The following is a 269,808-nucleotide window of genomic DNA, read 5'->3' as shown; positions in this document are numbered from 1 at the left end:
TTAAGACTGGCTTTGCTATCTCTTGTGCAACCCAGGGGGGTGAAGACTTGTCTGGCTATCACAGGATACATAAATAACAGGGTAGTCTTGGGGAGCCAGGACAGCCCTGCTTTTCATCAGCAGAGACAGTAAAATCAAGATAACAGAGACTTTGTGTAGCTCTTTGTTTCCTTGAGAGGCTACCATGCCCGGTAATTGACCTTTGCCTCGTTACCTGTGAAATGCATATTCAAGTTGACACCCCTGTATATGCTAATGAAGATTTTAGAGATCATGCTAAACATATATGACTATAGCACTCGTCTCTCCACCCAAATCATACTACACGTCACCTAGGGGAGGGAAACCTCGTAACTTTGGGGATAAAAGGATGGAGAAAATGACTGTTAAATTGGGAGAGAAGAAACTTGATACCTGATGGACCAGTCGACGGGCTGCGTTCTCTCCCTCCACCCCAGGCAGGGACGCCTTTCTGGGTAAGCGCTGCGCCTTTCACCCTCTGGCGAATGTTACCCCGGGTTGTTGTACTATCGTTATTTTTGCTAGCAATATCAGCCTTAAGTAATTAGCGCTATTGCAGTTAGTGACTTTATCAACGTCAATCTCGAATCTGTTCTGTCACTCTCAATAAAGTAACTAATTTTGATTATTTGTGAATCTGATTCAGTGAAAGTCCTTTGGTGGGACTCTGATAGCAAATCAGTGAAAGTCCTGGGACTCTGACAGACAAATATCGAAACTACAGTCCTTTTAACGCGACAGCCTTTCCTGATCAGAAAACAGCTCCATTAGGGAACAACCAGCAGAAGCTGAAATAGGTAAATGCTCTTATTCCTCATTGGCTAGAAGCTACTATAATTTAACATATCTAAAAAGCGGCACCATATGGGAAGAGGGTATTGGTTGAGAAAATTACAAACCTGCCATTTTGAGACTGTTGTTGATATTTTGAGACATAGAGTTGTTGAGACATCTTGACAGAAGATCTAGGAGTGATCTCAGAGAGCTTGCCTGCATTTCAGATAGTTAGTAGAACGGGACTGGTATCGTCAGTTTGATGTAATAATTTTATACCCACAAAAGATTTTTTTTTGCTAGTGTAGTTTAAACCAGCATCTCAAAAGAATTAAGCTGAAAGGGAGAAAAAAGAATGATTTTACTCATCCTAACTGTATATACTATTAGCGTATGTCTGTTTAAAGTATGTTGTTTAGAGCTATGAGTTACACTTTTCTCTCCCAAACTAATCAGCATACCTCTGAAAGGAAAACTTTTAAGTATGGTCATCCTTATGCAAGAATCTGCCTTTTTTTTCTATGTCTTTTAGTCATGTAAAGTAACTAGTTTCTGGAAAGTAAGCTTGGCAAGAAGAAAGATGCTGTCATTTCTTTAAAAATTGACAGAATTAGAGACTAGAAAAGTTGATTTCCTGTTTAAGAAAATGCTCCTTAGGTGTGCGTATTAGGTTTACGGGCAAGGTTTTGATAGAAGGGTTGCCTCCATGCTGGACAGAGCCACTTCCAGCTGGCTTGGCAACAGACCCACCTCAGCCAAAGATGAGCCAATCAGCGAAGCTGGTGGCGCCTCTGTGAAAAATATATTTAAGAAAGGGTAAAAAAAACTGCACAGCAGTTGTGAGAGAGAGGAGTGAAAAACAAAAAATGTATGAGAAACAATCCTGCAGACACCAAGGTCAGTGAAGAAGGAAGGGGAGGAGGTGCATCAGGCACCAGAGCAAAGATTCCCCTGCAACCTGTGGAATTTTGGAAGAGACCAGAGTGGAACAGGTATTTCCCTGCAGCCCATGGAGAGGACCACGCCAGAGCAGATATCCACATTGCAGCCCACGGAGTACCCCACACTGCAGCAGGTAGATATGCCCTGAAGGAAGTTGTGACCCCGTGGAGAGCCCACGCTGGAGCAGGCCCCTGTCAGGAACCGTGTCCTGTGGAGAGGAGCACACACAGGGGCAGGTTTTCTGGCAGAAACCAAGGCTCATGGAGGACCCACACTGGAGCAGTTTTTTACTGAAGGACTGTAGCCCACGGAGAGGACCCACGTTGGAACAGTGGTAAAGTGTAAGGAGGAAGGAGCAGCAGAGACAATGTTATAAACTGACCACAACCCCCCCATTCCCCATCCATTGAAGAAAGCGGGCTGACCCCTCTGATCCCTCAGCTTTTATACTGAGCATGATGCAGACATGTTGACAATGTGTGGGAATACATTGATGGTGCACTCTGCACAAACTTCTGCAACATAGGTCATTTGCATGGCATTTCATCAGGGTGTACATTCACTCGCTAATCACCATAATCACCTCTTTCACAGCCATTTCTCTCAGGTACTTAATACCTTTCTCCATGCTGGTCCATTTGCTTGTGTGGCATTCGATATCATCCTTAAAGGAATACCTGCCCTTCACGGCTGACACCAATTGCCTCCAGAGACCGAGGGTGTTTGACTTTCTCCCAGTTGCTTTATCAATACCTCCATCTTTGGCCAGGTTTCCCAACTGCCTAGCTTCTCTACTGTCTAAGTCCATGGTATCGACCCCATTATCCCAGCATTGGAGCAATCAGGAGATAAGTGTCTCACCTTCACAATGGCTAAAGCCCTTTCTTATATTTTGCAAGTCCTTCATACAGAAGGATTTAACAATTACCTCTGCGTCTGATTCCTCCTCCTGCATTGATGCTGCCCGAGAAGGACTCTCTTCCTGGTCTGCTTGAGAAGGACCCTTTCCCAGATCTACTTTAGAAGGACCCTCTCCTGGATCTTCATCAAAAGAATTCTCTCCCGTGCTATCTGCCTTGAGCTGGTCTTTGTCATAAGGGGCAGGGGAACCAGCCGATCTCCTTTTCTGCTTCCTGGTCACCGGGGCAACTTGTACTGGTACTGATGGAGTTTGAGTAGCAGTGGTACTCGTTGTCAAAGCAGCTGGACTAGTGACAGTGCTCGTTGTCAAGGCTGGAATAGCTTGTGCCAGTACAGGTGATGGAGTGGCTTGTACCTGTGCAGGCGGCAGAGTGGCTTGTGCCTCCCTTTCAAGGAGTGTAATAGTAGCAGTGGTCATTGTCGGAGCAGCTGTAGTAATGATGGTGCTCATTGTCGAGGATGGAATAGTGACAGTGGTCATTATCAAAGCAGCTGGAATAGTGACAGTGGTCATTGTCAGAGTTGCAGTAGTGGTGGTGTTCATTGTCAAAGCTGGAGTAGCTCGTGCTGGTACAGGTGATGGAGTGGCTTGTGGGATTTGAGTAGCAGCAGCATATGTCATATAATACCTACTCCTGCATCGATTCTTAATAAGAAACCACCCCTGCAACACATGCAGGAAAATTGTCAATAAAATCATGATTTTAAGAAAGTAACATTCATTTTCGAAGTCCAAAAGGTTTCCATCTCCTAGCTCTCATGGTGTCAATTTGGCATAAGCATTAAAGGGCAAAATAAATGTCCTGGGTTGAGCGACACAGGACTAATTTCTCTTGTAATCCTGGGGAAAACTCCACTTTTAGAAGACTCTAGTGTCTGAATTTGTGAAAATATTTACTTTATAGCCAGCTAGGCTATGTGGGATTCAAGGTCTCAGTGTTTTCAAGCCTCGCCAGGTGCAGGGATGAGGAGGAGCGAGGCCTGGGCATTTGACCCAGGCTGGCCAACAGGATTATTTCATACCATGAATGTCACATTCAATATAAATTAGGAAGTTTGCTGCATAGTCTCTCTCTCCTTTGATGGCGGCAGTCCAGAGAACTCCTTGCCCCAGTGCCTGACCCCTGAGCCCTTCCCTTCCTCCCGAAGCCATTGTGCTCGCAGTGTCCGATGTTCGTTATCCACTGCTGGGAGTGCACGGCTTCCTACTGATGTAATTGGCTGAGTATAATTCTTGTATATCTTATATTAGTATCGGGATTAATACTGATTCTTTAGTATTATTAATGTTAATTATTTAGTCTTATCCTATTAAGTCTATTTATATTTCAACCCTCGTGTTTCCTTGCTTTCCCCGATTCCCCTTTCCGGGTGGGGAGGGGTCATCGGGTTATAGTTGTCTAAACGACAATAAATTGTTATGGGTTTTCTCAAACCATAACAGTAAACTGTCCCCAGGTAAAAATGAAAGTGTAATTAGTAAAAGAATCCATTATGTGATGCCCGAGATATGCAGGTAAAACCATTATCCAATTTATCATATTATAGATCTGTATCCCAAACCACAGCAGAATAGCACATTTAAACCACTGGATAAAAGCACAAAGAGCAAATAAACCATACAACACATTTGGCAGGTTAAGCAGCATTGCATCAACTTTAAACAAAACTCTTTAAAGACACAATATAACATTTCGCTTAAGAACGACATTATGTGAGCTGTCTGTTTTATTTTCTGAGCAAGCTGGAATTCAAACTATTCAAACAATTTATCAGAGCCCTGAGTCCCTCTCAAGCCCCACATTGGGCACCAATAAATCTGTCCTGGCTTGGGCTGGACTGGCCACTGAAATGAATGGCAGATGCTCTCTGACCTCTCTCCCTTAAGGGAAGGGAGAGCATTGCCCTTCAGGGAGAGGAGGAAGAAAGAGAAAGAGACTTAAGAGTTGAAAACAAAATTAAACTACTTTAATGAAAATATTAGAAAAATAATAAAAAGAAAATAATGAAATATAGACAAAACCGTATCAAGCTCCCAGGATGACGATCACATCACTGGCAGGCACTGGGAAAGTCCCAGACTGGAGTCAGTGACAGACGGGAAATGGATCCTGGTTCTGGATTCAGGAATGCACGGATCAGGATCAAAGGAAGACAAACAGACAGAGTCCTCCTTGGATGCCGTCCATTGAAGAAAGCGGGCTGACCCCTCTGATCCCTCAGCTTTTATACTGAGCATGAGGCAGATGGGATGGAATACCCCGTTGGTCAGTTTTGGGTCAGCTGTCCCGTCCGCTCCCCCCCGCAGGTGCGACCTCTTGTGGGAAAGCAACGGAAGATCGGCGAGGAGGATTGTAAATACGCTCAAGGGACTCGCACCTGGGGTACTGGAAAACACATATATCACACTAATTGTTATTCAGTCTCTGGTGCTTGCAAGGAAAACACTTGCACTTAGATAACAGAAGTCTGTGATGGACTCAGGGACACCTTATCTAGCTGCTTGAGAATCCTGGCCTGTTGTGGAAGAAGATCAAAGCACAGTGGGAAAACTATGCCTGTTTGAACCCTTTAAATACCAGCGAGAACAGGGAGTCTGCGCCTGCTCTTGCTAACGAGGACTCTCTCGCTGCCAAGGACTCTCGCTGCCAAGGACTCTCTCTCACTCCGTGGTGCCCGCGGCCCCTGCTTGCGTGCCTCTGCCCGAGTGTTGCTTCGGAGATTCCCTGGTCTGTGAGGTATCGAGATTAAACTTGTTCTTTGCTTTCCATCCGTGGTTTTGTGCTTGTTCCTGTGCCCTGTCTGCATCGGCTCACACATTTGGCGTAGTCGGCAGCTCCAGGAACAACCATGCCATGGCTGAGGAAAAAACGGTGGGTTGGGGAGGGGAAACTGAGATGTCTTCCTATATTTTGGGATGGCCCAGTACTGAATACTGGACTCCCGTTGCTGCTTTTCTGGCTCAATTGACTCTGCCGCAGGCATGGCCTGAATTAGATGACAGAGGAGTGATTACCCCCCAGGCAATTGAAATGGCTATGTGTCGGTTGCTGTGGAAAACGGCATCGTGTTCTTCATGTGAATTAGCAGGGAAATTAGGATGGCTGTTAGCTACTGGACTTAGAGCTCTTAATTGTGAAGTCGTTGCATTACGTAGTAAAGTGAGAGAGTTGGAAAAGGAATACAGGAGTTTACAGGATGAAAAGGTGATCGCGCAAGAAGTAATTACTGTTCAAGCAGAGCAGTGCCATGAGCTGCAAGATAATGTAGACCGGTTGGTAGCGGGTATTGTTAATAAACAAAGGGAGAAATATGGGAAAAGTAAGCTTTCAATTTCCCAAGTTCGTGCTCTCACCACAAAATGGTCATGGGATCCTGAGGAATGGGATGAAAATATTTGGAGTGAACCCTCAGACTCCGGGACTGAGTTTGAATTTGATGCGGACTTAAAAAGCAGTGAGGTGGTGGTAGCACGACCCCTCATTCAAATGAGGGGGGAGCGGGAACGAGCAGACAGGGGAGTGCAGATCACGCGTACTGACACTCCGAAAGAGTTAAGGGAATTTTTAGAGATTTGTCAGCAAAAGAGTGGGGAAGGTATACTGGCATGGATTCTGCCAGCTTGGGATAGTGGAGCTGCATCTATCCATTTATCAGAGAGCGAAAAAGATTTATTAAGCCCTATCCCCATTCGTGATCAGATATGAGGATATGCTCAGCTGCAAAATGTCAGAGGTCCTGACGGGCAAGACATTATCGCACCTGTGTTGTATCAGTGGTTGTGTGCAGCAGTTTTAACAGCATATACAGAACTTGTTGAATTAGTGTCGTCCCTCGGAAACTGGTGTGCAACCAAGAAAGGTATTAATTTGGTGCAGCAGATGGGGATGGCTCACGTGTTGGTTACAGGATGCAATCCGGACACTGTAGCAGTGATGAGAAGTATCAAAATGCAGTTTTTGAGAGGAGCGCCTGCCTCACTAAACCCCTTGGTTATACCAGCAGCGACAAATGCTATGGGTACTGTAGGTGCCCTGGGAAATACCTTGAGGGAAACTGAGGCTGTGATTTCGGGACCATCTGTGTGGGTGGTCAATAAAGGAGAGCCGACGAAACAGAAAGCAGTTACAGCATGGGTGACAAGGAAACAAATGTGGAATGATTTTGTACAAGCTGTTATCCCACAATCAGAAAGAGATGGGATCACAACATCAGAAATGTTTCCCCGGTGGCAAAAGTTAGCATTTAGGCAAAAAAGCCGACCGCCCCCAGCCCCACCACCAACTCCGCGCCCCCCCTCCGCCCTGCCTGACACCTCAGTGCAAGATGTGACCCGGGAACAAAAGCAATATACTTTCCAAGTATTGCCTCAGGGATACACACACAGTCCCTCCATTTGCCACCTAACGATAGCAGCTGATGTAGCAGTACGGTCAGGTACCGTTACTGTTTACTATTATATTGATGGTCTACTGATTATGGCAGAGTCACAACAAGAAAGTGAAGCAGCTGCTGAATTGCTGAAAGTGCATTTGCAGGACTGAGGCCGGGCAATTAATCCAAAGAAAATACAGGGCCCTAGTGCTACCGTACAATTTTGGGGAATAGCTTGGCATGGACAGATTAGAGAAATATCAAATCAGGTACAGCAAACAGTCCCGCGATTTCTTTTACCAATCGCAGTAAAACAGTTACAGATCTTTTTGTGACTTTTCGGGTATTGGAGAACTTTTATCCCACATTTAGTGATATTAATGTGCCTTCTGCAGAAATTAACTAGGAAGAAAGTTGTCTGGCAGGGGACCAAGCAGCAACAAGAAGCCTTTGATGCCTGCAAAAATGCTTTGATTGAGCATGCACAATTATACACTCCTAAGCAAGGATACCCTTTTGAATTAGAAGTAACAATTCCAGACGATACAGTCTCGGGATTGTGGCAGATGACTGGGATGAAAAATCAGAAAGAACCTGTAGGATTTTGGTCCAAGGCATTACAAGGTTCCCCTATACATCATAACCCAACTTCTCCTCGTACTTTACATCCTTTGTTGTTGATATCAGATTCTCGAGTTCTTGTATTTCAGGTGCCCTCGACAAGTACCTGTGCCTTATCTAAAGGAGATCGCATTGGAACGGTGTTATTGGTATCACGAGCCCAGTATCGAATTGAAGTCCAATCTGAAAAAGCACAAGCCACAGCTCCCCAGTCTGTGTGGGCAGTTACCCTGCATCAGGTCGTCAAACCTGGGGTAATATTGGCTGAAGGAGCTGGAGCAATAGCGTATGTATTGCTGGAAAGTGATGACGCTCCTGTATTCCTCCTCTGTCACAGGCTGGCTTGCCGTGCTTTATAGTCTGGTACTACAAGTACACACCCTGGATACATCTCCGCAAAATCAATATGTAAATACTTGGATGTGGTTAGTCTCTACTGTACCTAACTCATTTGCCTTTTATATATGAAGGGAAGGTCAACAGCTGCAGATATTTAGATAACTTGTTTTCAGTGGTGCATCAACCCCAGCAGCTGTATTACAGAATGATACTATGCTAAGTGATTTTTGATATTAATGTCTTTCGTTGCTATCTTTTCTGAGTAGGTAACGGCTGTATGCCAATGAATATTACAATATCAACTGAAGGTGGACTATTTCCACCCCCACCCCCCCACCCCCCCCCCCCCCCCCCCGACACCAGAAATGCCGCTTCGACTGTGACGGCATGTGCTGCCTCAACATAACTGATGAAACAGCCAGCATGGAGCACGACATTCAGCATTCTCTGGGACTTAACACACCAAATGAACGAAACTATTGGTGGTGCCTGCCTGGCTGAGTGGTTTAATCCCCTAACAAGAGGAATGGGACACCTGATTCAAAGCATTATTGTAGAGATATGTTTATTCCTTTATATATATATATGTTTATTGCATGCCTTTGTAAATACGCTCAAGGGACTCGCACCTGGGGTACTGGAAAACACATATATCACACTAATTGTTATTCAGTCTCTGGTGCTTGCAAGGAAAACACTTGCACTTAGATAACAGAAGTCTGTGATGGACTCAGGGACACCTTATCTAGCTGCTTGAGAATCCTGGCCTGTTGTGGAAGAAGATCAAAGCACAGTGGGAAAACTATGCCTGTTTGAACCCTTTAAATACCAGCGAGAACAGGGAGTCTGCGCCTGCTCTTGCTAACGAGGACTCTCTCGCTGCCAAGGACTCTCGCTGCCAAGGACTCTCTCTCACTCCGTGGTGCCCGCGGCCCCTGCTTGCGTGCCTCTGCCCGAGTGTTGCTTCGGAGATTCCCTGGTCTGTGAGGTATCGAGATTAAACTTGTTCTTTGCTTTCCATCCGTGGTTTTGTGGTTGTTCCTGCATCCTGCCTGCATTGGCTCACACACCGTCCATTGCTGAGTCCAGTCTTGGACTTTCCCAGTGCCTGCCGGTGATGTGATTGTCATCCTGGGAGCTTGATATGGTTTTGTATATACTGTATCTATTTCATTATTTTCTTTTTATTATTTTATTATTAATATTTCATTAAAGTGGTTTAGTTTCTTTTGAAACTCATAAGTCTCTCTCTCTTCCTCCTCTCCCTGGAGGGCGAGGTGGGGGAGAGCATCTGTCCTTTGTTTTAGTGGCCAGTCCGGCCCAAACCACGACAGCCCATGTACTCATTTTGGCTGGGATAGAATTAATTTTCTTCATCGCAGCTTGTATGGTTCTGTGTTTTGGATTTGTGATGAAAACAGTGTTGATAACACACCGATGTTTTGGTTATTGCTGAACAGTGCTTACACAGAGTCAAGGCCTTTTCTTTTTCTCACATTGCCCCGCCAGTAAGTAGGCTGAGGGTGCACAAGAAGTTGGGAAGGGACACAGCTGGGACAGCTGACCCCAACTGATCAAAGGGTTATCCCATACCATATGATGTGCTCAGCATTAAAAGCTGCAGGGAAGAAGGAGGAAGGGAGGGACATTCAGAGTTATGGTGCTTGTCTTCCCAAGGACCCATTACACGTGATGAAGCTCTGCTTTCCTGGAGATGGCCGAATACCTGCCTGCCAATGGGAAGTAGTAAATTAATTTCTTGTTTTTCTTTGCTTGTGTGTGCAGCTTTTCCTTTACTTATTAAGCTGTCTTTATCTCAACCCACGAGTTTTTCCTCACTTTTACTCTTCTAATTCTCTTCCTCATCCCAACTGGGGAAGCGAGCAAGCGGTTGCATGGTCCTAGTTGCTAGCTGGGCTTAAACCACGACAACCCTCCTGGTCACCTGAGCCCACCATACTGGTTGAGGTTGGTGTCGTCAACAATGAAACCAAAGGAGGCTCATACTAGAACTAGAGACAGAAAAGGGTTGATGGGTTCGCTCACACCATTTTTTAACTGGGTGGCTAATGGATACCCCTCTAAGTGGTGGCAGAAATCAATGCCTAGCTCTCAAGAATCACCATTCACACAGGTTCATTCATTCATACCATATTAATACCAGAAATCAACCCAGACTTTTCCTGACTTACCTCTCCTAAATTTTACCAAAACCAGAATTACAGATTTCTTCTCTCTTTTAGCCAGCAATTTGGGTCTGAACTGATCTTTATCAAAAGTTCAGATTTGGCAGTCTCAGCATGCCACAGGAGCCTACAGATGACCATTGCCCAAAGTCCCAGTAGGGATTTAAGGCACATGGAGGACAGGGAGGTGATTCGAGACAGCCAGCATGCCTGACCAATCAGTGGACAAGGGAAGAGCTACGGATGTCGTCTATCTGGACTTCTGTAAGGCCTTTGACACGGTTCCCCACAACATCTTTCTCTCTAAATTGGAGAGATATGGATTTGATGGGTGGACTGTTCGGTGGATGAGGAATTGGCTGGATGGTTGCATCCAGAGGGTAGTGGTCAATGTTTCAACGTCCAGATGGAGACTGATGACAAGTGGTGTCCCTCAGGGGTCCATGTTGGGACCAGTACTGTTCAATATCTTCATCAATGACATAGACAGTGGGATCAAGTGCACCCTCATCAAGTTTGCGGATAACACCAAGCTGAGTGGTGCGGTTGACATGCCTGAGGGACAGGATGCTGTCCAGAGGAACCTGGACAGGCTTGAGAAGTGGGCCCTGTGTGAACCTCATGAGGTTCAACAAGGCCGAGTGCAGGGTCCTGCACCCGGGCCAGGGCAAGCCCTGGTATCAGTATAGGCTGGGGGATGAAGGGATTGAGAGCAGCCTTGCTGAGAAGGACTTGGGGGTATTGGTGGATGAAAAAGATGGACATGAGCTGACAATGTGCACTCGCAGCCCAGAAAGCCAACAGTATCTTGGGCTGCATCAAAAGAAGCGTGGCCAGCAGGTCGAGGGAGGTGATTCTGCTCTTGTGAGACCCCACCTGGAGTACTGCATCCAGCTCTGGAGCCCTCAGCACAGGAAAGACATGGACCTGTTGGAGTGAGTCCAGAGGAGGGCCACAAAAATGATCAGAGGGCTGAAACACCTCTCCTATGAGGAAAGGCTGAGAGAGTTAGGGTTGTTCAGCCTGGAGAAGAGAAGGCTCCGGGGAGACCTTATTGTGGCCTTTCAGTACTTAAAGGGGGCTTACAGGAAAGATGGGGACAAACATTTTAGCGGGGCCTGTTGCGACAGGACAAGGGGTAATGGCTTTAAACTAAAAGAGGGTAGATTTAGACTACATATAAGGAAGACATTTTATACAATGAGGGTGGTGAAACACTGGAACAGGTTGCCTAGAGACGTGGTAGATACCCCATCCCTGGAAACATTCAAGGTCAGGCTGGATGGGGCTCTGAGCAACCTGATCCACTTGAAGATGTCCCTGCTCATTGCAGGGGGGTTGGACTAGATGAAGTTTAAAGGGCCCTTCCAACTCAAACTATTCTATGATTCTATGATTTCAAAAGGTCCTGTACCTTTCTGAGTGATGCCAAGGGGTTTTGGCAGGGAGCAGTCTGTAGTCCTCCCAGATGAAGCAGGATGTGTTAAACTGACTCACGGCCCCAAATTTGTCATGGAAAAAGTGGAATACAATTTACATAAGGTCAGAACAGAAGCTATTGGAGAGAGCACAGAGCAGCAGAGAAACAGCCTCTGCTGATGTGTACTCTGTCTCTGTAAAGTGTATACAAGTTTTATACGCTTAGAGATGCTGCAAAAGACAGATATCAGGATGTGAGTTATTCATATCTGTTACATACATAAGGCCACAGAACTGCTCAATGCTGGTCTGGAGTCTGCTTCCTTTAGCACAGGGACCGATTTATCATGAAGGTTACACAGTAATTATTGTTTCAGGAGACAGGGTGAGAGTTCAATCAAGAGGCCCATGAGACAGGATGAGAGTTGAGTCAAGAGGCCCATTCAGACCTTAGCATTTCTACTTCCACAATAGCAACGAGTAATTGTTGTAAAATTCAGAAAAAAGGATGATCTCTTAAAAAATTAAGAAGAGACATACCTTCTTTGAGAATGACTTAAGTTTAAAAAGTTTATTTTGAGAGAGGGACGGGATGCTGTCCAGAGGGACCTGGATGAGCTAGAGAGGTGGGCCCAAGCAAACCTCATGAAGTTCAGCAAGGCCAAGTGCATGGTCCTACACTTGGGTTGGGACAATCCTTGTTATCAATACAGGCTGGGGGATGATGTGATAGAGAGCAGCCCTGCGGAGAAGGACTTGGGGGTACTGGTGGATGAAAAGCTGGACATGAGCCAACAATGTGCGCTTGCAGCCCAGAAGGCCAATTGCATCCTGGGCTGCATCAAAAGAAGCGTGGCCAGCAGATCCAGAGAGGCGATTCTGCCCCTCTACTCTGCTCTCATGAGACCCCACCTGGAGTACTGCGTCCAGCTCTGGAACCCTCAGCACAAGAAGGACATGGACCTGTTAGAACGGGTCCAGAGGAGGGCCACGAAGATGATCAGAGGGCTGGAGCACCTCTCCTATGAAGACAGGGTGAGAGAGTTGTGGTTGTTCAGCCTGGAGAAGAGAAGGCTCCGGGGAGACCTTATAGCAGCCTTCCAGTACCTGAAGGGGGCCTACAGGAAAGCTGGGGAGGGGCTGTTTGCAAGGGCATGTAGCGATAGGACGAGGGGCAATGGTTTTAAACTAGAGCAGGGTAGGTTTAGATTGGACATTAGGAAGAAGTTCTTTACAATGAGGGTGGTGAGGCACTGGAACAGGTTGCCCAGAGAGGTGGTGGAGGCCCCATCCCTGGAGACATTCAAGGCCAGGCTTGATGAGGCTCTGAGCAATCCGATCTAGTTGAAGAAGTCCCTGCTTACTGCAGGGGGGTTGGACTAGATGACCTTTGAAGGTCCCTTCCAACCCAACACATTCTATGATATATGTGGAAGTATTTGAAGTAGAATTTCCTATTCCTATTCTAATTTCTATCAGGTGTATTAGGCCCTGGTGGATCTAAGTGTCTATCATTGCAAATTAACTACATAGAAGAAAGGATTACAACTTTAAACTGATTTGATAATTTCCTTGAAACACTGGTAGCTACAACCCTCCTACCTATATAACAGCTGATTATATATTCCTAAGCTATGATGTTTCTAAAACATTCTGGAAATATGTAGAGTAAGGGAAAGAACTTCAGTCATTTCATTTTATTTCTGACAAGTCCTGAAAGAGGTTTAATTTCTTCCTTCAAAGACAGGCACATGAAGTTCCTGGCTTGGAGAACACAAATTGACAAGCCCAGTCGACTGAGATAAAGAGCCAACTCTAAGGCTCTTACCACAGCTTATCCTGTTCATCTGTCCAAGCAAGTAAGCATTCAAATGATGCTTGACAGAAGAAATAAGAGTACAGTATCAAGAAGAAACAGCCTTCACGTCACAGAATCACAGAATGGTTGAAGTTGGAAGGGACCTTTTGAGATCATCTAGTCCAACTTCCCTGCTCAACCAGGGACACCTAGAACTGTTTTTCGAGGACCATGTCCAGATGGCTTTTAAATATCTCCAAGGCAACCACCACCACTTCTCTGGGCAACCTGTTCCAGTGCTCAGTCACCCTCATAGTAATAAAGTGCTTCCTGATGTCAGTGCTTTCTTAACCATTATGGGTAAGATGAAGTATTCTAAAGCATTACTGTGGACTTACAGTCATAGTGTTCTGGCAACAGCTTTTATGAGACAAAAATTATTTGGTGCCCAACCTTTAGAACCTTTAGAGCCTTTTCTGTCCCTTATATCATTAAAAAGGAATTTAAAATTCAATGAAAATACATCTTCCCAACACTTTCAGTGTATTATTAGCTAAATTAAACTATCTTTATTTGCTGGATAGAAAGGAAAAATATGTTTATCAAAATAATTTTTAACTTCGAAACAAATTGACTTAATGTGGAATTTGGATAATGCGACTTGGGTTGGACTGGAAAAATTAAATGAACAGCTGCAGGCAACATCAAAAATGACATTGCAAAATAGACTGGCATTAGATCTGCTATTGCTGCATGAAAATGGAGCGTGTGGATATTTAGACTTAGTGAATGATACCTGTTGTGTTCATATACCAAATGTGACTAAAGATCTTGACGAACAACTAGATCACATAAAGCTTGTGGCAAAGGCCAGCTGCGAATTGAGGATAGGGATGGAAACAACATGGTTGAATAAGCTATTACAAGGATTAGGATTTTCACTATCAGGATGGCTTGCTTCTTTATTGCAATCTGTGATTATTGTAGTCATTGTAGTAATTGTTTTTTGTATGATATTGGCTTGTGTTAAATCTATGTTGACCCGGATGTTAATTCATCAGGTGCGGATGATCTCTGGCAGGACAGAATTGAAGATGAATCCTGAAGTGGAGGAAGAGAAGAACTCTAATGTAAGGGATACCCCCAAAATTGATTTTATGAGAGTGTGATTTGGATTTCGATGACTATAGTCACAGGGTGGATAATGTGGAATGTGGATAATGAGGTGAAGTATCTGTGCTCAAAGAGCAATTAAGACTGGCTTTGCTGTCTCTTGTGCAACCCAGGGGGGTGAAGGCCTGTCCGGCTATCACAGGATACATAAATAACAGGGTAGTCTTGGGGAGCCAGGACAGCCCTGCTTTTCATCAGCAGAGACAGTAAAATCAAGATAACAGAGACTTTGTGTAGCTCTTTGTTTCCTTGAGAGTCTCCCATGCCCGGTAATTGACCTTTGCCTCGTTACCTGTGAAATGCATATTCAAGTTGACACCCCTGTATATGCTAATGAAGATTTTAGAGATCATGCTAAACATATATGACTATAGCACTCGTCTCTCCACCCAAATCATACTACACGTCACCTAGGGGAGGGAAACCTCGTAACTTTGGGGATAAAAGGATGGAGAAAATGACTGTTAAATTGGGAGAGAAGAAACTTGATACCTGATGGACCAGTCGACGGGCTGCGTTCTCTCCCTCCACCCCAGGCAGGGACGCCTTTCTGGGTAAGCGCTGCGCCTTTCACCCTCTGGCGAATGTTACCCCGGGTTGTTGTACTATCGTTATTTTTGCTAGCAATATCAGCCTTAAGTAATTAGCGCTATTGCAGTTAGTGACTTTATCAACGGCAATCTCGAATCTGTTCTGTCGCTCTCAATAAACTAACTAATTTTGATTATTTGTGAATCTGATTCAGTGAAAGTCCTTTGGTGGGACTCTGATAGCAAATCAGTGAAAGTCCTGGGACTCTGACAGACAAATATCGAAACTACAGTCCTTTTAACGCGACAGTTATTAAAGAAAGTATCACCTACTGAGGAGAAGTAGAGAATAAATCTTTTGTTTTCCTTCGCTTCCATGCACAGCCTTTGCTTTTGCTTTATTAATCTGCCTTTATCTTGACCCACGAGGTTTTTTTTCCATCTTATTTTCTCCTCCCCCCTGTCCTGCTGAGGCCCAAACCTGTGCTGTGCAGTGGCGCGCCATGCTATGCATACAGTGTGGCCTTCGAGTCTGTGTTGGGTTGCACAAATCCCTTGGCCGCAGGATAAACTCAGAAGCTCGTTGTAACAGAGGAGCCCGCAGGCAGCTCCACTTGGTACTGGAGATTATGCCACCTGCGTGGCCTTGCCTTTATCTAACAGTGCAGCAAGAAGTTCTCATGAGAACTTTTTGTTTGACAGTAGAAACGATAAACAGAATTGTTTTCTTGCAAGAAAATCCTATAATAGCTTAAATGATGGAAAGGGAAGAATCTCTTCTATGGATGGAGTCTGCCCATTATGCTGTTCGTGGGTTGGAGGCCCATTCAATGCTACACCGCTCAGGGTTCCTAGCATCTAAAGGGAAGTAAAAGTGTCTGTGCTGTTCTCTCCTTATAGCGTTAGCTCTAATAAATAGCATTCTAAATGATATTTTACAGAGTCTGAGTGCCTTTTTTACTGGGATCATAACGTACAAACACAATGCAAACATAATGCAAAACACTTGTAATAAGTGTTATAGATTGAGGCCCAATAATTGACAGGAACCAGTCCAATTAATCAAATTAGTTTATTAAGCAAGCGGCAGCAAGCAAAACAGCGCTGGGCGGCCGGGGAGTCTTTGCTCCGCCAACGGCGCACCCCCACTCCCCGAAAGTAGCTGATTATATACTCTTCTGGTTCCCGTATATGTGTCAATCCTGGTATATTCTGTGTCTGAGCGACGTGTTGCTAGGGGGTCGGTCTTGTCCCGCCTCCTGATGGTCGTGAGGCTGAAGGCTCCTCATCTTTATCAGTGTCCTTGGGGAGACTCTTTTCAGCTTATCTCACAACTTAGCTCTTCCCTTTGAAGTGTTAAAACACACCAGATGCCTGTGATTTAGGCCTTGAGGTGTCAAAGTGCCCCAGACAGCACACCGGATGCCTGTGATTTAGGCCTTGAGGTGTCAAAGTGCACCAGATAGCACACTGGATGCCTGCGATTCAAGTATGTGAAGAGTCGAAACAGTGTAATTTTTTCACCAGCCTTTAAGAAAGCCTGATTTGATTAACAAACATGATTCTATTTATTACAATCCCCCCCCTTTTTTTTTTTATTTACCATTTTGTTCATCAAATCTTTGGAGTTCAGCGTGACTTAAAGCTAATGTTTCTTCTATTGCTGGTTCCTGATCTAATGACTCGTATTTAGCCCTGAGAAGCATTAAATGGGCAGCTTCCAGTCTGCCCTTTACAATTTCAATTACTTTGTTCAATATACAAGGGCCAAATGTTAATCCCAAAATTAATAGTATCATAGGTCCCGCGATGGTAGACAATAGCGTAGTCATCCATGGGGAATAATTGAACCAAAATTCATACCAATTTTGCTGTGCTTCTCTTTCTTTCTTTCCTTTTTTTTTCTAATCCTTCTCGTAGTTTTGTCATGGTGTCTCTAACTACTCCAGTGTGATCTGCATATACGCAGCATTCCTCATCCAGAGCAACACACAACCCCCCTTGCTGTGCAAACAATAAGACACCTACAAGATTTAGTAAAATCAGAATTAGAGTGTGGCGAGAAGGGTAGAAACCCGGCCGGCTAATAAGTTTAGTTTGAACACTCACTCCAACTACCCAGTCCTTTGTAGTGCTATCACTCCTCCCGGGGCATTTCGTGCGATTCCCTTGGTTAACACTGAGGCAGTCCTCCCAGTGGCTTTGTACAGTCCCACTCTGTGGGTTCTGTTCTCCACAGCTTTTTACTCCTCTGCCTCGCTCGTCGACTCGGTTGCTTCGAGCCACGAGGGGTATCATCTTCTCGGCAGCAGGGGTAGTCTTCAGGAGAATAAATGCAATTTTTAGTCGCTTGCTTCTGTGCATTTCAGGTGAATCGCACTGAACCCCTTTAAGTGTCTTGCAACAACACACTGTAATAATGTCAATTACAAATGGAGCAGGTTCGCGAGGGTGATAGCAATAGTACTCGGGTTTAATACCCCGTGCAAATATCTCCCGCCATTCACTAGATTGCTCCTGGATTTCACCATTAAATATTTTTATGTCTAGAGCCAATTTGGTGAGCTCACGCTCTTTGTCCCCACAAGGTTGGCAAACCCCTCGAGGGGGTATCCCGTAATGGCAATGGGTCCCCCTCCGTTCTCGACACCCTTTACAAATAAAACAAATAAAAAGGATAACAATTACAGCTCAGAATGTCACACTTGATTCTTATGTCCCCTGTATCACCGTAACCGTACTCCACCGATATGCTGTAGTCGCTCACTTGTACCACAGTTATATGTGTGTCCATTTACAACCTCCGGAAGGCAATCTTCAGATCTCCAGGCGGGCTTGTCACTTCCCAAGAACAGTCTTTTAATGGTCCTTTTACGCGGCTCGCATGAGTCCAGCCTCTCTCTGCTGTCCGGATGGCTGTTTCTGTGGTGAGTAAAACGAGATAGGGCCCTTCCCAACGGGGGGTTAATGGGGACTCTTTCCATGATTTGATTAACACTTTGTCTCCTGGCTTTATGTTATGCATGGCTACATCCAAGGGGGGTCTCTGTACTACTAAGCCCTTATTCCGCAGCTTTTCTCTCCTAGCCATGAGTTGAATTATATAAGGTCTAATTTGTGAATTTTCAAGTTGGGGGTGGTCCTGCGGAATTTCTAAATCGTATGGCATCCCATATAACATTTCAAAGGGGGAAATTCCTACATCAGTTCGGGGCTGTGTTCTTATATTCAATAGTGCTAAGGGGAGGCACTTTACCCATGACATCTTAGTTTCTAACATCAATTTTGTGAGCTGTTTCTTTATTTCCCCATTTACTCTTTCTACCTTTCCCGAGCTTTGTGGATGCCAGGGAGTATGATATTCCCATTTTGTCCCCAAAGAGGAGAGAGCTTCCCTTGCTATTCTTGAAACAAAATGGGAGCCCCTATCAGAGTCTATTACCTCTATGGATCCATACCTAGGGATTATATTTTCCAGCAAAGTCTTCACTACGGTTTGAGCGGTGGCTCTTGCTGTCGGGAATGCTTCCACAAAATGGGTTAGGTGGTCTATGATTACTAATAAGTATTTATATCGTCCCACCTTTGGAAGTTCAGTGAAGTCTAGCTGGATTTTAGCAAATGGTCTGTGAGCCAGTTCTCTTCCCCCCAGGGCCTTTTCCCGTAAGTGATGTTTATTGACCCTTTTGCATGTCATACATTCGCTAACTATTCTCTTTGCTATATTATATACACCAATGCACGTATACTTTGTGGCAAACTGATCCACTAACGCCTGAGTTCCCCAATGGGTGCTCTCATGGAATTTCTGCATGATTTTCAAAGCCAGAGGTTTTGGGAGAACTTCCCGGCCATCCGGGAGTTTCCACTTTCCTTTTTCTGTCTCCCTGATTCCCATCTGAGTCAGCTTATCTTTTTCCTGCACTGTAAAACTCAGGATTGAGTGAATTTTTCCGTGTAGATGGCAATGGCTATATTTGGGGTTGCCACATTCATCATAAATTAGACATCTGCAAGGGACTGCATCGATTCCAAAATCCTTCCAACACTCATAACATGGGAATTCGTCTGATTCCTTTCCACAAGTTATACAGTCCTCCCGAGTTCTTTTAGTCTGGATCACCATTAATGCTGCTCTTTTTGCTTCTTGATCAGCAAGATTGTTTCCTCTGACTAATGGGCTTAATCCTTTTTGGTGTCCTTTTAAATGTACTACGGCTATTCCCGCTGGTCCTCGTAATGCTTGTAAGACCTGGATTATTAATTCCTGGTGTATTAATCCTTTTCCTTGAGAATTTATTAAACCCCTTTCTTCCCAAATTTTTCCAAAAGTATGCACTACACCAAAGGCATATTTTGAATCCGTATATATGGTTCCAATTTTACCTTTTAAAAGTTGCAAGGCTCTTAATACAGCATATAGTTCACAAGCCTGTGCAGACCAACTAGGACTCAGAGGTCCTGATTCTATTACACTAAATGTGTTTCCATCAATGATTGCAAATCCTGATTTTCTCTTTCCTTCAACTACCCGGGATGATCCATCTACAAATAGCTTTTCTCCTTCTCCAAGTTCTTCCTCATCTAAATCTGGTCTGATTTTCGTTTGCTCCTCAATGTTGTAAAGACAATCATGATTTATTTTGTCACTCGGCTCCCCATACAAAAACTGTGCTGGATTCTGCACGCTTGTTACCGCGAGTTCCAGTTTGGGAGAGGAGATTAGGATGCCTTCATATTTTAGGAGCCGGGCGTCTGTTATCCATTTGTCAGCTTTTTGTTGCAAAATTCCCCTGATGTTGTGAGGTGATAATACCCTCAATTCTCCTCCAAAGGTAATTTTATGGGCTTCCTCTACCAAAAGGGCTGCGGCTACTACCGCTTGAAGGCAAGTAGACCAACCCCTACTTACGGGGTCCAGGAGTTTAGATAAGTATCCCACAGGTTTCTTTCTTTCTGCCCATTCTTGTGCTAATACCCCAAATGCGGTCCCTTCATCAACATTGATAAATAGATAAAATGGTCTCTTTACATCTGGCAGGCTTAAAACTGGGGCATTTACTAAATCAGTTTTCAGTGTTTCTAATTGTTTATCATCATCCTCCGACCATTTCAATAATCCATCCTTAGTTAATTTGGTGTAGAGGAACTTCACCTTTTTGCTATAGTTCTCAATCCATTGCCTGCAATAGCCAAAGAGACCTAATAATTGCCTAACCTGTCTTTTAGTTCTAGGAGCCGGTAATGACAGTATGCCATTCACCCTTTCGGGGTCTAATTTCTTAGTTCCCTTGCTTAATCTGTGTCCCAGATATTTTACTTCTTTCTCAACAAATTGTAGTTTTGATTTTGTTACTTTCAATCCTTGTAAACTCAAAAAATTTAGTAACTTAATACTTTCCTGCCTCACTTTGTCTTCGCTATCACTAGCTAGGAGCAAATCATCCACATATTGGACCAGTGTGACTCCTTCACTTAACTCATACCCCTTCAGGATTTGTTCTAAGGCTTGTCCGAACAAGTTCGGAGATTCGGTAAACCCTTGGGGCAATACCGTCCACCGTAATTGTTGTTTCCGATGGTTATCTGGGTCTTCCCATTCAAAAGCAAAGTAATCTCGGCAATCTTCTTTGAGGGGGCATGCCCAGAATGCATCCTTCAGATCTATTACACTATACCATTGATTATCGGGCCCTATTTGACTCAGGAGGGCGTGTGGATTCGCCACTACCGGGAATCTAGCTATTGTTCTCTGGTTAATTTCTCGTAAGTCATGTACTAACCTATATTTTCCATCCGGCTTTTTTACAGGCAGGATGGGAGTATTAAAAGGAGACATACAGGGTTCTAGCAACCCCTTTTCAAGTAATCTTTGGATCTCAGGTTTCAAACCTAGCCTCCCTTCTCTAGGAAGGGGGTATTGTTTTATCCTGACTGGTATTTCTGGATTCTTTATTGTTACTGAAAAGGGTTCAATATCTAATTTACCTACTGTTTCCGGGGTGTACCAGACTTCAGGGTTTATTTTCTCTTCATCTATTACTCGTAAGGGACACAATTTAATTTTTAGTTTTTCGTTTTCTACTTCTAAGCCAATTCCTAATTCAGTCATCAAATCTCGGCCCAATAAATTATAGTCTGCTTCAGGCATTAGTAGCAGGGACCCCACCCCTACCTTAGAATGGGTTTCAAAAAACACATCCTTTATTACGGGTACTCCAAAAGGTTGTCCTTTTGCTCCAATAACCTGTATAGTCGCCGAGGATATTTTACATCCTTGGGGCAATTTTTGAACGGTAGATCTTTCTGCTCCCGAGTCCACTAGGAACTCAATTTCTTGTTGCTGGGGACCCACTTTTAGTTTTATCAAGGGCTCTGTTTTTTTCTCGGGTTCCCAGCAAATAGAGCCCCTGACACCCCTAGTCTTCTTTGAACATTTTCTCATCCATCATTCTCTTTCTGCAGTCCTTTTTAACATGCCCTTTTCTTCCACAATAAAAACAAACCACAGTTCCCCATTCTCTCCCTCTTAAAGGTTTTCGGGTCTCCTGTCTTATCTGGCGAGTTTCAAACCCTTTTCCAGGGGTTGACGTCCTTTGCCCTTCTCTGACTGCAGCTACCAACATTCCGACTTGTTTCTTATGTATTTCCTCCTCCCTGCGGACATACACTTTCTGGGCTTCCCGTAACAATTCATCCAAACCCCTATCCTGCCAATCCTCCATTTTCTCCAGTTTCTTTCTAATGTCCGTCCATGATTTAGCTACAAATTGGGTTTTTAACAAGGCTTGCCCTACCGGTGTACTAGGGTCCAGCCCTGAATACAATTGGAGGTTCTTTCTCAGTCTCTCTAACCATTCCGTAGGGGTTTCATCTTTCTTTTGATGTTCACTAAAGGCTTTGTTTATATTCTGTCCCCTAGGGACAGATTCCCTTATCCCCTGGACAATTATGGTCCTCAGATCTTGCATATGGCCTCTGTCTATTTCGTTTTGGTTATTCCAATTAGGTCTCTGAAGAGGCCATTTAATATCTGCCACAGGACCCTGCTGGTGTTGTTGGTCCCAAATCCTCATCCCAGCTCTCCTGATCATTTCCCTTTCTTCTGCAGTGAACAATATGCCCAATATGGCCTGCAGTTCATCCCAGGTATAAATGTTGGGTCCTAGGAACTGGTCTACCCGTTCTGAAACTCCTAGGGGATCCTCTAACAAGCTTCCCATTTCTTTCTTAAATTCCCTAACGTCCCCGGAGTTCAGAGGGACAGAAACATATCCCATGCCAGGTTGCGCTCCCCCCATAGCAACTTCCCTAAGCGGATATAAATTACTTTTATCCTCCCCCATCCTAGTTTGACTTCGAGTTACTCGTCTAGTTTCAGAAGAACCAGAGGGAGAATCTGTATTGAAAAAGTCTGGCGCTGTTGGGGGCGGTGAAGGCTGTGGCGGTGGTGCTGGTGGTACATAAGGGAGGGGTGAGGTAGGGATTTCATCCTCATCCCGGGGTTTTTCCTACCCCCCTGTTTCTTCTCTCTCAAGTGATACAGATTTACTCTCGTCTCTGACCTTATCCACAAGTGTGCATATTCACTCTCCTCCAGGCTAAAGAGTTCCTTAGAATTAACATAAATATGTAAAGCCTGGCATATCCAATCTTCAAAGGACCCAAAAACGGGCCAATACAGGCGGTCACTTCTAATTTGTTTCCCACCCCAAACTTCCATACAATAATGTATCATTTTTGCTTTATCCTTACCCTGCCTAGAAGGGTAATCATCCCAATATTTAATCATTAATCCTAACGGACTGTCTGGCGGTATCTGGGGTAACCTAACCTTAGGCACCGACCCACCCATGGGATCAGAAGGCTTGCTTTTCTTCTGTCCCATCTTCCGGAGTGCCTTCACACACACACACAATCTTTTCCCCCTGTTCGTGGCCCAGTCCCTCGCGGGAGATGGGAACCGCACTACTAAGGGGTCCGCACTTGCTTCGTCCTCAAGTGGACGTCTCACACAGGCACACTCCAGGATACCCAACCCCAACCGAACGGATCACCGGCCTATACTTACTCACTCCTGAGTCTTCGTTCGGGTCTTCGTGCACAAAGTTTACGGGGTTGCCGGCTTTTATTTGCTTGCTGCCAAATTTCGAGTTCGTCGGTAGAGGTTTTGGGTGTAAAAACCCCCAACAGGGGCCGCTTACTCAGCGGGGCGCCCCCCCCGTGAGGTTTACAGCCAAATTGCCTCTATCCGAGTCACGGCACCAAATTTGTTATAGATTGAGGCCCAATAATTGACAGGAACCAGTCCAATTAATCAAATTAGTTTATTAAGCAAGCGGCAGCAAGCAAAACAGCGCTGGGCGGCCGGGGAGTCTTTGCTCCGCCAACGGCGCACCCCCACTCCCCGAAAGTAGTTGATTATATACTCTTCTGGTTCCCGTATATGTGTCAATCCTGGTATATTCTGTGTCTGAGCGACGTGTTGCTAGGGGGTCGGTCTTGTCCCGCCTCCTGGTGGTCGTGAGGCTGAAGGCTCCTCATCTTTATCAGTGTCCTTGGGGAGACTCTTTTCAGCTTATCTCACAAATTAGCTCTTCCCTTTGAAGTGTTAAAACACACCAGATGCCTGTGATTTAGGCCTTGAGGTGTCAAAGTGCCCCAGACAGCACACCGGATGCCTGCGATTCAAGTATGTGAAGAGTCGAAACAGTGTAAGTTTTCACCAGCCTTTAAGAAAGCCTGGTTTGATTAACAAACATGATTCTATTTATTACAATAAGTAACTAAAGGTGATTTGCTGATCGAACAAGTTAAGCAAGAGGAATGAACCCATTGTGGCAGTCTTGAGAACTCCCTGTTTAACCAGAAGAGACACGTCCACAATGTTATCTTGCTACATCAACATGGGAACTCCTGTTTGACAAAAAGCTTAACCACAATGTTATCAGAATGTATTGTTTTAAGCTGATTCTGTGACCAACATTTTATCTAAACTACCTCAAGCAAGAAGCTACAGAGGGGCGTACCGAAGATGTCAAAACCAACCTCCGTGAAGATAAAAAGAGCTGCTCAGCTTGCTTGAATTTGCGAGCCTTTGGTGGAGCTGCGACTCCCCGGCCACCCAGCGCTGCTTTTGCCTTCCTACCTCAATAAATATTTATTGAATCTAATTTGGACTCGATTTATTTTAAATTCAACTATAACACACTGAGGTATCAGATATGGTATATAAGACAGAGTACTGAAATTACTCAGAAGCACATCAGTTTACAACAAGTGTGCATTATTTCACTAGCTTCCTTGTTGCTTCTTTCATCATTGACTAGTGTAATAAATAGCCAGATCCCTTAAACAGAAATGGCACTTATTTTATTATAGGGACAAAGCCAATAAAGCAAAAGCACAGCGCTGGGTGCATGACTCAAGTCAGAGGCACACCAGCTAACACTTCAGCCATGTCTTATATACATTCAGTATTGCATACGTATTCACTATTTTAGACAGAGTAATTGTTGATAATGGTTGATTATCATTAGTCCTTTTTCTCTTCTATTTGTGTGTTTCCTTCTGAATTGTTTCTGAGGATCGATGATCTTCAGTTCCCTTTTCCCATGCATCTGTTTCCTTCTGGTAGGATCAGCTCCCTTTTCCCATGCATGTGTTTCCTTCTGGTAGGATCGATTATCATCAACTCCCTTCTCCTATGCATCTGTTTCCTTCTGTTAATCACTTGTGGAGTCTTTTGGAGAAGTTCTCTTTTGTTTCTCTCGGATGTTTTTCTTCATGATGTTTTTCTTCATAGTTGCTGTTAGTTGTTATCTTTGAGGTTTCTCATGTTTCCTAATTTACTAAAGGTTAGTTATCCTTATAAGTCAAAGATTTATAGCCTTGTTATTATGGCGAAAGCCAACAATACCTTCACTGTTTTTCACAATTCCCCCTTTTTGTCTTTTATACTACATTTGGCTTGAGCCATAACTTTCATTGTGCTTAATCCATTTGTTTTGTTCATAGATCAATTCTGCTTCTTCCAATTGTTGTGGAGTATTTCTTATTCTCCTTAATACCATTATCTTTTTAGTTGAGCCTGAGGCTGCCAATTTTGGATTCTTGGGTATGGAAACTTCTTGCATGCTTTGGACTACTGTTATAATTAAGCGTATAAAACAAGGGATTAAGCAAGGAAGAAATAATAAACCAGCAACTGAACATAAGAGAATGTAGCCTAGTTTCTTCCACCAGGTTCCCCCAAAAACATTATTCCACCAATTATCGTTTAACATAGATTCCCATTTTTGAACCGGTACATGCGCAATTTTCCGGATTTCTTCTGTTACTTCCAATATTGCATCCCCATTACCATCTATCTTTAAACAACAATCTGAAGTGTTCCATTTTCCACAAATGCCCCCTTCTTCCACCAGTAAGTAGTCTAAGGCTAATCGGTTTTGGTAGATAGCAGCCCTCACTATTTCGGCTTTTATCATATCTTGTACCCCACCTCCGTCTGATATGTCCCAATGCCCGGCTTTAGTAAAGCAGAGCCATTGCTCCCCTCTAGGACAATGTACTCCTAGTCTTGTTCCGCCTATTCCTAAATTCTTCCCAACCCAATATTCGTGTTGGTCATATTTGCACACTGTTAACTCATGGCGGTTATAACAGTGGCTGTTGATATGCGAATGCACTGTCATAGTGGAAACCATCTTCCTATTCCAGGAGACCTGCTGGTAACACTTCATGCATTCGTTACTGGATACTAAGGATACCGCTAATAACAATACGAGGAGTGGAGGTCCAGTATGGCTTATACTCCTACCTCTCATGCCTGTTGGGGTGCTTCCAACAGCCGAGAAATAATTCTTCTTGGCAGCGAGTACAGTGGCCAACCTGGTCTTGCCCTCCATCCTCTTTTGATCTGGTATCCCTGGCTCTTGTAGCAGGTAGGGTTCTTATCTCTTTTTCCAAGCAAATCGGTTTTTACAGTTAGAAACCACTGTTTCCCACCATTCTTCAGGAATTTCCCACAGAACCGGCACTAGCAATTCCCACCCACAAATTAATGTTACGATATTGGTATATCATATCTGAGTTTGAGCCAAACTCGAATTTTGCTTCCGGCAATTTAAACAGAAGGGATGTCTTCGGGATGAATGGTAATACCAATTTTGCTTACAACCTAAGCATTCACACTTCACCCAACTATGATGTCTAGCATAGGGATGTATCAGACAAGGTATACTACGGGGTACTGGAGGGGGCTGTAGTTCTTCCTCAAGGTTAGGATATAGCCGACTATCTTCTTTATATAAATCGCATGCAAGTGCAAACAGAGAGTTTTCAGTTTTATACAACCCTGACCCTCCTGTCTGTAATGGGAGTGCTCTTCCCCAAGGAGGATATCTAATTTTCCTTAAGGTTTGCCCCGGCCATACCCGAAACCAACGATAAAGTTCTGGTTTCACTCCCCAAGTTTCTGTGATTTCTAAGTTATTATTCAGTTCCTCTCCCATACATCACCGCGTTGGTTGGCGTTTTAAGGTGAGTCTGGTGTCCCCGGGAGTTGAAGTCAGAGTCCAGTCTCTAGGTTCTTCTACTGGTCCTTTTGTTCTGCTGGCATGAGTCCACCCTTTTTCCTTCATCCGTACTGCAGCTTCCGTAGTCAACAGCACCTGAAAGGGACCCTCCTACTGGGGAGTTAAAGATTGCTCTCTCCATGTTTTTACTAAAACCCGTTCTCCAATTTTCATGTTATGGATCTTAAAATCCAACAGGGTAGTTTGTGGGAGCAACCCTTTATTTCTTAGTTGTTCCAAGTTCTTTGCAATCTGCATTACATATTGTTTAATACTAGCCTCCCCTCCTTCACAAGTGAGTGATTTGAGTTTTAGGAGGGGTGTGAAAAGATAGTAACAGCTCCTCCAGAGCCTGTCCAAACAGGTTGGGAGACTCTGTAAACCCTTGAGGTAGCTTTGTCCGTCTAAGCTGCTGTTTACGTCTGGTGTTTGGGTCCTCCCGTTCAAAAGCAAAGATATCTCGACTTTCCTCAGCCAGGGAACATGCCCAAAACGCATCTTTTAAATCCACTACACTAAACCAGCTGTGTTCCGGGGGAACTTTGCTCAGAAGGATATAAGGGTTTTGTACAACAGGGTACCGAGTCAAAGTTCTCTTATTCACCTCCCGTAAGTCTTGCACCAACCTATATGTCCGCTGCAGCCCAAACTTGCTGATTAATTTTGGATTCGTCCTCCTGACTTAATATTTTTGCAATCATTTTCCCCTCTTCGGGGATTACTCCAACCCCCAGCTGGATCTGCAAGTCTCTTCCCAACAGATTGCACCCAGCCCCAGGCACTAACAAGATATTCCCTACACCTATTTTGTCATTACCTTCAAAAACCACCTGCTTGATCACCGGGGCTTTAAAACTTTCCCCCTTTGCTCCCATTACATTAATTACTTCTTTACTTATAATGCATCCTTTAGGTATGTTACAAACACAAGTTCGCTCAGCTCCTGTATCTACTAGAAATTCTAATACTTCCTCCTGGGGGCCTACTTTTAGGTTTATCAAGGGCTCAAGGTGATAGATATCCCCCGGGAGGTAGAGCCCCTGACACCCCTAATCCTCAATTTCTCTAAACATTTTCTGATCTTTATCCCTTTGAGGACATTCCTTCTTAAAATGCCCAAGTTTCCCACAATAGAAACATCCACTTCCTTCATTCCTTTTCTCAGTTCCCGATGGTCCCCTTCTGGGAGGGATCTGATTCTGTCTAAAAGTCTCCTCCCGCCTCTCAGGATTCCGTCCCATCCCCCCCATCACCCTGGGATTTTTCTGAATATTTCCTTCCCTCATGGTGGCTACCATGATTTTAGCTTTTGCTTTAGCCTTCTCCTCATCTCTTCGTACATATACTTTCTGAGCTTCCCTCAGTAATTCGTTCAGGCCCCGATCCTGCCAGTCCTCTAGTTTCTCTTAATTTTCTTCGAATGTCTGGCCAGGCGTGTGTAACAAATGGAACTCTCAGTATTGTTTGCCCCACGGGACTCTCTGAATCTCTTCCTGAGTACTGCCTCATGTCAGGTCGCAGCGTTTCAGGCCATTCGGTCGGGGTTTCCTCCCTTCCCTGCTGCCCATCAAATGCTTTGGTTACATTCTGCCCTCTAGGAGCGGCTTCTTTTATACCTTTAATAATTAAATTTCGATAATCACTCATGTTCCTACGACCCTCTACATCATTTTGATTCCAATTTGGGTGTACTATTGGCATCTTCTGGTCCCCAGGTGGGCCTTGCTGATTTTCCCTTTCCCAAATTCTCATCCCAGCTGTTCTAATCCTTTGCCGTTCTTTGGGAGAAAATATTATACTTATTATCGACTGCATTTCCTCCCAGGTATAAATATTAGGGCCTATGAATTGGTCTAATTTTTCTGATAGGCCTATTGGATCTTCCAGTAACCCTTTTAATTCCTTTTTAAAGTTCCTGACTTCAGTGGAAGTCAAAGGAACGTTTACAAATCCTATCCCCCCCTTGTGCTCCCCCCAGGGGTACTTCCCATAAGGGGAATAAACTAACTCCTGGTGTTTCTTGCACCGTGTCTTGGTCTTCCGATTCCTTTACTTTAACAGAAGTTTTCCGCCGTAACCTAGGAGAGTTTGTAAGTGATACTTTTTCAATTAACCTCTGAGACCTGTCCGACCTTCTCCTAGCACTAGGTGTCAGCTCTTTTCCAGGAGAAGGGGGGGCTGTTGGAGGGAGGCGGTAGGGAGGGGGCAAAACTTCCAGAGGATCCCACCGCTTCTCCTTTTCTTCCCTTGAGATCTCAGATATTTTAAAGGTACTAACTCCTTTTGGCCAAATCTCCCCTTTCCAGCAGGAGGCATATTCACTCTCCTCTGGGCTGAAGGATTCTTTAGAGTTTTGTGGAATAAATACTAAATTGGCTAAAAAAATACAAAAGTACAGCATTGTTCACACATTAAGGAAAAGTATAAAATCAAGAGGCTTCTGAGGTAGAAAATAGCCGCAGCTGGCATGAAGGACACAACATCTGTGGTTCCCTGATAAGCTACATGAGGTACGGGACGGGATGCAATTATTCCGTGGCTTTACCTTATGATGTATAGCGGATACGGGAATGGGATGATACCATGAAACAGATAAGCTGCCAATTAGCTGCCCGCTAGATGCTCAGAGCCAACATTTTGTCAAATTTTGATGAAATGCTGTCCTTTGTGCGAACTTTGCTCATTATAATGTCATTATAATGCCAAAACACACCTCCATCCCGAAGGCTACCCGCCTCCAAGGTGCGAGCACTCCTTCTTGAGTCTGCGCCCTGAATTTCTCGTAAACTATACCTTTAATTGTGAAGCGAGAGAATTTTACACCAATCATGATAAAAGTATGTATGACTAAAGTCACTCAAACTCCACCTTGAAGATAACAACTAGTATAAAAATAGCCCGAGAGAGGGGGGATACCCGGGGAAGACACCATCACAAAGAATTACATCACTGACTTCTGGGATCAGTCGACGGGCTGAGCCTCTCTTCCCCCCCATAGGGACGCCTTTGGGTAAGACTTAGATTATACCGAGTGCTTCCTCGGGAAACTTAGAAATTTCTCTAGAGACTCTCTTTTCCACATTTAGAGCCAGGCTGTATCGTTTATAACTTTGTCGCGCGTTTTGTATATGTAACAATACTTTCATTTGCACGTGCTTTGCAGACAGTGTATTTATCACCGGCAATCCTAAGAACCTATCTATCTGTTGTTTAAATAAACTGCACTTTTTTAAGTAGCTAGTCGTTTTGGTTTCTCACTGAACGCGACCAAAGACTGGAGAGTGGCCGTGCTAGTTCAGGAGCACGACTAGACTGAAGGTGCAGTCCACTATTAGTGTATCCAAATCGTAATAGTTTAATACATATTAAACGCGATTGGACTGATAGTGCTGAATTGGGCATCACTCAGAATTTAAACCTAGCCGCACCTAGCCTCCCACCTCGGTGAGGAGGGTTAGAACACAAGGGGGTTTATTTTCTGCCAAAACCGCTTTGCCCCTTTTCACGCAACAAGTTTACATAAAGGTTTAAAGCCTGGCATATCCACCCTTCAAAGGACCCATATCTAGGCCAATACAAATGGTCTGCTCGTATAGGTTCCTTTGTCCATTCTATCATATAATACTGAATCATTTTAACTTTATCCTTATTTTTAGTATCCGGATCGATATTCCAATTAGCCAATTTTATCCCCAAAGGACTGTCTTGGGGTATATCTGCCGGCACTTTCCCGCTCCCCTTTTCCCTGGGGCTGTCTTCTGCTCACCACAGCAGTCAAGCACCCAATTTTCCCGGGGCTGTCTTTCACTCAGTTTCTGACGCTTCGTCTCTTCACCGGCCAATTCCCTCGCAGGAGACTGGAACCGCGGTTAGAAAGACTCCACACTCGCTCCCCAGATCCGGACTGTCCGGTCCGAGTTCCACAAACACAGCAATCAAGCCCCAAACCTGCCCAACCAGGCAGTACTTACAGTCCTGTTTTCTTGCCTGGGTCTTCGTGCACAAGAATTATGGGCTACCGCGATTTTTCCTGGGGAGACTTACCCCTTTTGCTTTATGAGTCCCTCCTCTCGTGGGATTATCAGCTTGGAGTCTCAACAGGCACCGGGAAGTCCTTCGAGCAGGCCGCCGAAATCAGTGGGGTGCATCTCCTGCTCGGGGTCTCGGAGCCCACTGGGACCAAGTGAATTCTCCCGGACGAGCCCCCAAATTGTAATAAATAGCCAGATCCCTTAAACAGAAATGGCACTTATTTTATTATAGGGACAAAGCCAATAAAGCAAAAGCACAGCGCTGGGTGCATGACTCAAGTCAGAGGCACACCAGCTAACACTTCAGCCATGTCTTATATACATTCAGTATTGCATACGTATTCACTATTTTAGACAGAGTAATTGTTGATAATGGTTGATTATCATTAGTCCTTTTTCTCTTCTATTTGTGTGTTTCCTTCTGAATTGTTTCTGAGGATCGATGATCTTCAGTTCCCTTTTCCCATGCATCTGTTTCCTTCTGGTAGGATCAGCTCCCTTTTCCCATGCATGTGTTTCCTTCTGGTAGGATCGATTATCATCAACTCCCTTCTCCTATGCATCTGTTTCCTTCTGTTAATCACTTGTGGAGTCTTTTGGAGAAGTTCTCTTTTGTTTCTCTCGGATGTTTTTCTTCATGATGTTTTTCTTCATAGTTGCTGTTAGTTGTTATCTTTGAGGTTTCTCATGTTTCCTAATTTACTAAAGGTTAGTTATCCTTATAAGTCAAAGATTTATAGCCTTGTTATTATGGCGAAAGCCAACAATACCTTCACTGTTTTTCACACTTAATAACCTTCTTACTGTGTGAGAAAATAGCTAATTACTGACTTTCTTACCATGTAAAAATAGTTAGCCACTGAGCTGATGTTACAGAGAGTGATAATGAGGAGACAACCAGAAGTAGTTAATCACTTCAAGGTTCTTCTATACATCAAGTACGTACTCCTATACCAATTAGGATAGAGTTATGGCTGCTTCAAAGAACATCCTTATTATCTTCAAGAAGTTGGCAAACTTACAGCAAACTTTTACTGTCCTGAGATGACTCAATACCTTAAAAGGATAATGTGAGGAAGGGTCTCCTTACCCAAACGACCACCGAGACACTCACTGCTTGCGCAGAAGCGTTTTGCCAACCCAGAAAAAATTTGATGCGCATGGGCAAAAAGGCTATTCGGTCATCCTAATGAATGTGTAAGCCTAGGTGGAGTTATGTATTAGGCAGGCGGAATAGTGAGAATCTTTTGTGTATAAATAATGGGTGAATATCCCCGGTAAGGTGTGCTAGATTTGTGGGGTTTTCCCCCAGCACCCAACGTCGAATGAAGCAATATCTCCTCTCTAAACTACTTTTGGTTTCGAGGGCTTTTATTTTAGGTAACAAGTACGGCTGCTGCCACAGTCTCACCTACTTTAAATGGCAGCAGTTAACAAATACCCCATCCATCAGCAGCTCTTCACTGCCATTTTCTGATGAAAGGAGGAGTGTAAATTGTGACAAGCAGTGAGCACAAAGCAGAACTTCCCGTTCTCGCTAAACCACTTCCAAGAAGCAGGAAGCAAGCAGGGTAGAAAAGCAAAGAAAACCACTGAATGGAGATCCCTGCCCCCCCCCCCAATTTTACTCGCTAATCGGATGTGACGTCAGGATGTCGGTGAGCATGATCCACGAGGGAGACAGATATGCATATATGACCACCCCCCCTCTTCTCTCCTCCCTCCCACTCGGGTTTCGGCCTTGCGGTTGCTATCCATTTGAACAATCAGCCACCACTACAGGTTCCCTCCCTGCCCGCTCCGATGTAGTGTGATCTTACATCCATGTCCATTGTTCATTGTCATACTACTGACACTTTGCTTGCTGGGGACAGAATGCGCCCTCGCACTCCCTTAGCGAGGTGGAGGAGTTAATACGTCCTTCCAACCTTCTTTTCTTTCCCCTTTGACGAAATTGATCCCTCTCCTCTCTGGCCCTAGAAGCTGTCCGTCATACGGAAGGCCCTGCCTCTTCCGGGTCTCTTCGGCTGGGCCACCGCCGCCTCCTCCTCTCTCGCTTGCTCTCTCTCTTTTGTGAGTTATAGCAACTGTTGCCTCGTGAATCAAGCGCCGTAGTCACCGTAGTCCTGGTGACTGTTACTTATCAACAACAACCGCTCTTCCGCTGCTTTCCATCTCCTTCCTCGTCGTCACCTACAACAGCCACCACCAGCAAGAACAACAACACAGCTTTCCACAGTTCAGGTGAATGTAACTGTTCTGTACAGGCTTGTGATACCGCCTTTCTATCCCTTTCTTCTCCTCTCCCTCCACCCCAATCTTTACCTCCTCCCTCCTTGCAGTATCCAGGCTGGGACTGCTCCATTGGGCTTCACTATTGATGAGGGGGGAGGGGGGAGGGAGAAGCCTCGAGCGCTTTCTCTTCCTCAGCCTTTCTTCCCTCCCATTTTATAATATGGGAAGAGACATCATTTCCAAAGGGGAAAAAATAATGTAAATTGCCCTGTGGTTGTTTATTATGAAGGGTATTTATTTTTTTTTTTTGTAAGTTGTTATCTGACATGCTGCAGTACTTGTAGTGTTCCAAAGTATCTTGTATATCAATAGGGAAGGCTAGCGGGTGACACAGCAGAGGGATTAGAGATCCTTTAAAACTGTCTTGAAGGTGTGATTAGTAGTTAATAGTAGAGGTTGAAGGGCTGATTGGTACTATATAAAATCCTTTAGTGCAATTAGCTGTAATTTCCATAAACCAAGCTATCTGGTTGCAAGTGTAATTTAATTTTATGGCCGTACTTCTGAATTCCCAACTTCCTGTTCTCATCAAGTAACATTTTCATTTTATTTTAAAAACATATTTGTTCCACGTGGAATTTTTGATTGTATTATTTTTCATGCACTGATTCAGAGCCTTCTTGAATTCTCCAGCTCATACTACTTGTAGAATTTAACTTGATAGTATAGAAACCACTAAATTTTCAGTAAACTCAAAGGAGTTGTGCATATTTAGAGCACACAATGCTGTGTGTTTGTCTTACTTTCTTAGAAACACGTTTGTTTCTGAAGAGCTAAAGAAGTCTTTAATGTATAGTTCCATAACCATAAGAACCATTTACCTGGGTATGTTTTCTTAATTAAGGTGGTCCAACCGTGCCATCTTATTCATCCATATGGTTTCCTGTTGTCGTTCAGTTTCTGTATCAACTTGCGTTATCTCAGTAGATGTTCTAAAATAGTTTCATAGTCTATTAACCCTAGCTTATACTGTGTTAGGAAGTGCACCTCTGCTTACAAAAAATGTATGTGTTATATTTCTTATGAACATAGTGTTTTTCTGCTACCTAATAAAAGTGCTAGGTATAAAAACAATGACAGATTGTCTCTACTGTGGGTTTTAACCTATTTTTAAATTAGTTTAAAAGAAGAAAAACACTGATACTGTGTAACTATCTAGTTCTTCACAACCCCTTAGCCAATGTTTTTTTCACCGGTTCTTAACATAAATCCTATGTGTATTTCCAATATAATTGCTTTACTTGGATTTACTCTAGTCTGTCTCTCTCTCTCACATTTAGTGTCGTGATGAAATGTTTAGTTGCCTCTTATGCCCATACTTACATGGCACAAAACAGGGATATTTTTATCTTCAGTGATTCCTTTTTGTTTTGTTTTATCACATTATCAGTCCTTTTGAATTAAACCTAATTTTGAACTAACTATAATATTTTATTAGGAAAATAATGATTCATTTTTTAGAATTACTGTTTACTAGCATGCAGATACAAGCCTATGAAATGGAAGACAAAATGATAGATTTTTGCTGAATTGTTTCCTATCCACTGTTCTTTCCTTTTCCGTGTTAGATGCTTTGCTTCCGCATGGTTTAATGTTTCACAGTTTACTTGAGGTAGTGGGATGTGGCAAGGCTGGGAAGCATTGTATATCAGACATCTCTGAAGTATATATATCCAGCTGAGCTGCAGGGATAGCCTGCAGTTACTCTTTTGTTAATCTGTTTTCTGTTTGGGTGTAAATGTTACCTGCTTCATCTCAATATACACAAAATTGACATTTAAAATTTATTTTGAAGAAGACTCCTTCAGCCAATTGCAAATGACTAGGAAGAACGCTTATTCAGTAGTTCAGGATCTATTTTTCACACTAGCAACCTGAAGATTGGTTAAAACATCTTTAAACATACTGTGAAAATAATCATGTTGAGGAATTTGCCTTTTTGTCAAGCAGGAGAATCTGAGGAAGTTTTAAAATTATTTCTTTAGATAATTTAGAAATTATCTGTAAGTGTGCTCTGTTGACATCTGCTTAGATTTTTGCAGAACATATTAAAACCTGCCCCCTTAGTGCCTCTGTGCCTGGCTTGACATCTCTGTTGGTGTGGTAACCCTTTGCCACTTTAAATTTACCATTAAAAAAATCAGAGATTTACTAAAACTTAGTATTGGAGTAGCTGGTTTGGTTTTTTGTTTGTTTTTTTTTTTTTTTTTTTTTTTAGTATCTATGTTAAAATATATGTGTTATATATTTCATATATATGTATCTGTATACATTTAAATACGGGTGATTGAGCTTTTTTTTTTTTTTTTTCAACACGCCCTATTCTTGGAATTGCATATAAGTTAATTTTCCTGAAAGTTCTGGGTGATTGACACTATGTCCAGACAGAAAAAGAATAAATTCAGTAAAGATATGCCAAAATGAAAACTAATTTATGATGGAAAATGTTCAAAAACCTTGAGTGTTGATGGCAATATCCATTTCACTTTGAGTAGATCTTTATTGTGTACATGAGAAACAGCTATTTAGAGAGAATGAGCATCTGCCTATGTGTCAAAGCCTGCTCTACGTACTTGCATCAAGTATTTAAAAGTTTGATGCTGAGAAGGAGTGAGGGAGGAAGAAGGAATTTCAGTGGAAAAGACTAGAGGGAGCATTGAACTTGGACAATTTGTACTGCAGAAGCATGCTAGTCTCACAGATGAGGGAGATGCTCCATAGTAGTGGAGAGGGGAGTGCTAGTTTAATCTCAGTAGGGTCTGGTTCTGGTTGAATTTCTTCATGTAAGGAATATTTATTCAACCAACCCGTCTCACCAAATTTAACAGATTGAGGCTCTATCCTGTTTTATATAAACAAACCTATGTGTCTGCAGAAGTTTCATTTACTATAGTTACATTCAAAGGACTATCTTATGGTACTAATAAAGGGTTACTTATGGAACAATTGAAGTTGGACAGCATTGCAACTGCTCTTTGCTAAAGTCCCTCCTGTCTCTGGTATATCCTTGAGCAACACAGAGGAAAACACTTGCTATCAGTAGAAACTAGATCTAACAAAAATCAAGACTGGAAAATGTAGTTCAGACAATCATTAGCTAGTTTTTAAGTACAACTATTTTTACAGTATAATATATCTAGATGTCTTTAACTGTAGCTGTGTAGATATAATAATTTTAGACTGCTTTCCAAGCTGTTTACCATCACTTTTGAGATCGCAATCAATAGGGTAGCTTTTAATGTTGCAGTGATGTGTCCTTGAAAGTAATTAAAAGTAGCAATCACTGTACTACTTAAGTCTCTATATTTATCTTTTTGCCTGTGTTGATGGAAATGGGTGTTTGATCCTGGACTCCGAGTTGCTACTGTGTTCTTTACAAGGCTAAATCCTAGAAGTGGAGGAGGTGAGGCAACTTCTCTTTGTGATTTGTCTTATAAGCCCATTATCCTAATGTAGGCAAAAACAAAAAAAAGGTTTGTTTTTGCTTTAGAAAATACATCGCAAGCTTGTGAATTCTGGAGAAAAAACAAAATGCCAGTTACAAACCAGTTCTCATTCATGAATGCTCTCTTAGGAAGAAATTTGCTCCCCCCCCCCCCCCCCTTTTTTTTTTGCTTTCAGAGCAGTCTTCATTTTGTTATTATTTTTTGAGGTCCCTGTAGAAAACCTCATCCAAGTAGTATGAAATGTTTTATGTTTTGAGGTGCACAAACTGGGTATTGTATAGACTAGTTATCTTAGCCTTTCCTATAACTTTTGAAACATCTTTTTATTCTTGTGTTCCTAAGGAAATGGTTTCTGTGATGCTGCCCTCCATCTTATTTGAGAAGAGGGGTAGCGGTTTCAAAAACACAAATTTCATCAAAATAATTATCTGGGGAAAGGTAAGACTAAATTTATGCTACTATTGAAGAAAAGGCAGTCGGTGCTCAGGTGTTATATATTCCATTTGGCAATAGACATCTGGCCAATCAGCAAACAACCACACCCTATACTCCATCTATTGTAGTATGGATACATTTAAAGAGCAAAAGGCATAAGCAAGATTTCCTAATTCCTATAGATGTCATTAATCATGCTACTATAGAATGACGTATAGGAGAAAAGCCATATTGTCCACTTCTATGTGCTCTCCTCCAGTGGATTTGCTAAAATATTATTGAAAATATTGATCTTGTAGAGGTATTTGTAGATATCTAATTTGGCCTGCAGAATCTTTATGATTGAAAATAATGAGCAAAACCAGAAGAACGCAGTTTGACAAAAACATCTTAGAGTCATCTTGAAGATCCATTGGGCATACGTAGATATAAAAAGTAAATATGAAGCATCATGCTGCCATTTTTAAAGTGGTGTTTTGTTTTTTTTAGGTTGTGAATTTATGATCCAAAATATAGATTGATATCTTGTTCTTTGTGAGTGTAAAATAAAGTATCTCTACATAGCATGTTGTGCAGATGTTTTAGCTATTGAAACATTAAATTTGAGCTTTCTTGGTGTTTAAGATTTTTAATTGTCCTCCTAAATGACAAATTAGAGAAAAACTTGGTTGTTTGCTTTCAGTTAGAATGCAGTGAAGATATGTACTGCTTTAGTTTTTCTGCTTTAATATTTATTAAATATTTGCTTGTGTGTACAAGCAAAGTAAAATAAGGAATTCATTCACTACCTTTCATCTGCAGGCAGATGTTTAGCCATTTCTAGGAAAGCAGGGCTTCATCACGCATAACGGTTCCTTGGGAAGACAAGCGCCATAACTCTGAACATTCCCCCCTTCCTCCTCCTTCCCTGCAGCTTTTATTGCTGAGCACAGCATCGTATGGGATATCCCTTTGGTCAGTTGGATGGGAGCTGAACTCAGGAACTGATTCAGGAATGCATGGATTGGGATCAAAGGCAGGCAGACAGGCAGGCAGAGTCCTCCTTGGATGTCGGCCATTGAAGAAAGAGGCTGACCCCTTTGATCCCTCAGCTTTTATACTGAGCATTAGGCAGATGGGGTGGCATACCCTGTTGATCAGTTTTGGGTCACCTTTCCTGTCCCCTCCTCCCCGCAGGTGTGACCCTCTACGCTTTTCCACTTCTGACCCTCCAATGGGGCAAATAAGTTAGCTGACCTTGGTTGTTATAGCAATAAGTATAAGCAAGAGCCTCTCTGCATGCCATTCTTTGGTGTCAATTATAAACATCAGGCCTTATCTCTGCTAGAAGCAGACACTGTCTGAAAAATAATGCTGTTAATTTCAGAGAGTTCAGTTAGTAGAGGCTTAGCTGCAAAGTGAAATTACTGAAAAGAAAATTGGTTCTATTTTAACTCAAACCAGGATGATAACCCTTTTAAAAAAGATATCTGGAGGTGTGTGGTGGCTATTTGAGAAGAGTTTTAAGCTCTTTAAGCAAATTGGTCAGAAATGTATAAGGAGGCCTACAGATTTATTAATGCTTCTTAACCTGAAAGCACCACATACCTTTTAGGTTGCACAGCAACTGACTCCTAGCAACAGTAGTAGATTGAATTTCTAAGAGTGACCATGTCGGATGTAATAATAAAGCAAGAGTACAAACAGTTGTCATGGTTTTCTTTTCATAATAAACTAGTTTGAATTCAAGGAACTTTTTGTCCCTCAAAAATAGAAAGCCCCTTGTAAAACAAAGGTACTTCAGAATGCTTCTGGTACCAAAGCGAATAAAGCTGTTTAGAATGAGAGTGGCTGTCATGTTTTTGGGCGTGGGTTTTTTTTCTAATTTCCTTTTTTTTCTATCATAGTACTATGAGACAAACCAGAAAATAAAAAATCATTAAATAGAGCGTTAAGTAAGACATTTAATGCTTGCTTACGGTGATTTGTAAATTTTAACTACTTTCGTAAAGTAATCTATTGTAGGGCTTCCTAAAAGTCACCAGCTAAACAAGTAAACAAAAAAATGTTTTTGAAGGAATCAAAATTCTTTTACTTTGGAGTATAAATCAAACTAATGGAGTTAGAAAGAGACTTCCCCTGAAAAGGTTATTCCATAACTGCCTACTGTAGGGATTCTTGCATCTACGTGAAGCTTATAGTATCAGCTAATCTCATTTAGACAATTTCTATGTTCCAAAATATACATGATGTTTTACCTTTTCAAATCCTTTGTGTTAAATGTGTGAAAAAGGTAGAAAATACGTGGGCAGGTAGGTGGTATGGGGATGGAATGGCACACAGAAATTCTCTCACGAATAGTACAACTACAGTCAAGTTTAAAATTTCTCACCTGGCTGACTGACTTAAGAACTAGAACATTGTATTTTTTTTAATATTTTTAAAATGCTAGTAAAATTTAAGACTAAATTAGATTAATACCCTTGTTCACTTCTTGTGTCTGCTTTTAGAACAGTTAAAGTGTAGTTCTGCTAAAGGCCAAAAACTATATTAAAAAGCCCAATTCAGTTCTTTGTGATGTGTTATATGTCATTAAAATAGCACCATTTTTTCTGAATAGCAGAGAGCTGTCCTAACAGCTTAAAACATAGAGTTTCAGTTAATAAAAGCAGTAGTTCTACCTTCATAGTGACGAACAAGAACATTGTATGGAAATATAAACTACTTTAATGTTACTAATGTTACTCATTTGACTTGGGATGTTTTAGTGTTGCATTCTAAAAAGGTCTTTGTTAAATAGGTCAGACTATGTGAATAGTATCTTCCAGCTCAAATACTCCATTTCAGAATGTGTTCTTCTGTGATATCACTAACATTACAATACTCACTGTAAAGCATATTAGTAGGTGAAGATTATATATTCAGTAAAACAAATGTTTATATTTGAATAATCATATTTATGTGGCATATTTTTCTAAACTGGGGTCTTAAAAAGCATTTATAAAGCCTATTTGAAGCAGGTATTTAGGTCTGTCTTATCTTTAGGGAAGTTGTTAAGCAAGCACTTAGTTTTAAGCATGTGAATTCAGTTAATTTAAGTGAGAGTTAAGCACTTGTATGAGCAACATTCTGAATTAGTATGATGTCATTAGGCTACCAATAAATTATTTTTGCAATAAGGAGGTATTAGTGTCGTAAACTAGCAAATACCACTAAAACTGGAGAGTTTAGAGGAAAGATGATGAAGCAAAGATGGAAGAGAGATCTGAGACTCAGAAATTGAAGGTTTGCAATTTGGAGGTTAAATCATATTTTTTTAAAAAAAATTTCTTTATTTTTTTGAGTAATGGAAAGTAAGTAGAAAGCAGAAATTTAAAAAAGACAAACTATAGAAAATACCTTTTATAATGTAGCTGTTCATATTTGTAGCCCATAACTTTTTAAAGGTATTTTTACTATATAAGCAAAAACCAACTTTTACTTACAGTAGTGACCTTTTCAGATGAGATTTGGGAATCTTCGTCTTCCCTTAAAAAAAATGATGGTAAGTATGTATTCTCAAATCATGTAGATTACTTTGAATTTCTGTAAGCATTTAATTTATTTTTCTAGAACGGTCTTCATTATCTTCATACAACTCCTCCCTCCACCTTCTCCCAAGTAGCTGATTTATCATATATTGTATATATACTTATCTTATAGACTATCTTCTTCTAGAATAGCCATTCCCTAATACAACTCTTATAGGACAAACCTGAGTAACTGAGTTTGCAAGTTAATGTTTCTGCTGCATCCAGAATTAACTTATTATGATGACTGCTCTATGAATGTTTAACTAAATTATGTTGTGGTGGGTTGACCTTGGCTAGGTGCCCACCCAGCTGCTCTCACATTCCCCCTCTTCAACAGGACAGGGGGAGAAAATAAGATGGAAAAGCTTGTGTGTCAAGATAAAGACAGGGAGATAACTTACCAGTTGCCATCATGGGCAAAAAATATTCGACTTAGTAAAAATTAATTTAATATACTGTCAATTGAAAAATAGATTTGGATGGTGAGAAACAAAGACAAAAAATAAAACACCTCCTCCCCTCCCCCCTTTTCCCAGGCTCAAATTCACTGCTTCAGTTCCCAACTCCTCTACCTCCTCACCCCTGCCCTAGGGGTGTTGGGGGATAGGGAATGGGGGGTTGCAGTCGGTTCTTAACAGTTGCTCTCTGCTGCTCCTTCCTCCTCACACTTTTCCAGTGCTCCATCGAAGGAGGTTCCCATGGGCTACAATCATCCAGGAAAGGACTGCTGTTGTGGGTTAACCCCGGTAGGCAGCTAAATACCACACAGTCGCTCACTCATTACTCTTACAGTGGGATGCGGGAGAAAATTAGAAGAGCAAAAGCGAGAAAACGTTTTGGTTAAGATAAAGACAGCTTAATGGGTAAAGCAAAGCTGCACACATAAGCAAAGCAAAATAAGGAATTCATTCGCTGCTTCCCGTTGGCAGGCAGATGTTTAGCCATCTCCAGAAAAGCAAGGCCTCAGCATGGGTAATGGTTACTTGATAAGATAAACACCATAACTCTGAATGTCTGCCCCCCGCCCCACCCCCCCCTTCTTTTCCCCAGCTTTTATTACTGAGCGCAACATCCTATAGTACAGAAAATCCCTTTTGTCAGTTGGGGTCAGCTGTCCCGGCTGCATCCCCTCCCAACTTCTTGCGCACCCCCAGCCTACTTGCTGGCAGAGCTGTGAGAAACAGAGAACGCCTTGACGCTGTGTAAGCACTGCTCAGCAATAGCTAAAACGCTAGTGTGTTATCAATGCTGTTTTAGTCACAAATCCAAAGCACAACACCATACAATCCACTATGAAGAAAAATAACTCCATCCCAGTCAAAACCAGTATAAGTGTGTCCCCCCTTATGGGCTGCAGTTCCTGCCCGAAAACCTGCTTCTGCATGGGCTCATCTCCATGGGACGCAGTTCCTGCCAAGAGGCTGCACATGCTTTCCATGGGCTGCAGCTTTCTTCAGGGCATATCTACCTGTTCCGGTGTGGTCTTCACCACGGGCTGCAGGGGAATCTCTGCTCTGGCGTACCTCCCCCCACTCCTCCTTCATTGACCTTGGTATCTGCAGGGTTGTTTATCGCACTTCCCCCCCCGCCCACCTCCTCTCTCTCTCTGCTGTGTGGTATTTTTACCCTTTCTTAAATATGTTATCACAGAGGTGCTACTGGCTTCGCTGATTGGCTCAGTTTGGCCAGTGGTCGGTCCGTTATTGTCGCAGACGGAGTGATTCACTCGTAAGAGAGAAGCGGTGAAATATTTATTGATACAAAACAGGGATTTAGCAAAGTTTGATAGTGAATGCGACAGTGTTTTATGAGATTCGATGGCAAGGTACACTTGGTTATTTACTGCATAGAGGTCAGGGTCAGACAGAACTGTCAGGGAGACCCTCCCGTTGAGTCATGGTTTCAGAAAGGACCCCCTTGCTTTCTAAACTCCTTCTCAGAGAGGAGCCTAGGTGTGGCTGGATCCAATCCTAGTCCCAGACTTGGTCAATGGTTTATGTCTAAAGGATTAGACATAGGATGTGTCTATAAAGGATGCGCAATCAGTCCTTTATATCACTTAGCTAAAGTTTCATAGTTTAGCATGCTGTTAACCACTTACCAAGGATCTGTTGCGGCAAGGAATCTCTAAACCTCAAGGAATAACCTTGAGTGGCATCCCTACCCAAGGGGAGATCCTGCCATGCAGCCCACTGCCGTGCAGGAGAGTTCAAAGGGCTCTTGGGCTGTCCACTATTTATAGAGTAAGATGATTGACCTATAGTCATATTTGCATAGCAGCGAGATATCTAGGTCCCTATTCTGGACAGCGTTTGGCTATGTTGCCATCCATCCCCCAAAGTCCAGGTGCAACCCATCATAGCTCCCACTGACAGTTATGGCTTGATCAGGAGCTGGGGAAGAAGGGAGGGGTGAAGAGCACACCACCACAGTTATGGATCTTGCCGGAAGCACCTTTGTTAGGCACAGGGGCAGCCCCTGATCTTTTTTCACAAAGGCCACCTGTGCAACCCCCTGTGGTCTGAACACCAGTGGAGTCTGACAACACGTTATAAAACAAAGCTTTATTGAGGCAGTAAGAAAGATGAGCAATGATGCGCCCATATGGCGAGTCACCCAATCACTGCTAGCAAACACAGGATCATAAGTGAAACCATGGCTCCGGCGAACTACCAGGTACACTTGATGGCTGGGTCATCTGACAGCAACTGCTAATTGTGCAAATGTCTTTTGAGCATGGGTAAGACTTGTGCCTCCCCTTGGCTCTATCAATGGTAGTGTGATTTGAGAGAATCACAGTTTACATGAATAATGTAGGCAGCATCCTGCCTATGCTGCTGATATTGATCAAGGGGCAGGGTTTCACCCCCCCAACTACCAAAACCTTGCCGCCTAAATCCAGTACTTAAGTTTTGTTTTAAACTGCGCTTTGTTAAATGTAATGAGGATGTTTCATTACTTCGTATGCCCTTAATAGAGGGCTAGTGATAGAAATTCATCTAAAAGAATGCTTTGCATGTCATAAAGCTTTATTTTATGACATAAAAGCAAAATGAAAGGTGGAGATTTAAGACGAGGTCGAAGAAGAAACAACGATATGTAGAGTCATAATGTGCTTGCTTTTTTTTTTGTTGTTTATTTTTGGTATTGTGTCTGTAGTGGGTTAACCTTGTCTGGCTCAGACCCCCATCCAGCCATTCTCTCACTCTCCCTCCTCAACAGCATGGGGGAGAAAATAAGATGAAAAAGCTTGTGGGTTGAGATAAAGTCAGGGAGATCAACATGGGGAAAATTTAAGTTAATTTATTGCCATTTAAAATTGATTTGGATAGAAAGAAGCAAAGACAAACCAATACCTTTCCCCTACCCCACCCCCTTTTTCCCAGGCTCAACTTCACTTCTTCATTCCCAACTCCCCTGTTGTCTCTCCCCCCTTCCCCAGCAGCACAAGAGGGGATGGGGAACAGGGGAGTTATGGTAAGTAATAACAGTTCCTCCCTGCCACCCCTTCTTCCTCACGCTTCTCCCCTGCTCCAGCATGGGTCCTCTCCATGGGCTGCATTTCCTGTCAGGAGAATCTACTAGAGTGTGGGCTTTCCACGGGCTGCAGCTTCCTTCAGGGTATATCCACTTGCTCAGGCATGGGGTCCTCCATGGGTTTTAGTGTGGATACCTGCTCCACCATGGCCTTTTCCATGGGCCGCAGGGGAATATCTGCTCTGGTGCCTGGAGTACCTCCTCTCCCTCCTTCTCTGACCTTGACATTCACAGTGGTGTTTCTCACACCTTTTTTCCCCTCACTCCTTCCACTGCTTATGCGTCCTTTTGTCCTTTCTTAAATATATTATCACAGAGGTGTCACTAGCTTTGCTGATTGGTACAGCTTTGGCCAACGGTTGTTCCATTGCAGGCCAAACCCATGCAGCCCATCGTGCTACTACAGCAATGCCACGTAAACCCAATAGTGTCCTATGATAAAACTAATAAAATCCATTTAACTGGTGTTAGTGTAAGGCTAAATAATACTACAGAATGTTTAAAAATACACTATATTTTGTGTGTGAAGGAAATTTTAAACACTAAAGGTTTATCAGTAAAAATCTACATTGGCACTAATGTAGTTCGTGAATGAATACAAGACAATTTTCTGGGGCTCATCTGCTATTTCTGTTCTACTGCAGCATGTATTATAGCCTCCTTGAATGAATTCACTCATACACAGTATTCACTCTGGGTTCATATACTGTGTTTATGGCACAATTATCTGTTAAACAGAGCAAAGAACATGAATGAGCTGTTTTTATGTTAATTAAATACTGAGGACCCAATTTTATCACAGAATCACGGAATGATAGGATTTGGAAGGGACCTCTGGAGATCATCTAGTCCAACCCCCCTGCCAGAGCAGGGTCACCTAGAGCAGGTTGCACAGGAATGCATCCAGGCGGGTTTTGAACGTCTCCAGAGACAGAGACTCCACCACCTCTCTGGGCAGCCTGTTCCAGTGCTCTGTTACCCTCAAAGTAAAGAAGTTCCTCCTCATGTTTAGATGGAACTTCCTATGTTTGAGTTTGTGCCCATTACCTCTTGTCCTGTCGCTGGGCACCACTGAAAAGAGCCTGGTCCCATCCTCCTGACACCCACCCTTTAAGTATCTATAAGTGTTGATAAGATCCCCCCTCAGTCGTCTTTTTTGCAGACTGAAAAGACCCAAGTCCCTCAGCCTTTCTTCATAAGAGAGGTGTTCCAGTCCCCTAATCATCTTGGTAGCCCTTTGCTGTACCCTCTCCAGCAGTTTCCTGTCCTTCTTGAACCGGGGAGCCCAGAACTGGACACAGTACTCCAGATGCAGCCTCACCAGGGCAGAGTAGAGGGGGAGGATGACCTCCCTCGACCTGCTGGCCACACTCTTCTTGATGCACCCCAGGATGCCATTGGCCTTCTTGGCCACAAAGCCACATTGCTGGCTCATGGTCAACTTGTTGTCCACCAGGACTCCCAGGTCTCTTTCAGCTGAGCTGCTCTCCAGCAGGTCAGCCCCCAACCTGTACTGGCGCATGGGGGGGTTATTCCTCCCCAGGTGCAGCACCCTACACTTGCCCTTGTTGAATTTCATGAGGTTTTTCTCCGCCCAGCTCTCCAACCTGTCCAGGTCTCTCTGTATGGTGGCACAGCCTTCTGGTGTGTCAGCCACCCCTCCCAGCTTTGTGTCATCAGCAAACTTGCTGAGGGTGCACTCTGTCCCCTCATCCAGGTCGCTGATGAATATATTGAAGAGGACTGGACCCAGTACTGACCCCTGGGGAACACCACTTATCACTGACCTCCAACTAGACTCTGTGCCCCTAATCACGACCCTCTGAGCTCTGTCTTTCAACCAGTTATCTATCCACCTTACTGTCCATTCATCTAGCCCACTCTTCCTAAGCTTCTTTATGAGGATGCTGTGGGAGACCGTGTCGAAAGCCTTGCTGAAGTCAAGGTAGACCACATCCACTGCCCTCCCCTCATCTATCCATCCAGTCATGCCATCATAGAAGGCTATCAGATCAGTCAGACATGATTTCCCCTTGGTGAATCCATGTTGAGTACTTCCAATAGCTTTCTTTTTCTCCACATGCCTTGAGATGACGCCCAGAACGAGCTGTTCCATCATCTTTCCAGGGATGGAGGTGAGGCTGACCAGCCTGTAGTTCCCTGGCTCCTCCTCCTTGCCCTTTTTGAAGACTGAGGGCTGGCCCGAGCAGTAAAGACTGAAGTAAAGAAGGCATTCAGTAACTCCACCTTCAACAGTGGGCCCACATTTTCTCTAGTTTTCCTTTTGCCTCCAATATACTTGAAGAAGCCCTTCCTGTTGAGCTTGACATCCCTTGCCAGGTTTAATTCCAAGGAGGCCTTGGCTTTCCTCGTTTCTTCCCTGCACGCTCTGGCAGCATTCTTGTAATCTTCCCAAGGGGTCAGTCCCTTCTTCCACGTGCTGCAAACTTCCTTCTTCCACTTGAGCTTTTTCAGAAGCTCCCTGCTCAACCATGCAGGTCTCCTGCGTCCCTTGCCCGATTTCTTGCTCTTAGGGATGCACCGATCCTGAGCTTGGAGGAAGTGGTCTTTGAATACCAACCAGCTCTCTTGAGCCCCTTTGCCTTCCAGAGCCCTAGCCCACGGGATCTCTCCAAGCAGTTTCTTGAAGAGGTCAAAGTTAGCCCTCCTGAAGTCCAAGGTTGCAATCCTACTTGTTGTTTTGTGCATACTACCCATGATCCTGAACTCTATCTTCTCGTGATCACTACAGCCTAGGGTGCCCCCAACCTTAATGTCCTCCACCAGTGCCTCTGTGTTTGTCAGTACCAGGTCCAGGAGTGCTCCTCTCCTTGTTGGCTCCTGCACCACCTGTGTCAAAAAGTTGTCATCAATACACTGGAGGAGGACCTGTATCACATAAATCCATAGTACTTTAATAGCATTCTCTACTTTTATATGGTTATGAATTGAAACTTGGGCATAAATTGCAGAGTTTCAGTAGCAGGGGTGCTGTAGTGGTGACCTGTGTGGGAGGAGGTTGTGAACTGCCCTGTGCCAGTCACGGCCAATTCCAGATAGCTCCAAAACTAATGGAAACAACCCATCCTGTGCCAAAACTTCAGCCAGAGGAGCATGTGGTGCTCCTGCTCGAATCATAGAATCGTTTAGGTTGGAAAAGATCTTTAAGATCATCAAGTCCAACCATAAACCTAGCACTGCCAAGTTCACCACTAAACCATGTCTCTAAGTGCCACACCTACATGTCTTTTAAATACCTCCACGGATGGTGACTCCATCACTTCCCTGGGCAGCCTGTTCCAATGCTTGGTAACCCTTTCAGTGAATAATTTTTTCCTAATATCCAGTCTAAACCTCCCCTCGTGCAACTTGAGGCTATTTCCTCTCGTCCTATCAAACATATTTAAGATAGCTGAAGCTACTAGAGGCAGGAGACACACTGCTGAGGACACTACTGGAGATGTGCTGCTGAAGACTTGCTGTTGGAAACGTGGCTAGAGATATGTTCTTGGAAGGAGGTGCTCCGTGCCAAAGGGGTACACCTCAGAGGGGATTGTGGCCCACAGAGGACCCATGCTGGAGCAGGGTCACCTGTGAGAGACTGCGGCCTGTGGACAACCCATGCTGGAGCAGAGGAAAAAGAGTAAGAAGTGAAGTGCAGTAGAGGAAAATGAGTAAAGCAGTGCAGAGTGACAGACAAAACCTGTTACACAATGACCCTGATATCCTGTGCTGCTTATTGCCTCACTGAAGGAATTGGGATGGACTGACCTGTAATGAACATAAGGGAAGTTGAGACTAGGAAGGGGGAGGATAGGTGTTTGGCTGAAGTCAAGTGTGGGAAACAGGAAGGAAAGGTATTTATTTCTGTACCTGTTTATGTTCTCTCTTTTATTCCACCTCCCATCAGTCATAAGATGTTTGTGTTACTTCACAGTATATTAAGTAGAAACTACCCAAATTGAGACTTTTTTGCCCATGACAAAGCGATATTTGAATATGTTGCATCTCTTTTCATGACATGTGACTGGGGATTTTAAAGCTAAGATGGCTTATGCAGGAAAGGTACATGCAAGAGACTACAATGCAGTATTTCTGTGATTCAGTACTGTTTTTATCTGGAGTAAACAAACACAGGAAAATAGTCTTTGTTGATAGCTCTTATAAGAGACTTGTAGTTTTCAAGTCCATAAATTTATATCTGTTGGTTTAAAAGTGACAGATAATGATAGAAGGAAGAGATGCATGTCAAAATGAGTCAGTCAGTTGTGAATCCGAGGTATATTTTTTTTCATTTTTTTTTTTAAAGGGTGAACTTCCAGAATGGTTTTGGATATTTGACTAGGAAGTATTTGAAGACTCATTCCTAAATGATTTTATTTCTTAAAATAAAAAAACAAGCAAGAACAACTTTGCATTGTGATGTGCGTCTGTTTTGACCTTGAGAATTAGAGAAGCATGAGCTTGTGGAAAATATGTTTTGTGTAATGTGGATGAAGCTGGATCATAAGTAGGTTCATGTCTAGGACTACTTTTTCTGGTCAGAGTAGTAACTTGTGTTTAATTACCTCTTGGATTTTGTAATAAAAATACATAACTATTTCAATAAGTCTTCCATTCTTCTGACTTCACTGGATAGAGCAATATCTGTTTGTGCTTGAGTGCATCTGTTTCTTTTTATTTTTGTTTTTTATTTGTTCTCTACCTGATGTGGTGGGAAAGTTAGCTCGCAAAGGGAGGTGTTAAGCGTGCTAGTGCTTAACTTCTTATTTACTAAATTTAGAGAAAACACCATTTTCTTTTCTCCCCGACATTCTGCCCTAGCTTTTATAAATTGCACTGACTCAGAAGAATCTAGCTGCTTTGGTGGAATAAGAGAACAGAAGTCACGTTCTGATAGCGGCCCTGACCTGTTGTGCTGGTTTTGGCTGGGATAGAGGTAATTTTCTTCATAGTAGCTGGAATGGGGCTATGTTTTGGATTTGTGCTGAAGACAGTACTGATAATACAGGGATGTTTTAGTTACTGCTGAGCAGTGCTTACACAGCGTCAAGGCCTCTTCTGCTTCTCACGCTGCCCCACCAGCAAGTAGGCTGAGGGTGCACAAGAAGTTGGTGAGGGACACAGCTGGGACAGCTGACCCCAAATGACCAAAGGGATATCCCATACCATATGACATCATGCTCAGCAGCAATAAAAGCTGTGGGGAGGATATTCAGAATTATGGCATTTTGTTTAACCTATTAAACTCTTTATCTCAAGCCACGAGTTTTCTCACTTTTACTCTTCCAATTCTTTCCCCCATCCCACCAGGGGAAGGGGGGTGAGCAAGCAGCTGCGTGGGGCTCAGTTGCCAGCTGGGTTTAAACCATGTCACTTATCAAAGTCAAAACCAGGACTTTACAGCGTCCGTGTTGTAGGACCTGGGGCTGAACATGGACACGATATCTCTATAATTCTCTGCAGAAGTAGTGCATTATGGCCACTGCGGTCAAATCAGGCCAGAACGTTTAAAGCTTCCTAACAAGCTGAATGCTTTTTCCATCAGTGGTATCCAGGTATTTAGGATTAACACAAAGACTAAGAGACAAGTGTAAAATATTTTACCAAAAAAACCTTATTGCCACTCTTAAGTCACGTGTTTACCAATAAAGAACAAACTGACCACCCTTCCTCTAGGTGCTTATATAAGAAAAACTTTGTGAGGTCACTGCTGTTACCCCTACTTCTTTTAATGGTAACATCACTTCTTCCCCTTTCAAATTTAATATAGTTCCTGAAAAGTAACCCATGTTTTTACTTTAAGCTACTTTTTATTAATGAGCATTATAATCCCACAGAACTTATTGGCTCCGTGAGTCTTTTAAACATGTAGCCAATTGTCAGCAATGAAAAGGTTCATGATTAAAAATTTAGGCTTCCAATTGTCTGGAAAACATATGTGTAACACACCCTTTGTGGGCTGGACATTATACAAAAGGCTGAAGCATGTTTAAAAAAAATACAAATGCTCTAGTAGAAAGAGGGGATGGAGGGGGAGAGAAATTCAAAGGCACTAAAGGATGTCGGAAGAAAGTCTGTGAGATTTGAGTACATGACTTACCTTTGTCTTTGTTCCTATAAAGTTTATAGGGTGATTTTCAGAGTAACGTTTTTGAAAATATCTTAAAGCTGGAATCCGATGTTCAACTTTCAAAAAGTGACTTAAATACTGTTAAAAATCTGTCTTTAGGTACTTTAAGTCCTTTCATACCTACTATGGATTGTCCTGGTTTGAGGTAAAACAGAACCAAATTTCAGTAATTTTACATTTCAGTTAAGCCTCTTCTAACTAACTGAACTCTCTGAAATTAACAGCATATTTGTCAGACACTGTCTGCTTCCAGAGACTAAGACCTGATTTTTTCTAATTTATGCCAATAAATAATATGCTAAGTATAAGCTCCTGCTTATACTTATTGCTATAACAACCAAGGTCAGCTAACTGTTATTTGCCCCATTGGAGGGTCGGAAGTGGAAAAGCATAGAGGGGTCGCACCTGCGGGGAGGAGCGGACAGGACAGGTGACCCAAAACTGACTAACCAGGGTATTCCATCCCATCTGCCTAATGCTCAGTATAAAAGCTGAGGGATCAAAGGGTCAGCCCCCTCTTTCTTCAATGGCCGGTGTCCAAGGAGGACTCTGTCTGCCTTTGATCCCAATCCGCGCATTGGACTCCAGAGGACTCCAGATCTGGAATCCAGCTGCCATCCATCACTGAGTCCAGTCTGGGACTTTCTCAGTGCCTGTTGGTGATGCGATCACCATCCTGGGAGCTTGATACGGTTTTGTACATATTTCATTATTTTCTTTTTATTATTTTCTTTTTAATATTTTCATTAAAGTAGTTTAGTCTCTTTTCTAAACTCATGAGTCTCTCTCTCTCTCTTCCTTCTCCCCCTTCAGGGAGAGGTGGGGGACAGCATCTGTCATTCGTCTCAGTGGCCAGTCCGGCCCAAACCATGACACAGATGCAAGCAGAAACTTAGTTAAATTGCTGAACTTTTTTTTTTTTTCTTTTTTTCCTGGGCACCAGAAATGGAATGGTTGACTAAGGTATGTCTCACTGGATATTCCAGCTTTCTCAGTATACGTTGTGGTTGCAGGGGGTTTGTAACTTCTGACATGCGAGCAGTTCTTATTTTGGCCTCTGGCAGAATGAGGGTGCCCTGGGTGTCCCAGCCCAAACCACAACAGAGGGTAAAGTAAACAAAACCAGATGCTATGAAGTAGTAATTGCCAACTTAATCCAATTGTTTCATTGATTATTTTTTTTTGTGCTGAAGAGGTGTGTCTTTGCATTTTTGTGTGTGTGTGTGTATGTGCTTCAGGATAAGTAAATATGGTGGAAAAAGCCTTTTAAACAGAGTTTCACTCCTGAATTTGAGGGGACTCTAAGGACAAGTAAGGATATATGCTACCAAGTAGGGTAATACCATAGGGTATTTCCTAAGAATATCTACATAACCTTAGGCTGCAAAATTTTATTTCAGTTATTCTAGAACTGTATGTATTTCAATACCAAAATAATTAAAAGTGTGAATAGCGTGTACTTAAAAGTATGGAAAAAGGCAAATGCCACACCCATCTTCAAGGAGAACAAGGATGAGGATCTGGAGAAGGTTGGTCAGTCTAACCTCAGTCTGTGGGTAGGTTATGGAGGAAATCCTCTTGTAAACTGTTTCCAGACACAAAGGACAAGAAGGTGTTTGACAACAGCCAGCATGGATTTACCAAGGGAAAGTAGTGTCTGACCAACCCGATAGCTTTCTGCGATGAGCTGACTCTGCGTGTGGACAAGGGGAGAGCAGTGGATGTTACACCTTTTACTTTAGCAAGGCCTTTGACATGGCATCTCATGGTATCCTTATGCCCAAATTGGTGAGATATGGGCTGGATAAGTGGACAATAAGGCGGGTAGAAAACTGGCTTGGCCTGCCTGTCTCAAAAGGTGTTGAGTAGTGCTACAAAGTCCGGCTGGCAACCGGTTAGCAGTGTTGTCAGGGGATTGTCTCAGGGATTGATACCAGGGCTGATACTGTTTAATGCCTTTATTAGTGACCTGGACAGTAGGATGGAGTGCACCCTTGGCAAGTTTGTGGGTGATAGCAAATTGGGGTAGAGTGGTCAGTACTCTGGAGGACAGGGGTATTGTTCAGAGGGATCTCAACAAACTGGAGACTGATCAGAATGTCATGGAGTTCAACAAAGGAAAATGCCAAGTCCTTCATCTGGGCTGGAATAACCCTATGCACCGGTACAGGCTGGGATCCAACTGACTAGAAAGCAGCCTTGCAGAAAAGAAAGGACCTGGGGGTGCTGGTGGGCAACAAATTGCACATGAGCCAGAAAAACACGCCCTTGAGACAAAGGCAGCCAACAGCATCCTTGGCTGTATTAGCAAGAGCGTAACCAACAGGTCCAGGGAAGTGATCCTTCTCCTCTCTTCAACGCTGATGAAATCACATCTGGAGTCCTGTGTCCAGTTTTGGGCTCCTAGTACACGACAGACAAAGAGAGATTGGAGCAAGTCTGGGTCTGGAGAATGTGACATGAGGAGAGGCTGAGAGAACCGGGTTTGTTCAGCCTAGGAAAGAGAAGGCATGGAGAGACCTTATTGCCGCCTTTCAGCTACCTAATGGGAGGATGTAGAGAAGATGGAGCCAGACTCTTCTGGGAGGTGCACAGTGAAATGACAAGAGGCAATGGGCACAAGTTGGAACATGGGAAATTCTGACTTGATATTAGGAAAAGGTGTGTAGAAAAGGGGAAAAGGATGTGTATCAGGAGGCATTAGGTGGTGTGTTTTCACTCTCCCTATCACCTGTCTCAAAAAAAACCCCAAAGAAATCTGTACCAACCACACGATTTTTTTTTTTTTTTTTTTTTGAAAGGCAAGTTGTTTATTATGCTCATGGATTCCGGTTTTAGTAGTATTTATTGAAACTGGTTAGGATTTTATTCTCTTCAGTGTTATATAGGAATCTCAACTTTATATTTAACAATTATTCCTGAAAATGAAGTGGGCATAAGCAGGATCTGAAATTCTTAGTAATAGGCTACATAACATTTCAGTCTTATTTTCAGTTAAAATTACTTTCTGACACACGTTCAAGATATAGATGTTTTCTGATTCTATTTAATATGACACTCAGGAAACCTACTTGTAAAATTCAATTTTGAGTAGAAAATATATACATATTAATGTAATTTGATCACAACAAAAAAACCAAAAATAATGAATGCAGTTTAGGACAGTTTTCAGGTGGTTATACAACACCTCAAAATCAGCATATACTTCTGTATTTCTTGTTACCTACCATTAAGAGTTTATTGCAAAGTTTAGAAGTGAAGTTTGTGCAATGTTTACATTATGATGAAATATAAACTAAACTTGTGAAAAATAAAAAAGAGCAAAATATATTTTTTTTTTTTTTGTCTTTGCATTGACTAATTTTGAAAAGTTAATATCAGTCATTCTGCCAGCACAAGCACTGATGTGCTTCCCGTTTTGTTTCTGTATTAGTTTTGAATCTGGTAGCTCTGTGTTGCCATTGTTCCAATCAGTCACTGTGCAGATCTGTTTTGCTGCTGGTGCTCATCTGACTGGTCTTTGTTACAAGCATACGTGTGTTCTGCCCATTCAGTCCTGCTGACTAACTCCATACAAAATGTGTTTTATGGTGGAAGGTATAGGACAAAACATGGCTTTGAGATGGGACCCTTGCTCCTTGATTGAAGGTGCTCATCTGCAGGGCAGAGGTTTTTTTTTTTTCATTTTCTCTCAATTGATCATGGATATAACTACAAGCCAAAGTCCACTGTTGATAACACAGAGCAACTCACTCGTTTGAGGGAAATACACAGCACGATTCTTATGCTTTTATGAATAGCAACAATAATTTATGATCATTTATGCAATTAAAACCCAACAAGTTTAATCAAAGAATCATTAGGTGGAACAATATTGTAATTTAAATGAAACTGGATAAAGCTACCTTTTCCCTTTCTGTAGAAGACATAAATTATCTTCTGGGCTTGAAGCTTGCATTCAAATAATAAAGGATTGACATTAAAATCAGTGTAGTTCCTTTGAATAGTAAATTGGCATGACAGTGCTTTTATTAAAAAAAAAAAACAACACAGAAAATGTTTTCAACATTGATGATGTTTATTTCAAAATGGGTATTAACACAAAGTTGCATAAAATAACAAACTGATGTAGGTTCAGGGCCTTATCAGTCCTTTTAAACAAGACTCTTCTTCCTTGGAATTATTTGGTCAAGGTATTGTATGAAAATGTATTAATATGTCAGGGTAGGTGGACCATATCAAAGGATGGGAAGGGAGTTGGTAGTTAATGCGGATTTATTGGATAGTGTGGGACCTGAGCATGACGTAAGTGGCATGGAATAAGGGTTGGAGATTGTGCTGGGTTTTGTCTGGGTTAGAGGTAATTTTCTTCATAGTGGCTTGTATGGTGCTACGTTTTGGATTTGTGACCAAAACAGTGTTGATAACACACTGATGTTTTAGTTATTGCTGAACAGGGCTTCCACAGTGTCAAGGCCTAATCTGCTTCTCACGCTGCCCCACCAGTGAGTAGGCTGGGGGTGGACAAGAAGTTGGGAGGGGACACAGCTGGGACAGCTGACCCCAGCTGACCAAAGGCATATTCCATACCATATGACATCACGCTCAGCAATAAAAGCTGCGGGGAAGGAGGAGGAAGGGGGGACGTTCAGAGTTATGGCATTTGTCTTCCCAAGTAACCATTATGTGCTATAAAGCCCTGCTTTCCTGGAAAATGGCTAAACATCTGCCTGCCAACGGGAAGTAGTGAATGAATTTCTTATTTTGCTTTGCTTGCATGCGCAGGTTTTGCTTTACCTATTAAACCGTCTTTATCTCAACCCACATGTTCATGTTTTCCAATTCTCTCCCCCATCCCACTGGAGGGGGAGTGAGTGAGTGGCTGTGTGGCGCTTAGTTGCTTACCAGGGTTAAACCACGACAGTATGTTTTAACTTGTTCTTTCAAAATAAGTCATATTTTGAACTTTTGGTCTGACTGCTGTTTTTAGTATCTTTGAGAAAACTTGCATTGTTGGAAAAGTATCATCCATCGGGTAATAATGTTCTAAGACATTTTGTGTTGACCGTTACATTCTTCTGTTAATCCATTTTGACTTCATGTTGCAGTTTTTTCTTAGACATGTCAGTTTCATTCTGTATTTCTCCTTCAGTATGTAAGGTGCACGTGTCATGGATTAAGTCAACTGATTTTGAGTTTAATAATCAAAGTATCATTCAGATTGTTGCTCTCTTCACAAATCAATGACACTAAATTATATATCTGAAATGTAATTTAGAGTTTTAATAGAATCCCAGTACACTGAGGGACAGACATCAACTGTGTGAGAAACATTTGTGGTGTCATAATCTTATCCAAGAGTAAATTTGGTCACAAGGGGGAGCAGCATATAGTTATAAGGAATAAGTGAGCATAAACAATCTCTTGTTGAGCTGTTAAGGGACTGCTTAAATACTGAAAAGCATAAAGAGAAGAGAGAATGAAAGAGAGAATTCAGTAATCAAAGATGAGTTCTGTGAGTATAATTTCTGCTTTGAAGAGAGGTGACACTGCTTTCTGTCTCTTTAAGGGCATGATGAGACCAAATTCTACTGGTAGCTTCTGTATTTGCCCTCATGATGTATCTTTTCATTCTTTTTGAAGAGTGCGCGCGCGCTCTCTCTCTCTCTCTCTCGATAGCTGTGCATCTTCAGAGCTGAAGATTGTATTGTTGTCTTGGCCCATTCTCTGTGCAGTAGACTTTTTCATGTTTCCCCTTTCAATCACTTGGGGAAGGGACAGAAAGAAAGGTGTTACTTGGACAGTCAGTCGGTCTTAGCCTCTTAGTTTTTCTGATTTCATACTAGGCAGAGATAGAGCAATGTACATCTGAAACTGAATAACTGTTGTCTACTGAAAATCAATCTTTGCTGTAGTTGATTACCATTGTTAGTTTGTTGTAAAATTAGGATAAATAAGTTCCTTTCTATTTTTACACTGAAAATTTTGAAGAATTTTAATTCCTTCTGTGCAGAAAGTTGTTATGGTATACACGAAGTCACTTGTCTTTAAAACATTCTCCATTTCCTCTGTTTCCTTCTGCTAAAAGTGCACTGAGCTCTATAGATCCTCAGTCTTTTGGTAAACAATACTGATTTTGTATCCTGTAACAGAAATTGGACTTCTTACCTCTTTATTAAAAGCAACAAAAGTAAATACATGTCTCTTAGCAAGTGGAAAAGAAAAGAATCCTTTCTTCTTAGGGAACTATTGACAAAGTTTCCTCAAGGTACAAACATCAGTATGGTAAACAAACACCTACTACTATGTACTCCTTCCAAGATTTATTCTGATGTACTCTTTATCATTACCGAGTCCCTTGGCACCAGGAGGGTCAAGGTTGTTATTCATCCCTGAGGAAAGTCAGTCTTTGGCATCAATAGTACCTTTTATGGTTTATCTTACTAAATTATCTATGATTCAATAATGATCATCTTGTGCTGAGTTATCCTAAAAATGGATGCCTAAGTTGAGATAATTGCTATTAGTGTTTTGTATCCAACGTAAGGCTTTTTGGGGTTAAGCGAAAAGACACATGGGGTTTGATTTATCACTCTTAACTATTAACCAGAGCATATGTGGATAGGTAATGAGTTCTGACAGTTTATTTGTTCTAGTCAGTGCTTTCAGGCACGGAAATCAGAGTACTAATCTATTTAATGTACTATGTACTATTATCCTTTTACCATTGTATCTCAGCAGATCAGAGACTCCAGTGTAGTTCCTCTTGTGCCTACAAGGTTGAGAATTACAACTGTCTCAATTTTATAGATGGGAAACTTGGGCAAGCAAAGTGATTTAACCAAGGTCATGAAAGGAAGACTGGGAAATCGGGGTGCTGAATTTAAATCTCCAGATTCTTAGACAAGTGTCTTCACTGCATAGACCAGCATTCCTCTCAAAAGTAAGGTTTTGGTCTGCCTAGCACAAGGAATCTCAGAATTAAGGAATAAAATGTTTTATCTACTACATAGATTTGTAATTCCTTTAAAAAAGGTGAAATTCATAATATTAGCAGTTAAAATATATGGAAAGGAATATCAGTAGTTATTGTGTATACATTGGAGATTAGCACTAAAAAGAATAGAGTCCTTTCTATTGCAAGTTGAACATTTGACCCCCTAGTAAGTGATATAAGAAAGATGTTCTATATAGTGATGTTCTATAAAGCGATGAGAAAACTGTTAATTCTATTAGTTGCATTCTGAACGAACTGGTTAAAATAATCTGAATCTTTACAAGTCAGTTGGAACATCAAAAAACTAAATATCCACAGCATACCCCTACGTTAATGATCCTCAGTCATCTGGACCAGCAAATCTATTGAAGCAGGTAAACAGCCAGAAGTTGTCTTAACTTGAAGTCAGCATATACTTGGAAGGAACTAGGATTTGCAGGGCGCACTTAAACCTACAGTTTATCTGCATTCTTGGTGTATTTAGGTCTAATTCATATGTTTTAAAACCCACGTGGTCTGCTATGAAGAAAATAAACTCTATCCCAGCCAGACACCATACAAAACTATAAGAAACAAATTTTACATGATCTAACAGCCACTATAAGGAGACATAAAGTCTTTCTTTATGGACAGATAACTGATTTAATAATTTTGATCTAGTTTGAGTGAGATCATCTAAATTTGGTAGCCGTGCAGTTGTCAGTGTAGTCTATTTATTTACAAGTGAAAGATCAAATTAATTCTGAAATATATTTGGATAATAGCTGTTTTATTATTTTCTTAGTAATTTCTGATCTTTTTACTACATTTCCCAACACTGCTTACTGCCACAGTAAAATGAAAGATGTGATCCAAATTAAATAAGCATTTATCATATGGCTTCAAGTTTTGCACAGGTATTGTATTGTATAGATATTGTTCTGTCTCTGACAGTAATTAGGAATGAGATGTTCAACAGATTTCCTACAGGCATATATTTCAAATTATAACAGGTGGTTAACAGGTAGTAATGTTAAAACCAAAGAGATGGGAAGCTTGATGTAGCAGCCTTTTCCTGAGTAAAATCTCTCTGTTAGCCCATTATGTCTGTTTTCTACACTCAATATAAAGATATTAAGGTGGGTTTCAGAGAGCTTAAAGACTTATTTTTGAGCTTTTACACCATAAATGATTTAGGGGTTACTTATTTAAATATCTGCTTTTCTTTCTGTGTGCTTCTACTACAGTTATAGCACTTAGGTACTATGATGATAGATGTTTTATATATATATAAACCATTTCTTATTTAATTTTGCTTGAAACAAACCTCAGTGATTTTAGGTATTAGTAAAATACTACTAATTTATACTATTATATCATTGTTCGTAAAACAAAAACAAACCAGAAACAAGTGGAGTTTAGGAATGGGTATTTTTATTGTTAAAGGTAAATAAGTGTAGACTTTTAAAAATTATTATGAATTTAATTATTTACAAAATATTCAGATACTATGTAGAAAGTACATAGGAAATATTTTAAACTGCATGATTACTATTTTAAATATATGAATACATCCTTATACAAGATTGTGAGCATATAAAATGAACTATAGTGGATGAATTAGTATCTTCTTTCAAGTTTTATTTCTAACTGTCTTTTGTCATGTTGCTAGGTGAAATGATATTAAAGCTATATGTTTGTCTTAATATAACTAAAGAAAATTTGTTGGATTTTTTTATGTCTCTCTTCTGACACCTTGTGGACTTGCTTATTTTAATTCTAGAGTGGGTTCTTCCTATGTTTCTTGAAAAAGATTTTTTTGTTTCTTGTTTCATTCTTCTTATTCAGAATATTCTGCTAAAAGGCTAAACTCGCAGGTCGGGATAAAGACAGTGTAACAGAACAGCAAAGGAAAGGGGGGAAACAGCAGCAATAATACTGATAAAAGAATATACAAAACCGATTAATGCACAACCGCTCACCAACCAGAACCCGAAATGCCCAGCCTGCTCCCGAGCAGCGATTCCCTGCCCCCCCCCCCCCCCCCCCGCACCGGCCACCTCCCCCAGCTATATACTGAGCATGATGTCACATGGTATCGAATACCTCTTTGGCTAGTTTGGGTCAGCTGTCCTGGCCGTGTCCCCTCCCAGCTTCTTGTGAAAATTAACCCTATTCCTGCTGGAACCAGGACACCTGGTAGGCCTGTTTTCCAATGCTTGACAACACTTTTGGTGAAGAAATTTTTCCTAATGTCCAATCTAAACCTCCCCTGGCGTAACTTGAGGCCATTTCCTCTTGTCCTATCACTTGTTACTTCGGAAAAGAGACTGACACCCACCTTGCTACAACCTCCTTTCAGGTAGTTGGAGAGAGCGATAAGGTCTCCCCTCAGCTTCCTTTTCTCTAGCCTAAACAACCCCAGTTCCCTCAGCTCCTCCTCATGGGACTTGTTCTCTAGACCTTTCACCAGCTTCATTGCTCTTCTTTGGACGTGCTCCAGCACCTCAACATCTTTCCTGTAGTGAGGGGCCCAAAACGGGACACAGTATTCGAGGTGGGGCCTCACCAGTGCCGAGTACAGGGGGACGATCACTTCCCTGATCCTGCTGGCCTCACTATTTCCGATACAAATCTTCCACTTCCTTTACTGGTACTTAGTTAAATTGAACAGGAGCTTGAACAGGGAAGACATTTATTGGAAAAATAAATTATGTATAGAAGAAAAACTGGTGGTGTGTGGAAGCAGATATCAGGGAGGGATAGGACCATTGGATTGACTGAATAGAGGATGGAGATTTGAGAGATTTGAGTTCTCATAAATACATACCTTAGGTGAAAGTGGAAAAAGAAGAAAGGGAGAACAGGATCAAAATCTTCAGAATGAGGGTAGGAGAAGGAGGGTATGAGAAATGTTAATTCTATGTAGTATAGAGGGATTATTACCAAGTCCAGAAATGAGGGTCTTAATCTGGAGATTTGAGGAGAAATAACTGGACTCCAGACGATCCAATGTGAATCAACAGAAGCCGTTTATTAAGCACACATCATCATCTTTTATACCCTGTGTTGTAGCCGTACACACGACTCGCTTATTTCTGATTAGCTAGTTACACTGTCCACGCGCTGTCCATGCAGTTCGTTCACACATCAGATTGGTTACAAGAACTCACATAGTAAATTGCTTAGTCATTAGCACAACATGTTTTCTACTTTCTCAGTTCCCGTTTTTCCCATGTACTAATTCCATCTTCTACCACCTGTTTTGCTCTTAATCTAATCTCTCATAGTAGGGAGGCTGGCTCACGTGACCATTTTCTCTCAGACACATTCCTACAATACCCCCTTTTTCTTCTTGAGCCAGCCAGACCTTATGCATGGCATTTTCTATCATGTCAGTCACTTTGCAGAGAACACACGAGGCTACCATAATCAATAATAATATAACCAAGAATAGCATGAGCCCTTGCTTTAGGAAGTCTGCTAACCATCCCGTTATACCCCATGAGCTTAACCAATCATCGAAACCGTTTTTAACCGCTTTTAATTTGGACGTGTTATCCTTCAGCTCCCGTAACTGCTTATGAGTGGATGATAAGTGGTCAGAAAGGTTCATACAACACATACCTTCAAAATCTTCACATCCATGACCCTGAGCCAACAGCAAAAATCAGTCATCACCCCTGTGGTGTCTCCACAAAAGTTCGCTAGGGTCGTGTTAAATGTTGGGTAAACTGAATTGAATCCTGCTGTATTAAAAGAAGCCGAAATACCAAGGGTTCTCAATTTTGTGCTCAGCTGCAACTTCCAATCACAAGGATAAGCCCGACACTAATTCTCAGTGGCATCTTCAAATATCAGTACCCTTGCCCTTTCTGCGCTGTAGATGACCGAACCTGTTGCTACGGTGACGTACTACCTGTTCCCACTAGTCCTCCGGAACCGACCAAACCTCTGGCAGTAGCACTGTGTAACAGCACTGTATGCCACACCCTGACCAATCCTTGTCAATGGTAGACTTCCCTAATCTCCTGTCGCTCGGCCAGCTCGTGTTGAGGTGAACCTGACTCTATATGCTCTATTGCAATAGCTAAACGAATTAAACCCATCACCTTACTTAGTTCTTTATTAAAACACACAGCACACCGGATTTAAAACACATAGCACACCCTGTCACCTTACTTAACTCCTTATTAAAACACACAGCACACTAGAATTAAAATACACAGCACACCGGATTAAAAACAGACAGCATACCCCGTCACTTTACCTAATTCCTTATTAAAATACACAGCACACTAGAATTAAAACACACAGCACACCGGATTAAAAACACACAGCACACCGGGCCGCAGCACGTGGTCTTTCAAACCACCACCGGCCTCAACAATCCTCACAAGGCACAAGGATCTATGGGTCACAGTTCCACACCTAGGGCACTGCAATTTTTCAGCCCTCATCGTCGTTGTTGGTATTGTGGGGTAACTCATTCGAATCCGTCTGCTCAAACCAGGGCTTTATCCACTTGGCTGGTACCCATCTGGTTCCGGCATCTGTAACGACACAGGCATATCCTCGACCCCAGGTTAATAATCTACACGGTCCTTCCCACTTCCCCGTCACACTGTTTTTAACTGCTACCATGCCATTTTCCTGCCTAAAATCTCCCAGGTCTCTCTGCAGGCCTGCGCCGTGCCGCACGATTGGAGGTACAAGGCAGTGTTGAGGAAAGTCGTAGGAAGTTCAGGACGTAAACGGCCTTGTTCAGTCGATCTACTGGACTCAGCCCTTGCTCTCCCCCTTTCTGTTTTTGAAGCAAATTTTTTAAAGACTGGTTCATGCGTTCCACTATGGCTTGACCCATCGGAGAATGTGGTGTGCCAGTCACATGTGTAATGCCCCACAGCTGTAGAAATACCTCTGTTGAACGGGCTACATACCCTGGGCCATTATCAGTCTTTATCACACGCGGTACACCTAAGGCCGCAAACGCGGATCGCAAATGCTTTCGTACATGTTTACTAGATTCACCAGTCTGCGCAGTTGCCCAAATTGCAGTTGAATAACAGTCTACACTCAGGTGTATAAATTTCAGTTTTCCAAATTCTGACACATGGGTTACATCAGTCTGCCAGAACTCCAAAGGTCCATGCCCTCGGGGACTGACGCCTGGGTTGAAGTTAGGTATAAATGGTTGACAATCAGCACACGTTTGCACTATACCTCGGGCATCAGATCTGAGATCCCGAATTGTCTACGCAGCATTCGTGCAGATTGATGGAAGAATGTATGAGATGCCCGTGCCTGTGCAAACTTATCTGGAGATGGTGCGGCCCATGCAGGAGCCACAAGTTTATCAGCTCGTCTATTGCCCTCAGCTAAACCTTCTGGGAGCCCCGAATGGCTGCGAATATGGGTGATGAAATAAGGATCGTGCCATTCATTGAGTAGTAGCAACAATTCATGGAGCAGGGTGAACAGCTGCTCATCTCTGACCTCCTTCAGCAAAGCACGCTCCATTCGTTGAACGATTCCAACCACATATAAGGAGTCACATATGATATTAATACCTCCTTTTGTCTACCTGCAAACACTTCTAGTACAGCACGTAATTCCAGCTTTTGTGTGGACCCTTTACAGTCCGTGATCACAATATCATGCCATTTATTGTCCATGTACCATGTTATTGCTGCTTTCTGTGTCTTTGGCCGTACGCAGGCCTCTGCTTGTAGATCTGCCACATCTTCCCCTTTTTTGTTTAACACCAGACCATTTATTAACAAGGTCGCCATGACTTGTGCTTCTACTCGTTGTGACGCTCTTAGCAGGTTATATACTAAACACAATTAAAAACAGAATCAAAAAGAACCCTGCTAAGGCAATAAATACCCAGATTCCTAAATTTAGCCCAGAAAGCCAATTTCTTTGGATTTACCCACGAGAAATCCTTTTGTAATATTTCAAATGCATTGCGGTTCATTAAGTCTTGAATCTTTAGTATTTGAGCTTTTAGCTGATCATGTAAAGGACGAATATTTTGTTGCAATGACATGTCAAAAGCACCTTGGAGATGGTGTTTAACCATTTCCCAGCCATGTAGCAACGTATTCCAGGGGAGAGATGTAACACAAAGTCTTCGAGAGTTGTACTCCCAATCCCAATACAGAGAAAGACGTGTTTTTAATGCATTTTGCCGATTCCCTATCCATATTACTGCTGTTTTATACCTTACTCGCGTTAAATTTACACAATAAGATTGATTACATTCTTGTATACTTGCATTTTGAGCCGAAGCAAACATATGGATGAGAAGTACAAATCATTACAGAATTTTCTTGCTCACAACTTCTATTTGTTGCAGTGTTATCTGTGGTTAGCATGCACCCTGGTTTAAGGTGCTTATAATACACTTTTGGTTGTTCAGGCCATTCAACAGTTCTTACAAAATGTCCATCTACTGCTGTGGATGACAAAGAAGAGATGTTTAGAAAATTTAAAACATGAGTTGCTTTATACAATCACTCCTGAGGTGTCATACCTACGGGATTCCCCCTTTTTTGTTTAGCAAGCATGGTTTTTAAAGTATGATGCATACGCTCCACAATTGCTTGCCCAGCCGGGGAATGAGGAATACTGGTGACATGTTTAATACCCCATGTCTGTTAAAAAAAAAAACAACCTGTACTTTAGCGGACACATAAGCTGGTTCATTATCAGTTTTTATAGTTTTCGGTACTCCCATGACTGCAATGCATTGCAACCAATGTCGAATAACATCACAAGCCTTGTCTCCTGTATGAGCAGTAGCCACAACAAAGTGAGAAAACAAATCAACTGAAACATGTCCAAATTCCATAATGCGCGTAACATCAGATTGCCAAAGTTCATCAGGTGTAAGCCCTCGCAGGTTAACCCCTGCAAATGATGGCAGAGGAGCCAGCTGCTGACAATCGGCAAAAATACCCACTCTAATGCAGTCAGGCTCTTTGTGAGTGCATCATCCCGCTGTCCTGTCAGGGCATAAAGTTGAAATTCTTGTAGGAAGGTGTTCAATGTGTCTTGCAGCAGTAGTAGACTATGTCTTATCTTGCAACATGCTGTAATGCCTTCGGAGCTGTTGGGGTTAATGAACATAGAGCTTATGGGGGGGCGGGCGGGGGCAGACACAGTGCTTCAGGGCATCCCCTGTGTCTTCAAAGTGCGCTCATGTCTCTCTCCCCCTCTCTGACCCGAGACAGCCCCCCTATATCCTGCACTGGATTGAGTGGAGAAGTACAGGCTAGAGTCGCTGCATGCATGGCCAGTGCATGCAGCGAGTCCCACCAGACTCTCCTGCACTGGATCGAGTAGAAAAGTACAGGCCAGAGTCGCTGCACGCGTGGCCAGCGTATGCAGCGAGTCTCACCAAACTCATGATCCAGCTTTGCTAACAGCAGCTGTCTGATACGTGACTACATTGTTGTAATCCCTTCTTGTTATCTTCTTCTGTGAAGGTCAGGTTCTCATGGATACACACATAGTTTTTAGAGCAACATATTCTACAACTCGTACAAGGGTACGACGCAAAGCGGCATCTACAACTGATCGTATAATGCTTATTAAACACGGCAAACAGCATACTAAACATAACAGACAAATTCCTTCCACACAGGCGATGAGTATAATTTGCTTCAACCAACCCCACCCCCAAGTCCATCCAGCAAAGAGATTTCACCCAGTGGTCTCCACAAGTTGCTGGTTCGGTCGGTGCAGTTCCTGCAACTGGGCATGGATGGATTTGGAGTGGTCACTTAGATTCATACAATACAGTCCTTTAAAATCTTGACAACCATGTCTGTGAGCTGAAAGCAAAAAATCAGTAGCAGCTCTGTTTTGCAACATCGCATATCGAATACTATCTACATCTAGCAATAACTCAGAAATAGCGGTACTAGTAGCATTGTTAAACTTATCCTTGGCAGCAAGAGAGTCCTTGTTATCAAGAATCCTTGGCAGCAAAAGAGTCCTTGTTAGCAAGAGCGCATGCGGACTCCCTGTTCTCGCTGGTACTGTGCTTTGATCTTCTTCCACAACAGGCCAAGATTCTCAAGCAGCTGGATAAGGTGTCTGTGAGTCCATTACAGGCTTATGTCATCCAAATGTTTTTCTTGCCAGCACCCGAGGCTGAATAACAACTGGTGTGATATATGTGTTTTCCAGCACCCAGGTGCGAGTCCCTTGAGTGTATTTACAGTCCTCCTTGCCGATCTTCCGTTGCTTTCCCATATTCCACCCCCTTGCTCAAGAGACCGCTTCCGCTGGGGTTCATTTTAGTCTCGCAGGGTATAACACAGAGCAATCTACTAAGGCATGCAATAACATAGACACATAGAGGAAAAAACCCCAAAACGTATCTCTATGGTACTGCTTTGAATCAGGTGTCCTTTTTCTGCCACTTTCTTGTAGCGCGTATGGCATACTTTTGTGCTAACGTGGCACATTTCCCATCTAATTGTTCCTGTTTGGTTTCTTTTTTTTTTCCTTTTTTTTTCTTTTTTTTCTCTTTTTTCTTTTTTTCTCTTTTTCATTTTTTCTTTTTTTTTTCTTTTCTCTTTTTTCTTTTTTTTTTTCTTCCATCACTTACGACTGACATAAAAGTCTGCCTTTGCAACAAGAGCTCAGTTTCTCATTTTTCCTTAAGTTTCTCATTTTCCTACAGAGCATCCTATAGATTTTGGCTCAACTCCTTTTCCCAATCAACCATGATCTTATAGACAAACAAGAAACAACCAGCCATACACCCTGCACGGGCGAGCCGTTCCCGAGAGTGTAAACGTGTCGGCTGGTGAAAACTCCCCCAATATTTCAGGACTTCCATCGGTTCTACGGCCCATCCTGGTGTATCTACCTGGGGCGCGCTCGCCTTACGTCTAAACATTGTGTATATACAAACTTCTTCACTTGACGGAGTGTCAGCCCTAGTCGCGTACGAGAACAGTACCACACCGGGCAGAACACCTGCTCAAGGGGAGTCACCTAACGACACTGCACACAACAAAAAGCAAACAATAGCACACATGCTGATCAGCAGGTATAAGCTGGCGCCCACACACACTTACACAGCAGACGTACAAAACCAGCACTTCTATCTCAGGGAGGCGACTGGGGAGGGGAGGGGGCGAGGCGGGCAATGGCAGGAGCAAACGGCTCCGGCTCTGTCCTTCTCTGCTGACATTCTGCCTCCTCCCTCGGCCTCAGGTGGAGCAGAGGGGATCAGCAGGGGATCGTCCCAGACCTTCGGACCTGGCCTGTTCGATCCCCCTCCCGTGGGTTGTAATGCTGCAAAAGCCCCGGCTGCCGTGGCTCGCTCCACCTTCATATCTTGTAAGGTCGATAACACCAACCACCATGTCATCGCTAACGGTGATGCCTCTTTGTCTCCTTTACTTATCACTTCCCACAGTTTTTTCCCAACAGCCTCCCATATTTCTGGTTTAAAAGCTGTCTGGGGCTCTGGTGCGAATCCGTTCTCTCTGCACCAGGTTAACAGCCTTCGGAGCATACGCTCATCGTATTTCACCCCTCTCGTAGAGAGGATATGCAGGAGAAGTCTTAATATAGCCCCTTCTTCTTTTGTTACTTGTTGCCCCATCTCCTGCCCCGGCTGCTCACCTCTCTCTGGGTGTCCGTGGCCACGTCGTCTGTTTATTCCGGATTGCCGCCCAATCCGCCTGGTCTCAGTCCAGCTGAGCCGTCTTCCAGCCGGTGGATCTCCTTCTGGGTCTTCCGCCCCTTGCATTCCGTTGCTCAAGCCAAGCGCTGATCTCTTCCTGAGGGTGCTGCACAATATCGAGCAGGGTTTGATAGATACTGGCCAGGGCTCAGCACAGTGCAGTACGTTGTGCCTCTTTGGAATAGCTGCACCATTTTTCTTACAAACGTTCTATCACTTTATCAGGGTCCTGTAGTTGTTCGTGAGTGAAATTCCAGGCCACTGGAGGTGAGTAGTTCTCTAGATACCTGCCCATATTCTCACACGTGCCGTGCCATATGACCTGTGACCATAGTCTTGCGGATCCTGGGTCATATTCCTAGATTTCTTGTTAACTTTAAACAATTTCAATACCAGAAACACATTCAGGAGACATGGCTATAGGACCATGCTGGTTTGAACATCCCAGGGATATTCAAAATTCTCAAGGGCTATTGTAATTAGCTTGGAGGAGAAAGGGGAGGTGAAGGAAGGTGTCTCCCCCACAGATTGGTTCTCTGAGGAGAAAAGGTAGAAAGTGTATTTATTAATACTTTCTGCTAAATGGCTCCCGAAGTACAAAGATGATGGCAATGCTGCATACAGACACAATACCGGTCTTACTATCCATGATTTTATCATACCATAAGCCAGTGTTATACCATACAGCGAAGCGACAACCTCAATCCAACTCCCACAGATGATAAACAGCACATAAATACTGGTAAGCAGTGTATACAGCAAGTAAGGTATTACAGAATACAACTCTGAGAACAAATGAAGTAACATTGTGACCAGCAACTATTAAACTAATATAATAAATGCTTATAACAAATATAACAAATTTGTTTTAACACGTTCTGCTCAGATCTGTCATTATCTCAACCCTTCGTGCCCCACGTTGGGTGCCAAAAAGGACTGTCATGGTTTAGCCCTAGCCAGCAACAAAAAACCACGAGGCCGCTCTCTCAGTCCTCCCCCTCCCAGCGGGACAGGGAGGAGAATAGGAAGAAAAAGGCTAAACTCGCAGGTCGGGATAAAGACAGTGTAACAGAACAGCAAAGGAAAGGGGGGAAACAGCAGCAATAATACTGATAAAAGAATATACAAAACCAATTAATGCACAACCGCTCACCAACCAGAACCCGAAATGCCCAGCCTGCTCCCGAGCAGCGATTCCCTGCCCCCCCCCCCCCCCCCCCCGCACCGGCCACCTCCCCCAGCTATATACTGAGCATGATGTCACATGGTATCGAATACCTCTTTGGCTAGTTTGGGTCAGCTGTCCTGGCCGTGTCCCCTCCCAGCTTCTTGTGAAAATTAACCCTATTCCTGCTGGAACCAGGACACCTGGTAGGCCTGTTTTCCAATGCTTGACAACACTTTTGGTGAAGAAATTTTTCCTAATGTCCAATCTAAACCTCCCCTGGCGTAACTTGAGGCCATTTCCTCTTGTCCTATCACTTGTTACTTCGGAAAAGAGACTGACACCCACCTTGCTACAACCTCCTTTCAGGTAGTTGGAGAGAGCGATAAGGTCTCCCCTCAGCTTCCTTTTCTCTAGCCTAAACAACCCCAGTTCCCTCAGCTCCTCCTCATGGGACTTGTTCTCTAGACCTTTCACCAGCTTCATTGCTCTTCTTTGGACGTGCTCCAGCACCTCAACATCTTTCCTGTAGTGAGGGGCCCAAAACGGGACACAGTATTCGAGGTGGGGCCTCACCAGTGCCGAGTACAGGGGGACGATCACTTCCCTGATCCTGCTGGCCTCACTATTTCCGATACAAATCTTCCACTTCCTTTACTGGTACTTAGTTAAATTGAACAGGAGCTTGAACAGGGAAGACATTTATTGGAAAAATAAATTATGTATAGAAGAAAAACTGGTGGTGTGTGGAAGCAGATATCAGGGAGGGATAGGACCATTGGATTGACTGAATAGAGGATGGAGATTTGAGAGATTTGAGTTCTCATAAATACATACCTTAGGTGAAAGTGGAAAAAGAAGAAAGGGAGAACAGGATCAAAATCTTCAGAATGAGGGTAGGAGAAGGAGGGTATGAGAAATGTTGATTCTATGTAGTATAGAGGGATTATTACCAAGTCCAGAAATGAGGGTCTTAATCTGGAGATTTACGCTCAGTTCCCTGCTATGTTACAGATTGTGTGCGTGGTCTGGTCTGTAGCAAATTATTCAGGCTCAGATAATCAAAGATATTTAGGGACCTAATTCGTCTTGGCTACTCTTTGGTTGCAGTTTTTAAGTATGTGAAAGCATGCAGGGTTCTTTTATTTGTTAATACCCTTTATATGATTTCATATTCTGGTATATACGTTGCTCAATTTAAAAGGAATATGACCGGGATGGTGTCCCTGCCCATGGCAGGGGGGTTGAACTAGATGATCTTTGAAGGTCCCTTCCAACTCAAGCCATTCTATGATGCTGTGAAGTTCCATCACAAGTACTCTGGTTAGGCAATCAGGTTAGTACCTAAAAGTACCTGGTTAGGTACTTTTAGTCCTTAAAGACCTGACAGCTTTCCTCAGCTCCTTTGCCCTTCAGAGCTGCTGCCCATGGGATCCCACTTTACAGTTTCCTGAATAAACCAAAATATGCTGTGAATTCCAGAAGATTTCTGGAGAGTGCCAGGTATGTCTTCTTGATTACAGGTTCTGGATGAACCAACCAGGGATGATGCACAGCTGGATCTGTGTGGTGGGTTGACCTTGGCTGTCCGCCAGGTGCCCACCAAGCCACTCTATCACTCTCCCTTCTCAACAGGACAGGGGGAGAAAATAAGATGGAAAAGCTCGTGGGTTGAGATAAGGACAGGGAGATCACTTACCACTTATCGTCACAGGCAAAACGGGCTTGACTCGTGGAAAATAAGTTTAACGTATTTCCAATTAAAATACATTTGGCTAGTGAGAAACAAAGACAAAAAGTTAAACAACATCTTCCCCCCACCTACCCCCTTTTTCCCAGTCTCAGCTTCACTCCTTCATTCCTGACTGTTACGGTTTGAGGAACCCATGAGCATTTATTGTCGTTTAGACAATTATTCTATCACCCGATGACCCTTCCCCACCCGGGAAGGGGAATTGGGAAAAACAAGGAAACCAAAGGGTTGAAATATAAACAGATTTAATAGAATAAGACTAAATAATCAACATTAATAACACTAAAGAAACAATATTGATACCGATACCAATATACAAGGATTATACTCGACCAATTATATCAGTAAGAAGCTGTGCACTCCCAGCAGTGGACAGTTAATGTCAGACACTGCAAGAGCTACGGCTTTGGGAGGAAGGGAAGGCCTCAGGGGTCCGGCACCAGGGCAAGAAGTTCTCAGGACGGCAGAGAGCACTTTGCAGCAAACTTTCTAATTTATATTGAATGTGATGTTCATGGTATGGAATAACCAGCTTGGGTCAAGTGCCCGGGTGTCGCTCCTCCTCATCCCTGCACCTGGCTAACTTGAAAACACTGAGACCTTGAAACCCACATACCATAGCTGGCTAGAAAGTAAATATTTTCACAAATTCAGACACTAGAATCTTCTAAAAATGCAGTTTTCCCAAGCATTAGAAGAGACCTTACTGAAAAGTAAAATTACTGAAAGAGAAATTAATCCTGTGTTGCTCAAACCAGAACACCGACTGTGCCTCTTTTGTCATCGTGTCCGTGTGTCGTCGTCTCCCAAGCGGCACGGGGGGGATGGGGAATGAGGGGCGGGGGTTGCGGTCAGTTCATAACAGTTCCTCTCTGCTGCTCCTTCCTCCTCACGCATTTCCCCTGCTCCAGCATGGGTCATCTCCATGAGCTGCAGTCCTTCAGGACAAACCTGCTCTGGCATGGGTCCTCTCCACAGGCTGCAGTCCTTCAAGGAAAAAAAACACCACTGCTTGAGCGTGAGTTCCCCGTGGGCTGCAGTTCCTGTAAGGAGAACCTGCTCCTGTGTGGGTGCTCCACGGGCTGCAGCTTCCTTCAGGAAATATCCAACTGCTCCAATGCGGGGACTGCCGTGGGCTTCAGTGTGGATATCTGCTTCAGTGTGGTCTCTTCCATGGGCTGCAAGGGAATATCTGCTCTGGCAGCTGGAGCACCTCCTCACCCTCCTTCTTCTCTGACTTTGATGTTCGCGGAATTGCTTCTCGTGCTTTTTTTTTTTTTCCTGTACAGTGTTTTGCCCTTTCTTAAATATGTTTTCACAGAGGCACCACCAGCTTTGCTGATTGGCTCAGCTTCAGCCAGCAGTGGGTCGGTTGCAGAGCCAGCTGGAACCACCTGTTCCCAGCACAGGGCAGCCCCTTACCTCTTTTCACAGAGGCTAGCCCTCCAGTCCCCCACCCGGCTACCAAAACCTTGCCACATACACCTGATATATAAATCCAAACTTTTTCTTCAAAGTGGATCTTTAAATCTGATATGGTTTGTAAATAACATGGGTAATGTTAGAATAGTAATAGATCACCATAGAAAGGCTTGTGGATACTTATCCCACCCAAATGAACTGATCGGAAAATTTTTTTTTCAACATCCTAAAGTGACTGTATTTATTTGTGTTTCCACATATTCCACCTTCATTCTGTTCTACCAAAAGTGAATCTCTAAGGTAAGTCGGTTGCAGAAAAAGTGTGTATTTATTAAGTTTTGATTTATTATACTTTTTCCTGACTTCAGTAGCCCTCTGGAGGAAAAAATGCATCTAGTTCCACAGCAAGAGATAAGCCTAAACTACTATCGCTAGTAATAAAATACTTTACAGTTAATTGTAGTTACTAGAACTACTTCAAAGCAACTCAGTTGTACTCGGTTCACTTGTTTGAACCGATGCATCCTTGGGTACATCTATGATCTTTGAGGTTTTGTCATGACCTAAAGGGTTACCCAGCCTGCGGGTGTGTAGAGATCGTGACCATGGGTTCATAGGATTCTGTAATACACAAGAACACAGAGGCTTTTATCCTCTAAATTTCTCTCCTTTATTACAGATTACCACAAATACCATACAAATCACCACTAGCAAATATGCTGCCACAAATCACCAGTAGCAAGTATACCTATGACTAATAAAATGAATATATATATATTAAGCCATTGCAAATTACTATCAGCAATCAATAATGCCAACAATCAATATTATAGCAATAACCAATTACAGCAACAGCCAAGTAGGTATATACTATTACAGGTTACTACAAACTTATCCTTAGTGAAGCAAACTTATCAGCAATATAAAAGCAGATATACTTATGACAGATTACTTATATGGATAATACTGGTATCAAGTGAATTAGACAGATCTCAGAAGGGGCCAAACCATCCCAGAAGTGGGAGGACAAACCGAACTGCCCCCAGAAGTGGGCCCAGAAGGGGACCAATAAAATAAAAAAGAAAGTTCATGCAGAGAGCTCAACCTGTTTAAGAAAACTATGTGCAACACAGGAAGTTCTCAGAGAGAGAAGCTCCATTTTGGTTAAAAATTAAGTCATTTTTATATCACAGAGACATAAGAGAGCGTGGGACATACATACTTTTTTGAGCAGCCAATAGATGCTGTTAATTTCTGGTTTTCACCTGAAACAGCCGATAGATGATGATATTTTCTGTTCTTTCAGACCAGTTTTTATCTTTCCAGACTGTTTTTCTGTTCTTGCAGTTAGACCAGCCAATGGCAGTTACCGATTCCTACTTCCTCAGGATGTTTTCCCCTTTTTCCAGACTATTTTTCACCTTTTCAGACAATAAATTGCCGTTACAGTTCCATGTTTATGCTCTTATCGATGGTATCGCAGGATGTCTCTGGTTTCAAGGTACCCATCTGTACTTCAAAGATGCCAGTTGCACTTTTCAAGGATGCTTTGGGTTCACAGGCCTAGTTCCCAGGCTGGCAGACGATTTCTTCTGTTCAGTAATTTCCCCCTTCTAACCGGGTCACCTTTATGGCTGTTCATATCAGGTGTAATAACTACAGTACTTGTCCCACTCAGGGTTATTTGGTGTATTGAGAGTCTTGCAGAAGATATTGTATTTGAGGAGTTAGTGATCTTGGGCAAGCCGTGTCAGCCATATTAGGCCTAGTAACCTATATGTTAGCATGAGTGACTGCTATATAGCCCTATGTATGTAACAGTGACAGAGAACATGGGATTCTTCCAAGCAGATCTTTGAAGAGGCCAAAGTCTGCTCTCCTGAAGTCCAGGGCTGTGATCTTGCTTTTTGCTCTCCTCAGGATCCTGAACTCCACCATCTCATAATCGCTGCAGCCAAGGCTGCCTTTGACCTTCACCCGTAAGCTCTCAGTCGAATGCAAAAAGGCTTTACGCACAAGGAGAGACAAGCTACAAAGGTAGATTAAAGAAATATTGCCTGGGCGTGTAGAGATGGTGTCAGGAAAGCCGACTGTGGTGGGTTAACCTTGCCTGGCTGCCAGGTGCCCACCAAGCCGCGCTCTCACTCCTCCTCCTCAGCAGGACAGGGGAAGAAAATAAGATGAAAAAAAGCTCGTGGGTCAAGATAAAGACAGGAAGATTGCTCACCAACTACCGTCATGGGCAAAACAGACTCAACTTGAGGAAGATTAATTTAATTTATTGCCAATTAAAAATAGAGTAGGATGGTGAGAAACAAAGACAAAACTGAAAACACCTCTCCCCCCTCTTCTTCCCAAGGTCAACTTCACTCCTTCGTTCTTGACTCTTCTGTCTCCTCTTCCCCCCCATCTTCAAGAACTGCTCCAGTGCGGTTATGTTCCATGGGGTGCAGTCTTTCAGGAACAGATTCCTCCAGTGTGGGTCCCCCATGGGCTGCAGTTCCTGCCAGAAAACCTGCTCCTGCGTGGGCTCCTCTCTATGGGCTGCAGTTCCTGCCAGGAGCCTACTCCAGCGTGGTCTCCACAGGCTGCAGCTTCCTTCAGGGCACATGCACCTGCTCCAGCGTGGGGTCCTCCACGGGCTGCAGTATGCATATCTGCTCTGAGGTGGTCCTCCACAGGCTGCAGGGGGACAACCTGCTTCACCATGGTCTTCTCCAGGGGCTGCGGGGGAATCGCTGCTCTGGTGCCTGGAGCACCTCCCCCTTCTCTTTCTTCTCTGACCTTGATGTCTTCAGGGTTGTTTCTCTCACGTTTTTTTCCTCACTTTTCTCTCTCACAACTGCTGTGCAGCATTTTTTACCTTTTCTTAAATGTTTTCACAGAGGTGCCACCAGCTGCACTGATTGGCTCATCTTTGGCCTGCAGTGGGTCCCTTTTGGAGCTGGCTGGAACTGGCTCTGTCCAATATGAGGGCAGCCCCTGGTCTCTTCTCACAGAGGCCACCCCTGCATCCCCCCCCTTCCCCTCCTGCTACCAAAACCTTGCCATGTAAACCCAATACACCAACGCTCACCTGAACTTTAGACTTGCAAGGGACATCAAGGGCAAAAAGAAGAACTTATACTGTAGGAAATATCGTAGCAACATTGTATCGACAGTGTAGCAAATATCAATGTGAGACTTTATAGGAGGAGAAGGTGATTTTATTTAAAATAAAAACTGAAACAAAACAAGCGTCCGTCACAGTGTCACACTCACAAGCAGCATCGTAAGTGTCCAAGAAGTCTGTCCAGCAGTCAGGCACCTGCCAGGGTCCTGAGTGCACTAGTAGGCCTTAATGGCCGTGACCAGCCTTAACTGAGGTTTCCACCCACACCCCCTACCCATGGGCCCAGGAGCTCCATTTAAGCTCAGCCATGAGCCATGGGTCTTCTGTCCCTGCCTGAGCTACGTTGTAGAAGTGCCTCTCTCCAGCTCAGCCATAGCCATGGCTGTGCCAGGCTATGGCCCCCCATTGAACTGGACCCTGAGCCACGGACAGACTTCCTGGCTTGATCTCAGACCTGCCCCATCATCATGAACTTGCCTGATGATCTAGACTCTTGGTTGACCCTGGCTACCCTTCTTGGGTCTGCCTTGGTTGAGTATTGTGAGACTGGGCCCTGGCTGGCAAGGCCTCTACCCTGCTGGCCTTGTTATCATGCCTAGCTCCTTGCTCCCCATCCCTCAGGGAGCAGCTAGCCCTCCTTGCTCCCTGACAGCACCAGGGCTATGCATGTTCAAGCCCAGCAGTCAGGCAGCAAGCTACCAGATGTTAGGTGATGACATGGAGGACAAGGGATGCCAGCTGCCAAGTCCTTCTAATGCATCCTGGGTTATTCTTAGGTTAGTGACCACGTGCAGGTTTTGGATATGCCTTTTTGTACCCTTTTGGAGCTGACAGAGATCAGTGTCTCCACCCTATCCCACCCCTGTGATTGTCACAGGTGAGCAAACAACAACCCGTACTGGATCTGGATACCACAAAATTAGAGCTTTTTACCCTACTTGGTTATCTTACACACTCACTCGCTCTCCCCCCCACCCCAGCAGTACATTCACTATGTCTCTACTTCCTTTCCCATTGGGAAGATCACTGCTGGTCCAGGAAGGTTGAGCAGAAAGTCATGTTGGTTTTGTGCTGTGCGGATGCTTCCAGTTACCAGTCTCGGGCATTACTGGCCAAGGTTCCTGCATGTCCCCCCACGCATCTCCCTGATCTCCCCCACTTCCAGGATCTTTCCTTCAGCCAGGATCTTCACCTTCTTCTTTCCAGGCCCCCTTCTTCTTTTTGGTAACCCAAGCCCCCAGTTTTCCCAATTTAAATAGTCTATGTGCAGAAGCACAATACATGATCAGGCTCCTAATTGGTGGTTCTATCTCTGAATTGGAGGATTCAGGACGTGACACTTTTGTTTAGTCCAGGTGTTAGTTATCAAAATTTACAACCAGCCTGCACTGTTGCAGCTAACAAGTGGCAGGCTTGTGCTTGAGAGTTGTAAAGTTCAGTTTTGGACGTTCACCCCCACACAATCATCTGCAGCCTGTCAGCGTTCACAATTTAAGCTCACAATTTTTTCTGCCTACCACAAGAAGTCATCAGGATTTGTTCGCTGTTCTTTGTTTCCAGATCTGGATGTCTTCTGTAATAGCTGGTAGATGTGCTGGTCTTGATGACCTGCTAATCTGGGTACCATTAACACATGCAATTCTGAGAGCCTTTGTCCTGCTGCGCGTTCCTTCTGGTGTCTCCACACGCAGAGGCTCCCATTCATTCTCTATTCACACTAATCATAGAATAGTTTGGGTTGGAAGGGACTTTAAAAGGTCATCTAGTCCAACTTCCCCTGCAATGAGCAGGGACATCTTCAAGTAGATCAGGTTGCTCAGAGCCCCATCCAGCCTGACCTTGAATGTTTCCAGGGATGGGGTATCTACCACCTCTCTAGGCAACCTGTTCCAGTGTTTCACCACCCTCATTGTATAAAATGTCTTCCTTATATCTAGTCTAAATCTACCCTCTTTTAGTTTAAAGCCATTACCCCTTGTCCTGTCGCAACAGGCCCCGCTAAAATGTTTGTCCCCATCTTTCCTGTAAGCCCCCTTTAAGTACTGAAAGGCCACAATAAGGTCTCCCCGGAGCCTTCTCTTCTCCAGGCTGAACAACCCCAACTCTCTCAGTCTGTCCTCATAGGAGAGGTGCCCCATCCCTCTGATCATTTTTGTGGCCCTCTGGACCCGTTCCAACAGGTCCATGTCTTTCCTGTGCTAATCTTAGCCTTTCTATCAAAACTCTCTATGCTACTGCTACAATAGTAGTAAAAGGCTGACCAAGGAAAAACTGGAGCCATTGCTGAATAGGGCAGATGATCTAGTGACCATGGACACAGATAAGGTTGAGGCACTTGGCGCCTTCTTTGCATCCGTCTTCACTAGCAAGGTCTCCCAGGCCTCTGTGCTTTGTGAAAGGGTTCAAGGAGGAGAACTACCAGCAGTGGATGAGGATTGAGTCAGGGATTATTTGCGAGAACTCTACCCATACAAGTCCGTGAGACCTGACAGGATGCATCCAAGGGTGCTGAGAGAGCTGGCTGATGTCCTTGTAAGGCCATTCCATACCATCTCTGAAAAGTCATGGCTGTGTCATTGGAAAGGGGGAGGTTCCTGATGACTAAATGAAGGCAAATGTTGCATCCATCTTCAAAAATGGACAAAAGGACAATCTGGGGAACTACAGACTGGTCAGCCTCACTTCAGTCCCTGAGAAAATCATGGAGCAAGTCCTCTTGGAAAACAGTTCTGGGCACATGAAAGAGAAGGCTACTGGAAATGGTCATCGTGGATTTACCAAAGATAAATTATGCCTGACCGACCCGATTGTCTACTGTGATTAAAATAGTTATGGTTGTGGACATTTACCTTGACTTTATCAAGGTTTTTGACACTGTCTCCCACCCTGTTTTTGTATCCAAGTTAGTACGTTCTGGTCTGGATGGGGGGGAAGGGGGGGCAACTGGATTGGTGAAAAACTAGTTGGATGATCGAGCTCAAAGGATAGCGGTTGATGGGTCCTATTCTACCTGGAGGCCAGTGACAAGCAGAGTACTGCAGGGGTCTGTCCTGGAACCTGTCCCGTTGAACATCTTTATCAGTGACCTGGAGGTGGCAACAGAGTGCACTCTTGTCAAGTTTGCAGATGATGCTCTTAAGGACAGGGCTGCCATTCAGAGACCTAGACAGGCTGGAGGAATGGGCCCACAGGAACCTCATATAATTCAACAAGAACAAGCACCTAGTCTTGCACCTGGGAAGGAAGAACCCCTTGCAAAGACAGACAGCAAGCTTAACATGAGCCGGCAGTATGCCTTGGCAGCAAAGGTGGCCAGCAGCATCCTGGTCTGTATTAACAGTAGCGCAGCCATTAGATCAAGGAAAGTTATTATCCCCCTTTACTTAGCACTCATTATACCACATCTGGAATACCTTGTCTGGTTTTGGGCCCCGTACAATACAGGAAAGACATTGATCAACTGGAGCACGTCTAGTGGAGGGCCACTGAGATCATCAGGGGCCCGGAGCACATGCTCTATGAGGAGAGACTGAGGGAACCGGTCTTTTTCAGCCTGAAGAAGAGAAGGCTTTGGGGGGGACTGGGCTATCAAGAAGGCGGAGCCAGGCTCTTCACAGGGGTGCATGGTGGGAGGACAGGAGACAATGGGCATAAAGTGGAAACAAGAGGGGCCCTGACTGGACAGAAGGAGAAACTTTTTCACTATGAGGGTGGTCAAGCATGGGATCAAGGTGCCCAGAGAGGTTGTGCAGGGAAAACACGTAAGATATTTGTTATCACAAGGAGCTAGTGGCCTTCGACAAAGGTCCAGCAACATGTTTAGTGCTTCTTTGCTCTGTATAAGGAAGGGACATAAAAACAGCACATGATGGAATAAAAGTGGGGAAGCCCCTGTCAGCTTGAGCCTTGATACAGACAGGACTATGCAGCATGCTGTACACCAGAAGACAAATCCATCTGATGCCATCACCTTGGGGCTCCTAGTATCAGAAGGGATGTAAGACACCATCTAATTCAACTATCATCAGTTCCATATAGCTTCTGGTTTTGTGTCAATAAACAACCTCTTTTGCTCACATCCTGGATGTGGTATGTTGTTTCCTTGAATCCTCACTGTCTGCCCAATAGCTAGACAGAACAGCAGATAACCTGAGGATAAAACACAAGTGTTACAGACAGTAGTACCAGGGCCAAGAAAGGAGTTTCCATCAGCTGATCTATGCTCATGTTTTACTAATACTTATCCCTCTGTATACTACAACAGACTTAGACTTCACTATATCTTAATTAGAGCCTACAAGAAAAAATAGCTAGTGTTGCATAATGGCTAGTTTGCCTGTGTCAGCAACTGCGGGTAGGCTCTATGAGAACTAGTTATACCAACTCATTTACTTGGGTTAGTCAAACACCCGTGTGTGCGATCAGAGCAATGCAGTAGAGGGCCAAGTAAACAATAGAAGATCTGGCTCAAGGAGCATACAAATAACAGACTCCTGTAAAAACACGTGAGGCAAACATTTATACTGATATTTGAGGTACAGACTCTCCCTTGAAATAGCTCAGCTACAGAGTACATGTTTATGGACAGAGATGCTATAGAAGCAGCAAGTTTGAAAGGTTTGGTAGAAATTTTAGATTGCAGGGGCTCTGACACCAACCTTGTTCTGGGAATAGCATTTGGACCTAAGATTCTAAACCAGAAGGCTTTTAAAAATCTTCCTATTTTTCAGTTCTTAAGTTGATAATTTCAGAAATCATTCACTTAATAAAAAGACCTTTAGTTTGGCAGTGTATGGACTTACAAGTGTTTGGCTCTGGACTGTGATAAAGCTTTTTGTTGAGAGCAGAGTCTCATCCCACCCACTGTACCTGAAGGTTCTCTTTTGTTCTCTTAATCTAATACTTTTTACTCCATTACAGATCTAGCTTTAGAAAATTAGTTTTTTAAAATTAGTTAATTTAAATGAAAGAAGTCTTAAAAATGAAAAAGAAAGTTTCTCAGTGACCATACAACTCAAAGTTCGTATGTAAGCAATTGTTAGTTATATGGGGGGAGGGGAAAAACACACAAGATTTTTTTACGAAAGCAAAATGTAATATTTAAATCCTCTTAGAAGAGGTAGAGAGCCAGTGTTTTAATTGATGGCATCCAGATCTGCAGTACTGATGTCATACTGATTTATTGCTATTAATGATAAAACCAGATTTAAGAGCTATACCAGCAATATAGCATAGATCTCCAATATTCATAGAATAAGACATACCCGTATCTAATAACAATAGCAGATTCCACCAGAAATCTATCACTTATTGTAAACATTGTATTTGTGCAATTCCTTTTTCATACTTTAATTCCCAAAATCATGAAAGGCAAATTTAGTAGCATAAAACACATCCAGTTTCGTGTTTGGCAATGAGAACCCCATTCTTCATAGACAAACAAAAACCTAGCAGCACATTTTCAACCATTATTACAGGTATTTCCGGATTACCCTCCCTCCAACCCCCCCCCCACTCAAAGCACCAAAAATAAAGTGCAACACCCATAAAAATGTGTCAAGAAAATAGCCACATTCTTTTCTTTGTAATAAAAAAAGAGACTACTTTGCCTCAATCTTAACAGTGCTATACTGTGTCCATCATTTTGGATTCTTCATCTTTTTGTAGCATTGAGTCCAGCAACATGTTTAGTGCTTCTTTGCTCTGTATAAGGAAGGGACATCCTTGATGTTTGGTTCACAAATATTTCTTGTATTATCTCCATCCAGTTTACAACCAGATTATAGATAGTCCTTTGATTACCTGTCATTTTTCTGACTTCTGTTCTCGTCAATAGTAATACTTTACTATTTTTCATTCTACTCACCTGTTTACCTTATTTTATTTACTTAAAATCAGGAGTGGAGATTACATGAATCTTTCCCAACCTTCTTTCCTCATCTTGTATTTTAAAGCTCTTAAGAATGTTAGACTAAATAATGCAATGCTGTTTTTCAGTTATTTGGTCCATAATTTAAAAAGAGTCCACTCTCAGTGAATTGATGGTAGTGATCAAATGTCCTAGCAACTTGATCACAGAACCAGTCCTGAAGCTATTATTTTACCGTGCTCTTGGCCTTCCTCTGTACAAAGAAGAAAAATTCCAGGTTCACTTCTGTATCCACCTGGTAGCCTAGAACAGTGGCTGACAAACTTTTTGATCACACGCCTCTATCAGTACAAAAGTTTTTGAGCATGCATCCCCACTATATGTATATTTATTTACTTATAAATTATATGCATGTATTACTGTGTTAATATATTATGTGCATTGTAAAACATACACATAAAAAGAAATTAAAGAAGGATGAGAGAAAGGTGAAAGGAACAATATTTTAAAATATTTTTTATTTACTAATGGTACAAAAAACATTTTTGCTCTTGCTAAAAAAATACTATTAATAATTTTTAGTGAGAGCAATGTGATTGAATATGCTTCATTATTTTTTAAAATCTTGTTTTAACATTGTGTGATATAGCGATTCAAAGGTCTGTTTCTAAGTTCAATTTATTTCCGATACTTGGTTTTAATGGCTTGTCATAGCTGGAAAACATACCTCACAAAGATACATGGATCTGAATGGAAGAAGCGCATTGTTGACTGCGCTTACTTAATCATGATACTCATTTTTCAATCACATCCACCAGTTATACAAAGTTTTTTGTTGAAATTTGGTGTTGTGGTTTAACCCCGGAAGGCAGCTAAGCACCACACAGCCACTCGCTCACTCCCCCTCCAGTGGGATGGGGGAGAGAATTGGAAAGGTGAAAGTGAGAAAACTCGCGGGTTGAAATAAGGACATTTTAATAGGTAAAGCAAAACCTGCACATGCAAGCAAAGCAAGACAAGGAATTCATTCACTACTTCCCATCGGCAGGCAGATGTTTAGCCATTTTCCAGGAAAGCAGGGCTTCATCACGCATAATGGTTCCTTAGGAAGACAAGTGCCATAACTCTGACCATCCCTCCTTCCTCCTTCTTCCCCGCAGCTTTTGTTGCTGAGCATGACATCATATGGTATGGAATATGCCTTTGGTCAGCTGGGGTCAGCTGTCCCGGCTGTGTCCCCTCCCAACTTCTTGTGCACCCCCAGCCTACTTGCTGTCAGGGCGGTGTGAGAAGCATAAAAGGCCTTGACACTGTGGAAGCCCTGTTCAGCAATAACTAAAACATCAGTGTGTTATCAACACTGTTTTAGTCACAAATACAAAATATATCCCCATACCAGCTACTATGAACAAAATTAACTCTATCCCAGCCAAAACTAGTACATTCGGCTAGTAAATTTTCATCTTCCCTGATGTCAATCAGTTGTTCTTGCAAATTCATAGGAAGGTGTTACAGTTTTATAGTTTTGACAAATGGGTTCAAAACCTACTGAAACTCTTCATTTGGAAGATTTTTAAACAGGTTAGAGAATTCTGTTTCCAAATTTTTAAGGGCACGAATATGAGAGTTTTTATAGGTGACACACTTGCACTGTTTTTGTCAACAAAATCACATAATGATGGAAACATTTCCAAACACCTGTTTTCAAAATGCTCTCTGCATAGCACAGGTTTCTTCTGAAAAGCAGTTGCTTTCTCACTCCTTGTTAAAATGTCACCTTTACCTTGAAAGGACAGATTAAGTGTGTTTATTTATTTGAAAATATCTGCATAAGCAGATAATAAGCAGCAAATACACTTATGATCAATTACCTATATGCGCATATATATATATTATTCAAAACCGTACTGGTACAGTGCTCACCAAACCAGCTCCCAGGAGTGGGGACTTGAAATCGACAACAGACTGTCTCACTTTGAAGGCAGTCTGCGTCATGGAGTCTGGAGTCAGCCAGGTGTCCCCCACGAGGGTCCAATAACTTGTCTAGGAGATCTCATAGAAAAGTTCATGCAGGGGGAGTTTTCAGAGAGGCTTCATTTTGGGTAGAAAATAAGTAATTTTTATATCGATGTATTGGGTTGTGTGGCAAGGTTTTGGTAGCGGGGACGCTACAGGGGTGGCTTCTGTGAGACGATGCCAAAACTTCCTCCATGTCTGACAGAGCCAGTTCCAGCTGGCTCCAAGACAGACCTGCCACTGGCCAAAGCTGAGCCAATCAATCAGCAACATTGGTAGCACCTCTGTGATAGCATATTTAAGAAGGGGAAAAAACTGCTGTGCAACAGCAGCTGGAAGAGAGGAGTGAGAATATATGAGAGAAACAACTCTGCAGACACCAAGGTCAGTGAAGGAGGGGGAGGAGGTGCTCTGGGCACCAGAGCAGAGATTCCTTTGCAGACTGTGGAGAAGACCATGGTGAAGCAGGTTGTTCCCCTGCAGCCCATGGAGCAGGTGGATGCACCCGAAGGAGGTTGTGACCACATGGAGAACCTGTGCTGGAGCAGACTCCTAGCAGGAACCTGTGGCCTGTGGAGAGGAGCCCATGCTGGAGCAGGTTTGCTGGCAGGACTTGTGACCCTGCAGGGAACCCATGCTGGAGCAGTCTGTTTCTGAAGGACTGCACCCCGTGGAAAGGACCCATGCTGGAGCGCAGTTTGTGAAGAACTGCAGCCTGTGGGAAGGACTCATGTTGGAGAGGTTTGTGAAGGACTGTATCTCATGTGTGGGACCCCACACTGGAGCAGGGAAAGAGCGTAAGGAGGAAGGAGAGGCAGAGACAATACATAATGAACTGATTGCAACTCCCATTCCCTGTCCCCCTGTGTCACTCGGGGGGAGGAGGTAGAAAAGTCAGGACTGATTGGTCAGTAATTGGTGAGTGATCTCCCTGTCCTTATCTCAACCCATGAGCTTTTTGTTATATTTTTTCTCTCCCTGTCCAGTTGATGCAGGGGGAGTGATAGAGCTGCTTGATGAGCACCTGTTTGCCAGCCAAGGTCAACCCACCACAGTTGCAGAGACATAAGGAGGTATAGGACACCACCACCTAGAGCAGCCAATAGATATTCTGTTTTTTACCTGGGACAGTCAATAAGTAATGATGTTTTCCTAATCTCTCATACCAATTTTTATTTGTCCAGACTGTTTTCCTGTTTTTGCAGTTAGACCAGGCAGTTACTGATTCCTTGTTTTTCAGGACGTTTTCCCTCTTTTACAGACTATTTTTTCACCTTTCCAGACAATAAGTTGCTGTTACAGTTTCTTGGTTTTGTGCTTATCGATGGCATCTCAGGATGTCTCCGATTTCTAGGTACTCAGCTGCACTTCAAAGATGCCAGTTGCACTTAAGGATGCTTCTGGTTCCCAGGCCTAGTTCCCAGGCTAGCATTTCCCAGGCTGACAGGCATTTTCTCTGTTGGTATTTCAGCAGTCTTTCTGAGCAGTCAGCTCACTTTCTCCCTCTCCGTGTGTGCTCTCAGTGTGCTCAATTGACGCACTTGCTCGGCTTTCTAGCTTGATCCTATCGACACTCTCACTGGACCTGCCTGCCCAGCTCCATGTCAGTGCTCTCAGCTCACTCAGCGCATCTGCTCTTCTCCCCCTCTCCTGTCAGCACTCCCTCTCGCTTCTCAGCATGCTCTTTACTCTCATTGCTCTCAGGTCTTGGCTCACTCAGTGCTCTGCTCTTGACTCTCAGCACTCCCTCTCAACTGTCAAATCTTGATACTCTTGTGTCTCTTGACTTACTTGGTGCTCCATCTGTCAAATCACACAATCTCTCAACTCTCGGTGCTCCCTCTCTTGACGCTGGCTCTTTTGGCACTCTTGGTTCTTAGCACACTGTCTTGGGGCTCTCACTTTGCTATTGGCTCTTTCTCTGCTCTCTTGTGGCTTTCTCTTGGTGCTCTGTCTGCTCTGGATGCTTGCTCAGCTCTCTGTCTGCTCTGGGCACTCTCTTGGCTTGCTCTCGACTATCCGCGCTCTTGACTCTTCGTGCTCCCATTCCTGACTCTTGCTCTGCTTTCTACTCTCTTGATGTTTGGATCTCTCTGGGAACTCACTTGGCACTCTGGGCACTCTCTCTCCACTTCCTCCTGACTTTCATCTCGCCCTCCTCTCTTGACTCCCCTCCCTCAGTCCTCCTCTCTCAATCCCCTCTTGCCTCCCACTCTTGGCTCTTGCTCTTGGCCCCTCCAGCCCCCTCTCCAGTCTTGGCCCTTGCAAGATCCTCTCTCTGCCCCTTCTAGGCACTAGAAGGATCCTCTCTCAGCCCTCTCTGCTCTCACTCTCCTCTTTCTCGATCCCTGCTTGTCTCACTCACCCCTCTCTCAGCCCTTTTTTCTCAGCCCTTGTTCCCTTCTTGCTTTCCTCTCTCTTGTCCCTCACTCCTCAAGCACACCTCCCCCCCCCGTCCCTCTCTCCTCTTGCACACCTGTCGCTCTCCTCTCTTGGCCCTCACTCCTCTCATTCTCCCCTCTCTTGGGTCCTGCTCCCCTTTCACTCTCCTCTTGCTCTGCCCTTGCTCTCCTCTCGCCCGGCCCTCACTCCTCTCCCCTCCTTGCTTTATCTGCCCTCATCCTCCTTTTGCTCCCCCCCATTGGCCCTTGCTCCTCTCGCCCTCTTCTCACTCTCACCTCACTCTCCCCACACCCGTTTTGTTTACCTATTGCTCCCTTCTCTCGACTGTCACCCTCCCACACTTCTCATCCCTCACTCCTCCCAACCTCCTCGCCCCTCTCGCTCTCATGTCTCTTGGCCCTCACCCCTCTCGTTCTCCCCTCTCTTGGCCCTCTTGCTCCCCTCTCTCTGGGTCCTCTCTCACTCCTCTCGGCTGTATGCTAATCTCTCTTGACTTCTCATTTCTTGTTGTGCTCTCTCAGCTCTTGCTCCCTGCTCCTCAGCTCTCCCTCCTGGTTCCTCACTTTCAGCTCTCATCTCTGCCACCCACTCCTCTCCTCTCTCCTTGCTCTTCTCTCCTCTCGGTCCTCGCTCTTCTCACTCCCCTTTCTCAGTCCTTGCTCCTTGCTCGTGGCCCTTGACCTCAGTCCTAGCTCTCTGCCCTCTCTCACTCCTCTCTCCTCTCAGCCATAGCTCCTCTCTCTTGGCTCTGTGCTCCTCACTCTTGGCTGCTCACTCCTTTATTGTCTTGCTCAGCTCTCACTCCTTGGTGCTCAGTCATGCTTCCTTGCTCTTGGCACTCTCTGCCCCGCCCTGGTCCTTGTTTCCCTCTCTCACTCCTCACTCCACTCTCTCAGCTCTTGTCCCTTGCTACTTGCTCCCCTTTCCCTTGGCCCTTCCTTGCTCCTTTCTCATCTTGGCCCTTGCTCTTTGCCCTCAGGCTCTCTGCTCCTTGGTCATCGCTCTTGCCTGCTCATTCTTGGCTCTTGTTCCTTGCTGCTCTCTCCCACTACTCCTTGCTCTCACTCCTCGTTCCTGGCTCTTACTTCTCACTCTCAGACTGTGTTCCTCTCAGTCCTTGCTTCTCTCTCCTTTTGCTCTCCTCTCTTGGCTTTCGCTCCTCTCTTGGCCCTTGCTCCTCTGGCTCATCTTGGCTCTCACGCCTCTCTTCTCTTGTGCCTCTATCCTCATCCCCCTCTCCCCTCCGCTTGGCTCTTGCTCCCCTCTCCCCTTGGCTCGCCTTTCCCCTTGGCTCTTGCTCTTTGCTCTTCTCTTTTGGCGCTCGCTCTTGTCCCTCTCTCATTCTTCGCAGCTCTGTGCTCCTCACTCTCAGCCCTCGCTCCTTTCACTCCACTCTACTCCCCCCTCTCTCAGCCCTTGCTCCTCTGTCACTCCTCTCACTCCCCCCACTTCGGTCCTCGCTCCTTGCTCTTCTCATTCCCCTCTCAGTGTTCTTTGCTCCTCTTGCTCTCCTCTCTCTCAGCCCTCTCACTGCTTGTTCTTCTCTGTCTTGCCCTCTCACTCCTTACTCTTTGCACACCCCTCTCAGCCCTCACCCCTCTAGCTCTCCTCTCTCTCAGCCCTTGGTCCTCTTATTCTCCCTGCTCTCATTTCTTCTCCACAATGCTCCCCTCTCGCTCTTCTCTCTCTTGGCCTGTGGTCCCATCATGTGCACCTCTTGCTCCTTTCTCTTTCAGCCCTAGGTCATCTCACTTCTTCCTCCCTCAGCCCCTGCTCCCCTCTCTCTCGGCCCTCGCTCCTTTCATTCCCCTCCCTCTCTCTTGGCCCTCATGCCCCTCTCCTCTCGCTCCTCTCTCGCTCCTCTCTTTCTTGGCCCTCACATGTTGCACTCCCCTCTTGCTCTCCCCCTCCTCAGCTCTCGCTTCTCTCACTTCCCTCTCTCTTGGATGCTCCCGGCCCTTGCTCTTCTCACTCTCTTCTCTCTTGTGCCTCACTCACCTCACTTCCCTTTTGCTCTACTCCCTCTCAGCCCTTGTTCCTTTTGCTCTCTTATCTCACAGCCCTCGCTCTCCCTTTTCACTCCCCCCTCTATTGGCTCTTGTGCCTCTGGCTCTCCTCTTGTTCCCCCCTCTCTCAGCCCTTGGTCATTTGGCTCTCCTCCTGCTCTCCTCTCTCTTGGTCCTTGGTCCCATCGCAATAATCTCTTGCTCCTTTCTTTCTTGGCCTTTGCGTTTTTTGCTCCCCTCTCTCTTGGCCCTCACACCTCTCTCTTCTTTCTCCCTTGCTCCTCGCTCATCTCACTCTCTCTCAGCCCTCAATCCCCAAGCTCTCCTCTCTCAGCCCTCGCTTCTTGCTCCCCCTCTCTCTTGGCCCTTGGTCCTTGTGCTTTCCTCTCTCTTGGCCCTTGCACATCTCGCCCTCCTCTCCCTTGGCCCCCGCTCCTTTTGCTCTCTTCTTGCTCCCCTACTCTCACTACTCACTGCTCTCTCCTCCCTCTCATCCCTCTCGACTCATGCTCACCTCTCTTGTCCCTTGCTCCTCTTGCTCCCCCCCCATCCCTCTCTCCTCGTATACCTCCTCTGGGCTCTTCCCCTTGCTCCTGTCTTTCATCCCTCATTCCCCTGGCTCCCCTCTCTCACCCCTTGCTCTCTCCCCTTACACCTCGCTCCCCTCTATCTCATCTCTTGCTTCTCTTGCTCCCCTTCCTCTCAGCCATAGACTCTCGCTCCCCTCTGTCAGTTGTCACTACTTGCTCCCCTGTCTCAGCTCTTGCTCCACACCCTCCCATGGCTCTCGCTCCCTTCACGCCCCTTAATCTTACTCTGGGTTCTCAGCCCTTGCTCCCCACTCTCTCGCCACTCGCTCCCCCCTCATCTGTTGCCCCATGCTCCTTGCTTCCCTCTGTCTTGGCCCTTGCACCCCACTTCCTCTGTCTCGTGTCTTGCTCCCCTTCCTATCAGCCATAGGTTCTTGCTCCCCTCTGTCAGCTCTCACTCCTCACTCCCCTCTTTCGGCTCTTGTTCTTACTCTCTTTGCTCATGGCTCTTGCTCCCCTTGCTCTCAGCTCTCGCTCATCTCTTACCCCTCGCTCCAGGCTCTCGCTCATCTTGCTCTTGGCTCTCATGCCCCTCGTTCACACCTCTCCCTCCCCTCCGTCGTTCCCCTCCTTCGTTCCTTGCTGTTGGCTCACTCCCCTCGTTCTTCATGATCCCAGCTCTTCCCATCGTTCCCCTCTCTTGCACCTCTCACTCCTGGCTCCTGCCCCCCCCCCGCTCAGCTCTCGCCCCTCACTGCCCTCACTCTTATCCCATGCTCTTGCCCCTCACTCCCTTCTCTCTCGCCCCACCCCACGCCCCTCTCACTTCTTGGTCCTCGCACCCCTTCCTCTTGTCCCTCCCTCTTTGCCCCACCTAGCTCTTCCCCCTTGCCTCTCACTCCCCTCTCACAACCCTCCCATCTCTCTCACTCCTCGCTCTCTCAGCTTTTGCATTCTTCACTTGCGGATCATGCTCCCCTTGCTCCTTTCTCACCCCTCTACTCTGGGCTCTTGCTTATCTTGCTCTCAGATATCACTCCCCTCGTTCTTGACCCTCGCTCTTGCTCTTGGCCTTCTCTCCCTTCACTCTCACCTCTTGCTCTCCCCCCTCTCAGCTGTCACCCCTTGCTCCTCCACTCCCCTCTCTCTTGGCTCTCACACCTCGCTCCTCTTGCCTCCCTTTATCTTTTCTCTCACTCCTCTTGCTCCCCTTCCTCTCAGCCGTAGGCTCTTGCTCCCCTCTGTTGGCCCTCGCTTCTTGCTCCCCTCTGTAGGCTTGTCTCCCAGCACTATGGGTACAGACAGGTTCTTTTGGGGATCCTTGGCAGATGATGGCACTAAATTGTAGTTACAATTAAAGTTTTATTTTTTTTAACATAATTTTATGATCAGCATAGAATAGAATTTTATGATCAGAGTAGCACGGGAGTTTTATAAGTAGAATCAGCGTAGCACAATTTTATAAGTAGTGTAGCACAGAATTTTATAGCACAGCTTAGCTTATGGTTCCTAATCACCTGGACCCTCTACAGATTGGGTCAAATCTTAATACTTGGCTTGCCATATCAATAAAACGATCATAATCTAGACTCGAAATCACATAAAAGAATACGAGTCACTCAGTCCTCAGAGGAAGCAGGTGACAGTGGAGGCATCCCTGACCACTGAGGGATCATGGGTTTCACTGTCCAGCAGCAGTTCCAGTCCAAGTTCCCACTTAGGACTTGTAAGTGCTTGATTTTATAGACAGTGCTTTATGTACTGTTACACTTCCCTGTTCTGTGATGGGATCATCACCACCACCTGGTTGTCTGGGTGCCTGGGACCTTCAAGGCTGGTAAGGAGGGAAGAAGTCGGCCTGGTGCCCAGGAACCTTGAGGCTGATAGGGAGGGGATGACAAAATCTGCCTGATGTACAGGACCTTCAGGGCCTGATGAGGAGGGAAAAGGAGACTGATATGTGACTAGCTTGGTGACAGAGAATGGCCGTTTGCCTTATAAAATGGCTTAGTAATGCTAATCATATTATCAGGGTGAGGAGCAGGAGGTACTGGTCACAAGGCTCTTGCTCCCCTCACTCCCATCTCTTGCTTCTCACACACTCCTTGCTCTTGTCTCTTGCTCCTCTCATACCCCTTGCTCTGGGCTGTCACTCATCTTGCCTTTGCTCTCCGCTCCCCTTCCTCTCAGCCTGTTGTGTGTTAATCCCAGTAGGCAGCTAAGCCCCACACAGCCACTTGCTCACTCCCCCTCCAGTGGGATGGGGGAGAGAATCAGAAGGGTAAAAGCGAGAAAACTTGTGGGTTTAGATAAAGACGGTTTAATAAGTGAAGCAAAGCTGCATGCACAAGCAAAGCAAAATAAGGACTTCATTCACTACTTCCCATCAGCAGGCAGATGTTTAGCCATTTGCAGGAAAGCAGGGCTTCATCACGCATAATGGTTACTTGGGAAGACAAACACCGTAACTCCAAACATCCCCCTGTCCTCCTTCTTCCCTGCAGCTTTTATTGCTGAGCACTATGTCATATGGTATGGAATATTCCTTTGGTCAGTTGGGGTCAGCTATCCCGGCTGTGTCCCCTCCCAACTTCTTATACACCCTCAGCCTACTTGCTGTGGGGGCAGCATGAGAAACAGAGAAGGCCTCAACGCTGTGTAAGCACTGTTCATCAATAGCTAAAGCATCGGTGTGTTATCAACGCTGTTTTGGTTACAAATCCAAAGCACAGCACCATAGGGGCTGCTATGAAGAAAATTAACTCTATTCCAGCCAAAGCCAGTGCACAGCTGTAGGCTCTTGTCCCCCTCTGTCAGCTTTCGCTCCCTTTGCTCATGGATCTCGCTCCCCTTGCTCCCATTGCTTCCCTTGCTCTCACACCCCTTGCTCTTGGATCTCACTGCTCTCGCTCCTCTTGCTCATGGAATTTGCCACCTTGCCCTCGCTCCACATTCCTGCTCCTTTCTCCCCTCGCTCCATTCTCCCCTCGCTACCCTTGCTCTTGCCCTTCGCTCCTTGTTCCCCTCTTTCTTGGTTCTTGCCCTTTGCTCCCCTTTGTCTTAGCTCTCCCCTCTCGTTTCCCCCTTTTGACTCTCACCCCTCCCTTTCACTCCCCTCTCAGCTTTCATCCCTCACTCCCCTCTCTCTCAGCTGTCATCCCTTTCTTCTCACTCCCCTCCCCGGCCCTTCCCCCCTTTCCCAGCACTCCCTTGTCTCTCTGCTGGCTCTCTCTTAGGCCTCACCTCTATCTTGGCCCTCTCTTCTCTCGGCCCTTGCTCCTTTCTTGGTTTTCTCTAAGCCTTTGCTTGGCTCTAGGCCCTCCTTCTTCTTTCGGCCCTCGCTTCTCTCTTAACCTTTGTTCCTCTCTGGCCCCTCTCTTGGCTCTCTTCACCTCTGTCCTGGCTCTTACTTGACTCTCTCCTCCCTCTCCCATCTCCGTCCTCTCTCTCAGCTCCCTAGGCCCCCACCCCTCTCACAGCTCTCTCCCGGCCTTTGCTCTTCTCAGCCCTCACTCCTCTCTTGGCACTCTTTCAGTCCTTGCTCCTCTCTCAGCTCTTTCTCGGCTCTTTAGACCCTCACCACTGTCCCATCTCTCTCTTGGCTTTCTCTTGCCCCATGTTTTCCATCCACTTTCAGCCCTTGACCCTCTCCCAGCTCTCTCTTGGCCCTTGCTCCTCTCTTGGCACTGACCCTTCTTGGCTTTCTCACAGCCCTTGCCATGTACCCAGTGGTCTCTCTCGGCTCTCCTCTGTCTCCCCTCCCTGGGTGCTCTCTCCTGGCTCTCTCTTGCTCCTTGCTCCTCTCTCAGCCCTTGCTCCTCTCTTGGCTCTCTCTAAGCCCTCTCTTGGCTTTCTCTTGTCCCTTGTCCCTCTCTTGGCTCTGTCTCAGCTTTCTCCTCCCTCTCCCTTCCCTGGAGCCTCTCGTGTCTCTTTATCAGCCCTTTCCCCTCTCTTGGCTTTCTTTCAGCCCTCACCCCTTTCCTGGCTCTTTCTCGTCCCTCCCCTGGCTCTCTCCTCCCTTCCCCTTCTCTGGGCTCCCTCTTGGCTCTCTAGGCCCTCTCTCCCCCCCCACCCCCTTGGCCCTTGCTCCTCTCAGCCCTGTCACCTCTCTCTCAGAGACATTGATCCTCTCTTGGCTCTTTCTGCCCTCACTCGTGTTTCAGCGCTCTCGGCCCCCACTCCTCTCTCAGGGATCTCTCTTGGTCCTTGCCTCTCTCCCAGCTCTCGCCTTGATCTCTTTCGTCCCTGGCTCCTCTTTCAGCTCTCACTTGGCCTTCACTCCTCTCGGCCCTCACTCAGCTATTAGCTCTCCCTCGGCTTACTCTCCACTCGTGCTCAGGTGTCTCTTGCCTTTCTCATGCGTGTTCTCACCCCTCATGTCTCTCCGAGCCCTTGCCCCTCTCTCAGTTCTCTCTCAGCCCTCACTCTTCTCTTTACCCTCACTCCTCTCGAGGCTCTTACTCCTTCATATATTCATGGAGAAGACATGAAAGACCAAAGGTCAATTAGAGTTGAAACTGGCCAGTGTTGTGCCAGACAACAAGAAGGTCTTTTTTAATTACATTAATAGCAAGAGGAAGTCTAAAGAAAACATTGGACCGATATTTGTTGAAGATGGTCACCTGACTAATAGGGATGAAGACAAAGTAGAGGCATTCAGTGCTTTAGAGCATTGAGCAATCCTTAATGTCATTAAATTTAACAAGAACAAATGTTGGATTTTGCACCTGGGATGGAGTAATGCCAGGCACAAGTATGAATTGGGAGAGGAGTGGCTGGAGAGCAGCCCTGCAGAAAGGAATCTGAGGGTGCTGGTTGACAGTAGGCTCAATATGAGTCAGCAGTGTATCTCCCCATCTCCCATCTCTCTCCCATTTCTCCTGTCTCTTGTCTCTGTCTCCTCTCATCTTTCACCTCTCATCTCTCTTCTCCTCTCATCACTCATCTTGTCTCTCCTCTCTTCTCTTGCCTCTCATCTTGTCTCATGTCTCGTCCTCTCTTCCCATCTGCCTTGTGTCTTTCTCTCATCTCGTCTCTTTCTCATCTCGCCTCTCATCTCTCCCATCTTTCCCCCTCTTCCCCTCTTCCCATCTCTTTCATCTTGTCTTGTATCACATCTCTTGTGCCTCCCTCTGTCCCCTCCCTTTGCTCTCTCTCATCTCTCCTCTCCCGTCCCTCTCTCATACTGTCTCTCTCCCTTCTTGGCTCTCTTGTCTGGTCTCATCTGGTCTCTCACCTTGTCTGTCATGTCTCTCATCTGGCCGCTCTTGTCTTGCCTGGCCTCTCGTCTCATCTCTGCTGAGATGAGAAGCCACCCCTGCAGCGCCCCCCCAGCTACCAAAACCTTGCTATGTAAACCCAATAGAGGTGCCAAAAAGGGCTGTTGTGGTTTAACACCAGTACGCGGCTTAACACCACACAGCTGCTCACTCACTCTCATCTTGTCAGGTCTCTCTTGTCTCTCGTCTCACCTCTCTTATCTCATCTAGTCTCTCATCTCTCTCGTCTGGTCTCACTCTCCTCCTCTCTTCTCTTGTCTCTGTCATCTTGTCTCTCATCTTGTTTCCCGTCTCATCTCTCTCATCTGTAGTCTCTAGCCTCTAGTCTCTTCATCTCTCCTCTCATCACTCACCTCCCATTTCTTGCTTCCCTTTTCTCGCCTCCCCTTTTCCTCTTCTCTCTCCTGTCTCTCATTTCGTCTCATCTCTCATTTCTTGTCTCATCTTTTCTTGTTTCATCTTTCTCATCTCTGCTCCTGTCATCTCATCTTGTCTCTTGTCTCACCTCTCTTTACTCGTCTATTGCCACTTGTTGTGTCACCCAGCTCGTCTCTCACCCTCCCTCCCTTTCTCTCTCTTCTCATCTCTCTCTGTTGCTTCCCTCTTGCTACCCTCTTGTCTCCCTCTCCTCTACCATCTCATCTCATGTCTCATTCCTTGTCTCATTCTTGTGTCTTGCTCTCTCATCTTTCCTGTCGCTTGCAACTCTCATCTCTCTCTCATTACTCATCCCTCTTATCCTCCCCTCTACTCTTGTATCATCTGTCTGGTCTAGTCTCATTTTGTGCTTGTTTCATCTCTCTCATAGTCTTGTGTCTATCTCTCCTCACCTGTATTCCCGGGAAGATGATGGAGAAAATATTCCTGGAAACTGAAGGTGCTTGGTAGGAGTCAGTATGGATTTATGAATGGGAAATCATGCCTGACCAACCTGATAAGCCTTCTTACAAAGAGGCAACTAGCTTGGTGGATGAGGGGAGAGCAGCGGATGTTGTTTAATGGACAGTGAAGTGGACTGAAACTGGCCGAATGGCCAGGCCCAGAGGGTTGTGATCAGTGGCACAAATTTCAGTTGGAAGCAAGTCACTAGTGGTGTCCTCCAGGAGTCTATACTGGGGCCAATACTTTTTGATATCTTCATTAGCGACCTGGAAAATAGGACAGAGTACACCCTCAGCAAGTTTTCAGATGATACGGAATTGAGAGGAGCAGTTGATAGACCAGATGGCTGTTGTGCCATTCAGAGGGACCTTGACAGGCTGGAGAACTGGGCAGAGAAGAATCACATGAAGTTCAACAAGTGGGAATGCAAAGTTCTACATCTGGGGAGCACTTACCCCAGGCACCAGTACAAGCTGCAGGCTAACTAGCTAGAAAGTAGCTTTGCAGAGAAGGAAATGGGGGTCCTGGTGGACAACAAGCTGAACGTGAGCCAGCAATGTGCCCTTGTGGCAAAAAAAGGCCAACGGTATCCCTGGCTGCATTAGGAAGAGCATTGCTAGGAGGTAGAGGGAGATCCTTCCTCTACATTCAGTGCTAGTGAGGCCGCATCTGGAGTACCGTGTTCAGTTCTGGGCTTCCCAGTACAAGAAAGGTATGGACTTACTGGAGCAAGTCCAGCAAAGGGCCACAAAGATGATTAAGGGACTGGAGCATCTGCCATATGAGGAGAGGCTGAGAGAGCTGGGACTATTCAGCCTGGAGAAGAAAAGGCTCAGGGAGTATCTTATCATTGTGAAAAAATACCTGATGGGAGGGAGTGAAGATGAGGGAGCAAGGCTCTTCTCAGTGGTGCTCATTGACAGGACAAGAGGCAATGGGCACAAATGGAAAAAAAGCAGGAAATTCCATCTGAACACTCGAAGACACTTTTTTACTGTGAGGTTAGTCAAGGACTGTACCAGGTTGTCCAAAGATGTTGTGGAGTCTCTACCCTTGGAGATATTAAGAACCCAACTGGACATGGCCCTGAGCAACTTGCTCTAGGCGACCCTGTTTTGAGCAAGGGGGGGTGGACTAGATGATCTCAAGAGGTCCTTTTCAACCTAAATGCTTCTGTGATTCTGTGCAAAATTGAAGAATTCTCTAATTCCTAGTATGTATACACCATTCTCAGTCTTTTTTCTGATACTCTAAATAGCTTTTCTTTGTAAGGCATTTTCCTTCATTGTTGGACCATTTCTGTGCTCTATCCAGATTTTGAATATTCCTCTTAAAAATGTCAGTGCCACAACCTCATGTACTTGTCTAGTGTGTGCCTCACTATTTTAATAGGGGTAAAATCCCTGCTTATAACTCCAGTGATTACATTAACACTTTCTGCTAAAGCAAGCTTACTTGAGTCACTTTTCCACTATGAACTTTAAAATGCTTTTCAGGGTCTTCTTTTCAGGTTGCAGCCCCTCATTCTATCACCTGCTAGAGCTTTAATTCAGCATTTGAATATGAAGAATTTATAGTGCAACTCAGTAAACCAGAGGAAGGACAGCTTTGAAGAATGGGTAGTCATTTACAAGCTGATGGGAAGACTTTGGCTTATTTCTGGTTTTTATGAGTTGTTCCTGAAGTCACATAAATGAGAAAAGTTTCTGTTAATTTACATTATTAAATTTAAGATATTTTGAGTGCAAGTAAGGTAAGAGCAAACTTTGAATATTTCAGTACATAAGGATTTGAACTGTTTCAGGGAAGAAAACGAAGAGAGAAATTTCTTTCTGGTATTGCATATTTTACCCATTGTGTTCTTACAGTACACTTTATTCAGTGTATGTTAGTTCTTTCTGAAAGCTGACAATATTTGGAAGTACTGTAATTTACTTGTATTGTGATTACTATGGAAATTACTTTTTTAGTTCTTTAGAATTGTGATGAGTTGGCATGAAATGTTTCCAGTGTTCAGTTTAATTGCATTGATTATTGAAAGTCTTTTTGTGAAGGCATGCTTAATTAAGATGTCAACATTAATATGTGCAGCTTCTAGAATTAATTATTTTTTGTGCATATAGGTAGCTTAAAGTGTGTTGTCTTAATATGGTATAAGGTTTTGAGTTTCCTCTCAAAATTTGACTGTAGTTGCAGCTAACGTATACAAGTGTAGTTAGGGAATAATCAGGCCCGTGAATGGATTTTTTTATAAAAGTTCTTTACCTCAAAGAAGTAATTAGGTTTGTGTGCACGTTGCTTCTGACTTGATAAGTGTATTTGGTGTTACAAAGCAGACTGTAAACTGTTAGAAAAAAATTCATGAAGTCCAAAGCTTATAGTATTCTCTTCTTGATGTGCTGCAAGCTCTAAGCAGACCTTAGATTAGACAAAGCAATAATATATAATATGAATTTTCTAATATTTTAGGCCAAAGCAGCATTTTTAAAAAGGAAAAATAAATGAAGTATCTCCATGTACTCATGTAATAGTATGTGAAACAATCTTTAGTTAATCCCCAGATTGGATTTTGGGTGAATAGTCTTCTTTTAAGATATAAATAAGGATAAGTGACAAAAAGCAAAGAAGTTTGTGCTGAACTTCTAATTTTACATTTTAATTTTATTCAGAGACCACGATGCAGACATCAGAGACTGGGTCGGACACGGGTTCGACTGTGACTTTACAGGCATCTGTGGCTGGCCAGGCAGCAGTGCCCACACAGGTAGTACAGCAGGTACCGGTTCAGCAACAGGTAGGTGTCTGTTAATTTTGGGAAAACAAAAAACCGTGGCAAGAAAGAATGATGCATTTCAACAGGTGTAGTGAAGAACTGATTTTGTACAAGGCTGCAAAAGAACTCTTTTTCACTGTTTTATTCAATTTTATTTTGCTGTAACTAAAATAGCTACATAAGCAGACATGCAGTTTTCAGGGTTTGTTTCTTGAATTAGAATATCTGGCAACCACCAGAAATACACATGCATGATTCTAAAAGTAGATTGCAATGAAACGTGTGCAATATCTCATAAAAAATTACATTCATTAAAGTTATTGAATATTCACATTTTTTACTTTGAAAGGTTGGTAAGGAATGTGGAATTTTTGAAATAAATATAATTTAGATGTAAAATGCAAAAGTAATGTCATTTTGTACTTCTAAGATGGACTCCCTGCAGGTTCTTGCACAACTCTAGAAAGGTATTTGAAGTAAAACCGTATGTAATACATAAGTTTGATTTGACAGAGACTTAAAGGGGCTTCTGAAGCAGCCAGCTCAGCACACGCTTTTGTGACCTGATTAATCACCTATGCAGCCCCACCAACATTAGAGGGAGTGGTGCATGAGGAGATTGAGAAGGGAAGTGGAGTTGGAAAACAGAACTGAATGTGAAAAGCCATGACTTTTTTTTTTTTTTAAATTATTTGTTCCAGTTGGAAGAGACCTACAATGACCATCTAGTCCAGCTGCCTGACCACTTCAGGGCTGACCAAAAGCATATTATTAAGGGCATTGTCCAAATGCCTCTTAAACACTGACATGCATGGGGCATCGACCACCTCTCTAGGAAGCCTGTTCCAGTGTTTGACCATCCTCTCAGTAAAGAAATGTTTCCTAATATCTAGTCTGAACCTCCCCTGATGCAGCTTTGAACTATTCCCACTCATCCTGTCACAGGATACCAGGGAGAAGAGATCAGCACCTCCCTCTCCACTTCGCCTTCATTCAGCTGTCAGTGGTTTAGGTTCTTTGGGTGAAATCTGATGTTCTTTTTCAACATAAGTTGGCATTACAGTCTCAAAATCAACAATGTTAAAATTGAGAATAACTTCTTAAATTTAATAAGTCTGTTTCTGTGCTTGTGAATCACTGTTGTCTAAATTAAAATATCTAGTATTTCATTAGGTTTAGTTTTAAAATTTAAGGTGATGAATTTTTCTGCATGTTCTTTGTAATGCTGTTTAACTGCCTCATACATTTCACTACTATTTTTTCCTGGTATACAGCCTCAATTCATAATGTCTCATAATTCCATTAATATCACTTCTACTTATATTCAAATGTACCTTGGAATCTTGGAATGCATTTACTTTTTTTTTTAAACACCACCCCCCACCCCCATGCCCCCCCAAAAAACAACCCGCCAAACAATGTTTCAGCAGAACACTTAAGCATTGGGCACTTAACATGAATTTAAATGCTTATCTTTCTGTACTTGCTCAAAGTTCATCCCTACTAAATCACAGAATTGCAAAATCACAGAATGGCTGAGGTTGGAAGGGACCTCTTGTCCAACCCCCTGCTCAAGCAGGGCCACCTAGAGCTGGTTTCCCAGGAACACGTGCAGACGGCTGTTGAATATCTCCAAGGAGGGAGACTCCACAGCCTCCCTGGGCAACCTACTCCAGCGCTCAGTCACTGTCACAGTAAAAAAGTGTTTCGTGAGGTTCAGACGGAACCTCCTGTGTTTCAGACTAAGCAGTCCCAGCTCTCTCAGCTGGGAGCCCAGAACTGGACACAGGACTCCAGGTACACAGGACTCCAGGTACACAGTACTCGACTAGTGCTGAATAAAGGGGAAGGATCACCTACCTGGACCTACCGGCAATGCTTTGCCTAATGCAGCCCAGGATACCATTAGCCCTCTTTGCGTCAAGGGCACACTGCTGGCTCACGTTCAGCTTGGTGTCCACCAGGACCCGCAGGTCCTTTTCTGCAAAGCTGCTTTCCAGCTGTCTGGCTCCCCTGGCATGGGGGAGGACTTCCTCCCCAGGGGCAGGACTTGGCACTCCTCATTGTTGAAGTACACAAAGTTCCTGTCAGCTCATTTCTACAGCCTGTTGATATCTCTCTGAATGTCGTTCTTCAAAAGAGTTTTCACAAAATAACTTTTCCTGCAGTTGCTAGGGCCTACCAGAACAGCAGAAAAGTGGTGCTTCTAATGCATGCCCATGATCAAAATCCGTAGGGGAGGCTGTTAAAATTTTTAGTCAGTACTCTTTTGTTGTAAACCACCTTCTGCGTCTACTGAAGGGGCCTGGTTTCTATTGCCCATTTCTGTTTATTCCTGACAATAAAATACTGCTCTATCACAGTCTTTTTAGGGTCATCACTGTCTGGATTTTTGCTGTAATCCAACACAAGATCCCTCAGTGCCTCAAAACTGATCTTTTCTCTGTTTGTTGCATTTTAGAGTGATGGCTTTAACCTTTGAACAACACTTTCCTCCAGACTGCAGGTAGCAGCACCCCAGGTCCTTTTCTGCAAAGCTGCTTTCCAGCTGATTGGCCCCCAGCCTGTACTGCTGCATGGGGTTATTCTTTCTCAGGTGCAGGACTTGGCACTTCCCCTTTTTGAACTTCATGAGGTTCCTGTCAGCCCATTTCCACAGCCTTTTGAGGTCCCTCTGGATGGCAGCACAACCCTGTGATGTATCAGCCACTCTTCCCAGTTTGGTGCCACTAGCAAATGGCTGGGGGTACACTCTGCCCCATCGAGATCATTAATGAAGATGTTGAACAGGACTTGACTCGGTATTGGCCCCTGGGGTACACCACTAGTCACTGGCCTCCAACTAGACTTTGTGCCACTGAAAGGCTTTTGCTGAATTAGGACTTTTATATAGATCTCTCTCTTTAACTTAAATCTTTATTACATAATCACAGAATGGTTGAGGTTGGAAGTGACCACTGGAGGTCATCCCCCCTGCTCAAGCAGGGTCGCCTAGAGCTGGTTGCCTAATAAAATGTCAAGAGAGCTTTTGAATATCTCCAAGGGGGGAAAATCCACAACCTCCCTGTGAAACCTGTTCCAGTGCTCAGTCACCTTCACAGTGAAAAAGTGTTTCCTGATGTTCAGATGGAACCTCTGTATTTCAGTTTGTGCCCATTGCCTCTTGCACTTTCACTGGAAACCACTGAAAAGAGCCTGTCTTGATCTTCTTTGCACCTTCCCTTCAGGTATTTGTACACGTAATGATATTCCCCCCTGAGCCTCTGGGCTAAACAGCCCCAGCTCTCTCGGCCAACTAGACTTTGTGCCACTGATCACCACCCTCTGGGCCCAGCCATTCAGCCTGTTTTCAACCCACCTCACTGTCTGCTCATCCAGCCCATATTTCAACAGCTTCTCTATGAAGACCTTATGGGAGACAGTGTCAAAGGCCTTCCTGAAATCTAGGTAGACTATATCCCCTGCTCTCCCCTGGTCTACCAGGCCATTTATTTCATTATAGAAGGTTATTAAGTTTGTCAAGCATGACTTTCCCTTGGTGAATCCATGCTGACTACTCCTGATTATTTTCTTGTCATTCACGTGCCAGGAAATGGTTCCCAGGATTAGTTGCTCCATCATCTTCCCAGGGACTGAGGTGAAGCTGACCAGCCTGTAGTTCCCCTGGTCCCCAGGAGTGATTTTTGCTTTCCTCCAGACCTCAGGCACCTCTCCTAATCACTATGATCATTTAAAGATTATTGAGAGTGGCCTCACAATGACATCAGACAGCTCCCTCAGCACTCATGGGTGCATCCTATCAGGGCCCATTAGGATAAGGTCTTTCTAATATTATACTAACTTTGTAAATGAAGCTTCTGTGATTCTTGTACTTAGTTAAGCTTTCTAGGAGGCTTAGTATGGTTAACTCTCTTTAAGCTTTGATTAAAACTTTTAAAAACTAGATATAGTTTATATCAGCATATATTTTCAATAAGATATTACTTATCTTTCAGTGTTACTATTTCCAATAATTCTGTTTCACTGAATATTTCATCTGTATTTTGGACTATTTTGTGATTTGTATTTTTTCAGTTGAGTCTTATTTTGAAAGTAGAAGTCATGTAAGGTTTCATAAAGGAAAGTTAGGGGATCAGCCTAGCCAAGGAAGAGGAGTTTGCTGCAATGTTTTGTATAAACTGAAGAGGTGATGCATATGTTGTGAAAGCTGATGCAGATGATTCTGCAGTGATTGAGACAGTATGTGAAGGAGATACTGGTTTAGAGAGAAAAGAATAGATGATCAAAGTGTTGAGAAAAGGTCAGGAATTTTAAAGGAATTGAATGTGTAGGGTAAGGAAAAGGAAGAATAAAGATGTGAATCTAGTATACCACTATGAAATGTGATGAAGAATGCGGGTAAGATAAGAGTTTTTCCACTGTAGGAAAAGAAAGGGCTATCAGGCTTAAAAAGTAATAATAATAATAATAAATTGCAAGGAAAAGAGTGAAAAAAAAACAGAGAGATAAATAAAACCCAAGAAAGACAAGTGATGCAAATGAAAACAATTGCTTGCCACTAACCAACCGATGCCCAGCCAGTCCCTGAGCAGCAGCCCCCCTGCCAACATTCCCCCTAGTTTTATTGCTGAGCATGACATCATATGGTATGGAATATCCCTTTGGTCAGTTGGGGTCAGCTGTCTCAGCTGTGTCCCCTCCCAACTTCTTGTGCACTCCCAGCCTACTAGCTGGCAAGGTGATGTGAGAAGCAGAAAAAGCCTTGATGCTGTGTAAGCACTGCTTAGCACTAATGAAAACATCCCTGTATTATCAACACTGTTTTGGTCACAAATCCAAAACATAGCACCATACAAGCTACTATGAAGAAATTTAGCTCTATCCCAGCCCAAACCAGTACATTAGGTTAACAATGAAGTTTAGAATCTTGTTTTGAAGTATATGAGTTAATGGTGGAAAAGGAGGAATAGGAATTTTATAGAATGTAGTGAGGATGATGAAGGTGTTCTAACTAAAATGTTCTTGAAGAGCTCTTGTAGATGACTGCATCACATGCATGAGAACCAGACTCTTCTGGGATTACATTAAATTTTTTTAGGACCTACTCTGATAGGTCAAAGGTTGCCTGATAACAGCACATGTAAGTTGTGATTTAGAGGCGGTATTGTATAGAGTTAAATTGGATTAAAAAAAAACAACCCAAAAAGCAGCATCTAGATGACCAAATGAAGTTTTCTTCCTTACTAAATATAGTTCCTAAGCTTGGTGTGAAGCATATAGTTCTTGTGCTTTCCAGATGGTTCTTTGTCATTGAAAATACCCATATTCTCAAGGGCGTGCATCTCCAATGTTAGTACTCCACTTATCATATTACAGACTTGCAGCACAATATTACATTCTGTGTTATTTCATAATTGTGAGAGCAGGGATGTCCCTTGACTGAGAGTATTGTTTAGAAACTGTTAGATGAACTGAAGTCATTCTTTTTATAAGGTAAACTATCCTATATTTCTGGTGTTCTTGTTTACAGGTACAGCAAGTACAGACTGTGCAACCGGTACAGCATGTCTACCCAGCCCAGGTTCAGTATGTGGAGGGAAATGATACAGTCTACACAAATGGAACTATGTAAGTTGGTTATTGATAAAAATTAGAATGTTTACGAAAATATGAAGTTAAATGCACATTCTTTTAATGACATCAAATGGGCTACTGTATTTTAAGTATCAAAGAAAAATGTTTGAACAAACCTTTATTTTTTGTCATTTTAAATCATTATTTGGGTGAAAACGAGTTGAATTCACGACACGAATTAATCTAAAATGAATTCAGGTAATTGTTACAGCTGGACATAGTGTGAAGCTATATATGCATCATTTTGTTGTTTGGGGAAAAAACTTAAGTTTATGGACAAGTTTTAAGTTATGCTGATAGGAAGGATTATCTAAATTTGTCATATGATCATCTGTGTAATAAAGAAGTCTTCATATGGGCCTCCTATTCTTCTAGTTGAAATTCTACTGGCAATTTCCTAAATTGCTGAGGCAGCTGCAGTCATTACTTACAGAAAACAATTATGTAATTTCTTTACTGTGTTTAGTGCAACAAGATAAATATTTTTTTTTTCCAAAGGAAGGGAGGGAGAGGAACGAGAATATGTCCTTTTGCTTCTCTCTTAGACTCTTCTGTTTCCTGTGCTTTTCTTGCTTCAATGAACATGCTTTTGTGCCATCAAGTTCCTTTCTCCCATGTGCAAACTTAAAATCATAGAATAATTTAGGTTTGGTGCCAGCAAATAATTTGTTTGGTGCCAGCAAGTATGTAATTTCTGATGATAATCTGGCATTGACACAAAAAAGTCAACAACACTATTGGGTTCAAAGACTTATGTTAACACTTGCAGCATCCTCTCCACTGGCATATTTTGCCAATTCATTCTTCAGTTAACCTTTTCCCACGCACTGTCTTGTTGCCTGATTTTCTTTGCTCTTATAATATCAATCTTCTGTCCTAAATGGGTCTATTAAGATGTGCTTATTATTAAGAATGACCAATATGTCCTTGTTTAAGATACTGTAAAAACTGAAAGTCACTCTTAACATTGTTAAACTGTAATCAAAGACTGAAAATTTCTATGTAGAATGCTTTATCAGGCTAACTTGTTTTTGAAAAATGTCAGCCAAAGACACTGAACTGTTGAGGCAAAAGAAAACATATTTCTTCATCCACATTTGTATAAGTTTTTATTTTAAAAGCTCTAGTACTTCTACTCTTTCCATTATGGACTTGAAACTGAGCAGTGATGTTGGGAGTCTGTGGTTTATTGCAGTTCATGAATTTTTGCCTGAGTTTATAGCTCAAATATATTAAGCAGAGGATTGTGTTTGGTTTACCCTACTTACATGTTAAATGCTCCAAAGGTGTGCTCCAGGTGGTCCTAAATGTGGCATCTCCTTGCAGCTGCTGCTTCTGCATTATATTAACTCTGGGTTCTAGTATCTAATCTATGAACAAAGAGTCTATTCTATTCCATACATGGTGCCTAGGATATATGATTGAAGGAAGCTATCCTATTAAAACAGAGAAAGGAGCAAGTACTAAAACTGTGGTGGGAATGGAAAATGTTCTATGGCTATTAATGTGGATATTCTTTCATTCTCCTTTCATGGCTATGTGCTAGCCTGATTTTAACACAACCCTCAAGCCTTCCCAAGAGATCATTTACGCATGAAAACAGCAACTAGGGCCAGTCAGTGAGGAGGAAAGGAAAACATGAGTTGGCTGGTTAAGAAGACTGGGACTGTGATCCAGTAAGCAGGAAAGGGTTCTGGTCTTAGATAAAGAGATGGTGGAAATTACTGGAAAGGCAAGAGCCAAGAACCAGTGGGTGGAAAGAAGAAAGTATGGTGGCAGACATACAAATCTAACAAAGAGCCAAAATGCACAGCTGTCTGGGAAAAAACTTTAAAAAACAAAACAAAAATAGAAACACTGACCGGATAAACAGCTCAGAAAAGTTGTCTCCATACAGGTACAGGAGATGATGCCTATGTGATTTTCCTGATATAACTGCTAACGATTTCATTTGTAGATAGTACCTTAAAAGGAGATGGAAGGAGGAGCTGTCTGAAACAACATAAGTTGTAGTGCTATTTCATCCACCAGTAAACTGTATTTTAGTATGGTTGATAATTCGCCACAGAAAAATTTAGGTTGTAAGAGACCTCCAGAGGTGATCAAATCCAACCTTCTGCTCAAAGCAGGTCTAATTAGATTAGGTTGCTCAGGGACTTGTTCCATCAAGTTGTGTACACCTCCAAGGATAGAGGTTCCACACCCTTTCCAGGCAACCTGTTCTTGTATTTGACCACCCTCATGGAAAAAAGTATTTTCCTAATATCTAATCAGAATTTCCCATATTACAACTTGTGTTCATTGCCTCCTGTCCTATTGCTGTGCACCTCTGAGAAGTGTCTGTCTCTATCTTCTCTGTATCCTCCCGTTGAGTAGTTGTAGAGAGCAAAGAGGTAACCCCTGAACCTTCTCTTCTCCAAGCTGAACAGGCCTAGTTCTCTCAGCCTCTCTTCATATGTCATGTTCTCCAGCCCCCTAACCATCTTGGTGGTCCTCTCCTTGACTCGCTCCAGTATCTCCATGTCTCTCTTGTACCAGGGAGCCCAAAACTGGACACAGGACTTCGGATACAGTCTCACCTGTGCTAAACAGAGGGTAAGGATCACTTCCCTCAACCTGCTGGCTACACTCTTGGTAATACAGCCCAGGATGCATTTGTTCTTCTTTGCTGCAAGGACCAGGGGATGGAAAGAAGTACGGTGGTAGACACACGAATCTAACAAAGAGCCAAAATGCTGCTGGCTCATATTCAACTTGCTTTCCACCAGGACCCTCAAGTTCTTCTCTACAAAGTTGCTTTGTAGACAGTCAGCCCCCCAGTGTATATTGTTGCATGGGGTTATTCCATCTCAGATGCAAGACTTGGCATTTATCCATGTTAAACTTCATGAGGATCCCATCAGTCCATTCGTTTGGCCTTTCCAGGTCCCTCTGACCTCTAGCATATTGAGCACCTCCCCCCCCATTTGGTGTCATCTGCAAACTTGCTGAGAGTGCATTCTGTCCCATTATTCAGGTCACTAATGAAGACCTTAAACAGCATTGGTCCCAGTACTGATTCCTGAGAAACCCCACTCACAGCTGGACTTTGCACCACAGATCACAACTCCTTGAGCCCAGCAGTCTAGGCGATTTTCCACCCACCTTATCAATCACTTATCCAGCACACATCTCAACAATTTGGTGATAAGGAGATTATGGGAGACTGTATCAAAGGCCTTTCTTCAGTCAATGTATACAACATCCACTGCCTCCCCGTGTCCACAGTGCCAGTCACCTCATCATAGAAAGCAATGAGTTTGGTCAGGCGTGATTTGCCCTTGTTAAATCCCTGTTGGCTGCTCTCAATCACCTTCTTGACCTTTATGTATTTACAAATAGTTTCAGGAGGATTTGTTCCATAACCTTTCTAGGGACTGAGGTGACACTGACTGGCCTGTAGTTCCCAGTATCCTCCTTTTTGTCCTTGAAGATGAGTGTGATGTGACTTTTTTCCAGACATAATGAACTTCCCCCAGTTGCTGTGACCTTTTGAGGATGACAGAGAGCTGCCTTGCAATGACATCAGTCAGCTCCTTCAGCACCCTTGGATGCATCCAACCCAGTCTTGGCTTGTGTACATCTAAAAGGCTTAAATGCTCCTTAACTGCATCTTCCTAGCTACAGGAGACTCTGATTTCTAGAAAGCTCCAGCAGTTCTAACAGGCTCTGTCAGCTGTTCTTGATTAAGAGCTTCATTGAGCTTTTGTTCCAGCTGACTCCTGATTAGGGACAGTCAAGCACACTTTCAGCAAATACTAGGGAGTGGCCTATATAACTGCCAGCCTGGAACAAAATGAACAGTCAGCAGTTTGTAGTGAGTGGGCTCTAGGAACTCTACAATGGTGGGAACCTGTTACAGAATCACAGAATGGCAGGGGTTGGAAGGGACCTTCAGAGATCTAGTCCAACCTCACTGATAAAGCAGGGCCACCTAGAGCAGGTTGGACAGGAATGCATCCAGGCAGGTTTTGAATATCTCCAGAGAAGGAGACTCCACAACCTCTCTGGGCAACCTACTCCAGTGCTCAGTGACTGTCACAGTAAAAAAGTGTTTCCTGATGTTCAGATGGAACCTCCTGTGTTTCAGTTTGTGCCCATTGCCTCTTGTCCTGTCACTAGGCACCACTGAAAAGAGCCTGGCCCCATCTTCTGTGCACCTTCCCTTCAGGTATTTATATACATTGATAAGATCCTCCCTGCCCCAAGAATTCTCTTCTCTAGACTAAGCAGTCCCAGCTGGGAGCCCAGAACTGGACACAGGACTCCAGGTACACAGTACTCGACTAGTGCTGAATAAAGGGGAAGGATCACCTACCTGGACCTACCGGCAATGCTTTGCCTAATGCAGCCCAGGATACCATTAGCCCTCTTTGCGGCAAGGGCACACTGCTGGCTCACGTTCAGCTTGGTGTCCACCAGGACCCGCAGGTCCTTTTCTGCAAAGCTGCTTTCCAGCTGTCTGGCTCCCCTGGCATGGGGGAGGACTTCCTCCCCAGGGGCAGGACTTGGCACTCCTCATTGTTGAAGTACACGAGGTTCCTGTCAGCCCATTTCTCCATCTTGTTGAGGTCCCTCTGGATGGCAGCACAACCCTGTGATGTATCAGCCAACTTGCTGAGGGTACGCTCTGCCCCATCATCCAGATCACTAATGAAGCCGCTGAACAGTATTGGACCCAGTATTGACGCCTGGGGTACACCACTATTTACTGACCTCCAACTAGACTGTGCCACTATGACCACGGAATCCTCTTTGAGGATGGAGGACTGCTAGGCAGAGACAGGATCCACATGACCAAGTGGGGCACAAACAGCTTTGCCAACAGGCTGGCCAACCTGGTAAGGAGAGCTTTACACCAGGAATGATGGGTAAGGGATGACCAACAGTCAAGTGAGGAAGTCATAGACTGGATGGGCAAGCAAAGGATGTGGGGTAAACAGGAGGGACCTCATAATCAACAAAACCAGGTTGAAAGTGGACCACTTCAAGCATATGCACATAACTAAGGAAGTGTCAGGAGATCAGCATTATGGGAAAGCTTTCATGCCCTTTTGAGGAAATTGGTACAACTGGGTGCCTCTCTGAAGTGCCTGCACGCTTATGCATGCAACATGGGGGAAAAATAGGAGAAATTAGACATCTGTGAGCATTTGCAGGGCTACAATCTCAGGGATCACAGAGATATTGTGGGATGGCTCATACAACTGGAGTGCTGCAATGGATGGATGCAGAATCTTTAGGGAAAACAAGCCAAGAAGGCGCTCTATATGAAAGAGGAGCTGGAATGGATGGAGCTTTGCCTAGGAATGGATGATAAGCCAGTTGAGAGCTTAAGGGTCTGGGTTAGATGACGTAGCAATGTGGGTGGTGTTGTGGGTATCTGATACAGACTGCCTCATCAGGAAAAAGTAGATGAAGTCTTGAGGTGGGTTGACCTTGGCTGACCGCCAGGTGCCCACCAAGCTGCTCTATTGTTCCCCCTTCTCAACAGAACGGGTCAGTCAGTATAGAGTACTGGCCACTTTTATCATTCAGCAATGTCTAAGGCCAGCTGAATGGCTTTTACCTCTGCAAATTGGCTCGATTCACCTTCTCCTTCAGTCACTTCTGTGACTCATCACGTAGGACTCCATACAGCAGCTTTCCACCTTCAATGCTTTCCTACAATACGACAAGATCCATCAGTGAACAGAACATATTGTTTCTCATTATCTGAGAGTTCACTATATGGCAGGGCTTCCTCATCACAAGTCACCACCTCCTCTGGTGGCATTCCAGAGTCTTTGTCTTCGGGCCGATTGTGATCACTTCTACGATTCCTGCAAAATCTGGGTTTCCTATTTGAGCTCGCTGTGTGATTAAGGCAACCCACTTACTCCAGGTAGCATCGGTAGCACCAGGAGGAGCTGTGCTTCAGTACCAATTACTTCTGATGCAGCTCTAACTCCTTCATATGCTGCCAAGATTTCTTTCTCAGTTGGGGTATAGTTGGCCTCAGAGCCTTTGTATCCTCCACTCCAGAATCCTAGGGGTCGACCTCGAGTCTCCCCTGGTGCTTTCTGCCAGAGGCTCCAGGTAGGGCCATTGTCCCCAGCTGAAGTGTAGAGCACATTTTTAATGTCCTGTCCTGTTCGGACTGGTCCAAGGGCTACTGCATGCACAATCTCTTGTTTAATTTGCTCAAAGGCCTATCGTTGCTCAGGACCCCACATAAACTCATGTTTCTTTTGAGTCACTTCATAGAGAGGTTTCACAATCTGACTATAACCTAGAATATGCATTCTCCAGAAACCCACAACACCTTAAAAAGGCCTTTTTGTTAGTAGGTGGGGACATAGCTGTTATTTTGTTGATCACATCCATTGGGATCTGGCGACGACCATCTTGCCACTTAATTCCTAAGAACTGGATGTCTCCTGCAGGTCCCTTGACCTTACCTCTTTTTACAGCAAAACCTGCTTTCAAAAGAATCTCGATTATTGTCTTACCTTTCTTGAAAGCTTCTTGTGCTGTATTATCCCATACAATGATGTCATCAATGTATTGCAGGTGTTCTGGAGCTCCACCCTGTTCCAGTGCAGTCTGGATCAGTCCATGGCAAATAGTAGGGCTGGGTTTCCACCCCTGGGGCAGTCGATTCCAGGTGGACTGGATGCCTCTCCAGGTGAAAGCAAACTGTGGCCTGCCCTCTGCTGCTAAAGGAATAGAGAAAAAGGCATTAGCAATGTCAATTGTAGCATACCACTTGGCTGCCTTTGACTCCAGTTCATATTGGAGTTCTAGCATGTCTGGGATGGCAGCACTCAGTGGTGGTGTGACTTCATTCAGGCCACAATAGTCTACTGTTAGCTGCCAGTCTCCATCAGACTTTCGCACTGGCCATATAGGGCTGTTAAAGGGTGAACGAGTCTTGCTGATCACTCCTTGGGTCTCTAGCCAACAAATCAGGTTCTGAATGAGAAACAGGTAGTCTTGGTTAGTGTGATACTGTCATCAACGCACCGTGGCAGTAGCAATTGGCACCTACTGTTCTTCAACCTTCAGCATTCTCGCCACAGAAGGGTCATCTGAAAGGCCAGGTAAGGTAGACAGCTGTCTCTACAGCTAAGTCTCTACAGCTAAGTCTCTACAGCTGCTATACCAAAAGCCCACTGATACCCTTTTGGGTCTTTGAAATACCCTCTCTTGAGGCAGTCTATGCCAAGGATGCACAGAGCATCTGGGCCAGTCACAATGGGGTGCTTCTCCCATTTATTCCCAGTTAGGCTCACTTCGGCCTCCAATACAGTCAGTTCTTGAGATCCATCACTCCAGAAACAGTAACAGATTCCGTCCCTTTATTATTCAATGGCAATAGGGTGCACTATGTACCAGTGTGCACCAGTGTCCACCAGGGCTTTATACTTTTGTGGCTCTAATGTGCCAGGCCATCGAATCCACACAGTCCAATAAACTCAGTTTCCCCTCTCCTCCTCCTGGCTGGAGGCAGGGCCCCCCTAATGTTGAGGACAACATCTACAATTAGCAGATGAGTTCCTATCTGGACCAGAGAACAGCTTACCATGGACTGGAGCAGCCACCCTCCTGCAAAAATTCCTTCTTCTATCTATCTGCTTTACCTTGCAACTCAAGCACTTGTGTTTGTAGGACCAGGGTAGGGTTGTTTTTTTTTTTTTTTTTTTTTTATCCCATTTACTCATATCCTCTCCATAGTCACAGAGGCAAAGTCGCAGCAAATCTCAGAGTGGGTCCTGTTTCTCTTTAATTGGTTTTATAGGAAGGTGTTTTTTCTTAATGACTGAGACGTGGGTCTGTTGAGGGGAAGGGTGGGATTCTTTCTCCATCCCAGACAGTTTATCAAACAGTTTATCATTTTTCTTAGCTATTGCCTCATTTTGCTCAGCTATTGAATTGGTCATTTCCTCTATTTTCTTAGTCATTTTTTCCTACAGCTGCCACAGTGAGGGGATGAGAGAGACTGTCTTCATGCTGTCGTACCCTGTTAGCCACTTCATTTACAGGTGGTACACCAGCATCAGATCCTCCCCAAACCATTGTTGACAATGTATGGGAGTACATCAATGGTGCACTCTGCACAAGCTTCCTTAGCAAAGATCATTTGCATGGCATTTCATCAGGGTCTACGTTCACCTGCCAGTCACCTCTCGAACAGACGGTTCCCTCAGGTACTTGATACCTTTCTCCATGCTGGTCCACTTACTTGGACAGCATTCCATATCATCCTTAAAGGGATACCTGCCCTTTACAGCTGATAGCAGTCACCTCCAGAGACTGAGAGTGTTTGACTTTCTCCCAATCGCTTTGTCAATACCTCCATCTCTGGACAGGTTTCCCAACTGCCTGGCTTCTCTACCTTCTAAGTCTATGGAATCAGCCCCATTGTCCCAGCACTGGAGCAACCGGGAGATAAGTGTCTCCCCTTCTTGACGACTGAAGTCCTTCCTCATGTTTCTCAAATCCTTCATAGAGAAGGATTTAAAAGTTATCTCTACATCTGAGTCCTCCTTCTACATTGATGCTGCCTGAGAAGGACCCTCTCCTTTATCTGCTTTAGCAGGACCCTTACCTTTATCTTCATCAGAAGAACTCTCTCCCATGCTGTCTGGCTTGAGCTGGTCTTTGTTGTATGTGATAAGGGAACAAGCTGAGCTCCTTTTCTGCTTTGTTGCTGCCCAAGAAGGACCCTCCCCTGGATCTTTATCAGAAGAGGCAGGGGAAGGAACAGATTTCCTTTTCTGCTTCCTGGTCACTGGGGCAACTTGTTCCAGTTCTGTTGGAGTTTGAGTACCAGCAGTACTCATTGGTGAAGCAGCTGGAATAGTGACAGTAGTGGCTCATGCTGAAGTAGGCAGCAGAGTAACTTTTACCACATGCTGCTGAGTGGATGGTGTGGGGGGTGGGGTGGCTGGCATGGCCAATGCTGCTGGGGCCAGTGCCGCAGCTTCCCCCATTACAGACAGGGGCAGAGGCATAGCTGGGGCCAGTGGGGGAGTAGCTTGGGGAGTGATTTGCGTCTGTGCTGGCTGTGAATTGACCCATGGGATTTGAGTAGCAGCAGCACGTGTCATACAATACACAGTACTGCACTGACTTTTAACACAAAACCACCCCTGCAACACATTCAGGAGAACCAGGAACAAAATCACAATCTTTAAGAAGTAACATTCATTTTCAAATCAGCCCAAGAAGTTTCCATCCCCTAGCTCTTTGACATAAGCATTAAAGGGCAAGCTAAACCTTCCCCAGGTGAAACCAAAAGTGTAATTAGTAATAAAATCCATCATGTGATGCCCAAAATATGCAGGTACAGCCATTATCCAAGTAACCATATTATACATCTGAATGCCAAACCATACAAAAATAGCATGTTTAAACCACCACATACAAATACAAAGAGCAAGTAAACCATGCAACATATTCAGCAAGTTCAGCAGCATTGTATCTATTAACTTCAAACAATGCTCTCTAAAGGCACGATATAACATTTCGCTTAGGAATGACATTCCTTGAGAAAACTGGAAGCTCATGCCCCACGTTGGGCACCAATTAATCTGTCATGGTTTGGGCTGGGTTGGCCAATGACAAGACAACAGATGCTCTCCCCCACCTCTCACTTCAAGGAGAGGAAGAAGAGAGATAAAGAGATTCTTGAGTTTTGAAAAAACTAAACTACTTTAATGAAATATTAGTAATAAAATTTAAAAAAGGAAATAATAAAATAGATACAATATATACAAATATGCACAAAACCAGGTCAAGCTCCCAGGGAGATGTCACTGGCAAGTACTGGGAAAGTTCCAGATTGAACTCAGTGACAAATGAGAAATGGAACACACTGATGGGGATCAAAAGTCAGATGAGCCGAGAGGGCCCTCCTCAGACATCAATCATTAAAGACCATCAAAAGAAGCCCAACCACCCACACCAAAAAAAGTCCTTATAGAGAACCCAACATAATCCCTTTAATCCCTCAGTTTTTATACTGAGCATGGCAGATGGGATGGAATACCCTATTGGTCAGTTTGGGCCACCTGACCTGTCCACAGGTGCAACCCCTCCACAGGGTAAACAACCAAGTCAGCTGACCCTGGTTGCCACAGCAACAAGTGTAAGCAAGAGCCTCTCTCACTGAACAGAAAGTTGGCTCTGCTTCACCCCAAATCATTACCAAAAGCCTAAGCACCTACATGCTCCAAACATTCTTCAAGTTGATCTGGCTATCATCAAAATTGCCAAAAAGCTGCTCTATTGTTCCCCCTTCTCAACAGAACGGGGGAGAAAAATGGGATGAAAAGCTCGTGGGTCGAGATAAGGACAGGGAGATCATTCAGCAATTACTGTCACAGGCAAAACAGGCTCGGCTTGGGGAAGATTAATTTAATTTATTGCCGATTAAACAGAGTAGGATAATGAGGAATAAGAACAAATCTAAAGCCACCTTCCCCCCACCTCTCTCTTCTTCCCAGGCTCAGCTTCACTCCCGACTCTTCTACCTCCTCCCCCTGAGCGGTGCAGGGGGACGGAGAATGGGGGTTGCGGTCAGTTCATAACGCTTTGTCTCTGCCTCTCCTTCCTCCTCACGCTCTTCCCCTGCTCCATTGTGGGGTCCCACCCGTGGGAGACAGTCCTTCACAACCTTCTCCAACGTGGGTCCTTCCCATAGGCTGCAGTTCACAAACTGCTCCAGCATGGGTCCTTTCCACAGGGTGCGGTCCTACAAGAACAGACTGCTCCAGTGTGAGTCTCCCCACTGGGTCACAGGTCCTGCCAGAAGCCTGCTCTAGCATGGGCTCTCCACGGGCTGCATCTTCCTTCAGAGCACACCCACCTGCTCTCGCGTGGGGTCCTCCATGGGCTGCAGGGTGACAATGTGCTTCACCATGGTCTTCACCCTGGGCTGCAGGGGAATCTCTGCTCCGGCACCTGGAGCGCCTCCCCCCTCTCCTTCTTCACTGACCTTGGTGTCTGCATAGTTGTTTCTCTCACCACATATTCTCACGCCTCTCTCCCAGCTGCTGTTGTGCAGCAGGTTTTTTCCCCCCCCTTCTTAAATTTGTTATCACAGAGGTGCTACCAATGTCTCTGATTGGCTCTGACTTTGGCCAGTGGCGGGTCCATCTTGCAGCTGGCTGAAACTGGCTCTTTCCGACATGGGGACAGCTTCTGGTGTCTTCTCATAGAAGCCATCCCTGCACCCCCCACCTCTACCGAAACCTTGCCATGTAAAGCCAAAACAGGTCTTCTTCAGGCAACTGGAATAAGCCTCATGTTCACGGGCTCTGGTTCTCATGAGAGACTTGAACAACCCCAATATCTGCTAGAGGGACAACAAAGCAGGGCACAAGCAACCCAGGAGGACAGTTAAGCAGTGCAACTGGTTGCCCAGAGAGGTTTGTGTAGTTTCCGTCCTTAGATGTTTTCAAGACCCAACTGGGTAAAGCCCTGAGCAAACTGGTCTGAATTCAGCACTGACCATACTTTGAGCAGGAGGTTGGACTGGAGACCTCCTGAGGTCCCTTCCAACCTGAATTATTCTTTGATTCTATATTATGTAACAATTATTTAGTTTCTGATTTACCAAACAGAACTGACCACTTCACCTAAGACCCTTTCAAGAAACTTATGATCAGCAGTGAAAATTCTTTTTGGCATTCCTACAGGTTCATCAGTAATTGCAACAATTGTTTCCTATCTCCTGAAAACTTTCGTCATGAATTTTCCGCCTTCAATTTTTGCCTAAGTGCTTTTGCTTTTAAAGAGCAAAACCCTACAGGAAATGGCAATTATTGCAATACTGCAGTTTCCTCAAGTAAGCTCGAAGTACCCTGAACCGTTGCCAACGTGCTGTTTATTTTAGTTCTGAAGAACAAAATGCAATGTGCAGTGTTCAAAGACAGTATCAATAAGCAATATATAAGAATGTGTTTAACTACTTGCTCTTACTGCTGTGAAATCTTGGTGGTGGAGAATGAATGCTGCTACAGTAATGAAGAAGAAAAAATTAGAAAAGGGAAATCATATTATCTTTAAGTGATTTTTTTTTCACTACCTCTAAGAAGAAACAGTCCAAGTAAAGACTGGATTTTGTTTATGAGGCAAAACACCATGTTTGGTAGAGTAAGAATTAATGGTTAATGGAAGTCACCTAATATGAGAAATGCCCTTTTTCAACTTGAGTAATCGATGAATCCTGTAATTAAGAACTTCTGCTAGCAAAGTTAGCCAATCATCTGCTTAAAAAGAAAGAAATATTTTATTTTTCACAGCATCCTTTTCTTCAAATTTATAGTGATAACTAGTTTATGTAACTGCCCCCAAATGTGGATGCTCATTTGCAATTTAATTTGGATTTATAAAATTTCTGTATTAGCTCTATGGAACAGGCTTTTTTTGTCCTTTTTTTTTTGTCCTTTTTCTTTCTTGAGGTTTCCAGGCGAAGAACAAATGTTCTTTTGTACTGTCAATCATCTAACTCACTTATGCTTCTACGTAAACATTTTTGTATGCACTTACTAATTAACTAAGCATTCACTCATGTTAATTTATTACTCGCAGAATAAGAAAAAGTCAAAGTATAAGGAATACTGTAAATAATGTGTCAATGATATTTAGTTCTTTAAGGAAAATATTATTTTTTTTCTGGACAAATGCTATGTAAAACACCTAACATAAGATCTTTTTCACCCCACTGTATTACAGGATGATCTGTTTGAAAAAATAAGTGTGGAAAGAAGCAGCTCAGTGTCATCCTGATTTTAAAAAAAGTCTTTAGCTATGAAGAAAGAGGAATTTTAAATTCTAAAGAAATAATGTTCCCTCTTTCTAGCTAAACACTATATTATTAGAGGACAGTGATGTATAGAGTGATCACAAATTTCTAATGAGCTCTGAAAATGACACATTAAATTAAAAAAATTTGTTGTCCTCTGTCCTGTAAATAGAGGTTAACATACCCAGCCGTTACCAAAAGCCTAAGCACCTACGTGCCTCAAACATTCTTCAAGTTGATCTGGCTATCATCAAAATTGCCAAAAACCTCTTCCAGAGAATCTTAAGAACAATCTGGTGCAAAATAAACGGCCTAAGTTCATTCTGATAGTTTGCAAAGTGTTACTAAACACACATTAAATGATGTAGCAAAAAAAGTTACGAGGAGAACATTTATTTTAGATAAGCATTCAAAAAGCTTGGGTTCTCATCTGAAATCTCTCTCCTACACAAATCTCACAAATAATAAGATTTTGCAGTCTTTCCGGTACTTGTAATTGCTGAAATTGAGAAATACAATGTGAAAAATATGTTGAACATAACTTCTCTGCCTGGAATAGGAACTCCCAAACAAGTTTGTTACTGTCCATCTTGTCATTTGTGAAGAGATAAAAAGGCCATTCTCAGGGGAAAGGTTCTACTGCCAGTAACACACAGTGGCTCTGGTCTTTTGCTAGAACTGCTGCTGCTGCTAGGACCCTGCAGCCTGAACCCTCAGCTGTATTGAAGGAGGATCAGGTGGTCTGTGCTTATTGGGTTAGGAAATGGCGAAGGCAACAGGAAGAAGGCTCCTGCTCCACCTGCATATATCCAACTAAAGAACAGGCTCAGTACCTTCGAAGCAGATGAGGGTCTGGGAACTCTGTCCAATGAAGCAGCCAAGCTAGCTAAGCCTGAGCCACGCAGCAGCACCAGAAGGAAGTGGCAAGTGATAATAGTGGGAGACTCCATGCTGTAAGGGATGGGGGTCCGCATCTGCCAACCTGACCTGCTGTGTTGGGAGGTTTACTGCTTGCTGGGGGTCGGATCCGGGATGCTGTGGAGATATCGCCAAGGTTTGTCCGACCCTCGGACTATTACTCCTTGCGAATCTTCATGTGGGCACCAACGATACTGCCAGAGGAGACCTGGAGCATATCAAGTGTGACTACACGCATCTGGAGGCAATGGTCAAGGGCATGGGGGCCCAGGTAATGTTCTCCTTGATCTTTCCAGTGAGAAGCAAGGGCTTGGGGAGGAATGGAAGGATCCTGTGGGTCAACAGTTGGTTGCCCGGCTGACGATGACAATGTATTTTATGACCATGGGGACCCTTTTCTAAGGATTGAAGACTGCTAGAGAGAGATGGGATCCACCTGACCAAGTGGGGCAAAACCATCTTTACCAACAGGCTGGCCAACCTGGTGAGAAGAACTTTAAACTAGAAATGACAGGGGAGGGAGATGACGACTCACAATCAAGCGAGGGAGTGGTGGAATGGGTTGGCAAGCAAAGGGTGCAGGGTGTTATGGAAAAGCTTGTAATCAGCAAAACAGGGCTGAAGGGGAGACGCTCTGCTGGACGCAATTCTTACAAGCAAGGAAGCTTTTCTTACAATTCTTACAAACTGGTTGGTGATGCGAAGGTTGGGGGGGGAAGCCTGGGCTGCATTGACCATGAGATGGTGGAGTTGAGAATCCTGAGAGGAGGAAACAAGGCAAATGGCAACTCCAAACTTCAGGAGAGCATACTTTGGCCTGTGCAGGGACCTGCTTGGAAGAATCCCATGGGAGACAGTCCTGGAGAGCAGAGGGGGTCTAGGAGACCCATTTGATATTCAAGGATCACCTCCTCCAAGCTCAAGAATGGTCCATCACAATGAGCAGGAAATCAAGAAAAGGTGACAGGTCTGCACGGACGAACAAGGAGCTCCCAACTAAACTCAAACATGAAAAGGAAGCATACAGGAGCTGGAAAAAGGGGCAAGTGACCCAGGAGGAATGCAGAGACACTGTCCAAGTGTGCAGAGATGGTGTTAGGAAAGCCAAAGCCCACCTGGAGTTGAAACTGGCGAGGGATGTGAAGAGCAACATTAAGGGTTTCTACAGGTACATCAGCAGCAAAACGAAGACCAGAGAAAACGCGGGCCTGCTGCTGAATGGGGCAGGAAACCTGATGACAAAGGACATGGGAAAGGCTGAGGTACTGAATGCCTTCTACTCCTGAGTCTTTACTGATAAGGATTGCCTTTGGGAATCCCAGGCCTCTGAGACCAGAGGGAAAGTAGTCTGCAGCAAGGAAGAATTTTCCTCAATAGAGGAGGACCCAGTTAGGGAAACATGTAAACAAATTGGAGATGCACAAATCCATGGGACCTGATGGGATGCACCCATGAGTGTTGAGGCTACTCTCAATTATCTTTGAACAGTCATGGTGATCAGGGGAGGTTCCTGGGGGCTGGAAGAAAGCAAATGACACTCCAAGCTTCAAGAAGGGCAAGAAGGAGGATCTGGGGAACTGCAGGCTGGTCAGCCTCACCTCTATTCCCGGGAAGAGGATGGATAAAATAATCCTGGAAGCCATTTCCAAAGAAGGTGCTTGGTAGGAATCAGCATGGATTTAGGAATGGGAAATTATGCCTGACCAACCTGATAAGCCTTCTACAATGAGTCAACTAGCTTGGTGGACGAGGGGAGAGCAGCGGATGCTGTTTATCTTGACTTTAGCAAGGCTTTCGACACTGTCTCCCATAATATCCTCATAGACAAGCTGACAAAGTACAGGTTAGATAAGTGGACAGTGAGGTGAACTGAAAACTGGCTGAACTGCCAGGCCCAGACGGTTGTAATCAGAAGCATAAAGTCTAGCTGGAGGCCAGCCTCTAGTGGTGTCCCCCGGGGTTGATCCTCGGGCCAATACTGTTTAACAACTGCATTAATGACCTGGACGATGTGACAGAGCGCACCCTCAGCAAGTTTGCAGATGTTCCAGAATTGGGAGGAGCGGTTGATAGACCAGATGGCTGTTGTGCCATTCAGAGGGACCTCGACAGGCTGGAGAAATGGGCAGACAGGAACCTCATGCAGTCCAACAAAGGGAAATGCCAAGTCCTGCCCCTGGGGAGGAACAACACAATGCACCAGTACAGGCTAGGGGCTGACTGGCTGGAAAGCAGCTTTGCGGAGAAGGGCGTGGGGGTCCTGGTGGACAACAAGCTGAACGTGAGCCAGTAACGTGCCATTGCAGCAAAGGAGGACAATGGTATCCTGAGCTGCATTAGGAACAGCGTTGACAGGAGGTTGAGGGAGGTGATCCTTTCTCTCTGCTCAGCACTGGTGAGGCCACACCTGGAGTCCTGTGTCCAGTTCTGGGCTCCCTGGTACAAGAAGGACATGGGCATACTGTAGCAAGTTCAGCGAAGAGCCACTGCAGTGATGAAGGGATCGGAGCATCTCCCATAGGAGGAGGTGCAGAGAGAGCTGGGATTGTTCAGCCTGGAAAAGAGAAGGTTCAGGAGGGATCTTATCAATGTGTCTAAATACCTGATGGGAGGGTGTACTGAAGATGGAGCCAAACTCTTCTCAGTGGTGCCCAGTGACAGGACAAGAGGGAATGGGCACAAATTGAAACATAGGAAATTCCGTTTAAACTTAAGAAAAAATCTCTTTTACTCTAGGGTGGTCAAACACTGGACCAGGTTGCCCAGAGAGGTTGGGGAGTCTCCATCCTTGGAGATATTCAGAACCTGACTGGACAATGTCCTGAGTAACTTGCTCTGGTTGATCCTGCTTTGAGCCGAGGTTGGGAGGGGGTTTGGACTAGACAGTCTCCAGAGATCCCTTCCAACCTCAACTACTCAACTGTTCTATGGTTCTGTGATTACACTTGAAGTCACCATGGCAGAAGGTGTCATTTACAGTATCAAAAATAGCTTTGCTAGCTACAAGGATAGCTGAGGCTCCATGTCTTAAAATATTAAGGCAACTTTATAAAGTGATTATTGTTTGGTCCACAGAAAGGATATAAAACTTAGTATTTACAAGGATTATACTGGATTGTAAATAGGAAATTTCTTTTTAATATTTAACACAGCATGCAAAACATGCAATAAATGTTTTAGGAAGGAATTTAAACTACAGGCACCAGTTCCAGGAAGATCAACCTGAACTTTGCAACTGATAAGATGTTAAACCAGGGGGGATCCCAGGCACCAAACTGTGAGGGATGTAGGAATTGATAGAACTATGCAAACTGATGAAGGGACTTGCAGGGGGAAGGGGAAGCAGGGAGGAACAAAGAGGGGGGATAGACAGAAAGGGGGATAAAACAGGTCAGTCACGGGTAAAACGGGGCCAGTCAGTACGCTTGTCTGGCTGAGCCCTGCGCCTGATCACTACAGCCTGTCCTATTTTCTTGTATTTTCTTTTAAAATCTTTTCTTAACTATCGCTCTGCATAATCTCACTCTCTGTCCCTGTGTATGTGTGCTGCAAGGAACAGGTGTCAGCTGCTGGTGAGACCTCTGTGTGCGTGAGTGAAACATGGTGCCCAGCTACTGGAGTCAGACTGGGGGGTGTAGGCACGTTGGGGCCTGTGGTGTCAGCTATGGGAGTGAGTGAGGGTTCTAGCATCAGTAGTTGGAGGGGCCATAGCTCTCTGGATCATCATCATAGAATCATCATATGGTTTGGGTTGGAAGGGACCTTTAAAGGTCCAACTCCCCTGCCATGGGCAGGGACACCTTTCACTAGATCAGGCTGCTCCTAACGCACCCCAGGATGCGGTTTGCCCTCTTGGCTGCCAGGGCACACTGCTGACTCATATTGAGCCTGCCGTCAACCAGCACCCCCAGATCCCTTTCTGCAGGGCTGCTCTCCAGCCACTCCTCTCCCAATTCATACTTGTGCCCGGCGTTACTCTGTCCCAGGTGCAGAATCCAGCATTTGGACTTGTTAAATTTCATGCCATTGATGATTGCCCAATGCTCTATCTATCTAGATCCCTCTGCAAGGCCTCTTGTCCCTCAAGAGAGTCAACAGCACCTCCCAATTTGGTATCGTCAGCAAAGTTGCTAATGGTGCATTCAACTCCTGCATCCAGATCGTTGATTTAAATAATGAACAGAACTGGCCCTAGAATTGAACTCTGAGGAACACCACTGGTGACCGGTCGCCAGCCAGATGTAGCCCCATTCACTATAACCCTTTGAGCCCTGCCATTCAGGCAGTTCTTCACCCAGCGCACCGTGAACCTGCTCATCCCACAGTTGGACAACTTGTCCAGAAGGATGCTGTGAGGGACAGTGTCAAAAGCCTTACTGAAATCCAGAAAGACTACATCCACTGCCTTCCTTTCATCCACTAGGCGGGTGACCTTATCATAGAAGGATATTAAATTAGTTAGACAGGACTTTCCCTTTGTGAACCCACGTTGGCTGTGCCTGAGGATTGCATTATTCTTTCAATAGCACCCAGTATAGCCTTCTCCATAATTTTTCCAGGAATTGAGGTTAGACCAACAGGTCTGTAGTTCCCTGGGTCTTCCCTCATGCCCTTCTTGTAAATTGGAATAACATTGGCTAGCTTCCAGTCAGCAGGGACCTCCCCAGACTCCCAAGACCTTTGGTAGATGATCGAGAGGGGTCCTGCCGTAACATCCTCTATGAAAAATCACTGTTCCTGCAGTCATGGTCCTCCAACTCAGGGGACTGGGCAGCCCAAGGTCTATCAGTATTATTAAAGGCTGAGGCCAAAAAAGCATTGAATGCCTCCACTTTTTCTTCATCCCTATTAGTCAGGTGACCATCTTCAACAAATATCGGTCCAATGTTTTCCTTAGAACTCCTCTTGCTATTAATGTACTTAGAAAAGCCCTTCTTGCTGTCTGACACAACACTGACCAGTTTCATCTCTAGTTCAGCTTTGGCCTTTTGTGTCTTCTCCCTGCATAAACAAACCACAGTTCTGTACTCTTCTTGCAAAGCCTGACCTTGCTTCCAGAGATCATACAATTTCTTTTTCCTCTTGAGCTCCACAAGGAGTCCCCTGTTCAGCCAAGCTGGTCTTCTGTCCCGCTTGCTTGACTTATGACACGCTGGAATTGCCTGCTCCTGTGCTTCTAAAAGGTGGTTCTTAAAAACTGACCAGCACTCGTGGACTCCTAAGCCCTCAAAAGCAGATTCCCTGGGAACTCTTCTAAGTAGCTCCCTGAATAGCTTAAAGTTTGCTCTCTTGAAGTCCAGCGTAGCAACTCTGCTCACCTTTTTTCTCATTACACTGAAAATTTTAAACTCAACCATTTTGTGATCCCTGTGGCCAAGACAGCCACCTACCATCCCATCCCCCACGAGTCCTTCTCTATTCACAAACAGCAAGTCTAGGAGGGCATCTTTCCTAGTTGGCTCACTGAGTACCTGTGACAAGAAGTTATCTCCCACAAACTTCAAGAATTTCCAAGACCTGCTCATCACAGCAGTATGATATTCCCAGATGATGTCTGGGAAGTTGGAATCTCTCATAAGGACAAGGGGCTACCGAGCCAGAGCTTTCTCCTAATTGCCTATAGAATAACTCATCAGTGTTTATATCCTGGCTGGGCGATCGGTAGTAGACACCCACTACAACATCTCCTTTGTTTTCCATCCCCCTAATCCTCACCCAGAGGCTCTCCACCACATCATCGCTAACTGTAAGGTCTGTACAATCAAACTTCTCCCTTACATATAGTGCGACGCCTCCACCTCACCTGTCCTGCCTATCCCTCCTGAACAGCCTGTAGCCAGCCCTCCATCCCAGCACTCCAGTCGTGGGACTCGTTCCACCATGTCTGACTACTACCAATGATATCATAGTTCTGGGAACTAACCAGTGCTTCCAGTCCATCCTGTTTGTTTCTCATACTGCGTGCGTTGGTGTACAAGCATTTCAGATATGCTCCTGAGCCCTAAATCTAAATCTGAATCTACCCTCTTTCAGTTTAAAACCGTTGCCCCTTGTCCTGTCACTACAAGCCCTGGTAAAAAGTCTCTATCTGCCCCCTTTATATATTGAGAGGCCGCAATAAGGTCTCCCCAGAGCCTTCTCTTCTCCAGACTGAACAACCCCAACTCTCTCAGCCTTTCCTCATAGGAGAGGTGTTCCAGCCCTCTGATCATTTTTGTGGCCCTCCTCTGGATCCGCTCTAACAGAACTGGATGCCCCAGAGCTGGATGCAGTACTCCAGGTGGGGTCTCACGAGAGCGGAATAGAGGGTCAGAATTGACCTGCTGGCCATGCTTCCTTGTATGCAGCCCAGGATGCGATTGGCTTTCTGGGCTGCGAGCGCACATTGCCAGCTCATGTCCAATTTTTCGTCCACCAGTATCCCCAAGGCCTTCTCCTCAGGGCTGCTCTCAATCCATTCATCCCCAGTCCGTATTAATACCGGGGGTTGCCCCGACCCAGGTGCAGGACCTTGGACTTGGCCTTGTTGAACTTCATGAGGTTCGCATGGGCCCACTCCTCAGGCCTCTCAAGGTCCCTCTGGATGCCATCCCTTCCCTCTAGCAAATCAACTGCATCACTCAGCTTGGTGTCATCCGCAAACTTGCTGAGGGTGCACTCAATCCCACTGTCGACAGTGTTGATGAAGATACTAAACAGTACTGGTCCCAATACGGACCCCTGAGGGACACCACTCGTCACTGGTTTCCACTTGGACATTGAGCCGTTGACCGTAACTCTTTGGACGTGGCCATCCAGCCAGTTCCTTATCCATCCATCAAACCCATATCTCTCCAATTTAGCGGCCAGAATGTTGTGGGGGACCGTATCAAAGGCCTTACAGAAGTCCAGGTAGATGACATCCGTAGCTCTTCCCTTGTCCACCGATGCAGTCACTCCATTGTAGAACGCCACTAGATTAGTCAGGCATGATTTGTCCTTGCTGAAGCCATGTTGGCTGTCTCTAATCACCTCCCTGTCTTCCATATGTTTCGACATATCTTCCAGGAGGATCTGCTCCATGATCTTCCCGGGCACAGAAGTGAGGCTGACTGGTCGGTTGTTCCCAGGGTCCTCCTTTTTACCCTTTTTAAAAATGGGTGCAATGTTTCCCCTTTTTCCAGTCACCGGGGACGTAGTCTGACTGCCATGACTTTTCAAATATCATGGAGAGTGGCTTGGCAACTACATCGGCCAGTTCCCTCAGGACCCTGGGATGCATCTCATCGGGTCCCACGGACTTGTGTATGCTCAGGTTCCTCAGGTGGTCTCGAACCTGATCTTCTCCTATGATGGGAGGAACTTCATTTCCCCAGTCCCTGCCTTGAGGTTCAGGGTCTTGAGAGACGTGGGAGGAGACATTGACAGTGTTGAGTACCATGTCGGTTGTCACAAGTTATCCCCCTATTTATTGGGGCGGGGTTGTACATTTGCTTTAATCTTCCTTTTCTGGCCAACCTACCTGTAGAAGCCCTTCTTATTATTCTTCTCATCCCTTGCCAAATTCAGTACCAGCTGCGCCTTAGCTTTCCTGATCCCATCCCTACACCTCTGGGAAGCGTCCCTATATTCTTCCCAGGATACGTGTCCCTGGTTCCACTGCCTGTGCATTTCCTTCTTGCACTTTAGTTTGACCAGGAGGTCCTTACTGGGCCATGCTGGTTTCCACCTTCCTTGCCTGATTTCTTACATGTGGGAATCAAGAGCTCTTGCACTCTAAGAAAAATGTCCTTGAAGAGCTGCCAGCTCTGTTCAGCTCCTTTATCCCCGAGGACAGCCTCCCAGGGGGTCCCATCCGCTAATTCCTTAAACAACTGAAAGTTTGCTCTCCTAAAACTCAGAGTTCTGACTCTACTCTTCACCTAGCCCATATCCCTCAAGATTGTGAATTCCGCCAGGGCATGGTCACTGCAGCCCAGGCTGCCACCAATCTTGAGATCTCTAATTAGTTCTTGACACCTCTAATTAATTTTAGGCTCTTGATATATAAGGTTCAACTCGTAAAAGCAAGAGTCAGTTGAAACCTAAACAGTTCAGCTTAAACTGTGATGTCAAACACTGTCACATCCCACTCTCGGGAAAGAGGGGGGGTAAGTGACTTCAGATTCGTAAATTCCCAACGGCGCAGACTAAGGTGAGATAAATCTCAAGGTCCATATAGAAACATTTATTAGCTTCCCAAAACGATTAGTATAGGTCTTAACAAGTCCATGATAATTGGTTAGGTATACGACAAATTATGGCAAATGGTGAGGTATGTATTGTGTTACTTAACAACAGGTATAGGACAACTTATGGCAAGCGGTACTTAAGATCGTACTTAAGGTCGTTACTTAACAACTCTAACCGTTACTTAACAACCCTAAGAGAAAAGAGAAAAGAGAAACTGAGGGATAGAGAGAGGAAAAGACAGAGATAAAGAGATCACCGGTCCTGGTTCCAGCGTCTTCTTCAGGGAATCTTCCCAGGCACAATCTTCTTTCTTGGAAAAATCTTCCCAGGTATGGTCTTCTTTCTTGGGAAGAATCTTCCCAGGCACGATCTTCTTCTTTTGTTTCTTCTTTGTTCCCCCGTCTAGGGGCACTTATTTTCCCCTTTTATGTTTGCTGAATTAGCATGGTCCACCCCCCTTGCTGAGGACAGCCTCATCTCAGGTTTCTCCCTTCTTCCAGGTGACACGTAGCATGATTTGGGTGGAGAGATGAGTGCTGTAGTCATACATGTTTAGCATGATCTCTGTAATCTTCATTAGCATATGCAGGGGTGTGTGCTTTCATATGCATTTCACGGATAATGAAGCAAAGGTCACTCATCGGACACAATGGCCTTGAGAACTGAGAACTAGCAAGCTCACCACATGAGTGGCAGAACTATCTTGTCTTCACAAGACAGTTCTCCCACACTTTCAGGCGCCAGAAGTGTTAGCCTTATCAGTTCTTTGAAGGCCAGGCCTGCATTATTTATTTCCTTGTGAGTGTTTGAGGCATTCCATTGAAGGCTCGGAGGGCCTTCTGCCCCTTGTCAGGGACTTTATGGTCCATCTCTTACACCACCCCGTGGCTCAAACACTCCAAGATTTTCTTCAGCCGTTGTGATCTGAACATAGTGTATAGGTGTAGAGGAAAGAGAAGACGGAAAGAAGGAGATCATACATATAACTGCTGTAAGGCCTAGCATTGAATCACACAATATCATAAGGGCAATATTTACAAACCGTTTTCTCCACCTCTTCACTTCTAAGGATTCCAAGATGGAACATATCCACAAGCCCAGAATCCCGTAATCTGGGTACTTTGATTCTGATCTTCCTCAGCCATGGTGATTTTAATATAGCGGATGGTAGGAGAGAAGAGAGAAGAGGAAGAAGATAAGAAACAGGTGATCATACATTGCATCGCAGTAATCCCTACCATTAAGAATATAAATCCGATCAACAAAACAATTCCAATTTGTGCCAGCCACTTTCCCCACCCCGTGAGTCCCAAAGTTTGCAAAAGAGAAGAGATCCATGATCCAGGACTCAATCCATCGAACCAATCCTTCAGTTGGAGCGATTGGAACAATTCTCCGGTTTTATCCGTGACTTCCTTCATCCTCGCACGGGCTTCTTCTATGGAGGTAGTGGCGTTGTGGATGGTAATACAGCATTCTCCTTCAGTCAGATTTAGCATGCCACACGCTCCTTGTTCTTTAAGCAACAGCATGTTCAATGCTAATCGGTTTTGGAGTGTCATCTTGGAGACTTGTTGTACCTGTGCGTTTAATTCTCCAAAAGCATATCTAAAACATATTTAACTGGGAATACCATTTACTAGAACTATTGGTTAAGGACTGATAACAAATTTGATTCCATAAATATTCTCAAACAGAATTGCTCGGAAGTTCATACAAAAGCCCTTGAGTATTAAAATCCATACCCTGTTACTTTTCGATGGTTGGCCCTCTTTCTGGTCAAGAAAAAGGGGACTTAATTTATTTTCAATGTTTTCGTAAGATTTAGACTAATCATTGTAAATTTGGACTCTTCTGGTGCAGAACCAGGGAGGGTGATGTACATCCCCTAGTCCATATGGTTCCAAATATGCATAAACCTTTGTATCAACTCCCATGCCAAACTGGGATTCAGATTAACAATTGACTGAGACAAGATTATAAATACACTAAATAAGAATACAAATTTTCCCACACCATCTTTCCCTAGTAAAGTATAAGAACAAGCATAATAAAAATCAGACAAGCAATGCAAGGAATAACCCACTTAACAATCGAAAACATAAGTCCCACGATGATTGTTTATAACCTGTAAAACATATATAAAGCAGAAAATAATTAAAAAGGTGGAGTGATCCACCTAGTGTGGATCCGATGGTCCTTCCCGTGAGCATCAGTGGCTGCCCACGTATGTATGTTGACGGGAGTCTTCAGGGTTTATATCCTTTTAAAAATAAAAAACAATCATAATACAGTGATGAAAGGGTTAAGAAGGCAAGAGTTCAGTCATTCTGTGGAGTGCCTCTAAGAGGTCCACAAAAAAGGAGCAAACAGATTCATACAACAGGAGACAGCAGGAGACAAAGTTGTGGTTTTGTTTTTTTTTTCTGATCCCCCCCCTCCCCCCCCTTTTTATTTTTTTTTTCTGGACTGCTGTTAGATTACTGCCATCTCGCTAGATTTCCTGAGGGGTAATTTCTTACGTTTTTTCCATGCTCAAATAAGCTTCTCAATTCCTTCAGCCAACAACAGATTCCTAAACCATACGTTCTTCAGGTGGGGTTCAAATGGAGAAGTAAGTTTTATGAGCACTTTGGGGGTTCCCTCCTCTATCTGCTGCGTGTGGCAATATGATCTAATTGTGTGTACCACTTCCTCACTGTTTCTCGCTGTGCAACCCTCACAGGGGAGAGGGCTCCAGTCAGCACAGGTTTCAAGACCTTAAAGGGTCCTTGTAGAGTAATCGGTTGTTGACATATGATTCTTTCAGCTATGTTAGGCACTGCAGCCATCAAGGGGCCTGTGATGGCATTCAGATGACGGTAATCAATTGTCAATTGCCACTTCCCATTGGTCTAGTTCGGACCATAAGATTTTTTCTCGGTACAGGGCATCCAACAAAGCCGCGTGGAGTCGCTGAGCGGTGTTACGCTCAGCGGCTAATTGGCTTTGCAAAATTTCAATTTGCTCTTGCAAGAATTTTATTTTCTCTCCTTCTATTTTCCTGGTCAAGTGTCTATCCTCTTGGGCTGCAGTCAGTGCTGCCCCTAATACCACACACACTATAGCTTTTCCTTTACCTAACCGCAACTTTCACTCCTTCGCAAGGGTAGTGATACGACTTGCCACCGCTTCTGGATTATACCAATTACCATGGGCCCAGACCATTCCCGGCAGAGTAGGACATGCCTTGTACTCCTTCAATTTTTCCAAAACCGGGGAGCAGTCAAGCACAGACATTCCTTGGGCCGTCATGGCTTGCTACTGCTCAAATCTTTCCTGGCTTATAGCTGAGAGGCCACTTCCCGGATTCTCCCTGTCCGCAGCCAGATAGAGAACCAGTATGCCTTAATACGGGTAGCAGTCAGGCCTTTGCTCCTGCTCAAACCTCTCATAGCTTATAGCTGAGAGGCTGCTTCCCAATGACTCTACTCCTCACCTGGCCCATATCCCTCAAGATTGTGAATTCCACCAGGGCATGGTCACTGCAGCCCAGGCTGCCACCAATCTTGAGATCTCTAATTAGTTCTTGACACCTCTAATTAATTTTAGGCTCTTGATATATAAGGTTCAACTCGTAAAAGCAACAGTCAGTTGAAACCTAAACAGTTCAGCTTAAACTGTGATGTCAAACGCATACTCAGCTTTAAATTTAATAGAAGGTATAAATAAACCAGGCAAACTAGAGCAGTTCAATTTTTCTTTGCTTTGTACCTGATATAGCTTGAAGTCATTTCACTTTTAACCCTCATCCTACCTGCACCATCATAATATTTTTCATACTTGTATAGAGAATTTAAGAGATCACAATAGCGGGGCCTGCTTCCTAATGTAATACTCAGCAAATGTATTCAAATCCTTTGAATTAATTTTGGATAATTTTCACATGGAGATAAATGAACCAGGCATGGGCTTATTATAACCTCTGACACTTTTGCCATATCAAGATTTAGTTCTGTTTCACTGTTTACAACAAACAACTTCATTTTGTTTTATTCACCCTCACTAATCAAATAATTAAATTTTTGTAACTAGCAAATTAGTCGTAACATTGATAAGATTTTAGCTCTTCCTGATAATTCTACTTATAGATTGTAGGAGGAGCGATTTGCCCTAATTGGTTAGCAATTTGAAATTATACTACATGTTGTATTCTACTTGAAGGATGAGTCTAGGTGGGTTACTGACAGTTACTGTCGGAGGACAGGCAGCTACAGCAAAGACTAATTAGAAAATTATCTGCCCTATAAATAGTAGAATTTAAATCACCCTGCACTTTTTTCCATATGTGAATGTCTTAATGTCTGATAAAATTCGAATTATATTATCAGTGTTTCCTAATGTCAAAAATTTCAAAATGTATATATAGTTATTAAATTCAAAAATGTATTATGCTTGTCAGCCAGGGAGGAACTCCCATCTATTAGTTCTGCTTTTTCTAACAAGCATTAGGATTGATCTGCAATCACTGTTATTCATCAGTCATCACTAACCTTAGGAACTCTTGACTCAGAAATTTAGTTTCAGTCATGCTTGTGCAGATCAAAATAAAAACAAAGTCAATAATAATTAATTAATTAATACTTATGAATTAATACTTCTGATACTAAAAGAACAACAGCCGCAAATAAGGAGGCCCAATAGTAATGTCATATCCTGATAATATAATTTTGGCGGAAGTATTATAGTTATTCTAAGAGCAAAAAAAATTAAATAAATGTGGAAACTTCCATAGCTTTATTTTAAGCTTGTGATTTGGAAAGTAGTTTGAGATGAGATTTTATTTATTCAAACAGTCAATCTCTTTCCAGGTAAAGGAATTTTTTTTCTTTGTCTATTCCCTCACCCCTCTCTGGTGATTGGCAACACAGTTTCTTTATGTAGCTGGCTTCATCCTAAGATGAACAAACTGCTTCAGATAAAAAAATCAGAGATGCATGGATCTTTATGTTACATTGGAATATTAAATCATCTAGTCTGACCTTTTAATCACACAGGCCTGACATTTTTATTCAAATCTTCATCTGAGCACAATGACTTGTTTGGTGAAAAAAGGCATTCAATCTTGATTTCCAAACACAAGAAGGTGAATAATCTGTTTAATCAGTCATTCAAATGGTCAGTTACTACCACTGCTAAAAATGTCAGTCAGTTAAGAATTAACTAGTGGGGTGGTAAGATTAGAGGATTTGGGGGTCTTGTACTCTCATTAACCTCTGTCCCCCAAGACTCTGCCTCCTGCTTCTTTCTGCTCCATAGCTGTGAAGCATCATGGCTTCTCCCTAACCCTTCCAGAGAGAGAGAGAGAGAAGTTTCAGTGTTGCACAGTAGATAGAAGTACATATATGTCCTACTCTGCCCCTGTGAGCCTCATACAGCCCCCACTGTACGTCCAGAAAATCCCCATGAGACTAAGGTCAGTCACACTTTTACTATTTACATTCTGGCCTCATCTGCTCATGTTGCTTATTTCTCTCTAGCTTTCAGCCATTAGCTTTTGGTGTGTTAAAACATTTAAATTAAATTGTGTTAAAAAACTTAAATTTAAAAAGCCCTGTAGCACCTAGTGTTTTCTTTCTAGTTTTGCCTTTTAATATATTTATTCAGTAGATCACATACCGATATTAACTATCAGCATGTTATATTTAGTGTATTAATTACAAACAATTTTTTTCTGAAATAACTCTTTGTGGTGGGTTGGCCTAGCCACCAGGTGCCCACCAAGCCACTCTCACTCCCACTCCTCAACAGTCTGTTTTGCCAGTGACGGTAATTGATGAGTGATCTCTATGGCCTTATCTCAACCCACAAGCTTTTTGTCATATTTTTCTCACCCCGTGTTGTTGATGGAAGGGGAGAGTTAAAGCAGCTTGGTGGGCACCTGGAGGCCAGACAAGGTCAGCCCACCACACTTGCACAGGCAAAACAGACTTGACTTGGGGAAATTAATTTAATTTATTGCCAATTAAACAGCGTACGATAATGAGAAATAAGAACAAATCTAAAAACAACTTCCCACCAGCCCTCCCTTCTTCCCAGGCTCAACTTCATAGAATCATAGAATGTGATGGGTTGGAAGGGACCTTTAAAGGTCGTCTAGTCCAACCCCCCTGCAGTAAGCAGGGACATCTTCAACTACATCAGGTTGCTCAGAGCCTCATCAAGCCTGGCCTTGAATGTCTCCAGGGATGGGGCCTCCACCACCTCTCTGGACAACCTGTTCCAGTGCCTCACCACCCTCATTGTAAAGAACTTCTTCCTAACGTCCAATCTAAACCTACCCTGCTCTAGTTTAAAACCATTGCCCCTCGTCCTATCGCTACATACCCCTGCAAACAGCCCCTCCCCAGCTTTCCTGTAGGCCCCCTTCAGGTACTGGAAGGCCTCTATAAAGTCTCCCCGGAGCCTTCTCTTCTCCAGGCTGAACAACCCCATCTCTCTCAGCCTGTCTTCATAGGAGAGGTGCTCCAGCCCTTTGATCATCTTCGTGGCCCTCCTCTGGACCTGCTCCAACAGGTCCATGTCCTTCTTGTGCTGATGACTTCGCTCATGACTCTTTTACCTCCACGCCCCGAGCGGCACAGGCAATAGGGAATGGAGGTTGCTGTCAGTTCATAACGCTTTGTCTCTGCCGCTTCTTCCTCCTCACACTCTTCCCCTGCTCCAGTGTGGGGTCCCACCCATGGGAGACAGTCCTTCACAACCTTCGCCAACGTGGGTCCTTCTCACGGGCTGCAGTTCTTCAAGAACTACTCCAGCATGGGTCTTTCCTTTTCCACGGGGTGCAGTCCTTAAGGAATGGACTGTTCCAGCGTGGGTCCCCCACAAGGTCACAGGTCCTTCCAGAAAACCTTCTTCTCCCCGGGCTGCAGCTTCCTTCAGGGCACACCCACCTGCTCCAGCATGGGGTCCTTCACAGGCTGCAATGTGGATATCCGCTCCACTGTGGACCTCCATGGGCTGCAGGGGTACAACCTGCGCCACCATGGTCTTCACCCCAGGCTGCAGGGGAATCTCTGCTCTGGTGCCTGGAGCACCTCCTCCCCCTCCTTCTTCACTGACCTTGGTGTCTGCTGGGCTGGTTCTCTCACATAATTCTCACTCCTCTCTCCTAGCTGCCGTTGTGCAGCGTTTTTTTTTCACCCTTTCTTAAATGTGTTATCACAGAGGCACTAGCAACGTTGCTGATTGGCTCAGCTTTGGCCAATGGCAGGCCTGTCCCGGAACCATCTGGAACTGGCTCTGCCTGACATGGGGGCAGCTTCTGGTGTCTCCTCTCAGAAGCCATCCCCTGCACCCCCCCACGTCCACCAAAACCTTGCCACGTAAACCCGATACACTCTTATGGAAAACTCTGATGCAATTGATTTAATAATTTTCAGCAGAGAAATATAACAGAAATCAAGTTGAAATGTTGGAATTAAAATACATTTGAGTGTATTGTTCTCATTATTAAAAATTGGCCAAAGGAACACAATGACTTTTTTGTTTCTGAGGTATTCAAAATTTGGTATTTGAGATGCCTCTGAATCCCTGAGGTGAATTTCTGTCTGTTCCTTTTCTTTTTTTCTGTGAAAACGTGTAAAGTAGGTCAAACATGCCTAGCCACTGACTGCTATCATAACAGTCTAATTCTCCGTGACATGGTGTTAGCACTTTTCTAGAGGAGTGGATTCCTGTGTGCCTAATTAAATAGACAGTTTATTCTAAAAGTGGCAGTTCATCTCTTGCCAACTCTGTCTTGTCATATTTTTTTCTGAATTTTTAAAAATAATTATCTGAACTTTCTGGTTTGTTTCTCAGTCCTGATTTCCTGATGGGACTAACTCTTGTTGAAGTGTATGGCTCTTGCTATGTGTTTTTTTTAGAAGTTCGATGGAGCGTGCCTGTTCTAGAAATCCTAAGCAAGCTTGACAAGGTTTTGAGGAGATTTTTGAGTCTGTACCATATCTGGCAGATCAACTACAGGGCAGCTCAGTGGTTTAGAATCTCAAGCATATGAGAAAGGTGAGGTATACAAACTACTGCTTGATTTATAAAAAGGGGTTGAATCCAAGAGAAAGAGTAGTATTGATAATTTGACCAGCCATTTGAAACATCCAGCAAGGAAGATGAAAACAGACAGCGAACTGGCATTTGAGAACTTAGGGAGGAGGAAGACATCTGATATAAACTCCAAACATTTTGAATTTTTACCAAGTCGTGGCTGTTATGTATGCTTCTGCTCCATATGTTGGCCCCGTATGTTGTTTTCTGATCATAAGAAAGATTTATATTCATCAGTCAATATGCATACCCTGTGCACATGCAGACTACTGGAGATAACTGTGATGTGCTTATTTTATAATGAAATGTAATGGATGCTCATAGCATCTGAAATACCCTCACATCAAACATAAGAAAACAAAAAAAAATAATTAGGACCCCCGTTCATTTCTCCCAGCTTTCCTATCTGATTAGGGACAGAAAAGAAGTCCTTAGCCTAATTAAACATTCCAGCTGGGAAAAGTGTGAATTTTGGAGGCCATTATTTTCTTGAACTTGTCTGTCTCCTCTTTAATTATTATAAATATATTAGTTACAGTATTTTGTTTTGGAAGGTAAACAGTAATAAAACATTATGAAAAGTGATACAGTAGCGGAGACCACAACTATGTCTAACTCTGTCTGTGGCTTCCCAGAAATGTCTATATTTTCATTAGATGACTGGTGTTCTTACTGAAGTGGCCAGCACTGTTCCAGTAATTCATTATTTTCTCTCTTGTTCTCCCTTGAATATGAGCTACCTCCTGCTGTTTGTGCATCTAGTCCAATACAAACACTTTTAAAGCTTTTCTGAGTTCTTTTAAAGTTGGCATATATAAAATATCAGACATATTTTACATCTTTTTATGTTTTTGTTTGTGTATATGTACAAAACTTCTTTTTTCCCCAAAATCTTAAAACAATTGCGTTTTTTTTCTGTCTTTCAATTACTTTTTCATTCTCTTGAGCAAAATTCCATATAACCTAGTAAAAGCTCTACTACAGTTGCTTAGTCTGTGAGGACTTTCAAGAGAATCTTTCACATTCTTCTGGGTGTAAAAGTTGGACCTGTGAGTTCTCTTTATACGGTCACTGATGCTTCATTTTCAAGTCTCTGCTTCTAGGCAAGTTTGTCTGTCCAATTCAGCCCTCTGGCATGAGTACCTCTTCAGAGGACAGTAGCATTTGTATGAATGCACTGTTTTGAAATATAAGTGGAAAGCACTCTGGAGTTCTCATCCATTTACCATATAACACTTGATTATTATAGTGATGCATACAGACCTTGTTTTAAGGTTGTCGATGAGAAAGTAACAATTGTTACAAGGAAGAGCTACAACAGCAAACACGGTTATCACTAGTACCCAAGGCTTAATTAGCTGTGCTGAATTTAAATTTTCTAATATACACTTGATGAATAAGTAATTTCTTCACAATGATGAAGAATTTCTTCACTTGATGAAAACTTCTTTAGTATTTCACTTGGTTTAAAGCCTACAATGGCAACATTTTTGAAGCAGATAAAGTTAAAAGGTGCTAAAGATATAGCAGATAAAAATAAAAGGAAGCAGATAAAGTTAAAAATAGGTGCCTGTGTAGATAGAGACAGGGACTTCTTTTGGACATGAGGCAGCAAATGTCTCAAACTTTAAGATATCACCAAAAGCAGCCTGTTTTACTGTCAGTAAAGAGGGGTTTAGAAATGCAAACAAATATAGATAATGAATTGGAGGTTGTCCATGTTAATTTCAGTACCTCGGAGCTTAAACTTCTGAGGAATTTTTTTTCCTGATGTCCTGACCTCCCCAGAACAACTTAAGTATTGTGTGTCAATTACTTGAATCATGAAGAAAGTAATATTTCTTTGCCATTGACTTTTAGGAAGGCATTTTTTCAAAGTGAATTTGGGATTGTTAGGTGTTGTTCTATATATATACCATAAAGGCATCTGAGACATTAATGTATATGTTCATCTGATAAAATATTAATGGACAATAAGATTTTAACAGGAACAATTACTAAGATTACATAAAGACTGAACGTTGTAGGATTTAGTCGACATGTACAATAATCACAGTTTTGAATTTATTATCCACAGAAAAGTTATACCCTTCTTAACCATTAATGACTATGGCAGATAATAAATGAGCATTTTAGGTGGCAAACTGAGTGAACTGATGGAGAAGTCTAAAATCACAATTCCCATAATTATCATGCTGTAATTTCCCTGTACACTGATAATTATATGCATTAGTAATTAGTAATGCAGATATGTTTAACATGGTTTGGTTGGAGTTGCTGTCGGAATGATAACTTTTTTCAGTTATCAATCAAAACATCTTCATAAATGATGCCTTTCCATATTGAATTAGTCTTTTAAAAAGAAGAAATGTATGACTGATCACACATTCAAACAGATGGATGTGGGGTTATTTTTGTCATTTAGCACTCTGGTTGTAAATATGCCTGTAACTTGACTGCTTGTCCTTAGAAATGTAAGGAATGCAATTAATTCATCTCTATATGTGTAGAATATAATTTAAAATGTTACATTTGTTTTCATAATTTTTCCCAAAATGTCAAGGCTACAATTTAAAAAAAAAAAAACAAACCACACACTATTCAGGATAATCCCTATTTAATTTGGGATATATGCTTAAATGCTACTCTGAATAAAGGTGAACTTAAGTTCATGCTCATTTTTTTCCAGAACCAAAGTCTAAGTTCCTGGCCCTAACTTTGAACTTAAAAGCTTGAAAGAACAGATTCTGCACGTGAATAACTTGCCATTAACGTAGGTGGCACTTCCCGCGCATGCAGGGGCCTGTTTCACATAGAACGTTTTGAAAGACTGAGGACCCAAGCCTACCGGAAGCTTGAGATTTTTAAAAATAAAATACATTGGAATGAGAGAGAACCCAGAAGTAGGTGGAAGTTTTCAAAATGAGCAAGACAAATGATTCACTGTCTGGAAAATCTGTCTTCAAGTTAAGCCTATTTTATTTACACGCTAGAGAAGGTTAAGAGATGCTTTGTCTACGGTTAGGCGCCTGCATGAGAAAAAGTTTTCTGATAGTAAAGAGATATTTCAGTAGCAGGTAAAGCTCAAAATGCAACTCATCAAAATTTAGACAAGGAATAATGTACAAAATGTTTAATAATGAAAATAATTACCATTGGAACAGGTTACACTAGAATACGGTGAATACTTATCACTTTAAATATAGATCAGATGTCTTTCTGAAAGACCTGCTCTAGTTCAGTAATACTTCATGAGATTGATGAAATAATTAATGGTGAATTTTAGTGGTAACGAACACTTCTTGACCTACATTATTTAAAAAATAAGACAAGCTGATCACAAGAATCATTAAGATCTCTGGTTTTAAAATCTATGGATCTGTGGCCATGGCTATATTGTCTTCAGTGGCAGTATTGGTGACATACATTCACATATATTCCCCAATGCCTCCCTAGTTGCAGCCTATTGAAGAGAGGGAGAAACGAACTGAAGTGAATGAGGGCATTCTCTAGGATTTGCATCAATCTTTTGGGTTTCTAAGACCCACCTCTTGGACTCCACCTCTTCAAGTGAGATTTGTCTTGCAGACATCATTTGTACCATTTCCTCTGGCCAGCGCTATTTTTATTGTCAACAATGATCTCGTGCCTTTGTTCTTATCTTACTAATATCTAGTTTTTTCTTTCCCCTTTTGGGGGAAATTCCAGTATTCCACCCCCTTGGCATACACTTGTTGAACTATTTGCCCTAAGTACCCTCTATTAAATAGGGCTGTTGATTAAATTGCCTGGTTCTAAGAAAAATATAACATCTGGGCTGGTAGCAGATGCTTGACTTACCATCCATTGCAGGCATTCAGTGATGCCCTAATTTAATAAAATCAATCAGGTATACCCAAGGAGATTTCTCCAAACCATCTTGCCTGCACGCATGTTATTCCAATGTAAAAGGTGGCTCGATTCTGGCTCTGAAAAGAAGGTACTACTAGATAACCATACAGGTTCTGGAGCCTTTCTCCTCCTTTCCCCCCCTCCCTTTCTTTTAAATCGTTTTGTTTTCATTAGACTGCACTATAGTCCCTCTAGGTTAACTCTGAATTTCTCACAGCTGCTCTTAAAGCTTTTGAAATACCAAGAATAATAAAAAAAAATAAATTAGCTTAAGTAACAGTGAAAACAAGTAATATCGTATATAACTTGAAAAGCTTTTAGAATATTAAAATTAAGTTTTAGAGGCTTTTGCTGTCTCTGAAGAACAAGGGAGAATGCATGATGGCCATAGTTTATACCATAGATGTTCTGACTTGGTTGCTGTTAAGTGTTCAAAATGTTGGTGCCATTTGATTTTTAGGAAGTTTCTTAACTGTTTTGAGGTATTTTCAAAACTACTGAAAGAAAAATCACAGAATCACAGAATTGTAGGGGTTGGAAGGGACCTTCAGAAATCATCTAGTCCAGCCCCCCTACCAAAGCAGGTTCACCTAGAGCATATCCACTATGTTCGATAGCTAATAAAAGATTATAACTCATTACAGGGTAACGATCCAAGTCATTATGAACATGAATTGAAGAATGACATAAGGTTCCTGAGTTAAGTGAAAAGTTTAAGATTAACTGTTTAATGAGGCCCAAATGTTTAACAGTTGGAAAGAATTGAGTTAAATTACTACTGTTCCTTTGACTTTTTTAATCCTTTCACAAATCCCTTCACAAATTGTAATTCTGTTTTAGTTTCATTACTTCTTCATCATAACACTGTATGTATTGTTGTCCAATTTAAAATTTCACTCTGCTGTACTAACTGCATGTCTTAAAATACAAATGAGCTCAGAATTTCAAGCTTCAGCCAGTGTTTCAGAGAATTTAAAATCAATACAAAACATTTATAGGACTCTTGTATATAGGACCATCTTGGCTGATGTTTTTTGGGGTCATGTTTACAGTTTTATAATATACACAGTATACAAAATGAATGGCATCTAAATAAAAATCCAGCTTTGACTGTAGGATTTAAAAAGTTACAACAATTTTATAAATTACAGAATCACATAATGGTAGAGGTTGGAAGGGACCTCTAGAGATCATCTAGTCCAACCCCCCTGCCAGAGCAGGGTCACCTAGAGCAGGCTGGACAGGAATGCATCCAGGCGGGTTTTGAATATCTTCAGAGAAGGAGACTCCGCAACCTCTCTGGGCTCTGTGCTCTGTGCTCTGTTCCTGTGCTCTGTTACCCTCAAAGTAAAGAAGTTCCTCCTCATGTTGAGATGGAATTTCCTGTGTTCCAGCTTGTGCTTGTTGCCCCTTGTCCTGTCGCTGGGCACCACTGAAAAGAGTCTGGCCCCATCCTCCTGACACCCACCCTTTAGATATTTATAAGCATTGATGAGATCCCCTCTCAGCCATCTCTTCTCCAGGCTAAGCAGACCTAGGTCTCTCAGCCTTTCTTCATAAGAGAGGTGCTCCATTCTCTTGATCATCTTTGTAGCCCTCTGCTGGACTCTCTCCAGTAGTTCCCTGTCCTTCTTGAACTGGGGGGCCCAGAACTGGACGCAGTACTCCAGATGTGGCCTCACCAGGGCAGAGTAGAGGGGGAGAATGACCTCCCTTGACCTGCTGGCCACGCTCTTCTTAATGCACCCCAGGATGCCATTAGCCTTCCTGGACACAAGGGCACACTGCAGGCTCATGGTCAACTTGTTGTCCACCAGGACTCCAAGGTCCCTCTCTGCAGAGCTGCTTTGCAGCAGGTCAGCCCCCAACCTGTACTGGCGCATGGGGGGGTTATTCCTCCCCAGGTGCAGCACCCTACACTTGCCCTTGTTGAATTTCATTAGGTTCCTCTCCGCCCAACTTTCTAGCCTGTCTAGGTCTCGCTGTATGGCAGCACAGCCTTCTGGTGTGTCAGCTACTCCTCCCAGTTTTGTGTCATCAGCAAACTTGCTGAGGGTACACTCTGTCCCCTCATCCAGGTCGCTGATGAATATGTTGAACAAGACTGGACCCAGTACTGACCCCTGGGGAACACCGCTAGTTACAGGCCTCCAACTAGACTCTGCGCCACTGATCACAACCCTCTGAGCTCTGCCATTCAGCCAGTTCTCAATCCACCTCACTGTCTGCTCATCTAACCCACACTTCCCCAGCTTACCTGTGAGGATGCTATGGGAGACTGTGCCAAATTACTATATAATATATTAATACTTGAATGACATCTTCCTCTCATCTCTTCAATTCTTGTCATACTTTTCTCCACTCCTCTTCAGATGGGACTGAAAACACTTTTCATGAAGTTTAATGAATACTTTTTGTAACATGAGTCCAAGTTAATTACTCAGTACTTTGACATAATGAAATGTTATTTTGTGTGGAAGCAGGGGTTGTTTGACAATCCTATTAAGTTTGGTTATAGCAACTGTACACTGTTTTCTACAGTTATGTTTCCCTGACTTAAACAATGCAGATAAATAACTTCTACTTCTTTTGTTTTCTTTTCCTGAAGTCGAACAACTTATCCTTACACAGAAACCCAGATGTATAACCAAAACACTGGGGGAAATTACTTCGATACTCAAGGAAGTTCTGCACAGGCAACAACAGTGGTCTCCTCTCATAGTATGGTGGGCACCGGAGGGATTCAGATGGGTGTTGCAGGAGGACAGCTCATTAGCAGCTCAGGAGGGACCTATCTGATTGGCAATTCAATGGAAAATTCTGGTCATTCAGTGAATCATACAACACGGGCCTCCTCAGCTACAGTAAGTACTTCAGAACTATGTTAAATCTTTGGGGATAGTTTCTTAGTCACTATGATGTTCCTGCATGCTGACATGTTTCTGTAGCAAAAAGCATATTATGTTGGCAGAATCAGTAATATATGGCTTTGTCTTGTAAATATTTTCATTTAGTTTATCTTTGTGCATGTTAATAGTATTAAGTGAGTGCTGTCATGGTTTAACCCCAGCCAGCAACTAAGCACCACGCAGCCGCTCGCTCACTCCCCTCTGGTGGGATGAGGGAGAGAATCGGTGAGAAAACTCGTGGGTTGAGATAAAAGTAGTTTAATAGTTTTTGAAAATAAATAATAATAATAATAAGGAAAAGAAAAAAATAACAGAGAGAAAAATAAAAGTGTGGACTTATCCTTGGGCCACGATCCCTTCAGAGGTATACCTGCTGTGGCACAGACATAACCATGACCACAGACACTTTGAGATATACCTGATCTGGCATGGACTTATCCACAGCCACAGACTCTTTGGGGTGTCCTGCTCCTGTGTGGACTCATCCACAGATCACAGTCCCTTCAACTCGACTTCACACTGGAGTTCCAGTACAGCAGCACAGAAACATCACCGATGCCTTGGCCATCTGCCAGCCCAGGCGCATCGTCATTGCTGTTATCAAAATGTTCCCAGGCACAGCAGAGTAAGCTAAGTGCTACAGCAGTACAGCAAGCAGCGAAAGCAAAAAGCAGGCACTAATAAGCACTAGACTCTAATATACAGTGAGGCAAGCAAGCCCCATGGCAAGCACAGGAGCCTGTCAATTAATAGCTAAACAGCAATAACAGCTATAAAATTGATCTAGCACATTCCAGTCAAATCTGTTGCTATATTGAACCCTTCGAGCCCCATGTTGGGTGCCAAAAAGGACCGTCATGGCTTAACCCCAGCCAGCAAGTAAGCACCACACAGGCACTCGCTCACTCCGCCCCTCAGTGGGATGAGGGAGAGAATCAGAAGGGTAAAAGTGAGAAAACTTGTGTGTTGGGATAAAACCAGTTTAATAATTTAATAATAATAACAACAGCGATAATAATAATAATATTGTAAGGAAAAGAAAAAAAATAACAGAGAGAAAGATAAATAAAACCCAAAAAAGACAAGTGATGCAAATGAAAACAATAGCTCACCACCAACCGACTGATGCCCAGCCAGTCTACAAGCAGCAGCCCCACCAATCAACCCCCTAGTTTTATTGCTGAGCATGACATCATATGGTATGGAATATACCTTTGGTCAGTTGGGGTCAGCTGTCTCCCCTTGCAACTTTTTCTGCACCCCCAGCCTACTTGCTGGTGGGGCAGTGTGAGAAGCAGAAAAGGCCTTGACTCTGTGTAAGCACTGCTCAGCAATAACCAAAACATCCCTGTATTATCAATACTATTTTCAGCACAAATCCAAAACATAGCTCCATACTAGCTACTACGAAGATAATTACCTCTATCCCAGCCAAAACCAGCACAGTGCACTGGGGAAGCTCACATGCATAAGAATGTGGATGAGACTGAAAATTTGTAGAATTTGTTGAATATTTCTTCATCCACATTTGTATAAGTTTTTATTTTAAAAGCTCTAGTACTTCTACTCTTTCCATTATGGACTTGAAACTGAGCAGTGATGTTGGGAGTCTGTGGTTTATTGCAGTTCATGAATTTTTGCCTGAGTTTATAGCTCAAATATATTAAGCAGAGGATTGTGTTTGGTTTACCCTACTTACATGTTAAATGCTCCAAAGGTGTGCTCCAGGTGGTCCTAAATGTGGCATCTCCTTGCAGCTGCTGCTTCTGCATTATATTAACTCTGGGTTCTAGTATCTAATCTATGAACAAAGAGTCTATTCTATTCCATACATGGTGCCTAGGATATATGATTGAAGGAAGCTATCCTATTAAAACAGAGAAAGGAGCAAGTACTAAAACTGTGGTGGGAATGGAAAATGTTCTATGGCTATTAATGTGGATATTCTTTCATTCTCCTTTCATGGCTATGTGCTAGCCTGATTTTAACACAACCCTCAAGCCTTCCCAAGAGATCATTTACGCATGAAAACAGCAACTAGGGCCAGTCAGTGAGGAGGAAAGGAAAACATGAGTTGGCTGGTTAAGAAGACTGGGACTGTGATCCAGTAAGCAGGAAAGGGTTCTGGTCTTAGATAAAGAGATGGTGGAAATTACTGGAAAGGCAAGAGCCAAGAACCAGTGGGTGGAAAGAAGAAAGTATGGTGGCAGACATACAAATCTAACAAAGAGCCAAAATGCACAGCTGTCTGGGAAAAAACTTTAAAAAACAAAACAAAAATAGAAACACTGACCGGATAAACAGCTCAGAAAAGTTGTCTCCATACAGGTACAGGAGATGATGCCTATGTGATTTTCCTGATATAACTGCTAACGATTTCATTTGTAGATAGTACCTTAAAAGGAGATGGAAGGAGGAGCTGTCTGAAACAACATAAGTTGTAGTGCTATTTCATCCACCAGTAAACTGTATTTTAGTATGGTTGATAATTCGCCACAGAAAAATTTAGGTTGTAAGAGACCTCCAGAGGTGATCAAATCCAACCTTCTGCTCAAAGCAGGTCTAATTAGATTAGGTTGCTCAGGGACTTGTTCCATCAAGTTGTGTACACCTCCAAGGATAGAGGTTCCACACCCTTTCCAGGCAACCTGTTCTTGTATTTGACCACCCTCATGGAAAAAAGTATTTTCCTAATATCTAATCAGAATTTCCCATATTACAACTTGTGTTCATTGCCTCCTGTCCTATTGCTGTGCACCTCTGAGAAGTGTCTGTCTCTATCTTCTCTGTATCCTCCCGTTGAGTAGTTGTAGAGAGCAAAGAGGTAACCCCTGAACCTTCTCTTCTCCAAGCTGAACAGGCCTAGTTCTCTCAGCCTCTCTTCATATGTCATGTTCTCCAGCCCCCTAACCATCTTGGTGGTCCTCTCCTTGACTCGCTCCAGTATCTCCATGTCTCTCTTGTACCAGGGAGCCCAAAACTGGACACAGGACTTCGGATACAGTCTCACCTGTGCTAAACAGAGGGTAAGGATCACTTCCCTCAACCTGCTGGCTACACTCTTGGTAATACAGCCCAGGATGCATTTGTTCTTCTTTGCTGCAAGGACCAGGGGATGGAAAGAAGTACGGTGGTAGACACACGAATCTAACAAAGAGCCAAAATGCTGCTGGCTCATATTCAACTTGCTTTCCACCAGGACCCTCAAGTTCTTCTCTACAAAGTTGCTTTGTAGACAGTCAGCCCCCCAGTGTATATTGTTGCATGGGGTTATTCCATCTCAGATGCAAGACTTGGCATTTATCCATGTTAAACTTCATGAGGATCCCATCAGTCCATTCGTTTGGCCTTTCCAGGTCCCTCTGACCTCTAGCATATTGAGCACCTCCCCCCCCATTTGGTGTCATCTGCAAACTTGCTGAGAGTGCATTCTGTCCCATTATTCAGGTCACTAATGAAGACCTTAAACAGCATTGGTCCCAGTACTGATTCCTGAGAAACCCCACTCACAGCTGGACTTTGCACCACAGATCACAACTCCTTGAGCCCAGCAGTCTAGGCGATTTTCCACCCACCTTATCAATCACTTATCCAGCACACATCTCAACAATTTGGTGATAAGGAGATTATGGGAGACTGTATCAAAGGCCTTTCTTCAGTCAATGTATACAACATCCACTGCCTCCCCGTGTCCACAGTGCCAGTCACCTCATCATAGAAAGCAATGAGTTTGGTCAGGCGTGATTTGCCCTTGTTAAATCCCTGTTGGCTGCTCTCAATCACCTTCTTGACCTTTATGTATTTACAAATAGTTTCAGGAGGATTTGTTCCATAACCTTTCTAGGGACTGAGGTGACACTGACTGGCCTGTAGTTCCCAGTATCCTCCTTTTTGTCCTTGAAGATGAGTGTGATGTGACTTTTTTCCAGACATAATGAACTTCCCCCAGTTGCTGTGACCTTTTGAGGATGACAGAGAGCTGCCTTGCAATGACATCAGTCAGCTCCTTCAGCACCCTTGGATGCATCCAACCCAGTCTTGGCTTGTGTACATCTAAAAGGCTTAAATGCTCCTTAACTGCATCTTCCTAGCTACAGGAGACTCTGATTTCTAGAAAGCTCCAGCAGTTCTAACAGGCTCTGTCAGCTGTTCTTGATTAAGAGCTTCATTGAGCTTTTGTTCCAGCTGACTCCTGATTAGGGACAGTCAAGCACACTTTCAGCAAATACTAGGGAGTGGCCTATATAACTGCCAGCCTGGAACAAAATGAACAGTCAGCAGTTTGTAGTGAGTGGGCTCTAGGAACTCTACAATGGTGGGAACCTGTTACAGAATCACAGAATGGCAGGGGTTGGAAGGGACCTTCAGAGATCTAGTCCAACCTCACTGATAAAGCAGGGCCACCTAGAGCAGGTTGGACAGGAATGCATCCAGGCAGGTTTTGAATATCTCCAGAGAAGGAGACTCCACAACCTCTCTGGGCAACCTACTCCAGTGCTCAGTGACTGTCACAGTAAAAAAGTGTTTCCTGATGTTCAGATGGAACCTCCTGTGTTTCAGTTTGTGCCCATTGCCTCTTGTCCTGTCACTAGGCACCACTGAAAAGAGCCTGGCCCCATCTTCTGTGCACCTTCCCTTCAGGTATTTATATACATTGATAAGATCCTCCCTGCCCCAAGAATTCTCTTCTCTAGACTAAGCAGTCCCAGCTGGGAGCCCAGAACTGGACACAGGACTCCAGGTACACAGTACTCGACTAGTGCTGAATAAAGGGGAAGGATCACCTACCTGGACCTACCGGCAATGCTTTGCCTAATGCAGCCCAGGATACCATTAGCCCTCTTTGCGGCAAGGGCACACTGCTGGCTCACGTTCAGCTTGGTGTCCACCAGGACCCGCAGGTCCTTTTCTGCAAAGCTGCTTTCCAGCTGTCTGGCTCCCCTGGCATGGGGGAGGACTTCCTCCCCAGGGGCAGGACTTGGCACTCCTCATTGTTGAAGTACACGAGGTTCCTGTCAGCCCATTTCTCCATCTTGTTGAGGTCCCTCTGGATGGCAGCACAACCCTGTGATGTATCAGCCAACTTGCTGAGGGTACGCTCTGCCCCATCATCCAGATCACTAATGAAGCCGCTGAACAGTATTGGACCCAGTATTGACGCCTGGGGTACACCACTATTTACTGACCTCCAACTAGACTGTGCCACTATGACCACGGAATCCTCTTTGAGGATGGAGGACTGCTAGGCAGAGACAGGATCCACATGACCAAGTGGGGCACAAACAGCTTTGCCAACAGGCTGGCCAACCTGGTAAGGAGAGCTTTACACCAGGAATGATGGGTAAGGGATGACCAACAGTCAAGTGAGGAAGTCATAGACTGGATGGGCAAGCAAAGGATGTGGGGTAAACAGGAGGGACCTCATAATCAACAAAACCAGGTTGAAAGTGGACCACTTCAAGCATATGCACATAACTAAGGAAGTGTCAGGAGATCAGCATTATGGGAAAGCTTTCATGCCCTTTTGAGGAAATTGGTACAACTGGGTGCCTCTCTGAAGTGCCTGCACGCTTATGCATGCAACATGGGGGAAAAATAGGAGAAATTAGACATCTGTGAGCATTTGCAGGGCTACAATCTCAGGGATCACAGAGATATTGTGGGATGGCTCATACAACTGGAGTGCTGCAATGGATGGATGCAGAATCTTTAGGGAAAACAAGCCAAGAAGGCGCTCTATATGAAAGAGGAGCTGGAATGGATGGAGCTTTGCCTAGGAATGGATGATAAGCCAGTTGAGAGCTTAAGGGTCTGGGTTAGATGACGTAGCAATGTGGGTGGTGTTGTGGGTATCTGATACAGACTGCCTCATCAGGAAAAAGTAGATGAAGTCTTGAGGTGGGTTGACCTTGGCTGACCGCCAGGTGCCCACCAAGCTGCTCTATTGTTCCCCCTTCTCAACAGAACGGGTCAGTCAGTATAGAGTACTGGCCACTTTTATCATTCAGCAATGTCTAAGGCCAGCTGAATGGCTTTTACCTCTGCAAATTGGCTCGATTCACCTTCTCCTTCAGTCACTTCTGTGACTCATCACGTAGGACTCCATACAGCAGCTTTCCACCTTCAATGCTTTCCTACAATACGACAAGATCCATCAGTGAACAGAACATATTGTTTCTCATTATCTGAGAGTTCACTATATGGCAGGGCTTCCTCATCACAAGTCACCACCTCCTCTGGTGGCATTCCAGAGTCTTTGTCTTCGGGCCGATTGTGATCACTTCTACGATTCCTGCAAAATCTGGGTTTCCTATTTGAGCTCGCTGTGTGATTAAGGCAACCCACTTACTCCAGGTAGCATCGGTAGCACCAGGAGGAGCTGTGCTTCAGTACCAATTACTTCTGATGCAGCTCTAACTCCTTCATATGCTGCCAAGATTTCTTTCTCAGTTGGGGTATAGTTGGCCTCAGAGCCTTTGTATCCTCCACTCCAGAATCCTAGGGGTCGACCTCGAGTCTCCCCTGGTGCTTTCTGCCAGAGGCTCCAGGTAGGGCCATTGTCCCCAGCTGAAGTGTAGAGCACATTTTTAATGTCCTGTCCTGTTCGGACTGGTCCAAGGGCTACTGCATGCACAATCTCTTGTTTAATTTGCTCAAAGGCCTATCGTTGCTCAGGACCCCACATAAACTCATGTTTCTTTTGAGTCACTTCATAGAGAGGTTTCACAATCTGACTATAACCTAGAATATGCATTCTCCAGAAACCCACAACACCTTAAAAAGGCCTTTTTGTTAGTAGGTGGGGACATAGCTGTTATTTTGTTGATCACATCCATTGGGATCTGGCGACGACCATCTTGCCACTTAATTCCTAAGAACTGGATGTCTCCTGCAGGTCCCTTGACCTTACCTCTTTTTACAGCAAAACCTGCTTTCAAAAGAATCTCGATTATTGTCTTACCTTTCTTGAAAGCTTCTTGTGCTGTATTATCCCATACAATGATGTCATCAATGTATTGCAGGTGTTCTGGAGCTCCACCCTGTTCCAGTGCAGTCTGGATCAGTCCATGGCAAATAGTAGGGCTGGGTTTCCACCCCTGGGGCAGTCGATTCCAGGTGGACTGGATGCCTCTCCAGGTGAAAGCAAACTGTGGCCTGCCCTCTGCTGCTAAAGGAATAGAGAAAAAGGCATTAGCAATGTCAATTGTAGCATACCACTTGGCTGCCTTTGACTCCAGTTCATATTGGAGTTCTAGCATGTCTGGGATGGCAGCACTCAGTGGTGGTGTGACTTCATTCAGGCCACAATAGTCTACTGTTAGCTGCCAGTCTCCATCAGACTTTCGCACTGGCCATATAGGGCTGTTAAAGGGTGAACGAGTCTTGCTGATCACTCCTTGGGTCTCTAGCCAACAAATCAGGTTCTGAATGAGAAACAGGTAGTCTTGGTTAGTGTGATACTGTCATCAACGCACCGTGGCAGTAGCAATTGGCACCTACTGTTCTTCAACCTTCAGCATTCTCGCCACAGAAGGGTCATCTGAAAGGCCAGGTAAGGTAGACAGCTGTCTCTACAGCTAAGTCTCTACAGCTAAGTCTCTACAGCTGCTATACCAAAAGCCCACTGATACCCTTTTGGGTCTTTGAAATACCCTCTCTTGAGGCAGTCTATGCCAAGGATGCACAGAGCATCTGGGCCAGTCACAATGGGGTGCTTCTCCCATTTATTCCCAGTTAGGCTCACTTCGGCCTCCAATACAGTCAGTTCTTGAGATCCATCACTCCAGAAACAGTAACAGATTCCGTCCCTTTATTATTCAATGGCAATAGGGTGCACTATGTACCAGTGTGCACCAGTGTCCACCAGGGCTTTATACTTTTGTGGCTCTAATGTGCCAGGCCATCGAATCCACACAGTCCAATAAACTCAGTTTCCCCTCTCCTCCTCCTGGCTGGAGGCAGGGCCCCCCTAATGTTGAGGACAACATCTACAATTAGCAGATGAGTTCCTATCTGGACCAGAGAACAGCTTACCATGGACTGGAGCAGCCACCCTCCTGCAAAAATTCCTTCTTCTATCTATCTGCTTTACCTTGCAACTCAAGCACTTGTGTTTGTAGGACCAGGGTAGGGTTGTTTTTTTTTTTTTTTTTTTTTTATCCCATTTACTCATATCCTCTCCATAGTCACAGAGGCAAAGTCGCAGCAAATCTCAGAGTGGGTCCTGTTTCTCTTTAATTGGTTTTATAGGAAGGTGTTTTTTCTTAATGACTGAGACGTGGGTCTGTTGAGGGGAAGGGTGGGATTCTTTCTCCATCCCAGACAGTTTATCAAACAGTTTATCATTTTTCTTAGCTATTGCCTCATTTTGCTCAGCTATTGAATTGGTCATTTCCTCTATTTTCTTAGTCATTTTTTCCTACAGCTGCCACAGTGAGGGGATGAGAGAGACTGTCTTCATGCTGTCGTACCCTGTTAGCCACTTCATTTACAGGTGGTACACCAGCATCAGATCCTCCCCAAACCATTGTTGACAATGTATGGGAGTACATCAATGGTGCACTCTGCACAAGCTTCCTTAGCAAAGATCATTTGCATGGCATTTCATCAGGGTCTACGTTCACCTGCCAGTCACCTCTCGAACAGACGGTTCCCTCAGGTACTTGATACCTTTCTCCATGCTGGTCCACTTACTTGGACAGCATTCCATATCATCCTTAAAGGGATACCTGCCCTTTACAGCTGATAGCAGTCACCTCCAGAGACTGAGAGTGTTTGACTTTCTCCCAATCGCTTTGTCAATACCTCCATCTCTGGACAGGTTTCCCAACTGCCTGGCTTCTCTACCTTCTAAGTCTATGGAATCAGCCCCATTGTCCCAGCACTGGAGCAACCGGGAGATAAGTGTCTCCCCTTCTTGACGACTGAAGTCCTTCCTCATGTTTCTCAAATCCTTCATAGAGAAGGATTTAAAAGTTATCTCTACATCTGAGTCCTCCTTCTACATTGATGCTGCCTGAGAAGGACCCTCTCCTTTATCTGCTTTAGCAGGACCCTTACCTTTATCTTCATCAGAAGAACTCTCTCCCATGCTGTCTGGCTTGAGCTGGTCTTTGTTGTATGTGATAAGGGAACAAGCTGAGCTCCTTTTCTGCTTTGTTGCTGCCCAAGAAGGACCCTCCCCTGGATCTTTATCAGAAGAGGCAGGGGAAGGAACAGATTTCCTTTTCTGCTTCCTGGTCACTGGGGCAACTTGTTCCAGTTCTGTTGGAGTTTGAGTACCAGCAGTACTCATTGGTGAAGCAGCTGGAATAGTGACAGTAGTGGCTCATGCTGAAGTAGGCAGCAGAGTAACTTTTACCACATGCTGCTGAGTGGATGGTGTGGGGGGTGGGGTGGCTGGCATGGCCAATGCTGCTGGGGCCAGTGCCGCAGCTTCCCCCATTACAGACAGGGGCAGAGGCATAGCTGGGGCCAGTGGGGGAGTAGCTTGGGGAGTGATTTGCGTCTGTGCTGGCTGTGAATTGACCCATGGGATTTGAGTAGCAGCAGCACGTGTCATACAATACACAGTACTGCACTGACTTTTAACACAAAACCACCCCTGCAACACATTCAGGAGAACCAGGAACAAAATCACAATCTTTAAGAAGTAACATTCATTTTCAAATCAGCCCAAGAAGTTTCCATCCCCTAGCTCTTTGACATAAGCATTAAAGGGCAAGCTAAACCTTCCCCAGGTGAAACCAAAAGTGTAATTAGTAATAAAATCCATCATGTGATGCCCAAAATATGCAGGTACAGCCATTATCCAAGTAACCATATTATACATCTGAATGCCAAACCATACAAAAATAGCATGTTTAAACCACCACATACAAATACAAAGAGCAAGTAAACCATGCAACATATTCAGCAAGTTCAGCAGCATTGTATCTATTAACTTCAAACAATGCTCTCTAAAGGCACGATATAACATTTCGCTTAGGAATGACATTCCTTGAGAAAACTGGAAGCTCATGCCCCACGTTGGGCACCAATTAATCTGTCATGGTTTGGGCTGGGTTGGCCAATGACAAGACAACAGATGCTCTCCCCCACCTCTCACTTCAAGGAGAGGAAGAAGAGAGATAAAGAGATTCTTGAGTTTTGAAAAAACTAAACTACTTTAATGAAATATTAGTAATAAAATTTAAAAAAGGAAATAATAAAATAGATACAATATATACAAATATGCACAAAACCAGGTCAAGCTCCCAGGGAGATGTCACTGGCAAGTACTGGGAAAGTTCCAGATTGAACTCAGTGACAAATGAGAAATGGAACACACTGATGGGGATCAAAAGTCAGATGAGCCGAGAGGGCCCTCCTCAGACATCAATCATTAAAGACCATCAAAAGAAGCCCAACCACCCACACCAAAAAAAGTCCTTATAGAGAACCCAACATAATCCCTTTAATCCCTCAGTTTTTATACTGAGCATGGCAGATGGGATGGAATACCCTATTGGTCAGTTTGGGCCACCTGACCTGTCCACAGGTGCAACCCCTCCACAGGGTAAACAACCAAGTCAGCTGACCCTGGTTGCCACAGCAACAAGTGTAAGCAAGAGCCTCTCTCACTGAACAGAAAGTTGGCTCTGCTTCACCCCAAATCATTACCAAAAGCCTAAGCACCTACATGCTCCAAACATTCTTCAAGTTGATCTGGCTATCATCAAAATTGCCAAAAAGCTGCTCTATTGTTCCCCCTTCTCAACAGAACGGGGGAGAAAAATGGGATGAAAAGCTCGTGGGTCGAGATAAGGACAGGGAGATCATTCAGCAATTACTGTCACAGGCAAAACAGGCTCGGCTTGGGGAAGATTAATTTAATTTATTGCCGATTAAACAGAGTAGGATAATGAGGAATAAGAACAAATCTAAAGCCACCTTCCCCCCACCTCTCTCTTCTTCCCAGGCTCAGCTTCACTCCCGACTCTTCTACCTCCTCCCCCTGAGCGGTGCAGGGGGACGGAGAATGGGGGTTGCGGTCAGTTCATAACGCTTTGTCTCTGCCTCTCCTTCCTCCTCACGCTCTTCCCCTGCTCCATTGTGGGGTCCCACCCGTGGGAGACAGTCCTTCACAACCTTCTCCAACGTGGGTCCTTCCCATAGGCTGCAGTTCACAAACTGCTCCAGCATGGGTCCTTTCCACAGGGTGCGGTCCTACAAGAACAGACTGCTCCAGTGTGAGTCTCCCCACTGGGTCACAGGTCCTGCCAGAAGCCTGCTCTAGCATGGGCTCTCCACGGGCTGCATCTTCCTTCAGAGCACACCCACCTGCTCTCGCGTGGGGTCCTCCATGGGCTGCAGGGTGACAATGTGCTTCACCATGGTCTTCACCCTGGGCTGCAGGGGAATCTCTGCTCCGGCACCTGGAGCGCCTCCCCCCTCTCCTTCTTCACTGACCTTGGTGTCTGCATAGTTGTTTCTCTCACCACATATTCTCACGCCTCTCTCCCAGCTGCTGTTGTGCAGCAGGTTTTTTCCCCCCCCTTCTTAAATTTGTTATCACAGAGGTGCTACCAATGTCTCTGATTGGCTCTGACTTTGGCCAGTGGCGGGTCCATCTTGCAGCTGGCTGAAACTGGCTCTTTCCGACATGGGGACAGCTTCTGGTGTCTTCTCATAGAAGCCATCCCTGCACCCCCCACCTCTACCGAAACCTTGCCATGTAAAGCCAAAACAGGTCTTCTTCAGGCAACTGGAATAAGCCTCATGTTCACGGGCTCTGGTTCTCATGAGAGACTTGAACAACCCCAATATCTGCTAGAGGGACAACAAAGCAGGGCACAAGCAACCCAGGAGGACAGTTAAGCAGTGCAACTGGTTGCCCAGAGAGGTTTGTGTAGTTTCCGTCCTTAGATGTTTTCAAGACCCAACTGGGTAAAGCCCTGAGCAAACTGGTCTGAATTCAGCACTGACCATACTTTGAGCAGGAGGTTGGACTGGAGACCTCCTGAGGTCCCTTCCAACCTGAATTATTCTTTGATTCTATATTATGTAACAATTATTTAGTTTCTGATTTACCAAACAGAACTGACCACTTCACCTAAGACCCTTTCAAGAAACTTATGATCAGCAGTGAAAATTCTTTTTGGCATTCCTACAGGTTCATCAGTAATTGCAACAATTGTTTCCTATCTCCTGAAAACTTTCGTCATGAATTTTCCGCCTTCAATTTTTGCCTAAGTGCTTTTGCTTTTAAAGAGCAAAACCCTACAGGAAATGGCAATTATTGCAATACTGCAGTTTCCTCAAGTAAGCTCGAAGTACCCTGAACCGTTGCCAACGTGCTGTTTATTTTAGTTCTGAAGAACAAAATGCAATGTGCAGTGTTCAAAGACAGTATCAATAAGCAATATATAAGAATGTGTTTAACTACTTGCTCTTACTGCTGTGAAATCTTGGTGGTGGAGAATGAATGCTGCTACAGTAATGAAGAAGAAAAAATTAGAAAAGGGAAATCATATTATCTTTAAGTGATTTTTTTTTCACTACCTCTAAGAAGAAACAGTCCAAGTAAAGACTGGATTTTGTTTATGAGGCAAAACACCATGTTTGGTAGAGTAAGAATTAATGGTTAATGGAAGTCACCTAATATGAGAAATGCCCTTTTTCAACTTGAGTAATCGATGAATCCTGTAATTAAGAACTTCTGCTAGCAAAGTTAGCCAATCATCTGCTTAAAAAGAAAGAAATATTTTATTTTTCACAGCATCCTTTTCTTCAAATTTATAGTGATAACTAGTTTATGTAACTGCCCCCAAATGTGGATGCTCATTTGCAATTTAATTTGGATTTATAAAATTTCTGTATTAGCTCTATGGAACAGGCTTTTTTTGTCCTTTTTTTTTTGTCCTTTTTCTTTCTTGAGGTTTCCAGGCGAAGAACAAATGTTCTTTTGTACTGTCAATCATCTAACTCACTTATGCTTCTACGTAAACATTTTTGTATGCACTTACTAATTAACTAAGCATTCACTCATGTTAATTTATTACTCGCAGAATAAGAAAAAGTCAAAGTATAAGGAATACTGTAAATAATGTGTCAATGATATTTAGTTCTTTAAGGAAAATATTATTTTTTTTCTGGACAAATGCTATGTAAAACACCTAACATAAGATCTTTTTCACCCCACTGTATTACAGGATGATCTGTTTGAAAAAATAAGTGTGGAAAGAAGCAGCTCAGTGTCATCCTGATTTTAAAAAAAGTCTTTAGCTATGAAGAAAGAGGAATTTTAAATTCTAAAGAAATAATGTTCCCTCTTTCTAGCTAAACACTATATTATTAGAGGACAGTGATGTATAGAGTGATCACAAATTTCTAATGAGCTCTGAAAATGACACATTAAATTAAAAAAATTTGTTGTCCTCTGTCCTGTAAATAGAGGTTAACATACCCAGCCGTTACCAAAAGCCTAAGCACCTACGTGCCTCAAACATTCTTCAAGTTGATCTGGCTATCATCAAAATTGCCAAAAACCTCTTCCAGAGAATCTTAAGAACAATCTGGTGCAAAATAAACGGCCTAAGTTCATTCTGATAGTTTGCAAAGTGTTACTAAACACACATTAAATGATGTAGCAAAAAAAGTTACGAGGAGAACATTTATTTTAGATAAGCATTCAAAAAGCTTGGGTTCTCATCTGAAATCTCTCTCCTACACAAATCTCACAAATAATAAGATTTTGCAGTCTTTCCGGTACTTGTAATTGCTGAAATTGAGAAATACAATGTGAAAAATATGTTGAACATAACTTCTCTGCCTGGAATAGGAACTCCCAAACAAGTTTGTTACTGTCCATCTTGTCATTTGTGAAGAGATAAAAAGGCCATTCTCAGGGGAAAGGTTCTACTGCCAGTAACACACAGTGGCTCTGGTCTTTTGCTAGAACTGCTGCTGCTGCTAGGACCCTGCAGCCTGAACCCTCAGCTGTATTGAAGGAGGATCAGGTGGTCTGTGCTTATTGGGTTAGGAAATGGCGAAGGCAACAGGAAGAAGGCTCCTGCTCCACCTGCATATATCCAACTAAAGAACAGGCTCAGTACCTTCGAAGCAGATGAGGGTCTGGGAACTCTGTCCAATGAAGCAGCCAAGCTAGCTAAGCCTGAGCCACGCAGCAGCACCAGAAGGAAGTGGCAAGTGATAATAGTGGGAGACTCCATGCTGTAAGGGATGGGGGTCCGCATCTGCCAACCTGACCTGCTGTGTTGGGAGGTTTACTGCTTGCTGGGGGTCGGATCCGGGATGCTGTGGAGATATCGCCAAGGTTTGTCCGACCCTCGGACTATTACTCCTTGCGAATCTTCATGTGGGCACCAACGATACTGCCAGAGGAGACCTGGAGCATATCAAGTGTGACTACACGCATCTGGAGGCAATGGTCAAGGGCATGGGGGCCCAGGTAATGTTCTCCTTGATCTTTCCAGTGAGAAGCAAGGGCTTGGGGAGGAATGGAAGGATCCTGTGGGTCAACAGTTGGTTGCCCGGCTGACGATGACAATGTATTTTATGACCATGGGGACCCTTTTCTAAGGATTGAAGACTGCTAGAGAGAGATGGGATCCACCTGACCAAGTGGGGCAAAACCATCTTTACCAACAGGCTGGCCAACCTGGTGAGAAGAACTTTAAACTAGAAATGACAGGGGAGGGAGATGACGACTCACAATCAAGCGAGGGAGTGGTGGAATGGGTTGGCAAGCAAAGGGTGCAGGGTGTTATGGAAAAGCTTGTAATCAGCAAAACAGGGCTGAAGGGGAGACGCTCTGCTGGACGCAATTCTTACAAGCAAGGAAGCTTTTCTTACAATTCTTACAAACTGGTTGGTGATGCGAAGGTTGGGGGGGGAAGCCTGGGCTGCATTGACCATGAGATGGTGGAGTTGAGAATCCTGAGAGGAGGAAACAAGGCAAATGGCAACTCCAAACTTCAGGAGAGCATACTTTGGCCTGTGCAGGGACCTGCTTGGAAGAATCCCATGGGAGACAGTCCTGGAGAGCAGAGGGGGTCTAGGAGACCCATTTGATATTCAAGGATCACCTCCTCCAAGCTCAAGAATGGTCCATCACAATGAGCAGGAAATCAAGAAAAGGTGACAGGTCTGCACGGACGAACAAGGAGCTCCCAACTAAACTCAAACATGAAAAGGAAGCATACAGGAGCTGGAAAAAGGGGCAAGTGACCCAGGAGGAATGCAGAGACACTGTCCAAGTGTGCAGAGATGGTGTTAGGAAAGCCAAAGCCCACCTGGAGTTGAAACTGGCGAGGGATGTGAAGAGCAACATTAAGGGTTTCTACAGGTACATCAGCAGCAAAACGAAGACCAGAGAAAACGCGGGCCTGCTGCTGAATGGGGCAGGAAACCTGATGACAAAGGACATGGGAAAGGCTGAGGTACTGAATGCCTTCTACTCCTGAGTCTTTACTGATAAGGATTGCCTTTGGGAATCCCAGGCCTCTGAGACCAGAGGGAAAGTAGTCTGCAGCAAGGAAGAATTTTCCTCAATAGAGGAGGACCCAGTTAGGGAAACATGTAAACAAATTGGAGATGCACAAATCCATGGGACCTGATGGGATGCACCCATGAGTGTTGAGGCTACTCTCAATTATCTTTGAACAGTCATGGTGATCAGGGGAGGTTCCTGGGGGCTGGAAGAAAGCAAATGACACTCCAAGCTTCAAGAAGGGCAAGAAGGAGGATCTGGGGAACTGCAGGCTGGTCAGCCTCACCTCTATTCCCGGGAAGAGGATGGATAAAATAATCCTGGAAGCCATTTCCAAAGAAGGTGCTTGGTAGGAATCAGCATGGATTTAGGAATGGGAAATTATGCCTGACCAACCTGATAAGCCTTCTACAATGAGTCAACTAGCTTGGTGGACGAGGGGAGAGCAGCGGATGCTGTTTATCTTGACTTTAGCAAGGCTTTCGACACTGTCTCCCATAATATCCTCATAGACAAGCTGACAAAGTACAGGTTAGATAAGTGGACAGTGAGGTGAACTGAAAACTGGCTGAACTGCCAGGCCCAGACGGTTGTAATCAGAAGCATAAAGTCTAGCTGGAGGCCAGCCTCTAGTGGTGTCCCCCGGGGTTGATCCTCGGGCCAATACTGTTTAACAACTGCATTAATGACCTGGACGATGTGACAGAGCGCACCCTCAGCAAGTTTGCAGATGTTCCAGAATTGGGAGGAGCGGTTGATAGACCAGATGGCTGTTGTGCCATTCAGAGGGACCTCGACAGGCTGGAGAAATGGGCAGACAGGAACCTCATGCAGTCCAACAAAGGGAAATGCCAAGTCCTGCCCCTGGGGAGGAACAACACAATGCACCAGTACAGGCTAGGGGCTGACTGGCTGGAAAGCAGCTTTGCGGAGAAGGGCGTGGGGGTCCTGGTGGACAACAAGCTGAACGTGAGCCAGTAACGTGCCATTGCAGCAAAGGAGGACAATGGTATCCTGAGCTGCATTAGGAACAGCGTTGACAGGAGGTTGAGGGAGGTGATCCTTTCTCTCTGCTCAGCACTGGTGAGGCCACACCTGGAGTCCTGTGTCCAGTTCTGGGCTCCCTGGTACAAGAAGGACATGGGCATACTGTAGCAAGTTCAGCGAAGAGCCACTGCAGTGATGAAGGGATCGGAGCATCTCCCATAGGAGGAGGTGCAGAGAGAGCTGGGATTGTTCAGCCTGGAAAAGAGAAGGTTCAGGAGGGATCTTATCAATGTGTCTAAATACCTGATGGGAGGGTGTACTGAAGATGGAGCCAAACTCTTCTCAGTGGTGCCCAGTGACAGGACAAGAGGGAATGGGCACAAATTGAAACATAGGAAATTCCGTTTAAACTTAAGAAAAAATCTCTTTTACTCTAGGGTGGTCAAACACTGGACCAGGTTGCCCAGAGAGGTTGGGGAGTCTCCATCCTTGGAGATATTCAGAACCTGACTGGACAATGTCCTGAGTAACTTGCTCTGGTTGATCCTGCTTTGAGCCGAGGTTGGGAGGGGGTTTGGACTAGACAGTCTCCAGAGATCCCTTCCAACCTCAACTACTCAACTGTTCTATGGTTCTGTGATTACACTTGAAGTCACCATGGCAGAAGGTGTCATTTACAGTATCAAAAATAGCTTTGCTAGCTACAAGGATAGCTGAGGCTCCATGTCTTAAAATATTAAGGCAACTTTATAAAGTGATTATTGTTTGGTCCACAGAAAGGATATAAAACTTAGTATTTACAAGGATTATACTGGATTGTAAATAGGAAATTTCTTTTTAATATTTAACACAGCATGCAAAACATGCAATAAATGTTTTAGGAAGGAATTTAAACTACAGGCACCAGTTCCAGGAAGATCAACCTGAACTTTGCAACTGATAAGATGTTAAACCAGGGGGGATCCCAGGCACCAAACTGTGAGGGATGTAGGAATTGATAGAACTATGCAAACTGATGAAGGGACTTGCAGGGGGAAGGGGAAGCAGGGAGGAACAAAGAGGGGGGATAGACAGAAAGGGGGATAAAACAGGTCAGTCACGGGTAAAACGGGGCCAGTCAGTACGCTTGTCTGGCTGAGCCCTGCGCCTGATCACTACAGCCTGTCCTATTTTCTTGTATTTTCTTTTAAAATCTTTTCTTAACTATCGCTCTGCATAATCTCACTCTCTGTCCCTGTGTATGTGTGCTGCAAGGAACAGGTGTCAGCTGCTGGTGAGACCTCTGTGTGCGTGAGTGAAACATGGTGCCCAGCTACTGGAGTCAGACTGGGGGGTGTAGGCACGTTGGGGCCTGTGGTGTCAGCTATGGGAGTGAGTGAGGGTTCTAGCATCAGTAGTTGGAGGGGCCATAGCTCTCTGGATCATCATCATAGAATCATCATATGGTTTGGGTTGGAAGGGACCTTTAAAGGTCCAACTCCCCTGCCATGGGCAGGGACACCTTTCACTAGATCAGGCTGCTCCTAACGCACCCCAGGATGCGGTTTGCCCTCTTGGCTGCCAGGGCACACTGCTGACTCATATTGAGCCTGCCGTCAACCAGCACCCCCAGATCCCTTTCTGCAGGGCTGCTCTCCAGCCACTCCTCTCCCAATTCATACTTGTGCCCGGCGTTACTCTGTCCCAGGTGCAGAATCCAGCATTTGGACTTGTTAAATTTCATGCCATTGATGATTGCCCAATGCTCTATCTATCTAGATCCCTCTGCAAGGCCTCTTGTCCCTCAAGAGAGTCAACAGCACCTCCCAATTTGGTATCGTCAGCAAAGTTGCTAATGGTGCATTCAACTCCTGCATCCAGATCGTTGATTTAAATAATGAACAGAACTGGCCCTAGAATTGAACTCTGAGGAACACCACTGGTGACCGGTCGCCAGCCAGATGTAGCCCCATTCACTATAACCCTTTGAGCCCTGCCATTCAGGCAGTTCTTCACCCAGCGCACCGTGAACCTGCTCATCCCACAGTTGGACAACTTGTCCAGAAGGATGCTGTGAGGGACAGTGTCAAAAGCCTTACTGAAATCCAGAAAGACTACATCCACTGCCTTCCTTTCATCCACTAGGCGGGTGACCTTATCATAGAAGGATATTAAATTAGTTAGACAGGACTTTCCCTTTGTGAACCCACGTTGGCTGTGCCTGAGGATTGCATTATTCTTTCAATAGCACCCAGTATAGCCTTCTCCATAATTTTTCCAGGAATTGAGGTTAGACCAACAGGTCTGTAGTTCCCTGGGTCTTCCCTCATGCCCTTCTTGTAAATTGGAATAACATTGGCTAGCTTCCAGTCAGCAGGGACCTCCCCAGACTCCCAAGACCTTTGGTAGATGATCGAGAGGGGTCCTGCCGTAACATCCTCTATGAAAAATCACTGTTCCTGCAGTCATGGTCCTCCAACTCAGGGGACTGGGCAGCCCAAGGTCTATCAGTATTATTAAAGGCTGAGGCCAAAAAAGCATTGAATGCCTCCACTTTTTCTTCATCCCTATTAGTCAGGTGACCATCTTCAACAAATATCGGTCCAATGTTTTCCTTAGAACTCCTCTTGCTATTAATGTACTTAGAAAAGCCCTTCTTGCTGTCTGACACAACACTGACCAGTTTCATCTCTAGTTCAGCTTTGGCCTTTTGTGTCTTCTCCCTGCATAAACAAACCACAGTTCTGTACTCTTCTTGCAAAGCCTGACCTTGCTTCCAGAGATCATACAATTTCTTTTTCCTCTTGAGCTCCACAAGGAGTCCCCTGTTCAGCCAAGCTGGTCTTCTGTCCCGCTTGCTTGACTTATGACACGCTGGAATTGCCTGCTCCTGTGCTTCTAAAAGGTGGTTCTTAAAAACTGACCAGCACTCGTGGACTCCTAAGCCCTCAAAAGCAGATTCCCTGGGAACTCTTCTAAGTAGCTCCCTGAATAGCTTAAAGTTTGCTCTCTTGAAGTCCAGCGTAGCAACTCTGCTCACCTTTTTTCTCATTACACTGAAAATTTTAAACTCAACCATTTTGTGATCCCTGTGGCCAAGACAGCCACCTACCATCCCATCCCCCACGAGTCCTTCTCTATTCACAAACAGCAAGTCTAGGAGGGCATCTTTCCTAGTTGGCTCACTGAGTACCTGTGACAAGAAGTTATCTCCCACAAACTTCAAGAATTTCCAAGACCTGCTCATCACAGCAGTATGATATTCCCAGATGATGTCTGGGAAGTTGGAATCTCTCATAAGGACAAGGGGCTACCGAGCCAGAGCTTTCTCCTAATTGCCTATAGAATAACTCATCAGTGTTTATATCCTGGCTGGGCGATCGGTAGTAGACACCCACTACAACATCTCCTTTGTTTTCCATCCCCCTAATCCTCACCCAGAGGCTCTCCACCACATCATCGCTAACTGTAAGGTCTGTACAATCAAACTTCTCCCTTACATATAGTGCGACGCCTCCACCTCACCTGTCCTGCCTATCCCTCCTGAACAGCCTGTAGCCAGCCCTCCATCCCAGCACTCCAGTCGTGGGACTCGTTCCACCATGTCTGACTACTACCAATGATATCATAGTTCTGGGAACTAACCAGTGCTTCCAGTCCATCCTGTTTGTTTCTCATACTGCGTGCGTTGGTGTACAAGCATTTCAGATATGCTCCTGAGCCCTAAATCTAAATCTGAATCTACCCTCTTTCAGTTTAAAACCGTTGCCCCTTGTCCTGTCACTACAAGCCCTGGTAAAAAGTCTCTATCTGCCCCCTTTATATATTGAGAGGCCGCAATAAGGTCTCCCCAGAGCCTTCTCTTCTCCAGACTGAACAACCCCAACTCTCTCAGCCTTTCCTCATAGGAGAGGTGTTCCAGCCCTCTGATCATTTTTGTGGCCCTCCTCTGGATCCGCTCTAACAGAACTGGATGCCCCAGAGCTGGATGCAGTACTCCAGGTGGGGTCTCACGAGAGCGGAATAGAGGGTCAGAATTGACCTGCTGGCCATGCTTCCTTGTATGCAGCCCAGGATGCGATTGGCTTTCTGGGCTGCGAGCGCACATTGCCAGCTCATGTCCAATTTTTCGTCCACCAGTATCCCCAAGGCCTTCTCCTCAGGGCTGCTCTCAATCCATTCATCCCCAGTCCGTATTAATACCGGGGGTTGCCCCGACCCAGGTGCAGGACCTTGGACTTGGCCTTGTTGAACTTCATGAGGTTCGCATGGGCCCACTCCTCAGGCCTCTCAAGGTCCCTCTGGATGCCATCCCTTCCCTCTAGCAAATCAACTGCATCACTCAGCTTGGTGTCATCCGCAAACTTGCTGAGGGTGCACTCAATCCCACTGTCGACAGTGTTGATGAAGATACTAAACAGTACTGGTCCCAATACGGACCCCTGAGGGACACCACTCGTCACTGGTTTCCACTTGGACATTGAGCCGTTGACCGTAACTCTTTGGACGTGGCCATCCAGCCAGTTCCTTATCCATCCATCAAACCCATATCTCTCCAATTTAGCGGCCAGAATGTTGTGGGGGACCGTATCAAAGGCCTTACAGAAGTCCAGGTAGATGACATCCGTAGCTCTTCCCTTGTCCACCGATGCAGTCACTCCATTGTAGAACGCCACTAGATTAGTCAGGCATGATTTGTCCTTGCTGAAGCCATGTTGGCTGTCTCTAATCACCTCCCTGTCTTCCATATGTTTCGACATATCTTCCAGGAGGATCTGCTCCATGATCTTCCCGGGCACAGAAGTGAGGCTGACTGGTCGGTTGTTCCCAGGGTCCTCCTTTTTACCCTTTTTAAAAATGGGTGCAATGTTTCCCCTTTTTCCAGTCACCGGGGACGTAGTCTGACTGCCATGACTTTTCAAATATCATGGAGAGTGGCTTGGCAACTACATCGGCCAGTTCCCTCAGGACCCTGGGATGCATCTCATCGGGTCCCACGGACTTGTGTATGCTCAGGTTCCTCAGGTGGTCTCGAACCTGATCTTCTCCTATGATGGGAGGAACTTCATTTCCCCAGTCCCTGCCTTGAGGTTCAGGGTCTTGAGAGACGTGGGAGGAGACATTGACAGTGTTGAGTACCATGTCGGTTGTCACAAGTTATCCCCCTATTTATTGGGGCGGGGTTGTACATTTGCTTTAATCTTCCTTTTCTGGCCAACCTACCTGTAGAAGCCCTTCTTATTATTCTTCTCATCCCTTGCCAAATTCAGTACCAGCTGCGCCTTAGCTTTCCTGATCCCATCCCTACACCTCTGGGAAGCGTCCCTATATTCTTCCCAGGATACGTGTCCCTGGTTCCACTGCCTGTGCATTTCCTTCTTGCACTTTAGTTTGACCAGGAGGTCCTTACTGGGCCATGCTGGTTTCCACCTTCCTTGCCTGATTTCTTACATGTGGGAATCAAGAGCTCTTGCACTCTAAGAAAAATGTCCTTGAAGAGCTGCCAGCTCTGTTCAGCTCCTTTATCCCCGAGGACAGCCTCCCAGGGGGTCCCATCCGCTAATTCCTTAAACAACTGAAAGTTTGCTCTCCTAAAACTCAGAGTTCTGACTCTACTCTTCACCTAGCCCATATCCCTCAAGATTGTGAATTCCGCCAGGGCATGGTCACTGCAGCCCAGGCTGCCACCAATCTTGAGATCTCTAATTAGTTCTTGACACCTCTAATTAATTTTAGGCTCTTGATATATAAGGTTCAACTCGTAAAAGCAAGAGTCAGTTGAAACCTAAACAGTTCAGCTTAAACTGTGATGTCAAACACTGTCACATCCCACTCTCGGGAAAGAGGGGGGGTAAGTGACTTCAGATTCGTAAATTCCCAACGGCGCAGACTAAGGTGAGATAAATCTCAAGGTCCATATAGAAACATTTATTAGCTTCCCAAAACGATTAGTATAGGTCTTAACAAGTCCATGATAATTGGTTAGGTATACGACAAATTATGGCAAATGGTGAGGTATGTATTGTGTTACTTAACAACAGGTATAGGACAACTTATGGCAAGCGGTACTTAAGATCGTACTTAAGGTCGTTACTTAACAACTCTAACCGTTACTTAACAACCCTAAGAGAAAAGAGAAAAGAGAAACTGAGGGATAGAGAGAGGAAAAGACAGAGATAAAGAGATCACCGGTCCTGGTTCCAGCGTCTTCTTCAGGGAATCTTCCCAGGCACAATCTTCTTTCTTGGAAAAATCTTCCCAGGTATGGTCTTCTTTCTTGGGAAGAATCTTCCCAGGCACGATCTTCTTCTTTTGTTTCTTCTTTGTTCCCCCGTCTAGGGGCACTTATTTTCCCCTTTTATGTTTGCTGAATTAGCATGGTCCACCCCCCTTGCTGAGGACAGCCTCATCTCAGGTTTCTCCCTTCTTCCAGGTGACACGTAGCATGATTTGGGTGGAGAGATGAGTGCTGTAGTCATACATGTTTAGCATGATCTCTGTAATCTTCATTAGCATATGCAGGGGTGTGTGCTTTCATATGCATTTCACGGATAATGAAGCAAAGGTCACTCATCGGACACAATGGCCTTGAGAACTGAGAACTAGCAAGCTCACCACATGAGTGGCAGAACTATCTTGTCTTCACAAGACAGTTCTCCCACACTTTCAGGCGCCAGAAGTGTTAGCCTTATCAGTTCTTTGAAGGCCAGGCCTGCATTATTTATTTCCTTGTGAGTGTTTGAGGCATTCCATTGAAGGCTCGGAGGGCCTTCTGCCCCTTGTCAGGGACTTTATGGTCCATCTCTTACACCACCCCGTGGCTCAAACACTCCAAGATTTTCTTCAGCCGTTGTGATCTGAACATAGTGTATAGGTGTAGAGGAAAGAGAAGACGGAAAGAAGGAGATCATACATATAACTGCTGTAAGGCCTAGCATTGAATCACACAATATCATAAGGGCAATATTTACAAACCGTTTTCTCCACCTCTTCACTTCTAAGGATTCCAAGATGGAACATATCCACAAGCCCAGAATCCCGTAATCTGGGTACTTTGATTCTGATCTTCCTCAGCCATGGTGATTTTAATATAGCGGATGGTAGGAGAGAAGAGAGAAGAGGAAGAAGATAAGAAACAGGTGATCATACATTGCATCGCAGTAATCCCTACCATTAAGAATATAAATCCGATCAACAAAACAATTCCAATTTGTGCCAGCCACTTTCCCCACCCCGTGAGTCCCAAAGTTTGCAAAAGAGAAGAGATCCATGATCCAGGACTCAATCCATCGAACCAATCCTTCAGTTGGAGCGATTGGAACAATTCTCCGGTTTTATCCGTGACTTCCTTCATCCTCGCACGGGCTTCTTCTATGGAGGTAGTGGCGTTGTGGATGGTAATACAGCATTCTCCTTCAGTCAGATTTAGCATGCCACACGCTCCTTGTTCTTTAAGCAACAGCATGTTCAATGCTAATCGGTTTTGGAGTGTCATCTTGGAGACTTGTTGTACCTGTGCGTTTAATTCTCCAAAAGCATATCTAAAACATATTTAACTGGGAATACCATTTACTAGAACTATTGGTTAAGGACTGATAACAAATTTGATTCCATAAATATTCTCAAACAGAATTGCTCGGAAGTTCATACAAAAGCCCTTGAGTATTAAAATCCATACCCTGTTACTTTTCGATGGTTGGCCCTCTTTCTGGTCAAGAAAAAGGGGACTTAATTTATTTTCAATGTTTTCGTAAGATTTAGACTAATCATTGTAAATTTGGACTCTTCTGGTGCAGAACCAGGGAGGGTGATGTACATCCCCTAGTCCATATGGTTCCAAATATGCATAAACCTTTGTATCAACTCCCATGCCAAACTGGGATTCAGATTAACAATTGACTGAGACAAGATTATAAATACACTAAATAAGAATACAAATTTTCCCACACCATCTTTCCCTAGTAAAGTATAAGAACAAGCATAATAAAAATCAGACAAGCAATGCAAGGAATAACCCACTTAACAATCGAAAACATAAGTCCCACGATGATTGTTTATAACCTGTAAAACATATATAAAGCAGAAAATAATTAAAAAGGTGGAGTGATCCACCTAGTGTGGATCCGATGGTCCTTCCCGTGAGCATCAGTGGCTGCCCACGTATGTATGTTGACGGGAGTCTTCAGGGTTTATATCCTTTTAAAAATAAAAAACAATCATAATACAGTGATGAAAGGGTTAAGAAGGCAAGAGTTCAGTCATTCTGTGGAGTGCCTCTAAGAGGTCCACAAAAAAGGAGCAAACAGATTCATACAACAGGAGACAGCAGGAGACAAAGTTGTGGTTTTGTTTTTTTTTTCTGATCCCCCCCCTCCCCCCCCTTTTTATTTTTTTTTTCTGGACTGCTGTTAGATTACTGCCATCTCGCTAGATTTCCTGAGGGGTAATTTCTTACGTTTTTTCCATGCTCAAATAAGCTTCTCAATTCCTTCAGCCAACAACAGATTCCTAAACCATACGTTCTTCAGGTGGGGTTCAAATGGAGAAGTAAGTTTTATGAGCACTTTGGGGGTTCCCTCCTCTATCTGCTGCGTGTGGCAATATGATCTAATTGTGTGTACCACTTCCTCACTGTTTCTCGCTGTGCAACCCTCACAGGGGAGAGGGCTCCAGTCAGCACAGGTTTCAAGACCTTAAAGGGTCCTTGTAGAGTAATCGGTTGTTGACATATGATTCTTTCAGCTATGTTAGGCACTGCAGCCATCAAGGGGCCTGTGATGGCATTCAGATGACGGTAATCAATTGTCAATTGCCACTTCCCATTGGTCTAGTTCGGACCATAAGATTTTTTCTCGGTACAGGGCATCCAACAAAGCCGCGTGGAGTCGCTGAGCGGTGTTACGCTCAGCGGCTAATTGGCTTTGCAAAATTTCAATTTGCTCTTGCAAGAATTTTATTTTCTCTCCTTCTATTTTCCTGGTCAAGTGTCTATCCTCTTGGGCTGCAGTCAGTGCTGCCCCTAATACCACACACACTATAGCTTTTCCTTTACCTAACCGCAACTTTCACTCCTTCGCAAGGGTAGTGATACGACTTGCCACCGCTTCTGGATTATACCAATTACCATGGGCCCAGACCATTCCCGGCAGAGTAGGACATGCCTTGTACTCCTTCAATTTTTCCAAAACCGGGGAGCAGTCAAGCACAGACATTCCTTGGGCCGTCATGGCTTGCTACTGCTCAAATCTTTCCTGGCTTATAGCTGAGAGGCCACTTCCCGGATTCTCCCTGTCCGCAGCCAGATAGAGAACCAGTATGCCTTAATACGGGTAGCAGTCAGGCCTTTGCTCCTGCTCAAACCTCTCATAGCTTATAGCTGAGAGGCTGCTTCCCAATGACTCTACTCCTCACCTGGCCCATATCCCTCAAGATTGTGAATTCCACCAGGGCATGGTCACTGCAGCCCAGGCTGCCACCAATCTTGAGATCTCTAATTAGTTCTTGACACCTCTAATTAATTTTAGGCTCTTGATATATAAGGTTCAACTCGTAAAAGCAACAGTCAGTTGAAACCTAAACAGTTCAGCTTAAACTGTGATGTCAAACGCATACTCAGCTTTAAATTTAATAGAAGGTATAAATAAACCAGGCAAACTAGAGCAGTTCAATTTTTCTTTGCTTTGTACCTGATATAGCTTGAAGTCATTTCACTTTTAACCCTCATCCTACCTGCACCATCATAATATTTTTCATACTTGTATAGAGAATTTAAGAGATCACAATAGCGGGGCCTGCTTCCTAATGTAATACTCAGCAAATGTATTCAAATCCTTTGAATTAATTTTGGATAATTTTCACATGGAGATAAATGAACCAGGCATGGGCTTATTATAACCTCTGACACTTTTGCCATATCAAGATTTAGTTCTGTTTCACTGTTTACAACAAACAACTTCATTTTGTTTTATTCACCCTCACTAATCAAATAATTAAATTTTTGTAACTAGCAAATTAGTCGTAACATTGATAAGATTTTAGCTCTTCCTGATAATTCTACTTATAGATTGTAGGAGGAGCGATTTGCCCTAATTGGTTAGCAATTTGAAATTATACTACATGTTGTATTCTACTTGAAGGATGAGTCTAGGTGGGTTACTGACAGTTACTGTCGGAGGACAGGCAGCTACAGCAAAGACTAATTAGAAAATTATCTGCCCTATAAATAGTAGAATTTAAATCACCCTGCACTTTTTTCCATATGTGAATGTCTTAATGTCTGATAAAATTCGAATTATATTATCAGTGTTTCCTAATGTCAAAAATTTCAAAATGTATATATAGTTATTAAATTCAAAAATGTATTATGCTTGTCAGCCAGGGAGGAACTCCCATCTATTAGTTCTGCTTTTTCTAACAAGCATTAGGATTGATCTGCAATCACTGTTATTCATCAGTCATCACTAACCTTAGGAACTCTTGACTCAGAAATTTAGTTTCAGTCATGCTTGTGCAGATCAAAATAAAAACAAAGTCAATAATAATTAATTAATTAATACTTATGAATTAATACTTCTGATACTAAAAGAACAACAGCCGCAAATAAGGAGGCCCAATAGTAATGTCATATCCTGATAATATAATTTTGGCGGAAGTATTATAGTTATTCTAAGAGCAAAAAAAATTAAATAAATGTGGAAACTTCCATAGCTTTATTTTAAGCTTGTGATTTGGAAAGTAGTTTGAGATGAGATTTTATTTATTCAAACAGTCAATCTCTTTCCAGGTAAAGGAATTTTTTTTCTTTGTCTATTCCCTCACCCCTCTCTGGTGATTGGCAACACAGTTTCTTTATGTAGCTGGCTTCATCCTAAGATGAACAAACTGCTTCAGATAAAAAAATCAGAGATGCATGGATCTTTATGTTACATTGGAATATTAAATCATCTAGTCTGACCTTTTAATCACACAGGCCTGACATTTTTATTCAAATCTTCATCTGAGCACAATGACTTGTTTGGTGAAAAAAGGCATTCAATCTTGATTTCCAAACACAAGAAGGTGAATAATCTGTTTAATCAGTCATTCAAATGGTCAGTTACTACCACTGCTAAAAATGTCAGTCAGTTAAGAATTAACTAGTGGGGTGGTAAGATTAGAGGATTTGGGGGTCTTGTACTCTCATTAACCTCTGTCCCCCAAGACTCTGCCTCCTGCTTCTTTCTGCTCCATAGCTGTGAAGCATCATGGCTTCTCCCTAACCCTTCCAGAGAGAGAGAGAGAGAAGTTTCAGTGTTGCACAGTAGATAGAAGTACATATATGTCCTACTCTGCCCCTGTGAGCCTCATACAGCCCCCACTGTACGTCCAGAAAATCCCCATGAGACTAAGGTCAGTCACACTTTTACTATTTACATTCTGGCCTCATCTGCTCATGTTGCTTATTTCTCTCTAGCTTTCAGCCATTAGCTTTTGGTGTGTTAAAACATTTAAATTAAATTGTGTTAAAAAACTTAAATTTAAAAAGCCCTGTAGCACCTAGTGTTTTCTTTCTAGTTTTGCCTTTTAATATATTTATTCAGTAGATCACATACCGATATTAACTATCAGCATGTTATATTTAGTGTATTAATTACAAACAATTTTTTTCTGAAATAACTCTTTGTGGTGGGTTGGCCTAGCCACCAGGTGCCCACCAAGCCACTCTCACTCCCACTCCTCAACAGTCTGTTTTGCCAGTGACGGTAATTGATGAGTGATCTCTATGGCCTTATCTCAACCCACAAGCTTTTTGTCATATTTTTCTCACCCCGTGTTGTTGATGGAAGGGGAGAGTTAAAGCAGCTTGGTGGGCACCTGGAGGCCAGACAAGGTCAGCCCACCACACTTGCACAGGCAAAACAGACTTGACTTGGGGAAATTAATTTAATTTATTGCCAATTAAACAGCGTACGATAATGAGAAATAAGAACAAATCTAAAAACAACTTCCCACCAGCCCTCCCTTCTTCCCAGGCTCAACTTCATAGAATCATAGAATGTGATGGGTTGGAAGGGACCTTTAAAGGTCGTCTAGTCCAACCCCCCTGCAGTAAGCAGGGACATCTTCAACTACATCAGGTTGCTCAGAGCCTCATCAAGCCTGGCCTTGAATGTCTCCAGGGATGGGGCCTCCACCACCTCTCTGGACAACCTGTTCCAGTGCCTCACCACCCTCATTGTAAAGAACTTCTTCCTAACGTCCAATCTAAACCTACCCTGCTCTAGTTTAAAACCATTGCCCCTCGTCCTATCGCTACATACCCCTGCAAACAGCCCCTCCCCAGCTTTCCTGTAGGCCCCCTTCAGGTACTGGAAGGCCTCTATAAAGTCTCCCCGGAGCCTTCTCTTCTCCAGGCTGAACAACCCCATCTCTCTCAGCCTGTCTTCATAGGAGAGGTGCTCCAGCCCTTTGATCATCTTCGTGGCCCTCCTCTGGACCTGCTCCAACAGGTCCATGTCCTTCTTGTGCTGATGACTTCGCTCATGACTCTTTTACCTCCACGCCCCGAGCGGCACAGGCAATAGGGAATGGAGGTTGCTGTCAGTTCATAACGCTTTGTCTCTGCCGCTTCTTCCTCCTCACACTCTTCCCCTGCTCCAGTGTGGGGTCCCACCCATGGGAGACAGTCCTTCACAACCTTCGCCAACGTGGGTCCTTCTCACGGGCTGCAGTTCTTCAAGAACTACTCCAGCATGGGTCTTTCCTTTTCCACGGGGTGCAGTCCTTAAGGAATGGACTGTTCCAGCGTGGGTCCCCCACAAGGTCACAGGTCCTTCCAGAAAACCTTCTTCTCCCCGGGCTGCAGCTTCCTTCAGGGCACACCCACCTGCTCCAGCATGGGGTCCTTCACAGGCTGCAATGTGGATATCCGCTCCACTGTGGACCTCCATGGGCTGCAGGGGTACAACCTGCGCCACCATGGTCTTCACCCCAGGCTGCAGGGGAATCTCTGCTCTGGTGCCTGGAGCACCTCCTCCCCCTCCTTCTTCACTGACCTTGGTGTCTGCTGGGCTGGTTCTCTCACATAATTCTCACTCCTCTCTCCTAGCTGCCGTTGTGCAGCGTTTTTTTTTCACCCTTTCTTAAATGTGTTATCACAGAGGCACTAGCAACGTTGCTGATTGGCTCAGCTTTGGCCAATGGCAGGCCTGTCCCGGAACCATCTGGAACTGGCTCTGCCTGACATGGGGGCAGCTTCTGGTGTCTCCTCTCAGAAGCCATCCCCTGCACCCCCCCACGTCCACCAAAACCTTGCCACGTAAACCCGATACACTCTTATGGAAAACTCTGATGCAATTGATTTAATAATTTTCAGCAGAGAAATATAACAGAAATCAAGTTGAAATGTTGGAATTAAAATACATTTGAGTGTATTGTTCTCATTATTAAAAATTGGCCAAAGGAACACAATGACTTTTTTGTTTCTGAGGTATTCAAAATTTGGTATTTGAGATGCCTCTGAATCCCTGAGGTGAATTTCTGTCTGTTCCTTTTCTTTTTTTCTGTGAAAACGTGTAAAGTAGGTCAAACATGCCTAGCCACTGACTGCTATCATAACAGTCTAATTCTCCGTGACATGGTGTTAGCACTTTTCTAGAGGAGTGGATTCCTGTGTGCCTAATTAAATAGACAGTTTATTCTAAAAGTGGCAGTTCATCTCTTGCCAACTCTGTCTTGTCATATTTTTTTCTGAATTTTTAAAAATAATTATCTGAACTTTCTGGTTTGTTTCTCAGTCCTGATTTCCTGATGGGACTAACTCTTGTTGAAGTGTATGGCTCTTGCTATGTGTTTTTTTTAGAAGTTCGATGGAGCGTGCCTGTTCTAGAAATCCTAAGCAAGCTTGACAAGGTTTTGAGGAGATTTTTGAGTCTGTACCATATCTGGCAGATCAACTACAGGGCAGCTCAGTGGTTTAGAATCTCAAGCATATGAGAAAGGTGAGGTATACAAACTACTGCTTGATTTATAAAAAGGGGTTGAATCCAAGAGAAAGAGTAGTATTGATAATTTGACCAGCCATTTGAAACATCCAGCAAGGAAGATGAAAACAGACAGCGAACTGGCATTTGAGAACTTAGGGAGGAGGAAGACATCTGATATAAACTCCAAACATTTTGAATTTTTACCAAGTCGTGGCTGTTATGTATGCTTCTGCTCCATATGTTGGCCCCGTATGTTGTTTTCTGATCATAAGAAAGATTTATATTCATCAGTCAATATGCATACCCTGTGCACATGCAGACTACTGGAGATAACTGTGATGTGCTTATTTTATAATGAAATGTAATGGATGCTCATAGCATCTGAAATACCCTCACATCAAACATAAGAAAACAAAAAAAAATAATTAGGACCCCCGTTCATTTCTCCCAGCTTTCCTATCTGATTAGGGACAGAAAAGAAGTCCTTAGCCTAATTAAACATTCCAGCTGGGAAAAGTGTGAATTTTGGAGGCCATTATTTTCTTGAACTTGTCTGTCTCCTCTTTAATTATTATAAATATATTAGTTACAGTATTTTGTTTTGGAAGGTAAACAGTAATAAAACATTATGAAAAGTGATACAGTAGCGGAGACCACAACTATGTCTAACTCTGTCTGTGGCTTCCCAGAAATGTCTATATTTTCATTAGATGACTGGTGTTCTTACTGAAGTGGCCAGCACTGTTCCAGTAATTCATTATTTTCTCTCTTGTTCTCCCTTGAATATGAGCTACCTCCTGCTGTTTGTGCATCTAGTCCAATACAAACACTTTTAAAGCTTTTCTGAGTTCTTTTAAAGTTGGCATATATAAAATATCAGACATATTTTACATCTTTTTATGTTTTTGTTTGTGTATATGTACAAAACTTCTTTTTTCCCCAAAATCTTAAAACAATTGCGTTTTTTTTCTGTCTTTCAATTACTTTTTCATTCTCTTGAGCAAAATTCCATATAACCTAGTAAAAGCTCTACTACAGTTGCTTAGTCTGTGAGGACTTTCAAGAGAATCTTTCACATTCTTCTGGGTGTAAAAGTTGGACCTGTGAGTTCTCTTTATACGGTCACTGATGCTTCATTTTCAAGTCTCTGCTTCTAGGCAAGTTTGTCTGTCCAATTCAGCCCTCTGGCATGAGTACCTCTTCAGAGGACAGTAGCATTTGTATGAATGCACTGTTTTGAAATATAAGTGGAAAGCACTCTGGAGTTCTCATCCATTTACCATATAACACTTGATTATTATAGTGATGCATACAGACCTTGTTTTAAGGTTGTCGATGAGAAAGTAACAATTGTTACAAGGAAGAGCTACAACAGCAAACACGGTTATCACTAGTACCCAAGGCTTAATTAGCTGTGCTGAATTTAAATTTTCTAATATACACTTGATGAATAAGTAATTTCTTCACAATGATGAAGAATTTCTTCACTTGATGAAAACTTCTTTAGTATTTCACTTGGTTTAAAGCCTACAATGGCAACATTTTTGAAGCAGATAAAGTTAAAAGGTGCTAAAGATATAGCAGATAAAAATAAAAGGAAGCAGATAAAGTTAAAAATAGGTGCCTGTGTAGATAGAGACAGGGACTTCTTTTGGACATGAGGCAGCAAATGTCTCAAACTTTAAGATATCACCAAAAGCAGCCTGTTTTACTGTCAGTAAAGAGGGGTTTAGAAATGCAAACAAATATAGATAATGAATTGGAGGATGTCCATGTTAATTTCAGTACCTCGGAGCTTAAACTTCTGAGGAATTTTTTTTCCTGATGTCCTGACCTCCCCAGAACAACTTAAGTATTGTGTGTCAATTACTTGAATCATGAAGAAAGTAATATTTCTTTGCCATTGACTTTTAGGAAGGCATTTTTTCAAAGTGAATTTGGGATTGTTAGGTGTTGTTCTATATATATACCATAAAGGCATCTGAGACATTAATGTATATGTTCATCTGATAAAATATTAATGGACAATAAGATTTTAACAGGAACAATTACTAAGATTACATAAAGACTGAACGTTGTAGGATTTAGTCGACATGTACAATAATCACAGTTTTGAATTTATTATCCACAGAAAAGTTATACCCTTCTTAACCATTAATGACTATGGCAGATAATAAATGAGCATTTTAGGTGGCAAACTGAGTGAACTGATGGAGAAGTCTAAAATCACAATTCCCATAATTATCATGCTGTAATTTCCCTGTACACTGATAATTATATGCATTAGTAATTAGTAATGCAGATATGTTTAACATGGTTTGGTTGGAGTTGCTGTCGGAATGATAACTTTTTTCAGTTATCAATCAAAACATCTTCATAAATGATGCCTTTCCATATTGAATTAGTCTTTTAAAAAGAAGAAATGTATGACTGATCACACATTCAAACAGATGGATGTGGGGTTATTTTTGTCATTTAGCACTCTGGTTGTAAATATGCCTGTAACTTGACTGCTTGTCCTTAGAAATGTAAGGAATGCAATTAATTCATCTCTATATGTGTAGAATATAATTTAAAATGTTACATTTGTTTTCATAATTTTTCCCAAAATGTCAAGGCTACAATTTAAAAAAAAAAAAACAAACCACACACTATTCAGGATAATCCCTATTTAATTTGGGATATATGCTTAAATGCTACTCTGAATAAAGGTGAACTTAAGTTCATGCTCATTTTTTTCCAGAACCAAAGTCTAAGTTCCTGGCCCTAACTTTGAACTTAAAAGCTTGAAAGAACAGATTCTGCACGTGAATAACTTGCCATTAACGTAGGTGGCACTTCCCGCGCATGCAGGGGCCTGTTTCACATAGAACGTTTTGAAAGACTGAGGACCCAAGCCTACCGGAAGCTTGAGATTTTTAAAAATAAAATACATTGGAATGAGAGAGAACCCAGAAGTAGGTGGAAGTTTTCAAAATGAGCAAGACAAATGATTCACTGTCTGGAAAATCTGTCTTCAAGTTAAGCCTATTTTATTTACACGCTAGAGAAGGTTAAGAGATGCTTTGTCTACGGTTAGGCGCCTGCATGAGAAAAAGTTTTCTGATAGTAAAGAGATATTTCAGTAGCAGGTAAAGCTCAAAATGCAACTCATCAAAATTTAGACAAGGAATAATGTACAAAATGTTTAATAATGAAAATAATTACCATTGGAACAGGTTACACTAGAATACGGTGAATACTTATCACTTTAAATATAGATCAGATGTCTTTCTGAAAGACCTGCTCTAGTTCAGTAATACTTCATGAGATTGATGAAATAATTAATGGTGAATTTTAGTGGTAACGAACACTTCTTGACCTACATTATTTAAAAAATAAGACAAGCTGATCACAAGAATCATTAAGATCTCTGGTTTTAAAATCTATGGATCTGTGGCCATGGCTATATTGTCTTCAGTGGCAGTATTGGTGACATACATTCACATATATTCCCCAATGCCTCCCTAGTTGCAGCCTATTGAAGAGAGGGAGAAACGAACTGAAGTGAATGAGGGCATTCTCTAGGATTTGCATCAATCTTTTGGGTTTCTAAGACCCACCTCTTGGACTCCACCTCTTCAAGTGAGATTTGTCTTGCAGACATCATTTGTACCATTTCCTCTGGCCAGCGCTATTTTTATTGTCAACAATGATCTCGTGCCTTTGTTCTTATCTTACTAATATCTAGTTTTTTCTTTCCCCTTTTGGGGGAAATTCCAGTATTCCACCCCCTTGGCATACACTTGTTGAACTATTTGCCCTAAGTACCCTCTATTAAATAGGGCTGTTGATTAAATTGCCTGGTTCTAAGAAAAATATAACATCTGGGCTGGTAGCAGATGCTTGACTTACCATCCATTGCAGGCATTCAGTGATGCCCTAATTTAATAAAATCAATCAGGTATACCCAAGGAGATTTCTCCAAACCATCTTGCCTGCACGCATGTTATTCCAATGTAAAAGGTGGCTCGATTCTGGCTCTGAAAAGAAGGTACTACTAGATAACCATACAGGTTCTGGAGCCTTTCTCCTCCTTTCCCCCCCTCCCTTTCTTTTAAATCGTTTTGTTTTCATTAGACTGCACTATAGTCCCTCTAGGTTAACTCTGAATTTCTCACAGCTGCTCTTAAAGCTTTTGAAATACCAAGAATAATAAAAAAAAATAAATTAGCTTAAGTAACAGTGAAAACAAGTAATATCGTATATAACTTGAAAAGCTTTTAGAATATTAAAATTAAGTTTTAGAGGCTTTTGCTGTCTCTGAAGAACAAGGGAGAATGCATGATGGCCATAGTTTATACCATAGATGTTCTGACTTGGTTGCTGTTAAGTGTTCAAAATGTTGGTGCCATTTGATTTTTAGGAAGTTTCTTAACTGTTTTGAGGTATTTTCAAAACTACTGAAAGAAAAATCACAGAATCACAGAATTGTAGGGGTTGGAAGGGACCTTCAGAAATCATCTAGTCCAGCCCCCCTACCAAAGCAGGTTCACCTAGAGCATATCCACTATGTTCGATAGCTAATAAAAGATTATAACTCATTACAGGGTAACGATCCAAGTCATTATGAACATGAATTGAAGAATGACATAAGGTTCCTGAGTTAAGTGAAAAGTTTAAGATTAACTGTTTAATGAGGCCCAAATGTTTAACAGTTGGAAAGAATTGAGTTAAATTACTACTGTTCCTTTGACTTTTTTAATCCTTTCACAAATCCCTTCACAAATTGTAATTCTGTTTTAGTTTCATTACTTCTTCATCATAACACTGTATGTATTGTTGTCCAATTTAAAATTTCACTCTGCTGTACTAACTGCATGTCTTAAAATACAAATGAGCTCAGAATTTCAAGCTTCAGCCAGTGTTTCAGAGAATTTAAAATCAATACAAAACATTTATAGGACTCTTGTATATAGGACCATCTTGGCTGATGTTTTTTGGGGTCATGTTTACAGTTTTATAATATACACAGTATACAAAATGAATGGCATCTAAATAAAAATCCAGCTTTGACTGTAGGATTTAAAAAGTTACAACAATTTTATAAATTACAGAATCACATAATGGTAGAGGTTGGAAGGGACCTCTAGAGATCATCTAGTCCAACCCCCCTGCCAGAGCAGGGTCACCTAGAGCAGGCTGGACAGGAATGCATCCAGGCGGGTTTTGAATATCTTCAGAGAAGGAGACTCCGCAACCTCTCTGGGCTCTGTGCTCTGTGCTCTGTTCCTGTGCTCTGTTACCCTCAAAGTAAAGAAGTTCCTCCTCATGTTGAGATGGAATTTCCTGTGTTCCAGCTTGTGCTTGTTGCCCCTTGTCCTGTCGCTGGGCACCACTGAAAAGAGTCTGGCCCCATCCTCCTGACACCCACCCTTTAGATATTTATAAGCATTGATGAGATCCCCTCTCAGCCATCTCTTCTCCAGGCTAAGCAGACCTAGGTCTCTCAGCCTTTCTTCATAAGAGAGGTGCTCCATTCTCTTGATCATCTTTGTAGCCCTCTGCTGGACTCTCTCCAGTAGTTCCCTGTCCTTCTTGAACTGGGGGGCCCAGAACTGGACGCAGTACTCCAGATGTGGCCTCACCAGGGCAGAGTAGAGGGGGAGAATGACCTCCCTTGACCTGCTGGCCACGCTCTTCTTAATGCACCCCAGGATGCCATTAGCCTTCCTGGACACAAGGGCACACTGCAGGCTCATGGTCAACTTGTTGTCCACCAGGACTCCAAGGTCCCTCTCTGCAGAGCTGCTTTGCAGCAGGTCAGCCCCCAACCTGTACTGGCGCATGGGGGGGTTATTCCTCCCCAGGTGCAGCACCCTACACTTGCCCTTGTTGAATTTCATTAGGTTCCTCTCCGCCCAACTTTCTAGCCTGTCTAGGTCTCGCTGTATGGCAGCACAGCCTTCTGGTGTGTCAGCTACTCCTCCCAGTTTTGTGTCATCAGCAAACTTGCTGAGGGTACACTCTGTCCCCTCATCCAGGTCGCTGATGAATATGTTGAACAAGACTGGACCCAGTACTGACCCCTGGGGAACACCGCTAGTTACAGGCCTCCAACTAGACTCTGCGCCACTGATCACAACCCTCTGAGCTCTGCCATTCAGCCAGTTCTCAATCCACCTCACTGTCTGCTCATCTAACCCACACTTCCCCAGCTTACCTGTGAGGATGCTATGGAGACAGCGTCAAAAGCCTTGCTGAAGTCAAGGTAGACAACATCGCTTTAAACCAGGCTATCAGATTGGTCAAGCATGATTTCCCCTTGGTGAATCCATGCTGACCACTCCCGATGACCTTCTTTTCTTCTACATGCTTAGAGATGACATCCAGGATGAACTGGTAGGATCTATTGTTGATTATGTGAAAAAAACCCTACCTCCATGCATCTTGCTGTAATACTTGTTCTTTCCTAGCCTCAGTCATTTTGGAAGATATTAATTGAACCCAAATCAAACTTACTGGATATTTTCCCTGTTTTTAAAACTTTTATTGAATTATGACTCACATAAGGACAGTAAATATTGTTTTAGTCCTATCTTCTTCCTTTAGCTGGCCTTTTGTTGCCTAAGTTAATACCTGTTCATTTTAACAATTTTTTCATTGTCCTCTATTCAATTTTCAACCCAAGATCTCTGGTTTTACAGTCTATGGATCTGTGGCCATGGATATATTGTCTTCAGTGGCAATATTGGTGACATACATTCACGTATATTCCCCAGTGCCTTGTCCCCTCAACTGTTTGTAGTGCTATGCTGTTGCCAAAGCAGGGAAGTGTTTCTTTATATATATACACACACATATATAAAAAAAACCCTCTTAATTTATGATTTTAAAGGATTGGTTTGTTGAACAGGCCACAAAAACTTTTCTCAGTGAAGCAACAGGGTAGTGTAGTAGCTGGAACGAGCAGCAGGAGGCAGGGCTTCAGTCCTGTAGTACTGCTGTAGACAAGGTGTTGTCAAACAGTGGAGTAAGATTCAGAATTATGTATCATGTTATAATATCATGTTAAGATGGGAGAGTCTATGGTTGCATTATATAGTAAGTTGATCTTAGTATGATGAGATCTTAACCTTTTAATTTTTGGCATACTGTATCCTCTTAAATTTGACCTTTTCTGTCTGATTGAATAGTTTGACCTAATAGTATTTTCCACTGAAGCAAGAAAAAAAATCTGTATTAAAACATTTTTTTTGTAATATTAAAGTATATTTTCTTACATACTAATCAGATACTCATATGCTTTTATAAAAAGGCTTATATTTCTAATATCAGACAGTTGTAAGAAAGACTTCTTTTTTTCATTGAGAATTACTACAGTAAAAATACTATTTGATTAGCTTATAAAAAGGGGATGAGAAAGTAACAATTGTTACAAGGAAAAGCTATAACAGCAAACACAGTAATCACTAGTACCCACTAGTGTGGGAAGAGAGACTGCCAGTTTGAAATTTAAAAGACATGTAAATTCCTGCACCTGGGATGACATAACTGAAGAGTCCACTATAGGCTAGGATCTGTGTGGGTGGGGAGTAGCCTTGCTGAAAGGGATCTGGGGGTGCTGCTGGACGGCAAGCTGAACATGAATCAGCAATGTGCCACTGCAGCAACAAAGGCAAATCAGTTCCTGGACTGCATCCGCAGTGGCTTTACTCACAGAGATAGACATGATCATCCCACTCTACTCAGCCCTTGTCAGGCTGCACCTGCAATACTGTGTCCAGTTCTGGTCTCCACAATTCAAGAAAGACACACACAGACTGTAGAGGGCCCAAAGGAGGGCCACAAAGATGATCAAAGGACTGGAGAACCTGCCCTATGAGGAAAGACTGAAGGAGTTAGATCTTTTCTTCCTGGAGAAGAGATGGCTCAGGGGGAACCTCATCACAGTATTCCAGTACTTAAAGGGCAGGCGCAAAGAGGATGGAGGCTCTCTCTTCACAAGGAGCCACATGGAGAAGACAAGGTGCAATGGGTAAAAGTGGCACTGGGAGAAGTTTTATCTCAACATAAGAAAGAAATTTTTTACAGTGAGAACAATCAATCACTGGAACAACCTCCCCAGGGACGTGGTAGAATCCCCATTGCTGGAGGTTTTCAAGATGTGATTGGACAGGGTGCTAGATAATCCCATCTAGACTCCCTTTCCCAGAAAAGATTGGTCACTGAACATCTCTTACTGTTTGGCAAAGGTCTGAGTTTTTAAAGGTCATGAAGTTTAGCATTTTTAGTGACCTTTGTAAACACAATACTAGAGATGAAAAATTTTGCACTGCTGCCAAAGAACATAAAACCACTGCAGCTTTAGCTCATATTCCATTGATCTTAAAAGTTGCCTCTTAATTACGATGAAACAATGTGTGTGACTATTAAAATCCAGTTTAATAGTTTTTTTCAGATTAATAAAACCTATCGCTCTTGTGGTTCAATGTGTATTAGAGCTGTCAAACAGTTGCCTGCATTCCCTTGCAGTTTATGAGACATTAACTGTCTCTTCCTTTCTGAAATATGGAAACCTTTGTGAGGTGCTTAGAAAGCTTTACAGTAAAAAATGGAAACATTCTTACATTTGAAGTACCTCTGTAGTCAAGTATCCATTAGCAGTGGCACATCTGAATAGTTCATTAGGTCTTGGGAGCTTAATTTCTGCCTAAAAATAGAGAAGGCACCCTGGAGGCTTGCCTGAATATCAAATTAGATCAACAAGCTGTTAAATCTGTTCTCTTTTTTAATTCTTTCATTGATTGATTTCCTAATGTATTTAATTTATTTTTCAAATTTAAAACAGATGTTATTACTCCTACAAACACTCTTTTAGTTGCCAACATGAAATCCTACTGAGGGGAGAATGAAATCTGTCAGATCCACTGTACAGTATGTATGCATTGTGCACAAATGGAAAACCACTTCGCCAATGTACAGGGATGCAGAAAGTGGCATAAGAATTAGCCAGAAGAATTCAAAGCTCTAAAATTCAAACTGTCTTGTGTGAATCAGTCATGAATAATTAACAGCTTTTGAAAAATACAACTTCCATGAATATCTAGTTGTGAATTATAACTTTGAATTAAAATTCAGTTGTTACCTGTTGCTTTATATTAACTTCATAGAGATGTCAGAACAAGCAGACAATTATGATCAGCCAGAATTTTCCAGTACTGAATAATATATAAGTAGTTCCTAACATGGGAGAGCATTCACCTCTCTTGCTCATCACTTGCTCTTGGCTTATGCCTGATATTATCACATCAAAGTCTGCAATGGAACTAAATGTCACTTGACACATGGAATCACGGAATTTTTCAGAGCTGGAAGGGACCTCTAGAGATCATCTAGTCCAACTCCCCTGCCAAAGCAGGATTGCCTAGAGAGCACATTACTCAGGACTGCATCCAGGCGGGTCTTGAAAGTCTCCAGAGAAGGGGACTCCACAACCTCCCTGGGCAGCCTGTTCCAATGCTCTGTCACCTTCACCGTAAAGAAGTTTTTCCTCATATTTGTTCGTAACTTCCTATGTTCCAACTTGTGCACGTTACCCTTCATCCTGTTACTGGGAACCACTGAAAAGAGTCTGGCACCATCCTCCTTCAACCCACCCTTTAGATACTTGTAAATATTAATATATGGTCCCCCCTCAGCCTTCTCTTAGCCAGGCTAAAGAGTTCCAGCTCTTTCAGCCTTTCCTCATAAGAAAGATGCTCCAGTCCCTCAATCATCTTAGTTGCCCTACGCTGGACTCTCTCCAGTAGTTCCCTGTCTCTCTTGAACTGGGGAGCCCAAAACTGGATGCAGTATTCCAGTTGTGGCCTCACCAGTGCAGAGTAGAGGGGGAGAATGACCTCCTTCGACCTGCTGGCCACACTCTTCCCTATGCAGCCCAGAATTCCGTTGGCCTTCTTGGCGACAAGGGCACATTGCTGGCTCATGGATAATTTACTGTCTACCAAGACCCCCAGATCCTTTTCTTCAGAGCTGCTTCCCAGCAGGTCCACCCCTAACCTGTACTGGTGCCTGACATTCTTGCTCCCCAGGTGCAGGACCCTACACTTGTCCTTGTTGAACCTCATTAGGTTCTTCTCTGCCCAGCTCTCCAGCCTGTCTAGGTCACGCTGGATGGCAGCATGGCCCTCTGGGGTGTCAGCCACCCCATCCAGTTTGGTATCATCAGTGAACTTGCTGAGGATACACTCTGTCCCCTCGTCCAGGTCGTTGATGAATACGTTAAACAATACTGGTCCAAGTATTGACCCCTGGGGGACACCACTGGTTACAGGCCTTGAACTCGACCCTGCTCCATTAATCACAACCCTCTGAGTCCTGTCACACAGCCAGCTCTCAATCCACCTCACTGTCCCCTCGACTAGTCCACACTTCTTCAGTTTCCTAAGGAGGATGTTATGAGAGACAGTGTCAAAAGCCTTGCTAAGGTCAAGGTAGATGACATCTGCTGCTCTGCCCTCATCTAGCCAACCAGTTATAACATCATAGAAGGCTATGAGATTGGTCAAGCATGATTTACCCTTGGTAAATCCATGTTGACCACTTCCAATGACTTCCTGTTCCTCAACGTGCTTGGATATGACATCCAGAACGAGTCGCTCCATTACCTTCCCAGGGACAGAGGTGAGACTAACCGGTCTATAGTTCCCTGGGTCCTCCTTCCTGCCCTTTTTGAAGACTAGAGTGATATTGGCCTTCCTCCAGTCCTCAGGCACCTCTCCTGTCCTCCATGACCTTTCAAAGATGATGGAGAGTGGCCCAGCAATAACATCTGCCAGCTCTCTCAGCACTCGCGGGTGCATCTCGTCAGGGCCCATGGACTTATGAATGTCCAGTTTGGCCAAGTGGTCTCTAACCTGATCTTCCTCTACTGGGGAAAACTCTTCCTCTCTCCAGACCTTCTCCCTTGCCTCCAGGGTATGGGATTCGTGAGAGGCAGCTTTAGCAGTGAAGACCGAAGAAAAGAAGGCATTCAGTAGCTCTGCCTTCTCTGTGTCTTCCACCACTAGGGCGCCCATCTCATTCATCAGTGGGCCTACATTTTCCCTAGTCTTCCTTTTTCTATTGATATACTGAAAGAAACTCTTCTTATTGTCTTTAACTGTGGTGGCCAAGATGAGTTCAGATTGAGCTTTGGCCCTTCTAATTTTCGCCCTGCATAGCTTCACTACATCATGGTATTTTTCATAAGTAACCAACCCCCTTTTCCAAAGATCATAAACTTTCTTTTTTTTCCTGAGGTCCATCCAAAGCTCTCTATTTAGCCAGGCTGGTCTTCTTCCCTGTCTGCTCGTTTTTTGGGACTTGGGGATGGCCTTCTCCTGAGCTTTTAAGAGTTCCTCCTTGAAGTAAGACCAGCCTTCCTGGGCACCTTTGCCCTTCAGGACTGTCCCCCAGGGACACTCTCAACCACGCTCCTAAGCAGGCCAAAGTTTTCCCTTCAGAAATCTAAGGTGGCAGTTCTGCTGGCTCCCCGCCTTGCTTCACCAAGAATCGAAAATTCTGTCATTTCATGGTCACTCTGCCCAAGACAACCTCCAATCATTACATCCCCCACAAGACCTTCTCTGTTAACAAACAGTAGGTCCAGTAGGGCACTTCCCCTAGTTGGTTCCTTCACCAGCTGTGTTAGGAAGTTGTCTTCCACACACTCCAGGAACCTCCGGGACTGTTCCCTCTCTGCTGTGTTATATTTCCAGCAGACATCTGGGAAGTTGAAGTCCCCCACAAGAACAAGGGCAACACAATGTAGTGGAAGAATCATGTTGGACAGGAATAGAATAAAGCTATTTGTTTTCTAAAAGAAAAGAAAGTCCCAGAAATTGTGACAATAACTCTGACTATGAACTAGAAGTTTCTGATAATTGCCAGTCCAGAATATCTGTAGATAATTGGTGTATTCTCTTTGATGAGAAATACATATAGTGGCAGATTTTATTAAGGCTTATGCTTGGGTATTTGGGTATCTGAATTCTTATAAAGCTAATTTGCAGATAAATAGTAATCTGTTCTTGAAAATCCCTGGTGTTCACAGAATTTAGGTTTGGATTCTATAATTCTATGCTTGCCTTTCTACTAATTCTATGCTTGCTTTTCTACTCATTGGATTGGACCATCCTTGTTTTCTGAGGAGACTGTATTATATTGTATTTATGCACTAATTGAAATATAATCTGAAATATTTTTCCAGTTTTGTGCTGTATATTGAGTGAACTCATTTTAGTAGTGTAATTTACCAGCATAAACTCTTTGGATAATACTGTAATAATTAAAGAAGGAGAAGGAAGACTTATTTAAAAACTGTCTACAGGGGGAATAAGTGGTTTTAAATGTACAAATGGTTTTCCATTGCTTTTGTGTTTTTCCCATTTAATGTGGCTAATTATATGCCTTCTTTTATTGTACATCCCATTGTCTCTCTCACTTTCAATGCTTTTGCTATTCTAGCTCTGCAGCTAAACTACAGTTAGATTGTAAATTTATTTTTAATGCTGTCATTATAGAATTAATCAAAAGATGTATTAATATGTGGGGGAAGAATGGGAATGGGTATGGTTGTCTTTACACATTTGTATTAGGAGTAATATTACTGTATAATTAGTGGTATATAATTCTTTTTCTTTTAAGTGTATTATTCTGAAGCCGTCTGATTTTTTTTCTTTTTTTAAGGATGGATCTTGCTGTCTGTGTAAACTTCCAATTTTCATTTACTTTGAGAGCTCTGAATATTCAAAGAATGCTCTGACAGGCTGTAGGGGTGATATGCTGTCCAATGAAACTAATGGCAGAAAACCTACTGAATGATTGAGATTTTACTCCGTGGTTGCAGAGAGCAGAATTTTTTTTTCTAATTCACATTCAGAGCGTGCACAGGTCTTTCTCAAATACTTGGAGGAAGAAACCTTGAGGCCATTCTTAGGATTTTATCCTGGGATTTTTTTTCTTTTATTGAAAACATTGATTGTTCAGTAATTTTTACTGTTTGCAATGTAGCTTACTGATAAATCCACTTCTCTTATTTTATGAGCAAGGAGGAAGGTAAATTGGACTTGGAAAGTGGGATCCTGCAGTATATGTGCAAGCAAAATGTCTCCCCAACTTCACTGGGGAGGTTTGCCTTCATGGGGACTTCAGGATGAGGCCTTTAAGTAGAAAATATTCCTTAGCCATGACTGAACTAGATATTACTGTTGAACTTAAGGAAATCTATCAGAATTTTTCTGATCAGTGTTTTTTACTGTCCTGTCTTGAGTCATTTTCTAATGACATCTATTATCAGATTGAAATGGCGATTGAGACACTGCAAAAGTCTGATGGTCTTTCTACTCACAGAAGCTCTCTTCTCAACAGCCATGTAAGTTGTCTCTTTCATGAAAGCTAATCTCCTGCTTGTTCTGCATGTTTAGTCTGCCTCTAAATGTTTGTTTTAATTTATTGCTACTTTTTGCTTTTGATCTTTCCATTTTAGTTGCTTGTAATCTACATCTTCCGTCACTATATTTTGTCAGGTTAAGTGTCATGACATATTGTAGAGTGAATTTCTTTTCTAGGTTCTGTATTGTGTTAACACAGCTTAACGTATTTGCCTGTTCTGCAGGTCCTAATGTAAATGTAAAAATAATAATAAAATAATTCTTAAGTAGTCTGGGTTTGACATTTTAAAATACTTTTCTATAATTTGTGTACCCAATATAATAATTTAGGAGCAGGAGAAGGGGGGAAAAAAGCAGCACGCACTTTGAAAAAAAATATTCTTTATATTTCTTTTTAAATATTTCTATTATTCTGAATAAATTTATTATAAGAATTCTGAAGATACATTTGATGACATAAAAGAAATAAAACAATCTGTTAGTCTCTAATATGTTTTATTCTTCTGCCTCTTGCTTTGTTCTGTCTTTGCAAATCCTGTAGTTAGGAATTTTCCATAAGAGAAAGCTGAAGATGTTTGCATAAAAAGATGGTTGCAAATATAGTGGTAAAGCCATTAAATATAACTTTTAGATAAAGGAGAAAGGCTCAAAGTTTAATATTCAGTTTGTTTTTAAACAGTGCTAGTCTTTCTTGAAATGTTATGTAAACAACATGTTTTTTCTTCAGTTGGTATAAATAGTTTTGCATTTTTTTAATACTGCTAAATTTCTTTACATACTGCATCCTTTTTGCTTCTCAGCCTTGCTAACCAACACAAATTTGCATATTTTTCAGATTCTTGTATTCCTTCACTACAGAAATGTAAATACTGATTGTGATATGAATTGTATGAGTATATTGGGTAGAGGCTATACACTTGTTTTCATTTGACACCCCCACCACCAAGAATGTGGTAATATGGAGGGGAAAACCAAAACTGTTTTGTCAAAGTTTATCATCATGGTAGAAAAAGACAGCAGGAGCCAGTACAATTTCTTGGAGGAGAATTTACTTTTATTAGAAAATACTAAAATTTAGTGAGGGAAAATGAATTCTGTAAAATGTGAAGAAGGACTTTTAGATCATGGTTTTAAAATAATTGTTTCAATGTTAAGACAACCTAGAAATATGCTAAAATTACGTTAACAATGTAATTAAATGGATAATTTTTTTGCAAAATGCCAAAAATCTATATTAAAACTTAGATATACAAAGAATTGCTAAGTCTGCCTTGAATATGACAAGGAAGTCCAGAATCTTCACACTGAAAACAATAAGAATTAAAGGACAAGCTTTTCTACATTAGAAAACTGTATTCCCCTATTTCCTGTGTCATGCACTAGTTAAAAGATCATGGAACAGATCCTCCTGGAAGATATGTCGAAACATATGGAAGACAGGGAGGTGATTAGAGACAGCCAACATGGCTTCAGCAAGGGCAAATCATGCCTGACTAATCTAGTGGCGTTCTACAATGGAGTGACTGCATCGGTGGACAAGGGAAGAGCTACGGATGTCATCTACCTGGACTTCTGTAAGGCCTTTGACACAGTCCCCCACACCATTCTTGGTGCTAAATTGGAGAGATATGGGTTTGATGGAGGGACCGTTAGATGGATAAGGAACTGGCTGGATGGCCACGTCCAAAGAGTTACAGTCAATGGCTCAATGTCCAAATGGAGATCAATAATGAGTGGTATCTCTCAAGGGTCCGTACTAGGACCAATACTATTTAATATCTTCATCAATGACATAGATAATGAGATAGACTGGGGATGAATGGATTGAGAGCAGCCCTGAGGAGAAGGCCTTGGGGATACTGGTGGACGAAAAATTGGACATGAGCTGGCAATGTGCACTCGCAGCCCAGAAAGCCAATCGCATCCTGGGCTGCATACAAGGAAGCATGGCCAGCAGGTCAATTCTGACCCTCTATTCCGCTCTCGTGAGACCCCACCTGGAGTACTGCATCCAGCTCTGGGGCATCCAGTTCTGTTAGAGTGGATCCAGAGGAGGGCCACAAAAATGATCAGAGGGCTGGAGCACCTCTCCTATCAAGACAGGCTGAGAGAGTTGGGGTTGTTCAGCCTGGAGAAGAGAAGGCTCCGGGGAGACCTTATTGTGGACTTTCAATACTTAAAGGGGGCTTATGAGAAAGAGGGAGAGAGACTTTTTACTAGGGCCTGTAGTGACAGGACAAGGGATAACAGTTTAAAACTGTAAGAGAGTAGATTTAAATTGGACATAAGGAAGAAAGTTCTTTACGATGAGAGTGGTGAGACACTGGAACAAGTCTCTCAGAGAAGTTGTGGATGCCTAATCTACGTCCAGAAAATCCCCATGAGACTAAGGTCAGTCACACTTTTACTATTTACATTCTGGCCTCATCTGCTCATGTTGCTTATTTCTCTCTAGCTTTCAGCCATTAGCTTTTGGTGTGTTAAAACATTTAAATTAAATTGTGTTAAAAAACTTAAATTTAAAAAGCCCTGTAGCACCTAGTGTTTTCTTTCTAGTTTTGCCTTTTAATATATTTATTCAGTAGATCACATACCGATATTAACTATCAGCATGTTATATTTAGTGTATTAATTACAAACAATTTTTTTCTGAAATAACTCTTTGTGGTGGGTTGGCCTAGCCACCAGGTGCCCACCAAGCCACTCTCACTCCCACTCCTCAACAGTCTGTTTTGCCAGTGACGGTAATTGATGAGTGATCTCTATGGCCTTATCTCAACCCACAAGCTTTTTGTCATATTTTTCTCACCCCGTGTTGTTGATGGAAGGGGAGAGTTAAAGCAGCTTGGTGGGCACCTGGAGGCCAGACAAGGTCAGCCCACCACACTTGCACAGGCAAAACAGACTTGACTTGGGGAAATTAATTTAATTTATTGCCAATTAAACAGCGTACGATAATGAGAAATAAGAACAAATCTAAAAACAACTTCCCACCAGCCCTCCCTTCTTCCCAGGCTCAACTTCATAGAATCATAGAATGTGATGGGTTGGAAGGGACCTTTAAAGGTCGTCTAGTCCAACCCCCCTGCAGTAAGCAGGGACATCTTCAACTACATCAGGTTGCTCAGAGCCTCATCAAGCCTGGCCTTGAATGTCTCCAGGGATGGGGCCTCCACCACCTCTCTGGGCAACCTGTTCCAGTGCCTCACCACCCTCATTGTAAAGAACTTCTTCCTAATGTCCAATCTAAACCTACCCTGCTCTAGTTTAAAACCATTGCCCCTCGTCCTATCGCTACATACCCCTGCAAACAGCCCCTCCCCAGCTTTCCTGTAGGCCCCCTTCAGGTACTGGAAGGCCTCTATAAAGTCTCCCCGGAGCCTTCTCTTCTCCAGGCTGAACAACCCCATCTCTCTCAGCCTGTCTTCATAGGAGAGGTGCTCCAGCCCTTTGATCATCTTCGTGGCCCTCCTCTGGACCTGCTCCAACAGGTCCATGTCCTTCTTGTGCTGATGACTTCGCTCATGACTCTTTTACCTCCACGCCCCGAGCGGCACAGGCAATAGGGAATGGAGGTTGCTGTCAGTTCATAACGCTTTGTCTCTGCCGCTTCTTCCTCCTCACACTCTTCCCCTGCTCCAGTGTGGGGTCCCACCCATGGGAGACAGTCCTTCACAACCTTCGCCAACGTGGGTCCTTCTCACGGGCTGCAGTTCTTCAAGAACTACTCCAGCATGGGTCTTTCCTTTTCCACGGGGTGCAGTCCTTAAGGAATGGACTGTTCCAGCGTGGGTCCCCCACAAGGTCACAGGTCCTTCCAGAAAACCTTCTTCTCCCCGGGCTGCAGCTTCCTTCAGGGCACACCCACCTGCTCCAGCATGGGGTCCTTCACAGGCTGCAATGTGGATATCCGCTCCACTGTGGACCTCCATGGGCTGCAGGGGTACAACCTGCGCCACCATGGTCTTCACCCCAGGCTGCAGGGGAATCTCTGCTCTGGTGCCTGGAGCACCTCCTCTCCCTCCTTCTTCACTGACCTTGGTGTCTGCTGGGCTGGTTCTCTCACATAATTCTCACTCCTCTCTCCTAGCTGCCGTTGTGCAGCGTTTTTTTTTTCACCCTTTCTTAAATGTGTTATCACAGAGGCACTAGCAACGTTGCTGATTGGCTCAGCTTTGGCCAATGGCAGGCCTGTCCCGGAACCATCTGGAACTGGCTCTGCCTGACATGGGGGCAGCTTCTGGTGTCTCCTCTCAGAAGCCATCCCCTGCACCCCCCCACGTCCACCAAAACCTTGCCACGTAAACCCGATACACTCTTATGGAAAACTCTGATGCAATTGATTTAATAATTTTCAGCAGAGAAATATAACAGAAATCAAGTTGAAATGTTGGAATTAAAATACATTTGAGTGTATTGTTCTCATTATTAAAAATTGGCCAAAGGAACACAATGACTTTTTTGTTTCTGAGGTATTCAAAATTTGGTATTTGAGATGCCTCTGAATCCCTGAGGTGAATTTCTGTCTGTTCCTTTTCTTTTTTTCTGTGAAAACGTGTAAAGTAGGTCAAACATGCCTAGCCACTGACTGCTATCATAACAGTCTAATTCTCCATGACATGGTGTTAGCACTTTTCTAGAGGAGTGGATTCCTGTGTGCCTAATTAAATAGACAGTTTATTCTAAAAGTGGCAGTTCATCTCTTGCCAACTCTGTCTTGTCATATTTTTTTCTGAATTTTTAAAAATAATTATCTGAACTTTCTGGTTTGTTTCTCAGTCCTGATTTCCTGATGGGACTAACTCTTGTTGAAGTGTATGGCTCTTGCTATGTGTTTTTTTTAGAAGTTCGATGGAGCGTGCCTGTTCTAGAAATCCTAAGCAAGCTTGACAAGGTTTTGAGGAGATTTTTGAGTCTGTACCATATCTGGCAGATCAACTACAGGGCAGCTCAGTGGTTTAGAATCTCAAGCATATGAGAAAGGTGAGGTATACAAACTACTGCTTGATTTATAAAAAGGGGTTGAATCCAAGAGAAAGAGTAGTATTGATAATTTGACCAGCCATTTGAAACATCCAGCAAGGAAGATGAAAACAGACAGCGAACTGGCATTTGAGAACTTAGGGAGGAGGAAGACATCTGATATAAACTCCAAACATTTTGAATTTTTACCAAGTCGTGGCTGTTATGTATGCTTCTGCTCCATATGTTGGCCCCGTATGTTGTTTTCTGATCATAAGAAAGATTTATATTCATCAGTCAATATGCATACCCTGTGCACATGCAGACTACTGGAGATAACTGTGATGTGCTTATTTTATAATGAAATGTAATGGATGCTCATAGCATCTGAAATACCCTCACATCAAACATAAGAAAACAAAAAAAAATAATTAGGACCCCCGTTCATTTCTCCCAGCTTTCCTATCTGATTAGGGACAGAAAAGAAGTCCTTAGCCTAATTAAACATTCCAGCTGGGAAAAGTGTGAATTTTGGAGGCCATTATTTTCTTGAACTTGTCTGTCTCCTCTTTAATTATTATAAATATATTAGTTACAGTATTTTGTTTTGGAAGGTAAACAGTAATAAAACATTATGAAAAGTGATACAGTAGCGGAGACCACAACTATGTCTAACTCTGTCTGTGGCTTCCCAGAAATGTCTATATTTTCATTAGATGACTGGTGTTCTTACTGAAGTGGCCAGCACTGTTCCAGTAATTCATTATTTTCTCTCTTGTTCTCCCTTGAATATGAGCTACCTCCTGCTGTTTGTGCATCTAGTCCAATACAAACACTTTTAAAGCTTTTCTGAGTTCTTTTAAAGTTGGCATATATAAAATATCAGACATATTTTACATCTTTTTATGTTTTTGTTTGTGTATATGTACAAAACTTCTTTTTTCCCCAAAATCTTAAAACAATTGCGTTTTTTTTCTGTCTTTCAATTACTTTTTCATTCTCTTGAGCAAAATTCCATATAACCTAGTAAAAGCTCTACTACAGTTGCTTAGTCTGTGAGGACTTTCAAGAGAATCTTTCACATTCTTCTGGGTGTAAAAGTTGGACCTGTGAGTTCTCTTTATACGGTCACTGATGCTTCATTTTCAAGTCTCTGCTTCTAGGCAAGTTTGTCTGTCCAATTCAGCCCTCTGGCATGAGTACCTCTTCAGAGGACAGTAGCATTTGTATGAATGCACTGTTTTGAAATATAAGTGGAAAGCACTCTGGAGTTCTCATCCATTTACCATATAACACTTGATTATTATAGTGATGCATACAGACCTTGTTTTAAGGTTGTCGATGAGAAAGTAACAATTGTTACAAGGAAGAGCTACAACAGCAAACACGGTTATCACTAGTACCCAAGGCTTAATTAGCTGTGCTGAATTTAAATTTTCTAATATACACTTGATGAATAAGTAATTTCTTCACAATGATGAAGAATTTCTTCACTTGATGAAAACTTCTTTAGTATTTCACTTGGTTTAAAGCCTACAATGGCAACATTTTTGAAGCAGATAAAGTTAAAAGGTGCTAAAGATATAGCAGATAAAAATAAAAGGAAGCAGATAAAGTTAAAAATAGGTGCCTGTGTAGATAGAGACAGGGACTTCTTTTGGACATGAGGCAGCAAATGTCTCAAACTTTAAGATATCACCAAAAGCAGCCTGTTTTACTGTCAGTAAAGAGGGGTTTAGAAATGCAAACAAATATAGATAATGAATTGGAGGATGTCCATGTTAATTTCAGTACCTCGGAGCTTAAACTTCTGAGGAATTTTTTTTCCTGATGTCCTGACCTCCCCAGAACAACTTAAGTATTGTGTGTCAATTACTTGAATCATGAAGAAAGTAATATTTCTTTGCCATTGACTTTTAGGAAGGCATTTTTTCAAAGTGAATTTGGGATTGTTAGGTGTTGTTCTATATATATACCATAAAGGCATCTGAGACATTAATGTATATGTTCATCTGATAAAATATTAATGGACAATAAGATTTTAACAGGAACAATTACTAAGATTACATAAAGACTGAACGTTGTAGGATTTAGTCGACATGTACAATAATCACAGTTTTGAATTTATTATCCACAGAAAAGTTATACCCTTCTTAACCATTAATGACTATGGCAGATAATAAATGAGCATTTTAGGTGGCAAACTGAGTGAACTGATGGAGAAGTCTAAAATCACAATTCCCATAATTATCATGCTGTAATTTCCCTGTACACTGATAATTATATGCATTAGTAATTAGTAATGCAGATATGTTTAACATGGTTTGGTTGGAGTTGCTGTCGGAATGATAACTTTTTTCAGTTATCAATCAAAACATCTTCATAAATGATGCCTTTCCATATTGAATTAGTCTTTTAAAAAGAAGAAATGTATGACTGATCACACATTCAAACAGATGGATGTGGGGTTATTTTTGTCATTTAGCACTCTGGTTGTAAATATGCCTGTAACTTGACTGCTTGTCCTTAGAAATGTAAGGAATGCAATTAATTCATCTCTATATGTGTAGAATATAATTTAAAATGTTACATTTGTTTTCATAATTTTTCCCAAAATGTCAAGGCTACAATTTAAAAAAAAAAAAACAAACCACACACTATTCAGGATAATCCCTATTTAATTTGGGATATATGCTTAAATGCTACTCTGAATAAAGGTGAACTTAAGTTCATGCTCATTTTTTTCCAGAACCAAAGTCTAAGTTCCTGGCCCTAACTTTGAACTTAAAAGCTTGAAAGAACAGATTCTGCACGTGAATAACTTGCCATTAACGTAGGTGGCACTTCCCGCGCATGCAGGGGCCTGTTTCACATAGAACGTTTTGAAAGACTGAGGACCCAAGCCTACCGGAAGCTTGAGATTTTTAAAAATAAAATACATTGGAATGAGAGAGAACCCAGAAGTAGGTGGAAGTTTTCAAAATGAGCAAGACAAATGATTCACTGTCTGGAAAATCTGTCTTCAAGTTAAGCCTATTTTATTTACACGCTAGAGAAGGTTAAGAGATGCTTTGTCTACGGTTAGGCGCCTGCATGAGAAAAAGTTTTCTGATAGTAAAGAGATATTTCAGTAGCAGGTAAAGCTCAAAATGCAACTCATCAAAATTTAGACAAGGAATAATGTACAAAATGTTTAATAATGAAAATAATTACCATTGGAACAGGTTACACTAGAATACGGTGAATACTTATCACTTTAAATATAGATCAGATGTCTTTCTGAAAGACCTGCTCTAGTTCAGTAATACTTCATGAGATTGATGAAATAATTAATGGTGAATTTTAGTGGTAACGAACACTTCTTGACCTACATTATTTAAAAAATAAGACAAGCTGATCACAAGAATCATTAAGATCTCTGGTTTTAAAATCTATGGATCTGTGGCCATGGCTATATTGTCTTCAGTGGCAGTATTGGTGACATACATTCACATATATTCCCCAATGCCTCCCTAGTTGCAGCCTATTGAAGAGAGGGAGAAACGAACTGAAGTGAATGAGGGCATTCTCTAGGATTTGCATCAATCTTTTGGGTTTCTAAGACCCACCTCTTGGACTCCACCTCTTCAAGTGAGATTTGTCTTGCAGACATCATTTGTACCATTTCCTCTGGCCAGCGCTATTTTTATTGTCAACAATGATCTCGTGCCTTTGTTCTTATCTTACTAATATCTAGTTTTTTCTTTCCCCTTTTGGGGGAAATTCCAGTATTCCACCCCCTTGGCATACACTTGTTGAACTATTTGCCCTAAGTACCCTCTATTAAATAGGGCTGTTGATTAAATTGCCTGGTTCTAAGAAAAATATAACATCTGGGCTGGTAGCAGATGCTTGACTTACCATCCATTGCAGGCATTCAGTGATGCCCTAATTTAATAAAATCAATCAGGTATACCCAAGGAGATTTCTCCAAACCATCTTGCCTGCACGCATGTTATTCCAATGTAAAAGGTGGCTCGATTCTGGCTCTGAAAAGAAGGTACTACTAGATAACCATACAGGTTCTGGAGCCTTTCTCCTCCTTTCCCCCCCTCCCTTTCTTTTAAATCGTTTTGTTTTCATTAGACTGCACTATAGTCCCTCTAGGTTAACTCTGAATTTCTCACAGCTGCTCTTAAAGCTTTTGAAATACCAAGAATAATAAAAAAAAATAAATTAGCTTAAGTAACAGTGAAAACAAGTAATATCGTATATAACTTGAAAAGCTTTTAGAATATTAAAATTAAGTTTTAGAGGCTTTTGCTGTCTCTGAAGAACAAGGGAGAATGCATGATGGCCATAGTTTATACCATAGATGTTCTGACTTGGTTGCTGTTAAGTGTTCAAAATGTTGGTGCCATTTGATTTTTAGGAAGTTTCTTAACTGTTTTGAGGTATTTTCAAAACTACTGAAAGAAAAATCACAGAATCACAGAATTGTAGGGGTTGGAAGGGACCTTCAGAAATCATCTAGTCCAGCCCCCCTACCAAAGCAGGTTCACCTAGAGCATATCCACTATGTTCGATAGCTAATAAAAGATTATAACTCATTACAGGGTAACGATCCAAGTCATTATGAACATGAATTGAAGAATGACATAAGGTTCCTGAGTTAAGTGAAAAGTTTAAGATTAACTGTTTAATGAGGCCCAAATGTTTAACAGTTGGAAAGAATTGAGTTAAATTACTACTGTTCCTTTGACTTTTTTAATCCTTTCACAAATCCCTTCACAAATTGTAATTCTGTTTTAGTTTCATTACTTCTTCATCATAACACTGTATGTATTGTTGTCCAATTTAAAATTTCACTCTGCTGTACTAACTGCATGTCTTAAAATACAAATGAGCTCAGAATTTCAAGCTTCAGCCAGTGTTTCAGAGAATTTAAAATCAATACAAAACATTTATAGGACTCTTGTATATAGGACCATCTTGGCTGATGTTTTTTGGGGTCATGTTTACAGTTTTATAATATACACAGTATACAAAATGAATGGCATCTAAATAAAAATCCAGCTTTGACTGTAGGATTTAAAAAGTTACAACAATTTTATAAATTACAGAATCACATAATGGTAGAGGTTGGAAGGGACCTCTAGAGATCATCTAGTCCAACCCCCCTGCCAGAGCAGGGTCACCTAGAGCAGGCTGGACAGGAATGCATCCAGGCGGGTTTTGAATATCTTCAGAGAAGGAGACTCCGCAACCTCTCTGGGCTCTGTGCTCTGTGCTCTGTTCCTGTGCTCTGTTACCCTCAAAGTAAAGAAGTTCCTCCTCATGTTGAGATGGAATTTCCTGTGTTCCAGCTTGTGCTTGTTGCCCCTTGTCCTGTCGCTGGGCACCACTGAAAAGAGTCTGGCCCCATCCTCCTGACACCCACCCTTTAGATATTTATAAGCATTGATGAGATCCCCTCTCAGCCATCTCTTCTCCAGGCTAAGCAGACCTAGGTCTCTCAGCCTTTCTTCATAAGAGAGGTGCTCCATTCTCTTGATCATCTTTGTAGCCCTCTGCTGGACTCTCTCCAGTAGTTCCCTGTCCTTCTTGAACTGGGGGGCCCAGAACTGGACGCAGTACTCCAGATGTGGCCTCACCAGGGCAGAGTAGAGGGGGAGAATGACCTCCCTTGACCTGCTGGCCACGCTCTTCTTAATGCACCCCAGGATGCCATTAGCCTTCCTGGACACAAGGGCACACTGCAGGCTCATGGTCAACTTGTTGTCCACCAGGACTCCAAGGTCCCTCTCTGCAGAGCTGCTTTGCAGCAGGTCAGCCCCCAACCTGTACTGGCGCATGGGGGGGTTATTCCTCCCCAGGTGCAGCACCCTACACTTGCCCTTGTTGAATTTCATTAGGTTCCTCTCCGCCCAACTTTCTAGCCTGTCTAGGTCTCGCTGTATGGCAGCACAGCCTTCTGGTGTGTCAGCTACTCCTCCCAGTTTTGTGTCATCAGCAAACTTGCTGAGGGTACACTCTGTCCCCTCATCCAGGTCGCTGATGAATATGTTGAACAAGACTGGACCCAGTACTGACCCCTGGGGAACACCGCTAGTTACAGGCCTCCAACTAGACTCTGCGCCACTGATCACAACCCTCTGAGCTCTGCCATTCAGCCAGTTCTCAATCCACCTCACTGTCTGCTCATCTAACCCACACTTCCCCAGCTTACCTGTGAGAATGCTATGGAGACAGTGTCAAAAGCCTTGCTGAAGTCAAGGTAGACAACATCGACTGCTCTCCCCCCATCCACGCAGCCAGTCATGCCATCGTAGAAGGCTATCAGATTGGTCAAGCATGATTTCCCCTTGGTGAATCCATGCTGACCACTCCCGATGACCTTCTTTTCTTCTACATGCTTAGAGATGACATCCAGGATGAACTGGTAGGATCTATTGTTGATTATGTGAAAAAAACCCTACCTCCATGCATCTTGCTGTAATACTTGTTCTTTCCTAGCCTCAGTCATTTTGGAAGATATTAATTGAACCCAAATCAAACTTACTGGATATTTTCCCTGTTTTTAAAACTTTTATTGAATTATGACTCACATAAGGACAGTAAATATTGTTTTAGTCCTATCTTCTTCCTTTAGCTGGCCTTTTGTTGCCTAAGTTAATACCTGTTCATTTTAACAATTTTTTCATTGTCCTCTATTCAATTTTCTTTCCTGATTTCTTTCTGCAATGCTCAGAAGTGTAATTCTGCAATTATTTTACACCTAATAATTATGTCTCCATGGTGGAAATACTGGAGTCTGTTTAGCAGAGCATTTAGCTATAAAGTTAAGTCGCAGGACCTTTAAGTAATAAGACTGACACCAATATTCCTTAAAGGGACACAGTCAAGGCTGGAAGCCAAACTTCTTTTAAAACTTGGCAACAGTTTTAGGCTAGAGATTACCTTGAACAAGACACCTCCTCTTATCCCTCATTAGATATTCTAGTCCAATTCACTTTCCATTCATAAGGGATGTTCAACTGCAAGGAAAAGGACCAGGGGTCTGAGGTCAGCACAAAGTTGTTGAAAGATCATACCTTCTTTATGTTTCTAAATGCTTCATTCCCCAGATACAGGCGGGCAAAAAGGGAACAAAATCAGGTTTTAATCCCTTTAACTAAGTTTCTAACTGTCCTGGTTTGAGTGACAAAGGACTAATTTCTCTTCTAATGCAGGGGAAAACTACACTTTTAGAAGACTAGTGTCTGAATTTGTGAAAATATTTACTTTATAGCCAGCTAGGCTATAAAGACCTGTTCAAGGTCTCAGTGTTTTCGAGCCTTGCCAGGTGCGGGGATGAGGAGGAGCGAGACCCGGGCACTTGACCCAAGCTGGACAACAGGATTATTTCATACTATGAATGTCACATTCAATATAAATTAAAAAGGTTGCTGCGTGGTTTCTCTCCCTTGATGTCAGCGGTCCAGAGAACTCCTTGCCCCGGTGATGGGCCCCTGAGGCCTTCCCTTCCTCCTGAAGCCATAGTGCTCACAGTGTCTGACATTTACTGTCCACTGCTGGGAGTGCACAGCTTCCTACTGATATAATTGGCTGAGTATAATCCTTGTATATTTTATATTGGTATTGGGATCAATATTGGTTCTTTATTATTATTGTTAATTATTTAGTCTTATCCTATTAAATCCATTTATATTTCAACCCTCGTGTTTCCTTGCTTTCCCCGATTCCCCTTTCCAGGTGGGGAGGGGTCATCAGGTGATAGAATAATTGTCTAAACAACAATAAATTGTTATGGATTTTTCTCAAACCATAACAGTGTAACAGGTTCTTTTTAGAGAGATTCCAACGTACAAACAAGAGCTCACACAAAGAAAAATAGTTAACTCAGCTTTATTGTAAAGCCTTGCTAAGCAGTTCCCAAATGTCCCAAATGTTACTTAGGAGAGTCTTACCAACCCAGAGATCGTAGCAGCACCGCCGAGCAACAGGATGTTGAGGAGCCACATCGGTATGGTGAAGGGAGGTGGGCACAGTGCCTTCCGGGTGTCCCCTGTAGCTTCAAAGTGCGCTCATGTCTCTCTCTCTCTCTCTCCACCCCGCCCCCGTATATCCTGCACCAGATTGAGTGGAAAAGTACAGGCTAGAGTCGCTGCACGCGTGGCCAGTGCATGCAGCAAGCCCCACCAGACTCATGATCCGGCTTTGCTAACAATGGCTTCCTGATATGTGACCACACTGTTGCCTTTTTTGAAGGTCAGGTTCTCATGGTTGTGCACATAGTTGAGCAACAACAATACTGAGTTCCCTTTTTTCTCAGCATGTATACTGGGCTAGGTTCCACTGGTAATTTTCCATCGTGTCTCACGTGGACCATCCTCTATTATCCCTTACACAAATAGACAGATAGCACAAAGAGATCTGCCAGCTTTTAGATTACAAATCCATGTTCAAAAAGCTGGAGAGGCAAGAAGCATCCTTTCATCTCAGGAAAAAACCTTCTGTATAAGAGGGCAGCTTCCATGGGAACTGACCTTTCAATTACATCTGCTCAGTAGAAAAGTCTTTCAGCCATTCGTGCTAGAGTCACTAGAACTGAAATATCTTCACCCTTGAGCAAAAATCCTTATTTTATACTTATCTTGGGTTTTACTTTCCATTGTTGGCTAATGCCAAGCTGTGGTTGAAAGAATATCTGTCAAATACAGGTCATTAGTAAAATGCACTTAAATGAATCATAATAAATAATAATTCATCTGTAAAAAAGTCTAATGCTGTATTTATAAGTTAATTGGGAAATAATTTTGTTTGTTTGTCAATCATTTTTTCTTTGTGAGTTAAAACAGAAATAGCTCATATTCCATAATCTAATTAATATAGATTAAGTGGAAAGGTTGAACGATATAATTAAGATATACTTAGGTGATTAGGGAAATGGTTTTATTAATACACTCAAGTAAAGGTAAAAGTTTACAATAATATTTTCCTAGGCTTTATTTCAGAATTGTAAATGCTCAAGATAAAATACATTTGTGAATATTAAGACTTTTTAAATAATGTGTTTATATCTACAACTTGATATAAGGATTTTTATGTTGTTATGTTTATTTAAAGTGCAACATTATCTGCATCTATCTTGGAACCAGTTAGATCTTGCTTTTCCTGCATCTTTACGTAGAGCTCTTGTTTAGAAACTTAAGCATGATAGTTCTGGCGATGTTTTCTGTAAGAAAGTAAATATGAAATTAGTCTTTGAAAGGTCTGAAGTAAATCTTTTCCTAATTTTTTTTTTTTTTTGCATTTTTCATGTATTGTGCTTGGTAAATTGCTCACAAGTGACTTAAACAGAACTGTATGTCCAATATATTCATTATAATCTAAATTTTACTAGTAGTTCTGCAATAAAGAAGGGTCAGAGTAAAAACATATTTCATGAGTAATGGACATTAAAATATTGATATTCATGTTCTTTAAATGAATTGCTTTGGTGGACTAAATTGAAATGGATTATACAACTGCATGAGGCTAAAGCATATTGGTATAAAATTTTGTTCCAAATGCCAAAAACAAATCCATGGCGTGGGGATTTATTGGATGCTCAAACTAAGACCAGAGTTTTGGTAAGCTTTGTGAACCTGGAAAATTTGGATGTTCATGCTGATTTGTTTTGGTATAAGAAGTAAGTAATTCTTAAGTAATTAAGTAGTAAATGCAAGCAGAAAACAAAATTTGGGAATTATTCAAGCTGAAATTAAAGGGAAATTCCAAGGATATGAAACCATGGGGGTAGGGGGGTATAAGCAAGGTAAAATGTTAGCATCCCCAAAAAACTGAAACCACAGAATTTACATATGACCACTATAAAAATATTTCCATTTTATTCTGTTGTTCTCGTATACTGTTAAATGTCATTAAAGTGACCGTTTTACTTGGGTTTTTTGTGTATGTCAGTTAATATTTGTTCTATGCCAAGGTACAATGATGTATTAGAAACTATTTCCCTACATGCTTCCAAAATTGCTCATCAAAAGTCTACGTTACATTACACGGAAAAAAAAAAATACTAATTCTGTTCCTCTTTGAAGTCAAAGGCAAACAGGCTACAACAGAAAGGGATTGGGCCCATAATATTTTATAGATGTAACAGTTATTTTTCATGTCATCTAGATTGCTTGTTACCTTATATTTGACAGTTTCTTCTTTGTATTTGGAAGAAAATAAACTGGGGGTTTTTTATTTATATTTTTTTAATTTCAGTCGAAGAGAAATAGTATAACATTCCAGAATTAAAAATGTTTTAACTTACTCCTTTTAGTTTTTTCCTGCAATTAATATAAATTACATCAATTATTTTATTTCCTTAGAGTTCCAACGATTTGTCTCCAAAGCATAAATAACTTCATAAAATGTTAATGTATGGTACTGAATCTGAAATATTTTTTTAGAAGTGGAGCTATCTGAGGACACAAGTGCAATGAGTTTTGTTATTTCCTTGTAATTCTAAAAGATACTAAGGCAGCATGTCATATCTAGCATTGAAAGAGATTTAAAGAGATTATATTTGCTTGAAGAACAAAGTCACTGTATTAAACAGGCCTTAAGAGTGGTCTAAAAATTATCAGAGGTCTGTGTTGTATGATTAAGATTTTTTTAAATGGAGTAATACTGAATTTACATATGTTCACTCTTTCATATTTGATATAGCTCCAATGGCTTTTAGACAACTATGAAACTGCAGAAGGAGTGAGTCTCCCCAGAAGTACTCTTTACAACCATTACTTACGTCATTGTCAGGAGCACAAGTTAGATCCAGTCAATGCTGCCTCCTTTGGAAAACTCATACGGTCAATCTTCATGGGATTGCGGACCAGAAGACTGGGAACCAGGTTTGCATTAATAAAATCTTAAAGTATAATAGAAAATGTCAATAATAATTGTGAATGTGAAGCTTGTATGTTAAAAACAAGCAAGCAAACAAGCAAATAATAAATATGTAAAACCTTACTGTTAAGGGAGTTGCCAAATCCAGTGGACTTCAGGACCCAGGGGACTCCTGGTCTGCTATAGCCAGATTCTGTGTACTCTTAAGACCCAGATATCTTCTATCTCAGTCCAATGGATGCAGCTACTGCTGTTCCCATTTGCAGGTCCAGCTAGTAGTGAGACTGAACATGTATCCTAAAGATGCAGATAAACACACACGACACTAACACAGCTAACCACACAAGCTAACACAGCGCAATGCCTTTACCAGCACCCACATAGACACCAATAGCACTCACATAAACATGAACGCAGGTAGCCCAATTCTGTTCTTCCTCTCCAGCTGATCAGGACTGAATTTGACTAGTGAAACATACACAGACCCTCACTCACTCAAAAGCATACCCCATTTATGGAATTGTTTTATTCACCATGACTGCATAAGTCATTTATTTGGTTTTTACTTTCCTTATTCTATTTAAATGAAGTCCAACAGTAAAGTGCTGGAAAACATAGTTTAAGTGAACTGATTTCCAGAAGCTGGTGGAGTTATATCAGCTTTATACTAGAGTGAGAGGAAAGTCAAGTCTAACTTTTATGTACTGTTTTCCAGTCAAGGCAAATTGTGAAGCGAGTATGATGTATATGCATAAAACTAATGTTATTTTTTTCTTTCATAAAGGGGGAACTCCAAATACCATTATTATGGGATTCGTGTCAAACCAGATTCTCCCCTTAATCGGCTACAAGAGGACATGCAATATATGGCTATGAGACAGCAACCCATGCAGCAGAAACAGAGGTATGGTGTTAAATGAAACTACTTTTTCATATTTCTAGCTCTCGGAGAATTACCTGTCCTCAATTATGTGTCAAAGTTGAACCTCTAATGAAAATTGTTTAACTTCTCTTGTGAAAAATAAAAGTTTGTCAGATCTGCAGTTGATATCACTGGAGTCTGATATCAGCAGACATGAGAGTGCACATGCCTAAAACCTCATAAATTTAAAAAAAGTTGTAATAAAAGTAAAATATGATGCAATTCTTCTGAACAGACACTTCTTGGCAGTCTTGGGTTATTTTCCCACAAACTGGAAAAAAAAAGTAATAGGAGCTTTGAATTTCAAATTCTGTTGTTCATTTTCATTACTTTAAGCAGCCCATATATAAAATGATAGAAGAGCTTGTGATTAGGTTCAGCTTTGTGTTGATTTCCTTCTCCTGGCAAGAACCGATGTATCGAAACCCTGGACTTGAGGAGAGAAGACTTGGGCCTTTTCTAGGCTCTGCTTGGAATAATCCCATGGGAGACAGTACTACAGGGCAAAGGGGTCCAAAAGAGCTGGTTGATTTTTCAAGGATCACCTCCTCAAAGCTAAAGAATGGTCCATCCCGACATCCAGGAAGTCAAGCAAAGGTGGCAGTAGCCCTGCATGGATGAACAAGGAGCTCCTGACAAAGCTCAAACATAAAAAGAAAGTATGCAAGAGGTGGAAGCAGGGTCAGGGAACCCAGGAGGAATACAGAGAGACTGTCTGAGTGTTCAGGGATGGTGTTAGGAAATCCAAAGCCCACCTATGAAGAACAAGATGATTGAGAGTTGTCAGCATGGATTTACAAAAGAGAAATCATGCTTGACCAATCCAATAACCTTCTACAATGAGGTAACTGGCTCACTGGATGAGGGGAGAGCAATGGATATTGTCTATATTGACTTTAGCAAGGCTTTCAACACTGTCTTCCTGTCAGGAAGCAGTGAGGGCTGGCTTCTCCCTAAGGGATGGGGAGTTGGGAGTCGAGCACCATGATACACACAGCAGGGGCCTCACCAGCCTGGGCCCAGTCCCGCAGTTTACAAGTGAGGTGAGCAGGGCAGACTTGGAGATGGTAGTCAGATTCAACCAAGAGTCCAGATCATCAGACAAATTTGTGGTGATGAGGCAGGTTCAAGGTCAAACCAGAAAGCCAATCCATGGGTTGGGGTCCAGATCAATGGGATCCATACGAGCCACAGGCATGGCTGTGGCTGAGATAGAGATCAGTACTCCTACAACATAAAGATCTTATCAATGTGTATAAATACCTGATGGGAGGGTATATTGAAGATGGAGCCAGAATCTTCTCAGCAGTGCCCAGTGACAGGACAATGGGCAATGGGCATAAATTGAAAAACAGGAAATGTCATTTGGTTGGAAGGCACCTCTGGAGATTGTCTAGTCCAACCCTCCCAGCTCAAAGCAGTATCAACTAGAGCAGGTTGCCAAAGACCATGGGTTTTGAATATCTCTGAAGATGGAGACTCCACAACCTTCCTGGCCAAACTGTTTCAGTGTTCAATCATCCCTAGAATAAAAAAAAAAAAAAAGCGCATTTTCTTATGTTTAAGTGGAATTTCCTATATTTCAGTTTGTACCCATTGCCTTTTGTCCTTTCACTGGATACTAATGAAAATAGTGTGGACCTGCTTTATTTATTCCATCCCAACAGTATCTATATAAAGTAATTTTGAAGATCTTTGTTCATCCCCTAAATCAGTTGAGGTGTGCAAAGATTTCAGTAAAATAAATTTCTGAATCTCAGGCATTCTAAATAGATGAAATGTGGAGAGCAGGGAGCTAGATCGTGTGATATTTACAAGGTAAAAAGTTAGTACTGTCTCTTTTCTGTGCAAAATCAGATATGCCAATACACTTTTTAGAAAAGAGGTGTTTATCCAACAGAAAAATTAGAAATTTTCATTGAAAAAAATGGGGACTCATGAACCAACTGTTATTATGTAATGTTTTGTGTAAAAACTGCCAACTCTGAAGTTTTTGACTTAAAATTTTTTGATGGAAAACTAGACATTTTAAAAGCAAGAGTAGATGTTTTCATAATATTTTTATCACATTGGAATATGCTTATCATAATAGTAATTTTTAAAAAAAGTTTAAATATATATATAAACCACCATTATTTCTTATTCTAGCATTTTTAATACAATTTTTCTGTTCTCTAGTATGCAGAAATCTTTACTTTTACTTTTTATTTCTGTTGATATCCTTATTTTGCAGTTTTTAGGATACAGTTTGGTCAGACTTTCCCCTGAAATGTGTATGGGGGGAAAGATTGAAAATATTCATATATTTGCTTGTTTACTTTTATGCAAATCAAGATTCTCATGTATGTACTAGTGTCACAGATAGAGTGATGTGCTTCACTTGTATGAGAGAAGCAGTAATATATTTATTGATATAAAACAATTTAACAAAGTTTGATAGTAAATGCGACAGTGGTTTAACAAGATTTGTTGGCAAGGTACACTTGGTTATTTACTGCATAGAGGTCAGGGTCAGACAAACTGTCAGGGAGACCCTCCCATTGAGTCATGAGGTTCAGTAAGGACCCCCTTGCTTTCTAAACTCCTTCTCAGAGAGGAGTCTAGGTGTGTCTGGATCCAATACTAGTCCCAGACTTGGTCAATGGTTTGTGACTAAAGGTTTATATGCACACAATCAATCCTTTATATCACTTAGCTAAGATTTCAAAGTTTAGCATGCTATTAGTCACTTACCGAGGATCTGTTGTGGCAAGGAATCTCTTAATCTTGAGGAGTAACCTTGAGCAGCGTCCCTACCCAAGGGGAGATCCTGGTGTGCAGCTGGCTGTCGTTCAGGAGAGCTCAACAGGCCCTGGACTGTCCACTATTTATAGAGTAAGATAATTGACCTATAGTCATATTTGCATAGCAGTGAGACATCTAGGCCCCTGTTCCAGACAGCCTTTGGCTACTATGTTGCCATCCATCCCCCAAAGTCTAGCATAAGTTGGGTGCAGCCATCACAACCCCCACTGTTGTTTATGGCTTAAGTGGAGGGAGGAGAAGGGCACACCGCCACAACTAGACCTCAGAAGTTAGGGTTTGGAGGTTGGGGGAGAGGATGAAAAAGCCACGTGTAAGAAAAACAAACAAACAAACAAAAGCATGCATTAAGCTGCATTGCATTTTTTTTAAACACTCTGTATTTCCGAACTAAGACTTTTGCCACAGTTATGAAGCATGCTTAGTATATATTTGAGAAATTTGGTATATATTTGTATAAAATTTATCTTACAGTATTCAGAACTCTAGCATCTTTTAACATGAGATAAAGAACTTAATACTATAGTTTGAATCATTAGGACCAATCTTTCTTATTTTTCAGTTTAATTAATGTTTCTAATTTTATTTAAAAACTAAAAAAAATGTTTTAACAGCTGTGCAATAATTCTCTTATAAGAAGACATTCAGGGCAAAGAGAATCTAAGAATCACAAATGTTTCCTTCTGCCTTCTGATTATTTAAATTGGGAAATGTTATTTATCTTTTGTCCTTTAGAATCAGCTGTCAGCTGTGTTAGCTTTTTCTGTTCAGTTATATCAATTTTACCCCCCCCCATCAATGACATCTAATTGGATAGACACTTCTAGTTCTTGACTTCTTGACAAACAGTGCAGGCTGAATTTATGCTACAGATCACTTTTCTTCATTCTTTCTTAATTTGAAAGGTCATGAAACTTTCCTACTTATGTCACATTGTGTTGGGTATATGTAGCAAGGTTTTGGTAGTGGATAAGGGGCTGCCTTGTGCCGGACACAGCTGGTTCCACAATGGACCCCATGCAAGCCAAAGCTGAGCCAATCAACGAAGTTGGTGGTGCCTCTGTGAAAACATACTTAAGACGGGGCAAAAAACACCAGACATGCAGAGGAGGAAGGGGGAAAAAAGAGTGAGAACCAGCAGTACAAACACCAAGGTCAGAGAAGAAGGAGGGGGAGGAGTTTCTCCATGGTGCCAGAACAGGTATTCACATAGCAGCTTGTGGAACAGACCATGCTGGAGCAGTTGGATATTTTGTTGTTGTGGTTTGGGCCCTCAAACCAGGACATTTATGAAGGAACCACAGCCTGTGGAGAACCCATGCCGGAACAGAGTGTGAGAAGGAAGGAGTGGCAGAGAGATACTGTTATGTACTGACCATAACACCCTCCCACCTGGCTCCTTGAGCTGCTCATTGCCTCACTGAAGGGACTGCATGTAACCTGTGGCAATAACAAGGCAGGGAGGAGTCTGGAATGAAGGCATGAAGATGATTCTGGGAAAGGAGGGAGGGTGTTTTAATATTTGTGGTTTTGTTTCCTGCTACCCAAATTAGAAATTACATTTTTATTTTAATTGGTGATAAATTAACTTAATTTTACCCAAGTTGATTCTGTCTTGCCCACAATGGCAACTGGTAAGCAATCTCCTGTCATTATCTTGACCCATGAGCTTTCTTGCTCCTGTTCTTCCTGTTTTCTCCACCTGACCCACTGGGGGGGAGGGGGGGAGTGGCTGTGTGGGAGTTTCACTGTTAGCCAAGGCTAACCCACCACAAACGTGAATATATCCAAAGACCTGGTAGAGGTATGCTTGTGTTCAGTGTTTGACATGGGCCTGAATTCAGGGTCTGAGATTTCAGACATGAATTTCAGTTGAGTGGCAACAATCATTGAGCTAAGTCAAAGGTGGTGCTGCTAGTTGCTGAGTCCCAGTTGTGGTCGACATGAGCTATGGGAGTGCTACTTCTCTGTTCCTATTAGAAAAAAAAATAGTAAACATAAACTACAGATGACTGTTGCTAACAGTCCCATCTCCCAGCTGAGAAAGTAGCTTGGAGACAACAGACAGATCAAGAGATATAAAGCACCTTTGTACTGGAATAGAAGAGAAGAAATGCACAGGTAGGGACTTGTGTCACCTATGTAGGTAACAGCCCTGCCTTTCAACTGGAGCTGTACAGCTCAGACTTCCAAATGGAAGGCTGGTTTGCTTTTGACATACTGCTGCTAGATGGTTTATGGAAAGGAAATGCCAGGATGTTTAAATAATTGAATTCACAGAATCACAAAATCACAGAATGGTTGAGGTTGGAAGGGACCTCTGGAGGTCATCTTGTCCAACCCACCCCTGTTCAAGCAGGACCACCTAGAGTCAGTTGACCAGGACTGTCCAGACAGCTTTTAAATATCTCCAAGGAGGGAGAGTACACCACCTCCCTGGGAAACTTGCTCCAGTGCTCAGTCACTCTCACACTGAAAAAGTGTTTCCTGATGTTCAGATGGAACCTCCTGTGTTTCAGGTTGTGCCCATTGCCTCTTCTGCTTTCACTGAACACCACTGAAAAGAGCCTGGCTCCATCTTCTTTGCATCTTCCCTTCAGGTATTCATATACATTCATGAGATTCCCACTGAGCCTTCTCTTCACCAGGCTAAACAGTGCCAGCTCTCTCAGCCTTTCCTCATAGGAGAGATGCTTCAGTCCCTTAATCATCTTCATTGCCCTTTGCTGGACTCTCTCCAGTATGTCTATGTCTCTCTTGTACTGGGGAGCCCAGAACTGGACACAGTATACCAGGTGTGGCCTCACCAGTGCTGAGCAGACGGGAAGGATCATGCCTCTCCAACTGTTGGCAATGCTTTGCCCAATGCAGCCAAGGATACCATTGGCCGCCTTTGCTGCAAGGGCACACTGCTGGCTCATGTTCAACTTGCTGTCTGTGAGGACGCCCAGGTCCCTTTTCTGGAAGCAGCACAACCCTCTGGAGTATCAGCCACTCCTCCCAGTTTTGGTGCTGCCTGCAAAGTTGCTGAGGGTACGTTCTGCCTCATCATCCAGATCATTAATGAAGATGTTAAACAGGACTGGACTCAGTATTGACCCCTGGAGTACACTGCTAGTCACTAGACTTTTTGCCAGTGATCACCACCCTCTGGGCCCAGCCATTGTGGTGGGTTGTCCTTGACTGACTGCCAACTGCCCACCAAGCCGCTCAGCAGGACAGGGGGAGAAAAATATGGTGAAATGCTCATGTGTCAAGATAAGGACAGGGAGATCACTCAGCAATTACTGTCACAGGCAAAACAGACTTGACTTGGGGAAATTAATTTAATTTATTGGCAGTCAAACAGAGTTGGATAATGAGAAATAAGAACAAATTAAAAAAAACCGTCCTCCCAACCCTCGCTTCTTCGCAGGCTCAACTTCACTCCCAACTTTTCTACCTCCTCCTCCTGAGCAGCGCAGGGGGACAAGGAATGGGGGTTGTGGTCAGTTCATTATGCGTTGTCTCTGCCTCTCCTTCCTCCTCACACTCTTCTCCATCTCCAGCATGGAGTCCCATCCATGGGAGACAGTCCTTCACAAACTTCTCCAACTTGGGGAGGGCTATGAAGATGATCAAGGGAATGGAGCACCTCTCTTATGAAGAAAGGCTGAGAGACCTGGGTCTGTTTAGCATGGAGAAGACTGAGAGGGGATCTCATCAATGCTTATAAATATCTAAAGGGAGGGTGTCGGGAGGATGGGGCCAGACTCTTTTCAGTGGTGCCCAGCAACAGGACAAGGGGCAACGGGCACAAGCTGGAACACAGGAAATCCCATCTTGTCATGGTTTGGGACAGATTGGCCAATGATGAGATGACAGATGCTCTTCCCCACCTCTCACTCCAAGGAGAGGAAGGAGAGAGATAAAGAGATTTATGAGTTTAGAAAGAACTAAACTACTTTAATAAAATATTAATAATAAAATAAAAAGGAAATAATGAAATAGATACAATATATACAAAACCATATCAAGTTCCTAGGCAGGCCCTGGGGAAGTCCCAGACTGGACTCAGTGATGGATGGAAACTGGATTCCTGATGTGGAGTCAGGAACGCACGGATCGAGATCAAAGTCAGACGAATCGACAGGGTCCTCCTTGGACGTTGGCCATTGAAGAAAGAGGGCTGACCCTTTGATCCCTCAGCTTTTATACTGAGCATGACAGATGGGATGGAATACCTGTTGGCCAGTTTTGGGTCACCTGTCCTGTCCGCTCCTCCCTGCAGGTGGGACCCCTCCATGCCCCCCCAACAAGGCAAACAACCAAGTCAGCTGACCCTGGTTGCCACAGCAACAAGTATAAGCAAGAGCCTCTCTGCACACCACTCCCCGGCATTAACTATAAACATAGGTCCCATCACTCCAAGAATGAACAGTTTTCCACACAACATGCTGTCAATTTCAGAGAGTTAGAAGAGGCTTAGCCAAGAAGCAAAGCCACTGAACAAAAAGTTGGCTCTGCTCCACCCCAAACCAGGATACATCTCAACATGAGGAAAAAATTCTTTACTTTGAGGGTGACAGAGCACTGGAACAGGCTGCCCAGAGAGGCTGTGAAGTCTCTTTCTCTGGAGACTCAAAACCCACCTGGACGCGTTCCTGTCCAACCTGCTCTAGGTGAATCTGCTTTGGCAGGGGAGTTGAACTAGATGATCTCTGAAGGTCCCTTCCAACCCCTCCCATTCCGTGATTCTGTGGGTCCTTCCCATGGACTGCAATTCTTCAATAACTACTCCAGCATGGGTCCTTTCCATGAGGTGCAGTCCTTGAGGAACAGACGGCTCCAGCATGGGTCCTCCACAATGTTGTCCCTTCATTCTTGACTCTTCCTGTTTCTTTTACACAGAATTTTTGAAAAAGTTTTTTTAATACAAATAGCAGTCAAAGGTAACATAAACCAAGTAGTTATAAAAAACAATTAATAAACAGCTATTTTCCCAAGTACAACTCATTAAATTTTAGAAAATTTCAGTCTTAAGGGTTCTATCTCTTCAGATTTCCAATGATTCATTTCCGCGATCAGTGCTTTCTTCACCCTAGTATAATGAATCCAGGAATTAATTCCTTCTACCTTGATGGCAGTATAAGTCTTTAACAGCACAGTATAGGGTCTTTTCCACTTTTTCTTTAGTGGCTCATCTTTCAGGTTTTTATATAAACTGTGTCTTCTGGTTGGAACAGATGCACTGTAGTGTCCAAAGGAAGAGGAGCCTTCTGGTTCAAATACCTGTGTAAGGAGGATAAACTTTGGGAGAGAGATATTAAATATTCTTTAATCACAGCTTGTCCCTTTATATGCATCTGATTTCCCTCTGTAGTTAAATGATTGGTTGAGTACTAAATTTCAAAGGGGCTTACTCCTTTCTTTATCCCTGGAGTTATTTGAACTCTCAAAAGGGCTAAAGGAAGAGTTTCTGTCCACTTAAGATGAGTTTCCTGGCAAAGTTTGGAAATCTGCATTTTAAAATTTGTTTCATTCTTTCCACTTTCCCACTAGACTGAAGATTCCAAGGAGTGTGTCTGCAATAAAATGGGGGCTATTATCAGAAGAGATACCTTCTGTTATACCAAATCTAGGGATAATCTCTTTTAATAAGATTTTAACTACCTCTTGAGCTTTGTTGGTGCGACAAGGGAAAGCCTCAGGCCAACCAGAAAATGTATCTACCAATACCAATAAATATTTATATAGGTTGCACCTTGGCAATTCAGTGAAGTCTAGTTGTCGGTATTCCCCGGGAGTTACTCCTTGTTTTACAACTCCCCCCACAATCTATCTAGTTATTTCTGGGTTGTTAGCACAACATAAAGCACTTTTTTTTTTACTATTATATCTGTCAAACTGTGCATCTTTGGTCGAATGACATTTTTTTTTGCAGTCATTACTAGTGAGTCTGCTCCTGTGTGTAGCTCCTGATGTAATCTTTTGAGTATGGCCTCCACCATCTTCTCAGAAATTAATAGTTGTTTTAATGGAGTCACCCACCATCCTTGATCATTTTTGGAACAGTCTAATTGCTCTGCCAACTGGTTTTCTTTTTCAGTATATTTTGGGGGTGACAGTCCTAGACTGGAATTAGTGCTCCTTCAAATTTTGATTCTTTCAATGCGGCCTTCTTCGCCAACTGATCTGCTTTCTGATTTCCCAGTATAATTTCACTATTTCCCTTTTGATGGGCTTTACAATGCATTATTGCAACTTCTTTTGGCTGCAAGACCGCTTGTAAAAGTGTCATTATTTCTGTTCCGTATTTGATTGGAGCTCCTTGTGAGCTTAAAAGTCCCCTTTCTCTCCAAATCGCTCCATGTGCATGAACTACTCTGAATGCATATTTAGAATCTGTGTAAATGTTAGCTCTTTTTCCTTGACTGAGTTCCAAGGCCCACGTTAATGCAATCAGTTCAGCCTTTTGAGCAGAAATATGAGGCAGAGATTTATTCTCTAGGGTCTGAGTAAGGGTTACCACTGCATATCCAGTTCTTTGTTTTCCTTCTGACATAAAGCTGCTTCCATCCATGAATAGCTCCAATTCCACATTGGGTAAGGGTTCATCTTGTAGGTCAGGCCTGCTGGAATACACTTGTTCGATAGTGGTTAAACAATCATCCAATCTGAGCTTTCTTTTTAGAAACTTGATATCTTGCCAGTTCTAAAAAATTAAGCAAGCTAATGGTGGCTTCCAAACATGTTTCATAGTTATCAGGACCAATTAACAAATCATCCACATGCTGCAATAACATTACAGCATTATGGTCATTTTGCCATTGTTCAAGTTCTTTGGCAAGTACATTACCAAACAGTGTAGGGCTGGTTTTGAATCCTTGAGGAAGGACAGTCTAACAGAGTTGTGTCTTTCATCCCATAGTAGGATTCTCCCACTTGAAGGCAAAGATGGTCTGGCTCTGCTCATCCACAGGTATACAGAAGAAGGCATCTTTTAAATACAGTACTGTAAAGTAAATATTGCTGTTAGGAATTGAAGCAAGGAGGGTATATGGGTTTGGGACCACAGGGTGGATGTCTATCGTCCTTGTATTAATTTCTCGTAAGTCCTGTACCAATCTATATTCTGTTGAGTGAGGTTTCTTTACAGGTAGCATTGGAGTATTAAATTCCAATTGGCATTCTCATAACAGTCCATGCTCTAAAAAAGAATTTATTACAGGTTCTAATCCTTTTCTAGCCTCCAATTTAATGGGATACTGTTTTTTTCTTACCGTCTGAGCGCTCAGTTTCAATTCAGTCTTTACTGGAGTCACGTTCTTTGCTCATCCAGGTATTTTTTGATGCCCACACCAAAGGTACAACTGCATTCAGTATTTCCTCTGGAATATTCATTTCTTCATTAGGATCCTTTTTGGTTAACAAACATATCTGAGCTTTCCAGGCAGCTTCTGGAGGAATTTGTAACTGAACAGAGTCTTCCGTAAAGGTTAGCGGTGCATTCAGTTTACAAAGTAAATCCCATCCAAGCAAGGGGAGGGGACATTTTGGCATATAGAGGAGCTCATGAACTAATGTAGTATCTCCAATTGAACATTCCATAGGGTGTAAAAATGGCCTTTAAGTCTTTTTTTCCTGTTGCACCAGCAACATTTATTTTAGTTTTACTCAAGGGTCCCATACAGCTAGTTAAGACAGAGTGCATGGCCCCGCTGTCAGTTGTTGAGGAACGCAGCGGCAGACACGGTAAGACACGGCTGATGTGGCAGAGGGGGCATTGCCGGAAGCAACCACGGAGATTTAAATGGCCCTAGGGAGTGCTGGAGACCAGGGAGTGGCGCGGTAGTTCGCGCGGAAAGGCCCTGCACTCTGCTTGTTGGTCCACAGCCCAGGGAAGCGCTCAAGGTCTCTGACAAAATGGTCGGCACTCGCCTCAGAGCTAAAACAGGTGCTCCTACAGAGAAGGCCCCTCGGATGTGTGATGCATCCACCCAGATGGAACTGGTAAGGAGGGAAACTTCAGTACAGGTGGTAGGCTGCAGTGAGTGCCCAGACCCTTCTCCTTCTCCTGGCGGTAAGGTAAGTACTTGCACACGGCATGCACAGGTTGATGATCTGTTACGTCAGGTGGATGAGTTGCAAGAAATGATTAAAAGGTTGTGTAGTATCAGAGGAGCTGAGACAGAGATAGATAGGTGGTTTCATAACCATGCTCCTGCAGTGGATACTACCGAGAATGAGGCACCTTGGACCCTGGTGACCCACAAAAGCAGGACTACGCTTCAGCCCCCACCCTCTGGCATCAAACCAAACTAACGATATGAAGCTTTAACAGCTATAGACAACCAGGAGCAAGGTCTGCCAGGAGGACCTGCACCGTCAGCACACAATAGATATGGTAAAAAACAACGAGGAGTGCTAGTAGTGGGTGACTCCCCGTTAAAGGGCACTGAGGCACCCATCTGCTGTCCTGACAGGGAGTCACGTGAGGTATGCTGCCTCCTGGGAGCTAAGATTCAAGGTGTTGCAGAGAGGGTGCCACAACTCGTCAAGAACACAAACTACTACCCATTGTTACTCTTTCATGTGGGCAGGAATGACACTGCAAACCAGAACCTGGGCAGAATTAAGGAAGACTATAAAGCCCTGGGGGTACAAGTGAAAAAAACTGGTGCCCAAGTCATCTTTTCCTCCATTTTACCAGCCAGAGGAAAGGGAGCAGCCAGAAATGGACGGATAATGCATATCAACTAGCTACGTGGCTGGTGCCGTTGTGAGGGTTTTGGCTTTTATGACAATGGAACATTCTTTGATGAATACGGCCTGTTAGAGAGGGATGGGATCCACCTGTCTAGAAGGGGTAATGGAATCTTTGGCAGCAGGCTGGCCAACTTGGTGAAGTGGGCTTTAAACTGAAGGACTTGGGGGATGGAGTCCAGGGTGGCAATGCTCAAGCCAACTTAGACAACTGGGAAATAAGGCAGGCCAACCACAGTAGTGACAAATGTTCCATAGCTGCCTCCCAAGATGAGATCCAGAAGGCCAACCACCTCAAGGGTGTGAAGGCTATGGTGGATCCTCTTGCTCCCCTCCAGGGAAACCCACACGCTCAACTGCCTCTCTGAAATGCCTGTACACCAACGCACACAGCGTGGGGAATAAACAGGAAGAACTAGAGATCTGTGTCCAGTCGCAGGGCCATGATCTCATTGCAATTACAGAGGCATGGTGGGATAGCTCGCATGACTGGAATGCTGTCGTGCATGGCTATGTACTTTTTAGGAAAGACAGGCCAGCGGGGCAAGGTGGCGAAGTTTCTGTCTATGTGAGACAGCAGCTGGAATGTATCAAGCTCTGCCTAGGGGTGGATGAAGAACGTGTTGAGAGCTTATGGGTAAGAATTAAGGGGCAGGCTAATATGGGAGACACTGTTGAGGGTGTTTACTACAGACCATCGGAACAGGAAAAGGAAGTTGATGAGGCTTTCTACAGACAGCTGGAAATAGCCTCACGATCACAGGCCCTGGTTCTCATGAGGGACTTCAACTACCCTGACATTTGCTGGAAAGACAACACAGCCAGACAAGCATAGCCCTGGAGGTTTCTGCAGACCATTGATGACAACTTCTTGAAACAGGTGGTAGAGGAACCAACGAGGAGAGGTGCACTGCTGGACCTTGTGCTGACAAACAAAGACAGACTGGTTGGGGATGTGAAGGCTGGGGGCAGCCTTGGCTGCAGTGACCATGAGATGGCTGAATTCAGGATTGTCGTGGTCTGGCCAGATTGGCCAATCAGAATGACAGATGGCCCTTCCCCCATCTCTCCAAAGAGAGGAGAGGAAGAAATAAGGAGATTTACGAGTTTAGAAAAAGAACTAAACTACTTTAATGAAAATAATAATAAATAAGGAAATAGTAAATAATAATAGAATAATAAAAATTAAAGAAAAAAAAGTATACAATATATACAAAAGCGTATCCAGCATCACCAGCAGGCACAGGGAAAGTCCCAGACTGGAGTCAGCAACAGACAGGAGCTGAATTCCGGATCTGGAGTCAGGAATGCTTGGATCGGGATCAAAGGCAGATGAACAGACAGGGTCCTCCTCAGACATCGGCCATTGAAGAAAGAGAGTTGACCCTTTGATCCCTTAGCTTTTATACTGAGCATGATGCATATGGGATGGAATACCCCATTGGTCAGTTTTGGGTCACCTGTCCCGTCTGCTCCTCCCTGCAGGTGGGACCCCTCTATGCTTTTCTGCTTCCGATCCTCTAACGGGGCAAAACAGCAAAGTTAGCTGACCTTGGTTGTTATAGCAATAAGCCTAAGCAAGAGCCCCTGTGCATCCCATTCCTTGGTATAATCAGGTCTTATCACTCTGAGGGTGAACAGTGTCTGAACAATATGCTGTTCATTTCAGAGTTTAGTCAGTTAGAAGAGGCCCAGCTAAAAAGCAAAATTACAAAACAGAGAATTGGTTCTGTTTTACCTCAAACCAGGAAAAGGATCCTCCATGGAAAAAGCAGAGCAAAAAGTAGAATTCCAACCCTGGACTTCAGGAGAGCTAACTTTGGCCTCTTCAAAGACCTACTTGGAGGAATACCATGGGCTAAGGCTCTGGAAGGAAGTGGGGTGCAAGAGAGCTGGTTAATATTTAAGCACCGCTTCCTCCAAGCTCAAGATCAGTGCATCCCTAGGAGCAAGAAATCAGGCAAATGAGACAGGAAACCTGCATGGGTGAGCAAGGAGCTTCTGGAAAAACTCAGATGGAAGAAGGAAGTCTACAGAATGTGGAAAAAGGGACTGGCCACTTGGGAGAAGTATAGGAGCGTTGTCAGAGTATGCAAGGATGCAACAAGGAAGGCTAGGGCCTACTTGAAATTAAACCTGGCAAAGGATGTCAAAGACAATAAGAAGGTCTTCTTCAAGTACATCAGTAGCAAAAGGAAGACTAGGGAAAATGTGAGCTTGCTGCTGAATGAGGTAGGTGCCCTGGTGACAGAGGATGCAGAGAAGGCAGAGGTACTGAATGCCGCCTTTGATTCAGTCTTCACTGCTCAGGCCAGCCCTCAGGAACCCCAGACCCTGGAGGTAAGAGAGAGAGCCTGGAGTAAGGAAGACTCTCCCTTGATCGAGGAAGGTCGAGTTAGAGATCATTTAGGCAAACCTGACACTCACAAATCCATGGGCCCTGATTGGATGCACCTGAGAGTGCTGAGGGAGCTGGCAGATGTTATTGCGAAGCCGCTCTCCATCATCTTTGAAAGGTCATGGAGAACAGGCGAGGTGCCTGAGGACTGGAGGAAAGCCAAGGTCACTCCAGTCTTCAAAAGAGGCAAGAAGGAGGAGCCAGGGAACTACAGGCCAGTCAGCCTCACCTCCATCCCTGGAAAGGTGATGGAACAGCTCACCCTGGACGTCATGTCTAAGCATGCAGAGGAAAAGAAGGTCATCGGGAGTGGTCAGCATGGATTCACCAAGGGGAAATCATGCTTGACCAATCTGATAGCCTTCTACGGTGGCATGACTGGCTGGGTGGATGAGGGGAGAGCAGGGACGTTGTCTACCTTGACTTCAGCAAGGCTTTTGACACTGTCTCCCATAACATCCTCATAGGTAACCTTAGGAAGTGTGGGTTAGATGAGTGGACAGTGAGGTGGATTGAGAACTGGCTGAATGGCAGAGCTCAGAGGGTTGTGATCAGTGGTGCACAGTCTAGTAATAATAGGAATAACCCCATACACTGGTACAGGTTAGGGGCTGAAGTGCTGCAAAGCAGCTCTGCAGAGAGGGACCTTGGAGTCCTGGTGGACAACAAGTTGACCATGAGCCTGCAGTGTGCCCTTGTGGCCAAGGCAGACAATGGTCTCCTGGGACTCAGTAAAAAGAGCATGGCCAGCAGGTCAAGGGAGGTCATCCTCCCCCTCTACTCTGCCCTGTTGAGGCCACATCTGGAGTACTGTGTCCAGTTCTGGGCCCCCCAGTTCAAGAAGGACAGGGAACTACTGGAGAGAGTCCAGCAGAGGGCTACAAAGATGATCAAGAGAATGGAGCACCTCTCTTATGAAGAAAGGCTGAGAGACCTAGGTCTGCTTAGCCTGGAGAAGAGATGGCTGAGAGGGGATCTTATTGATGCTTATAAATATCTAAGGGGCAGGTGTCAAGACGATGGGGTCAAACTCTTCTCAGTGGTGCCCAGCGACAGGACAAGGGGCAACGAGCACAAGCTGGAACACAGGAAATTCCATCTCAACATGAGGAAAAACATCTTTACTTTGAGGGTAACAGAGCACAGGAACAGGCTGCCCAGAGAGGTTGCGGAGTCTCCTTCTCTGAAGATATTCAAAACCCGCCTGGATGCATTCCTGTCCAGCCTGCTCTAGGTGACCCTGCTCTGGCAGGGGGGTTGGACTAGATGATTTCTGAAGGTCCCTTCCAACCCCTACCATTATGTGATTCTGTTATTCCCCATCTTAACTGGAATCAGAGGGTCAGCTGAGGAGACTTTAATATTTTCCCCCGGGCCCCTTGATTCATTATCCGAATTCTCTAGCATAATAAGGTTAGCATTCCCTATATGGTCTTGTTCCTCTGGCCCCTTTTGGTTCGAGCATTCATTCTTCCAGTGTCCTACCTGTTTACAGAAGACACATTGATTTAAACTCAAAGGAGGGCCTCTTCATACTCTGGATCCCAGTCCTGCCCCGGGATTCCTTCTATCTTTTCCCCGCTACCTCCTCCATCCGCAACTCCCCTCCTGTATCCTGAGACAACTGTCACACAAACAACATGCCAAACATTCCTTCTGGGTTTTCTTGATAAGAGCCAACAGACTATTTCCAATTTAACAAGTCAGAAGTTGTAAAAGGGACATGCACAAACACTGGCATACCGTCTATCCTGACAGCCTGTTTCAGCGGTGCCTGTATCAATGCCCTCTAGTTCTACTTGAAATAGGGCTAACATTCTCATTTCTCATTTGTCCTTTTTTTTTTTTTCAATCTTTTTCTGAATTAACTAGACTTTCTTCCTCTTTGGCCTTAGGATTACATGAGGGAGGGGAAGAAGGCACAAGCAACTGTACATGTTCATCACCTGCACAACATACAGATATATATTTCTTCTGCTTTTTCTTTTCACATTCTTTGTAACAACTCTTTCTCTTTCTTTTCTCATTAACACTTTCTACTAATACATACAGTCTATCAGCATCATTCATCAACAATTTACACTTTTTACAAGTTTCATAATTGCACTTTAAAACAAAAAACAAATCAACATATGCAACCTCATCCCATTTATCAAATCAGCAACAATAGTATTAAATTGTAAAGTCCGATTTTTCAGTCATCACTCATCGTCATCATCCAATTTATATTGTGCCCACCATTGATTACAATATCATTTTAGCTTATTTTTAATCGTGGGATCCCCTCCAAATTTATTCCAATTTTTCAGGATGCATCCTAGGGGAGAACAAGAGGGTATCTCCTGAGAAGCAGTAGTACCATATCGGTACTGAAAAAGAATTCCCTTATTCAGCAGTTACTAAAGACCCAAGGGGGACTCTAACCCCAAAGGGGACTCTAACCCCTGTTTTAGAAACGTTATTCTACAAGGGACATCTCCCTTCGTCTTCTTCTGTGTATCTCCCTTGATACGTCTTATGCAGGCCAAAATGCTCACTGCTTCTCAGTGATTTCCTCCCCTCCCTTTTCCTTATTTCAAAATACCTCTTTTTAGTAGTGTTGCACTGTTGTGTTGCTTACTGCCTGACTGCAGGAGAGAAGCCGATGGAATCCCTGATTAAAAGGTCGTTGCGCGCTGGAGTCCAATGGGACCACTGCTCCCCATCAGGTGCGGCAAGACGATCCGGGCAAAGCTGTCAGCGCAGTCCCTTCTGGGATGCCAGAAACTGTTGTCCCAAATCTGGGTTCTTTACCCGGTGTGCAAGCCAATAACACACAGAGCAGAGGTATTTCCAAGTTTATTCCATTAATGCACAGAAATGGGGTGCTCGTCCCAAGGGAGCACATCTTAGTTTCAAAAATTTCCCTTTTTATACACAAATTATTATATATTCTAACAGTTAATACATATTCTATGTTATTCTCTTTAATGATTGGTCAAGATTTCTTCACTTCCTATGTAAATTAGTGTGCAGACTCTGTTTTCTTCTTCCATTGTTCTCTTTTAAGTAGGTGGTATCATTTGGGTAGGTGGTCAATGACTCGGTGGTCACGATCTCCCCCTGCCGAAATGACCTTTTACCTACTTCTCCTCTAATCTTGCCAGTTCTGGGTGGTTTTCTCGGTTTGCTGACCAGGCCTGCAGTTCATGATTCTCTTGACAGGAATATCCTGCTTATCAACAAAGCTACATTGTCTAGTAGTTCTTAGATAAATCATGTCTAGTTACTACCTGTGATTTCTCTATAAATGATGTTGGGGCTGTATAGATGACTTTTAGCAGCAGCGGCAGGTTCCCTTAGTTGCTTCGATTACATGTTACATTTCATTTTTCTAGTTAATATCAATTTTACTACAACAACAAGGTCACAGGTCCTGCCAAAAAACCTAGTCCTGTGTCAGTTCCTCTCCACAGGGCGCAGTTCCTGCCAGGAACCTGCTCCAGCGTGGGCTCTCCATGGGCTGCAGCTTCCTTCAGGGCATATCCACCTGCTCTGGTGTGGGTTCTTCATGGGCTGCAATGTGAATATCTGCTCCTCCGTGGATCTCCATGGGCTGCAGGGGTACAATCTGTGTCACCGTGGTCTTCACCCTGGGCTGTGCGGGAATCTCTGCTCCGGCACCTGGAGCACACTCTTCCCCTCCTTCTTCACTGACCTTGGTGTCTGCATAGTTGTTTCTTTCACATATTCTCACTCGTCTCTCCCAGTTGCTGTTGTGCAGCAGTTTTTTACCATTTCTTAAATATGTTATCACAGAGGTGATACAAATGTCACTGATTGTCTCGGCTTGGCCAGCAGCAGGTCCGTCTTGACTTCTTTCTCTTTTAATAGTTTCTACTTTTTTTTCTTACTAATTTGCTTACTTTTGTGTCCATTTAGTACCGAACAGGAAGTTTGGCATGTACCCCTATTCTTCTTATTTCTGATTTATCTTATTGATGACTATTGAATGTTTGCTGTTTTCAAATTTTAGTCAAAATTTCTTAAAATTTTCTGAGGAGTGAGTGGGAAGTTTCAGTTTAATTACAGTGTGCAGGATTAGACTATGGGAATCAATTAAGTTCTACTGTAAATTATCTTAATAATGAGAAAAGCACATAATTTTGCATTGGTTTTTGAATTAACTAACTTCATGTTCGTGTTTCAGTGGTCTAGTTCCATTGGATTTCCATAGCTTTTCAAAACTTTAGAATGTTTGCTGTTAGCTGAAGACTTTCCAAACTTTTATTGTGCTTACATTTAGCTATATAAAATTAAAGTTCTATTCTTCATGAGTAAAGCTAAGCATCTTTTGAAAGCTGTTATATTTATAAAAGGTTGTGGGTTTTTTTAATGCCTCTTCTCTTAGCAGTTAATTAAAAAAAATAATTGGAAAAATCAGAGTTGAAATAGGAAAAAGGGTCAGATAATTTTAGAAAAGCTACATTCTTCCATTAAGTAGTTGTGTAAATCAGATGTAGTAACATATTCCTCTGTCTGTAATTAAAAACACAACGAGTAACCTGGGTATAAACAGAGGATTTTGCCAGGAATGCTGGAAGCCTCTCATTGCCTGAACTGCAAAAACATCACCCTCTGCTGTCCATAAAAGACAGGAAATTGTTAACAACTGTGCTCAAGTTTCATTTGAAACACCTGAAAAAGAATATTTTCTTTTTTTCATTCCTTGTTTGCATTTTGCAAGTTATTTTTTAATGCTGTTGAAACTGTTTGAGTCCTATAATGTCACCTGTAATAATGCCGGAATTAAGACTTTTTCCCAACATTTTTTACATAAAGCACATTGGAGCAAGTGATAAAATAATCCTGACTCCTAGCACCAGCAGATTAAGTTGGCTTTTTTTTTTAAAGCTCTTCCTAAACCCTAGAAACTCAAAGGACTGTTACTTTTATGCATTCAAGGGACTTTGGATTCTACTCCAAGAGCTGAAAAGATTGTGAAATAATATATTTTGTAGAAACTAGTGGAACTATGTGAACATACTGATTTTGATTTGCAAATATTTATAGAAATTGATCTTTTGCCAGGTATTTTTAATGATAAAGTATAATCAGAATAAAGTTTAAAATTCTTACAAAATTAGGTTTTTGTATTGTAAATAGACCTATCAAGTGATGAGAAGTTTATCCATAAGAGTTCAATGCTACCGTGATACTAGAGATTAAACTTTAGTCTTCTTAAAGTTGATTACAGTTGTGCAGTTGATTTCAGCAGGCCTGGGATTTTATCACGGGCCTTTACAATAACCAAACTTCATATAAAAGTCCTAGAGATTAAAATGATGACAGAAATTTTTGTTTCCAAGTATTAACATTCCTAAAGTTATCATACTTTATGTTAATCAGGCCAAGAGGCCTTCACTGGAAAAGTGTACTTCTTGTGTATTCCATGTCCTATGTTATTGTATAGTTAAATATATGTCTGGAATGACCAGAATCTTGGGTGCTTGCTTCTTATGGGAGCTTTCTCATAAACTAAAATCTAAGTAGTTACATAGGGCATTCCTATTATCTGTTTAATAAGATCAAAATGAGAACATGCTCACAGCTGACTCAACTGCTTATTAAGAGGAGCATTTTCAGAGTGGAATTTGTTGACATTTAGAAAGTTACTAAAAAGCTTTGCATTCTGCACCAAGGTTTCTCTAGTTTTCTTCTGGATACAAGGCTATTTCAGAAGGACAAACCTTACGAGTTCTTATCACTAAGAGCTGGAGCAGAATTAATTTTCAGTTGTGTTGGAGATGGCAGGCAGAATCTTCAGTCTGTCAGTGTGATGGCCTTAACAGCTGACCATCCAAACCAGGATTCCTATTTGTATCTTTGTCCTTTTTATCCTTTATAAAAGCTTTTGTGACTTGAGTGATGAAGAGCTTAGAACAGAATAGAATAGGTTTGGTTTAGTTTAGTTCAGTTGGATGGGACCTACAATGATCATCTAGTCCAGCTGCCTGACCACTTCAGGACTGACCAAAAGTTAAAGAGTATTATTAAGGGCCTTGTCCAAATGTCTCTTAAACACTGACATGCATGGAGCGTCGACCACCTCTTTAGGAAGCCTGTTCCAGTGTTTGACCACCCTCTCTGTAAAGAAATGCTTCCTAATATCAAGTCTGAACTTCCCCCGGTTCAGCTACTTAGTTTAAGTCTAAGTAGCTTTCTCAGACCTTCTGAGCTCATAAGAAGTTTGTTACATTTTAAAATTATTTAAATTCCTTTGTCTTCAAACAGATACGTGGACCTTCTTAAGGTGATTAAACCTTATTTTTGAGCCACTTGATTCCTGTGAAAGCAAGTCCTTTGGAAAAGGAAAGATTGTGTTTCTGTTTAGTGTAAATGAGCTTTAGGTCTTAGCGGTATAGTTTTTAAACTAAATTCCACAAGAAATTGCTAGTTGTGCTGTGATACAAGCTTTATGAATTTTATTGCCAATGTTCTGTCTTTCCTTACTACAATTATTCTGATGTTACTTTTTTCTTGTGTGTGAACTAGAAAAACTGTATATTGAGACTGAGAAATCAGACAGAACATAATGTGATATTGCACTTACAAAAAAGTGAACATAAAGAATAATTTTGTATTTGATAATTTTGTAGGTACAAGCCTGTGCAGAAAGTGGATGGAGTTGCAGATGGTTTCACAGGAAGTGGTCAACAGACAGGCACATCTGCTGAACAAACTATAATTGCCCAAAGTCAACATCATCAACAGTTTTTAGGTATGAAAAGATGTGTTATACTGTTGTACAAATAAAATAAACCCTATTATCACCATGAACATCAAGTCATACAAATACAATAATTATTTTAGTTATGTCTGTTTGTCTCGCCGAGACAAACAGCTCCAGTGCTGGCACGTCCACAGCGGAGCCGGGCGATCGCAGCAAAAAGGGGCTTTTCCCAAGCTTTTCTGAGGACGGGAGAGGCCAGGGCAGCAGCAGGGACCCGCAGGGAGCCCGCTGACGAGGCAGGGGCGGAGCCTGCAGCAGCAGCGGCCAGCTCCCCCCAGAAAAGGCGGCCCTAGGAAGCGCACACGGCGTGGCAGTTCGCACGAGAAGGGCGTGGAAAGCTCAAGGGAGGGGTTCAGCCATGGTCTCTAACCGAAAGACGTAGCTTCCTGCGTCTTCTACACTTGCCAGAGCAGACATAGCCATACAAACAGAGCTCCTGTGGAAGCATGCAGCCACCCAGGCCTCTGGCTGCAGGAAGTGCCTTAACTGGCACATGGCTGGTGGATGGTAGAAGAGAATCATAGAATCATAGAATGTGATAGGTTGGAAGGGACCTTTAAAGGTCGTCTAGTCCAACCCCCCTGCAGTAAGCAGGGACATCTTCAACTACATCAGGTTGCTCAGAGCCTCATCAAGCCTGGCCTTGAATGTCTCCAGGGATGGGGCCTCCACCACCTCTCTGGGCAACCTGTTCCAGTGCCTCACCACCCTCATTGTAAAGAATTTCTTCCTAATGTCCAATCTAAACCTACCCTGCTCCAGTTTAAAACCATTGCCCCTCGTCCTATTGCTACATACCCCTGCAAACAGCCCCTCCCCAGCTTTCCTGTAGGCCCCCTTCAGGTACTGGAAGGCTGCTATAAGGTCTCCCCGGAGCCTTCTCTTCTCCAGGCTGAACAACCCCAACTCTCTCAGCCTGTCCTCATAGGAGAGGTGCTCCAGCCCTTTGATCATCTTCGTGGCCCTCCTCTGGACCCCCTCCAACAGGTCCATGTCCTTCTTGTGGTGAGGACTCCAGAGCTGGATACAGTACTCCAGGTGGGGTCTCACGAGAGCAGAGTAGAGGGGCAGAATCACCTCTCTGGATCTGCTGGCCACGGTTCTTTTGATGCAGCCCAGGATGCGATTAGCCTTCTGGGCTGCAAGCGCACATTGTTGGCTCATGTCCAGCTTTTCATCCACCAGTACCCCCAAGTCCTTCTCCGCAGGGCTGCTCTCTATCACATCATCCCTCAGCCTGTATTGATAATGAGGATTGTCCCGACCCAAGTGTAGGACCTTGCACTTTGCCTGGTTGAACTTCATGAGGTTTGCTCAGTCCCACCTCTCTAGCTCGTCCAGGTCCCTCTGGATGACATCCCGTCCCTCTGGCCTGTCAACCCCACCACTCAGCTTGGTGTCATTGGCAAACTTGCTGAGGGTGCACTTGATCCCACTGTCTAAATCATTGATGAAGATGTTGAACAGCACCGGTCCCAGTACGGATCCCTGAGGGACACCACTTGTCACCCCTCTCCATCTGGACATCGAGGCATTGACCACCATCCTCTGGATGCAACCATCCAACCAATTCCTTATCCACCGAACAGTCCACCCATCAAATCCATCTCTCTCCAACTTAGAGAGAAGGATGTTGTGGGGGACTGTGTCAAAGGCCTTGCAGAAGTCCAGGTAGATGATGTACGTAGCTCTTCCCTTGTCCACTGATGCAGTCACTCCATTGTAGAAAGCCATCAGGTTGGTCAGGCAGGACTTGCCCCTGGTGAAGCCATGCTGGCTGTCTCGAATCACCTCCCTGTCCTCCATGTGCCTTAGCATAGCTTCCAGGAGGATCTGTTCCATGATCTTCCCAGGCACAAAAGTGAGGCTGACAGGGCAGTAGTTCCCAGGGGCCTCCTTTCTACCCTTTTTAAAAATGGGTGCGATGTTTCCCTTTTTCCAGTCACCAGGGACTTCACCTGACTGCCATGACTTTTCAAATATCATGGAGAGTGGCTTGGCAACTACATCAGCCAATTCCCTCAGGACTCTGAGGTGCACCTCGTCAGGTCCCATAGACTTGTGTATATTCAGGTTCCTCAGGTGGTCACGAACCTTGTCTTCACTTACAGTGGGAGGGACTTTGTCCCCCAGGTCCCCATCTTGCAGTCCTTCAACTTGGCAGGCGTGAGGAGAGAGGCTGGCAGGGAAGACCAAGGCAAAAAAGTTGTTGAGAACCTCAGCCTTCTCCTTGTCTGTTGTTACCAGTTTGCCATTCTCGGTCATCAGGGAGAATGCTTTCTTTAACCTTCCTTTTCTGGCTGACATACCTGTAGAAGCCCTTCTTGTTATTCTTAGCACCCCTTGCCAAGTTCAGCTCCAGCCGCACCTTGGCCTTCCTGACCTCATCCCTACATAACCGTCCAGCATCCCTATACGCTTCCCTGGACACCTGATGCTGCTTGAACTGCCTGTGCAGTTCCTTCTTGCCTTTTAGTTTGACCAGCAGGTCCCAGCTCAGCCATGCTGGTCTCCTCCCTTTCTTGCTTGATTTCTTACACCTGGGGATCGAGAGCTCTTGTGCTCTGTGGAAAGCATCCTTGAAGATCTGCCAGCTGTGTTCTGCCCCCTTGTCCCTGAGGACCATTTCCCAGGGGGTCCTATTGACTAACTCCTTGAAGAGCCAGAGGTTTGCTTTCCTAAAATCCAGGGTCCTTACTAGGCTCCTCATCTGGCACGTATCCCTGAGGATCGTGAACTCCACCAGTGTGAAGAGATGATAGCTGTGTGAGGTGCAACCAGGTGGATGATCTACTCAGCCTGGTAGCCTGGGGGACTTCAAGCACCCCGATATCTGTTGGAAGGACAACACAGAGGGGCACGAGAAGTTCTTGTAATGTGTTGATGACAACTTTCTTTTTTGAATGGTAGAGAAGCCAACAAGGAGAGGAACTATGTTGGACCTCGTCCTTACCAACAAGGAGGGGCTGGTGGGGAATGTGAAGCTCAAGGGTAGCCTTGGCTGCAGTGATCATGAAATGGTAGAATTCAAGATCCTTAGGGCAGTGAGGAGGGTACACAGCAAGCTCACTACCCTGGACTTCAGGAGAGCAGACCTGCTTGGGACCTGGTTGGCAGGGTAACATGGGAAAAAGCACTGGAGGGAAGAGGAGCCCAAAAGAGCTGGTTAGTATTCAAGGATCACCACCTTCAAGCTCAGGAGCGGTGCATCCCAAGACAGAAGTCATCAGGCAAAAAAGCCAGGAGGCCTGCATGGATGAACAAGGAGCTCCTGGACAAGCTCAAAAGCAAAAAGGAGGCCTACAGAGGGTGGAAGCAAGGACAGGTAGACTGGGTGGAATACAGAGAAACTGTCTGAATGACCATGAAACAGATTAGGCAAGCTAAAGCCCAGGTAGAATTAAATCTGGCTAGGGACATCAAGGATAACAAGAAAAACTTCTATATGTATGTCAGAGATAAAGGGAAGAGTAGGGAAAATGTGGGCCTTCTCCGGAAGGAGACAGGAGACCTGGTCACCCAGGATATGGAGAAGGCTGAGGTGCTGAATGACTTTTTCACCTCGGTCTTCACCAGCAAGGGCTCCAACCACACCACCCAAGTTGCAGGATGCAAAGGGAGGGGCTATGAGAATGAAGAACCGCCCACTGTAGGAGAAGATCAGGTTCGAGACCATCTGAGGAACCTGAAGGTGCACAAGTCCATGGGACCTGATGAAATCCATCCACGGGTCCTGAGGGAGCTGGCAGATGAAGTTGCTAAGCCACTTTCCATTATATTTGAAAAGTCATGGCAGTCTGGTGAAGCTCCCGCTGATTGGAAAAGGGGAAACATAACCCCCATTTTCAGAAAGAGAAAAAAGGAAGACCCGGGGAACTACAGACCAGTCAGTCTCACCTCTGTGCCTGGCAAGATCCTGGAATCTCTGCTAAGGCACATGGAAAATGAGGAGGTGATTGGTGACAGCCAACATGGCTTCACCAAAGGCAAATCGTGCCCGACAAATTTGGTGGCCTTCTAAGATGTTGCCACAGCATTGGTGGATAAGGGGAGAGCAACCAACATCATCTACCTGGACTTATGCAAAGCGTTTAACACTGTCCCACACAACATCCTGGTCTCTAAATTGGAAAAGCATGGATTTGATGGATGGACCACTTGGTGGATAAGGAACTGGCTAGATGGCCACACTCAAAGGGTTGCAGTCAATGTCCACATGGAAACCTGTGACGAGTGGTGTTCCTCAGGGGTCAGTACTGGGACCGGTGCTGTTTAACGTCTTTGTCAGCGACATGGACAGTGGGATTGAGTGCACCCTCAGCAAGTTTGCTGATGACACCAAGCTGTGTGGCACGGTCGACACGCTGGAGGGAAGGGATGCCGTCCAGAGGGACCTGGACAGGCTTGAGAGGTGGGCCTGTGCAAACCTCATGAAGTTCAACGAGGCCAAGTGCAAGGTCCTGCACCTGGGTCACAGCAATCCCAAGCACAAATACAGGTTGGGCAGAGAATGGCTTGAGAGCAGCCCTGAGGAGAAGAACTTGGGGGTGCTGGTGGATGAGAAGATAAACATGAGCCGGCAATGCGTGCTTGCAGCCCAGAAAGCCAACCGCATCCTGGGCTGCATCGGGAGAAGCGTGGCCAGCAGGTCGAGGGAGATGATTCTGCCCCTCTACTCTGCTCTCGTGAGACCCCACCTGGAGTACTGTATCCAGCTCTGGAGTCCTCAACACAAGAAGGACATCGACCTGTTGGAATGGGTCCAGCAGAGGGCCATGAAGATGAGCAGAGGGCTGGAGGACCTATGCTATGAGGACAGGCTGAGAGAGTTGGGCTTGTTCAGCCTGGAGAAGAGAAGGCTCCGGGGAGACCTTATAGCAGCCTTCAAGTACCTAAAGGGGGCCTACAGGAAGGATGGTGAGGGACTCTTTATCAGGGAGTGTAGCGATAGGACGAGGGGAGATTCAGATATTAGGAAGAAATTCTTTACTGTGAGGGTGGTGAGGCAGTGGAACAGGTTGCCCAGGGAAGTTGTGGATGCCCCTTTCCCTGGAAGTGTTCAAGGCCAGGCTGGATGGGGCTTTGAGCAACCTAGTCTAGTGGAAGGTGGCCCTGACCATGGCAGGGGGTTTAGAACTAGATGATCTTTAAGGTCCCTTCCAACCCAAACCATTCTGTGATTCTGTGTTGTCCTGTTTAAAACTCTCACTGATATCAGAACAAAAAGATACTCATAGAAGCTATATGTTCTACATTTTAAGGCGTATGCAATATTTAATATGCATCATGCAGATATAAAAGAAAAAATGCGCAAAATCTACTTGCATGTAGATTTGAAATATATTGCAATGCAATTGTAATGAAGCATTTTATACAAAAAATACAATCTTGCCCTAAAAACTCATTAATTTCCACTGGCTTCCCAATATTTTGAATATGCATCTAAATTAGGATTATATTTTTGCACTGCAGTTGTGTTAACCATTGACAAGAAGTTGAATCGAGTTTGTGCTGCAACATTATAAATGGAAAGAGCCAAATAGTTAAAACCAGAAACCCAAGGTTCATGATTAAAAATGTGTATTTTGTGCATTCATTGATGTAGCTAAGCATATCATTTTCTCAGTTGTGGAAGCAAATGGTAATTTAGTAATTTTCTAATGTAAAAAAGCTTATTAAATGTGTTATTGTAATAATTATACATTAGTTTTGAGTTCATATATTGGGATTTTGAAGCACCACATCCTTTGGCCTAACCTTGCTGTTACTAAAATCATTGGGAACCTTAGGCTATAGTTTGTATGATTTTGAATTTTCCCTTCCATTGTCTTCCCAGTTGACAGTGCATTTTTCCCCCTGTACCAGTGTATCTCATGGAAACATTTATGAAAAATAGTAAAAGCACATGTTGGCTACAGTTGAGTGTCTTGTAAATTTCAAACAGTATATGCTGCTGAGTCTACTAAACCCTAACATGTATGACAATGCATGCAAAAACTATTCAGTTGATCAAAACAGAAACTATTAAATTATATTAATCTCTCATGTACTGACATGAGTATTCTGCTTCATCCTGTCTGATTCTGAAAATGTGTCTTAGCTTTTTTTATATACAGGTACAATATTTTTGTGAAATCATTTTTATCTGCTGTCTGTCAAGAATAATTTAATATCTCCATTTGCTTAAAAAAATAACCATCTGGTTTGTTCACAATTTTATTGCAAATTTAAAATATATTGAATATGAAAGACATTCCTTTTGGGGCATTATGACCTTCTAGACTATTTCTTTACATCATCTTTAAATTCTTTCTAATCAAACAGTTGGAGGCCGTCTTGGGCATAGTGATCATGAAATGATAGAGTTTTTGATTCTCAGAGAAGCAAGGAGGGGGGGGCCACCATGGACTTCCAGAGGGCAGACTTTGGTCTTTTCAGGAGCCTGCTTGACAGAGTCCCTTGGGAGGCAGTTCTGAAGGGCAAAGGTGTCCAGGAAGGCTGGACCTTTTTCAAGAAGGAACTCTTAAAGGCGCAGAAGCAGGCTGTCCCCATGTGCTGTAAAACGAGCCGATGGGGGAAAAGACTGGCCTCACTGAACAGAGAGATATGGTTACAACTCAGGGAAAAAAGGAGAGTTTATGGCCTTTGGAAGAAGGGGCAGGCTACTCAGGGAGGCTATAAAGATGTTGTAAGGCTGTGTAGGGGGAAAATTAGAAAGGCCAAAGCCCAACTAGAACACAACCTGGCTTTGGATGTTAAGAACAATAAAAAGAGTTTCTATAAATATATATGTAACAAAAGGAGGACTCGGGAGAATCTCCATCCTTTATCAGATGAAGGAGGTAACATAGTGACAAAGGATGAGGAGAAGGCTGAGGTACTTAATGCCTTCTTTGCCTCAGTCTTCAGTAGTAGTACCAGTTGTTCCCTGAGTACCCAGACCCTGAGCTAGCAGGTAGGGGCAGGGAGCAGAATGAAGCCCCCTTAATCCAAAGGGAGATGGTGAGGGACCTGCTCCAACACCTGGACATACACAAGTCTGTGGGGCTGGATGGGATCCACCTGAGGGTACTGAGGGAGCTGGTGGAAGTGCTCACCAAGACACTTCCCATCGTTTACCAGTAGTCCTGGCTAATTGGGGAGGTCCCAGTTGACTGGCGTCTAGCAAATGTGACGCCCATCCACAAGAAGGGCCAGAATGAGGATCTGGGGAACTACAGGCCTGTCGGTCTGACCTCGGTGCCTAGGAAGGTCATGGAACAGATCATCCTGAGTGCCATTATGCGGCACATGAAGGACAACCAGGCGATCAGGCCCAGTCAGCATGGGTTCATGAAAGGCAGATCCTGCTTGACAAACCTGATCTCCTTCTATGACCCGCTTGGTGGATGAGGGAAAGGCTGTGGATGTTGTCTACCTAGACTTTGGTAAGGCCTTTGATACAGTTTCCCACAGCATCCTCCTGGAGAAACTGGCTGCCCATGGCTTGGATGGGAGTACTCTATGCTGGGTTAAAAACTGGCTGGATGGCCAGGCCCAGAGAATGGTGGTGAATGGAGTTAAATCCAGTTGGTGGCTGGTCAGGAGTGGTGTTCCCCAGGTCTCAGTATTGTGTCCAGTTCTGTTTAATATCTTTATCAATGATCTGGATGAGGGGATTGAGTGCACCCTCAGTAAGCTTGCAGACGACACCAAGTTAGGTGGGTGTGTTGACCTGATGGAGGGTAGAAAGGATCTGAAAGAGGGATCTGGACAGGCTGGATCGATGGGCCGAGGCCAATGGTATGAGGTTCAACAAGGCCAAGTGCCGGGTCCTGCACTTGGGTCACAACAACCCCATGCAGTGCTACAGGCTTGGGGAAGAGCGGCTAGAGAGCTGCCTGGCAGAAAAGGACCTGGGGGTGTTGGTCGACTGCCAGCTGAATATGAGCCAGCAGTGTGCCCAGGTGGCCAAGAAGGCCAACAGCATCCTGGCCTGTATCAGGAACAGTGTGGTGAGCAGGACTAGGGAAGTGATCGTCCCCCTGTACTCGGCACTGGTGAGACCCCCACCTCGAGTACTGTGTTCACTTTTGGGCCCCTCTGTACCACAAAAAAGACATCGAGGTGCTGGGGCGTGTCCAGAGAAGGGCAACAAAGCTGGTGAGGGGTCTGGAGAACAAGTCTTATGAGGAGCAGCTGAGGGAGCTGGGCTTGTTTAGCCTGGAGAAAAGGAGGCTGAGGGGAGACCTTATAGCTCTCTACAACTACCTGAAAGGAGGGTGTAGTGAGGTGGGGGTTGGTCTCTTCTCTCAAGAAACAAGTAATAGGGCAAGAGGAAATGGCTTCAAGTTGCACCAGGGGAGGTTTAGACTGGATATTAGGAAAAATTTCTACCCTGAAAGGGTTATTAAGCATTGGAACAGGCTGCCCAGGGAAGTGGTTGAGGCACCATCTCTGGAGGTATTTAAAAGACAGGTAGACATAGTGCTTAGCGATATGGTTTAGTGATGGTTTTTGTCAGTGTTAGGTTGATGGTTGGACTAGATGATCTGAAAGGTCCCTTCCAACCTAGACAATTCTATGATTCTACGATTCTATGAGTACAGATGATCTGAGTTCAACTAGCATATTTCTGAGACAAAATCAAGCACCTTTGCTCAAACTAGCTGAAAGTAGTTTGTACTAATATCTTTGTTCCATAGCTTAGGAAGTCCTTAAAGCTTTCCAAGCTGTTGTGGTAGCTTAGTTAGAGGAACAAGAAAACAAATGGATGATGATGGGCATTTATTGAATTATAGAATGATATAGGTTGGAAGGGACATCTGGGATCCAACCCACCCCACTCCTCAGGCATGGCCCCTATGTGTGTTTGACATCCTCATAGGGAAAAAAATTCCTAAGTGTAATTTCCCATGTTTCAGCTTGTGTCCATTGCCTCTTGTCCTTCCTTCTCTTTTGAAGGCTAAACAATCCCAGCTCTCAGCCTCTCCTTTTTTGCCATATGCTCCATCTCCCTGACCATCTTGGTGACCCTCTGCTGGGCTCACTCCAGTATGTTAATGTCTTTCTTGTACTGGGGAGCCCAAAAGTGGACACAGGACTCCAGTTGTAGTCTCATCAGTACTGAATAAAGGGTGAAAAAATTACTTCTCTTAACCTTCTGGCTACATTACTGCTAATACAGCCCAGGATGCAGTTGGCCTTGACCACAAAGGCACACTGCTGTCTCATATACTAGTTGTCCGCCAGAACCCCAGATCCTTTTCTTCAAAGCTGTTCTCTAGCCAGTCAGCCCTCAGTCTGTACTGGTGTATGGAGTTGTTCCATCCCAGATCTGGGAAATTTCCCTTTGTTGAACTCAGTGAGGTTCCTGTCGCCCCATTTCTCCAGCCTGTCGAGGTCCCTCTGAGTAACAGCCCTGCCCTCCAGTGTATCAACTGCTCCCTCCAATTTAGTATCATCCAGAAACTTTCAGAGCGTGCACTCTATCCCATCATCCAAGTCATTAATAAAGATGTTAAACAGTATCAGCCCCAGTATCAATCCTTGAGAGAGCACTGGTAATCAGTCAATGGTTGGACTTTGTACCACTGATCATAACAGTGAGCATCGTCCAGCAAAATTTCCACAAATTTCCACAAATTGTCCACTTATCCAGTCCATATTTCACAGATTTGGCTATAAGAATACTATGAAAGACCAGGTCAAAGGCCTTGTTGAAGTCGAGGTGAACAACATCCAATGCTCTCCCCTAGTGCTGAGTCAGTCATCTCGTCATAGAAGGCAATCAGGTTGGTCAGGCACAATTTACCCTTGGTAACTCCATGCTGGCTGTTCCCAGTCACCTTCTTGTCCTTTCTGTGCTTGGGCATGGCTTCCAGGAGGGTTTGTTTCATAACTTTCCCAGGGATTGAGATGAGACTGACCAGCCTGTAGGTCCCTGTATCCTTCCCCTTGCCCTTCTTGAAGATGAGTGTAACATTTGTATTTTTCCAGTCATCGGAAAACTTCTTTGACCACCATGACCTTTTAATGTTGATAGAGCACAGCCTTACAATGGCATCGGCCAGCTCCTTCAACCCTTTTTGCATCCTGTGTGATCCCATAGACTTATATATGTCCAACTGGCTTAAGTGTTCTCTAACTATATTTTTCTCTACTGTGGATAATGCTTCACTCCCACAGACTGCTAGGAGGCTCAGGGGACTGAGAGGTCTTAGGGCAGTACTTACTGGTGAAAACTGAAGTAAAAAAAAGGCAATGAATACCTCATCCTTTTCCATGCCATTGGTCACTAGGTCTTCTGCCCCACTGAGTAACAGGCCCACATTTTCTTTAGCCTTCCTTTTACTGCCATCATACCTATAGAAGCTCTTCTTTTTGGCCTTCATATCCCTTGCTAGTTCCAACTCCAGTTGAACTTTGGTTTTCCTAACTTCATCCCTGCACACTTGAGCAATGTCTCTATGTTTCTCCATCAAAACCCATTCCTGCTTAGGCAATTCTATGATTCTGTGTAGTTAGCACCATTCACAACAGCTGTCTTCTGTTATGTTGTCATGGAACAGATGCATCTCGAGTACTTCCAGAGTTTGGAGAAGTTGAAATATCTTCTCTGCCAGATGGTATTACCCTTGAGGACATAAAAGCACTGCAAAGTCTTTATCGAGAACACTGTGAGGTAAGAGAAGATCATTCTTTGAAAATTCATGTCTTCTAGTGAGAATCGGTACAACAGGATGACTGACACAAAACACATTACAGCCAGCCTACTTGTATCTGATGTGCTCCTCAAATATTTTGCTTATTCCATCGGAAAGGACATTTGCAAAAAGACTTCTCTGGAATTTCTCTCTTTACAGGGAAAGAAAATAACATGTAATAGAATACCGATACTGGAATGTAATCATGTGTAGGTTTTGAGAATTTTACATAAATTGAACTTTAGATAATATATATACAGAGATTTGCTTTTGGTTATAGGAGTTGAAATCATATTAAATTATTATTTCTAACGTTTATGTTATAAACAAACTCACTTTTTTCTTCAGAAGCAGGTTTTTGAAAAACTTAATGCCACATTTCATATTGGATAATGTGTTTTAAAATTATTGTTGAAGGTGCTTTAAAACATGTAATGAAGTAAAAAAATTAATGAAATATTAGGTTTCCTTTGTTTTTGTAATAGCGTTAAAATTTCTGTTTAGGTGTATTCATATATGTGCTTAAGCTCTTTTCTGGAGGATTCCTTGTATTTGCACTTGGCCTGATCTGAGTCTCTGTCCACACTAGTATGGACAGTTGGAAAATTTGTTGCTAAAAAGTTATTAAAAAGGATATTATATGTTTATTTATAAACATACGTTTTACTATTTTTTCTGCAAAAAGACTGAGGGGGGAGCTATACCCCTGGGAGGAGTTAGACCGGGGAGGGGGGATGAGGTAGAAGACTATCTGTGCTTGTTTTATATTTTTTTAGGCAATAGTGGATGTTGTTGTGAATCTTCAGTTTAGCCTGATAGAAAAATTGTGGCAAACTTTCTGGCGCTATTCTCCCTCTGCTCCAGCTGACGACACAGCTATTATTGAACTGAGGTCAGTAAATGTCTCTTTTTGTTTACTGTTCACCATCATAACATAACAGCAGGAATCAAATCAAATAAAGTCTTAATTTTACATATAGGCTAAGAACCTTTTCTGATATTAGTAGTTTTTCAGGTTAAATTTGTGTTGTGTGCTATTAGACATATAGGCTGTTGGTATATGTCAAACTGCAGCCTTGAAATGATTGTATGTCTTCTATTTTTTCCTTTGTTTGGATGTCTAAAGTCTTTTCACAATATACTGTCCGGTTTGTTTAAATTGCAAGGACCATTTTTATCATACCTCTGCATAATTTATGGGCTGGAGCAGAACTTTGGAGGCTATTTTTCCCCAGTTTCATATGAAGAAGTTAGAGAGTTTCATTTGGATGTAACAGGCACATTTATAAAGTCTTTATTAAATAATCAATTTCAAAGTCCATTGTATTTTTCTTATCTGTATGTGAATGCTTTTTCATTTGTTACATTTATTCACACCAGCAATCTGAGTGAAATAGAAAGTCGACTTCCAAAAGGAAAACTGATTACTCTGTGCAAAAATGAGTCTATTCTGAAATGGATGGGTAATTGTGACCATGTGATGTACCAGGCTTTGGTGGAGATTCTCATTCCTGATGTCCTTAGACCTATTCCTAGTAAGTTAAACACAGATAACATCTCATAAGAGTGTGTTGTATTTTGGTTTATGTGGTGATTTTTTTGTGCCTCACGTGAAACTTTTGGGAATGATTTCAAAGGATGTAAACGTAGTGTGTGTCATCTTTCCTTAATTCTATTGAGTAGGAAGGTGTACTGGAGTTGATGTAAGCATTGTATTTAAAGAAAAGGAGAGTGGATATTTCACTACATTTAGGAAAGTCTCTAGAAGTTTTAAGAATATATTTCCTTATGGAATACACTTTTGTCACTGCAAATCCTAAGTTTTTATTAATTTTAAGATAACAATGGGTTCCTTTACATACTGGCTTTAGTCTAGCTGACAGCTGTGAATGCACTATGGCCCTGAGCCTGAGTCCATTAATACCAGACAGTCTTTCCACTGACTTCAGTAGGCTTTAGTTTAAGTTTTATATATAAAAGGTCTAGTTGTTAAAAAAGCAAAATGCATGTGCTTTGTCATTTCATTTTTGGATAATTAAACATTTATGTATTATCAGTGGCTGCTAAAACCTTATCAGCTTTGATACCTATTAAACCAACATAACACTGTCATACATTTTAAGTCTTGTTTATTATTCCAGTCTACTATATACTTCCTGCTCTATTTCCATTATGAAGGACTCATCAATTGATTCTAGTATTATGGCCAAATGACCATTATCAGGAATAGAGCTTTCTTTTCAAAGTTGATTTTATAGTATCCATCATTGCTCAAGCATGGTATTTTTTTAAGACTCTTTTCGGTAGTAAATGATTTTAAATTGGTTTCCAAGAAGGATAAATTCCTTCCTAAATCATTTATTGTTTTTTATGTTGTGTGAAATATTAAAAAGAAATTATAATTACATATATATAATATAATATATAATATTAAAAGAAATTGTAAAAGAAATATTGGGAACCAACAGGGAAACACCTGTGAAATGCCTTGAAGGAATTAGGCTGTGTTCCTCTAAAAAGGTGACAAGGATGATAGGCCCACGAAAGTGCTTCTATAGCAATGCAAGCAGCATGGGTAACAAACAGGAAAAGATGGAAGGCGCTGTACACCTGGAAAGCTATGATTTAATCACTATCCCTGAAACTTCGTGGGATGAATCGCACGACTGGAGCGCTGCAATGGATGGCTATAAACTGTTTGAAAAGCACAGGCAAGGAAGGAAGGGTGGGGAGTTTGCCCTCTATGTAAAAAAATTGTTTGACTGCACAGACCTGTCTTTGAAAAACAGTGATGAACAGATTGAGAGCTTATGGGAAAAGCCAACAAAGGAAACATCGTGGTTGGTGTTTACTACAGGCCACCTGATAAAGAGGAGGATGTTGATGAAGCATTCTTACTTCAACTACAGGAAGCATCACGCTCGCATGCTCTAATCCTCGTGGGGGCCTTCATTCACCCTGACACTGTCAATGTCTCCTCCCACGTCTCTCAAGACCCTGAACCTCAAGGCAGGGACTGGGGAAATGAAGTTCCTCCCATCATAGGAGAAGATCAGGTTCGAGACCACCTGAGGAACCTGAGCATACACAAGTCCGTGGGACCCGATGAGATGCATCCCAGGGTCCTGAGGGAACTGGCCGATGTAGTTGCCAAGCCACTCTCCATGATATTTGAAAAGTCATGGCAGTCAGACTACGTCCCCGGTGACTGGAAAAAGGGGAAACATTGCACCCATTTTTAAAAAGGGTAAAAAGGAGGACCCTGGGAACAACCGACCAGTCAGCCTCACTTCTGTGCCCGGGAAGATCATGGAGCAGATCCTCCTGGAAGATATGTCGAAACATATGGAAGACAGGGAGGTGATTAGAGACAGCCAACATGGCTTCAGCAAGGACAAATCATGCCTGACTAATCTAGTGGCGTTCTACAATGGAGTGACTGCATCGGTGGACAAGGGAAGAGCTACGGATGTCATCTACCTGGACTTCTGTAAGGCCTTTGATACGGTCCCCCACAACATTCTGGCCGCTAAATTGGAGAGATATGGGTTTGATGGATGGATAAGGAACTGGCTGGATGGCCACGTCCAAAGAGTTACGGTCAACGGCTCAATGTCCAAGTGGAAACCAGTGACGAGTGGTGTCCCTCAGGGGTCCGTATTGGGACCAGTACTGTTTAGTATCTTCATCAACACTGTCGACAGTGGGATTGAGTGCACCCTCAGCAAGTTTGCGGATGACACCAAGCTGAGTGATGCAGTTGATTTGCTAGAGGGAAGGGATGGCATCCAGAGGGACCTTGAGAGGCCTGAGGAGTGGGCCCATGCGAACCTCATGAAGTTCAACAAGGCCAAGTCCAAGGTCCTGCACCTGGGTCGGGGCAACCCCCGGTATTAATACGGACTGGGGATGAATGGATTGAGAGCAGCCCTGAGGAGAAGGCCTTGGGGATACTGGTGGACGAAAAATTGGACATGAGCTGGCAATGTGCGCTCGCAGCCCAGAAAGCCAATCGCATCCTGGGCTGCATACAAGGAAGCATGGCCAGCAGGTCAATTCTGACCCTCTATTCCGCTCTCGTGAGACCCCACCTGGAGTACTGCATCCAGCTCTGGGGCATCCAGTTCTGTTAGAGCGGATCCAGAGGAGGGCCACAAAAATGATCAGAGGGCTGGAACACCTCTCCTATGAGGAAAGGCTGAGAGAGTTGGGGTTGTTCAGTCTGGAGAAGAGAAGGCTCTGGGGAGACCTTATTGCGGCCTCTCAATATATAAAGGGGGCAGATAGAGACTTTTTACCAGGGCTTGTAGTGACAGGACAAGGGGCAACGGTTTTAAACTGAAAGAGGGTAGATTCAGATTTAGATTTAGGGCTCAGGAGCATATCTGAAATGCTTGTACACCAACGCACGCAGTATGAGAAACAAACAGGATGGACTGGAAGCACTGGTTAGTTCCCAGAACTATGATATCATTGGTAGTAGTCAGACATGGTGGAACGAGTCCCACGACTGGAGTGCTGGGATGGAGGGCTGGCTACAGGCTGTTCAGGAGGGATAGGCAGGACAGGTGAGGTGGAGGCGTCGCACTATATGTAAGGGAGAAGTTTGATTGTACAGACCTTACAGTTAGCGATGATGTGGTGGAGAGCCTCTGGGTGAGGATTAGGGGGATGGAAAACAAAGGAGATGTTGTAGTGGGTGTCTACTACCGATCGCCCAGCCAGGATATAAACACTGATGAGTTATTCTATAGGCAATTAGGAGAAAGCTCTGGCTCGGTAGCCCCTTGTCCTTATGAGAGATTCCAACTTCCCAGACATCATCTGGGAATATCATACTGCTGTGATGAGCAGGTCTTGGAAATTCTTGAAGTTTGTGGGAGATAACTTCTTGTCACAGGTACTCAGTGAGCCAACTAGGAAAGATGCCCTCCTAGACTTGCTGTTTGTGAATAGAGAAGGACTCGTGGGGGATGGGATGGTAGGTGGCTGTCTTGGCCACAGGGATCACAAAATGGTTGAGTTTAAAATTTTCAGTGTAATGAGAAAAAAGGTGAGCAGAGTTGCTACGCTGGACTTCAAGAGAGCAAACTTTAAGCTATTCAGGGAGCTACTTAGAAGAGTTCCCAGGGAATCTGCTTTTGAGGGCTTAGGAGTCCACGAGTGCTGGTCAGTTTTTAAGAACCACCTTTTAGAAGCACAGGAGCAGGCAATTCCAGCGTGTCATAAGTCAAGCAAGCGGGACAGAAGACCAGCTTGGCTGAACAGGGGACTCCTTGTGGAGCTCAAGAGGAAAAAGAAATTGTATGATCTCTGGAAGCAAGGTCAGGCTTTGCAAGAAGAGTACAGAACTGTGGTTTGTTTATGCAGGGAGAAGACACAAAAGGCCAAAGCTGAACTAGAGATGAAACTGGTCAGTGTTGTGTCAGACAGCAAGAAGGGCTTTTCTAAGTACATTAATAGCAAGAGGAGTTCTAAGGAAAACATTGGACCGATATTTGTTGAAGATGGTCACCTGACTAATAGGGATGAAGAAAAAGTGGAGGCATTCAATGCTTTTTTGGCCTCAGCCTTTAATAATACTGATAGACCTTGGGCTGCCCAGTCCCCTGAGTTGGAGGACCATGACTGCAGGAACAGTGATTTTTCATAGAGGATGTTACGGCAGGACCCCTCTCGATCATCTACCAAAGGTCTTGGGAGTCTGGGGAGGTCCCTGCTGACTGGAAGCTAGCCAATGTTATTCCAATTTACAAGAAGGGCATGAGGGAAGACCCAGGGAACTACAGACCTGTTGGTCTAACCTCAATTCCTGGAAAAATTATGGAGAAGGCTATACTGGGTGCTATTGAAAGAATAATGCAATCCTCAGGCACAGCCAACGTGGGTTCACAAAGGGAAAGTCCTGTCTAACTAATTTAATATCCTTCTATGATAAGGTCACCCGCCTAGTGGATGAAAGGAAGGCAGTGGATGTAGTCTTTCTGGATTTCAGTAAGGCTTTTGACACTGTCCCTCACAGCATCCTTCTGGACAAGTTGTCCAACTGTGGGATGAGCAGGTTCACGGTGCGCTGGGTGAAGAACTGCCTGAATGGCAGGGCTCAAAGGGTTATAGTGAATGGGGCTACATCTGGCTGGCGACCGGTCACCAGTGGTGTTCCTCAGAGTTCAATTCTAGGGCCAGTTCTGTTCATTATTTAAATCAACGATCTGGATGCAGGAGTTGAATGCACCATTAGCAACTTTGCTGACGATACCAAATTGGGAGGTGCTGTTGACTCTCTTGAGGGACAAGAGGCCTTGCAGAGGGATCTAGATAGATAGAGCATTGGGCAATCATCAATGGCATGAAATTTAACAAGTCCAAATGCTGGATTCTGCACCTGGGACAGAGTAACGCCGGGCACAAGTATGAATTGGGAGAGGAGTGGCTGGAGAGCAGCCCTGCAGAAAGGGATCTGGGGGTGCTGGTTGACGGCAGGCTCAATATGAGTCAGCAGTGTGCCCTGGCAGCCAAGAGGGCAAACCGCATCCTGGGGTGCGTTAGGAGCAGCCTGATCTAGTGAAAGGTGTCCCTGCCCATGGCAGGGGAGTTGGACCTTTAAAGGTCCCTTCCAACCCAAACCATATGATGATTCTATGATGATGATCCAGAGAGCTATGGCCCCTCCAACTACTGATGCTAGAACCCTCACTCACTCCCATAGCTGACACCACAGGCCCCAACGTGCCTACACCCCCCAGTCTGACTCCAGTAGCTGGGCACCATGTTTCACTCACGCACACAGAGGTCTCACCAGCAGCTGACACCTGTTCCTTGCAGCACACATACACAGGGACAGAGAGTGAGATTATGCAGAGCGATAGTTAAGAAAAGATTTTAAAAGAAAATACAAGAAAATAGGACAGGCTGTAGTGATCAGGCGCAGGGCTCAGCCAGACAAGCGTACTGACTGGCCCCGTTTTACCCGTGACTGACCTGTTTTATCCCCCTTTCTGTCTATCCCCCCTCTTTGTTCCTCCCTGCTTCCCCTTCCCCCTGCAAGTCCCTTCATCAGTTTGCATAGTTCTATCAATTCCTACATCCCTCACAGTTTGGTGCCTGGGATCCCCCCTGGTTTAACATCTTATCAGTTGCAAAGTTCAGGTTGATCTTCCTGGAACTGGTGCCTGTAGTTTAAATTCCTTCCTAAAACATTTATTGCATGTTTTGCATGCTGTGTTAAATATTAAAAAGAAATTTCCTATTTACAATCCAGTATAATCCTTGTAAATACTAAGTTTTATATCCTTTCTGTGGACCAAACAATAATCACTTTATAAAGTTGCCTTAATATTTTAAGACATGGAGCCTCAGCTATCCTTGTAGCTAGCAAAGCTATTTTTGATACTGTAAATGACACCTTCTGCCATGGTGACTTCAAGTGTAATCACAGAACCATAGAACAGTTGAGTAGTTGAGGTTGGAAGGGATCTCTGGAGACTGTCTAGTCCAAACCCCCTCCCAACCTCGGCTCAAAGCAGGATCAACCAGAGCAAGTTACTCAGGACATTGTCCAGTCAGGTTCTGAATATCTCCAAGGATGGAGACTCCCCAACCTCTCTGGGCAACCTGGTCCAGTGTTTGACCACCCTAGAGTAAAAGAGATTTTTTCTTAAGTTTAAACGGAATTTCCTATGTTTCAATTTGTGCCCATTCCCTCTTGTCCTGTCACTGGGCACCACTGAGAAGAGTTTGGCTCCATCTTCAGTACACCCTCCCATCAGGTATTTAGACACATTGATAAGATCCCTCCTGAACCTTCTCTTTTCCAGGCTGAACAATCCCAGCTCTCTCTGCACCTCCTCCTATGGGAGATGCTCCGATCCCTTCATCACTGCAGTGGCTCTTCGCTGAACTTGCTACAGTATGCCCATGTCCTTCTTGTACCAGGGAGCCCAGAACTGGACACAGGACTCCAGGTGTGGCCTCACCAGTGCTGAGCAGAGAGAAAGGATCACCTCCCTCAACCTCCTGTCAACGCTGTTCCTAATGCAGCTCAGGATACCATTGTCCTCCTTTGCTGCAATGGCACGTTACTGGCTCACGTTCAGCTTGTTGTCCACCAGGACCCCCACGCCCTTCTCCGCAAAGCTGCTTTCCAGCCAGTCAGCCCCTAGCCTGTACTGGTGCATTGTGTTGTTCCTCCCCAGGGGCAGGACTTGGCATTTCCCTTTGTTGGACTGCATGAGGTTCCTGTCTGCCCATTTCTCCAGCCTGTCGAGGTCCCTCTGAATGGCACAACAGCCATCTGGTCTATCAACCGCTCCTCCCAATTCTGGAACATCTGCAAACTTGCTGAGGGTGCGCTCTGTCACATCGTCCAGGTCATTAATGCAGTTGTTAAACAGTATTGGCCCGAGGATCAACCCCGGGGGACACCACTAGAGGCTGGCCTCCAGCTAGACTTTATGCTTCTGATTACAACCGTCTGGGCCTGGCAGTTCAGCCAGTTTTCAGTTCACCTCACTGTCCACTTATCTAACCTGTACTTTGTCAGCTTGTCTATGAGGATATTATGGGAGACAGTGTCGAAAGCCTTGCTAAAGTCAAGATAAACAGCATCTGCTGCTCTCCCCTCGTCCACCAAGCTAGTTGACTCATTGTAGAAGGCTTATCAGGTTGGTCAGGCATAATTTCCCATTCCTAAATCCATGCTGATTCCTACCAAGCACCTTCTTTGGAAATGGCTTCCAGGATTATTTTATCCATCCTCTTCCCGGGAATAGAGGTGAGGCTGACCAGCCTGCAGTTCCCCAGATCCTCCTTCTTGCCCTTCTTGAAGCTTGGAGTGTCATTTGCTTTCTTCCAGCCCCCAGGAACCTCCCCTGATCACCATGACTGTTCAAAGATAATTGAGAGTAGCCTCAACACTCATGGGTGCATCCCATCAGGTCCCATGGATTTGTGCATCTCCAATTTGTTTACATGTTTCCCTAACTGGGTCCTCCTCTATTGAGGAAAATTCTTCCTTGCTGCAGACTACTTTCCCTCTGGTCTCAGAGGCCTGGGATTCCCAAAGGCAATCCTTATCAGTAAAGACTCAGGAGTAGAAGGCATTCAGTACCTCAGCCTTTCCCATGTCCTTTGTCATCAGGTTTCCTGCCCCATTCAGCAGCAGGCCCGCGTTTTCTCTGGTCTTCGTTTTGCTGCTGATGTACCTGTAGAAACCCTTAATGTTGCTCTTCACATCCCTCGCCAGTTTCAACTCCAGGTGGGCTTTGGCTTTCCTAACACCATCTCTGCACACTTGGACAGTGTCTCTGCATTCCTCCTGGGTCACTTGCCCCTTTTTCCAGCTCCTGTATGCTTCCTTTTCATGTTTGAGTTTAGTTGGGAGCTCCTTGTTCGTCCGTGCAGACCTGTCACCTTTTCTTGATTTCCTGCTCATTGTGATGGACCATTCTTGAGCTTGGAGGAGGTGATCCTTGAATATCAAATGGGTCTCCTAGACCCCCTCTGCTCTCCAGGACTGTCTCCCATGGGATTCTTCCAAGCAGGTCCCTGCACAGGCCAAAGTATGCTCTCCTGAAGTTTGGAGTTGCCATTTGCCTTGTTTCCTCCTCTCAGGATTCTCAACTCCACCATCTCATGGTCAATGCAGCCCAGGCTTCCCCCCCCAACCTTCGCATCACCAACCAGTTTGTAAGAATTGTAAGAAAAGCTTCCTTGCTTGTAAGAATTGCGTCCAGCAGAGCGTCTCCCCTTCAGCCCTGTTTTGCTGATTACAAGCTTTTCCATAACACCCTGCACCCTTTGCTTGCCAACCCATTCCACCACTCCCTCGCTTGATTGTGAGTCGTCATCTCCCTCCCCTGTCATTTCTAGTTTAAAGTTCTTCTCACCAGGTTGGCCAGTGTTGGAGTGGGAGACGGGCCCGGAGTAACGATGGAGTCTCAATATGAGTATGATCGTTCTCCCTTTATTCAAGTTTTCACAGAGTATATATAGACAGGCAATAAGAGCACGCGCTAGCGGCAGCTATATGATTGGCTTACAGTCTCTGTTCACGCGCTGTCCATGCAGTTCATTCACAGATCAGGTTGGTTACAAGAATTCACATAGTAAATTACTTAGTCATTAGCACAACATGTTTTCTACCTTCTCAGTTCCCGTTTTTCCCATGTACTAATTCCATCTTCTACCACCTGTTTTGCTCTTAATCTAATCTCTCATAGTAGGGAGGCTGGCTCACGTGACCGTTTTCTCTCAGACACATTCCTACAATACCCCCTTTTTCTTCTTGAGCCAGCCAGACCTTATGCATGGCATCTTCTATCATGTCAGTCACTTTGCGGAGAACACATGAGGCTACCATAATCAATAATAATATAACCAACAATAGCATGAGCCCTTGTTTTAGTAAGTCTGATAACCATCCCGTTATACCCCATGAGCTTAACCCATCATCGAAACCATTTTTAACCGCTTTTAATTTGGACATGTTATCCTTCAGCTCCCGTAACTGCTTATGAGTGGATGATAAGTGGTCGGAAAGGTTCATACAACACATACCTTCAAAATCTTCACATCCATGACCCTGAGCTAACAGCAAAAAGTCAATAGCCACTCGATTTTGCAACATAGCATGCTGAATGCTATCAGCATCAGTAAGCAAGCTAGATAGGATTTCAGTTGTAAGGTTTATCTGTTTACTTGCCCAACACCCTATCTTATTCAACATATTTAATGCCGTTGCTGTTCCTAGTGAAGGAAGAATACTTAGCCCTTCTCTTTGTCCGAGATTCGGGAATGTTCTATGGTCGTCACAGGATGGAGTGAAGGTATGAACTGTTCTCTTGGCTCTGTGTTTCCTGTGTGCTCTGCTCACTGTATCTTTGGCCGTATGCAGGCCTCTGCTTGTAGATCTGCCACATCTCCCCCTTTTTTGTTTAACACCAGACCATTTATTAACAAGGTCGCCATGACTTGTGCTTCTACTCATTGTGACGCTCTTAGCCAGTTATATACTAAACACAATTAAAAACAGAATCAAAAAGAACCCTGCTAAGGCAATAAATACCCAGATTCCTAAATTTAGCCCAGAAAGCCAATTTCTTTGGATTTACCCACGAGAAATCCTTTTGTAATATTTCAAATACATTGCGGTTGCTGACAGCACAAGCGACCCTGGAAAAACAATCGTGGTAACATTTCGATCATCATAGTTACTGGTTTTGAAAAGGTATGTGGCAAAAATACCCACTCTAACGCAGTCAGGCTCTTTGTGAGTGCATCATCCCACTGTCCTATCAGGGCATAAAGTTGAAGTTCTTCTAGGAAGGTGTTCAGTGCATCTTGCAGCAGTAGTAGACTATATCTTATCTTGCAACATACTGTAATGCCTTCAGAGCTGTTGGGGTTAATGAACATAGAACTTATGGGGGGGGGCGGGGGCAGACACAGTGCTTCAGGGCATCCCCTGTATCTTCAAAGTGTGCTCATGTCTCTCTCCCCATCTCTGACCCGAGACAGCCTCCTTATATCCTGCACTGAATTGAGTGGAGAAGTACAGGCTAGAGTCGCTGCATGCATGGCCAGCGCACGCAGCGAGTCCCACCAGACTCTCCTGCACTGGATCGAGTAGAAAAGTACAGGCTAGAGTCGCTGCACACGTGGCCAGCGTATGCAGCGAGTCTCACCAAACTCATGATCCAGCTTTGCTAACAGCAGCTGTCTGATACGTGACTACATTGTTGTAATCCCTTCTTGTTATCTTCTTCTGTGAAGGTCAGGTTCTCATGGATACACACATAGTTTTTAGAGCAACATATTCTACAACTCGTACAAGGGTACGACGCAAAGCGGCATTTACAGCTGATCGTATAATGCTTATTAAACACGGCAAACAGCATACTAAACATAACAGACAAATTCCTTCCACACAGGTGATGAGTATAATTTGCCTCAACCAACCCCACCCCCAAGTCCATCCAGCAAAGAGATTTCACCCAGTGGTCTCCACAAGTTGCTGGTTCGGTCGGTGCAGTTCCTGCAGCTGGGCATGGATGGATTTGGAGTGGTCACTTAGATTCATACAATACAGTCCTTTAAAATCTTGACAACCATGTCTGTGAGCTGAAAGCAAAAAATCAGTAGCAGTTCTGTTTTGCAGCGTCGCATATCGAATACTATCTACATCTAGCAATAACTCAGAAATAGCTGTACTAGTAGCATTGTTAAACTTATCCTTGGCAGCAAGAGAGTCCTTGTTATCACGAATCCTTGGCAGCAAAAGAGTCCTTGTTAGCAAGAGTGCATGCAGACTCCCTGTTCTTGCTGGTACTGTGCTTTGATCTTCTTCCACAACAGGCCTAGATTCTCAAGCAGCTAGATAAGGTGTCTGTGAGTCCATTACAGGCTTATGTCATCCAAATGTTTTTCTTGCCAGCACCCGAGACTGAATAACAATTGGTGTGATATATGTGTTTTCCAGCACCCAGGTGCGAGTCCCTTGAGTGTATTTACAGTCCTCCTCGCCGATTTTCCGTTGCTTTCCCATATTCCACCCCCTTGCTCGAGAGACTGCTTCTGCTGGGTTCATTTTAGTCTCGCAGGGTATAACACAGAGCAATCTACTAAGGCATGCAATAACATAGACACATATAGGAAAAAACCAAAAACATATCTCTATGGTACTGCTTTGAATCAGGTGTCCTATTTCTCTTTTTCTGATGCTTTCTCGTAATGCTTATGGCATACTTTTGTGCTAACATGGCACATTTCCCATCTAATTGTTCCTGTTTGGTTTCTTTTTGGTTTGGTTCTTTTTTTTTCCCCTCTTTTTTTTTCCTCTTTTTTGTTTTTTCTTTTTTTTTTTCCATCACTTACGACTGACATAAAAGTCTGCCTTTGCAGCAAGAGCTCAGTTTCTTGTTTTTCCTTAAGTTTCTCATTTTCCTACAGAGCATCCGATAGACTTTGTCTCAACTCCTTTTCCCAATCAACCATGATCTTATAGACAAACAACAAACAACCAGCGATACGCCCTGCACGGGCGAGCCGTTCCCGAGAGTGTAAACGTGTCGGCTCGTGAAAACTCCCCCAATATTTCAGGACTTCCATCGGTTCTACAGCCCATCCTGGTGTATCTACCTGGGGCGCGCTCGCCTTATGTCTAAACATTGTGTATATACAAACTTCTTCACTTGACGGAGTGTCAGCCCTAGTTGCATACGAGAACAGTACCACACCGGGCAGAACACCTGCTCAAGTGGAGTCACCTAACGACACTGCACACAACAAAAAGCAAACAGTAGCACACATGCTGATCAGCAGGTATAAGCTGGCGCCCACACACACTTACACAGCAGACATACAAAAACCAGCACTTCCATCTCAGGGAGACGACTGGGGAGGGGAGGGGGCGAGGCGGGCAATGGCAGGAGCAAACAGCTCCGTCTCTGTCCTTCTCTGCTGACATTCTGCCTCCTCCCTCGGCCTCAGGTGGAGCAGAGGGGATCAGCAGGGGATCGTCCCAGACCTTCGGACCTGGCCTGTTCGATCCCCCTCCCGTGGGTTGTAATGCTGCAAAAGCCCCGGCTGCCGTGGCTCGTTCCGCCTTCATATCTTGTAAGGTCGATAACACCAACCACCATGTCGTCGCTAATGGTGATGCCTCTTTGTCTCCTTTACTTATCACTTCCCACAGTTTTTTCCCAACAGCCTCCCATATTTCTGGTTTAAAAGCTGTCTGGGGCTCTGGTGCGAATCCGTTCTCTCTGCACCAGGTTAACAACCTTCGGAGCATACGCTCATCGTATTTCACCCCTCTCTTAGAGGGGATATGCAGGAGAAGTCTTAATATAGCCCCTTCTTCTTTTGTTACTTGTTGCCCCATTGTTTTGTTACTTGTTGCCAAACTTGTTTGAGCAACTGTTTCGCTGGTGTTTCAATCCCTCTCTTAGAGAGGATCCCAGCGAGTAGCGTGGCCGCAACTTCTGTTTCCATAGCTGCGCCTGGGAGGTGAGGAGCGACCTCACGCCGTTGTCTGCTCCCGCTGATGCACCCAAGCAGCACGTCTCCCAGCCGAAGTTTCCCACTCCCCTCCTCTAGCTGCTTACCGCAGTCTCGGAGAACTCAGTCGCGCTGAACCATCCTCTGCTACCAGATGCTGGAGTGGGAGACGGACCCGGAGTAACGATGGAGTCTCAATATGAGTATGATGGTTCTCCCTTTATTCAAGTTTTCACAGAGTATATATAGACAGGCAATAAGAGCACGCGCTAGCGGCAGCTATATGATTGGCTTACAGTCTCTGTTCACGCGCTGTCCATGCAGTTCATTCACAGATCAGGTTGGTTACAAGAATTCACATAGTAAATTGCTTAGTCATTAGCACAACATGTTTTCTACCTTCTCAGTTCCCGTTTTTCCCATGTACTAATTCCATCTTCTACCACCTGTTTTGCTCTTAATCTAATCTCTCATAGTAGGGAGGCTGGCTCACATGACCATTTTCTCTCAGACACATTCCTACAGGCCAGCCTGTTGGTAAAGATGGTTTTGCCCCACTTGGTCAGGTGGATCCCATCTCTCTCTAGCAGTCTTCAATCCTTAGAAAAGGGTCCCCATGGTCATAAAATACATTGTCATCGTCAGCCGGGCAACCAACTGTTGACCCACAGGATCCTTCCATTCCTCCCCAAGCCCTTGCTTCTCACTGGAAAGATCAAGGAGAACATTACCTGGGCCCCCATGCCCTTGACCATTGCCTCCAGATGCGTGTAGTCACACTTGATATGCTCCAGGTCTCCTCTGGCAGTATCGTTGGTGCCCACATGAAGATTCGCAAGGAGTAATAGTCCGAGGGTCGGACAAACCTTGGCGATATCTCCACAGCATCCCGGATCCGACCCCCAGCAAGCAGTAAACCTCCCAACACAGCAGGTCAGGTTGGCAGATGCGGACCCCCATCCCTTACAGCATGGAGTCTCCCACTATTATCACTTGCCACTTCCTTCTGGTGCTGCTGCGTGGCTCAGGCTTAGCTAGCTTGGCTGCTTCATTGGACAGAGTTCCCAGACCCTCATCTGCTTCGAAGGTACTGAGCCTGTTCTTTAGTTGGATATATGCAGGTGGAGCAGGAGCCTTCTTCCTGTTGCCTTCGCCATTTCCTAACCCAATAAGCACAGACCACCTGATCCTCCTTCAATACAGCTGAGGGTTCAGGCTGCAGGGTCCTAGCAGCAGCAGCAGTTCTAGCAAAAGACCAGAGCCACTGTGTGTTACTGGCAGTAGAACCTTTCCCCTGAGAATGGCCTTTTTATCTCTTCACAAATGACAAGATGGACAGTAACAAACTTGTTTGGGAGTTCCTATTCCAGGCAGAGAAGTTATGTTCAACATATTTTTCACATTGTATTTCTCAATTTCAGCAATTACAAGTACCGGAAAGACTGCAAAATCTTATTATTTGTGAGATTTGTGTAGGAGAGAGATTTCAGATGAGAACCCAAGCTTTTTGAATGCTTATCTAAAATAAATGTTCTCCTCGTAACTTTTTTTGCTACATCATTTAATGTGTGTTTAGTAACACTTTGCAAACTATCAGAATGAACTTAGGCCGTTTATTTTGCACCAGATTGTTCTTAAGATTCTCTGGAAGAGGTTTTTGGCAATTTTGATGATAGCCAGATCAACTTGAAGAATGTTTGAGGCACGTAGGTGCTTAGGCTTTTGGTAACGGCTGGGTATGTTAACCTCTATTTACAGGACAGAGGACAACAAATTTTTTTAATTTAATGTGTCATTTTCAGAGCTCATTAGAAATTTGTGATCACTCTATACATCACTGTCCTCTAATAATATAGTGTTTAGCTAGAAAGAGGGAACATTATTTCTTTAGAATTTAAAATTCCTCTTTCTTCATAGCTAAAGACTTTTTTTAAAATCAGGATGACACTGAGCTGCTTCTTTCCACACTTATTTTTTCAAACAGATCATCCTGTAATACAGTGGGGTGAAAAAGATCTTATGTTAGGTGTTTTACATAGCATTTGTCCAGAAAAAAAATAATATTTTCCTTAAAGAACTAAATATCATTGACACATTATTTACAGTATTCCTTATACTTTGACTTTTTCTTATTCTGCGAGTAATAAATTAACATGAGTGAATGCTTAGTTAATTAGTAAGTGCATACAAAAATGTTTACGTAGAAGCATAAGTGAGTTAGATGATTGACAGTACAAAAGAACATTTGTTCTTCGCCTGGAAACCTCAAGAAAGAAAAAGGACAAAAAAAAAAGGACAAAAAAAGCCTGTTCCATAGAGCTAATACAGAAATTTTATAAATCCAAATTAAATTGCAAATGAGCATCCACATTTGGGGGCAGTTACATAAACTAGTTATCACTATAAATTTGAAGAAAAGGATGCTGTGAAAAATAAAATATTTCTTTCTTTTTAAGCAGATGATTGGCTAACTTTGCTAGCAGAAGTTCTTAATTACAGGATTCATCGATTACTCAAGTTGAAAAAGGGCATTTCTCATATTAGGTGACTTCCATTAACCATTAATTCTTACTCTACCAAACATGGTGTTTTGCCTCATAAACAAAATCCAGTCTTTACTTGGACTGTTTCTTCTTAGAGGTAGTGAAAAAAAAATCACTTAAAGATAATATGATTTCCCTTTTCTAATTTTTTCTTCTTCATTACTGTAGCAGCATTCATTCTCCACCACCAAGATTTCACAGCAGTAAGAGCAAGTAGTTAAACACATTCTTATATATTGCTTATTGATACTGTCTTTGAACACTGCACATTGCATTTTGTTCTTCAGAACTAAAATAAACAGCACGTTGGCAACGGTTCAGGGTACTTCGAGCTTACTTGAGGAAACTGCAGTATTGCAATAATTGCCATTTCCTGTAGGGTTTTGCTCTTTAAAAGCAAAAGCACTTAGGCAAAAATTGAAGGCGGAAAATTCATGACGAAAGTTTTCAGGAGATAGGAAACAATTGTTGCAATTACTGATGAACCTGTAGGAATGCCAAAAAGAATTTTCACTGCTGATCATAAGTTTCTTGAAAGGGTCTTAGGTGAAGTGGTCAGTTCTGTTTGGTAAATCAGAAACTAAATAATTGTTACATAATATAGAATCAAAGAATAATTCAGGTTGGAAGGGACCTCAGGAGGTCTCCAGTCCAACCTCCTGCTCAAAGTATGGTCAGTGCTGAATTCAGACCAGTTTGCTCAGGGCTTTACCCAGTTGGGTCTTGAAAACATCTAAGGACGGAAACTACACAAACCTCTCTGGGCAACCAGTTGCACTGCTTAACTGTCCTCCTGGGTTGCTTGTGCCCTGCTTTGTTGTCCCTCTAGCAGATATTGGGGTTGTTCAAGTCTCTCATGAGAACCAGAGCCCGTGAACATGAGGCTTATTCCAGTTGCCTGAAGAAGACCTGTTTTGGCTTTACATGGCAAGGTTTCGGTAGAGGTGGGGGGTGCAGGGATGGCTTCTATGAGAAGACACCAGAAGCTGTCCCCATGTCGGAAAGAGCCAGTTTCAGCCAGCTGCAAGATGGACCCGCCACTGGCCAAAGTCAGAGCCAATCAGAGACATTGGTAGCACCTCTGTGATAACAAATTTAAGAAGGGGGGGGAAAAAACCTGCTGCACAACAGCAGCTGGGAGAGAGGCGTGAGAATATGTGGTGAGAGAAACAACTATGCAGACACCAAGGTCAGTGAAGAAGGAGAGGGGGGAGGCGCTCCAGGTGCCGGAGCAGAGATTCCCCTGCAGCCCAGGGTGAAGACCATGGTGAAGCACATTGTCACCCTGCAGCCCATGGAGGACCCCACGCGAGAGCAGGTGGGTGTGCTCTGAAGGAAGATGCAGCCCGTGGAGAGCCCATGCTAGAGCAGGCTTCTGGCAGGACCTGTGACCCAGTGGGGAGACTCACACTGGAGCAGTCTGTTCTTGTAGGACCGCACCCTGTGGAAAGGACCCATGCTGGAGCAGTTTGTGAACTGCAGCCTATGGGAAGGACCCACGTTGGAGAAGGTTGTGAAGGACTGTCTCCCACGGGTGGGACCCCACAATGGAGCAGGGGAAGAGCGTGAGGAGGAAGGAGAGGCAGAGACAAAGCGTTATGAACTGACCGCAACCCCCATTCTCCGTCCCCCTGCACCGCTCAGGGGGAGGAGGTAGAAGAGTCGGGAGTGAAGCTGAGCCTGGGAAGAAGGGAGAGGTGGGGGGAAGGTGGCTTTAGATTTGTTCTTATTCCTCATTATCCTACTCTGTTTAATCGGCAATAAATTAAATTAATCTTCCCCAAGCCGAGCCTGTTTTGCCTGTGACAGTAATTGCTGAATGATCTCCCTGTCCTTATCTCGACCCACGAGCTTTTCATCCCATTTTTCTCCCCCGTTCTGTTGAGAAGGGGGAACAATAGAGCAGCTTGGTGGGCACCTGGCGGTCAGCCAAGGTCAACCCACCTCAAGACTTCATCTACTTTTTCCTGATGAGGCAGTCTGTATCAGATACCCACAACACCACCCACATTGCTACGTCATCTAACCCAGACCCTTAAGCTCTCAACTGGCTTATCATCCATTCCTAGGCAAAGCTCCATCCATTCCAGCTCCTCTTTCATATAGAGCGCCTTCTTGGCTTGTTTTCCCTAAAGATTCTGCATCCATCCATTGCAGCACTCCAGTTGTATGAGCCATCCCACAATATCTCTGTGATCCCTGAGATTGTAGCCCTGCAAATGCTCACAGATGTCTAATTTCTCCTATTTTTCCCCCATGTTGCATGCATAAGCGTGCAGGCACTTCAGAGAGGCACCCAGTTGTACCAATTTCCTCAAAAGGGCATGAAAGCTTTCCCATAATGCTGATCTCCTGACACTTCCTTAGTTATGTGCATATGCTTGAAGTGGTCCACTTTCAACCTGGTTTTGTTGATTATGAGGTCCCTCCTGTTTACCCCACATCCTTTGCTTGCCCATCCAGTCTATGACTTCCTCACTTGACTGTTGGTCATCCCTTACCCATCATTCCTGGTGTAAAGCTCTCCTTACCAGGTTGGCCAGCCTGTTGGCAAAGCTGTTTGTGCCCCACTTGGTCATGTGGATCCTGTCTCTGCCTAGCAGTCCTCCATCCTCAAAGAGGATTCCGTGGTCATAGTGGCACAGTCTAGTTGGAGGTCAGTAAATAGTGGTGTACCCCAGGCGTCAATACTGGGTCCAATACTGTTCAGCGGCTTCATTAGTGATCTGGATGATGGGGCAGAGCGTACCCTCAGCAAGTTGGCTGATGACACAAAACTGGGAAGAGTGGCTGATACATCACAGGGTTGTGCTGCCATCCAGAGGGACCTCAACAAGATGGAGAAATGGGCTGACAGGAACCTCGTGTACTTCAACAATGAGGAGTGCCAAGTCCTGCCCCTGGGGAGGAAGAACCCCATGCCAGGGGAGCCAGACAGCTGGAAAGCAGCTTTGCAGAAAAGGACCTGCGGGTCCTGGTGGACACCAAGCTGAACGTGAGCCAGCAGTGTGCCCTTGCCGCAAAGAGGGCTAATGGTATCCTGGGCTGCATTAGGCAAAGCATTGCCGGTAGGTCCAGGTAGGTGATCCTTCCCCTTTATTCAGCACTAGTCGAGTACTGTGTACCTGGAGTCCTGTGTCCAGTTCTGGGCTCTCCAGTACAAGAGAGACATGGACATACTGGAGAGAGTCCAATGAAGGCCCATGAATTGGCAGTGCTTAACTGTCCTCAAGGTGAAAAAAATTCTCCTATCAGGTCAAGACCTTTTTTTCAATTTATGTCCGGTGTCTATCACCCTTCTGCCATGCATCATTGTGAAGAATCTGACTCCATCTTCTTGATACCTTGTAGGTATTGAAAGGCTTCTATTGGGTCCCCCCTAATCTTTCTCTTTTCCAGGGTGAACAAACCTAGTCCCCTCAGCCTCTCTTCATAAGGTATGTGCTCCAGCCCCCTGACCACGTCAGTGGCCCTCTGCTGAACTTGCTCCAGTTTATCAACAGCCTTCTTGTATTGGGAGGGATCCAAACCCTAAACTGGATAAATCTCTGAGCCAATAAATGCAGCAGATTTCAATGTGGAATATTTAAATACCGAGGATGCAAAAGCTTTCAAAAGAGGCATTTTGCCATCTTTTTAATCTTATTTTTATTCTTTGATGTTTAGGTGCCTTGACCCAAGCCATTCGCAATTTTGCAAAAAGCCTTGAAGGTTGGCTTTCTAGTGCCATGAACAATATTCCACAGAGAATGATACAAACCAAGGTAAACAACATTTACTGCAGTTTTAGTCACTTTATGCAATTGTACACTAGATGTCATTTAAGATTTAAAAGTAGCGGCATTTTAATTTTTATGTGAAATATCATATTTAGGTTGAACTTCAAACATGAATCATGGGATTGGAAATAACTTTGTTTTGCCAAAAAAAATTAATAGGAAAAACTGCATTTGTTCCATTATACGTGAATTGAAATATCTGAGGGCTCATAAATAAATACAGCAATTTTAATTTAAAATAGATGAAACAGAAGACCTGTTGATAATAAAATGTGTTAAGATAAATGGATTTCTTCATAGGTTGCCGCTGTAAGTGCCTTTGCCCAGACTTTGAGAAGATACACATCTCTCAATCACCTGGCTCAGGCAGCTCGGGCTGTGCTTCAGAACACTTCTCAGATCAACCAGATGCTCAATGATCTCAACCGTGTTGATTTTGCCAATGTACAGGTACCTGTGGCTCTAAAAACCAGACTTTTAAAAAAATTGTTATTTCCCCCAAAATTTTTAATTTTTATTGTTAGTTCTTATTATTCCATCAAGAAAGCCAAGTGGGAATATTTTGCTGATTTTTATACATGCAGTGATTCATTTGAAACTTTCCAGCTTACGTTTTGGCCGTAAGGAAAATAAAACCTCAGAACCATTATCTATTTCCATTTTCTCTGAAGTCTTCTTATCTTTCAGACCATGCATTCTGCCAATTTTTATTTAATGCAGATTAAAGTGTAGAGTACATGTGTTCTTAGAATGAGCAGTATGAACAATGCCTGAAGATGAAATCTTGGATAGTAGCATAGCTTCTGATCTTCCATAAAAAAATATTGATCATACAGCACTATTTCTAGTACCAATTGTTTCATTACATTTATTTTTATTTCAAAGACAATATCATTACTATACTTTCTTTAATTGTTTGTGTTTACATTTCCTACCTTTTCTAAGTAACTGGTTAGAACTAGTTTCCAGTTAGCTGTAAAATATCAATTTATTATTTTTCATTAGATTTAGAAAAAGGTTTCCCTTTTACCTCTTTCTTCTCCTTAGAAGAAACAACATTTTATTCTCCGGTTGCTCAACTATCTGATGTGGTCCAGATTACTGGTAGTCATACATTTGTCTTCTTTCATAAACAAACATTTGAACACTTTTTCTCTTAACAGAAGTTCAGAAATTCACTAGCAACAGTTAAATTCTTTTTGCTTGTTGCAAAGACCTTTGAATAAATAAAATTTAACACAGATATAGTTATATTGCATAATGATGTGTAAACTACCTAAGATTTAGTATGTGACCAAATATATGGTATATTAAATATACCTGTGGTAAGATATAGGATCTATGAATGTTGAGATGTTAACTTGGCATGTGATGGCTAGAGTTTAAGAATACGGCCTATATTAAATTGATATTGGTTTTCTCTAAGTTCCATTTAACAGAACTGTCGTATTGGTCTTATTTAGACTTAAAAATGTAATATAGTCACATTCCATTATAATACTTTGAATTGCTCATTATTGTACATGGACTGTGTTTGTCCAATTGTGTGCTATTTATATTACTCATTAAGCAATGTGTAATATATTGCAGACTGTGGATAAACACAACAATCTTTTTTGCCTATAAAACAAAGCTCTTTTTAAGTGAGGTGATTAAAAAATGTAACAGAAATTGTATTTGGTCTTAACTCCTTCAAAGCACTAGGAACCATGGTACTTTGGTTTCTTGGTTCCTCTTTATTTCTTACTCTCTCTACTTCCATTTGACTGCCCTTTTCACTCCTTGTTCCTGTAGTCTCAAGCCTGAAATTTTTACTAGAAAATTTATGAATGAGGGAAGTTGAAAATTAATATGGAACATTGCAATATATTTGTGGTTTTTACATTGTATTGGGGGGGGCTTTATTTGATGCCAATTTTTATACTTTGGGTTAATTACTCTCATTTTCTTCCAACCAAATTGAAAGAGACATGAAAATAAAAATACTCATTAGTTTGCCTAATAAGTGTATTTCATCATTTTAATTTAATTGTTCAGTCTTTAAGAATAATTTACATTTTGTGTTTTGCTTTCATGTTTGCCATGTGTTATAACAGGAACAGGCTTCCTGGGTGTGTCAGTGTGATGACAATATGGTTCAAAGACTAGAAACAGATTTCAAGATGACTCTTCAGCAGCAGAGCACTCTGGAGCAGTGGGCTGCCTGGCTTGATAATGTAATGATGCAAGCATTGAAACCATATGAAGGAAGACCCAGCTTTCCTAAAGCAGCACGGCAATTTCTTTTAAAATGGTCTTTCTACAGGTAGTTCTTAATAGTCTTCTAAATTATTTTAGCTATTTTATTATTTGCTGAACTGTATGCTGTAGTAATGTTGACAAAATTAATATCAGACAATAGTTCCCAAGAAATTAAGAGCACCCCCCCCGCAAGATTAGTGTTGTTAACATTAAACACAGGGCTATGTGCAACTCAGCAGTGGATGAAATGATCCTGTATATCATTTTAAAGGCCTTGTGCAAGTGTATTGAGGTTGGAATTTTATCCAGATTTGGAAACATGCTATGAAACATTTTGGATTGAGTAGCTATACAATTTTAAAGCCAATGTTCTTAATACTATTTATTAAAATACCGTGTCTTCTATTTTTATTATATAGGGAAAACAAAATATTTTTTAATGTGTAAAAAGAACATCAAGATAAATATTCCATGTCATCTACTATTGTATCAGTTATCATAGTAAAGCTAGGGTTTTTTTGAAAATGGTACATTGTAGCATTTACTTTCTGAGGGCATCATATGGATGTTTTCATCCACAATCTGCATTTTTCTATTATAGGGTATATACAAACTTATTTAAATTTTACAAGTTTAAAACCCATTACAGTTAAAACCTTTGAACTAGGAATGTGAGCACAACAGACAATATTTTGATGGACTACTTTGTTTAAATTTAAATAATCTTAATACAATTTTATTATTTAAAATTTTAACAAAAAACTTCCTTCCACTAAGGTCAGTTTTTATGTGCGCTCACATATTGGTAATTGTGCATATAGCAAAACAAAACCCTTCCTGTCTTTTTGAAAATTTAGTTTCTAGTTGTGTAATATCGTCTCCAACCATACTTTCAGAAAAAAGGGAGAGGCAAATAATTGTCTTTCCCAGACATTTTTTTCTGAAGACACCATAAATCAGCTGTTTGTTGATAGCATTACTTTAAAAAATATTATTCCTGAAGTGCATATTCCATATGAATAAATTATTAAAGAATTGTGATATTTATTTCATAAATTTTTTTTTCCCCCATATTTAAATAGCTCAATGGTGATTCGAGATTTAACCTTACGCAGTGCTGCTAGCTTTGGCTCTTTTCATCTGATCCGCTTGCTTTATGATGAGTACATGTTTTACTTAGTAGAACATCGTGTTGCTCAGGCAACAGGAGAGACACCTATCGCAGTTATGGGAGAGGTAAGATAATATGCAAGACAATAGATTGGTGAATTTAGTGATCAATTTGGATATGCATCTACAATTTTTTTTTAACATTCACATGGAGCTATGGGATATTTTGTAATATAACTATTGCAGATTTAGTTGCAAATACATTAGCATCTTTAAAGTTGGGTTATATACCTTAATCCATGTTTCCTTGGCTGATTGTTTTTCAGAATACTAAAACCACAATGACTTCTAATGCTTTGAGCTTGCTTCAAAAAAAAAAAAAAAAAAAAAAAAGAAGGCAGATCAACCTACTAGGTAGAAACCTACTTTTTTGAGTTCTGTAAAACTAAATAGTTTATATGAAAATAATAAAGAAACAGAATAATAGGAAATTTGCTTTCAGGGATCTGTTTACACATATTTACACATACTTAAAATTCCAATACAAATATTTACACAAATGAGTAGTCCCATTGACTTCAGAAGGGTGGCTCAAATGCAGAAGTTTGTTTTGCTTCAGTTGTACTGTTCACGCGTATTGGTTGTATGTGGCAAGGCTTGGGGGGGGCACGGCACTGCAGGGTCAGGGCTGCAGGGGTGACCTCTGTGAGAAGAGGTAAGGGACTTCCCTGTGCCAGACAGAACCAGTTCTAGCCAGCTTGGCAATGGATCCACGCAGGCCAAAGATGAGCCAGTCAGCAAAGTTTTGGTTGCTTCTGTGAAAACATATTTAAGAAAGGGCAGAAAACACCAGACAGGCGCAGGAGGAGGGAATAAGAGAGAGTGAGAAACAGCAGAGGGAACACCAAGGTCAGAGCAGTAGGAGATGCTCCATGATGGAGCAGATATTCCTGGCAGCCTGTGGAGAACCTCCGGAGCAGAGGGGTATATCCAAAGGAACCGAAGCCTGTGGAGAACCCACAACAGACCAGAGGAAAAGTGCAAGAAGGAAGGAGGGGCAGAGAAAAACTGCTATGTACTGACCACAAGCCCCCCTGCACTCACTGAAGGGATTGAGTGTCACTTGCGACAATAACACAGGGGAAAGAGAGGTGCTTGGAGTGAAGTTGAGCCTGAGAAAAGGGGAAGAAAGATGTTTTCCTTAAGTGTTTAAATGCTTTGTTCTTTTTTGCTTTTGCTTCCCACTACTCAAATCAGTAATTAAATATTTATTTTAATTGGCAATAAATTAAATTAAATTCCCCAAGTCAAGTCTGTTTTGCCCATGACAGTAATTGGTAAGTGATCTCCCTGTCTTTATCTTCATACATGAGCTTTCTCACTCCAGTTCTTCCTATTTTCTCCCCCAACCCTCTGGACGGGGGGGTGGGGAAGGCTGGATGCGTGCTTGGCTGTTAACTAGGGCCAACCAACAACAACATGCATGGAGTGAAAGTAGCACAGAAGTACTTGCAGGATTGGGACGTGGCATATTTTCATGCCTATATTTCAATGTATTTTGTTTAAAATAAACAGAGCAAAAGTCTCACTTCAGAACCACTGTGTCTTATGAGTCCATGGTATTTGCAAACTGAAGTTTACCTCAGACCTCTTATTTTCAGTATCTCACCTAACCATTAATTTTGTGTAAGTTGCTTAAGAATTCACATTATCTTAGGAGTTATTGTCAAGAAATTGTACTTTTAATGTGCTAAAAAAATGGATAGATGTGGACATACAATAGATGGTTCACCAGACTGAAGCTTAATGTTTTTATACTTGACAATAATTATATCATGGTTTATCCTACTGATAAGTTGTAAGTTACCTTGCATGATTTGATATATCATTCTTCCCTCAGGATATATTAAATAGTATCATTAAATATTATGAAAAAAATGTACTTTTTCATAGAGATGGGGAGTCTTGGCTTAACTTGTAGTTTCATTGATATGACATGCTTTAGAAAAAATAAATGAGTGTTTCCATTTAGATATTTGATTAAACTCTGCCGTTACATTTATAGAAAAGTATTGCCAAAGTGTAGCATTGGTATGTTCTTGTTTTCTTGACAGACATTGTATATGTTAAATGTAATGTTTTTGGTTTACTGTGGGACTTCCTATAATGTTTTGGTAAACTTAAGATGGATATGATCTTTGAAAGAAAATATCTAATCTAAATCTTTTAGAGGTGAGAAGGGATGTAAATATTCATTAAATGCATGGCTGCTTGTGTTTCTCTGCATTTACTGACTGTGGTTGAAATAAAACAGGAAAGACTAAGGCTAGTTTGACAAACACTGGAAGCCAGTATAAACTGGCTTGTGTATAAGCTTTGCAGCTGAGAAAAACACTCTGTCTCCTCTGCTCCCATCCCCTTAGCTTTGGGCACTGATGTTGGCACAATACTCAGGCAGTCCTGTGGTTAACTGGATCAGAGAATTCATCCTGTGCAAAATAACCCTGTTAAAATTGTGGGGTTTTTTTTCTTGGGTCAGTTCTGTCCTGTGGTTCTTTGCATGGCCATGTGAACACTTAGGTTGAAAGGATGGGTATAGGGAGGTGAGGAGGGAGTATGTGAGGGAACCTGGAGGGATATGGTTGCTGCTGCTTATGCTGGTTTAGTGTTCACTGAAGTTTTATCTTTCTGTATTTCTGAAGAGGACTGAATCAGGTATGGTTAGAAATATATTTATCTAAATATTTTACTCCTTTCATTTGAGATTCACTCACCAAATTATGCTCTGTTGCTTCTCATTTAAGAGAAGGGTAGATGAAGGAGGAAGAAAGGTTGCATTTTTACTTGTGAGCAACTTTTCACGTTGTTTTTATATAAGTAAACTAGTTAGCAGAATACACTGTAATAACCATAAATCCTATTTTCAGTGGTGCCATTTATTTACCTTACATATAGTTTTGCTACATTATAACTGCCTTTAGTGACACATCTTCTCAGGGGAACTTTTAAAAGAGCTTTTGGTTAAAATATTGCAGTTTAAAAATGGTCACAGGTCATATTTTTCCAGCTTTCTACAGCAGAAATATCTCACTCAAAGCAACAAAGGCCTTGACATGTCACCATAAAAAAAGCAAAAACATATGCTTAAGTTTATATTCCATTTTTTTAATTGCTGAGGATTTTTTATTTTAATGTTAATTTTCTTAATATGAACACATATATGATGGAATGGAAAAATGAACTGGTATACTATGGACATGACTGCAGTCACATGCATGCACTTTCATACTAGCCACAAGCCATTGGAGCATAGTACTGGCATCATCATAGATAATCTAAGGTCATGTTTGTGCAGGACTGCGTCCACACTTTTTATTGTTTGTTTTGCAGTTTGGCGATTTAAATGCTATATCCCCTGGAAATATGGATAAAGGTAAGCAGTCAAATCTCTCAAATGTATAATTTTATATAGAACTAATGTGTTTCTTGGAGCAAAACAAGTCCTTATTTTTTGTTAAAATATAGTAAAGTGGAATCTAAAGCTGTATCATAATTTCAATTACGTGTATATTACTATCATATGGGTACAATATGCTATACATGATATATAGTAAATAATAATTACTAGAATACTCTAGGTTCCTAATAGGAAAATCTTTTTTTAAATATTTATTATTTACATGAAAAAATTCAAAATTTCACCCAGAATTTAGCTGTATATCTTGGTTGGAGTTGAAGGGGATGGACAGGTGGAAAAAGGAAGATATGAGCATGTACATATATCTACATTTGTAGTGAATGATGGGTTTGATAAGGGAAGATGATGAAATTCAGTCCAAGCACTTGCCAAATAACTTGCTAATTGTTACTGAAGGACATAGTAAGAAATGAGTTTGTCCTCTTTGTAGATTGAGGGCTTAGTTTGTTCTCCATTCTTACACTGGTTGCATGATTTAGAGCAAGCCAATCTCTCTTCAGTTCAGTTTCCTTATCAGTAAGATGAGATAACATTAGAGAGAGCTCATTACCCTATTTATCTGTAGTATTGACTTTTCCCAATAAAATGTTGAGCTTTCACTTTCTACTTTGTCAGGTTGCTACACTTTCCTGTGTTTTCATATTTCATGTTATTTGCAAAATAAAGGCCCTTGTATTTAGATTATTTTTTTCCTCAGTTGGTTTTTTTTGTGCAGATGAGGGCAGCGAAGTTGAAAGCGAAATAGAAGAAGAGCTGGATGAAAATGGAGAGCCACAAGCCAAGAGGGAGAAAACCGAACTAAACCAGGCATTTCAGGTGGGCTGCATGCAGCAGCCAGCGCTTGAGAGTGGAGTAGAGCAGAGCCTCCTGAACCCACTTCATAATGAGCACATTGTTACAAATACTCAGACTATCAGACAATGCAGTGCTACTGGAAATACATATACTGCAGTCTAATATTGAAGTACTCCCCCAACTACATTAGCCCTGTTGATGCTGGACTTGGAGGGGAGGGAGAATAGGTCTGAAAGCTGACTTATCAAATTTTAGCTGTGCTGAACATTACCTTTTACTGGAGTCATGAAATTAAATGGGTGTATGCATTTTGCTAGATGTTTAAAAAAATTTGTAAGCAAAAATCATTTTACATTGGTTACTCGATATTATGAGTTTTCCTAGTTTCAAGTGTCAAGGAAAATTTTTGCTAAGCTTTTAATGTTAATGCTTTTGTCCTCTTAAAATTAAAATAACTTATTTTTTCATAGTTTAAAATATTTTAATGTTAATTATTTGTCATAATGATTTCATATACATAGGTTTTTAATTAGATGCGCTTCTGTGAAATATTAAAAGAAATACTGGAGGCATACCCATTTGACAGCAGATGCATCAAATTTGTTATAAAAGGTGCTTTTCATTGAACAGAACTAGAAGACACTATTTTGATGAAATTGTGAGCATTAAGGGGGTATTTTTATCATAATGTTGGAGGGGTGGGAAGATCTACTGTTTTCTTTCTGTAAGGAAGAAGTGTTTTTGCTGCATTTACAAATGCAGAATGAGTGATAGAATTGTAACAATGTGGTAATGTGTACACTGTAGTCATACCTAGTTCTCTGATCACCATTTAAACAATACAAGCTTCCTTTAAAATCAACAGCTCCAGATTTTATTTGCATGCCAATTCCTGTGGCTTTGTAGACTACTGATTCTATATTTGAGACCACTGCACAGATGTTTTTGGTTGTTGCATGGTACTGTAGTTGATAGAAAATGATCCAGAAAAGAAGTTACTTGTTTTTTTTAAGCGTACATGCTACTTATGCTGAACTGGACATACAGGAAAACATTCCTTTTGGATGTCTTTCTTCTATTCCAGGTCTTTTCCTACTACTAGTTCAATCTGCTGCTTTCATAAATCATAATTTAGAGAATGTAAGGAATGTAGCAACCTGCATCATTTTCTTCTCAAAATATATTTCCTGATTATTAAAGTGAATTTAAGTTTTTACAAAAATTTAATAAGGTCGTGTAACCGGCACACCTCATTTGTACTTATTTCCAATTACATTGAATTTGAATAGGTGTCTAGATGGACCATTGCCATTTAAGAATGTACATCAGGGATCATTGTACCTCGGCTATTACATGGTGCCTTAAACAGAACTGAAGCTAAGATTTAGTATTTTTTGTTAATCTTAACTCTTAAAATTTATTCAGCATGGTGTGCCTGTCACTTTCAAATTTCCTAAGCATTAAGGGCAGGTTACGTAGTCTTCAAAGAAATAAAAAGGGGGGTTTATTACAAAGTGATTTTAATATCCCTCTTAAAATTGATAATAAAACTATTTTTTCCTGTTTCTAGCTGAATTTCACTTTATTACAGATAAAATTTGCTTGGGAACTTGAAAAGGAAAACTAGCTTTAATACCAACTTCAAGTACTGTTAACAAAGTAAATGGACCCTAGTCATAAGCATGGTTTTATATTTTTAAACCCTTGTCAGATTTTAATTTTGAAAAGTCAGACTAAATAAATGAGCAGGTACATAATGCAGCACGTATTTTCAATTTGTATATGTGGTAGGGTGTCAGCCTGATGCTATGTTTTAATGATTACATCTTATAGTGATAGCTTATACAGTCCATATTAATTGACATTAAACATCTCCGATTTTTTCCTGATTATTTTAAACATTTTCATTATTTTTAAAGCAGACACATGGATTCGCTAAGCTAAAATAATGAAAATAAATAAATAAATACAAAAAAGTGAAGGAGGGAATAAAAAAAAAAATCAATGTGTAGAAAGGACTGTATAAAAAATTTAGTCTCATTTTATCTAGTGTGACTGTTGATATTTATTTTTTTTAAAGTCATATATACCAAATGGGTGAACATCATGTGACACAAACAGTGTATTTTTAGCAAAGAAATTTGTTACATATGCTCCAAGAACGGTTACAGATTAATTAAGATGTCCTAACATTTTATGGGGTACAAAATTATTTGTAAATTGCTTAACAGAATTTGGAGGCCAACCCATCCTGCTCCATTCTATGTAGGCACAATTCCTACTGATGTCAGTAGATGGTTTTTTGTCTCAGCAAAAAGTGCAAATGAGGTTTATGTTAATTTATCTCAAAATTCACCTATGCACTGAATCCTCATAGATTTTGTTCTCCCAAATATCACTGCATCCTGTTTTTTCCCCTTAGAAATCAGCACCCTTCACCAAAACTCCTGAGAACTAACCTATGATAAATACTTAACCCCTTTTATTTTGCATTATAAGGTTTTTAACAAGTAAAATAAAATGAAATATTCAGCATTTTTCATTTTTAACTTAGGGTGTTCTATGCTGTACTGATGGTCTGTATTGCCTGGTTTCAAATTTTGTGTTGACAAACCTGAAATGTTTGTTTATCATTGTCCTTTATTGGTAGAATGTTAGATTTGTTGTTGCTGAGAGAAAAGTATGGTTGTAACACGTAAATCTTGATTGCTAAGATGATGTGGGACCTGAATATCTTTTGATTGATGCTTTGAACAGTTGATTACTGTTCATGTAGCACAAAAAGAAAACAAAATATACGCATACAGAGATAGAATGTATATCATGGATTCTAATAGTAGTTATCAAAACAAATTGGAACTATCCCTGATTCAGATAACTGAATGGAGTTTATATTTCTATGCTTATCAACTGATTATTCTCTCAATTTTTTAAGTAACGTTTTCCCCACTTTAACAAATATTTTAAAAAATTAAGTTGCTGTAAGCTGCTGTGTATACTTACAGGTTTGAGATTTTTTTTTTGTGCTTTGCTTTTAAATTTACTGCAATTTTGATCAAATGTACACATATGAAACAATTTACACACTTTTGATATTTGTTAATAGATGGGTATTGTTAATAATTTGAGAACAGAAATATGGATACCTCAGTCCAAATTACGTAGTGTGTAGCATGTGGCTGAATTGCCACTCTGAAGCCTGCTTAACTCTAAAGAGCTGTAGCAAGCATCCACTGGCTAGACATTATAAGATAAGGGCTCATATGATTTGTGGATTTTACACAATCTTGATGTGAAATTAAAAATAATTACTTTAGAGACACTTCCCCTATTAACACAAATAACTTAGCGAACACTGTGGTGGAATGGGTATTGTTGAATTTTTCAAAACATGGCCCAATTTTCACAAGTTCTATATTTAGGAAAGGCTGTTAATACATTTTTGTATGTCTCATTTCTCATTGTAAATCAGTTTAAAAAAAAAAAAAAAGCCCTCTTTTCAGTTATCTATTTCTGTGTTTTATTATTGTACTGTAGCATGCTTTGTGCACCTTTTTTTTTTTTACTGTTCCATTAAAAAGTTTGGAGAATATTTTTTTTAATTGTTTACTTACAAAATGATTATGTACAGCATTTCTGCCTTTAGTTCACAAACATGCAAAATGATGTGCTGGTGTACTGTCACTGAGGAATGTATAGATCTATAAAACATTTTAATTTAAACTGAAGCATTTTTAAATGTCTAAAACACTGCTTCTGTTCAAAATGTTTTCCACGGGGGAAGACCTGACCTGATATATTTGTGGTTCTAACCAAATTATATCAGCATTGTTTAGAAAAACATTTTTATTAGAGCTACATTGCAATCTAACTTATAGAGTGGTTTTACAAAATAAAATAACCTTTTCTAGTCATGAAAAAAATTGGTAAAAAAATAACTTTTTTAATAATGTAAATATTTTTGGTACTTCATGTGACAGTGATTTCAGAATTTAAAACATTAATTTGAGAGATCGGTATAAGTTTCTCAAAATTGCATCCTTGTCTCTGTAGAACAGGAAAATTATCATGTCTGTGGTTTAAAAACAGGTCAATGAAGGGTATTCTAGTATCTTTGCTACTTCATTGATAAAAAGAAAAAAAAAAATCAGGAATAGAGGCATAAATACAAAATACTTCAGTTTAGCCTTAGAAAATTAATTTAATGTAATGCCTTGCATTAACCCTTTGAGCATTGTAAGGATACGCTTTTTAGGTAATTTAATTAGACCACTGAAGATATTCTATATATTTAAGAAACTAATTGTCTTGTAGAAATTTTGTTTTTTGAATTTTTAAATTAAATACTTGCATACTAGACTGAAATGATTTCATTACAGAAGGCTCAATAGATTTAGGCTAAATTATTCACTGCCATCAACATGTGCTGTCTGGTGCAAAACTACTTCTGCTATTTTATTTTTATAATTGCATAAATATCCAGAGAAATCAAATATTTGACTCTACAGACATAAATTAAGATGCCTTTAAGAGATGGAGGTATAGAAAAAAAAATATTTGTACTATTTTGAAAGTCTCTTTAGGGTAATATTAAAATACACTAATACTGTAAATGAAAACCTTAAATAAAACCAAACCCACTTAGTTAACAAGATAATGAATTTCACAGAACCCTTGGTACGTTTGCAATCAAATTTTCTGCAGTTTGTCTGATAAATAGACAAAAAGGACACTGTTGTATTCATATTACTTTTAACATTCAGTCACTGTGATATAAACTAATGGAAAGACAGAGATACTAGATTCAGCTTCCTCTACAGGGATGCAGTTTAGATAACTTATTGAATGTCAAAATTTAGAAAGAGGAAAAAAACCAAACACCTAAAAATTGCATCTGCTTTATGCTGTGTTGAAAAAGTCCTTTGTTCTTACAAGTAGCACTTACCAGAACAAGAGAAGACGTTCAGAAGCAAGTAGAGCTGTTGAAAGTTATAGATAGAAATACCATCTTACTGAGCTTTTCTACTGGTTCCTTGCAGTAGCAATCAGCAACACCAGGTGCAGATGTATTTATTTGAATCTAGCTGAGTGAAAGAAAAAGTCTCATTATGTTGTTTAGTGGAATTACATCAATAGTATAGTGCAAGTAAGTTATAAAGGTTTTTAGTCAGTTCATGCAAATTCATGCATAATTAAAATGCAATACTCAAAGGATTTTAATTTAACAAGTTTATTCATAATTTACTGTAAATGCCAGTTTGCATGCCTTGAACGTTGCTGCTAGTGATTTTCTATGCCAGCAGACCTGAGTTTAATTTACTCATTTTACTTAAGAAATAGTAAAAGCCACTTACAAAGTGACTGAAAAGGGTTTTTTTGAGGCAAATATGCCTTAGTTTGACCATTTAAACTCTCTTGGTTTATTCTGATTTTTTTCTTTTAAAAAAAAGAAACCCAGCAATTAAAATGTTGGGATTGGAAGCCCTGAGTAATTAAACATTTAGTAAAAATTGTTCTTGTAAATTGATCATTAAGGCTGAAATTCATAGTAGAGAAGAAAGTCCATAACGAGACTATGAGCATCAAAATGACCCTCACTTATATCTGAATTGGGGAAATCCTCTTATGTTCTTAAGTTCTTCCTTGATTGTGGAGCAAATGTCTTGCGAGAATTTTCAACACTGGGTGAACTCTACTCTAAAATAATAAATATTTTAAAAGAATTAAGACTGTGGGGGGACAACCTCATCTTGATTGGTGTTTACCAGGGACCTAATCCAGTATCTTTTGACTCGCTGATATCAACAATAGGTTTTTTTTTTTCTTTTAGTTTGGGGTTTTTTGCACAAAGAATACTAAAGGGTTCCCAAATACATTGTTAAAGTGATTGTTTTGTATTGAAGCATTAAATATCATATTAAAGTAATCCAATAAAACAATTTAAAATGTCATAAAAATATAATTTTGTACCAAAGCAAGTTTCTCATCTTCACTGGAAATTTGGATTTACAGTAATAACTAATGAGGCTATTGAATAAACTTTGAGTGCCTTTCAAACACTTGGGAAATTTTGCCTCAGGTGGTAATTAGGTTAATTCTAGAACTTTCCAATCAGTAATTCTGTCATCACTCAGGGCTTTCTTACCTTCTAAGAAACTTACTTGGTTCCATTTATTTTCTACTGTATTTTTTTAAAGTGCCATCATTTAAATTTCACTTAGTAAGTGGCAGATTACAATATTCAGTCCCACAGGTGCAGAAATGTAATAACACTAGGAGAAATTGAACTTTTGTTTTCCTATTTACTGCATAAATTATGTAAATTAAGAAATCAACGTTTTTGTAGACTGTACATGTGACATAATGTAATGTTGTTTTTCAGTTTTTGAATTAGTTGAACATACTTTTTAATTATTTAAGGAAAACATCTTTACAGAATAATTTGATAGGGTTTTTTGTATAATGTATTTGATTTTGTAAATATGTATTTCCTGATGTGATATTTTTTTTTTTGGTGAGAAATGCTAAATCTTTTAGTATCTCATGTCCTCTCAAAATTGGAAGGAGCTAAATAATAGTTTGTGGGCAATTTGTATTGTGTACTGTACAATAACTAGGAAACTTTTATAATTATAAAAATATATATTAACTTTTAGTGTGTTGTTTAAAAATAATGACTGGAACATACTAAAGACAGTAGGATTTTTCTGAATATTTCAGACATGAACTCAGGCTAGTTTTCTTGTGTTTTTCAAAACAAAATTGTGTATTGTCTTCTGAAATAAATAAATTTGTTTTCCTGTTACAAACATTTGACATTTGAATTGTTTTGGGGTTTATATAATTAATTATTTTAAATTGTAATACTATTGATTTTAAAAGAAAAATTATTTCAACTTATGCCTTTTAAATAAGACATTTAATATTTATGTAGCAGTATTAGGAGTAAAAAACTAACACCGAGTGTTTCTCAGACTGCAAAAGAGATTATTATTTGAGGTGTCAACTTGATTAAATAGCTGTTCATGCTTCAAATAACTGCAGAATATAATATGTTAATTTAAATATCAAGAATAATTTTCCATTCTAAATTTAGCTATCTAAAATAGGGTTGTTAGGAGCAAGACGACTTTGGCATCTGGACTCCATTGCTGTTAATGTATGACCACCAAAGCCTACTACTGCAAGTTTTGCTTTAGTAAAATTATGAAAATATTTGCAGCATTAACTTATTTCAGCGTACTTAATATGAAAACAAAGAATAAAGTCTCTATCGTATCAAGCCATGTTTCTCATGGATCTCTAATGTGTGTTCCTGACAGTGTGTTTTACATCTAAAAATGCAGAATGCTATTTTAATTGGGGAAGACCCACCAAGTAACAGAATGCTAGAACATTAAAGTGAGCTTGGAACACCTCAAGCTCATATAAAGCTTAGAAAAAAGATAGGAAAGCTGCCTCATAGAGCTTGAATTTATCTTGTTTGGGAAGTTCAGTTTATGAGTATCATAATCCACAGTTGCCTATCTCATACGGTTTATTTCAACTAAGGTCCAAAAGCCTATTACAAATACAATACTGGCTCCTGCAATTAATCCTATCAATCAGACATGTCCCTAAGCACTACATCTACCCATCTTTTAAATACCTCCAGGGATGGTGACTCAACCACTTCCCTGGGCAGCCTGTTCCAATGTTTGATATAACCCTTTCAGGGTAGAAATTTTTCCTAATATCCAATCTAAACCTCCTCTAGCGCAACTTGAGGCCATTTCCTCTTGCTCTATCACTTGTTTCTTGGGAGAAGAGACCAACCCCCACCTTGCTACACCCTCCTTTCAGGTAGTTGTAGAGAGCAATAAGGTCTCCCCTCAGCCTCCTTTTCTCCAGGCTAAACAACCCCAGTTCCCTCAGCTGCTCCTCATAAGACTTGTTCTCTAGACCCCTCACCAGCTTTGTTGCCCTTCTCTGGACACACATTTATGTTTACAAAATCCTCCTAATCGTAATCCTCCTAACTGAGACTTCCTGTCCTAGCTGGTGCTTTGGTTGAGACTGAGTAGGTCTAGTTCCAGCACACATCTGGTAGAGAAAGAGATGTAAAAGACATCTTTCATCCTGACTGCCAGTATTTGGAAATATTATTAAATTCTTTTTCAGCGACAGTGTTACCATAAAGAATGTTCAGGATTCACCCTCTGTTATTGTTAATATTAATTAAAATAGCTTAATCATTTAAATTATAAATGGAAGTTTAGTTCAACCTCCCCCCAGTGCTGTAATATAGATCCCATAGCATACAATATGGCAGAAATGGTGGAAATACAGGGGAAATGCAAGGTATTGTAAGAAGACATCAGAATAAGATGGGTTACACATCAAACTACTATTTTTATTACTTCTGCAAGGTGATTTTTCTGCACAATGTTGATATTATCAAGTAAGTTACATTCTATATTGAGTTATTTTAAATGTATTTAATTTGCCTCACCTCAGGCAATCACTTCTAATGTGGAAAAAGTCATATAGCCCACAACAATCTAAATTGTGCCAAAAGCCATCACAAATACAGAACCAATTATTATTCCACAAAGGATCCAAGGCAGTCAAACCTTTATCCGTTTCTGGCACTGTTAATGGCATGCCAAATAGAGTTGTTTTGTTGACTTGATGCTGTTATTCCTGATCTTATTCCAGATTTCACTAAATACCGTTGCATGTATTCCTCCCCAATAACTGGATTAGCCTAACAGTATTAAAAAAGAAAACAAAGAAAATTCTTGATTACAATGTGGTGCTGTTGACAGTTTATTCTGAACAATTTAATGAACAGAACTGTTTTCCCAAGGAAATACTATGCAACCAAAATCATCCAGATCTGTCTTCACTACTAAAGTTTAGGGCATAGTCAGACATACTTTCAAAGATCTAACTGGAGTGGTGTTAAAAAAGATGTTGTCCCAAGCTGTTCTCTCTTTCCAGCTGGAAGTTGCTGTTCCCCACAGTGGGTGGGATATGGTGGAATATGTTAAGAACAATAAAAAGTTTCTATAAATATATTAGTAACAAAAGAAGGACTTGGGAGAATCTCCATCCTTTATCATGGAACAGATCCTCCTAGAAGCTATGCTAAGGCACATGGAGGACAGGGAGGTGATTCGAGACAGCCAGCATGGCTTCACCAGGGGCAACTCCTGCCTGACCAACCTGGTGGCTTTCTACAATGGAGTGACTACATCAGTGGACAAGGGAAGAGCTATGGATATCATCTATGTGTACTTCTGCAAGGCCTTTGACACAGTCCCCCACAACATCCTTCTCTCTAAGTTGGAGAGAGATGGATTTGATGGGTGGACTGTTCGGTGGATAAGGAACTGGCTGGATGGTCACATCCAGAGGGTAGTGGTCAATGCCTCGATGTCCAGATGGAGAGGGGTGACAAGTGGTGTCCCTCAGGGATCCGTACTGGGACCGGTGCTGTTCAACATCTTCATCAATGATATAGACAGTGGGGTCAAGTGCACCCTCAGCAAGTTTGCCGATGACACCAAGCTGAGTGGTGGGGTTGACAGGCCAGAGGGACGGGATGTCATCCAGAGGGACCTGGACAAGCTAGAGAGGTGGGACTGAGCAAACCTCATGAAGTTCAACCAGGCAAAGTGCAAGGTCCTACACTTGGGTCGGGACAATCCTCATTATCAATACAGGCTGAGGGATGATGTGATAGAGAGCAGCCCTGCGGAGAAGGACTTGGGGGTACTGGTGGATGAAAAGCTGGACATGAGCCAACAATGTGCGCTTGCAGCCCAGAAGGCTAATCGCATCCTGGGCTGCATCAAAAGAACCGTGGCCAGCAGATCCAGAGAGGTGATTCTGCCCCTCTACTCTGCTCTCGTGAGACCCCACCTGGAGTACTGTATCCAGCTCTGGAGTCCTCACCACAAGAAGGACATGGACCTGTTGGAGGGGGTCCAGAGGAGGGCCACGAAGATGATCAAAGGGCTGGAGCACCTCTCCTATGAGGACAGGCTGAGAGAGTTGGGGTTGTTCAGCCTGGAGAAGAGAAGGCTCCGGGGAGACCTTATAGAGGCCTTCCAGTACCTGAAGGGGGCCTACAGGAAAGCTGGGGAGGGGCTGTTTGCAAGGGCATGTAGCGATAGGACGAGGGGCAATGGTTTTAAACTGGAGCAGGGTAGGTTTAGATTGGACATTAGGAAGAAGTTCTTTACAATGAGGGTGGTGAGGCACTGGAACAGGTTGCCCAGAGAGGTGGTGGAGGCCCCATCCCTGGAGACATTCAAGGCCAGGCTTGATGAGGCTCTGAGCAACCTGATCTAGTTGAAGAAGTCCCTGCTTACTGCAGGGGGGTTGGACTAGATGACCTTTAAAGGTCCCTTCCAACCCAACAGATTCTATGATTCTGTGAATCTGTGATTATCAGATAAAGGCGGTAACATAGTGACAAAGGATGAGGAGAAGGCTGAGGTACTTAATGCCTTCTTTGCCTCAGTCTTCAGTAGTAGTACCAGTTGTTCCCTGAGTACCCAGACCCTGAGCTAGCAGGTAGGGGCAGGGAGCAGAATGAAGCCCCCTTAATCCAAAGGGAGATGGTGAGGGACCTGCTCCAACACCTGGACATACACAAGTCTGTGGGGCTGGATGGGATCCACCTGAGGGTACTGAGGGAGCTGGTGGAAGTGCTCACCAAGACACTTCCCATCGTTTACCAGTAGTCCTGGCTAATTGGGGAGGTCCCAGTTGACTGGCGTCTAGCAAATGTGACGCCCATCCACAAGAAGGGCCAGAATGAGGATCTGGGGAACTACAGGCCTGTCGGTCTGACCTCGGTGCCTAGGAAGGTCATGGAACAGATCATCCTGAGTGCCATTATGCAGCACATGAAGGACAACCAGGTGATTAGGCCCAGTCAGCATGGGTTCATGAAAGGCAGGGCCTGCTTGACTAACCTGATATCCTTCTATGACAAAGTGAGCCATTTGGTGGATGAGGGAAAGGCTGTGGATGTTGTCTACCTAGACTTTGGTAAGGCCTTTGATACAGTTTCCCACAGCATCCTCCTGGAGAAACTGGCTGCCCATGGCTTGGATGGGAGTACTCTATGCTGGGTTAAAAACTGGCTGGGTGGCCGGGCCCAGAGAATGGTGGTGAATGGAGTTAAATCCAGTTGGTGGCTGGTCAGGAGTGGTGTTCCCCAGGTCTCAGTATTGTGTCCAGTTCTGTTTAATATCTTTATCAATGATCTGGATGAGGGGATTGAGTGCACCCTCAGTAAGTTTGCAGACGACACCAAGTTAGGTGGGTGTGTGGACTAGATGATCTGAAAGGTCCCTTCGAACCTAGACAATTCTATGATTCTATGAC

The 269,808-nt window shown here is 43.0% G+C and overlaps 1 protein-coding gene across 1 annotated transcript; it reads left to right on the top strand.

The window, feature by feature from the left end:
* The first annotated feature begins 32,794 nt into the window (after window positions 1-32,794).
* Window positions 32,795-258,588, top strand: LOC128901971 (transcription factor RFX3-like). Its single transcript, XM_054184188.1, has 17 exons — window positions 32,795-32,952; window positions 95,900-96,024; window positions 101,534-101,631; window positions 138,183-138,438; window positions 182,228-182,302; window positions 197,982-198,163; window positions 198,943-199,062; window positions 219,664-219,785; window positions 230,348-230,460; window positions 231,259-231,374; window positions 231,863-232,017; window positions 250,690-250,787; window positions 251,103-251,252; window positions 252,899-253,107; window positions 254,126-254,279; window positions 257,544-257,586; window positions 258,347-258,588. The coding sequence occupies exons 2-17, from the start codon at window positions 95,908-95,910 to the stop codon at window positions 258,586-258,588; spliced, it is 2,250 nt and encodes a 749-aa protein (XP_054040163.1). The 5' UTR covers window positions 32,795-32,952; window positions 95,900-95,907.
* The last annotated feature ends 11,220 nt before the right edge of the window (window positions 258,589-269,808 follow it).

Source organism: Rissa tridactyla, chromosome W (assembly GCF_028500815.1).
Source record: "Rissa tridactyla isolate bRisTri1 chromosome W, bRisTri1.patW.cur.20221130, whole genome shotgun sequence".
Lineage (NCBI taxonomy): Eukaryota > Metazoa > Chordata > Aves > Charadriiformes > Laridae > Rissa > Rissa tridactyla.
Note: the sequence above shows the minus strand (reverse complement) of the source record. Positions and strands in the feature narration are given on the sequence as shown.

Coding starts and splice junctions, on each gene's coding strand:
- LOC128901971 (XM_054184188.1), top strand. CDS start 95,908: ATGCAGACATCAGAGACTGGGTCGGACACGGGTTCGACTGTGACTTTA. Junction 182,303..197,981: donor GCTCTCTTCTCAACAGCCAT/GTAAGTTGTCTC, acceptor TATTTGATATAG/CTCCAATGGCTTTTAGACAA. Junction 251,253..252,898: donor TTGATTTTGCCAATGTACAG/GTACCTGTGGCT, acceptor GTGTTATAACAG/GAACAGGCTTCCTGGGTGTG.